The 280,895-nt window shown below is 35.9% G+C and overlaps 1 protein-coding gene and 1 long non-coding RNA gene across 2 annotated transcripts; both read right to left on the bottom strand.

Annotated features, from left to right (window-relative positions):
- Nucleotides 1-59,260: 59,260 nt before the first annotated feature.
- On the bottom strand, nucleotides 59,261-159,541 carry LOC306661812. The gene is made up of 3 exons (XR_013763966.1): nucleotides 159,418-159,541; nucleotides 62,109-62,188; nucleotides 59,261-59,383 (listed from the first exon to the last, which is right to left on the bottom strand). It is a non-coding gene; the product is annotated as an uncharacterized lncRNA (long non-coding RNA).
- Nucleotides 159,542-251,109: 91,568 nt separating this feature from the next.
- Nucleotides 251,110-263,770, bottom strand: SPCS3 (signal peptidase complex subunit 3). Its single transcript, XM_079141051.1, has 5 exons — nucleotides 262,861-263,770; nucleotides 261,181-261,254; nucleotides 259,065-259,141; nucleotides 255,560-255,675; nucleotides 251,110-254,638 (listed from the first exon to the last, which is right to left on the bottom strand). The coding sequence occupies exons 1-5, from the start codon at nucleotides 263,001-263,003 to the stop codon at nucleotides 254,506-254,508; spliced, it is 543 nt and encodes a 180-aa protein (XP_078997177.1). The 5' UTR covers nucleotides 263,004-263,770; the 3' UTR covers nucleotides 251,110-254,505.
- Nucleotides 263,771-280,895: the final 17,125 nt, after the last annotated feature.

The raw sequence follows: 280,895 nt of genomic DNA, 5'->3' as shown, positions 1-280,895 counted from the left end.
ATGGACTGCATAGCAACAGTGTGTACAGGGGCTTGCAGGGTGGCTGGGGATTCACCCTAGCAGCAGAACCAGCTGTGCAAGGGGCTGATATAATGTGTGTAAACAGGTCAGTCCCTCAGTATTTTCTAACTCCCACTTTCTGGGCCAGATGATTGCAGCTGACATTAACATCTCTTTTAAAAGAGAGGAGGATGGAACAGAGGAAACCATAGGTTTCCTGTGGAGTCTAACATTACCTGCAATGGGGTGAGATGAAAAAAGTTGAGGTTTGGCTCAAAGCCAAGGCTCTCTGCCCTGAGGCATACCTCTAAGCTCTGCTCCTGAATTCATGAGATGACAACAAACTAGGGTTTAGGTGTTTTCCCCTCCTCCAGGACTAGGGTCATGAAAGAAACATAGCAAATTGAACCATTTTTTATAGAAGAAGTATTCATAGCCTTGAAAAATGAGAAATTTAAACAAGAATAAGAAATATTTCAATATGTATGAGAAAGTATTAGAAACATTGAGCAAAAAGTTTTTAAAAATCAGTGGAAGATATTAGGTATGACGGTGCAACTGCTAAAATACAATTAATTGTATGGATTGGAAATCGGACTATGCATACATTACAAATAAATCAGTGGGCTGGGAGATTTAACTGATGATCTCTTCCAACAGGCAAAGGAAGACACAAAAGATGGAAAAAATGAGATGGAAAAGAGGAGTGCAAATGTTAGCGCCCAGAGCAGTTCAAGAGGAATTGAAATTAAAAAACAAAAAATTGCAAGATCACATGATTAAGAATTTTTCATAATGAAAAATTAAAAAAAGATGGAAATCCTCAGAATGAAATAGCTTATTAACGTTCTTTTTAAAAATGCAGAGACCTGGTAAGATGTTGGCAAGTTGCAGTTTATTTATCAAGAAATCAGAATGGTTTTAACATCAGATTTCTTGAGCCCGGCATGAGAGAAGGTGGTAAGATAATATTTTCAAAGTGTTGGAAGAAAATGATTTTGAATCTAGCATTTTATATTCTGTAAAAACTGACATTTAAATATCAAGGTGATACAAAAATATTTTAGCAGATGGGTGACTGTAACATTTTAGCATAGGAAAACTTTCTTTACTATTACTCTCCATACCAACCATGGAAGGAATGATCCAGGAAGGAGACACAAGGTAAATGAAGTAGGTAAAAGAATTAACTAAGTGAAACTTATCATCCTCTAAATAACAATTTCCCTTGCAGCAAACCCATGAAAATCCCAAAGTACTATGCCCCAAGGGAAGGTGTTGGTGGGAACAGAGAGAACATTAAGTTACTTACTTGGCTTGGAGAAAACAGGTATTACAAGACCTAAATGAATGTTAATATGGATAATCATTAGATGAATAAAGATAATAGTCATAATGTTTGAAACTCCACTAACAGAAACTGATCTCCCAAGAGAAGGCAGGGAAGGAGGAAAAAAAAAAAAAAAAAAAAGGCTTGATTAATAAAAAACATGAAATAAAATGGCAGAACAAAGACTGAATGGAACAATAGTTTCTGCAAGAGTCTAAACTCATGAATGAAAAAAAAAGACTCTCATCGGGTTTTTAAAATAACTTTAAGGCATATGTGACTTATAAAAGACACTTTAAATAAAAGAATCTATAAAGTATATAAATGAAGAGATGGAAAAAAATATATACCAGGTAAATACAAAGAATACCATCTTGAAAAGTACATAGGAATTTTAATATTAGTTCAAGTTAAAACACATTAAAATAAATAGGGAAAAATTATATGCTGATGAAAAAACTCTAAAGGAGGTAGATATAATTAAAATAAGTATATATGCCACTTTTAAATATAAAATATATTTAAAAATTGCAATGTTCATTAGAAAATTTAAAAATTATGATTAGAGATTTGAGGTATTCTAAAATTTATAGATTAAAATGTAAAAACAGGGGGCTGGGCTCCATGGCAGAGCACTCGCCTAGCATGTGTAAGGCACTGGGTTCAATCCTCAGCACCACATAAAAATAAACAAGTAAAAGAAAAAGGTATTGTGTCCACCTACAACTAAAAAAAATAAAAAAAAATGTAAAGTTAGAGTTCTGGTAAATCTGAATACTACAATCAATAAACTTGTGAATATATATATTACATTTAACAAAGACAGAGATGCATTGTTTTGAGTCATAAAAGGCAGACTTATACTAGGTCACAAAGGAAGCTTCTATAAATTCCAGAGAATCAACATCATGCAAACTATGATGCAAACCATAATGCTACAAAGTTAGAAATCAATAACAAAAGATAGCTAAAATAGTCCCATATGTTTGCAAAGTAAAAAACAGACTACTAAATTACCCTTGGGTTAAAAAAGCAGTTGCAATGTAAATTATAAGCAATATAAAGCTGAATGACAATGAGATCACCACATTTAAAATTTATGTTGAAAAACCTAAAGCAATACTTAGAGAAAAATTTGAAGTTTTGATTGTGTGTGTGTGTGTGTGTGTGTGTGTGTGTGTGTGAATATGTGTGCGTGTGTGTGTGTGTGTGTGCTCCTTTGTGCCTCTTTTGATTATTTCTCTTTTTCCTCCAAGACTTCCTAATGGTAGAGCACTTTGCGCTTAATTTCTGTTTCTTTCCTTTGTATACATTCTGGAAATTTCATATACTCTCATGGTTTGAAATGCTGCCATATGTTTCCAAATTTATATCTCCATTCTCAAAGACTAGATTTGTATATCCAACTACCAAGTCTGCATTTCCCTTTGATGTTTACGAGACACCCAAACCTAAAATATTCCTAACATAAATCCTGGGTTTCTTCCCTAAACCTAGTTCACCAGCAATCATCCACATCTTGGCTTAATAGCAACTGCCTCCTTGAAGTTGCTCAAGTAAAAATCCTTGAATCATCATCTCCTTCTCTTTCTCTCACATCCTACATCCAATAAGTCTATACATCTTATTATCTCAATCTTTAAAACATATTCATGACCTGATCATTTTGAACCGTCTCCACCACTCTTACCCTAGGCCAGATAATATAAGATGTCCCACACAGCCTCTGCTCTTATCCCTTTATATCTATTCTCAGCACTCTAGCAGAGTTATAGATTGTAGGCCAGATACTGTCACTCAGTTCTCTGCTCAAACCTTGGGCACATCTTCACTTTCACTCAGAATAAATGCTAAAGTCCTTAAAAGGATCCTTATAAGATCACACATTCTCTGCATCTCCAACTCCTCTTCTCTAAAATTTCTCCTTCTGTTCCTTCCCCTCATACACTCCATCCTACCACAATGGCCTTCCTGCTGTTCTTTGTGCATATGCCAGCACTGGGGTTTTTCCATAAGCTTTTTCCCTCTACCTCAAATTCTCTTTTTCTCCTAAATACTTCATTGTGATTTGGACATGAGGCATCAACCTCCAAATCTCATGTGACGGTGCAGGAATGTTCAGAGGTGCAAAGATTGGATCATGTCACCTGTACCAATCAGTGGATTAATCCATTAGATGGATGAATAATTTGAACGGATCTCTGGGTGGTAACTGTAGGTAGGTATAGCATGGCTGGAGGAAGTAGCCCTGTGGGGGGTGTGCCCTTTGTGGTTGTGTACCTTGTCCCTTGCTTGTCACACTCTCTCTGCTTCCCAGCTGCCATAAGCTGAGGTGCTTTCCTCTACCATGCCCTTCTAGCATGATGCTTGGCCTTATCCCAGGTCCAGAGCAATGGAGTCGTCCAACCATGGACCAAAACCTTTGAAACTATGAGCTAAAATGAACATTTTCTCCACTAAGTTGTTCTTGTCAGGTATTTTGGTCACAGTGATGAAAAACTAATACACACCTGTTTGAACAACTCTCCACCTTCAAGTCTTTGTTCAAATCTGACTACTTCATGGAGCTTTATCATGACCATCCTATTTAATTCTGCAAATTACCCCCTCACAGTATGCTTAATTCCCCTTACCCCCTTACTATAGTCTAGTTTTTCTCCTGTCCATAAAAATGATCACTCTATGAGTTAAAATTTCTATAAAAATTCCAGCAGGAATTTTGAAAGGAAATATATAATATATACATACATTTATATATAATTTACTTTGATTTTATATTATAAAAATTTCTTTGGTTTTCAAATGTTCTAAAAATGTTCAGAATATAAGCATGAATTAAGTAAATGAGAAAGGCTTAAATTTATATATCTTTACCTATAAATGATAGGTCACAATTTTCCACTGACTGTATAGCAAAACCTCAATATCAAATAACGTGATTACAAAGTTAGGGAAACCATAGCTGGTACAGCTATTCTAGTAGTAATTAGATAGTTTAAGCTAATGAATATGCTTAGACTCTTTTATCAACTTTCTCTTTCTGAGTTTATAAAAAAAAAATCCCATACAGGTCTAAAAGAGATCAGGTGAAGGGCATGTCATAGCATTCTTCATGATACAAGGAACTGGAGAGAACCTAAGTGTGTAGTAGTACAAGAACTATTGCAAATCAATTGCTCTTCACCAATACACAATTTCCCTCCTTACTACAGAAACAAGAGTTAACAGGAAATCTGGAGTACAAAGCTAAGAAATAGAGGGAAAAATAACAGGATCGTGGGTTGATTCCTACTGGGTCGTATCATAAGATCAGTTTCATTAAGATACTACCACTGGCCCCCCACCCTGGGCGTTAGACCCTACCACCACTGGACTCATGTTTTCACTGCTGCCACTAGGCTTGTGAGAGAGAAAGGACAAAGGTCCTACTGTGCTCTCTTCAAAGTGCAAGGTGGATGGTGTTTTCACCAAGTCTCCCAGTCAGGAGGGGAAGGAAGTTCCTTACGACAGGGAGAAAGTACTGGCATGGGACAAAATGAAAAAGATGAATGTCTAATGGCCCTTTCTTTTGGAAGCTCTTTGTCCACATATAAAATCTATCCCCTATTCAGAAATTGCAAAATGGTCCCTGACTGAGATACCAAACATCATGGACTCCCAGAGAAAGAGTTTCAAAATTATCAATCATAAGCTACTACATCTGGCTCAGATCTGAACAACAGAGTAAGGTCAATCCCTTGCTTTCTTCTTTTGATAGTCTGCCAGTTACAGACAAAATTGTGTCCCTTACACAACACTGAGGAAATTTCAATGAATAAAAAAGAAAATATTTAAAATCTGTAAATAAATATATATCACAACAAGGTACAATAAGACTAGAGTCCTCATTTGTACAATGATCACAAACCCATTTTATAATAATTTGAATTTCCTCTTGCCTGTGTCCAAAGCCTGAATTTATTGGGGATTATCTGATTGGTAGTTTTACCCAAAAAGTCTCTTGATGGATCTAAGCTCCTTTTTGTTCTATCTTTATGGATTTGACTTAGGTTTCTACTAATTTACTTATTTATTTATTTATTATATTTATTGTAAACAAATGGGATACATGTTGTTTCTCTATTTGTACATGGAGTCAAGGCATACCATTTGTATAATGATAAATTTACATAGGGTAATGTTGTTTGATTCTGTTATTTTTTCCCTTCCCCCCACCCCTCCCACCCCTTTTTTCCCTCTATACAGTCCTTCCTTCCTCCATTCTTATCACCCTCCTTATCCCTAACCCTAAACCTAACCCTAACCCTAATGCTAACCCCTCCCACTCCCCCATTATATGTCCTCATCCGCTTATCAGCGAGATCATTCGTCCTTTAGTTTTTTGAGATTGGCTTATCTCACTTAGGATGATATTCTCCAATTTCATCCATTTGCCTGCAAATGCCATAATTTTATCATTCTTCATGGCAGAGTAATATTCCATTGCATATATATGCCACAGTTTCTTTATCCATTCATCAACTGAAGGGAATCTAGATTGGTTCCACAATCTGGCTATGGTGAATTGAGCAGCAAGGAACATTGATGTGGCTGTATCTCTGAAGTATGCTGATTTTAAGTCCTTTGGGTATAGGCCAAGGAGTGTGATAGCTGGGTCAAATGGAGGGTCCATTCCAAGCTTTCTGAGGAATCTCCATACTGCTTTCCAGAGTGGCTGCACTAATTTGCAATGTATGAGTGTAGCTTTTTCCCCACATCCTCGCCAACACCTATTGTTGCTTGTGTTCTTGATAATCGCCATTCTAATTTGGGGTGAGATGAAATCTTAGGGTAGTTTTGATTTGCATTTCTCTTATTACTAGAGATGTTGAACATTTTTTCGTGTATCTGTTGATTGCTTGTACATCTTCTTAGAGAGTGTCTGCTCATTTCCTTAGCCCATTTGTCAATTGGATTATTTGTATTCTTGGTGTAGAGTTTTTTGAGTTCTTTATAGATTCTGGAAATTAGTGCTCTATCTGAAGTACGAGTGGATTGAAAGTGGAACCATGGTAAGAAATGCTGGGAGATGACCTGGATTATTTTCATAAGCTTCCTTTTTCAAATATGTTGCAGTAGCCCTATTTGCCCTTGATGATAAGAATTAATCATTTCAGCTAATTGTGGACTCAAGTTACTTATTACCGAGTAATAAGGGCTGAGACCCAATGCTTGCATTACCGCCTGGACAAGCTAGGGAGCCATCTCTTGCTCTGAACCCAACCAAGCCTGACCATCCAAAGCATTCCATTCAAATGGGACCTACATTCCTTCTCTCATGCAGAAAGGTCCTTAAATATTGTGAGAATAAAACATAAAGAAAAAATTCCCGGTTGCTTGGTGGGTGTGTGTATTCTGTGTTAAGTCTTGTTGGATGACCATTGCATTTGAATAGGTAGTTTTAGGTCCCCTTTCATAGCATTCATTATTCTTACCAAGGTATCCAGAGTTCCCATTATTTATTGCTCCTTGGAGTCTATCACATGATGTCATAAATGTAGTGGAGCAGACTGATAACCCTTGAGTTAATGAGATCATCAAAGTCCTTGAAAACAAAATAAAACTCAGAGAGAGAAAATACCCCTAAGTTAAGATGGTGAAAGTCTTATAGCTGTCCTTGTCATTCAGAAAGAAACTATTTCTGGTATTCTTTGCTTGCTGACATAGTTCAAGGAGCTAGGTTACTTTGCTCCTGTATTGCATTCATATGTTTTATAGGAAGTGCATGCATCAATGGGTTCATATATGTTTTTTACATCTTCCCAAGATGTAATCACTGATTTTTAATTAATTCTTGTGGTTGGGAGAGAGTTGCTTATTCAAAAAGTGTGTGTGTGTGTATAGAAATAGATATAGAAATTAAAATTATATGCACACACACACACACACACACACACACACACACACACCTGTAAGTGTATTTATTCTGAATATTTACTCAGGTTTGTAGAAATAAGCATGGTGTAGGTTCTTTGTCCTGATGGACGTACAGTACAACTTAGACCCAAATCCATTTATAATTTTACCTTGATATCATTTTATATTGATATCTTCACTCTGATCAGTGAACTGAAAAGTCATTCTGGGTCCCCATAAGTTATTTAAATTCAAAGTTACCATTCACTGAGGTACTTGGGTAGTAATTTTCCAGTGCAGAGTTTGATGGATAAAGAGATGGGTGTTCCTTTGGAAAAGTCTAGGAGGAACATTCATTATATTTTTCTATGATTTTAATATAGGCCCACTTCTACATATTAAGGTTTTCATCCTGACTTTGCATCACTGGTGCACATAGAAAATACAGCATATCTGAGACAACAGAGAAATCAGCAGAGTTGGATGTGCTTGTCCCCGATGTTCATATGACACGTACGAAGCCCTGTTGATTCCTTTAAAGATGAGTGGAACAGTGCCTTAACACCTTTGCAAGGCACACCAATGTGTTATGCTCACCAAGTAGGAAATTCTGCTCCAAAATACCTGATCTCCCCTCCATTCAACTCTGGATCTGTGAACCAGCTCAAATATGGAAGTTATGTGTACAAGTCAAGTTCATGATGACTTATGCTGGGCTTCTACTCAGTAACATTTTTAGGCTAAAAAAAAAAAAATATGTCACAGTACCTGAATGCTCATTTATTTAAGAAATGAGGATTTGATGCAAATTAACCTCAGTGAAAAGGTTTCTAGGCCAGGCATGGTGACACATACCTGTAATGCCAGCCACTTGGGAGGCTGAGGCAAGAGGATTACATGTGCATAAACAGCCTCAGCAACTCAGTGAGACCCAGTCTCAAAATAAAAAATAAAAAGGGCTGGTGATGTACCTCAGTGGTAAACATGCCCCTGGTTTCAATCATCAGTACCAAAAACAAACAAACAGACACAAACAAAATAAATAAGTAAATAAAAAGTTTCTTCAGGCCGATTCATTCTGATTAACCCACCAGCCTGGCTGTTGGTTTAGGTGGCCACATTTACTTTTGGTCGCCATGTTGAAATTCCTTTACTTTGTTAGGATGTTTCAAGATCTTCTTGTACTAGATTTTTATGGACACCATGAACTGGGTGACTTAAGAAGTAGACATTTATTTGTTACATATATGAAGTCTGAGATCAGAGTGCAGGCCAACTGGGTTTCCAGAGAAGGCTCCCATCCTGGCTTGCAGAGGGCCACCGACCCACTATATCCTCAGATGATGGCATGAGAGAGAGAGAGAGGATACAATGAAGAGACAGAGAGAGGCAGTATGATAGTTGTTTGGTTCTCTTAGTGTCTCTCGAGGGCACTAATCCCATCACAAGAATCCCACCTTCAAAAATCTACTTTAAACCTAATTATCTCCCAAGGATTCCTCCTCCAAAAATCATTACATTGGGGTTAGAGTTTCAATATATGAATTTTGGAGAACACAGTTCTGTCCATGCCACATCCTGTGATTCTTGAAATTAGGGATCTCGTTCCTGCTGGGAGATTTCCAACCAGTCTTTGAAGAAGAGTTGCCATAAAGAACTTATCAAAGATTCTCTGACCCTCTCCTTACTGGCATATTTCTCAAAACCTTAATAAGAAAAATATTTTGTGCCATTTGAGGGGACATATTTGGGGAAAAGGTTTGTATATATGGAACTCACTTTTAACATTCATATCTCCCAAAATATTTGGATTGTTTCCTTACATTAACAAGGTAATTCTGGTATATCAACTTTGTTTAAAGTGGATGAGCATTGAATCCAGACTTCTGTCAGGCAGTTGAGTAAACAACTGAAACAAGATCCAGTTGCTTAAGCCAGCTCAAGAATCCAGAATCTCTAATGAGTTCACATATATTGATAAATTTAGCCTGATCCTTTGTTCTTGAGTAAATATAGTAAGGATTCATACCCACATAAAGTTTCCATATTTATGTTAATACAAATGAACAAAATCCTCTAATTATTTTGTACATAAAACTTAACTTTCTATGGGTATGTTGTGATCTCTCTCTAACCATAAATCTGGAAACAATGAGGGTTTTGTGGGGCTGGGGAGCACTAACAGAATAGATTTTCTTTTCTTATTTGGTCTTTTTAGATATTCATGACAGTAGGATGCGTTTTGACATATTACACATTCACGGAGTATAACTTCTCATTCTTGTGGTTGTACATAATGTGGAGTTTCATATATGAACATAGGAAAGTTATGTCCGATTCAGAGAACAGCTTATCTATAACAAAGAGTTTGGAAGGCTTCTGAAAAGAGAAACAACTCCACCAGAAGACAAAAGAGGGACTCTCCAGATGGCAATGGGAATTCAGGTGGGATTGAGGGGTGGGGAATTCTGATCCTTCCACATCTTAGCTTAAGTCCCTGAACTATTTTTGTCTCCTGTTATCCCTTCCCCTCAGCACAAATGACATTCCTGGTGAGAAATCTGGAATGGCTATGAATCCAGTGATAATTTGGTGATCAACAGGCTCAAACCTATGTTTTGATTTTGATGGTATTGGCCTTATGGCACCATTTGTCAGGATTATTAACTTGATTTTAGCAGATTCCCTAGAGCTTAATGTCTCTTGAGTTGAGAACTTAGCGATTTGAGCTACACATTCTTCTTTAAGCTGTCCTGTGCCATTGCCAGCAGTGGCCTTACCCAAGCTTTAGAATTCTTCGTGTCTTTCATATTCTTCCAAGATACTAACAATAGCTTCCCTGGAAAACTTACTTGAAACAAGAACCTCACTCTGGGGGCTAAGGTAATATGGTGGGTTTGTCTCAGTGCTACAACATTCCCTGTCATGACTAACAATGTTTTTATTATTCTTCAAACTCACTACAGCCCCCAAATTCCCAAGCCCCATTACTCACTTCCCGTCACTCTGCAATGTTGCTTACAACCCCACTTCTGCTACAAGTCTGTATTAGGCAGAGTTCTTATTTCAAGAAAAATAAAATAATTCTGATAAATATAAGCCAAATATTAACTACTGGCATGCTGTCAGACAGGTATGGAAAACTGGAAAATCAACTTTAGAAAATTGACATGGACCAAGAGAGGACACAAAGCCAAGATTACAGCACATGGACAGTTTGGTTAGAAGATCTTGTTGTACAGTAGATGGCATATCTCTGATTTTATTCTTATTCACAGGATGTCTTTATCTTTCCTAGTGCTTTCGTCATCAAAGAAAAAGGAAGAGCCTACTATCTCTACCTCAGTTTCTAAAGAGGATCAGTTGATGGGCCCTGCCTCCTAGCAGGAGCCATACACATCTCCAAACAGCAGGGATTGAATGGCAAAGAACCACTATGCCCTTATATCTCATTCAGAATTGAACTGTACCAAAGCATCTCTGCAATGTATTTGCATAAACACATTTTCAGCTTTTCTACCCCTTTCTTGGGACATTTCATTTATATCTTCTAGTTTCTTAGAGGCTTGTCATGATAGGTTTCTAGCTGAAGCAGACAAGTGAAAGAAAATAAAAGAGTAAACCAATTTACCAAGGAAAAAGCTGAAGAACTGATGAGAGAAGGAAAGTGAGGAGAGAAGAGAGAGGAGAGTCTGAATTAACTGATGTCTTTTTTTATTTGGGAGGAAAGGGAGAGAGAGAGAAAGAGAGAGAAAAAAAATATTTGGTGAGAGAAAAATTGAAGAGAGGCAGCTACCTGGTAAGGAATCTTTGGACTGTCAATGAGGAAATAATCAACCCTTTTTGGGAGACTGAATAAATCCAAGTTTTTAAATCATGTATCTGGTTCATTGTTTTTTTAGAATTGTAGTTTTGTATTTTCTTTTTAATAAAATACCAATTGATACAGCTTTATTAAGGTTAAAATCTGAATGATTGCCTTATCTTAATCACTATTACTATTTAATTGCTTTGAAGTTTATTTTGATATCTGATATTTTATACTTACAGAAGACAAGCCTTATAAGCTGTTGATGGTTCCACACTTTTCTGGCTGATGTGTTTTTTGCAGAAGGATGTCATTACTCTGGACTTTCCACATCTATTACAATAAAATATTTTTTATTGCTTGGGTGTTTTGTTTCACCTTGTTCAGTCTCAAAAGAAAGGAAATCTGTTCACACCATGGACAAAGGAAACATTCTACAACTGCTATCTGGTTCGATGACACTACGAACTGACAGAAGTTCTGAGAAAGTATAGCCTGGCTCCATATTGCTACCATCAGCCTCACTGAACTTTTCCCTCACACAGACCGTAGGTCTCCAATGCAGTAAATGGAACCCCACTGACCTTTTCTTCTGCTGTATATTGGCAGTTGAATTTGCCAAACATTTTTATAAAGAGAGATGCATAGTAATGTGGGGAAGGGCATTTGTTTCTCTGATAAGAGACAAATATTTGAAGTGTTCTAACTGGTATAGATTTTAGTGTTTGGGCAGTAACTGATCAATAAAATTCATCTTTATAAATCTTTTCAAGTTAGAAATTTCACTGTATTTCAAGTTTTAAGGCACTACAGACCATTCATCATGCTGATCAAGCTGACTTTCATGATTTTGTAGTTAAATGAAAATTCTTGAAGATTCTTACACTAGTTTTATTGTGATTCTTAGTTTTTTATACTATTACTTCTCAGTGTCTTTATAAGTAATTCACTCTTAGGAAGAGACTGTATTGGGTCACTGAGACAGGCATCATGCTAAATGGCCTCAGCAGTGATCTATTTACGAATATGTCTCTTTCCCTAAGCAGAAAGTTGACCTGCTGTGTTCCAGTAGCATGTCTTTTTGTGTTATCATGTTTCTAGCACCCATAATATCATATAGCATATCAAATATGTTCAATACATTTTTTGTGTGTACACCAAATGTGTTCAAACACCAATTTCTTTCTTTTTTTTTTTTAAAGATTTTTTTAGTTGTTGATGGACCTTTATTTTACTTATTTATGTGTGGTGCTGATAATCGAGTGCAGTGCCTCACACATGCCAGGCAAGTGCTCTACAACTGAGCCCAGCCCCAGCCCCATCATTCACAATTCCTCAACAGAACTTTTCATTCTTTATTTGCCCCATTGCCCAGTGGATCTTACCTCTCTTCCCGATGTAAACTGCATAACGCTGAAAGCATATCAATGCCATCTTCAAGCCAAACCTGTGCCCCCTTTTCACTATTCCCCACTGAAAGTTGCTGTGATAACTGAATTTGATGACTATCCTCTCCTCCTTCAAGGGACCCTCCTTTGGTTTCTGACATTGCTTCTCCTTGGTTCTCTTACCTTCTTCCCCTCCCACCTTGATATCACCTCTTCTCAATTGCTTCATGATAGGATATCTCAGGACTTCCTGCTTAGCTCTTAGAGCCTTCTGCTCAGGGCTCTTAGCCCAGTGTTTTCTTCCTATCCCTGTACCTCACCAAGGAGAGATCCAAATGGATCCTAATCATCTTTGAAAACTTTATATGCAAGTTCTGCCTCTATCCTTGAATCTAGATGTATATTGTTCACTCTTCAAACTTGTATGCATCATTGAAACTGTCCAGATGATATGATCAAAACCAAATATTTCACTCTTTCTTATCAGCCAAGTTTCCAGGAGCTGATTTGCCTCAGATGGTTTAAAATCAATGAATGACATTTCTGCATCTCCACACATTTCTGATCTGGAAATTGAGTTTATCTTTATTTCTTCTTCTTTCTCCCTCCACTACTATTCCTGTATTTAGTTTTTTGTTTCTTTGTTTGTTTTGGGGTTTTCTATGGTGTTGGGAATTGAACCCAGGGCCTTGTGCATGTGAGGCAAGCACTATACCAACTCAGCTATATCCAGAACCCTCTTTTTCAATATTCTCAGGTATGCTATTTTCTTCTCAAATGTGCTCCCTCTGTTCTGTCCTGATGTCTACTGCTTGCATTCAAATCCCATCTCCCTTTTGAGTATTTTTTTTTCTCTCTTAATTATATCTACTTTACATGCCACAAAAATCCTAATTCTACTCATAATATATTTTCTTACAGCAGATGGCCCCAAACTTTTGGTGTGACATTTAACTCTTCATTATATCCTACAAAGTGTCTTCTTAACTGCCCCACACACCCCTCATCCAGTTGATCTCTAGCCTTTCCCTTCTCTGATACTTCTGTGGTCTTTCACTTCTCCTTGGTTTGACTAATACAGTTTTTTCTACCTAAACTGACATGTCTTTGCCCTTTGTTCTCCTCTACCAACTGGCGTACCCATCTGAAATTATTCTACAACCTTGTTCTTGACCTCCCTCAGAATTCATGATTTAAGCACATCTCACTATCTTTTTAAAGGTTATCAACTAAGATTTCAACATGAGTGTGTGTTTCTAACCCCGCATTGCAACATTCCTATCCTGCGTCTATCCCTGAAATATTGTGGGTGCAGAAATAGTGAAGGAAGCATTCTCAAGAGTTCAAAATAGTTGAATGTTTATAGCAACATTTCATTTTGAAAAGAAGCTAAAAATACAGTGCTTTCTCTAGATTTTTTAGTCCAATAACTCTTAGAGTGAAGAATGAAATCCGTTAGCAACTTTGGATACTAGACCTAGCTCTCTCTTCAATGGGATTAAGAGTCTTATCCAATGAAAAAATGTTAATATCTTTTACTTGCCACCACATGATATTTTTTGATAAAATGTTTATCTTAAATATCAAATAATTTAATGTACATGTAGGTATTGTAATTAAAGCATATATAAAGAGAGTTATATTTAATACTTGTGTCTGAAAAATCAAAATCACAGACTCATGGGTTTTTAAGAAACTATTAAACAAATTCCCATACCTCACCTAAATCAATCATAAAGATATCTATGTCATTATTATCACTGAAAACTTCTAAGAGGTAATTATATATACCTTCAATCTGTAATTTCAAAAAAACTCTAAGTGAAACTAACCTGGAAAAAAAATGTATTAATTTCATGTTAATTTATAAATGGCTGGTCTTGGATCCCTCCAGAGAACAGGTTTGAAGGGCAGAGAGTTGGAAAGGGTCAGGATCTTTGTTTAAGGTGAGTTGAAGTGAAGATAGAGGATATCATATGGGAGGGAAAACAGGACAGTGATCTTTTTATTCAAAAAAAAACGTCTGCTGTTTACTTAAGGACAGCTTAGAGCCAGGGTTTTTGCCTAGAGTCACATAAGCTCTAGGTAAGTGCATGGAAAAGTTTCTGGTGCGTTCCAGACCTTGACTATACCACTACCGTATAATAATTTGAGACTGTTAGTAGTTATCTTCTTCCTTTCAGAGACACATTGTATTTACCACTCTTATCCTCATCTGCTAATGTCACTCTGAAACTCAGCTATTGCATGAATGTCCACAATACTAGTGCCACCAAACTGGATTCAAACTGGGCAAGCATTATCTTAGATAAAAGTTCTTCTTTTTAGAAGTGGGGGGGAAACTCGGTCTTTTAAGTGTTTCATCATATTATGGAATATTCACCATAAATTATATTTTTATTCTCCTATAACTCAGTTTCTCCAGACATCAAGAATACATTGATTCTCTTTTTTAATTTTGCACAAACTCAAAGCTTCAGTGTTCATGTTCCTGATCACTAAGCTTCCCAAAGTTCCCTCTTTCCCAAAGGAGGACACTTCTAAAATTAAAATATAGTGCTTATATGATAACTGGTAATCCACAAGGAAACTTGAATTCTATCACCTTAGGATTTAATTGAATACTAAAATACTGTGGAGAGCTAAAATAGAGGTCTCATGGTTGAACACGGTTCACTCTATTCGTGCAGTTATTTTCTTGACACTTATTCTGGAAGTCCTAAAACAATTTGCAAATCAGAGAACATCAAACTATTAAGCTGGCTAGGATTTCAAGCAGGTCAATGTTTTATTTACCAGGCGTCTCTTGGTGGAATCTATGCTCAAAAAATATTTTTAAAAAATTTTATCTTATGACCTTGCATGAAATAAAGAGAGCAAAGAAGATCTAAATTGAATAAAATCTTCCTGAAAATTCTACCATGTGAGGATTACTTAATCTATACTTAATTTAAATATTAATAGTAATATTTCATGTCTGGCGAGGGCAAACTCTATGCAGGTGATTTTTTTATCCCATGTATCTGTACATGCTGGCTGGAAGGGCCAATGTCCTTGTTCAGGGTTTGGTGGCATTTGAATCATTCCTTACTCACCTTATACTTTGATACAATTGGCTTTTAACTGGCATTTCATAGTTTCAAGGACCACTGTTGCAACTTGTCAATCACATACAAGCTTTTAAATGATTAATTCATTCCTCTTTTTGGCATAGTTCTCAAAACCACATGGTTCATTTATTTTTCTAAACTTTAAAAATATTTCCAAAGATCTATACTCCAGTATCTATCTGTTAGTTAATATTAATATTTCCCAAGTTAGAGAAAATGCAATGTAAATTGATAAAATAGCTTTGAAATAAAAACTATACAAGCACAAATAATCCACAGAATCTTCTCTTTTTTCCTTAGTTTTCATACTAGGACAAAGGAAAATGATTTTTATCAAATGAAATCAACATTTAAGTTTTGTAAAATAAACAAACAAACAAAAACCCTGAAAACATACAACTGAAAATTAGTTCATGGATTATGTCAAATATCTGGCTATCTTCTGGGCACATTATCTGTACTTTTTCCTGTGTCCTAACACATGATCCTCAAACTTCAATTCCAGGTTCACACAATCTCCACTATTACCTCCCCAATAACCCAAAGTGGTCATAGTCCTCTACCTGAAGTTGCAGTATAAAATGAAAATAAGGCACTTTGATTACTACTGAGCAGTCATTGTCTCTGAACATTTTTTCTTCCCACTGAGCCATCTGTGGTACCCTTTCACTTCATAACAAGAATGGTCAAAGGAACATTTTCTTGAAATTACTGGCTCATCTGCAGTGTAGTCAATGACTATTTAATAGAAAGAACTCATTGCTCCATAGGAAGCTCATGAGGCATTATCATAACCATACTAAACAGAGAAACATGAGTTCGGGGCTCATGAGTTCTATTACTAACTATCTGAATGATCTCTGATAAATCACCTACATTCTTTAGACCTCATCATGAAAGGAGGACTTTAACCTAACCAATGGCTCTTTGTCATCAGGTGTATTATTCATGCAGCTTTCCAGAACGCATATATCCATAAATAAAAAAGCATATCAATAGGAAAAATAAAGAATATATGAACAGATCCAAATAGTTGCATAAATCATTTTATGGAAAAAGTAGCATTGCTTAAAAGTGGGGAAAAATGGTATTTGATAAATTATGTTTGTGCAACATGTGCCCTCTGGGAAAAAAACTAAATCGCATCCCTAGCTTACTTCCTATGCCAAAATAAATTTCCAAATGGACCACAAATGTAAATATATATATATATATATATATATATATATAAAGAAAGCCATAAAATTCTAGGAGAAAACATAAGTAAAATAGTTTTTTCATGTCTATATGAGAAAATACTTTCATAGGAAGTCACAAAACCCCTAGGGTTTCATAGAAAGACACATTGATATATGTAATACATAACAATTTAAAAATTCCTGAATAAAATTACAAAGTCAAAAGACAAAATAGAGAGAAAACTGGAAAAAAAAAAAAAAAAACCTCAATACTTGTCAGATAGGGTTGATTTGCTTAATATGTAAAGAGATCTGATACATGTATTTTTTTGAAAGATTTTATTGAATAAGCTCTAGGTCAAAATCCCACTGAACTCCCCTGCTGGATGGTGAATACCTGTGATCCCAGGGGCTCAGGAGGCTGAGAAAGGAGGATCAGGAGTTCAAGCCAGCCTCAGCAGAGAAACTCAGTGAGACCGTCTCTAAATAAAATACAAAATAGGGCTGGGGATGTGGCTCAGTTGCTGAGTGCCCCTGAGTTCAATTCCTAGTACAAAAAAAAAAAAAAAAAAAAAAAAATTCCCACTGAACTCAATGTTACCTAGGTTCCACTAATCTCTAAAGTCATCTGAGATGAACTTGTCTACTTGTCTTGACAGCATTTTATTATGCCACCCTCCTAACCATTTGTGGGGAATCCTATGACACATACAATGCCATACTCTCTATAAATGCCTAACACCATAGCAACAATATAAGCAGCCCTCTTCAGCTCTTTAACCAAGAGGCTGGTCATGGCTCGGGGGAAAAACATATGTCTATTGGAATTGGAACTATTTCAAATTCAGGCTTTCCATATTGGGTCTTCAATTAGATTCTTCAAGACTTTTCTGCAAAATGGCCTTTCCCACTTATGAGTTCAGCCCTCTTGTCCTCTGTGATTTCCCCTTCCTCGGTCCTCCTCATCTTGCTGCTTGTTCATTTTTATCAGATGACCTCATCTGCCTAACCCACAAAGGAAAAGAAGTCATCCTTCTTTTTCTGACCATGTTTTCAGCCCCAAATGCAAATTTTCTAGCCTCCCTTTGCTTTTTATCCTCTCTATTTCAGTGTTTGAGAAAGATTAAGCCTCGTGCACAAAGGAAAGAGCCTTTTCTGTGTTCTGAGTCCTTTCATCTTCTACTGCCTGAGTGGATTCTACATGATGTTTTTCCCTTTTCTCTTTCGTGTATCTTCCAAATCTTCCATGGCTTTCTTCTCCTAGCCCATTGGCTCTCACCCAGGAACAATTTTGCCTCTCTATTCCCCAGGGAATATTTGGCAATATCTGTAGGCATTTTTGATTTTTACAAGTGAAAAGCTGCTGGATCCTGTGGGTAGAAGCCATGAATCTTGATAAACATCGCACGTTGCACAAGACCCTCTCCCACCCTACACTCACATAATAAACTACTATCTTGCCTAGAATGTCGTGTCAAGGCCCAGAGACACGGTAGCCTATATGTAGGTTCACTTGTTTCCTTCCTTCCTTCCCTCCCTCCCTCCCTCCCTTTCTTCTTCAATTTCTCACTTCCTTCCTCTCTATCCCAGCACAACTAAAATAATTACATTAAAAATGCATTTACTTAACACTTTAACCCTTCTAGGTAATCTTATCTTTCTTTTTCTCACCTAAAAAATAAGAAAACACCAAGACCCATTGTTTTCACCTGCTTATATCTGAACCACTGAGGACAATCTGGCTTGGCTTCCCCCGTGCCACTGAAAGCATCTAGCAAAGTCACAAGTGACTTGATCTTATCTGGGAACACTTCTCTGTGGCTTTTTTTTTTTTTTTTTTGACAACTTTCTCCTTAATATTCTCTTATTCTGTCTTTCACATCTTATATCCTAGATCTGCATCTTAGAATGAGGTATTTCTTATTCTTTTTTTTTTTTTTTTTTTTTAAGATAGAATTCTGGGGCTGGGGTTGTGGCTCAGTGGTAGAGTGCTTGCCTGGCATATGTGAGACCCTGGGCTCAATCCTCAGCACTACATATAAATAAATAAATAAATAAATAAACAAATAATCCATTGACAACTAAAAAATACACACGTAAAAAAGAATTCTGTATCTTTGTATGTAGTACAGTAATATTCTATTTCTTACAGGCTTCTCTTTAAATTTGAATAGATCCCCTATTTCAAGCATATTGTATCAACCACCCTAAAACCAAGGGCATACAAGTATACAGCTTTCATCAGAATAATTCTGTGAAAATAATTCAAGGGAAATAGGATTTCATTTTATGTATCTCCAAATCACTTCAAAATCTGTATGTTAAAAATAAACTTACATTTTACACTTCAAAATAATGTCCATTCTTCTGTTTCCTATCCTGTTACAAAAAGAGTAATCCTGCCAATCCCAAGTCAGAAGCCACAACCCTGGGAGCCACAACCCGATGGTTCTTGGCATGCCCTAACAGTCCATATAGTCAATTAGCAGTCTGCATTATCAAATTGACATTATTAGTATCTTAAATATGTCCTGAGCCTTCTAAATAGATCACCACTAGTGCCATGAAGTAGGCTTCCATCATCTATCACTTGGATAATCTACCAATTTATTTCACTACCTCTAGCCTTTCTGTACTGCTCCAAAGGTCAGCTTTGAAGGCTATGCTTTATCATGGTCTTCTTTCTAAAATCCTTTCATAGTTCTTCACTGCCTGAGTTAGACTCTGAGCTTTTTTACAAAGCACAGAAAGATTTAAAATGTGACCCTAGTCAAACTTCTAAACTTTATACCTTTCTTATTTGCGCCTTCTGCTTTATGTTCCAATAATATGGAATTTCTTATATATTCCCACCCTCAGCAAATTGTTTCATAACTCCTTGACTTTGAAATGTCTAATCTTGGTGCTAGAATCAACCAACTTTTTCCATCTAGCAAACTTCTATTCTGTTTTCAAAATTCAAGTAGGTGCTTCTCTGGAAAACATTTGACTTTCTTTGACATTGATTTCTTTCCTGCTCATTGCCTTTTTGCTTTGTACTTGTTTTAAATATTACACTTATCACATTATTGCAATTTTAAGATACATATTTCTTTCTATTATTTAATCAAGGTTTGTTTAGGAAGAGTTTGTATTTAAGTAGTCAATGATGTAGCACTGCAGAATCTGGCCTTCAGTGAATATTTGCTGAAGAAAGGAAGAAAAGAATTAAGGAATAAGGTAGGCTTATATGTTAGTGAGCTTTCTGTGACTGTAACAAAAAACCTGAGAAAATCAACTTAAAGGAGAAAAAATTCATTTCGGCTTACAGCTTCAGAGATTTAAATTCATGGTTCTTTTGTCCTGTCACTTTGGGCCTTTGTAAAGCAGAACATGATGGAAAGCATGTGGCAGAGCAGAGCTGCTCAACTTATGGTGGCTGGCAGATAAAGATAAAGAAAAGGGGTTGTGGACAAGATACACCACTCAAGGACCTACCCCCATGACCTATTTTCTTCCACTAGACCCCATTGCTAAAGTTTCCACCCCCCTCAGTAGCAACACCAACTGAAGAATAAGCCTTCAAAACATGAACTTTTGGGGGATCTTCCAGATTTAAACTGTAACATGTTAAAATCTTCACTAACCAGCTGCAAACCATATTCTAGAAAGTTTTAACTCAGCATTTAGAGCATTTATTAAATGTCTATATGCCCTCAATAATGCACTGAGTATTGTACAAAGCAAATTAAGTTAACTGGTGAAATATTGTATTAGTTTTTTCTTTGTTAATAACACAATAGGACTGGCAGGATACATTTACTTTTTATTGAAAAGAGGTCTATTTTAGCGAACTGTTCTAGAAATTCAAAGTCAAGGGACCACATCTGGTGATGGCCGTCTTTTTGGCAGAGTCCCTGGGAGGGCAGGGCACCACTTGTCAAGAGGCAGTGAGCGTGCATGTATATGTATCTCTTCTGGCCTCTCTCCCTCTTCTTATTCAATCCTCGGAGCTCTACGCTAGTGACTGTCTAATCCTAATTACCATCCAAAGGCCCCATCTTTAAACACAGATGTTGGATTAAGTTTCCACTCAATACCCCACAATGAGGATTAAATTTTAACACACAAAAAACTTGAGAGACACACTCAGACCATATTCAAAACATAGCAAATATGTTTTAAAGTAAACATGAAATTAGAAACTAATCCTTAATACTATTCCATATGTTGTCATTCTACCATCATGGAAGTACATATCAGTGATTTACCCTACCATGATTTGTTTCAGTGAATATTTACTTTCCTCATTAATTTCAAATCCTTAAAAGCAAGAACAAAATTTTCGGCATTTGTTCCCAGTACTCTAGTCTTGTAAATCTGCAAACATAAAGGGTCCTGTGATCAATCATGTTGTCCAAATATGTCATACCTAGATGAGAGAATATTACATATTAAAATCTCTGATAAAGTTTTATAGTGAGGCAGTTGATTTTATTGGCTTCATTTCCAGAAGCCCAAGGAAACTCCCCATTTATTCAAAATAGTTTCACCTAAGTTTGTTTAAACTTCAAATTGTCCCTTACTTAAAGAGAATCTGATATCACTTTTCTGTAGTATATTATAGAAACACTGATATTGTTATTTTGATAAAAGAATTAGGGGGCAGAAAGGGATGCAATTATTAAAGATTTTTTGTCAAAAGAACTATCTGAAAATAAAGTAAATAAAATGCTCAAAGATCCCATTTATAATTGAGGGATATGACATCCAACTTTTCTATTTCTTCAAGAATGTGTACCATAGCTACAATGAATCATAGAACTGAAAGAGATTTAGCGATCACTTAACTTAGTGGTTTGCCAGTGAGGACACTGAAATGCAAAGAAGATAAGTAATTACCATTTCAGTAACTAATATTACATATTATCTGAACTTGCATTAAAAACATAGGATTTGTAATTTTCATTTCACATTTCCCCCATACTTCATTTTCTGCTAATGAATTTAAGTCCAAGAATAGTGTTCAGGTTTGGAATCAAATAAAATGTATATTGCTCCTGACCTGATACATATTCATTTCCACATTGCTTAGAAAATGCACTCATATTCTTTACTGCATTTGACAGTCAAATCAACCTTGCAAGGTAGATCGGGCCAGGCTGGCCTCCTTCATCACCAAGATTTATAACTCAACCTTAAGTGAAAAGTTCCTATCCCTGTGAGTTGAAGCCATGTTAAAATGTAGAATAACTCAGTTATGCTTTCCAGAGATAAGTCCAGGAATAGCTTAAATAGACCAAAGATGAAGTTGATGTACTTTAGTGGAAATTATGGTTCTGAGATGATTATGGCTAACCATAATCAGAGGTTGTACTGAACTCTATTTTTATTTTCTGTTGAACAGTGCAGAATTCCAAACTCTTAATCATTAAAAATACTCATTCTCAGATATCTGAAATGTTTAATTTGAATATACTCTAATTTAAAAGACAAACAGCCTGGTAAATGTGAGGAGTTCTTCTAGAATTATTCTTCAGAAGAAGAAAGAAGACAATGTTGGTACTAAAGTAGAGCCATTCTTAAATAGCTCCCTTCAACTGGAGCTGAGACCCCACTAAATGCAAAGGGGTTGGAGCATTAGAAACATCAGGGAAGATTAGAAAACATTCAACTGAAACAGGACTTGCAGACACAGAGAATCCAGGTCACTACTATATAAACACTTTGCACCACTTTGTAAACAGATAAAAATATCCAGTCAATTTGGTATAAACAGACCAACAGCCTGGAGAAGCCAGCACCCCTCTCTGAGGAACTCTGAATAAGCAGAGACACATTATTAACTAATTTAAAATTTCATTTGACTGGCCTCTATTAAGTGATTACTTTTTTTTTTTTTTTTCCTGAAGTCTGGTCCAGTGTTTGAGATGCTAATTGCAGGATAATAATAAATTCAGGATGACCTACAGCAGGCTCTAAAAATTAGTCCATAACATCTAGGTCTGCCCATACTACTTCAGAAAGGTGCAATTATTTTATGTTATAATTTAAAATAGGAGTTCAACAACATGGAAATTAAAATAACAAGTGACTGAGAGGTCACAGACGGATGTTGGAGAGAATGAGACAAGAAAACTAGGGGAGAACAACAAAGCCTGAACATGAGTTAATACCGCACATCAGGGTCAAGATACGTGATTTACAAAGTATCAGGTATACTTTGGGCAAATATTTAATTTTCCCCCACTCTACCACAATACCCCACCCCACCTATTCCAGCAACCATTTCTCCTCCTTTCCGCCCTCACATTCAGTAGAAGAAAAAAGAAAGTAGAGAGTGAACAGAGGAGGGTTCAGTCACTCAGACCCTTATGATATTGAAAGGAACAAGCCAACTGGATTGCTTCAGCTTTAATTGTCTTTAAGACCTTTCCCATGTACACTGTTACTTAATATTTATTGAGTTCCTTTTATTGCCTGTTTTCTACTGTGTACATGGTAATGAAATAAGTAAATCATGGTTTCTGCTCCCGAAGAGCACCTTTGATATATTTAAATACTTTTTAAAATTAAGGAGCATTTAAGAACATGTGGCCATTTATAACTCCTTCACCCTATAATGGCAAGTAGTAAAAGAAAGGCAAATGAAATACATGTTAAATATAAAACAACACTCACTTACATGCACTTACCAATATGTGACCCATATGAAAACATTTTGGCAGTTTTTAAGAACCATGGGACTGATGCCTCGGGTGTCCTGTGGCAAGTCCTCTTGGCCTCAGGTTCAGCTATAGCTGTGATGAAGAGTTCTGTGCAGGCTGCCATCACCTTTGCATGGGATGACCTGGAAGTGCCTCATCTCAGCAACTTCCAACCTCTCTCTAGTTTCTTTCTTTCTTTCTTTCTTCTTTTCTTTCTTTCTTTCTTTCTTTCTTTCTTTCTTTCTTTCTTTCTTTCTTTCTTTCTTTCTTTCTTTTTCAGTACTGGATGGTACAGGAGATCCACATGAACCACTGGCACTCACAAATGGACAACCCATAAATGTAAATGAAGTAGTGTACTGTGGGGTAATCCTTGAAAACAGAGGTGTTTCTAAGACCTTGAAAACTGAGAGAAAAGGGTTTTACTCTTTCATCCTTCAGATCAACAATTCTGAGATGCATTCCACAAAGATGCTCAGAAAGTCATGGTGAAATCAAGCACCTACCAAATGCACATGCAGAGGTGATCAATTCCATAACAACTTTTGTTATTGATATTCTCTCTTTTCTGGTTTCACTCCAACCATCCCTCACTTCTGCTTCCTGGGAGCATATTCTATATAAACTCCATGTCTACAAACTTTACCTCAGGTCTGCTTTTGGGTAGACCATAAAGCAATTTGAATGAGCTTTTGATGCCTGAATTACTTAAGGATATTCAATCTAACTGAATTTATTTTGCATTTCCTTTGGTGATTCTTTCCTTAGACATATAACTTTACAAGTCTAGCAATATTTCACCCAAAGATAAATCACTATCTTTTTCAAAATTTCTCCTTTAATTGAAATTTTTTTTAACTTACATGGAGCCATATCTAAGTTTTAGGAAGAAGGAAGGAAGGAAGGAAGGAAGGGAGGGAGGGAGGGAGGGAGGGAGGGAGGGAGGAAGAAAGGAAAGAAGAAAGAAAGGAAGAAATCAAAACAGATTTGTTAAATCCTTAACAGAATCTGAGAATCTATGACATTCATGAGAAAGCATTTCTTATGGTTAAGCTTTGCAAAGATAAAGAATTCTATGATGCTACCTGTAACTAGCTTTCATTTGTTTCATTTACCCTTTTGTTGTCTCTTTTTACAACTTCGAGTTTCTTCCTCTGACCAATTGAATGGTGAGAAATGGAACAGAGAATCAGGGCGGGTACATGGGGAGGGGAAGGGATCAGAGTCATTCAGTCTGGGAGATGACCCCCGTATAAACGGAAATGCAATGGGCACAGAAGACTATGCTAGAAAGAGACCCTAGGAAGAAAATAAGACTTTGTTTTGTTTGTTTAGAAAAACTCATAAATGGAATAAACAGTATAAATCCTGCAAATTCAATTTTTACTTGCCATTCATGAAATCTTTATAGATCTACTTTCTTCTCTTAAAAAGCAGCATAAATATTCCACTAGATAAATGCACTATATTTCACTTGGTCATTCCCCCTACTGAAGGATGCTTCAGCTTATTTGAATACACATCAAACTGACAGTAGTTATTTCTGGGAAAGAGACTAGGATTGACTTAGTAATCAAAGGGGGATTAACCTGCATCTATAAATTTTAATGTCTTATAAGAAGGAAATATTCATGGATTATTGAAGAAACTTACATTTTAGAAAAGTTGTAATGTCTCAGTTTATATAAAAAGCCAGGCCAATAGACTACACAGGAAAATGTCATTGCTATGTTTAGATACTCCACATATCACGGGGCTGTAGGTTTGTGACAATCTTCCCTTTTATGTACCTCTTGGTACCCAACATTTACATCTTACTTTTGATATTATTTATAATCTGATCTCATGTGTGTGAGTGTTGACCAGGCAAAGCATCATTGCCTCCACCGTTGCTTATTCCCTGCTTTTCCTAGTTTTCATATCTGCCCCACTATCAATTGCTTTGAATTTCTGGGATTGCTGGTCTGCAAAATTCATTTCCATACTCCCTTCCCCACTGGCTTCCAAATTTCTGTTATTTGAAAGCATTGTCAGGAAATCTGAAAGCAGGATAAACTGAGAAATTCCCTGGCTGTGGGTGGTTGCTTCAGGGGGAGCAGGGGATGAGCTGCCTGCAGGCCCAGCAATCCTGGGCAGCCCAGTGGCCTTGCCTGGGTTCACACTCCTTTCTTTCGGCTCCCTTGGTACCCCTTTCCTCCTTTTGCTTATACAGGCCTTGTAAGTTCTTTCTCCCCTTCATCTTCTGCTTGAAGTATTTAACATGGTTTTATATTCCTGGCTAACACACTGACTGATTCATTTCTTTTAGCTCTAACAATGTCTGAAGTAATTTTGGGCACAGAGGTATTTACCCAAATGTTATGCCACGGGTATGAGGTGTCTCCCAAAAACTCATGTGAGAGACAATGCAAGAAGGTTCAGAGGATATGAGAGTCTCCACCTAATCAGTGAATTGATCCCTAATGGGATTAACTGAGTGGTAACTGAAGTGGTATGGTGTGGTTGGAGGAGAAAGGAATTGTGCTTGGTTTTGGGATATATATTCTGTATCTAGAGAGTGGAAACACACTCTCTCTCTCTCTCTCTCTCTCTCTCTCTCTCTCTCTCTCTCTCTCTCTCTCTCTGCTTCCTGCTCACAATGTGAGTTGTTTCCCTCTGCCACACTCTTCCACCATGATGTTCAGCCTCTTCTTAAACCTGGAGGAATGGAGCCAGCCTTCTAGGGACTAAGACCTATGAAACTGTGAGCCCTCAAATAAATTTTCCTCCTCTGTTCTGGTCAGATCTTTTAGTCACAGCAGCGAAACAGTTGACTAAAACACCAAACTACTTACTTTGTCTTTTACCCCACTTCAAGCCTTGTTGTAGGTAAGGAGCAATACACTCTCATTTCTCTCAACCATGCATAAAAGTGTATGGTGAGCATATCAATATAATGCAAAATTCCTTAGGATGTCAAGTGCAAGTTTAGATCCATCATCTAGATATTTTATATCAGTGATGCCAAGCAGCTGAACATTTGCAAACACCTAGATGATTGACTTCAACCTTCCAGGTAGCTTGACATTGTGTAGCCGCACTTTGGGAAGTTTCTCAGACAGTTACCACAGTGTTTAGCAGTTGTGCTTTTAGCATATCAAATCCAAGTGCCTAAAATGCAGTATCATTCTCCTATCATGTGGATCTCCGTGGCACTGGGCCCATCATGATGCTTTTAAGGAGGACACTGACAAGTCCTCTGTGGTTTCAGAGATGAGAGGTCAGCAGCGAGTCCTGTCAGAATCACATGGCACCAAGGGGAGACAAATAAAGAATGTGAAGAGTACATGTATTAATATGCCACAGTTAATATTTCTGCACAGTTTGTTTTCTCAGCAGTATTTTGCTATCTAGGGACCAAAAAAAATGTGTTTTGCTTTACAAGTGTGACATGATTGATGCTTTACTAGAAGAGACTTTTCATAACAGAACAGATGTCTCCTGACAAGAAAGTTATTGGTACAAGCAAACTACATTATTGCAATAATGTTAAGGTTCAGACTTAAGCAAAAGAGAGTAAGAGAGTATGGGGGAGGGCAGTGGGAAGACAGAGAGAAGAAGTATAAGTAAGAGCGTGAGACACACTTTGGTGTGAGTCTTTATCCCTAACTTACCACTTGGACTTATTCTGTGATGTAGCAAGACAGCACTGAACTCTCAGAAGACTAGCATGCAAACTTGAGAAAAACAATCTCTGCACATATTCATTTGTCAACATTGCAGCTGTAAGCACTCCTAGTTTCCCCAAATCTCTTAACTTTAGTATATAAAAATGTCATTACATACAAATTAAAGGTGATACTTTCTTTGTTGCATCATGGTAGGCTCATAGATCATACGCTATTATGGTATATTGAATCACTTGGAATTTTGTCCTACGGTTAATTTAGCTATCATTTTTTTCATTATTATCAATGTGAGTAGTACATAAAAGTTTGGTAGAAGAAGAGATTTTAGAACTAGCAGGCCTACTGGAGAAAGATGCAAAAGGAGACTATAGCTATGTGTCTTCTTAGGAAAGAAAAGTCTTCTACTTAGAAACAAAATAAAACAAAAAATATTTCAGGATGTAAGCTGAAGTAGCAGATCCAAGTGGAATTCATCTCATAAACCTGATTTAAGTTTCATAAAAATTTGCTTTTATTCAACTCACCAAATACAATTGTTAAGATCCTTAATATCTAGCAATAAATCTTAATTCAATGGTGTCTTGAATCACATACACAGTAATTTATTTCAGAGGCTGTAAACTGCTCTTAGGATATTTTTTGATAACCTGGTATGGTTTGAAGGTTTCTTATACTCGTGGTCTGAATAGATTCACATGAAATCATCTGTCTCTGGTTCCTCGAGGTTTGTTATTATGTGCTATTGTTCTTAGTTATTCACTCCTATTCAGTATTTATGAGGTTGTATTTTAAGGAAACTTAAAATTATTTCTCCATATTGTTTTTGCAACTTTATACTTCCCATTGCAGAGCCTTGGAATAACCTGCTGTCAGTCTTCTGCAGGTGTTCTGTCAGGTCAAGAAACATTTGACGAGGACGACTTCAGTGATATTTGTGTGGTCTTGTCTTGTAATGAAATATTACTTGATAATTGTTCTTATCAAACAAATAAAAACATTCCCAGTCATGGTTTGATCAGGTTATTTTTTCCAGTTGAAACTATGCAGTCACTTAGTAGCTTAGGCATCCTCAGTATTAACAAATATTCAGTCATCTGGGAAATAGATGCCAAAATCGCAAGCCCAAAATTCATGATGTCTGGCTCCCTCTGGATTACTGGAAGATTTTATACAGGTTTGCTGAGGAATTTGGGTCTAGTTTCTCTTGTGACAATTGAATAAATATTTTTTAAAAATTTGTATTATTTTATTGGACATGAACTATTAATATATTGCAGGAATTTTGAAATCAAGGAACTTTTATAATTGTCATACTGTACTACGTTGAGTCTTAAGCGGTTTTTCACCAGAGGAATGTAAATGTGCAATGCAGTGAAATGTAGACAGGGCAAAGAACAAAAGATGAAGTTTGTCGGAGATGTCCTCCTGTGGATGTGTGGTTGGAAGTTGCCTGTGAATGTAAAACAAATACACAAAAGGAAACAAATGAAATATCTGCACATTTAAAGCCCGGAAGTGCAGACAAAGTGTACTGAGTTAATTAGGTTTCACAGTCAATCAGGATTTTTGTAATTAGCTCAAATTATAATGGTAACCCTCACGGTAGTGAGAAAAAAAATGCAATGGAAAAAATAAAATAAAAATAAATACAGGGATTCCCCTGAACCATTGCTACCAGAAGAGATGCTAAAGAGAGTAAAAGATAAGACATCTTAATATGGTTGAATTTAGTCATTCTAAATTGTACTTTGAGCCAGGGAAGGAACTCTTCCCATGAGAAAATTCAGAATATAGCCTTTCTCTTTGCTTCAGTAAGGCAAGCAGCCCAGGGAGAGCTGAGACTAAAATTCATGGAGGCAGAGACCTTGGAATACCGCCATTCCCATGATAACATTCCCATTTTGGCAACCAGCACTCTCCAGAGCACTTTAAATTTGTATAAAAAGACATTAATAATGCTTTACCATTTCAGACAAATTTTGAACAATTATATCAGCAGAGATGCTGAATCTGAAAATAGCTATAAGGATGCTGGTTACTAGAAAGTAATGTACCCATGTGGCACATGGGCAAGTATCAGTGGAATATGCAAGAAGGCACCTAGACCTGGGCAGGGTCACTGTCTCCATTCTGATGAAAAAGTGTTAGCACAAGTTCCCAAGAAGAAATAGAAAACAAAATTCTTTGTCAAAATAATACAGTATATTCATTTGTTTCTTTTTCTTGAATGTAGGGATAGTCTTTCTCAATATATCCTTTTAAATATTTTACTGTGTTTGAACCCTTTGATTTAGGAACCTAAAAATACCTTCCCAGATAGAGTCTACATGTCACTGAGTATCCTTTATGTCCTCAATAGTGTCTTCAGTAGATAAGATATTTTAGTATGATTTCTAAAGTTAATATTTGATTTTTTGAAATAAAATATTTAAAAAGTCCTAAATCCTTGGACTTTAATTAATGAGTTCCTTTATTTATTCATTAACCTGGTAATTTGTGTGTTTTTTTTTTTTTTTTTTTTTTTTTTTTTTTTTTTTTTTTTTTTTTGTGGTGCTTGGGAATAAATCTAGGACCCAGCCCATGCTAGTCAAGTACTCTACCACTGAGCTATACCCCCAGGTTGGCAAATTTTGACAAGTGTCAAGAAAGACACTTTTAGTAAATACACTTCATTGCATCTATTACTCTACAATACTTACTTTCTTTTGAAATATTTCAAGTGCCTCCTACAAACAAATCTAAGTATATAAAATTCTTATAAATCTAATAAATTCAATTTACAAAAGAGTGACTCATAAATTATCCTAAAATTCTAAAATAGTTTACTAACGATATAATTTTCTTTTACTTAAAATCAATTCAATTTTCAATTAAGTAAAATATAAGTAAAACTCAAGTCAAATATTTCATACTCTGAAATGACAAATTTATTACAAATATTTAAATATCATACGTGATGGTTTGACATATTTGACTCCATGGAAATGTTATAGGCCAGGTTATATGGGTAATGACTAAACAGACTTCATTATACCCTGAGACTCCATGTTATGTAGGAAATGCTTCTCCCATAGGAACACCCTGCCTCTGTACACATCATCAGTTGCTTAGCATGACCTGTTTGGCAACACAAAATGACAATTCTTGTAAAATGAAAAATTGTTCTCTTTTTTATTCCTATTTTCCTAAACAATATACCATGTCAATAGTCATGTCAAGAGTGATTGTCTAGATGTTAGTAACCATTCTTTAATTTGCACCTAAGTAAGGTCATTTTGTCCCACTTCACACTTCTGCTAATGATTTTAGATCTCATGATGTTAGCAAAAGACACTTAAGATTGATGTACTGACTGATGGTACAAAAACCTCTTCAGTCCTATGGTCGGGGCTCTTCTACCAATAGCCATTTTGGGGGCATCATGTAAGACAGTCAGCCGGTTAGCTGCTAAAGACTCTCAAATTTGAACTTCTCAGTGGTGATTGGACTGTTCTTAAGTTGTGCCCCATAACAACACATATTAAGATAATTTCAAGTAACAAAAAAATCATTAATGCTTTTGAATATATTTCCCTGACTAGGTTTTTTTGTTTGTTTGTTTTGTTTTGTTTTGTTTTTCAAATTTCTGTGCCGTAAATATTCACCCATGGGCCACTTCAAACAACCATAGACTTATATAACTGACTTTTAAAATTCCTGATTACTCAATGATTGGTTCTTGACCTGCAATCCCAGCAAACTGGGAGGCTGAGGCAGAAGGATAGCAGGTTCAAGGTCAGGCTGGGCAACTTACTGAGACCCTGTCTCAAAATGAAAAAAAAAATTTTTTTTAAACAGGCTGGGGACATGACACAATTCAGTGGTAAAGTCTCCTGGGTTCAATCCCCAGTACCTCAACAATTGGTTCTCATAAGCCAGTTTATGCAGGTTTCTACATACTACTGGTCCCTCTCCATACTGTATTAGTTATTAAATATTTTGAATATTTAACTTCTTCTGGGTAGAAGTTCAGCTGCAGTAAAAAAGGAACCTGAAAACACATTTGTTATATATATATTACCGATGCTAATATAAAATGCCATAGCCACTTTGGAAAATACTTCAGCAATTCCTCAAAATGTTAAATATAGAGTTATCATTTACTACAGCAATTTCACCCTGAGGTATATATCATCCCAAAATGAAAACACATGTCCACACAAAAATCTTGTACTCTAACACATGTGGTTCATAATAGCCCAAAAGTGGAAATAAACACACGTTTACCAACCAGTGTATGAATTAGCAATTGTGATAAATCCACACAACAGAATACAATTTGGCAAAATGTATTGAACTCAAAATGGGTTGAACTCAAAATACACTATGGTGAATTTAAAAAGCCAGTTATTAAAGGCTACATGTTGTATACTATCGTTTATATGCATGTCCAATAAAGGCAAGTCTACACAGGCACAAGTGGGTTAGTAGTGGTCTAGGGCTAGAATAGTGCTGCTGAGGGCTTGGGAGGTAAGGACTAACTGCTAGAGGATGCAAGTTTTCTTTAGGGGGTGTTGAAAATGTTCTAAAGTTAAATTATGATATTGGTCCTACAACTCAGTAAACATTAAAAACGTCACACAAGTAAACTTTATGGCATATGAATAGTTTTATTTCTCATATAAGAGTTTAGAGGTGAGTTGTAGCGTGTTTCCTCTATTTGGAGTTGACTGGATTTATTTTTCCGTCCCCTAAATGGGGCTTCTACTTTTAAATCCAAGACAGTTGCTCCCACGTGTGCCATCTCCCATCCAGTCAAAAGCAGGAACAATAGTATGCACTGAAAATATCCTAACGGGAAGACTAGGAAGGAGAAAAGTTCACTTTTATTCAGAGTTTACACATGGCTGCAACTGTAAGGGAAACTGAGAAAGCTCCTCTCTAGATGGGCTGCCGCCCACCCACATAAATCTCAGTAAATTCACATCTGAAAAGAAAAAGAAAGGGACATTTGATTCACCAGGAGAATCTTCAATACCCAATAAGGAACTTTCTTCCCTTACAAGGTAATGTGTGATAATTTTCCCAAGAAAATAGTTTATCTTCTCCAGTAATGAGATTTTTATGATTACTAGGAGGATTTTTTTCTTTTTCTGGGTTAAGAAATTTGAAAGCATGAGCTAGAGGAGGTGGGGCACACCATTAATCCCAGCAACTGGAGAGGCTGAGGCAGGAGCATAGCAAGTTTGAAGCCAGCTTGGAAAACTTGGTGAGACTCTATGTCAAAAAGATAAAAAAGGGCTGGGAATGTAGCTCAATGGTGGAATGCCCCTGGGTTTGATTCCTAGTAGTGCTACCTGTCCCCAGAGAAAAAAAGGGAAAGAAAGAGAAAAGAAATTTAAAAGTGTGTGTGTGTATATATATATATATGTGTGTGTGTGTGTGTGTGTGTGTGTGTGTGTGTATATACGTGTGTGTATATATCTAGAACAATGTTTTCAGTGTTTTCTTTGCTCTTAAATAATGAATTGAATGTCTATGGTCAGCTGCAATAGCAATGGTCACTCAAAGTTCAAATTTTCTAAATGGGTGCTCTTGAGGACTTTGTCTTTGAATTCTAGTAGTACATTTTTCTCCTCCTTTTGTGGTGCTGGGGATTGAACCCAGGGCCTTGTGCATGTGAGGCAAATACTCTACCAACTGAGCTACATCCCCAGCCCTGGATCCTAGTAGTACATTGCCCAATTTACAAATAGGATTTGGATCTGCAACTGTCTGACGTATATAACTCTACAATTAAGTGAACCTATTTTTAAGTTTTATTTCCAATTCCTTGAATATCCATCTTATCTGAGTGTGCTTCAACTTTTGTTTAGATATTTAAATAGCTTTCAGTTGTATTTAACATATCCCTAGCATGTGCATTTTGGCTCTTTGGTTGCAGGTGTGAAGATCACTCATTAACAGCAAATACTACAGTCAAGATTTCACCTCCCAAGTGTGCAAAACCATGTTGTTAGCAAGATTTAGTAAGTGAAAGCTTAAAGCTTGTATTGTCCTCAGTAGAACAGAGTAAAGATCAGCTTCATTTCCAGTAAGGACAAAACAGTCTAATTAACAAAAATCAAAATTAGTAATTGCTATATAATATTCTCAGGCAGTACCTTCTTACTTTATCCTTGTTGCCAGGAAAATGAGATAGCTGTGATATGTGTCTCTAGTTTCTTCAAGAATTAATCACATTAATATCAATAGTTATAAAAGGGAAGCACATGTGTTACTGATAATCCCATTCTTTTATTCTATGAATTATACATGTATATACACGTGTGTGTGTGTGTGTGTGTGTGTGTAGTTGTTAGATAGACATTTATATTATTGGTTCACTGTTTATCTTCCAGTTCTCCTTCAGTGAAAATGGTTTAATGAAAGTAGAAGATAATTAGAGCATTTTTCTTGTTTCTCCTTCACTGGAAGTAACTTCAGGCCTCTAAGCAGGGTATGACTGTTGGCCCTCTGTGTTCAAGTGTGCATGGTTGTTGGCTGGATTTGGTGCACTATTAGCAGAAAGCATGTGCTTTTTGACTCACCCTTGTAAGTAACATCTCTTCTAGGGAGATAAGCTGCAGGTCAAATGGAATATCCTCTTGTAACTTGTGTTGAAAATAGTCACTGTTCTTCACTTATCACACGTGTTGATGTTGACCAGGGTAGACTCATCAGCAAGACAAATGGTTTGCTTCATGAAAATCTTAGGTCTAGAAATCACTATAAGAAAAATGGTCTTAAGATAAATATATATGAATTTGGAAATATCTATCAACCACTCATCCATTTTTCTGTCTATATTCATGAATGTGAAAGACTCTTAAAGTCACAGCATATAAATGTGTGCATGTATATATGTTTATATATACAAGTAAGTGTATGTATATATTTGATACCTGGTTTATATATGGAGGCAAAATTATGAAGAAACTTCAAACAATTTTAAAGATAATAAAATATAATTTCAGTCTCTATATTTTAGATGTCTCCAATGTTGTTTTTATTTTTCTCTGTAGATTTTATATTGTATTCTCATATTTATACATTAATTCTGTGTAGTCCATCTTTTTCTTGATACCCAAAGAGTAAAGACATCAAACTAGTCTTTCAGGCTGATGGAATATTTGAACATGAACTAAAATTTTATTTTGATCAAAATTTTATTTATGTCAAATAAAATTTGACATAAATTTTTAAATAAATTAAAAAAGTATCTCCCCCAAAATTACTTTGTCTCCCCAGTGTCAGATCTATGATTTGGTCAGCCAAAAAATGGGTCAGATTCATATGAATTGGAATTCTGAGTGCTACTATGGATGTGATTGTGAGAAATACAAAATCATAGGCTGTGTGCTGTCCTTCCAGTTTCTGAGGCCCATGTTAGGAAATTGGTCAGTAATGACTGCAAGGCATCTACCAGTTGCAAGAACGTGGTGACGGAGTGGAGAAAACAGCACACCATTATGTGGTATGTTGATATACGTTATGGTTTGAATGTGAGGTGTCCCCCCAAACTCCTGTGTTAATGCTGGAATATTCCATAATGAGAGCTGTAACTAATCAGTCTGTCCTGGTTTGAATGGAATAACTGGGTGGTAATTAGGCAGGCTGGAGGTGATGAGTAACTGGGGCCACAATCTGGAAAAGTTCATCTTCTTTATAACCCCTTCCCCTTTGACTCTCTGCTTCCTGGCTGCTATAAAGTGAGCAGCTTCTCTCAGGTACACCTTCTGCCATGTTGTCCTGCCTCACCTCAGGCCCAGAGCAATGGATCCACCAATCTTGGACTGAACCTTCCAAACTATGAATCTAAAAGTTTTCCTCCTCTAAGTTGTTCTTTTCAGGTATTTTGGTTACAAAGACTAAAGCTAACTAACACAACATACTCCGTAGTTTGAAGGAAATTGAGAAAAGCACACAAATAGAAAAGTCTCTCTGATTTCCTAGTCTCTGACTTTCCCCAACCTTTCTACCCTAAGGCCATTAAGGTTTGTATGTTAGCCTATATTTTCCTGATATGCTAATTTTCATTCATCAACCAAAAAAGAAAAGCACAGCTGGAAAAAAAAATAATATATCTGAAGACTAACTTGGGTAGCATCAGCAAGGTAGAACTAGCCTTGTACTTGAAGTCTGGATACCTGGCTTTAGATAGGATTGCCCAATAAATGACTGTGTAACTGACAAAGAGAAGAAAAGCAATATGTACAGAGCACGTTTTGTCAGCCCTGAGCAGATGTTACGATGGTGCCATTTAATCATCATAAAACCTAAGAGAGTTAGATAAATTATTGCCATTTTATAGCTGAAAAAGTGAAGCACAGAAGGTTCTCATGGCTCTTGTCTGCATTGGAAAAGAATCAATGAACAGATTTCTCGACCATTATAAATCTTTTCCTTATTTTTTTGTGAGCATAAAAATCATTTCATTTGAATCTTATTACATAATGAAGTGTTTAATATTGGCATTTCAGGATAATTTTGAATAGTTTGATGCCTATCTTGATCAGTTATTCACTGAAAGCTCAAGAAGTCAAATGCATTTGATTTTCTTGTTAAAGCTTAAATTTAAGTTGAGACTCCTAGGTCAGTTATAGAATGGTTTGAAACCCAGAGTTTTATATGTCAATGATTCTGTGTTAGCAGAAAAAATAATTGGTGGAATGTTTTAAAATGAGATAATGTGTAGATGGCACATAGACTACGCCCAGGGAAGATGTCATTAATATTATTTCAGATAATTCCTTTTCCAGGTGATTAATAACTTTCTTAAGTATTTAAGATGGTTATTTTGAACCAGTCAGAGTCAGAGTTGGTATGTGTGCCGGATTTGACTGTCTTCTGACTCAAAGGTAAAGGTAAAATCAAATCTCAGTTATATAAATAATCCTTTAAAATCTTGACCCTAATCACATTACTGGAAAGAATTATTTCTTGAAAGAACCAATTTATTTTTGCAATTAATAGTCTTTCGTGGATCATAGTTTGTATGTGGTCATAGTTTACAAGTCAAGAGGGATGATTTCAGAGATTTTAATAAACGGACAAAGTTAACGTAAGCAACAAGGGATAGTGAAGTATCCAGAGCTACCATTCCTTGACTTGAAGGGGCAAAAGATTGGAGCTATTTTTTCTGTGGTTTTATGGGGAGGAATGCAACCATAACCAACCCATGGCTTGGTTCAGGAGATGAGGCAATTAATACCTTTACCCTCCTCTTCTCCTACCTTCATATTTCTTGAAGTCCTTCCTATTGACCTTGCCACCTGGAGGCCAGAGGGCAAAAACAGCTGATACAATTCACAGGAATCTGCTTCTCAGGATCCAGAGCAACGTGGTAAAAACTTGGAGAGCAAATAGGGGTATACAGAAAAAATTAGAAAATTCATCTTATTAGTAATTTATTGGATCACTCTTTTATTCCTTCATTGCATTTGTAAGCATCAGTTATATTCAAGAAGCAGTGCTTCATGTAAAGGCTTTTAAAGTAAGAAGAAGGCAGAGAAATGGTCTAAGAAATTGTTCATGTTCTTACAGTATAAGAAGAATACTATGCAAATAATGCCAGACAGAATATAATATTCAAAAGAGAAGTAACAAAGACATGTTATGGAAATTAAGAGTAAAGAAGAATGATTGAAGCAATCAGGAAGGACTTCACAAGGGGCATAGTGTTTGAGATTGGTCTTATGGGACAGGCAGGATATTACAAAGTATAGTGACAAAACACCAGTTGGAGGAAAAATGTGGAAGACAAGTAAGTGGACAGGAAGATGTAAGCTCTGTCCAGAAATTCTGATTGGCATGTAGTGCTCTTTTAAAAAAGCAATGGGAGATAAAGTCAGAGAGAAATTAGATAAAAGCAGGATGCCTACTCCACCACACACAAACACATGTATTCATGTACTCACTTGCACACGTTTATTAAAACAATGCAGTTCTAGTGCAGAACTTCAGCGAGTCATCTCTGAGTAAAATATAAGCTCTGTGACAATGAACTTTGTAATCTGATATTAGCATATCCTCTAGTGTAAGGCAAAATCAAACCTGCACTCTGGGCATGATTCCCTTTACTCTCCCTCTGTGATACACAGGCTCTGTTTCCAGAGCACTATCGCTGTTGGGATAACAGCACCATCTAGTGTGTTCTGGTCTCATGTTAAGTTCAAGAACTTCTTATCTGTTTCAAATACTATCAGATTCAATAAGCATAAAGGTACAGGAACACTCATACATGGATGTGCACTTGCACATGCGCGAGACACACACACACACACACGATCCGCACATTCATTTTGACTTTAAAATTTGTAGTTTAACAGATTGAACTTCTTTGGAATTTATGACCTATCTAAAGAATCCCCTTGAGAGAAAGTTGTCTGTGTCATCAGTAACCAGGTGAGGACAGTGCAAAGGTAATTTATCTTCCAGTTCACCAAATTTGGAATCTAAAATGTTAAAAAGAAGAAGAAGAAAAATAATTTAAAAAAATGTTATGGAGGACAAGTGATCATTTCCTTGCTAATTACATTCTTAACATGCAGATTACATAATGCACATCACCACACATTAAACATCAATGATTACCTTTTAATTGTGTAATTCAAAGTTTAACATAAAAGCTATAGAAATATTTTACTTTAATAATTAGAATACAAAGATGAAACTTTCAACTGTATATAATAAAACAATACTGGGAAAATAATTCAGATCACAAAACTGAAAAACTGACACCCCAGAGAACCCCAGTCTCATTTGTCCTACCTGCCGTTGCCTGCATTAACAGAAGGCAAAGAGAAGGATGGGAAAAGAAGGGTGACTGAGTCACAGCCTGAAGAAAGCAGAGAAGAGGGACAGAGAGGGGCAGTGGGAATTCAGGAAGCACAGAATGGAAGCCCTTGTATCTCATTTCTTATCCTTTAGAATTTTACATTTCAATATCACAGTTGCAATCCCCACACATTGTTGAACCAAGGCAATAATCTCCTTACTTATCATCATTAAAAATACAACAAAATAGCCAAAAACAAAAACAAACAAACAAACAAAAACCTAACCAAATGCTATTGGACAGGGGCAACGACCACACCTCTCCTAAGCATTCTGCTGTGTGCCGGGACAGAAATCAGAAAGAGCAGGCAACTTGCTCTGCAGTACCACAGCAATGAGGCCATTCCTCCATTTAACTTTTTATCTGTTGATAAATTTGAAAAGAGTTGATACAAGCTCAAATAAAAGCAAATGCATCATTTCCTGATTGGAATATTTCATGTGGAAAATACATAGGTGGAATACTAACAGAGAGCAAGAATACTGGGACTGCTGCCCCTTGTTTATAGGTCTGTACTTCCAGAACTGCTGCTCTGGACTGGACGGTCCCCTTCAATCACTGTAACCTGGTATCCCAAGGTCAATGAGTGACTTGGCTATGGCCTTGGATGGCTATGTGTTCTTGTTGCTGAATTAACTGGGAGAAAATTTCCACTTTATCAAACATTCTTGAAGTACAGAAATATGCTTTAAAGTCCACAAAAACCAGTATTAAACACATTTTCACTACAAGAGGACTTGATCCTCAAGCTTCTGTGGAAATTCTGATCAACTGGGGGGTTTATTAGCAATGTTGATTCCAGAGTCTTACCCTCAGACCTGCTGAATCAAAATCCCTTTAGACAAGGACAAGGATTTATTTAGTATTTAAACAAGCACACCAGGTGATTTTGAGATAAATCATTGAAAATATGCTTTTATGAAAGCAACATGAATCCCCATATTTTTTCCTGACCAACAGAAGACTTTTCTCTGCATAATTCTCAAACCATTGTATTTCTCAAAAGGTCACATCTATTGGTAGATTTACACTGCATATTTTTAGCAACTGAGACTCTTCTAGTTTCTGATATACTTATGCTGAGAGCTCAGAGTTTCAAACCTAGGATCTGTTGTTCAAAATTCTGAAAGCTTGTTTACTAAAAATTAATGGTTTTAACTAAAGCAAGACAGTTTATCCAGGGTTCACTGTACACGTCTGCAAATGTGTTCTTTCATTTCCTTCCTTACCTGGTGATCTAGTGATTTCATCTCCATCCCTGTCTTCCCTTCCAACTACAGTTCAATTACTAGCAATAACTCTTTACCTGATTTCCACGTCTTATTTCATTCCTCTGTTTCACTGTTTCTGTTTCTGACTCTGTTGGAAAGATTTCTTTTCTTCTCACGTTCATCTGCTTAGGAAACTTCAGCACATCTTTCAAGTTACAGATCAAATGTCACCTGTGTAGTGAATGTTTTCCTGAACCCCCTAGGAAGAGCTGGCCACTTCTGTCCCTATGTGTTCCACTGTGCTCTGCATCCATCATAGCATACATGTCATTGAAGTGCACCTGTTGGCTTACATGTGTATCAACCAGGCAGTAAGCCCTCAGAGAAGACAGCTTATTTACTGTATAGTCCAGTATGTGGCCCAGAATAGAAGAAATCAGTAAGTATTTATAAATATGTTACCTGATCCATGCACCTATTCATCTGGAAATATGGATTGGATGAAAGTATTCTAAAGTAATAGTTTGAAGAAAAGAAACAGTTTGATATTCATTTCAATAGTGAAATACCAATTTCCTGATCTGGTCTTAACTTCTGTTATTTGAGAACAGTTCTTTATTTCTTAATCTACTCTTAATTAAAAAAAAAAGGATTATATTTGACATAAATAAAAATGTGTGTGGATTGGTACAGAAAATAGAGGCAGCAGCTATAAATCTCTTCAGATTAGTATACATAGTCATCTGAGATTCTTCAAGATGCTTTATCTTGTTTTCCATCATAGCTAGATAACAAGTGTGGGCAGAGTAGTTGCTATTTGGGAATAAGAAAATCTACCAAACATGATGCATTATTTCCCAGTCAGTTAAAGGAAGCTGCAGAATTCTTCAGTGTTTCTTAGGAGAAGAAATGACTCTGAAATAAGGGGCTATCTCTCAAGGTTATGATAGACCCCAAAGTAAGAAGCCCAGCAGGGCACCTTCCATATCATCACTTCTCAGGATGGTCGTGAAATAAAACTAAAGTGTTGTGACATTGAAGACAAAATTGTTATGAATTAGCACAAAGTAAAACGTTCTACATAAATCTATATTTCAAAGTACCATGAAAACCCTGACTAGGAAAAATCACTAATAAACACTAACATTGTCAAACACTAACCATATAAGAAAATGATATCCAATAGCTGTTTACACTAGCCAGATACTGCACAAGGTATTTGGTTTAGTATGGGAATCCTAGTATTAAAGAAGAGAAAAAATTTTAAAATACACATCTATTCCACTTCCTCTCTTAACATGGGAAATTCAAATCAGCAGAAAAGAAAAATATAGCTGTTTGCACCTTATATTTTGCCAAGGATAAAATTATTACCACCTTCTTAATTTCAAAATTGGATTTACTACAGCAAAAACATATGGAGTTGATATTTTTATTTTCTAAAGATACACTTTCACCCTATAACCATAAAATAAAACCATACATCTGAAATAAAGATATGTTTTCCATATAATTTTTTAGTAGTACAAAAAATCATGCTATCACCACCAGTGGAATTTGCAAGTATCTACACTGAACAATTATCGTGGAACTTAATTTTACCAATGTTAATCAACTTGAAGCAAGAAAAGGTAAAGTTAGTACTCATGATGAATAAGAGTAGTATTTTCACATTTTTATTATCCTTCTGATATCATTAAAGGAAACCATAGAGAAAATGTTAGCATTAAGAATATGAATCCTATAAAAGTAGCTAGGATAAAAGATTTTTAGTGTATTTTGGGGGCTCTCTGATTGTACTCACATCAGAAAAATATCTGATATATGAAAGAGGATTTAAAAAGGTTAGTTCCTTGAATACAAAGTGCACCAGTAATAGAGTTGAAAAAAAGAGTCACAATTCAATTGTTGAAAAACAACTAAAGAATATAAGACCAAGGATTTAAAAGACATATTGGTATCTTTTAAACATGTAGACTATTGTGGGCCTTCCTTTGGCCTCACCACACACCAAAATTCAATATTCCCATGAAGTTTTCACTTGCTTTTACAAAAAGCACATGCTACTTGAAATTCCACTTGTATTCAAGGTTACACAGCATTTATTTGTTCATGTGATTCGAATGGCCTATAAGTTTCTAATATCTGATGTGCCAGTGTTATCTGCTGTCAAGCTAAGTATGCAGGTTAGCACTGGGTAAAAATGTGCCACACATTTTTCTACATGAGCTCTCAACACAGTGAACACCTCATTCCCCTTCACAAGACCCATTCTGACAATCAACTGGATTCCAATGGTTACATTGTTTTAGTAACTCCAAGAAATCTTAAAAACATAAACAATGTTTGAAAGTGTTGCCTTTTAAAAAGTTTTAATAATACTTGATATGGAGTTCTCAAAAGCTCTGGATTCAGACTGACTTTCAAATGGGTTGCCTCTATTAGGGATTTTCAAATGGGTTGCCTCTATTATTATTATTACTGTTTTTTTTATTTAAATATAAAGGAGGAAGGAAAACAGAAGAAAGAACAAGTGAGAACAGTTCAGGATAGATAAATCAGTGATGTTATGCTGGTAAGCTCCTGAGTTCTTATTTGATGGATAAAGGACCTTAATCAAATCATGATTTATTGCTTTACTAATGACATTTTATAATCTATTCTTATAGACCAATTAGCAGTATAGTAATATAGTATATACATAAGAAATATAGTATAGGTATTTGAGCTCTGTAGAGAATTATTTATATAGAATAAAGTTATAGTAATTAATGATATATTAGAAATATTTTTTCTATTTTTATTAAAATGTTTTTAGCACAAAATAGCCTCTATTACTAAACTTCTCTAGAGTAGTATCATTATTCATTTATTTTAAATCACAAATATAAATATCTGTCAAAAAGGATGAAAAGCAACAAGACACTCAAATTAGGTTGAGGCAAAAGATTCCCAAACAACTTCATAAGCAAACTAAATGTGCATTTGTTGTTATCCAGGATAAACCATATGCAGGCACATTATGAGCTCCAAGATTGTGTTTCCAAGAAAAGAAAGAAGAGTTAAACTTTGAAACAAAGTTTTACAATAAGATACACTTAAAATTAACAGTGATCTGTGATGCTCCAGGGTGAAAAAAAAAAAAGTATATTCTTTAAGGAAACGCGCCTTCCTATTTATATGTCAGCAATTTTAGGCTCAGATTCAAAATCTGTCTACAGCTCCTGATTCCAGAGTGTTTGGCAATACACAAGCTTATAGTGCACAGTTTCCAAGTGCACTATATCATGATGGTATGTTTTCGCTTAATTTGAACCAAAAAGTTTCTCATGTAAACTTAAATTTCTCTTGTTTGTCCTGATCACATATTTTAGAGACCAATTATCTTTGAGCAGAAATTAATATGTCCAGTTAAAAAGGGCATTGAAGTACGATAAAATTTAGTCTTTCACAAACAATTACATTGTTTAACATATCTCTCTGACAGAAAACTATCCTTTTCCCTATCTCACATGATGCAATTTGGAACCAATTTCCAAATAATATGTGGGTTAAAGGAAGGATAGTCAACAGCCAATAAACTTGAGAATTTAGAAAAACACCAATCTACTTAAGATCTTGGCCATTACTTAATGAAAATGAGAATCTTTAACTTAGTAAATGAGGCTTTCAGTTTAGAGATGAATAAGGACATCTTCAAATATGAGAGATAATTATTTGCTCTTTCAATTGAAATTTTCTGAAAAATAACATAATAAAATTCGGTAAAAATGTATCAAGTTGACCACCATGCTAGGGCTAGTGGTATAGCAAAATAAATAAAACAAGACCTCTCTCAAATTTCCTTCATTCAATACATTTTTTTTTAATCTTTTGAATCATGACCCTTCCAACAGTTCACACATTTTTTGATGCCATTTAAAATTTCAAAAGAAATCACATTTTGTAAATTTAATACAAATCTACAACACATAAAATAATTTTAAAATATTTAAAAATAAATCTTATTGAAGTATAAATTATATACAGTAAAATCCACAAGCAACTAAATAGTACAATTTGGTAAATTTTGACCATATAACTACTGCTCCTTTCAAGATATAGAACACTTTTGGTAATATAAAACATTACCAAAAGTTTTCTGATTCTGCTTTGGAATCAATATACAACATCCTCAGACTTAGGAAACCTCTAATTATAGATCAGTTTTGCCTGTTCCAGCACATCAGAAAAATGTAATCATAGAATATGTTCACTTTTTATCCTGGCTCCTTTGCTCAACATAATGTTTTTAAAAAACAATCATATTGTGTTCCTTCTTTTTTATTGCTGAGTAGTATTCCATTATATGTCTATCCAACAATTTTTTATCCATTCATCTGTTGGTGGATAACTGAGTTGTTTCTAATTTGGGACTACTATGAACTATGACTCTTATCAGTGTCCCTACATAAGTGATTTAAATTACTGTTTATGCTTATAATTTTAATATTTATTTCTCATTGCCCTTTATGTTTGGGTACTTTTCCACTCTTGAATTATGACATATTTATACATATTGTTTTGTCTACAGGCTTCTTGGCTACATCTACTGTTTTTTAGTTGTTATTTGAGAACTAACAGTATGTACCATTTCAATTCTTGCTCTAAAATTAACAATACTTACTTTGTCTGTCTACTTAAAGTTAATATTATGTCTTTTCACAATTCACACTTTGAACTTTTCAGTTCCTGATTCTTCATTGTCCTTTATAATAGCATAGACTCCCCACTTCCTGTTTCCAGCTTCTACTTCCCACTTCCTGCTTCACACATCACAGATGTAATCGTCTTACAACAGTATAATTCTATTTGCTGCCTGCACCGTCTATTCAACTCTGTTTAACTGTCTTTACCTTTTGCATTTTATGTGCTTTTAATCTGAATTTCAGTGTTATTTTTAATATAAAGTAAATTATGCAAAGCAAATATAGTCATCTATGTTTGCCAATGAATTTGTCGTTTTCAGTTCTCTTTAATGCTCTTTATAGACTTGAGTTTTCTAGTTTCCTTTCATGTACATCTTTTAACATGTTTTGTAGTTCAGGTCTGTTGGTCCTGAAGCCTATTCATTTTTGTCTGAGGATGATTTTGTTTTATTCTTATTTTTAGAATGTTTTCATCAGATATAACATTTAGAGTGACTCTCTTTTATAAATCATTTTAAACACTCCATTTCATTGTCTTTTAGCTAACGTTGTTTCTAATGAGAAATCCACAATTTTTATTATCCCAATTCCTTCGTACATACTTTCTCTTTTTCTGTGGCTGCTCTCCAGAATTTGTGTTTCTGTCAGGCACAGGGGTTTCTGCCTGTGATTTCAGTGACTTAGGTGGCTGAGGCAAGAAGATTGAAATTTCTAGGTCAAAGGCCCGAAGAAATTTGGCAAGACCCTGTCTAAACATAATAAAACAAAACAAAAAAAAAAAAAAATTAAAAGGGCTGGGGATGTAGCTCAGTGGTAAAACTCCCTGGGTTCATTCCCTACTAAAAAGGGCAAGGGTTGGAGGGGGCAGAGAGAGAAAGAAAGAAAGAATTTGTCTTTCTCTGGATTTTCAGCAGACTGACTATGATGTGCTTTGTTATGATTATTTGACATCTATCCTGCTTGAGTTTTGCTGAGCTTTTTGTATTTGCAAGTTGGTATTCTTCTCAAGTTTGACAAGTTCTTAGAAGTTAGTTCTTCTAATATATTTTTCTTTCATTTTTTCATTTTCTTCTCCTCCTCTGGAATTTAACCCAAATATCAATTACACTAGTATATACTGTCCCTTACACCCATAATGCTTATATTTTTCTTCAATGTTTTTCTGTTACTGAAATCGAATATTTTTTGCCTGTTACCAAGTTTTTTAACATTTTTTTTTCTATCTTGAATCATCTCGAGTTCACTTTTAGTAAAATTTTCATTTCTGTTATTGTACTTTTCCATTCCAACATTTCCAGTTGATTCTATTTTTGTAGCTACCACTTTTATGTAGAGACTCCCCATCTTCTCACTCATAGAGTCTACATTTGCCTGTTTTTTGGATTTCAATTTATTTTTGTTTTTATTTTTACAGACTGCATTTTGATTCATTGTACACAAATGGGGTACAACCTTTCATTTCTATGGTTGTGCACAATGTAGATTCACACCATTCTTGTAATCATACATGTACATAGGGTAATGATGTCTGTCTCATTCCACCATTTTTCATACCCCCTCTCTCTCAATTCCTTCTACATGATCTAAAGTTCCTCCATTCTTCTCTCACCCCCCACTTCCCCACCCCCATTATATATCATCATCCATTTATCAGGAAAATATTTGGCCTTTGTGTTTTTGGGACTGACTTATTTCACTTAGCATGATATTCTCCAATTCCTTCCATTTACCTGCAAATACCATAATTTTATTCTTCTTTATGGCTGAATAATATTCATTTATGTATATATACCACAGTTTCTTTATTCATTCATCTGTTGAAGGGATTCTAGACTGGTTCCACAATGTAGCTATTGTGAATTGAGCTGCTATAAACATTGATGTGGCCGCGTTGTTGTAGTATGCTGATGTTAAGTCCTTTATGTATAAACCAAGGAGTGGGATAACTGGGTCAAAAGGAGGGTCCATTCCAAGATTTCTGAGAAATCTCCATACTGCTTTCCAGAGTAGCTGCACCAATTTGAAACTCTACCAGCAATGTACAAGTGTGCCTTTTCCCCCACATCCACGCCAACACCTATTACTGCTTGTGTTCTTAATAAAAGACATTCTAATTGGAGTTAGATGAAATCTTAGAGTGGTTTTAATTTGCATTTCTTTAATTACTAGAGATGTTGAATGCTTTTTTATATATTTGTTGATCACCTGCATATCTTCTTCTGTAAAGTGTCCATTTCCTTGGCCCATTTATTCATTGGGTTCTTTGTATTTTTGGAGTAAAGTTTTGCAAGTTCTTTACAAATATTGGAGATTAGTACATTTGCCTTTTTTAAAAAGCAATTTATATTAGTTGTTTAAGGTCTTTCTTAAATTCAACAATTGAGCCATCTCAAAGTTGGTTCATATTGCTCACTCTATCCTTGACTATGGATCAGATTGTCCTGTTTCCTTCAATGTTTTGTGGTTTTTAAAAATAAAATACTGAACTTTTAAAATAATACATTGTTTAACAACTCTGGATTTTTAAACATCTTCTGAGGAGTGTTCATCCTTGCTTTAGAGGTAGTTCAATTCCACACTGATTATGCTGACGTTTGTGGATGAGATTTTGCTTTGTTATTGTGACTGTGCATGAATCTCAGAGGTCCTTGAATCTCTGTAATTTCGCAGGACTCAATTCCAAACTTTTTTTTTTTTTCTTCTTCACATTTTTCTAGGGCTTGATTTTAGGGTTTGTAAGGGTAGGATGAGAGTGAATATTATTGAGGCATTTGTCCTTGAACTTAGCATGTATTTTTTGTGGTGTTGAGCTGGTTCCAGGCTTTTGGTTTTTGGTGTTTGTTTGTTTGTTTGCTTGTTGTTGTTCTGGCTGAATGCCACAAGTATTAAGAGGTAGATAGATTATTCCAGAGGATCTCCAGGGCTGCATTTCTCCAGTGCTGTCCATTTTAGAGTACCTCTGTAGCTCTGTTAATCTCATAGTAAGCCGCACGTGGTCTTTCCCTGTATGTGCACAGCCCCAGCCTTAGCCATAGCTGATGGCATTGCTCTGCACAGTCTTTTGGGATCCCCTCCCTGCACATCCTCCTTAACGCTCAAGCCTTCATCCGTAGATCTAAGCTTCTTAACCTGACTTGAGCTCTGATCTCTGTCTTCTTAGTTGTTCTAAACACCATCATTCTCCATTCACTTTGGCTCTTTGCCAAAGTCAGTAATTTGCTCCCAGTCAGAGAACCAGGCATTCATGGAAGCAGGATGAGAAACTCCCTCCTGTTGCTGCGTGGTCTCACGCTACAGTTGGCCACTGTGAGGAAAACGTTGGCTTCCTGTGTTTCCCAGTTTTAGAGTTCATTATGGCAGATGACTGATATGACACCTGTCACTCCATCCAATACAAATTATTTTTATACATTCACATTTAGATAGTGCATTTGTATGACCCATATAATTTTTTCTTGGTGTATTGATGCTAAATAACTCTATTGAAACAGAACAAAAACAAAAAAAAAAATCTTTTAAGAGCTTTACAAAGGTTTTCATAAACAAAACCTAAGAACCAATATTCATAAAGTTCTGATTTTAAAAATAGAATAATTTAACAATTTTCAAAAGTATTTTTCCTTAACATTGTGTTCTTGCTAGAGATATCAATTTCTTTCAAGTTTTATTGAACACCTACATTGAAAAAGTCTATGAATTGGAAGCAGATAAAAATTCTTCTTTTGTAGAAATACTAGGTAGATAGAGATTTACCTAAAGTACCAGGATACAATGTAGAAAGTAATAGGCACTGAGATAATAGATAAAATATTAGGAATATATGGAAAGGTAGAAGCATATTTCAGGATGCAAAGAACTTATGCGGGGGAAAGACACTAACAGAGGTTAGTCATATTTGTTTATGGAAAAATGATTAAGGAATGGCAATCTCCACATTCAAGACACAAGGATTAAAAAAAACCCCAGCAAGGTTGGAAAACTTAGGTTGTTTACAGGAAGCAAGGAACTCATCGATATATTACAAATTTCTCTAAGAGCACGCCTACCAGGAATGCAAATAATAAAATCTTGGCACTGAGGACTTGTTCAGCACCTTCTGGCTTTATTGGAGTATTGATAGGTCAACACTGTAGCCCTTCCTGCAAATATGAGTGTAGCAACCACAGTTTTCAATTCCATGTTTTTTCCTAGAATGCCTATCTCCACCAATGGCAGGAAGAAGAAATTAAAACAGAAGTCCATGACTAAGCCTCCAATTCGGGGATTTATAGAGTTTTGAGTTTAGAAGACTAAGGAATTTCTAAAATTAATTGCTTCTGTAAAAGCCATGTTATTCTTCTCCTCTCTCCACTCCACCCCACACTCTACACACAAAGGGAACAATGGTGAGCTATTTATGTACCAGATAAGCAATGTTTAAAGACATTTGAGCCATACAGTCCTATATTCAAAATTATTAAACTGAATCAATTTTGTATGAAGAAGATTGTTATAAAAATTATAGGCAACTCAAGAAAAAGAAATAGCAAAATCATTTTTTATTTCCCAATAAAATGCAAGAAACACTTACAAATGAGAATTCCCACTTTTCGTAAGAGACTCCTGATCTCTGCTATGGAAATCTAATCTGATACAAGATTTTAGGAAAACAATTTAGTGATGCTTTTTAAGAGACAAAAATATTCTTATCTTTGATGCAATAATTCTTCTGGGGAGATCTAATTTTTTTATTATAGTAAAAAGTGCATTTTATCAGGATTTTTAAGTGTATAGTACAGTATTGTCAATGTTAAGTACAATGTTATCCAGATGTATAGACTACTTTTCATCTTGCATGACAAATCATATATCCATTGAATGTCAACTCCCTATTTCTACTTCCTCCCATCTCCTAGCAACCACATTTTGTTTTTATCCATTCAACTATAAATAGGCATGTAGGTCATTTCCACCTCTTGGCATTTGTAAATGATGCTGCAATGATCATAGAAATGAACTATTTCTTTGAGATACTGATTTTAATTTTGGGGGAGGGGTTAAATATTCAGAAGGTGAATTGCTGTACCATATGACAGTTCTATTCTTAATTGTTTAAAGAACCTCCACATTGCTTTCTACAATTTTAAATTCCCACCAATAGTTCACAAGTGTTCTGATTTCTCCACATCATTGCCAACACTACTTGTTTCCTGTTTTGTTTTATAATGGTCATCCCAACAGTTATGAGGTGGTATGTCCGTTTTTATTTATACTTATTTAATGATTAATGGTTTAGAGAATCTTTTCTTATACTTGATTATTTGTATGTCATCTTTGGAGAAATGTCTATTCAAATCTTCAGCAGATTTTGAGATTGAGTTATTCCTTTTGTTTGCTGTTGAGTTGTATGAGCTCCTTTATATTTTGACTGTTATCTCCTTATCAGATATCTGGTTTACGAAAGCTTTTCTCTTATTCCTTAGGCTGTGTTTCACTCTGTTGTTTACCTTTTCACTCCTTTGTTATGTAAAAGCTTTCTAGCTTGACATAGTCATATTTGTCTCTTTTTGCTTTTGTTGCCTATGCTTTTGATATCATATCTAAAAAATCATTGCCAAGTCCAATGTCATGAAGACGTTCCTTTATATTTTTTTCTAATAGTTTCACAGTTTCAGGTCTTATGTTTAAGCCTATTACATATATATGTGTGTGTATATATATATATATATATGTATGTGTGTGTGTATATATATACACATATAGTTTGTATTGGATTGATTCTTTATATTATCCTACCTTTCCCTCCCTGCTTTCCTTGATTTTATTCTAGCCTCCACATATGAGAAAAAATATTTGATCTTTGAGCTTTGGAGCTTGGTTAAATTCACTTAGCATGGTATCTCCCTTTCCATCCATTTACCAGCAAATCCCATAATTTTATTCTTCTTTATGACTTAGTAGATATATATATCACAAAGGAATCATATATATATATAAAATTAATACAATAAAATATTACAACTTCTTAATGCATTCATCTATTGGCGGGTTTCTGGATTGATTCTGTGATTTAGCTATTGTGAATTGTGCTGCTATAAACAGTGATGTGGCTGTGTCACTGTAGCATGCCAATTTTAGATCTTTTGGGAAAATACCAAGGAGTGGGATAGCTGGGTCTTATGGTGGTTCTATCCTTAAATTTTTGAGGAATTTCCATTCTGCTTCCCAGAGTGGTTGTATTAGTCTGAAGTTCCACCAATAATGTAGTAGTGTACCTTTCTGTATTTCTAAATTTTTTATTTTCTAAGAAAAAATGTAACAAGAGAATTAAGTAAACAATTTTGTTTGAAACAACAAAATAATAAAATCCCTAGGAATAAGTTTAAGTAGGGAAATGAAATAATTACACAATAAGAACTACAAAACATAAGTAAAAGAAATTAAACACAATAAGTGGAAAGATAGTCCATGTTCACAGATTGCACTTTGGTCGGTTTTTTATTGCTACAGTGAATTACTTGAAGCTGGATACTGTATAATTAAAAAGCTTATTTAATTCACAGTTAAGAAGTTTCAGAAACATGGCACCAGCATTAGTTTGAGAGGAACTCTTGGTGGATGAAATCATAATGGTAGGAAAGTACATGAGAAGGAGAAATCTCAGGACAAGACAGGAAAACAGAACATTAATAATAATAATTTTATTTATTCCTTTCCAATATAGAAATTTTCTTTTCATTGACTAATGGCTCTAACTAGAACTTCTAGTACTATTTTGAATCAAAGTGGCAAAAGCAACCATCCATGTCTTTTTCCTTATCTTATAGCAAAATGCTTCCATTTTTCACCATTGATTGGTCACAATTTTAATTGTGAACTGTTCATAAATTGCCTTTATTATGTTTAGATAATTTCTCTCTACTCTTGGTTCAACAAGTGTTTCTATCATGAAAGTGTGTTGTATTTTGTCAAATGTTTGTTTCTGCATATATTTAAATGATCTTGTGATTTTTATCTTTCATTCTGTCAGTGTAGTATGACATTGGTTTTAATATGCTAAACCATTCTTGCACTTCAGAAATAAATACTGGTCACTTGGTTCTGGTCTATAATCTTTTTAATGTAGTGTTGGATTTTGTTTGCTATTATTCTTAAAGACATTTGAATAAATATTTTATTCAAATATTGGGATATTTGGACTATAGTTTCATTTTCTCATTTCCTTATAAAAGTTATTTTAAATTCTTTGTCAGGTAATTCACATGGCTTAGTTTCTTTAGGTTAAGTTTTAAAGAATTTTGTTTATTTGATTGGGTCATGTTTCCTATTTCTTTGTGTTTCTTGTAACTTAGCATTGGTATCTCTATATTTGATGTACATCCTTGTGTTGTGACAGAAGGAGGGCATGAAGGAGTCCTGAAGTTTTCCACCAGCTTTATTGAAACTAGATTCCTGCACTCTAGTTTTTCCTGGATTTTTTGCAGAGGATTGGTCTGTGTATTATTGTCTTCATGAGAAGGAGAGTCTGGGGTTTAATATTCAGCAGTCTTGTGCACATCCCAAAGAAGACTCATTTTTATTAGAATTACTTCAGGCTTATAATTTTATTCACATTGAAACTAGCCTAAGCTAAAAATAATTGAATAACTACTTAAATAGTTGAAAATAGCTGAAAAGTAGTGGTTTAGGGCATATTTCAAGTAAGGCAAAAATTAAATGAGGTATCCAAAACTCCATCTTTTTCTCTATCATTTGAAGCAGATTCCCTCAGTGAACAAAGTTACTTACTACCTTAGCAGCCTGAATGAAAATTCCAGACAAAAATTTGTGGAAAAGGCTGTTTTATCCTGGGTGATATGATTGTCTCTGAACCAAGGACAGTTTCCACAAAAATGAAGTGGTGTTCTTAAGGCCATGCCTGTGTGCACTCAACTGCATGGAGGGTATCAATTTCAACAAGGTAATAAAGTGAATTCCTCTTAGGAAAAAGGTTTCTGTTTGTATGAAGTGGGAGGGCCTATAGATAGAAAAAATTACAGATTTTTTTCTCTCTCTGTTTTATTCATGAAGAAAAGTTTCATGACACATTTTATTATTTATTGCATCATTATTATAATGGCTAAAATCTTAAGAGGTTCCCAGATACTCGACCACAGGGACTGTTCAGTAAATGATGATGTAGTCATATGATGAACTATTTCGAAACTGTTAAATTTTATTAACATAAAAATGTTTAAAATGTTAGATAACTAAATGACATGATTCTATAAGATTCTATTGATTTATCAACTTATAACTAAAGGTTGTAAAGTGCATAACACCTAGAAATATTATAATATAGAGAGTAGATGCATTTATATAGTAAAATCAGGTTTTCTTCTCTTTTTTGTATTTTCCTGTTTTTATATAAGCATGGACTTGTGGACTCCTTCTCCTGGAAGGAGGCCTACGTGGCATTCTGTCGAGAGATAGACAGGCCTTTCAGGCTACTCGGGGACTAGGGCTCTGGAAGGAGGCCTATCTGGCTTGCACCACTCACGGACTGGGGCCTCATACCCCCTTTCCTGTGCACTGTGAACAGCATGTTCCTCTGCAGTTGGTAAAATAGCTCTTCTGTGGCTTGTGAGCTTGTCACCTCCTGGGTTCGCAGAATTGCTTGTTACTTTCTATTACCAACTGATAATCTGCCAAATAGCGTAGTAACTGCTTTAAGACGTATGGCAAGCTTAACTGCAAGCATATAAAAGACAGTGTTATATTTAGTAAAGACAGAAGCCGCTTCCTATGTGACAAGTGCTCCATCTCTCCCAAATAAAGCTCTTCTCAGATCTTGGTGCACAAAGTCTTGAGTTTTCCTTTTCCAATGGTATGTTGGTGTTGCAAACTAGGATAGTGTAACACGGGGGTGCTCCCTCCATTGTTGCAGGCTAGGACAGTGCAATATGGACTTTATATTTTGAAAATAATTATAATCTTACTTAAATTCGAGTCAAAAGTTTCTTTTGTTTATTGGATTTACATTTTATGCAGGTCTTATAATTAGGACATCAGAAGCACAGGAGAAATTATGGATGCATTAGCCACTCAGGAGCAGAGAATTAAATGGACAAATTGTGCTTCAATCCAGTGAATGAAGATTTCATTTATTTTGAAAATGAAAATATTACTTTATCAGGCCTTGAGGAACTTGGAACAGTTTCAATATATCACACTGAGATGCCTTTCTTAATTCTCCCTATGAATAATGCAGAGCATATTGGCACCTAGCTTAAGAATCCGAGGTGTGTTCACTGTGAAATAGCCGATAGTCAAGTTTCAGCAGTGCTAGCAAAGGATGCTTTTGTTCATTAACTCAACAGGGCTCACGTTTGGCCTAGAACTTCAATAAAACCAAGAAATAAATGAGACTGTGAAATAAAACTGCATGAACACAGAAAAGAGATCTATTGATTAAGTGATACTAAGTAGTTTCTCTAAACCATATCTGTTTCTAAGTAAAGTTAGAACTGATGATTCTCAGGATGTGAGAAGCCTACAATAATTTCTGAAAACTATGTCCATCTGGATCCCTGCTATAACTGTTCTTGGTATTTTAATTAAAAATTTTATGTGTGTTTGTGTACTTATTATAACTAGCGGTTATACCTCGGATTTAATTTTTTACATTTTAATGATGGCACTGTAAAGAGCTGGCCTCCCACTCTTCCTCTGTGCTGATGTGGCAGGCTGCTGGTAACAGGCCACGTGTTGCTCACTCAGTATCATTGAAGAATTAAAGAAGAAAACAGTGGTCAAAAACATGAACTGTTCAGTGGAGTAAAACACATAATTTTAAAATCCTAGCTCAGAATGTTTATAAGAGGTATAAATTCATTTCTGTGAGTGTCATCTGATCACCTGGTTGGGCCATGTGAGATAGGGTGACTGAGTTCAAAGAATAGATGTAGTCCCTGCTCTTAAGGAACTCAGTGAGGTTACAGAAATGAACATATGAACCACCACCATGAGGTTAAAAACAATTATGAAGACAATAAGAAAAAAAAATTGCTAATTAAGCAGAAGGGAAAGGAATTTTAGCCCATATTTGAAGCACGAAAGTTTAGAGAATTGCAGGCTGAGAGATCATTCTTTTAAAGAAAAAAAAAAAAATGCCATGGGTTTATGAAAGTGAACTCAGGAGCAGAGACAAGACCAGTGTACCTCTGGCTTGCAGGTGTGAGGAGGGAAGCAGGTTGTGAGCAGATTACTGGGTGCTTAGGTGCCCTGCTAGGGACTGAACACTGTTTTCTAGACTAAGGGAGCCACTGGGGCATTGAAGTAGCAGAGAGGGCAGGATCATCCTGGGTTTTGGTAAGGTAAAGCTTGTGACAGTCTGAATGATGGATTTAAAGTGTGAGAAACTAGTCTCCTATAAACAAGGGGATCAGTCAGATGCAGTAATGCACATGAAAAAAGGAAATAGCAAAGACAGTGGCAGCCGACATAAAAGAAGGGCAAACAATCAAAACACAATTCAGAGTTAGATGAACAAGTAGCTAAACATGTGAGACCTTACACCTCTGTCCATCACTGTATTAAGAACTCCATGCACGTTTATTTCATTAAATTTCATAACATTCCCTTTGTGCCACCTTCTATTCACTATGCCTGTTTTACAGATGAGGAAATTGGCGATTAGAAAAAGTTTAAATTGCTTGCTGAAGATCACATAGCTAGTAATTATAGAGCTGGGACTGAACCAGGTCTAACTAATTCCAGAGTATGAGAAATCCCTAAGATAAACAGTCTCCACCTTGCCCAGATGATCATGGGAAATAAGGAAAGTAAAGATGACCATGTTGTTTTGGGCCTGAGCGACATGAAGAGTGAGGATCTGATCCATCAAGGTAAGGACTACAGGAAGGAAAGCAGATAAGCATGTTCCAATGAAAAGAGAGGCAGGGGGCTAGTGGAGAAAAGAAAGAAAAAGATTTACTTTGAATATTGAAAGTATATGTATGTTGTATGTTCAGTAGGAAGTTGAGAGTTCAGTTTGGGACTAAAAATGTAGCACGCCTCTCAGGGAAACTGTCGTAGAAACCACGTAGTAGAGCCCACTGCCCAGGTAGACAGTGTATGGGCAGAAGACAACGGAGATGGGGGCAGACACCTAAGGATGTCCCTGAGCAGGAGAAAGGGAAGGAGCATGAAGAGACATGGCCAAAGGACCTGGAGAATGCGGGGTTAAGGAAGCTAAGGCAGAAGAGAGTCTTACAAAAGAAATACTGGGGGAAATGAAAAGACCATTTCAACAAGCGAAGTTTCAAATATCAAAGAGAGATCATGTTGGAAAAGAACTGAGAAGTGTTTGTTGGATTTGGCTTTCAGGAGACTGTTGCTGACCTTTAAGGAAGATGGTTCAGGAAAAGGAAGGGGGTTTGAAACCAGATCACTATGCTGTGCAGCATAAAGGGCAGGTGAGGAAGAAGATTACCTTTCTCTAACAAAATTGATTCTTTCCTGGCTGATGTGTTCATCTCCTCCCCAAATCCCACAGTGGAAATGTTACAGTGACAACAACCACACTTTCACAACAATGCTCAACATTCACAGAATCCTAGGATAAAAGATTTTTGACTCCTTTAAATCTCTATTAGGTCTAACAGAACTTCTCAATCGGAGAGTGAAAGAGAGAGATTTCTCTTCACTGTGGGTATTTTCTTTCTGGGGCTATTCAATCAGTGTCATCCCCTTCTAGCTGATTTTTGCCCATTTGCTAACTCACACACAACCTAAGTAAGTCTTATCTAGGTGGTAAATTTGGGAAGATGAGCTGGACATGCTCACCTTGGTTAATTCCATTTATTTCTTTGGGAAATAGTCTTTTGGCAGAAAGAATGCAATCACACTTGTTTTTCTCTAGTCAGGCATCACATCATTTTGAGGGATTCTGCCATTTGGGGGATAACTTTAAAGATACCAACACTTGTGTTTGTTGGAATTATTGAGAAAGTAGAAAAACTGGAAAGAAAAATATCACACACATAGAGTAACTAGGATGAAGTCATGTGGTTTTGTAGCAGAGTATGTTGAGGTCTGTAATGGCTTATATCCAATCAGTTCTTAACTGATGTGGCAGAAGCTAGCACCTTTAAGACTTAGGACATGTGACATTTTAATCTGAGTGTACAAATGCAAATTATAATGTATTGCTCTATAGGAAAGCAAGTTTATTATGGAGGTAAGTCCCAAGGGGCCTCAACAAACATGCTTGAGGCAGTGAAAGCCTTCAGTGGGCTTAGGCAGACCAAAGCTTGCTGCTTGTTGACTTAGAAACACTCTTGCATAGGAAATGGGAAGAGTGAAAACCACCACAGAGGGGCTAGTGGCTGCAGAGGTCTTAGTGCTCAAGAGCAGCTGAGACAACAATTAAATTTTAGAAAGAACCTGGAGTTTCTCAGTAAATCTGTAGACCTTGGTATAATTGCTTTTAAATTGCAAGGCAGCTATGTTTCATGTGTGCTACAGAGTGTTTCTGACATTCTGTCTTTAAATTGTTAGCACCTGACATTGGTAGGCAGCAAAAGATCAATAATTAGCTGCCTCAAACTATTCTGTTCAGGGCCAAGAAAAGGATAGTGGCCTTATAAAGCTTGTCCTTGGGCTTATGTGTAAACTATGCGAAGAAATACTTGATGAGTTTCAAGGTGATGTTATTATTGTAGAGGACTTTTGATGCTTTCCTATATTATGAGGGAAACTAAATTTACGAATTCCCCAAGTGGAAGAGAGACAGTGCCTTAAGGAGCACATGGAAGAAATCCTGGACCTCACCACAGCTCTGGGGACACAGGCTTCAGAGGCTTCCACACCAGTTTTGTCTCAAGAGCACTTTGCAAATGTTTTTTGGGTTGAAACAAATATGAAGGCAAAATAAAAACCATAGCTAAAAAGCAGACTTCTTAGACCTAATCAATTCTTTGACATGGCACTAGCCACAATGGTACAGGTTTAAAAATGTCTTTCTACAAGATAACTGGATAACTTTCTGCATGGTAACTAGATGATTAAATAGAGCTCATGGTCTACACAGCGCTGAAGTGTCAAGAACCCAGAATTCACAGAACAAATGCAAATGAAGAAGCTATGCATGGGAAGCTTCTGCTCCCAGAGATGGTAGGTGGATTGTATGAAACCTTTTGCTGAAGATGTCCCTCTATTAAATTTAAGTTAACAAATTATAGATTCTGATTTATTTGTGCTAAGCTGTGGCATCCTGGTAAGGATAAAAAATTCAGAAACTTTCCCCCAATCATCATTTTTGGAAGCCAGTCTCCAAGATGGCCCCCAATGAACCCTGCCTTGGTATTTAGAGCCTTGTGTAATACTGTCCATTGCAAATATTACTGGACCCAGTGACTCATTCATAACAAATGGAATAAGGCAGGAGAGATGGTGTGTGACTCAGAAATCAGGACATAGTGACGACGTGAGGTCACTCTCAGAGCCTACCCTGAGAAAAGTCATCTGCCATGTCATGAGGACATTCATGTAGCCTGTAGAAAAGTCTTTGGCCAACAGCAAAACTTAAGTAAGTAAATAAATAGAAAAATAAATAAAAATCAACAAAAAATCAGCAGCATACTACATGAGTAAAGTTTGGAAATGAATCTTCTAGGCTTCAGATCACTACAGCCCTGGGGGACAGCTGGACTGCCACTGCATGAGAGACCCTGAGTGAGGCAGAACTCTCCAGAAAAAAAGAGCTCCCAGATTCCTAAAACAGAAACCGCGAGTTGTTTTTATTTTATTTTATTTTATTTTATTTTTGTTTGTTTGTTTTAAGCTACAAAACTTCAGGGTTATCTGTCTCAGAGCAACAGACAATTAACATTGCCTTTGTCACTTAGAAATAACTGAGACTTTAGTATAGTTTTAGCTGATGTTGAATACTGAGCTCAAAAATATTCACCTGGGAAAATTGGTTAAAATCTGAGAATTTCCAACTTTTTTGAAAAGTCAGTATATGTGGGGGACAGTGTGATTATAATCTAGGTTGTCCTGTTAACTTTTTGGATTCTGAAAGAAAAGACATAACAGATATCTTGTGTTACAATATTAGGATGTATGAGGTACCAGAGAAACACCATACCTATTCTCATGAGTTCAAATAATTGTATAAAAAAAAAATTTCGCATAGATTGAGAATAATAAAAAAGGAAGGAGAGCTTCTTTTAATTTCTAATATTGCACATATATTGTCAAAAATATTAGAATTTTAAATTGATTATTTTGTCGCTTGATAGGTGTAGCTTTTAACTTCTTGTGAATTTGAAAGAAAAGGAGGATTTCTACTGAAGTTTTCTGGAATTTGTTATGGTAGCATTTATATATGTTATTATATTTCTTAATAATATCATTAAATTTCCCTACAGAACCAGTGGTAGGTTGCATTCAAAATAAGGTAGCGGGGAAACAACGTTGGACATATTTGGGGGTCGGGGAGAGAACAGAGTACATTTTCAACCTCAAACAGTAGCTATGAAGTAGATTGAAGCGATGCAGTAGATTGGCAGAATGGACTCTCATTTCAGAGCTTTCTCAAGGCAGAATGTATCTTTACCATGAATGGTCCCAAGAGGATTCTAAGGGAGCAGTGATTCTTCGAGAGAGACCAGGAAGGAATCATCTTGGAAACTGGTGCTCAGGTCATTCTAGGCTGCTGATTTCCTGGTGAGGGAGAGCTAAGGTCAGTTTTAGAAGCTCTGCCCGGTGAAGTAGGAGAGAATGATAGAGAGGAGTGCTGGAATATTCTTCTTCTGAAGACAGTATTATTACTGCAAGACCTATCCTTCCTCTGCCCCTTTACTCTGCTTTCAGAGAGTGTAGTGATTTATCTAATGAACAAATTTCAAAAGAAAGAACTCGGTACCATTTTTCCTCTTGAGAACTCTTAGCTCCCAGTACAGATTTTCACTCTTTCCCCTGGGGGCAAGCTCTTCCCCTTAACAGTTGCCCATAATAGCTTGACTGGGTAGGTGTCCTGAATACCGCTGGGTTCCTTTATCAAGACCATTTAGTCTTTAAACTTAGTGTTCCTCAGTTAAAATAAAATGATAAAAAAAGAAAGCAACACTTCGATTTTTCACTACCTTACTTTCCATCTTATTTCTCACTTTGTTTTGAGCCCCACCCCCAAAAGAATGGTGTTTTATCCCCCCCCCCCCCCCGGAAAATCCACACTTGTATCAAAATTCAAGTAACCCAAAGGATTTGGTTTGAAATGTTTAAAGGTCATGATACAAAATTTGCGTTTTTAATTCTATGTTTTTATCATGATCAATTTGATAAGTGATTCCAGTGTTAATAGGATGCCTCCCCAAATATACATTTTCCTTGTTTATGTAATAACAAAATACATGGGAAGAGAGAGAATTAATACAAAGTATCTACCCTGTGCTCAAAAATTGAGCTTTGGAGTCAGACAGATACAGCTTCTAATATCAGTTTTGGCAAATCATTCAACCTCGTTGAAGCCTATTTCTTCAATTGTTTCTCCATTTTATCTGCATAATGAGGAGTGGCAGGTACACTGAAGGATTAACCTGTGGATACATGATTCACGCAAGCAATGTCAAGCATGGTGCTTAACATCAGTGGACGCCCTATTTATATGGCATATTACCATCAGATCCTAACGTCTATTTTGTCTTACTGTATTCATTAGGTACAAACTCTTATGCCATTTTTTTACCCAGAGGATTTTTATCATAAATTTCTTGAAGCTATCATTTCATTAGATATGTTTACTCTCATGAACAATTTTTCTATTTAGTGTATAATTAGTGAGTATGGTACTCCAGACCAGTGTCAGGTCATCCTCTCTACTTTAAATTCAGCCATCTTCTTTAAATTCATAAGGTGCCATTTTAAGCTAATTCAAACTTTGTCAGCTTTCACCGCTTAATTTGTATGGATTTTAGATCTAGGAGCAAAATGAGGTCAAGGAATAAAAGTCCCTGTGGATATTGCTATAAAAAAAAATCTTTTAATACTTTTAATATTAGATTTGCTTGTAGAATGTCCACGGTGCAATTTAATAAATTCCGGGTTTGTTGCCTTAGAAAAAAGTTTCCTGTATCAGTCCTTAAGGAAGTTTTTGAGATAGTCTTTCTTGGTTAAGTTATCCTATTAACTGAACTGTCCACCATGGAGAGGCCTGATTTTGAAAGCAAAACTTTAATAAATTTAAGTGTTTAAAATTGATCTATCTCTTTCCCAGCATTTAGATATACGGCTGCCAAACTATAAAGAATCCTTACTCCATATCTTGTGCCCAAGGGAATTTCTGTGGGCTCAACTTTTCACACTGGCTCACAGTTGCTCTGTAAGAAACTTTGCTTGGGCTCCTGTGTTTGTATTATCTGATGTTATACACTCAAATTTTTAGATATTTCCCAGCTTCCAGCCTAGTCTCCTTCCCTTAGATCTCCATCTCTTTTGTTCTGGGCCCTAGTCTTCAGGCAACACAAATAACTCCCAAGACTACTTCTTTTTACACAGTTCCCTAGGACCACAGTCCATGCAGACAAAGGATTACTTGTAAAAACCACATAATCAATTTACTAAAAGAAAATTTTATCTTTATCAATAATTTTAGTATAATACCATTCAAAAAGGGCATACAATAAGAAATTTATTTGTGTTTGTATTTTTTTTTATTTCAAAAGTCATTGTTATATGGAATATGTCAATAACTTTAAAGTTCAGGAAATGAACATTCTTGCTTTAAAGAGGGAAAATCAAACAAAAGATTTGATTTTTTTTCATTAAACCTTGAACAGAATAGATAAAAGGAAGTCCACCTGCATATGATAATCCATTAAACTCTTATCACGGAACAGATTTTGTTTCTCTAGCTAAAGAAGTAAATTCCTTTCAAACACTAAAAACAAGTGATAAACTTACTTGTTGGAAAGAACTGCCTTTGCAAGAGCAAGGTTATGTCAAATGTTTAAGGGAAGATTAAAAACAAAACATAACAAAAAAGGAGAGAAGAATACTGGTGAATTACTCAGTTTTCCATTGCTGTGAAGAAACACCTGAGAAAAACAATTTTAAAAGAAGAAATAATTGTTTTGAATTGTGGCTTCAGGAATTTCACGTTATGGTGACTTATCCCTGTCACTTTAGGTCTTTGGTGAGAAAGAACATGGTGGGTGATGACAGAGCTACTCATTTCATGGAAGCCTGGAAGCAAAGAGAGAAAAAGAGAGACTGGGGACAAAATATAGTTCCCAGAGACCTGTTTCCTTCAACTAGGTATCACCTCCTAGAGTTGGTACCTCCTAGGTATCAGCATCTCCTAATAGTCCATTCAACTATGGATCCACCAAGGGATTAATCCATTGATGAGGTTAAAATCCTCATGACCAAATCACTTTCCAAAAGCCCCACCCCTGAACATTGCTTCATTGAGTACCAAACCCTGAATACATGAACTTTTGGGAGATATTTGATATCCAAACCTTAGCAACTGGCACTTTAGTTTTAATTTCATTTAATAGCCAGAATAAGATATAGTCACTCTCCTGTTTATAGCATCATCAAGAGATGGACAAACCTAAGCGTTTATCAGCTGAGAAGTAGATAATGAAAACATGGAACATATATATACACAATGGAATACTATTCTGTTATATAAAAGGATGAAATCTTGTCATTTGTGACAATGTGGCAGGAACTGAATATCACTTATGTGAAATAAGCCAGACACAGAAAGACAAGTAGCACATAATTTCACTCATATGTGAAATATAAAAATAATGTTGATCTCATAGAAATTAGTAGTAGACTAGTGGTTACCAGAGAGGCTGGGGAGAATTCAAGAGAGAGAGAGGGATGGGGGAAAGATTGATCAATGAGTACTAAGTTACAGTTAGGTAGGAGTAAAAAGTGTGCACAGTAGGGTGAATATAGCTAGAAATTGTGTACGTGTGTCTCACAAGCTAAAGGAAGAATTTGGAATGTTTTAGCCACAAGGAAGTGGTAAATATTTGAAATGTTTGATTACATAATGTAGACATTTCATGAACCATCACATGGTGCATCATCGATATGGATAGTTTTTGTGTTTTATGTATCAGTTAAAAAGAATTTTAATTAATAAAAAATAAAGAGAGTCAAGAATACTAATATCAAGGATATGCCAATCTTCCAAGTTCTGTTTTGTTTTTCTTTCGGACTTACTTAGTGTTCCAAATATCAGGACTAGTCGAATGTTCATGGAGCAAGGGTTAGAAAGAGAAAGAATGCTTGTTCTGGTCTTACCTTTCATAATACTAACTGTGTGACCAGCAGTGAACTGCAACTTCTCAGATTTTCCCAGTCATTTCTGCCTCACTGGGTGACTGAAAAATTAAATGAGAAAATGTGTAGGGTCACTAGCAAAGTAGCTGGAATATGGTAACTGCTCAATAAACAGGAGCTCATCACTGGGGAAAGGAAGTGCATATTCCTGTGGTCAGAGTTTCTTATGTGGACACCCAATGAGAGGTTTTATAAATTGTCTAATTCAGTCCATGCATTGGCTGTATTAAAACAAATTTTTCTCCATTTAATTATCATTCAACATAGCTATTCTACAAGCTCAAACATGTACATTGAATTCTTCCTCACATTTCATTTACTATTACATTCCTTGGGCTACACAGCAGGTTTTTAATCTCAGACAGATTTTCATGCCTCAATCATCTTAAAATATTAGCCAAGATCAGTATTAAAGAAACTAATGTAGCAATACTAACATGCTTTGGATCCAGATTGTCATTCCACACAGCATGAGGAAAGTTGTGTTGATCAGACCATTTTCAACCTAAGGTAAATTTGGAAGCTTATTGATTTATTTGGGAGCTTTCTGAACAGCTTTCCTGATAACAAATTCAAGCTGTGTTCACTTTTAAAGTTAATCAGAGGCACTATCATGTTTTCTCCTAGAACTTTTAAAAATTATCTGTTCTTATTTTCACTGTTCAATATCTTGGGTCCTCTAGGAATTTCTTTTTTTCTTTTCTTTTCTTTTCTTTTTTTCTGCTTTTATTTCATCCAACTATTCCCCTGTGTACTTGGCATTGTCTTTTAATTTCAGTATTTCCCTTGTCTTCATGCAGGATCATTTAACTTCATAGAGGAATTCCTTTTTATGTACTTTCCTTTTAATTGTTAAATACTGAAAATCCAGCCCTCTTGTCTCCGCTCCCCAAAGATTCATTTGCCTGTCTTTTCTCTCATTTCCAAATAAATATGAGAAATATTGTCATTGTGGTTTTAATCTTTTACCACTGTAGAAATGGATCTTTTCCTTTTAGATGTTCCCCAATGCTCTTTTTCAATCTCCCCGTGGAAAATAATTGCCATCCCTGTATATTTTTGAGTATACTTGATTTAAATATCCAATTATGCTTCTAATACATATGACCTGGAATTATAGTTGATTGGATTCCAGTTTGCTTGCCCATCAGATTATCATCCCCTGAGGCTTATGGGCATTCCTAGAATTGTTCCATTCCTCATACCTCCTAGGACATAGTTCAGTCATAATAAGCACTAATTTAATGTTAGTTGAAATGAATACTAGCAATCCAGACACTTACATTTCTTATCTGCCTGCCCTGTGCCAACTACTCTGCCACATTGGTATTGCTATATTGCTGGTGCCCTAACTGGGCAGGTACACAAATAAACAAAACCAACATAATTAGTTATGCACCTCACAGCAGTTAGTGAGCTTCCACCCTGTATCCCTCTTTTGCCTAAAATATTATTGCAAATTAGTAATTGCATTTAACTAAATAAAATGAATGATATCAAGGACTGCACAAAATCTAATTTGCTTTGACCATAAATGTTCCCTCTATTTCCTGGTCTCCTCTGTGGCTAGGATGGATGATAATGCAGTTCTAGCAAACAGACAGATGTTGAAAAATGCGAAAGGGAAATTGGAAAATTTTTTTCATAAAAGGGGCAGACCTCAATGACACCATCCCTTTCAGCACATCAGTAACCTAGAACAAAGATGGGACACCTAGAGTTGTGGCGGGTATCTTGCAGTGGTAAGGAAAGGAGCCAAACTCTCAGGCCAGACAGACTTTCATGCCTCACTGGAGTGCTAAGATGTTGCTCATGATTATACAACTCCTGACTTCCAGTTTTGTTAGAAAACGAAACTCTTAAATGTTTATGCTACTCTTTCTTGAATTATGTTCCCATTACTCAGAAAAAACATCCTATCCTCTTTTATAAACAAAAGAGAAAGTGACTCAGAGACACTAATGTGCCCAAGGTCATGTGTTGGTTTTGTGGCCTAGTGCTGCGTCTATTTCCTGCCACTCCGATACTTGATACTTGACACGGCTCTGTTGGAGTAGAGGATCCGACACTTGACATGGTCTGTTGGAATAGAGGACTCAACATTTGACGTGGTTCTGTTGATTGTCCTCCCTCTTGGGCATAGGCGTGGCATGTCTCCATGCGTAGTTACTTTTTAATATTAATAATCAATATATCATTAGAAACTTATTGGAAAAAAAAAATCGGGAAGGTTTTACTGTATTGGGACACAAAATAGTGCACAATAAAAATTTACCAGTAATACATAGATAAAATATATGAAAATAAACAATTGTAGCTATGCTGGAGTTTAAAGGAGCCTGTGATTGCTTTAGTATAATAATAGATGGATAAAGAGACATTCCTCTGAGCTTGGATGCAGTGTTTAGCCTTTGTTGCTTTCCTAGTTTTATTGGTTGATTCTAGAGATACTTTACATAGTAAAAACATTTAGGTTAGTCATAAATATAGTTTGTGTTTTTCCTATGTTTAGCCTAATTCTTTGAGAATCAGAATAAGATTGTAGTCTGCCATTATATGAAATTAGAATAGACTAAATATTAATTATAAGTTGATTTCTTTGCCCTTTAAAAATAGTAAAAGTTTTTCACTGTTAAACACTCGAGTTCATTGTGGGGGTGATTTCTCAGAAAATCAGGTAACATGTTTGTTCTGAATGTTGAAGGCTGGCAGATCATGGTGCCCTCAGTTTAGCTGGGAGACATGGTTGTTTTAATCTAGCTGAGAAATAAAGTTGTTTTGGTCTGAGCTGTCATACAGAGAGAATGTGTACTTTGAGAAGAAGCATAGATTGTACTTTCGAAGGTTTTTCTTGTTTTAAACTAACAAAAAATGATATAATCATTACTAAAGAAAAATATCTATAAAAAGGCTGGCAGAAAAAATAGAGATTCAGCCTCAGAACACTTGGTGTCTGTGTGCTGTTTCTCCACTACGCTGAGACCTCCCGCCCACCTAGGACCCCCGACTGTGCTAGGGCTGGACCCCGGCAGATTGGCGCCCAACGTGGGGCCTGAAGAGTGGTAAGTAAAGTCGCATTTCGGGGAGGCTAGGATCTTGTCTAGGGTGCTGCAAACCCCTTGGTAGAGAAAATGCTGAGTGAGGAAGGACAGGTAATCACAGAACCTTGAGAAGTTAGGACCCTGGCAGCCTAGTGGCAAAGCTGCACCACAAATGCAGTTTGACTTTTGTACAAACTTCTAGTTCTGGTTTTCTAGATGATACCTTTGACAACAGGAACACTACGTATACATTTTTACCAGTTGTAATATTTTGTAGGCAATGGGCCTCAAAGTCACTGTTATTCCTCCATCTTAACTTTGAATCTTTTACGTGTGGTCATATTTTATTTATTTCTTATAAATTTTTTGAATATTGTGGTTAAGCAAGGGGCATTAGAAGTGAATGTGTTTCACTTTATATATTGGTTCATTTATTATTATTATTATTATTATTTGCACTGGGGATTGAACTCAGGGGCACTCGACCACTGAGCCACATCCCCAGCCCTATTTTATTTAGAGACAGGGTCTCACTGAGTTGCTTAGCATCTCACCACTGCTGAGGCTGGCTTTGAATTCATGATCCTCCTGCTTCAGCCTCCTGAGATGATGGGATTACAGGAATGTGCCACTGTGCCCGGTGATGTATATTGTTAATTCTAGTTAAAATAAAGGCAGGGTGGTAACCTGACTCACTAATGGAAAATCATATGCTTGTTCTGGAGTCTTTAAACAAAGGGTGAACATACCTCCCATAGGTAAGGTCCTACTATACAATTTACTAGAGCCAAAATGTTGGTTTTCCCTCTTGAAAATACTGTCCCCATTCCAGTCCTCTGAGAAACAATTAGCCAGTCAATTTTAAGGCTTTGCGTTCATAATTTGGACTGTATCCTGTCATTGATATTTATTTTAATCTTCTATTGATTTCGGTGGGAATTCTTCATGTAGAATGAAGGCAGGATATAGCCCTAAAGGAATTTCTGCAAAGAAGGTTCCCACTTTCATCTCTTTGTGTTTGATTTTTATTATGTTTAGGTCATGACGCTGTACATCTAAAAATAGCTCTACAGGCTACAGCTATGATAAGGTCTTCTATTTTTGCATTCAGACTCAAAGGTCAATGAGAATGCTAAAGTCTCACAGGGAAGAACTACATTATAAATGATTTTTAACCCCATGTGTTTGGTCCCTTTACAAAGAAAGGAAAAGCATTTGTACTATTAAAAAATGTCAGTTTTACTTTATATATTCCCAAGTGCCTACCATGAAATTCATTTAATAACTGTCCAAATGAACCATGAATAAAACATTGGGTATAATATAATATAGTCATCTAAATTTATAGTAATGATGACTGTGGAATTATGGACCTTAGACTTTCCTTGGAATGGTTTTAAGTTTGTTAAAAGGCAAGGTAGAAAACTGTATATTCAAATATTTTTCTATTGGAGAAGAAATGAACCTTTCCATTATTACAAATGGCAGGTCTTCCTCAACACCATATGTAACTAACTGAATTTGTTGTGAAAATGGTGTCGTAGAAGTGGAACTCAATCTCTCAGATCTTTTTTTTTAATGGTTTTATTAGAGCTTCATACTCATCTATAGTAGGAGAGTTCATTTTGACATATTCATATATGCATGGAATATAATTCGCTCCATTTCAATCCACAGTACTTCTCTTTTCCCTCCCTCTCCTTCCTCCTCATTTTCCTTTCTCTACCTATCATCCTTCTATTTATTATTTTTTTAACTGAAGCTTTATAGATATATAGAGAGGTGGAATTCACTGTAGTATATGCATTTATGTGCAAAGCACAATTTGTTCAATTTCATTCCTTAGTTCCTCCCTTTCCCCTCCTTCATTCCCCTTCCTCTACTCCACTGACCTCCCTTCTATTTTCATGGATCTCCCCTCCATCCTCCCCCACTCTCTTTTTCACTCTAAATTTTGTATATGAGAAAGAAAACCCTTTTGGCTTTCTGAGTCTGGCTTACCTCACTTAGCATGATGTTCTCCAGGTCCATCCATTTTCCAGAAAATGTTATAAATTCTTTCTGTTTTATGACTGAGTAAAACTCCATTGTGTATATAAACCACATTTTCATTATCCATTCACCAGCTGACAGACACCTGGACTGCTTCCATATTTTGGCTATTGTGAATTGTGCTGCTATAAACATTGATATGCCCTTATCACTAGAGTATGCTGATTTTAGTTCTTTTGGAGGAATACCAAAGGATAGCTGGGTCTTGTGGTGGTTCCATTTTTAGTCTTTTGAGGAATCTTCATACTGCTTTCAAAAGTGGTTGTATTAATTTGCAGTCCCACCAACAATGAGCGAGTGTACCTTTTTCCCCACATCCTTGTCAACATTAATTGTTACTTGCATTCTTGATGATTGCCATTCTGACTGGAGTGAGATGAAACCTCAGTTTAGTTTTGATTTGCATTTCCCTGCTTTCCAAGGATATTGAACACTTTTTCATGAATTTGTTGTTCATCTGCATTTCTTCTTTGGAGAAATATCTGTTTATAGCTATTTTGATCATTTATTAATTGAACTACTTGGTGGGGTTTCTGTGTGTGTTAAGTTTTTCTTAAGTTCTTGATATATTTTGGATATTAATCCCCTTTCAGAGGAGTAGTTGGCAAAGGTTTCATCCTGTTCTTTCGGCCGTATTTTCATGTTTTAAATAATTTCCTTTGCTGTACAGAAATTTTTAAGTTTTATTTCATCACATGTATCGATTCTTGGCTTGATTTCTTGAACTTTAGCGGTCTTGTTAATTAAGTCTGCGCCTGCTCCAGTATGTTGGAGTGTTGACCCTGTGTCTTATTCGGGCAATGGTAATGTTCTGGTCCAATTCCTAGTTCTTTGATCCACTTTGATTGGACTTTTGTGCAGGATGAGAAGTAGAGATCTAGTTTCATTCTTCTCCCTATTGATATCCAGTTTTCCCAAAATCATTTGTTAAAAAGGTTTCCCTTTTGTTTTTGGCACATTAGTCAAGTATCAGATTAGTGTATCTATGTGGGTTTTTGTTTTGTTTCTTCTATCCTAGTTCATTGAGATTTATGTCTGCTTTGACGCCAATACCATTCTGTTTTTGTTACTATCACTCTGTAGTATAATTTGAGATCAGATATTGTGATGCCTCCAGCATCATTCCTTTTGCTCATTATTCTCAGATCCTTTTTGATAAAGGATTCAATTTGAGGAGCTTGGTTATCTGAAAGCTTCTGAGCCAAGGTCATGTTCTTGTCAGAGTAATCTCAGATGATGACTGAACAAAACTGATATCCAAAGTCTTCACCAGTTACTTATGTTTTAAGCAGTTTGTGTTGCTGAAACCAAAAGATCTGACAAGTACAACTTAGGGGAGGAAATATTTATGTGGTTCCTGAAGTTCAGTCCTTGGTCAGCCATTGCTCTGCGTCTGACGTAAGGGAAAACATAAAGGGCACAGAATAGGAAAGCAGCTCAGGACATGACAGACAGGAAGCACAGAGAGAGCTCCACTCACCAGGGACAAAATATCAACCTCAAATGCATGTCCTCAGTAACCTATTTCTTCCAGCCACACCCTACCTACCCACAATTACCACCCAGTTAATCCATATCAATGGATTAATCCACTGATTAGATTACAAATCTCATTATCTAATAATTTCACTTCTTAATATTCTTGCATTGTCTTTCACATGAATTTTTGGTGGAGAACCATATATAAACTGTAATGTCCCATCCCTGGCCCCCAAAAGCTCATGCCACCTCCCAATGAAAAACACACCTAATCCATTTCCAAAAATCCCATAATCAAAAGTTTCAGCATTGCCCAAAAGTGAATCCAAGTCCAAAGTGTCCTTTGAGACTCAAGGCAAATTCTTGGACATTTTCCCCTGCAAAACTCAAAAGCAAGTTACATAAATATACAAAAACACAGAGTAAAGATTTCCATTCCAAAAGGAAGAATTAGGGACAGAGAAAGAAAAAATGGGACCAAAACAAAACCAAATCCAGTGAGTCAAACAAGTTTTGAATCATAATGTTGTCTCCAAAGGGCTTGTATGGCTCAACTACTATGATCTTTGGATTACAGCCCACATGACTACTCTCTTGGCTTATTTTTGCTTAATTTCTGTAACTTTCCTCAGCAGATACTCCATGTTATGCGAATCTGTTAGTCTCAGGGTTCTCCTCTGAAACTTGGGCTTCCTTCACACATCTTCACACATTGTCCTCTCGGGGGATGATTACAAGATTTCCAACCCTGGTACACTTCATCTGGCCTCTCAGACTTCCCTTTGAAATCTTGTTGGCCTCCAAGACCTCCTAAAATGAAGTTTCTTCCACATGCAGCATGGGTGAGGAAAAGGGTTTCTGTCAGAGGGATGGGCTGGCTGTATATTAATCACTAAGAAACTTATTTAATAGAAGAACCACAGGAGACAATTATCCTTTGAAGCAGGTGCATGACCCGGAGAGCCATACCAATCAGGCTCTAATAATAATGGAGGAGTCCACCTTCCCTTTATTTATAGTTATATAGGTCAAGGGGGAACCAGGAGGAGCTTCTTCTGTGAGGAACAGGATGGGGTAGAGTTAAGGAAGCCATTTGCTCTAGCAGGTCATCACAGAAGGTCCAGAAAATTTCGGGCAGTGAGTCACCCTGCATGGAAGTCACATACTTTAGGTGATCTGGAACATTTTCTCAATGATTGCCAATTCCTGAAAGTCAGACCTCCATGTCCAATGGCTCAACCAAGTCTGATCTTGCTACTCACAGATGGCTCCCCACATCCTAACTTGAGCCTGCAGCATTTCTGCAGAACCAGAACCAGTGGATGAGGCCAAGGACTGTTGCATTCTTGAGCAGACCTCCTGGGACCATGGCTGCAATAGCTCCTGAGTGCCTGGGTAGCTCAGCATGGTGAAAAAACTTCCTGGGTTCCCCTGTGCAAGAAGGGTGAATCGTGGTCTCTTTTTAAAGGAATTTTTACTTTTAACTCTTGAATTTGCATTGGGTATAGTCTTGCCAATTCCTGGGATGACTTCTTGACATTTTTCTATTATTTCTGGGTAAAATACTTAGCATCACTTTAATGGTTTGAATCTTTTCAACAACCACAACTTCATTGGTCCCAGTTTTACATGCACTTTTGTGGTCAAATTTTTCAGTTTGGCCAAATTATTCTACTCTTCCCAGTCTTATTTCTGTTACTTATTTCCACAGTAAACTTAGTTAAAAGTCATCAGTAATATCCATGCCACTAACCAAATGCTGTGCTGCCTTGAAATTAGTCCATCACTTTTAACTTCAGTAGTCTCAGGACATGGACAAAATGTAGACAACTTTTTCCCCAAATGTAACATATATGTCCTCTGGTCCAATTTGCAGTAGAGTCCTTCTTCCCCTGTGAAACTTCATGAACCCAGCCTTTACTTTTTACAATTCTATCAGTATGCTGGTCTTATGAGATCCCACAGAACTACCATTAAACTGTACTTAAACCATCTAAGGCTTCTCCAACCTGCATTTCCAAACTTTTCTAAACTCCCCATAAATCAGTTCCAAATGCTTCCAAACCTCAGGGTCAAGTTAGTCACAGCACACACCTCATTGTCAGTACCAATTTTCCTATTAGTCAGCTTTGCATTGCTGTAAACAAAAGACCTGACAAGAACAACTTCGAGGGAAGAAAAGTTAATTTTGGTTCCTGGTTTCAGGAGTTCAGTCTTTGGTTGTCAAACTACATTGCTCTGGTCCCAGTGTGAGGGTAAACGTTATGACAGAAAACTATGGCAGAAGAAAGTAGCTGAGAATATGACAGTATGACAGCCAGAAAGCAGAGAGAGGGAGAGGAAGAGGGAGAATGAGAGAGAGAGAGAGAGAGAGAGAGAGAGAGAGAGAGAGAGAGAGAGAGAGAGAGAGAGTACTCAACTCACTAGGGACAAAATATAAACCCCAAAGTCATGTACCTAATAACTGATTCCTCCAGTCACACCCTACCTGCCTATAACCACTACGAAGTTAATCCATCATGGATTAATCCCCTGATTATGTTACAGCTCTCATAGTCCAATTGTTTCACATCTGAACAGTTCCGCCTTGTCTCATGCATGAGCTTGTGGTGGATGGTTCATATCTTTTCTGGACATTTTTAATAGGTAGAGCTTACTTCCCATTGCACTAATAGAGATTATGTTAGATCAGCATCATGGCCTGTTGGCTACTTCTGCATGGTTCTGCATCCTTCCCTTTTTGTTTTCTCTACAAAAATTGCATTCAGTCTTATCTCCAGTCCAGTGTCTGCTTCCTAGAGGACCCGGTTGATACAAAGAGTAGTTCAATAAGTGAAGCAGGAAAAATGTAGCTTCAGAACTCTATCACTTACCACCCATATAGTATGAGGGCACCATTCTGGGTGGTATGGGAACCATGAATAGTCCTTGGCACAAGAAGGCAGTCCATTTGCTGATCATTCACTGGTGGTGATTTGGGAAGTGAAAAAAAAGACAGTGGAAAGAGACTGCTGTCATTAAGTGATACCAATGACCTTCTTATTGAAAATTCAGTGGTATTAAACAAAAATTGAAACTCAGAATGCTTCCTTGGCAAGTCTCCTTTCTTCTCCTGGGAAGTGCAGATAAATTTCAATTAGAATTATATTAACTAATCTTCAAAGACTATTGGAAGCTCAGATGAAGCAGGTCTATTTTACTAAGTTGTGGTCCCTATTTGAAAACCCTGAGACTCTTCTATGTGAGATGAAGATATTTGGGTGGATTCCCCTTAAGATTCTGATTTCCTAAACTCTTTGAAAAATAAAAAATAAACTACAATTTTAGAGCAATTTTAGAGTCACAGCAAATTGAGCTGTAAGTACAAAGTTATCATGCTTCTCCTTTCTCCCTCCACACAACCTTCTCTACCATCAAGAGAAGTAGAGCCACATACTACCTGCCTATATTTACCTCCAAGTTAATCCATACCAATGGATTAATCGACTAATTAGGTTAAAGCTCTCATAATCTCATTATTTCACCAATGAACATTCTTGTATTGTCTCACATACGAGCTTTTGGGGATATCTCATATCTAAACCATAAAGCTAGCTAAAAGTGGGACTGATGGTTTGGTTGTCACATCCAGTTGTCTTTTCCAAAGTTCCCAAATGTATAACAATAACTGACTTGAAATTTGAAGTGCTGTGGTTTGACTGTAGTTTATCCTCCATGTATTGGGAACTTGGTCTTCAGTGTGAGGATGTTGTACAAGTAGAACATTAAGAGGCAGAGACTACTAGGCAGTCTTTAGATCGTTGAGTATGTGCCCTTAAAAGGTATTAAGGTAGCTCTAACACAGTCTCTTGGTAGTTCTCATGAGAGGCTTATAAATGCCTGAGGTTGGCCCTGCCACCCAGATACTCTGACTTTCTATATCAAGAGGTGATTGTCCACTTCCATGTGTGCACTTGTCATTATCATCTGCCATGACATGACTTGGCTAAGAGAGCCTTACCACAACTGAGTCAATGCCAGGTGTGACATGCCCTTGAACCTCCTGTGAACTAAATAAACCTCCTTTCTTCATAAGTATCCCGCCTTCAGTATTTTGCTATAGTGATGAAAAGTTGAGCAACTTGGAACTCCATTCACAATGGGTTCTTGACCTATTTGGTAATTGTCTTCTTTAAGTTTGGAAAGTAAATGGAAAATATTTCATGGCAAAAGGATGATGAAGATTGATGGCAACCAAATAAATAAAAAAAAAAAAAAAGAGGGAGGTGGTGTCTACCACAGCTGTTATATGTCTATTACTGCTCCACTATATCTGTCACTCTGGCCCCTTCAAGAAAAGCATGGGTATTGGAGGGTTATTATGGACTACTTCAAGAAATAGTTTGATCAGCTTCCATGATGCAAGTGGGATCATTGCTAGAAAGGTCATACATGGCCTCAGGTACATGGCATACCACAGTGTTACATCACTTCTTAGTGTATATTTTTCTTTCCCAATTGAAAAAATATGATCAGAAATCATTAACTTTCACTTGGAAAGAAAATCAATACACATTCAGTTTTTCTCCAGAGCTTTCTTAAGTATCTCACTCTATAAGAGAATCTAAAGAGATCTGTTCTGTCTGGGCATGCCACAAAACATCATTCTGATCTACTCTCTTAAAGACAACATGTTAATTTGTCAGGATGAGCAAGACCTTTTCTAGGTACGGTGCTCCAGAGAATAGGAGCTAAATTATGGGAAGAATCAGAATCCTGCCACTTTAGTAAAGATTTTACAGCCAAGAAGTCAAGGACATGCTGGCACATTCCCTTCACAGTGATGGCATAGAGTTTATTGCATCTTGAATTCCCGCTCCTCACAGAGGGAAGCATAAATCTCAGCAGTTCTCTTAGGATTCTGGAGACCATATATTCCATACCTAGGAACACTGCTCTGGCCCATCTATAGGATGAATGACCTCAGTCAGGAAGGTTCTGGATTAAATAATTGCAGGCACAGATAAAGCACCAGTTCAAGACCACACTCTGAGTTTGGATCCCCTCGACCATGAGGCAATGTGTACAGTGAGTTAGGAAACTTTATACGATGCTGTGGCCCCCAGTATAAAGAATACATGGGCCTTGTGCTGTAGAAACAGAAGTAAATCACCAGTATTCCTAATGATCCACTGGAGCATTTTGTTTCCTCACCTTGCACCTTTGACATCTACAAGATATGGCAATTATTCCTGAAAGAAGAACAATAACCCTAACAGCTAGACACTATTGTAAGTACTGTGCATATGTTAATCCATTTAACATTATCATTAACCTCCAGTTAATGTGGAAACCAAAACATAGAGAGGAAAATTATCCAAATCCACATATTTATTTAGTGAAAACCTCAACCACTACAGGAACAAAAATTTATAACATAATGAATCAGATAATATTCAGTTGATATCCTGGCCATGAGATCTTTTATGCAGCCCAATTGCAAGTCAAGAGCTACTGAGCTTTGAAACGAAGACCTGATTGCCCTTTAAAATCATCAGGGCCTCATCTGTTTCTCTCAGCACAGGATCTTCTCAGCATCCACAGGATCTCCTGAACCATGAGGCCCATTGTTTCCATTGCAGTCTCCAGAGGAGGAGAGCACTCATTTTCTTTGTGTCAAACTCACAATTTCTATGAGGCAGTACAGCTCACACATAATGATATGTTTATTTCAAAACCAACAAGGCTCTTTTCTTTCTTTTTCTTTCTTTCTTTCTTTCTCTTTCTTTCTTTCTTTCTTTCTTTCTTTCTTTCTTTCTTTCTTTCTTTCTTTCTTTCTTTCTCTTCCCTTCCTTCCTTCCTTCCTTCCTTCCTTCCTTCCTTCCTTCCTTCCTTCCTTCCTTCCTTCCTTCCTTTCTTCCTTCCTTCGTTTTTAATTTTGAAAGGGAGATACCTTTGACATAAAACCCTGGTAAACTTCAAGAAAGTGTCAGGTCCCTACACTTTGGGGACTTTTATTTCCAAGGCTGTGCTACTCACGTATCTTGTCAAGGTAATCACAATTCTGTTGTTACCTAGTGCCATCAGTGTGACGTCCTGAGTGTTCATGAGGTAGCTGTTACTCCCTACAGAATGACATGGGACTCAGAATTGAAGAGTTGATATGACTTTGCGGAAGACAGTGAAGGTATACTATTGACTCTCTTACGTGACAGATAAACTTCTGCTACTTCCAGCTTTGGAGGATAGAGAAAAAAACATTTTTTTCAAATTAGTGGATGCTTACCAAAGGTTTATATTGATTTCTTCCAATGAAGAGATTACATCTTATACAAAATTGTAATTTGAATTCCCTCTTGATTAGACTTCTGATCATCTATTTTCATTCTTCACCATCAGTTTCTTTTTCATTAGCCAAACTAGACACTTAACTGTACAAGGGATGTAAATCTCCACTTCATATTCAAGCCTTTAAAGATGTTACAAATATTTCAATTTCACCAGGTATGTGGTATTGTTTTTCAGAAGGTTCCACTTAGCCACTCCTAACAATAACAATAATAGCACAAATTTATATGGTTTTTATACTAGACACTACTTTGAGCACAAATACGGTATTAACGCCCCTAACCTTACAAGATTCCTATAAGATAGATAGTATTATCAGGCAGCTTAACATCATTAAAGTGCCAATAAAGAGATTCTCAGACCTCCAGTCAGAATAACAACAACCAAGAACACAAGCAACAATAAATGTCGACGGGGACGTGGGGAAAAGGACACTCTCATACATTGCTGGTGGAACTGCAAATTAGTGCAACCACTCTGGAAAGTCATATAGAGATTCTTCAAAAAACCATGAATGGAACCATCATTTGACCCAGTTATACCACTCCTAAGTATATATTCAAAAGAGTTAAAATCAGCATACAACAGTAATACAGCCACATCAATGTTTATAGCAGTTCAACTCAGAGTAGCTAAGCTATGGAACAAACCTAGGTGTCCTTCAACAGATGAATGGATAAAGGAAATTTGGTATATATAAAAAATGTCATATTACTCAGCCATAAAAGAGAATGATTTTATGACTTTTGCAGGTGCATGGATAGAACCAGAGACTGTCATGCTAAGTGAAATAAGCCAATCCCACAAAACCAAAGGTCAAATGTTCTACTGACATACAAAAAGGGGAAGAATAGAAGTTCAGTGGATTAGACAGATGGGAATAAAGGGAAGGGAGGAGAATAGGAATGGGAAAGATAGTGAAATGAAGTAGACATAACTTTCCTATATTCATATATGAATACACCAAAGTGAATCTCCACATTGCATACAACCACAAGAATGGGATCCTAATTAGAATAAGCTACTCTCTATTTATGTATAATTTCAAAATTTACTCTACTCTCATATATATCTAAAAAGAAAAAAAAAAATTAAGAAGAGATTCTCTGACCTACCTGTATCTGATGGTAGTTTATAAGGCCCTCCTCATTCCAAAGGGGTTCTGACCCATACCTGAGAGTAAATAAAGCTGTACAGAGAAGTCAAGAAAACATGAATAGACAGGCTTTGTGAGGTTTTTCCATTTGTTCTATTAGCAATCATGCGTATGCAATGAAGTTTCCATAGAGTCTCAAAAAGACAGGATTTTGCACATAGTTACAGTTACTTGACTAAGGTGCCAAAATATATGTTGGTGAAAAGACAGCCTTTTTTAGCAAATGGTTCTGGGGAAATAGGATATCTGTATGTAAAAGAATGAAATCATATCTATACTTCTCACCTCATGCAAAAGTCAAATAAATGGGAATCAAAGACTTAGAAATGAAACCAGAAACTTTGTAACTGCTAGAAGAAAATATAATGTCAACATTCCAACACATTGGCACAAAAACTGACTTCCTTAACAAGACCCCTAAAGCTCAAGAAAAAAAAAAAATCAAGAATCAATAAGTGGAATGGCACCAAATTAAAAAGCTTCTGCACAGCAAAGGAAGTGATTAAAAGCATGAAAAGAGAGCCTAAAGAATGGGACAAAATCTTTGCCAACTCCTCCTCTGATGGGATTAATATCCAGAATATATAAAGAACACACAAAAAAATTTAATACCAGAAAAACATATAACCCAATCAATTCATGGGCAAACAGCTATAAACAGACATTTCTCAAAAGAAGGAGTACAAATGACCAACAAATATATGAAAAAATATTCATCTTTGGAAATCAGGGAAATGCAAATGAAAACTACACTGAACTTTCATCTCATTCCAGTCAGAATGGCAATCATCAAGAAAACGAGTAACAATAAATGTTGGTGCGTGTAGAGGTGCCAGGTTAGCTCAGACGCGGGGTAAGGATGTGGAGTCAAGACCCCCAGACTTCAGGAGTTGGGTGAAAGCAGGCTTGTGGTGAGCAGCCTGCAAACTCGTTTATTGCGGGAACAGGTACACATTTTATAGGTTTCTTGCCCAATCACAATGTGCCATGGGGGATCAGACCACCAGGCTCCTATACAATTTCCCTTGGTAACACTGAGTCAATTTGGGGCAGTTGTTTACTTTCCTAGGTGGCCAGAGCAAAATGCTCCAAAATTTACACAGGTTTTCCTGCCAGGCGTGAATGTGCAAAGGTTTTCCTTTACACACTTGAGACATTCACTGCTGCTAGCCAAGAACTAGGATTTCTCCCAACAGGTGAGGATGTAAGAAAAAGGTACACTCATGCATTGTTGGGCTTGCAAATTAGTGTGACCACTTTGGAAAGCAGTATGGAGATTTCTTAAAAGATTAAGAATGTAACCACCGTATGATTCAGCTATCTCACCGTTTGGCATTTATTTCAAAGAACTAAAATCAGCCTACTATAGTAATACTGGCACATTTATGTTTATAGCAGCACAATTCACAATAGCCAAGATATGAATCAGCCCAGATGCCCATCAATAGATGAATGAATTTTTAAAAATGTGGTATATATACACAATGTAGTTTTATTCAATCATAAAGAAGAAATTGACATTTGCTAGTAAATGGATGGAACTAGAGAACGTGCTAAGTGAAATCAGCCAAATTCAGAAAAATCAAGGGTCAAATGTTTCCTCTCATAAGTGGAAGCCAGAGCAAAATGGAGGGGTGGGAATCTCAGGAAGACAAAGAGAGGAGCAGTGGAGGAGGGGAAGAAGGTTGACGGGAGGGAGAAGGGATGTAAAAAGCAAGGTAGTGCAGAATGAATTGACAAAATTCTGCTCTATACATGTATAAATACACCTCAGTGAATTTCACCTTTATGTTTATCTATAAAGCACCAATTAACAGAACAATAAATAAATAGAAAGAAGACCAGCAGAGTAGAAAATGGGAAATAAAGGGAGGCAGGAGAGAAGGGAAAGAGGAGACAGTGGGGACTGGGATGAAGCAAATTAAATCCCGTGCATGTGTGATTATGTCAAAATGAGCCCAACTATTAAGTATAGCTATAATTTGCTAATACAAGTATTTGAAAAGGACAGGGTTTGGACAGCTTGCAGATAACTAATCATGTTGAGGTTCCATGATGGTGATATACCAGAAAGGCATGGAATCTCCACACCCATTCTGTTATGCGTCTCTCCTCTGTATCCTTTGTATTATACCAGTAAACATAAGTATTTCCCTGAGTTCTTTGAGCTGCTGGAGCAAATTAATTGAACCCAAGGAGTTGGGTATGGAGACACCAATGTTACAGGTAGTCAGAAGCAGAGATAAAACAACCTGGGACTTGAGGCAGATACCTAAAAGCGGTGAGGGAAGCAGTCTTATAGACTGAGATTTCAACCTATGAGATCCGATGCTACCCGTGGGTAGATACTGTCAGAGCTGAATTGGATTAGGAAACATCAAGCTGATGATCACTGCACAGTTACTTGCTTGCAATGTAAGTGTGATCTGTGCTGTGAATGTGTAGTTGAAGAAACCAAGTGTGAGTTGGAGGCCTGTTTGGTGTCTTGGACACTTAGAGGTGAGGCAAGGAGGCAAACCATCTCTGTTTTAATCAGCTTTTTCACTGCTGTGACAAAAAGATCAGACAAGGACAATTACAGGAGCAACAGTTTGCTTTGAGGCTCATGGTTTCAGAGGTCTCAATCCACAGATGGCTGACTCCATTGCTCTGGGCCCAAGGTGAGGCAGAACATCATGGAAGAAATGTGTGGAGGAGGAAAGTGATTTAGGAAGCACAGGGGGCCAGCTCCCCTCACCATGGACAAAATATGAACCCCAAAGGCACACCTCCCTGGCCCCATTTCCTCCAGCTACATTGTACCATGATTACCATCCAGTTAATCCCTTTCAGGGGATTAATGCACTGATTAGGCTAAGGCTCTCATCACCCAATCATTTCACCCCTAAACTTTCTTGCATTGTCTCACACATGAGCTTTTGGGGGACACCTCACATCCAAACTATAAAATTCTCTGTTTACTCTTGGCTGGAAACATGTTGCAATGGGTAGTTAAATTACCTGTGATTGTAAAAGTTCATGAATGGCTGTAAAAATACCACCAGTATGAATTTTAATATTAGAAATAAATTATAGCAAGCAGGAGAGTTTGTAAATATGAATATGCCCATAAGGGGGACCAACGATATTTTAAAATTTTGCATTTGGCAACTGTGGAAATAAGCATAAATTGGGTTGTGACCTTTGCTCAAAATTCTATCATCACCTGACCCTCAATGACCTCCCTTTTGGTAGATGTATAGTCACTGAGATTATATGCCTCAGGAACTAGTTAAGAGCATGTATTTGATAATACCATTGTCAAAAAATAAGGGAGAAGAATCTACCAGCATACACACTTGGTCTTCTAAGACAGCATTTATTAGAAATCTCACAAGGATAATAGCCAGGGATCCTCTGTGGACCTTTGAATTCTGGATAGCACAAATGGATCTAGTAAGACCCAACATCTGACCTTGAAAGATTTAACCCAGCTTTTGGGTTGTAGGACCTTGAAAGTGCAAGATTAGAGAAGTGTCAGTCCCTCCTCTGGCATGATCAAAGGCTGGAGCTTAAGTCCTATAGTTACCATAGTATGACAAACCAGAATCCTGGTCTCCAAGTTCTTCCCTGGTGTCATCAAGCTGGAGTCTAGAAACTGGGACTGAGTTCACTGCCTTTACACTGAACCAGCTTTGATTGTGACAAATGTGTGGCCATAGTTATTTCCATAGAGGTTTGCAGTAGACTAGCCTTCCAGGAAGTCTGGATATGTTAAAACTACTCTTGACCATAACAACCTGTGTGTCTCTCTTCCTACAGTTAATCTTAAAAATAACCACAGGGTCTTTGAGGGTTGCTAATTGGAAGACTCATAGAATGTTATTGGGTTTTGATGCTATTTGTTTTCTAATTCTTGCAAGTTCCTTCTCTCAAGAGGCCCAGAGAACTGAATGAGGGAGACAGTGTTATTGTGTCCAAGGCAGACTTTATTCACCTGACCTGTATTTTCTCAGATACACAAATCAAGGAGGACATTAATAGTCTTGCCATCTGTTTTTACCCTAGGAATTCCAAGCTATGTAGCCACTGATGATCTTACAGACAAGACCACTTTGATTACCACACAGTGCATGAGGCCAACTATAGGAATCACATCCATCTTGCTTTTGGTGACTGACTGTGACCACTTGGTTTCTGTCACCCCCGGAACTTCCCCTATCCCTTGAAATCAGAGAGCCATTTCAATAGCAACATCTTCCTTCAGTAGCTCTAGCCCCAATTAACCAGGAAAGATCTGACATGGTGATTCTGCTCTCAGCAGCACAGGAATTGAGGCATTGATGAATATTCTATCTTCATAGTCATCCTGGGTCAAAGTGAGGTGGGGGGAAGTCAGGCACACATGATAAATTTACTCCAACATAATTTACCTCCCAGTATCATTAGGTTCCTTGCCTGATATGATTTTAAAAGAAGTTTCTTTCTTCTCAATTTTATTTAGCAAGAGTCATCTGAGACCATATTTTAGCCACTGAACCAAACAATTACCAGTATTTCCATCTGTTGAAGTCATATTGAATCCAGAATAACAATAATCATAGATAAATTTTGCCCAGTCCGAAATTATATTTTTCCCTCTTTACTTTAGCAAGCCCACATAAATTTCCCAGCTCTTGTGAATATGAATTAGAAAAACATGCTTCAGGTGGGTAAGTCATATTTTTTCAGTCTTGATTTTGTAATGTGTCCCACCCTATCCTTACTTACAGGTGTATCAGGATCTAGTTTAGCAGCAGATCTGAATATAATACAATGTGATGGGGTTAACTGCACCCCCGTGAAATGTAATCCCATTCAGTCAGTGTCATTCTGAGATTTTAAGCAAAGCACAAGAACCTCTTAAACGTGGAAAGTTCAACTGGTATTGGAAGTTCATTGGAGAGAGAGACCTGGCTTACTTTTAGTCCTAGATAACTCCAATTCAATTCTAGCTAGAAGTTCCATTATTACCAACCATTGCCCTAACTTTCCCATAAAACTTTTACTAAAGTCATAATGTCAATGGATGTGGAAATCTACAACCAGCAGAAAATAAAGTATTTTTGCTTTTCAGCTATTTCAGTTTTGCAGCTGTAAAAACGAGATTCATTTAGAAGTCATGGGAAACTCCAGGGATTCAGTCTATACTTTGAGTGAAGAATTTTTAAAATTGAGCTCATTGCTTTCTTCCTTTAATTCATTCAGTGACAATAGAGTAGCTGCTCATCCCAGGACCTTCACGTATTCCTTGGCAAAGGCAACTTAATCTCTCAAACTCACCTTTGATGGATACTTCAAATAATTTCATTTATTTGCTCACCACCACATGTCCTAGACAACCACAGTCCCATGTGATGATACTATTTGGATGCCACCTGCCTTCAATCCCATATGATCAAATAACCTCTCATATGCCTTATAGTTCCCTGGGCTTTTGATTGCAACTACTCCTAATATTAGTTTATAGTTCATTAAAATATGTGCATTTGGAAGGAACAGGAATCCCTAGAACATAGTTTTAATTTTATACAAAAGGAATTCCTGGAAAATATAGGCTTATGGATCATTTAATCCCATAAAGCAGGAATGCCAACCAAGTCTCAGATTATTTCTGTTTCTTCTTTCCAGTTTGCATAGCAGTAGATTTTTCAAAGGTTTATTTCACCTCAATACTCTAGGAAGGATACCAGTTGCAATAAATGCTAGGAAGAACTTGTGCAGAAGCCTATAGCAGACTCTCCTGCTGTATTAAATACTTAAATGTGCATTAAATGTGTTAAATACTTTGATTCACATTCACAATTGTGGATCCTACTTTGAAAGTGTCTTTTGTATTTGAACCAGCACTCTGTGGAAGGAATTTCTGTATTTTCTCTCTAGACTACTATCATGCAGCTAGGTTTGCATAAACTCCATTAGTAACTTGGCTTCACAATTTTCTTCACTGTATTTCCTAGTGTTGCCTGGTACTCAATAAATGTGGGTGGAAAGAATGAAAAAGACTACTACTTGAAAAACCTTCCCTGTAGAAACCAGAAAGCAATGTATAGGGAGGGACTATCCTAGGACACCTGCTATTCTCTTGATTTTAGAATATAAAATACTCTTGGTATAGTAGCCAATATAATTATCCCTTGATATAATTTTTGTTAGGTTTACTTTTCTTTCTTTTTCTTTTCTTTTCTATTTTTTTTTTTTTTTTTTTTTTTTTTTTTTGCCTGCTCTTAGTGGCCAAATTTTGGATGTGGATACAAAAGAAGTAAATAAACTTACTTTTAGGCTATATACCCTTACTCTGACTAGTCTATAAAAATGAAGTTACCCTGGCTCCCACATTTTCAGCAAATGAGAAGTTGATTATATACAGGAAACCTATTAAGGCAGAACTATATGAATACCCAAATTCCCTGATTCCTGATTCCTGCCTTGACCAGACCCACTTCCTTCTCCAAGGCCCTTGACACATGCACACTTGGGCAGGGTAGGAAATTTAATACTTCTTACTTGCTGCATTTTATGCCAGAACTCAAGTGGGTTAGGTTGACTCACGTGGAAGTCTTTTATTTTTCCTACAATGGTTAGGTCTAAATTTGAATCAAGGGAGCTATAATGCCTGATCTTCTTCCAAAGTACAAAGACAGAATCTCAGAACTCACCTAACAATGAATTGCAAAGATCAGAAATGAAGAGAGAGAATGTCTACTTCACAGATGAGTCTCCACCTTTAGCAAAAGCAGCTTCCATAGTGCCTTAGAACCTGAACAATTCAAAATCTTAACTGTTCTCCTTAGGAAAAAGAGGGAAGAGAAAAGGACAAGTTTTCCTCTCCTAGAAGCCGGCACCATTCAGCTAAGCACCAACTCTCCACTCTGAGGATTTGAGGCCAAAGACTTTAGATAATTAACATGACTTTTTATAGTGTCTCTCTTCTATATCAGTATGCACCTAGAACAACAGCAGGCGAATGAAGGAGAATTCAGGGTCTTGGGATTCCAGTCACACATCTACTTTCTTTCTTCTTGAAGATAAATCTAATAGGATACATAAAGTCCCATTAAAATGCATGTAAAAACATGTTGTCATACATTTGGAAATAGAAAGGCATAGCTTAATATAAAATAGAAATGTCATATAGTTTATATCTCTGCTTCTGAGAAAATGATCCTTAAATTTTTTAAAAGCATCATTATGTATAATTTTTTTTGGAGGAGAATGTCTTAGTTTGGAGGTTCTACTAGAAACAGATACTGAGATGAGGGTCAAAGGATAAGTTGTTGATTTTGGTGGGTGAAGGAATGGTAAGGGTTGGACAGGTGGAACGGGAAAGACAAAGATGCTGATATGGGGTGTGTTATGAGCAGGTCACAGCTTGGGATTTGGGGGAGACAGGAGAGAAATGCACTGAAGTGCTTCTGCCCCAAAGGTGAGGAAGCTGGGTCTTCTACCCCCAACTCCTGTTCACCATTGCCTGGCATCTGTTCCAGGACCCTCTACCCCAGGGGCTTCTCAGACCTAGGCATGCCAGGAAAAGCCCTTGGGCAGAGATTCTCCTGAGCCTAGTAGGAAGTCTGCAGTCTGCTCAGGGAAGGTGAATGCCCACAGGTGGGTAGGAGCGCCAACACTACCTGCTGTATAAGCTCCTCCCTCTTGCTAAAGTTATATTAGATCGACACCCCTTACCAGAGCACATCTCCCTAAAATCTAACTTGTCCTTTTTGATATCTTCTGTGAGTTTTGATAGTTTTATGAGACTATAAACTCAGAGTTATATTTTCAATCTTCATCAATAGAAATAGTAACATTTCTTTATATATAATTCTTGCAGAATATTATAAATCTGTCCTCACCCTTTCTTGAAATGTATTTAAAAATACATAAAAGGCATAAAAGGAACATGTTTGTCTTGCATCTATAGTATATTTTATAATTTTTGGCAAAGTGCCACATTACTGTTCCCTTTCCTAGAGAAGTTTTAAATAATACTTATTGAAAGTTTATCATGTCCCAGGCATTTTTTAAGTGCATAGATAATTGAAATCATTAATTCTGACAATAATCCCCTGCCAAACAGGCACTATAATTATAGAATAGTTTACAGATGAGGAAAACATGAAATTGAGGTGCTAGTGCACTTGAGCAATCATAGACTCTTTCCAGGCAGGTTGGCCTCAGAGCCCACAGCTTTAGCCTCTGGCTATTCTGCCAACAGAAGCACAGTGCTACACAGTCCACTACAATGGCTACTTCTTTGGATCATTATTACTGTTACTATGATTATTTTGAGCCCAAGTGCTACAATTCAGCCTTTCTCTGAGTTTGGGGCACAGAGACCTGTCCTTTCCTGTCACTGTTTGTATTTGTGCCACTTGGTGCACAGCGAGTGACACCTGCTTGGTCCTTTTGATCTCCATTCTGTTTATATGTGCTAAGGTTGTCAACATCTAATCTCTTTTAGCTGACCTTGTATGTGTGTGTGTGTGTGTATGTGAGAGAGAGAGAGAGAGAGAGAGAGAGAGAGAGAGAGAGAGAGAGAGAGAGCATGTGCGTGTGTGTGTGTCTGTTTTAACCATGTTACCATGTTAGGTCTTTCTGTTCAGCAATAATAAAAAATTAACAAAGGATTAAAGTGTTCTCTCACACTGTATTAAGTACTCTAAAAATGCATACTGCTGATATTTTAGCTCATTTCATTTAGATGATAAGAGGGATAGAATATTTACCAAATTGCTATTTAGTTCTTATGGATAAATCCCCAGGATTATAACTGGTTTAGGAGGTTCAGGAAAAGTGATAAGATTATAAATCCCCACATCCAAAAGATGATAATTTATATAAGAAGTAATAATGTGATGTAAAAATTTTTTGAACTATTGCTCATTAAAAAAAAAAAAAACAGCTATCATCAATAACGTACATGGGGTCACCTGTACTATATTAAAAAACAAAGTTGGATATTTGGGAAATCAAGTTTAAATGTACAAGATCATACCCACTAATCTGCTTCTACATTCTGATAATAAAATGTACAAACATTTTGGGAGATTCCACATATTTTCAAACTTCAAAATATTTTTATAGAGATGCTTTGGAAATATTTTGAAATAATACATACTGTCAGTATCCTTTTGGTTCCAAATATTTTTTATGTATTCCCACTTTTAGATCAAAGAAACTTATTCAAATCAGCAATTCTTTTACTATTGACTTTCTAAAAAACAAAATAAGAAAATTTTATGAATTTCCTTGGTCCTGGAAAGGAGCAGTGGAACAGTATTTTACCTTTTGTGGCTATTTTCTAAGTATAACTAGAATCAAAGTCCTTTCACTAAGAAGAAGATAAATGCTGATAACAATTGCAATTTACCTAGGGAAGAAATCAAATCAAAATTTTACGGCAAAAGCTGCATTTTCATAATGAAAAATTCACTTTCCAGTCAATTTCATTCAGAAATCTTCCAAGAAATTTTGTATTGTTTATTTTAAATTTGTTGAAAGCAGTACAAGAAAGCTGGGTTTGTATACAGAGGTGATTGATTCTCCAAGTTGCAACCTACTGGCAGATCAATTTACATACCAGGTTTGTTTTTTGACACAACTGTCTTCAGAGTAATTAAACTTTTCTAAATTACCAGCAGTTCCTCAGGTGTTTATCAATTATTCTCCATAAATTATCATTTGTGATATAGTAATTGCCCTTTGTTCTGCTTCTAGTAAATATTTTGACTCTTCTCCATTTTTATTTTGTCACTCAGTGGAACAATTTGTAGTATATAAAAGGATAAAACCTTTTTAAAGTGTTAGACCTAACATTTACCTTTTTTTTAATATTTTGTTTTAGTTGTAGGTGGCACAATAGCTAGGCAAGTGTTCTACCACTGAGCCATAACCCCAGCCCCTAACAATTATTTTTATAAGGTATGTAAAGTCTGGAAGAAAATTTTGGGCCATCAGGACTAACTCTTCAAATCCCAAGAAGATCAGCAAGCCAAGCAATATTTATCACAACATCTGGAAGTGAGCAGGAACCTCCACCTACTAGTGTTTGACAGCCATGGATGAATGTATGGGCCATCAGACAAAGGGAAACTTGCCGGGGTCATCCTTGTTATAAACCCACGAAATCTGATAACATGACAGATTTTATAACCTGACAAGCAAGGAACTTGAGAAGTCAGTCGAGGGAAGTCGACTGGGAACAAGGATCATTCCCTCCTCTACTTTGATCATTCTGTAAATATTTTGGTCTGTTTCATATGCAGTTTAGCTTTTCTTATACCCAGAGGACACAAAGACATTTGCAATATTAGATCATGTTCATGGCAAATATCAAAAGCTCAGTAATTGATTTAAAATCTAATGACATATAGAGAAAAGGCTAACTTTTTTTCTCCTTGATAATACTTCCCAATAAAAATAAATTGACTCATCTATCTAACTGTCTGCACTGGTTAGCACTTTATTGCCATATTATTATTCAGATTTGTTTCCAATCAGCTAACATTTATTTTAGTTAGTTTTAGATTTTCTTGGGGTGGAAGATATATTTGTTTATTTTTCTTTTCTTTTTGGTTTTATTATTTGTAAGATAATGCATAGCTCCAAAGTCAAATAATAAAAATGTTCAGAGAACATTTCATGGGCTGCCAGCCCTGCCTCTTTCTCCTTTTTCCTCTCCATACAAGTGTTTTTATTAGCTTCTGTTGTTTCTTTCTGACAAGATAAACAAGTACACACACTCACACACAAGTGTGTGTATATGTAGACATGGACAACTCAGTTGTATTGTAAACACTTCTGACTCTAGCATTTTTCACTTAATGCATCCTGCAATTATATATAGCAATATATAAAGGTACTCTTTATTTTATAACTAGATAGTGCACTACTATTTGGATACATCATAGCTCATTCAACAAGTCTCATAAAAGAGATATTTGAGTTGTCATATTTTGCTATCGCAAAAATGCTATAATAAATACCCTGTGCATCAATCATATTTGTTAATTATCTGCCAGTTTTAATCAATGTATTCTAACGGGTACACCACAATGCACATATAGCCCCTGCAATTTGAAATTTGTCTATGAGAATGATCTTCATAAAACTAGGGGGAATATTTCAGGATACCACCAGTTATTTCATGTCAAGCCTCAGGGTAGAGGGTCTACCCTGAATAAGAAAGCATAAACAGTAAACCAAGTGCAGAAAACTAACCAAGATTCTGCAGGATATCCCATACTGGATTTAAAAAAAATTTAAAAACCTACAAAAAATGTGTCATTGATAGCAGACTGAATGCTCTGGAGATCTAATAAGCATCAAATAATAATTATGACCACACAAATGCTGAAAAACTGTTCACCTTATGACAACCATTGGAGACTCAAGCTGAGATTTCTTGGATGCAATGAAAACTAGACTGTAGGAACGTTGCTAGGGAAGGCTCTAGAAATTTTCAGGATAGATTTTGAGTTGGTCCAGTTCATTATCTTATTTCACTTTCATTCACCACGACATAAAGAGTATCTCAAGGAAAATAACCCAAGCATGGGTGTTTCCATGTTGCTGCTCTGTTAGGAAAAAACTTATTTCCTTTTAGTCCTCATGTATATTAAAGGGACAGAGATTAAATAATGTTTAACAAATCTAATGATTTTGTTTTAAAAATATCTAGGAAGCACGGTAAATTGTTCTCACTACTCCATTTCCCTACTTCCTTTACTTTTAATATCATATACTTGTCATTCAAGAGGACTACACTCTTGTTAAAATGGCAACATACTATAGAAGTTGAGGACCTATGAAGAAAACATGACAATTAAATTTTAAAAACATGATAATTAAATATAATTTGCAGGTGAGCCAATCTGCCCATAATTTCCTTTTTTTTTTTTTTTTTTTTTTTTTTTTTTGGTACCGGGGATTATACCCAGGGGTGCTTAATCATCAAGTCACATCCCCAGCCCTTTTTTATTTATTTTTTTTTATTTTGGCACAGCATTTCACTAAGTTGCTTAGGAACTCCCAAAGTGGCTGAGGTTGGCCTTGAACTTGCAATTCTCTGAACTCACTCCTGAGCCACTGGGGTTACAGGCATGTGTCACCACATCTGACTGCCCATAATTTCTCTGAAGCCATAGAGTAGAAAAGTTATGAGTGTGGACTGTGGCTCAACAGTGACTGAGGTTACAAGATAAAAACTGTAATCACAATTCTGTGACCTTGAGAAATCTTAACATCTTGGTACCTCACTCTCCTCATCAATAGAGTGAAATAATAGTAGTGACTACCACATGATTATTGGGGCAATTAAATGGGCAAGTATTTAAAGATTTGTTCTTGGCATAGTTGGTGTCTAAATTATTTTATGCATAGATCTATAGAGAACGGAAGTTGGTAGGTTCAACTGTAAACTTTATAACTCCCCAACTTTTAGCATAACACGGTGGGAACAAGAGTCTTCTATATTACAGTGGACACGTGAATGCCTGCAGATAAAGTAAAAAATATCCTCAGGAAATAGTACCAAAACACATCAATGAATTGAAAAAAAGTTTTACAAAATCTACTAAATTCTCCAATACACAAGATGGCCAAAATTATTCTGAGCAACAAAATTATAAAAACAACCATTTTAAGTACCAGAGAATTCAGATAAGACTGTTATAATAAATTAACCAAAAATGTCAAAATTAAATATCCTGTGATAAAATATTTTTTATCTTCCTACACACTGCCTTCCATAAAAGTAATCTGAATTTTACTATTACATATTTTGGCATCAATGCATTTATTTTATTTATTCTATTTATAACAATGCTCTGGTGGTATCTTTTTATTCCTGATTTTTCTGCTCTGAATTACAATATCAGTGAGGATGAATATATTTATTTTCTTCTGATTTCTTCACCCCTGTTATTAAGGGCCATTGTAAAACAAATGACTTGATATCAACCAATTAAATTTCGGAGAATGAGAAAAAAGGTGATTGAAGTTGTAAAATAATTAATATTGAAATAGTTTTCTTGAAATTAGTTAGATAGTGTGAGAAATTTTATTTTGTGACCTGTCTGGATTTGTAGTGATAAAATCATAGCATCAGAATAATGCACAATGTATTTTCTGTTTTCTGTGGCAAGAACATTCATGAAGAAAAGTATAAGGTTCCTAAAAATTAGTATGCTTATAAAATAGAGGAAACAGAAAATGCCTCTATTTTTTTCATTAGATCTCTTGACAGAGCATTAAGGAAATTCCTCTTATCGACCATCATTCTTACAGTGATATTAAAATATGGAATTCATGCTGAGTTCATATGGTTGATATATTATGCAGCCTGAAAAGTAAAAGGAGTAATCATAGAAAAGTCAAAATAAGCTCTAAGTATTCTTTGGCAGATAAACAGGATTATGTATAATTCTATAATAACCAGTTTCTGCACAAAATCATAGTTTAAAACTGTTGAATAATGTGGCTATTCCTGAAGTATGTCAGCTTTTAACTGAAATATCAGGCTGAGAGAGCAAGGTCTCTGAAATATTGATGCTCAAGGAATTGAACAAGACTTCATTTCTTAGAATTATAGCTGAAGATAACAAGTGTCAAGTGCATGCATAGTCTTTTAAAGAACCTCCCAGGAGATGGAGATATGGAACCCAGATGATGGAGAAGAGAAGCCTGAGTCCAAGGGCAAAGTCAGGGAAAAGAGAATGTGCTTGAGATTTGGAAGATAGAATCGGATTTCCCATCCTCACACAGCAGAGGAGGAAGTAAGAGAGAAAAGCTTGGCAATCCCCATGTGAAACCAGCAAGAGAAAGAAGCAACCACAAATTCAGACTTAAGGTGTCAGGTCCAGAAAGCCTGGCATGCATCTTAAACTGGAGAGTGAATCTGAGCAGAGTCACTGGAGATGCCAAGAGATGTGCAGAAAACCTAAAGAAGGATAAGGACACACTATGCACCAAGAAAATAAGAAGCAAAAGTCGTTGGGACAGTGAGGATATTTACCAAAGAAATTTAACAGGGAAAATATATAATAAAGTTAGTTTAGTCATAAATTTTTAGTATAATTTTCAATACCAGTATTAAAGTGAACTCTGCAAATAACGATATGGGTGTGTTTATGGGAAGAAAGCTCAGAATTTTGGGCTCTGGATTGTCTTTAGAACCCTGCATGGGGTCCACCAGGGGCATTGCTGGCCAGTACCTGGGTCATAACAATTTATGTCCGGGGCAGGTGGGCAAAGCATGCTTCTCCTGTGTTGCAGAATTAAGCCCCACTTCCTGGAAAAAAAAGAAAGAGTGTCAGAGTATTAGACATTTACAACATTTTCTTTAAAAAAGCACACAATGTTACATAATATATAATCTACCTTTGGGGTAGGTACTATTAATTAATTTTACAATTATATATTTGAGTACTGTTTTCAATAATTTGGGGTACATACTTAAGAGTGGATTATTTTCTAGGTCATATGGTAGGTCTGTTTAATTTTTTGAGTAGCTACTACAGGGTTTTCCCAAAGTGACTGTACAATTTCACATTCCCACCAGCAATGTAGGAGAGTTCTAATTTCTCTACATCTTAACCAATACTTGCCATTATCTGAATTTCAATTGCTAGCCATCCTAGTGGGTATACAGTGGTATCTAATTTTGATTTGCATTCTCCTGAAAACTAATTGATGTTGATGTGCCAAAAGTCTGTTCAGGTTCTTTGAAAAAATCTCTTCTGGTGTTTTAACTGAGTTTTCTTTTTACTATTGAGTGGTAAGGGTCTTTCATATATTCAGGATTTAAGTCCTTTGATAGATATATGGCTTGTAAATACTTTGTTCTAATCTATATTTGCCTTTAAACTTTTTTGATAGTGTTCTTTGAATTACAAAGTTTTTAATGTTGAAAAAATTCAACTATCTAATTTTTATTTGTTACTTGTATTTTTGGTGTCATATCTAAGAATCCACTTCCAAATCAAAGGTCAGGACGATTCACCTCTGTTTTCTTACTATTTTGTTCTTACATTTAGGTATTGGATACATTTTGTAATTATTTTGTACACATCATGAGGTAAGGGTCCAACTTACTCTTTGGCATGTGGCTATCTAGTTGTCCTGTCATGGAGTGAATACCTGAGTAAACTTGAACTTTATATTCCTTAGAGTTTGGTAATGGAGTATGTTCCTGGTTGCCATTTGGAAAACTCTCTGAAGACAATTGTATGACATCAAGAACTGTGAAGTACCTGAAGTTTTACTCAACCTAGACTGTTAAAGCTTCATGGATTTTTGCAGAAGACCAGAAACTCCTGGGTTGGAGCAAGAACTCTATTACGTATGGAACAGAATGCACAGCATAACCTTAATGCTGGCACTAGTTCCTTATACCCATAAATCCCATGGGGGCAAATGACTGTTCCAAAATTCTGAGTTTAGCAAATCCAATCTTTTAGAATAGGGTGCAGGAAAATATACCCATCTTCTGCCCTGCAGGAAGATTCTATCTGTACTGTACTGGTCAGCATAGAAATCTCTCTGTTCTGGAGGGAGATGCCATCTTGATTTTCCAAGACTGTTTAGCATACAAATAACTGGGAATGAAAGTCCAAAACCAAAAGCCATCAGTGCCTCTTCTCACAAGATATGCAGAAACACAAGAGAGCCAGGGACAATTTTCTCCTAACAGCTGAAGAAGTTGTCCTTTATGGCAAGGAAGGTGCCCCAAACCAGAGAGACAAAAACATTTAATCTTGATTACCAGCAACAAGACAAAGCAGGTACTGAGTACGTATGGTATGATAACGTTTTCCCTAAGAAGTGACAGTTGTATCTTTCCTAAGTCCTATATTAAAGATGCACAGTGACCTGAAAATGGCCTGTTTTCAGCTTTCAAAAGGAGAAATAAGAAAATGGCCAATTAAGGCAACTTATTTTCAAACAAATGTGAAGAGTCCCTTTTTACTGATAAAATTTCCCCTGAACCAATGTAAAGCTCAGTTCTACAAGATTCAAAGATCAACAAGAAACTCTTCTTATCAAGTTTGAGGGGTGTCAGGTGTATCTCTCTTAACTTATTAAAGACAAAAGGGAAATCTTTTTATAGGAGGGATAATAAGATAGAATCAATGCAGAACTATAGAACAATTCAAAAGGACAACCACCGGGGGACTATACCGGCGGTGAACACTAAAGGGCCAGAAGACAAGAAGGTATAGACATCCACTGCAAAACAGGAAAGAAGTTTCCCACTTTGCTTCATTTTGGTCTTTCTTTCATTTTTCCAAATATTATAATGCCCATTCATGGACAGGTACTGTTTTATTTTTAGTTCTTTATGAGGAAGATGAAAATGGTGTTCATACAAGTTTTGTGCTATTAGCCCTTTATACCTATAAGGGATCTTGCTGGTCATGCTAAACTAGCTATCTATGAATCTGAAGGAGAAAGTTTATCACTGGAATTTCTGGAAGACTCCCTGGAATTAACTGGGTGTCAAAGAAGACCTCTACTTGAGGCTAATTTAGAATATACACAAGTACACACACACACACACACACACACACACACTGGAAGATACTGTTCAACCTTTAGTCTTCATGATAGAACAGGTTTAACTTACTGCAGTTTGGTTATACTATTAGGATAATCCTGCTTTCCATCATTTTTCTGTATCTTTTATCGAGGAAAAGTGCTCAAAAAGTGTTCATGTAGTCTTGGGTCTCTAACTCCGATAGATAGGAGGAATAAAATAAGCAGGATGCAGGATAGAATTCTACAAATACTGTCTGCTATTCTCAAAAAGAGACGGTAGTGACCAGGTAAATAGAAGGAAGGTTAATGAAAATATATGATTTTTTTAAATGAGTAAAGGAGAAAACTATGTTAATGACCAAAGGGAATTGGCTAGTGATTAATCTAAGGATTTTATTTAACGTTTTATGCTTGTAGGTAGAATTCATAATAGTTGCTATCTGAGAGTTCATTAAGAGGTAATTCGATTGATGCACTCAGAGAGTTCCTCATCTAGTTGAGAGCCAAGCTTTAGATAAAAACAATTCCCAGAGATATACTCAAACCATGCAAAATCAAGTTCATGAGCATTATTGAAAACAAAACAGTCAGAAAGCTTTCATCCCAGAAATATTTTTGGAAAATGTAAACTTCATAAGTCTTCAGAAAGGAATGATAGAAATGAATTTTATCTTCTCTAAAATTAATTCAGAATTGAATTCTGAATTGTACTCAGTTCAAGGCCAGCCTTGGGCAACTCAGGTAGACCCTGTTTCAAGATGAAAAACATAAGGACTGGGTATATAGAGTGCCCCTGGGTTCAATCCCCAATACCATAAAAGCAAACAAAAAAGAAAGATACAATCTCAGGTGGCAACAAATTTGTAAGCATAGAAAATTCCTGATATAAGTGTACCCCTGGACTTCCACCATCCCTTTCTTCCCTCTAGTCTCTCTCTAAACACCTGTGCTTACCTGAACAAAATCACCTGATTGTGCAGGGATCCACAGATCACAAGTAGGTGCAACCATCCCCTCTTTTCTTCTCTGAAAAAATTATGACTCAGAACTGTAGGTAATCTTTGCTTCATGTGTACTATGTCTAATTTCTATGTCTGCTAGTTGCCTTATCTTCTCAGGATGATATCTTAGTTGATTAGGTACATCTAATGTAGAACTTCAGCACGGAGTAGGGCTGATGGGAAGCATGTCAGGAGGCAAGATGGAATATACCTCACCTCTTCTGCCTGTGTCTGATGGATCTGTGAGCTTATGCTTGCATAAGGAATCAGGCAATTAAAACAACATGCTCTTAATGAGAACCAAAGCCAGCAATTAAATAAATGTTAACATGAAAATTAACAAATCATTCTACAAAAAGTAGAGAAAACAAAGTAAAAATTCAGCTTATTTTGACTCTCTTCCAACATGTTAGAAAAAAAAAATCTTGTTGAAATAGTGTAGTTAGTTATGATAGTCATGAATATTATATAATAATGACTAGTTCTCTGGGGATACTTAGAGAAGCCCTTTGCTATCACACTCATGTTAATAAAAGAATAATTTTAACTTCCATCATGATGAGAACACAAAGTTAAGACGACCCCAGCTCCCAGTGCAATAATATGCCTTTGCAATTAATTTAATAATCAACTCACATAAATTTAATGCTGCAGAGAACTAAGTCTTCTGGCTATTACAATTCCATTCTGTCTGTTTTGGTCTTCATTTCAGTTGTGTCTATATTTTGACATTTTATCCTCAAAATTTTCTTACAGAAATTGTTCTGCAGGAATCATATCTTAACATACTGTTATGTCATATAGCAATATGTTGACAGATATAATTCATCATTAGATGAAGGATGTTTAAACTCAAGTACTGTCAAAGAGGAGAGTTCCCATGTCATATCCTTGGTAGCAGATAAGAGATGACTAAATATGTAGTGGAAAATACAAAATTTGGACCTCTCTCCTGATATAACCTCACTGGTTAAACTTATTTCACATTAAGATGGTATGCATCACAGTACTCAATGGCTAAATTTTTTGAGTGTCAGATATTCATTACAATTCAGTGTGAACTTTGAAAAAAAAATCTAATTTATGTTTTCGTAATGTCCATACCTATGAGGTTGTTGTGATGTTTGTTTGTTTGTTTTTATACTGGAGATTAAACCTGGGGGTATTTAATCACTGAGCCACTTCCCCAGCCCTTTTTATTTTTATTTTGAGACAGGGTCTCACTAAGTTGCTGAGGGTCTCACAAGTTGCCGAGGTTGGCTTTGAACTTCCCATCCTACCACAGCCTACTGAGAGACTGAGATTGCAGGCAAGTGCCACTATGCCCAACTTATTTCACTTCTTAATGTGGAAGACAGAATCATGGATGTGATGTTAGAGCTTAATTCTTTTCCCTTTAAAACTGTACATTTCCTTTTAAACACTATTTTAGCGGAATCCCTCAAATTTTGTCATAGGTATCTTTATGTTGATTCACTTCACAGTATTTGCTAATTTCCATTGTTATTACTTGAGTCTGTGGTTATATAAGAATATGTTGCTTAATTTTCAAAGATTTGAGAATTTCACAGACACATGTTATTAATTTCTAATTCAATTTTGCTGTGGTCAGAGAGCATATTCTATGATGTTTAAAGTTAATAACTATGAATACTTGGTGAATTTCACATGTACATCTAAAAAGAAGATGTATTCTGCTGTTGTTGAGGGAAATGTTCTACAAATATCACATTTTGAATTATTTGATGTTATTGTTTGTCTTTTATATACTTCTTGGTTTTCTTGTCTACTTATTTTCTTTTCATGAAAGAGGATTATTGAAACCCACTCAATCATGAAGGACTATCTTTTTAATGTGTTTGTATATAATTTCCCAGTATTTTATTAAGAATTTTTGCATCTATGTTCATCAGGGATATTGGCCTGAAGTTTTGTTTCCTTGATATGTTATTGTCTGATTTTGGTATCAGGGTGATACTAGCTTTATAGAATGAGTTTGGAAGAATTCCCTCCTTTTTCATTTTGTGGAATAATTTGAGGAAAATTGGTGCTAGTTCTTCTTTTAAGGTGTGGTAGAATTCAGCTGAGAATCCATCCAGTCCTGGACTTTTCATTGTTGGTAAGCTTTTGGTGGTGTCTTTAATTTCATTGCTTGAAATTGATCTGTTTAAATTTTCTATATCCTACTGGTTTAACTTGGATAGGCCATATATCTCTAGAAACCTAGAGATATATGTCTTCAAGGTTTTCTAATTTACTGCAATATAAATTTTCAAAATAGTTTCTGATTATTGTCTATATGTCAGTAGTATCTGTGTTGATATTTCCTTTTTCATCATGAATTTTAATAATTTGAGTTTTTCCCTTATTATTTCGGTTAGCTTGGCTAAGGGTTTATCAATTTTGTTTATTTTTTCAAAGAAATGAGTTTTTGTTCTGTTGTTTTTTTTATTTAATTATTTCCTGTCTTCTACTGATTTCGTTGTTGATTTGTTCTTCTTTTTCTAGGGCCTTGAGATGTAATGTTACATATTTATTTGTTGTCTTTCTAGTCTTTTAATTTATAAGCTCAATTCTATGAACTGTCTTAGAACTGTCTTCATACTGTCCCAGAGATCTTGACATGTTATATCACTATTCTCATTTATTTCTAAGTATTTTTTATTCCATCCCTGATTTCTTCTGCTATCTATTCATCATTTGCTAGCATATAATTTAACCTCCAAGTATTAGAGCAGTTTCTATTTTTTATTTTATCATTAATTTCTTGTTCCATTCCTTTATGATCTGATAGAATGAAGGTATCTCTAATTTTTGTATTTGCTAAGCTTTGTGACCTAAGATATGGTGTATCTTAGAAAATTGTCTATGTGCTTCTGAAAAAGAAAAATGTATTCAGTTATTGATGAATGAAGTAGTCTACACATGGGTTTCATTCCAAGGATGAAAGTTTGGTTCAACATACAGAAATCAATAAATGTAATTCACCACATAAATAGGTTTAAAGACAAGAATCACATGATTATCTCAAAAGATGCAGAAAAAGCATTTAACAAAATACAGCATGTCTTCATGTTTAAAACATTAGAAAAACTAGGGCTAGTAGGAACATAACTCAACATTGTAAAAGCTACATATAACAAACCCAAGGCCAACGTCACTCTAAACGGAGAAAAACTGAAAGCATTTACTCTAAAAACTGGAACAAGATAAGAATGACCTCTTTCATCACTTCTATCCAATATAGTACTTGAAACTCTAGGCAGAGCAATTTAGCAAAAGAAGGAAATTAAAGGGATACAAATAGGAAAAGAAGAACTCAAACCATCTGTCTGCCAATGATACGATCCTATATTCAGAAAACCCAAAAAACTCAACTAGAAAATTTCTATAACTCATAAATGAATTCAGCAAAATAGCAGGATACAAAATTAACACCTATAAATCAATTGCGTTCCTATATACCAATGATGAATCAGCTGAACGAGAAATTAGGAAAACTATCCCATTCACAATAGCCTCAAAGAAAAAAAAATACTTGGGAATCAATCTAAAAAGAGAGGTGAAAGACCTCTACAATAAAAGAAATTAAAGAACACTAAAGAAAGAAAATGAAGAAGACCTTAGAAGATGGAAATATTTCCCATGTTCTTGTATAAACATAATTAATATTGACAAAAATGGACATTCTACCAAAAGTACTATACAAATTTAATCCAATTTCTATTAAAATTCTAGTGACATTCTTCATAGAAATAGAAAAGCAATCATGATACGTTTGGAAAAATAAGAGACCTCGAATAGTGAAAGCAATCCTTAGTGAGAAAAGCAAAGCAGGAGGTATTACAATGCCAGTCCTTAAATTATACTACAGAGCTATAATAACAAAACAGCATGGTATTGGCACCAAAACAGGCATTAAGACCAATGGAATAGAAGATCCAGAGACAAATCCATCTACATACAGTCATCTTATACCACACAAAGGTGCCAAAAAATACACACTGGAGAAAAGAGAACCTCTTCAACAAATAGTGTGAGAAAACTGGAAATCCATATGTAGTAGAATGAAATTAATCTCTATCTCTCACCCTGCACAAGACTCAACTCCAAGTGGATCAAAGAGTTAGGCAATAAACAAGAAACTTTCTACCTACTAAAAGAAAATGTAGGCTCAACACACTCCATCATGTCAGCTTAGGAAATGACTTCCTCAACAAGACTCCTAAAGCCAAGAAATAAAATGGAGAATCAATAAATGAGATGGTATAAAACTAAAAACCTCTTTACAGCAAAGGAAACAAACAAGAACATGAAGAAAGAGCCTACAGAATGGAGAAAATCTTTTACACCTGCAGTCTCAATTACAGCATTAGTCTCCAGGACACATAAAGAACTCAGAAAACAACATGGAAAAAAAAAATCAAATAACTTAATCAATAAATGGACAAAGGATCTGAATAGGCACTTCACACAAAAAGAAATACAAATAAATGGTCAACAAATATATGAAAAAATGTTCACCATCTCTAGCAATTAAAGAAATGCAAATTAAAACTACACTGATATTTCATCTCATTTTGGTCAGAATGACAATCATCAAGAATACAAGTAACAAATGTTGGCGAGGATGTGGAGAAAATGGTACATTCATACATTGCTGGTTGAACTGCAAATTGGTGCAACCACTCTGGAAAGCAGTATGGAGATTCCTCAGAAAATTTGGAGTGTAACCAGCATTTGATCCACTTATACCTCCTCGATATATACCCCCAAAATTTAAATTAGCATACTATAGTGAGGCAGCCACATTGATGTTTATAGCACCTCAATTCACAATAGCTAAGCTATGGAACCAACCTAAATGCCCATCAACAGATGAAAGGATAAATAAATTGTGACACACACACACACACACACACACAGAGGAATATTACTCAACCATAAAGAATGATTTTATGATATTTTCCAGTAAATGGATGGATCTGGAGACTATTATGCTAGGTGAAATAAGCCAATTCCAAAAATCAAAGGCCAAATGGTCTCTCTGATATGTGGGTACTAACCCACAACAAGGGGTGGGAGAGTAAGGATAGAAATTCAGTGGATTAGACAAAGTGGAATGAAAGGAAGCAGGGGTAGGAATAGGAAAAACAGTGGAATGAATCTGACATAACTTTCCTCTGTACATATATGAATACACCACAGTGAATCTCAACATCATGTAGGTCCACAAGACTGAGATCCTAATTAGAATAAGATATATTCCATACTTATATAAATGTACCAAAGTAGATTCTACTGTCATGTATAGCTAAAAAGAATAAATATTTTTTTTAAAGAGAGAATTATTGAAATCTCTGGTAATGCTAATTTTTAATTCTTTCAGTTTATATATTTTAAAGTTCTGTTATTAGGCACCTACTCATTTAGAAGTATTACTTTTTATTAATGAATTACTTTTTTGATTTTATTTTTTAAATTTTACTTTTTTGAAAGTATTACTTTTAATTAATGAATTACTTTTTATTAATGAATAATTATAAAATGTCTTTCATTTTCCCTGGCAATGTTCCTCATCCTGAAATTTCATTTTTCTGATACCAGTAGGTCCACTCCTCCTTCATGGGTTGAATTTGGTTCATGGACTCTAGTTTGCTGAATCCTTCTGACCTTCCATGTCAGAATATTCATACGGGGACCTGTCTCCTCCATCCCTGCACATCTGCTACACTCTTCCACTTCTCCCTGCTATTCTGACTTTCCTCCCTGTCATTGTGGTGGTGTTGACACAGGTGGTTGGTTCCTTTTTTTTTAAATTATGTATTACAGCTGTTTTAAAGTCCTTATCTTCTTTTTCCATGTCTGAATCTTTGGGTCTATTTGTTTTGATTGATATTTCTACTGGCTATGGTCCATATATTCTTCTTTGATGGTTAGGATTTTTGATCACATTGTAGACATTATTAATAAGACGTCAAGGAGTGTCTGAATTTTTTGATCTTCCTCTGAAGTGTGTTGAATATATTTTTTGCAGGTAGATAAAATATGTTCAGCAGAAAACAAGAGGAGTTATAGGACTTACCTCACCTCATTTCTTCTTTTCTCAGGAATCACAGACATTTAGTGTGTGTTTTTCAACACCTAAAAACTTTGTAAAATATGTTTTTTAAGTTTTCCAGTTGCTTACGGTGTGAGTAAATCCTGAACTAGTTACTCTACCATGCTTGGAATCAAGTCCTAAATTAATTATTGAGTTATGGTTTGACTAAATAAAAAAAAAATCTAGTAATCTGGCTTAGTATTATATAAACTCTGAAATTTTGAGATACTGTTCCGTAACATTTGCATCTGTGTTACCATGAAAATTTAAAGTTCCACCTGTGTTTTGTTGTGAGTCTTCATTTAATTAGCTATATGGCAACTATGATAAGCACATTCCTTTGGAGTCAGAACAATTTGATGAAAGACTAAGTTTTAGGCATTTATTATCTATGTTCCCTTGTGAGATTATTTCTCTGTACCTAGTTTTCCATATAACTTAAGATAATCATGGTAAATATTTCAAGAATTTTTTGTATGTTACCAAATGATATGAAGATGAGTGTCTGTATATACATGCTTATTAAAGTTAACCATACCAAGTACTGGTTTCCCATCCTCAAAATGTGACAATCATTTTACATACATTGTAGGGATTCCTGGATTAAATTTTACTTCTTAAAAATACATTTTTGGCAGTTTGAGTTCTTTTAATTTGATAATTTCTTTTTCTTCACTAATGAATAAATTTCTCTCCCTTCTCTTCTTGTGTCCCTAATAATTAGATATTACAACTATTGGGAATGTTTTTAAATCTCATTGACCTCTTTTTTCCTACTTTCTGTCTCATTTCTCTTTATTTTCATGTACATATTTTTCTAAAAATTTAGGCTTAATTTTCTAGCTTATTAACTCACTCCTCAGTGACATCCATTCTACTTTTCAAACTCTTTGGGTTTTGTTTTTGTGGGGTTTTTTTGTTTGTTTTTGTATCCTTTGATTCCCTCCTCCCACATTTCTAATCTATAATATGGAGAAGTAATGATGTTCAACATTTAGATAGAGAATCAACTTTTCAGAAGGTTTTGGAGAACTGAGGATGTGACTTAGTGGATGTGACAGCACTGGCCTGGCATGTGTGTGGCCCTGGGTCTGATCCCCTGCATCAACATAAAAATTTAAAATTTCCAGAAAGTAAGAAATAATGAGTGTGTTGCTGTGAACCTGTAGACCCAGTTATTCAGGAGACTAAGGTAGGAGCATGGTTTGAGGCCAGCCTAGGCAAAACAACAAGGCCCCATTTCTAAGGGAAAGAAAGAAAGAAGATAACAAAGGTCCAGACTGACAGTCTTTTGCATTCTGCACATTATTTTTTTTTTATAATGTATTCCCTTATATCCATTCTGTATCACCAAACTAATGTTACATAGCAACTAATTATAAGCCCTCAGTGAGTGTATTAGTCAGGGTTCTCTGTAGGAACAGAACCAATGGTATATGTATATACATGGTTATAAAATAGGACTTATTCGATTGACTACATGATCAGAACTGGATAGTCCCACAATGGCCAGTTGCACACTGCAGAGCTGGTGGAACCAGTAGCTGCTCAGTTCAAGATGCTGGAGCCTCAGAATAAGAGGAAGAAATGAAGCAGCCCCCATTCCAGGCTGACGGTCTAGAAGCGTCCTGGAGGAACACTAGTGAGAATTCACAGGGGAAGAGTGAAGAAGCTGTAATCCAAGGTCCTTGGCAGCCCCGGATCCCAGCGTATTGGACAGTGCTGCCAACTTTTAGCGTGAGTCTCCCCACCTTCAGTGTGCTGCCCCACATGCCAATCATCTCTGGAAACAGTCTCATCATTATCCCAGAAGTCTCTTAATCCTAGATCTCGCTCAATCCGATCAATCCAATCCTGATTCACCACCACAGTGGGATACAATATAAACATTAGTGTTCACCTTTTCCTGAAGTTTCTTTCTTGTCTGGAAATCCGCTGGTTGTCAGATGAAAGCGCTAAGGTGACTTGGCTCTGTTTTTCGTGTGTCTCATCTCCAAGTAGCTCATCCCAGCCATGTTCTCACATCAGCAGCAGAGATACAAGAGAGGATACTTGAGGACTTTGTGTTTCTCTTTCACTGTGATGTCTGCTAATACTCTGTAGATTAAACAAGTCACGTGACTGGGTCATGGGAGAAGGAGAGCATATCACATTTGGGAATACACTGTATAGCTGCATGGTGGAGGGCATAAATACATAAAGAGTGAAGAATTACAACCATCATCCCTATCAATCTACCATAGCCCTGAGACCAAGATCAAACAGTTGAAGGAAAGGGGAAAACTTTGAAGTGACTGTTTATCTACAATTGAATATAATTCTGCCAACAAGGAAAAATAAATACTCAAAAGACAAGAAATAGGACCACCATATATGATTCAGCTATCCCACTCTGCGGTATTATATGGAAGATCTAAAATCCGTATACTATAGGAATGAAGCCACATCAATATTTAGAGCATCAAAATCCTCAAGAGCCAATCTATGGAACCAACCGAGGTGTTCTTCAACAGATGAATGTATAAAGAAAAAGTGGTATATATACACAATGGAGAATGAAGAAGAATGGTATTATGAAGAAGAATGAAGAAGAATGGTATTATGGCATTTGCTGGTAAAGGGATGGAACTTGAGATCATCATGTTAAATGAAATAAGCAGACTCAGGGAGTCACATTTTTGCTTCATTTGCAGAAGCTAGTCCAAAATAAAGGTTAAAAAAGAGAGAGAAAGAGAAAGGGGAAAGGCAGGGGAGATTCCATGCAATTAGAAGAAAGATTGGTGGATTAGATGAAGGGGGCTGAGGGGCGGGGGAGAAGGCACAGGAAAAGAGAATAAGAGCAGAATGAATCTAACCTAACTTACCTGTGCACATATATGAACACAGCACTGTGACTCTCACCATCATGCACATCCACAAGACACTACTATTAAAATGTAATCTATAATAGCAGAAATATCTAATAAATAAATAGTAAAGGAGAGGGAAGGGAGGAAGAAAGGAAAGGAGAAATACAAGGGACTGAATTTGAGTAAATTGTATTTCATGCTTTTATAATTATGTCAAAATGAATCAAAATGTTATGTATAACTAAAAAGAACCAAAAAGAAAAAAAAGGAAAAAGAAACACAAGTAATAAATTCCATTCAGTTATAGGAAAGTAAGTTAAACTAATTTCTTGGACACGTTAATATTAAGAAAGGCATACCTGTCCCTAATAAATAATTTTAGCTCTTGTCTATAGAGTATGTAAACCAAGAGCGTTCTATAAGATCAGAACACCTAGTTCTGTGTGACATGGAGAACCTAAAGAATTTAGTGTCTTAAGTTATATTTCTAGCTATATAATGTGGATAATTTAGTAGTTACATCAATGAACAATAATGGTAATTAATCACAATAATGTTTATACATTGTATACTTCCATGCATATGATGTCATTGAAAGCTATGGTTTAGCCAACTTTTTACGTGAAATACAGGTAGTGAATATTTCAGATTTTGCTCACTCACAATCTCTGTTGCCACTATTAAACCTTGTCATTGTGGTGGGAAAGCAGCACAGACAATATGAGAATAAATGAACTTAGCTGTGTTCCCATAAAACATTGTTTACAGAAGGAGACAGTGAGCCAGATTTGGTTCATGGGCTACAATTTGCCAACCTATTATTAACCATCATTAGCATTATCTATCATTCTACTTCCATTTTAAATTCCCAGAGTTCAAATGCCATATCTTCATTTTCTTTATATTCTTGTCTCTCAAGTGCCTGGCATACATTAGGTGCTTACTAAGTGATTACTTGATAATCACTTACACCAGAGCCTTACACATGCTAGACAAGCACTCTACCACTGAGCTATACTCCGAGGCCTCTACCAGGTGATTTTTAGAAAGCAGCTCTCTATTGAACTCTTACCAAGCACCAAAGCTCTAGTAAAATGCCTGCTCATATTTTGAGATCACTGCTGCCTACTCTTGCTTTTCTGCTCAAGGAATCAGAAGGAAATACTACTTTAAGAGTTAGAGAAGAATGAGCCTATTCTGATGGAAACAATTCTGCTACTAAGTGATGTTTTCTTCCAGTGTTTGGGTCATTTATGTTTCCTTTGCACCTTGCAGAAGTACTTTGACCTATTCACAATGCCACCAGGCCGTTTTTTCATCCTCATTATCTGGCCACATTCTCTAGACAGGACATTACAAGTTTCCTTGTATGATCACTTTACTTTGAACCCAATAGAAGGGTGGGTTCAGTTTATGGTCCTGTAAGAGTTTGAGCCAGGACATTTTGTGTGACTCTGCTACATTAATAATGAGGAAAGCAATGTATAATGTTTGATGAAGAGGATATCCTGCCCTGCCCTATCCCCAGCCGGCCTTACACACCCATCACGCAACCACTTACCTCGATAAATACACCCCAGTAAAATTTACGTTCCTGAGGTTCATCCTTTGCCATAAGGTTCCATTGACTTCTTTACAGAACAGTTTGGGGGCATAGCAGAAAATTATTTCTACCTTTCACTCTCTTTCTACATAAAATAATTGCAATGTTGCAAAATTGCCATTTTTATTCAAGTCAAAAAGAAAGAGAAAGTCAATGTAAAACACTAAATTGCTTCCTTGCTGTCCTGGACAATAAAACAAAGATTTTCAATCACATAGAATTATGTTGTACATTTCTATGGAGGAAACGTAGATGGGCTACATCACAAACACTAAATGCTCATTTTCTGTGAGTATGGGTCTATCTGCTTGTGCTTGAGGGAGGGTGAGGGTTCTAATATAAACACATTGAAAAACCACTACATCTGAATTGAGTTGGAGTTGGCACCATTTAACTGATGGGGCCATGTGCTAAGAATTACTGCCTGCCTTGTTTAAAATCTGAGCTTCCTATGTTGGCCACAGATGCAGATTTCACCTAAAGAAGCACAAACAATGACCTGAGAGCTGAGACATTAGGGATGGGTGTTGATGAAAAGATTTCCTCGTATTATTTTCATTAGATTTCCTGCTTGCCTCATCAATGCTTGAGAGTCTTGGGTGCCAAAAAAGTAGAGATTACTTTTATGGAGAATCTTGTAGATTCGTTTCCTCTAAAACTTGATGATATTTTATCTCGGTAATAAAACAGAGCACGATCCTCACTGTAATCAGTGACAAATGGGCCCGGATGTGCGTAATCACAGAACCCCCCAGGGAAACTAGTGAGGCTAGCTGAGATAAGCTGCCCCTCCATCTGTGGTCATTGTCTCCCAAGTTCACACAAGATGCCACCCATCGCTGTGTTAATATTCTCGTTATCAGTGTTCCTGAAGACAGTAGACTTTGTTCTAGTATGAAAATAGGACGTACTATTTCTATTTTATATGGTGGACCCTGTCTGGTTTACTTGGGTTTTTCTCCCTCAGTCTCATCCTAAAATCTGACCATCTTCACTTGTTATATACTTGGGCTTCTCAACCCCAGAACTGCTGACATTTTGAGTCAATAATTCTTGGCTAGGAGTAGCATTTGCTGTGGGAAGTTCAGCAACATCCCTGGCCTTTACCAACTAGAGGCCAGTAGCACCCCCACTCAGAGTTGTGTCAATCAAAAATGTCCCCGGGCACTACTTAAAAGTTCTGTGGCAGGAGTGGTAGTGGTACCCCAAATCACCTCTACTTACTTGAGACCTCACTTCCATATAACAAGTTGATTTTTCCACCAACGGTGTCTATAATCGAATCAATTCTGCTCTGTTTTAGAATTTATTAAGCCCTTCAGTAAGCATTGCTTTCAATACATGGTTTTCCAGAAAAGGGAATGGAGGTACAAGATGAATTCAATTAACCAAGTTGACGTCACTGATGCCAAAGCTAAGGATAAACATTATCTCTTCACTAGCCTCTGTTCACCAGTCCTTGCTCCCACTTATTCTACCGCAGAGTGTCAGTAAAAAGCTGCTTCATTATCCACTCTGGGCTACACAAGAAATCCATCACTAAGTATCTAAGTAATTTGGTTCTCCATTCATTCATGCACTCAACAAATAGTTGAATGTCTTCTTTATAACGGACACCATCGTCGATTCAGAAGCGATAGGAATGGACACTCCATGCTAAATCTCTGCCATCCTCAAAGACATGTAAACTAGGTGATGATCAGTGCTGCAGAGAAATTCTAATCTGCAAAAGCAGATTAGGAAACACAAAGGGATTACAACTCTGCCAATGGCCAGGGAAGGCTTCTCTCTTGATGTGATATTTGAGCAGAAATATCAAAAGACAATCCATCTGGCTATCGGGAGAAGATTACAGGCATAGGGAACAGCAAGGGCAAAGGCCCTGAGATGCAGGCAGCAGAAAAATTCAGCAAGGAGACCATTATGGTTGGAACACAGTGATCCAGGAAGGCAGTGGTAGATAATGGGGTTAAAAAGGATCAGACAGCAGGTCATATAGAGCCACAGAGATAGATGATGTTGATTTACTCTAAAATCTCCTCTGAAGTGGAAAGACAGCATAAGGTTCAAATCACAGCCCTGCCAGTTCCAGTTGTCTAGGTCTGGGAAGTTATATTAAGTAGCTCTCTGTGCCTCCATTTCCTCATATGTAACACAAGGATAGTGAGTAGTACTACTTGAAAGGATTGTGTCAACATATTCAAAGAATCTAGAAGAGTTCTGGTGAGTACTACACAAAATTATGTCATCTTTTTGATTCAAGATAATCATTTTTACTGCTGAATGTCGAATAGATCATAGAAAGGGGCAGGTGGGTGCAATTGCAGAAACAGGGAAAACAGAGAAGTGTTTGTTTGTTTGTTTGTTTGTTTTTAATAATAAAAGATTTTGGACCAGAATATTATTAAAGAGGTTCAGAGAATTTGGTATATGTTTCGAAGGTAACACCAATCACAGATGGTCTGTATGTGGGGTTTAAGAGAAAATTGATAAGGCATAAAAGGCACCACCGTTCTTTTAACCAATGAAGAAGAATGGAGCTGCCAATTACTGCGACAATAAACAGCTGGGGAAGTGACCCATTCAAGACAGAGAAGAAGCTCATTCTGAGACATATTAAGTATAAATGTTAATTTGACATCTAAATAAAGATTTTGAATTGCCAATTTGGTCTGTAAATCAGCACATAGCAGCTCTTTGAAGCCATAAAGCAGGGTTGAACACCTTCAAGAGTCAGGCGCATGCCTGTAATCCCAGCAGTTGGGGAGGCTGAGACAGGAAGATCACAGGTTCAAAGCCAGCCTTAGCAACTTAGCAAGACCCTGTGTCTAAATAAAAGGTAAAGGTCTGCAGATGTGGCTCAGTGGTTAAGACCCCCTGGGATCAACCCTCCCACACACAAAAAGGAAGTGAGTACAATAGAGAAGATGGATGAGGACTGACCTTGGACCCCTTCAGCATTCTTAAGCTAGAAAGACATGGAGAATCAGGGAGAGAGAGGACAGGTAAGAGTGAGGTAAGAACCTTAAAAAAGTAAAAGTGCTGCGCTCTAGAATCCAATAGAAGAAAGTCCCTCAAGGGCTTCCCATTCCAGAGGTGGCAGATGAAATGTATAAATTAGACCAACCTCAACCCTGAGGAAAGCTCTCAAAGTCAGACAAAAACTAAAAACTCATCTTGAAGACATCAGAGAGCACTAAAAAGAAAAGCATAACAGTTTAATCTGGATCCATATTCAGAGCCTAGTTGTAGTCTTGTTTTTAACTCTCAGGGTTTAAATCTTAAAAAAAAAAAAAAAAAAAAAAAAGAGCCATAATTCTGGAAGAGACAAAAATCCCAAAGGACCTGAGACTTGGTTTACCCCAGGAGTAGGTGCTGATTCTAAGGAAGCTGACCGAGAGGTGGGAAAGCTCAATAAAATAATTCTTGGAATTTTTATGTAAAATACACACTGGAGTTCAGTGCCCTACAAAGGAGAATGGAAGTGTTGGAAGTGGCTCTGTACTTACTTCAGCAGCCCTAATGAGGTACCTTCTGACAGTTATGTGAAACTCCACAAGGAATCTTTTCAATTTCTAGGACGACTCTCGATTTATTGCTATAATGTTTCATAACATAGTTCATACAAATAAAAAATAACCTGACTCCTGAGTAGACAACTTTTCTTAAAGGACTGTAATTAAATGACAGTATTAACAGACTCATGGGGTTTATGGCACCAAACTAAAAACAATCCTATTTCTTATGTTCTAGCAAATAAAAGACAAAATTAAGGAAGCAATAGGTGGAGTTAGTAGAAGATTAGTCAAAGCTAGAATTGGGGAACCAAAGCACAGTTCAGATGAACCCTCCAGAAGGAAACACACAGAAGAAAAGGGAGCAATGTAAGGGAAAATTATGTGGTAAGTAACCAAATACTGCTGTATAAAATAATAATTGTAACATATTGTAAGGTTTTGCAACATTGATCATTAAAACACCTTTTTTAAAAAGTGCAAAATTTGGAAGGAGTGAAGTGAAATCAAAGACACCAAAGGTCCTTACCTTATCCATACAAGTGGTAAAAAGAGAAGTAAAATTTCTCTTTGATTAGAGAAGAGTCTATCTTGTCTTTAGGTAACTTTAAAAGAAATAAACTCTCCATAATGATAAAATTTTTTAACTAACTAAAATATTTTTTAAAAAATGATTGCCCTCAATTCCCCAGTGTTATATCCCCTCCCCAGTTCACACCCAGACCCCCCACTAATGAAAGTATTTCAAGAAAGAAGGTGTGATGAATTCTTCCAAATAAAACACCTGGCATGAGTGGATAAGGGTGAAAAAATGACCATTGGATAGTATAATTTGGAGATCACGGACAAGAGCTATTTCAATGCCATCGGGGGTGATAAAAGTTTAATTGGAATATTTCCTAGAGAGAATGGGAGGAGAGCAATAAGACATGGCAAATACAGACCCTTTTGGAGGGGGCTGAATTTTCAGTAAAGCAGAACAAAATATGGAAAAATAGCTAGAGTTGAATGCAAGATCAACAAATTTTTTTTTTTTTTTTTTTTTTTTTTTTTTTTTTAACGTGAAGGATAGTGTGAGATGTTTGTGTGCTGAAGGAAATGATCCTGCAGGGAGAAAACTTAATTAGGTAGAGAGGGTGGGGAAATTTTTCTTGGGCAATGATTTTGATTACGAACAAAATGATGGAATGAAGTGAACAAGAAAAGGGATTGGTCCCAGATAGGAAGAGATAACTCGCCCATCAAAACAGGAGTGAAGGCTGGCAGGGGGCTGCCCAGGCAAGCTGGTGGGGAGATGTGGAAGGACCATGGAGGTTCTTTTCTGGTTGCTTTTATTTTTTCAGTAGAGTAGGAAGGAAGTAAAGTAGAATGGCCAGCTGGCCTCAAAGAATCATTGACATAAAGTTGCATATTTTTCTTCAACAGCTGGGATGGAAGAGAGGTGGACTTAAGCGGGTTTGGAATCACTTCAAATGGAACATTGGGGAAGGAACAGCTGGATCATGTTATAAACACCAGGCGAGGAGAGAATTGAGAGCATCTGAGTGGGGAAGGATGTGAAAAATGTGTTTAATCAATAGATTTAGATCCTCATGAAATAAAATGAAATCATTAGGGTTCAGGTACTTAAAATGATGACCTAGAAACGTATGTGTTGACTCTGGCAGAGACAATCCCTGATGAGGCTTGTGGAGACTCAGTTAACCATAATGCCAGAGAATGCTCCAGGGAATCAGTAAGTGGTCTGATCAATCAATTCATATTAGAATTAATCAACTAATATTCATTTAACAGGTCTTCAAATCACTCTAAAATTCAAAATGGAGCCTGCCATTATTGAAAAGTCTTTAACAATTACTACTTTTCTCAATTTCTACACTATATAAGGACAAAACTCAATCACAAAAGGAAGACATGAAAATCCTATTATTATTTCATTTCTCATTGCTTCTCCAAATATCAGAAACAACTTCCTCACCTACAACCCTCCTTAGACTTTGATTATTAATGCCTATCAAAATGCCTCTCTCAGATACTATTTTTTTTCAATGATATAGACCTAAGAACACCATCACACTAGATTTACACATAAGATTTGAGTTTAAACACTTGGGTCCTACAATGTACTTATGCTGCATTTTCACTGTTTAATGACTTCTCACAAATTTGAATCTCTTTAAGGTCATGAAATTTACTAGTCTGCACTTCCTCTTTCCCAATATCACTTTGATACATTTATGGATGGATTAATTTAGTTAATGAATGAGTAAATAAATTAATTAATAAATGTACATCCTACTTGAGGCAGAAGCCAAGCTAAGAATTTCGCCTTGAGACTAAACAGAGACAGAAGTAACTGGTGAAAAAGAGTATGGGGGAGAAAATAAAAGTCGTAAGATGAAAATATATTTTCTAGGTATCCTATTTCTTCTTCTTTTGTAGTTTATTTATTTTATTATTTTATTTATTTTTTATTTATCTTTTAATTGTTTTACAGACTGCATTTTGATTCATTGTACTCAAATGGGGTACATCATATAACATAGTAAATAACATGTTAGTAACCCAAGTCCAGTGGATACAACTGCAAATTTATGGATTAATAACAAAAAGTGAAATATCCTTCTGGTTAAAGAAGAACTTTAGATGATGGTTTGGGGAGGGACATTCTGAAAAAATGCCAATCACCTGTGATCACTGTGTTTTTTCATTTGACATTTCTGTTAATTTTCCCCCAATCTTCAAAGGGCTGTATCTCGGTTGTTTATATAAAAGAGGTAATTAATACTTGGCAAGAAACTAGAAAGAATGACTTTCAATTGAACCTTTATTTTAAGTTCTGTTAAACATCTTTGGTTTCTATGTTCAGCTGTTTATTGGTATCTAGGTAGTTATTTAATTAGCTACTTGTATAATGAAGTCATTTCTTACTGCCAAGGTAGTCATAATCAAGGCCATAATATAAATAAAGTATGAAAAAGATCAAAATTAATTCATCAGCCAAATATGAACTCCTGTACAATGGAGACATTTAATTGTTTCAGGTCTGGTATTGAGATTAGCCTGATTGACTTTCTGGCTTTGATTCAATAATCTATTATCTCATTTTGAAATAAATGAATCTGCTGAGAAATAGTCATTGTATCATTTGTCTTGCTGACATGATCAAAGAAAAGTTTCTTTATTTACCTACCACAACACCTGGCAAAACAGATTACTGAAGCGAGATAGAAAGTATGATTGTTTTCACTCTTCTCATATGCTATATTCTGCTCTAAATTTCTGTGTTGTTCCGGGTTTTAGAAAGACAAAAGTTTTAGGTTGTCATTTATTTAGACAGACAGTGGTTTATATAATGGCAAACCTCAATAAATCATGATGTTTTGGTTTGAAAAATGCTTTCTTATAAGTTGCAAGAGAAAAGGATTTACTCTTTGCTTGATTTTTCAAAAAAAGATACAAAGGGAGAAATATAGACTAAAAAAGAGTTTAAATGTTCCATAGTTTTATAAGTGTTCTAGAAAACCAAAACTGACACATCAAACATATGGCCATAATGTATACATTTAAATAATGTACACTTTACCAAATAATTTTAAAGTTAATGCAGTTACTTCTACTTCTCTTTGGCTCCCAATTACCTACAAGATAAAGTCTGACCTTTTTACCATGGCATATATGACCTTTTTTTCACTGATAGTTCTTAATATTTTCATCCCTTCCAGGCAAACAAAATACTTCAGACCCCCCACACTGCATCAGGTTCTTCCATTGTGGGACTGATTTTGCCCCCACTCAAAAATTGAGTGGATTTTACTAAGGAGAAAATGTCTTTCCTAAGAAAGGAAAGAGTAAGAGTGAACAGTCATAAATAAGAATTAAATCATGGCATTTGCCTATAAATGAATGGAACTGGAGACTATCATGCTAAGTTATATAAACCAAACCCCAAAATCCAAAGGCCGAATGTTCTCTCTAATATATGGAATGCTGACTCACAATACAGGGGAAGGGGAAATGGGGAGTAGGATTGGAATAGAAAAGACAGTAGAATGAATGAACTGAACATACCTTTCCTTTGTTGATGTATATACACACCCAGTGTAACTCCACATCATGTACAACCACAAAAATGGGAAGTTTCACTCCATGTATGTGTAATATGTCAAAATACACTCTACTGTCAGGTATAACTAAAAATAACAAATAAAATATGTTGTTTAATATATATATATATATATATATATATATATATATATAAAGAGTAAGAATGGAAGTGTAAGTAATGAAGAAATAAAAATATGTGGTGTAGAAGTGTTGGCATACACCTAAATTGGAAACCAAACTATTTGGATATTAGGTGTCTCCCAAAAGCTCATGTGTAAGACAAAACGAGAAGGTCTAAAGGAGAAATGATTGGGTTACAAGATCCTTAACCTAATCAGTGAATTAACTCCCTGGTGAGGGTTAACTGAATGTTAACTGAAGGTGGGTAGGGTATGGCTGAAGGAGGTGGGTCATTGGGAGCATGCCTTTGGAATATATATTTTGAATCTGGTGAGTGGACTCTCTCTCTCTCTCTGCTTCCTGATCATTATGTGAGCGACTTCCCTCCACTACACTTTTCTGCCATGATGTTCAGCTTCACCTCAAGTCCCAAGCAAGGAAGCCCGACATCTATGGACTGTGACCTCTGAATCCATGAACGCCCAAATAAACTTTTCTTCCTCTAAAGTTGTTCTTGTCAGGTCTTTCAGTCACAGAGGTGAAAAAGCTGACTTAAACAACAATGCTCAATTTTATTTGATTTTAACAAATTTTATTTCATGTGGTTTCAGTTAATACGAATTTGGTACCTGGAGATATTGTGTTATATAAACCAAATTATATAGCATAATCTAAGCCTCTTTGAAGGTAAAGTGATTTTTTTCTCATATGCTAAATTTTAGTCATTTTATCAACCAGAAAAGTAGGTGGACAAGTAAATGTTTACACCATAATATCACTAAACCAGTTACATAATACCATTCAGAAGATGGTTAGGCTTTCCTGGTAGGAACGTTCTGTAAACTGTTAGTCTGAAGTACCAAGAAATCAAATGATTGGATTGACAGTGTTTAATCTATGGTGTTTATCTTCTGGTAATGGTCTTAGACATGAAGAATATTGCCCATTTTCTATTGAGAAAATGCTGTGGCAGATTGATAATTTCACATGGCATATTTTTATAAGCATAATCATTTACCTAACTTAACTGCTATAAAAGCAAGGCGTCTCACCATAATATATCTTTCTAGTCCATTTAAACTATTTTCAAAATTCACATAACAGGATTTCATTTGAAATATGCAATCTGCTACCCAAAAGAACTCATTGTTTTATTCAGCTATAGTGTTGTAGTACAACTTAGTAGTTGAGGATGGGCAAACTTCCTTAGTCCTTAAAAAGTATTGAGCAAAACAGGAAAACTAATCCACTGTTTTGACTCTATGAACATGTTTAAAGAGTTTGAGGCAAGGGGACTTTTTAAAGAGAAAAATGAAAGGATTACATCAGGTATTTTGAAACCATATTACTAGGCTACAATGACTAATAATGAGAGGGAGGTCAGTCTAAGGTTGAACAGGCGGTTGCTGGGCAAATGTCCTTGTAGATTAGTTGCTCAGTAAAAGTCCTTGTAGAATATCCTTATACTATTTGTGTAAGATTGCAGTGGCTCCTGTGTAACCTTGTGGTTCTGAATAAGTCTTTCATGACAGTTACTACCCAACAACTATACATACAATCCTTTCTTCCTAACTTCCTGGCTTTACTTATTTTATTTTTGCATAGGTAAGACACAAGCAATTTCATTTAGATCCTGATAATCTTCACATTTTCTTCACATACATTATCCATAAATAACTCTCTGAGATAAGTCCTATAATGATACCCCTACACAGTGAGGAAGACAAGACCAGGAGAAAATACAGGAAGTGCCCCAAATCACATAGCTGGTAAGTGGTAGAGTTGGGATTTAAATGTTGGCAGTCTGGCTCCAGAGTATGTGCTTGTGTTGGATAGATTTTCATTGCCATAACCAACATACTTGAGAGGAATAACTTAGATGAGGAAAAGTTTATTTGGGTTCATGGTTTCAGAGTCCTTGGTGGTGGTCCCATTCCATGGCTCTGGGACTGAACATCATGGTGTAAGACTGAGGCTGAGGAAAACTTCGCTGCTCAAGATGACTGCTAAACAGAGAGGGAGAGGAGCCGTGGTGACAAGAGATAATCCCTAGGGGCATGCCCTCAGACACTTTCCTCTAGCCACACATTACCTGTCTACAGTTACCATCCAATACAACAGTCCTTTTTCTAATTATTTTTATTTTTATGTGGTGCTGAGGATTGAACTCAGTGCCTCACGTGTGCTAGGCAAGTGATCTACCACTGAGCAACAACATCAACCCCCAAACAATAGTCCTTTTAAATTATTGACCCATTAAATGAATCAATCCACTGAATATATTGCAGTTCCCATAATGTAATATTATCTCTGAACATTCGCACAGGAGCTATTGAGGACACCTCCTATCCAAACAATAATAGTGCTTTTAACAAGACTATTCTCTCTCTCTACATAGAAAACTGTCTCTGATAAATTATTATTCCCATTAGTTTGTAATATTTCTCTTATTTTCCTTACCTGAAATATGCCTCCCACCCCTTTTTATCACTAGTCAATATCTAGACATTTTTTAGATATCAGGTCAAGATTCATTCCTGGAAACCTTAGACTAAGTTTTATCCCTGAGAACATGTATCAGTTGTATTAAGTCATGTGATAACTGATTATTTATTTTAAGTCTTTCTGTACCATAAGATTGCATGATTCATTAATGTAAAACCTGCCAATGTAACTGTTACATAGTAAAAATTCCAAAGTATTTTTTATTAAACTAATGGAGGAATGAATAAATAACAAAATTAATTAATAAATACAGTAATTTAGCATATTTAAGTTCTCCCAGCTTTGAAAAGTTTTACAACTTCACCAGGAAGCCCCCTGTGGTTTCCTCAGTTGGAATTGGTCATTTGGTCTCTTTCCCATTAACTTAATTGCTCTTGTATCTATATTTGTATTGTTTTCAGGGTCTACTTTCTATTACCTTTAGTTTATTCATATCCACCTCCTTCACTATAACATAAATCTCTGGAAGTCATCAATGGTGTCTTAGTTGCCTTTCAAGTTTTCACAGTGTCTAGATGTATTATTAAATACCAAAGGTACTGAGATTTTTACTGGACTGGGTTAGATAAGGTGATGGTAATCTTCATGTTAATCTATCCTTTTTCAGGCCTCAAACTTGGAAGGAACCTCAAGAAAACTGCATGCTTTTGTGAAAACTAATTCAAAACAATGAAGTTCTGCATGTACCTTGCCTGCACATGCTGTTCTACCATGTCAAATGTCCCACAACAGGGGAAATATCTGGGGAAAAAATGCTCAAATATGCAGACTGTCTTATGTCCTTAAAACACAAACCACATGCTTTTTATGTTCTAACAGACTCTGGACTCCATCAGCAGAATACTGTGAACTTACAGTACCCCCAGTTTTGGAATTTCAAATGCATTATTTGTTCCTACACATGTCTTGACCCATACTAGGAATTCTGACTGCTTTTACAGGAGTGATGATGGAGTTTCATAATTAGTCCACACTTTCTCACCTCTTCCCTTGTGGGCCAAAGCATCTGGAAGGTAACCATTCATCTGGGCCTATATAGCCTGGGGTTATGGAACAATAAATGCCTTCTATTGCCAGTTTGGAGGTAAAGGCCAAACCCACCAACTGAGTCTTATTAGCACCATGTCCTTACCAACTAGGCCAAACCACCCATACTTAATTCATTCTGCTATTCATGAGAAACAATATATTAGAAAATTAACTCATCAAAAATCCCAAATTCTACTTTAAAACTAGAACTTCAAATTATGGAATTAAGATAGCCAATGCTATATACCATGTGCTATTAGAAGTAATGTTTTCAAAAGATGACTTCTCTATGGCATTACTATCTAATCATATAATATCAAAACAGAAGAAACTTGGTCATTGAATGCCTGCTGTCCCAGGAGCAAGGGACCAGAGTGTTATCAGTTCACTTTAGTCTTCACAAAGATGTTGGCTGTCTCACAGCCTCTGGCACTAATGGACTGTTCCTCGCCTCTCATTCATTGGGACCTGTGTTCCTTTATTTTTATCTCCATCCAGAGATCTAAAAGATGGGAGTCTACTAAACAAGGGTATGGGATTTCTAATCTACCCTTTCACCCTAATGTAACTCCCCTTCTCCCAACCTGTACCCAGAGGTCCCCATGAACTAACACTTTGTAAGAGGCCCTCCTGAATTAAAGACCATAGCTTTGCTTGCTCTTTATGATGGGTGGGCAGTATGATTTTCAAATTCCAAGAATGGAACATTCCCATCTGTTTCTACTCCACAAATAAACATATGTCTAGTTTTTCTGACATCTCAAAAACTAATATATAAAGACCCTGTTATAATTCTAATGGGTGTTATATGAGATTCAGATGATGATAAAGTAGCATAGGCATTTTAGAAAGGAGGGAGGAATCAGACACCAGCCTGTCTGATCACTTCATTTTACAGATTAAAGAATCGAGGCCTAGAAAGTAAGTCCAACTTGCCACAGCTAGTTGTGGAACATGGAGTAAAGTCCATATGGGGAGATTACCCACAGGCCCATTCCTTTTCCTTAGCTCTATACTTTTATGTTATTTAACTGCCTCTGGAGGCATGTAGTGGATTTAATCAAATGGCAGAACCAAGTGCATCATTTTTGTTCATAGAAATAAGGTCTCATGAAATGGGAAAAGAGAAACTGAACGTTCAAGTGACTCATGCAAAGCAGAAAGATAATTTGAACCATAGCTAGGACTAGAATCCACTCTGTTAGGTCTTTCTACCTTTATAATGTGCTGACTTAAAGAGACTCTCCTGGTATACCTACAGGGAGATATTGTGTCCCAATCTAAAAGTTTGATCAAAATTCTAATGGACAGTTACTGAGATAAGCAGCAATCCTTACAAAATAAGGTTTAAAAAATATTTATTTCTGTGTGGCATGATATGATGATGTGCCAAGTCCTTTTATTTCAAACAGTTAGAACCTATGGTCTGACTCCTACAGAAATATCCTTCCAATGTGCTGAACAGTGTATTATGCAGTTCATCTATAGATGGCAATGAAAGTATTTAGCATTGCTTTGCACCTCATATTGTGAGTCCTTCCTAACAATCTAATACAGTTGAAGGATGAAAGAAATTGTATAATGTTTTTATAATAAGTGAGAAATAACAGTATCTGGAGAATCATCTCTTTCCAACCAAATATCAGAACCCTGTTTTTCAACATTAATAATATTCTAAAACCCAAATTGCATTTAGTTGCTTCATTTTCTGGTCCTCTGAGAACTGATGAAGATAACTGACTATATTACGGTGTGATTTATCTATATTTGGTGCCATAAACAAATTTTCTCCAGGAAAAAAAAAGAATAATTGTGCATAATGGCAATATCTCTCATGTTACAAATGCTTGATTTATGATAAATATTCTATGAGCAATTGCAGAGAATATTGGCTGGAAAACAAAGAAAGTAAAAAATTAAAAGGGTTCTTCATATTTCCTACTTTGGCAGACAGTGAAAAATATTTTGAGTTTTAAAAAAGTTCTTCAAAATTGTGACAGTAGAGGTGAATACTTGAAATTCTTTTATTTCTGCAAAGTGTATAATGATGTAAAGGAAATATCATGTAACAATACTCTGTGGTATAAAGATAACTATTTTATTTTAAATTTATAAATTTTCATGTGAATGTTCATGACCCTGAAAAACATTTTCCCAATAGTTTTATTATAGTTAATCCAAAATCAGGCACATCATTTTCATCTGTCCACCAGCAAAATGTTGAGTTTCAAAAGAACTAGATGCAGCTGAGTTGCAGGGAGTTACTTATATAATTTTGGAAAATAACTCCTTATCAGATAAAATGGTTTGCAAATATGTTCCCCCATCCCATAGGCTGACTTTTCATTCTGTTTGTTATACAAAAGTTTTTTAGTTTGAAATAATTGTACTTATCTATTTTTGTTTTCATTGCCTGTGTTTAGTGTCATATCCAAGAAATCATTGTCAAGGTCAATGTCAAGAAGCATTTCCCTTACTTTTTCTTCCAGAAGTTTTACAGTTTCAGGTTTTACATTTAAGTTTTTATTGTACTTTCAGTTGATCTTTGTGTATGGTAAAGGACTTGAACAAATATTTCCCCAAAAAAGTTGTACAAAGGGCTAAAAATTATATAAAAATTGTTCAACATCCTTAATTGTTAGGGAAATGCATATCAAAACTATAGGGATGTTTGATCATTTCATGCCTGTTAGGATGAATATTATTAAAAAAAATTAAAGGTAAGTGTTGGTGAGGATCTGGAAAAAAATTGAAGCCTTTGTACCTTATTATAGGAATGTAAAATGGTGCAACAGCTCTGGAAATCAGTATGGAGATTCCTCAAAAATTTAAAAATAAAACTACCACATGATCCAGCAATCCCACTTCTGAGTATACATCCAAAATCATTGAAATTGGTATCTCAAAAATATATCTGCGCTCCAATGTTCATTGCAGCATTATTCATAATAGCTAAAGTATGCAAACAACCTAAATGTGGATGAATGAATGAAGAAAATATTGTACATATGTCCAATGGAATATTAGTTGTCCTTACAAAAAAAGGAAATCTTAACCATTTTGTAACAACATGGATGAAGTTGTAGAACATTAAGCTAACTGAAGTAAGCCAGTTACGGATGGACAAACACTGCGTGGTTCCACTTACGTGAGGTATCAAACTCATAGAAACAGAGAATATGCTAATGAGTACCAGGGACTGATAGTAGGGAAAATAGGGTTATTCAATGGGTGTAAAGTTGCAGTTAAACTAGATGAATCAGTTCTACAGATGTGCTGAACAACACATTGTCTATAGTGAACAATGCAATATTGTGCACTTCAAATCTGGTTAAGAGGGTAATCTCATGGGGTGTTATCACACACATGCAAAAAAGAGGGAGACAGGAAACTTTTGAACGTGTTGGATATGTCTACTACCTCAGTTTTTCTGATGGTATCATGAGTTTTGCATGTGCTCAAACTTATCAATTTGCACACATTAAGTATGTGAAGGTCTGTGTATTTTAATATACATCAAAAAAGCAATTATTAAAATAAAACTACTAATATAATCAATTTTATTGAAAATGTTAGTTTTAGTTTTAAAGATTTCAGTGTTATTGACTCCAACTGAATTGGATACTTTTCTACTACTTGCAGAAGGGAAAAAAACATTTAACAAATATATCTACTTCTAAATTTTAAAAATATTGATGTTTGAATAATTGTATTTTATGTTACATTAGTTATATTGATATTAGTTGCAATATAGCATTACCATCTATAAGTTCTGGCTCTGTAAACACAAAGGATTTACCTAATTCTACCTTATACCAAAGGAATGGCTCAGAACTCAGATTTTCTCATTTCTCATTTCCCCATTAAAACTGTGCTGCCTTTGATGCAGTGTTACATAAATAACTATCTAGCACAAATGGTATGCCTTTACGCCATGTACAAACAGAGAAACAACATGTATCCCATTTGTTTACAATAAAAAAAATAAATAAAAAAAATCTAGTTACAAAAAAAAAAAATAACTATCTAGCAAACAAAAATTAATTGAACTTCTGACCTTTTACCAATAAAACGAAAATACACTGTTTTCAGCAGGCGTTATCATTGGGGAAAAAACAAGTTCCAAGAGTCATGTTACTTTGTTACCAAGTGTGACATTCTTAACTCTGTAGAGAAAAAAAAAATCAAAAGCAAAAAAACACAGCAAAGAATTTTCCAAAAAAAATTTGAAAACTGAAAATTAGTAATTTAGAAAATCCTTTTTAAGGACTGTGTTCTTTGTTTCTCTGTCTTCCACATTTCTGAGGTGCACATCCTTTTAAGTTCTCTCCCTTTTTTGTGTATATTCATGAAGTAAGAAAACAAAAGAAAAGGAAAAAAATTCAATGAGGAGCCAATAGAACATATTACTCAATTTGTATGTGCCCATTTTCTTTACCAATCAAGTGCAGGAGGAATTCTGTGTTTTGCACAATATTAACCTAAGTTGTTGAAAGTGAATATTTCAATTATGCCATTACTATAACACAAATAAATGATCTGGATATTATTTTTAATTTAACCCGTGAGATTTGCTTGTGTTCTCTTTATATTTCTCTGTACATATACATAATAGGTTGTCATTACTTTAAAATCTTGAGTTCCTTCTTTTATTCTGTTATTATTTCTGGGATTTACTTTATCTCTATTTGGCTCCATAAATTCTCTTTCTTTCTGTTTTAAATTCTTCCTCCCAAATATAATCCTATTTATAAAAATAGAGGGCTGGAGTTGTGGCTCAGTGGTAGAGCGCTTGTTTAGCATGTGCGAGGCACTGGGTTTGAGTCTCAGCACTACATATAAATAAATGAATAAAATAAAGGTCTGTCAACATCTAAAAAATTTTAAAAGAATAAGTAAATAAATAAAAGTAAATAGAATTACTTCTATTTGAAAAGTTTTGCTGAGACCAAATCAAGTAAAAATATATATCTCTTTGTGAATATGTCCATATTTAATGTCTTCTATGAACTGTGGTGAAAAGCAATCATGCCACTCAGAAGGAACTATTAGGTATTATCACTTTGACATAAATAGTTGTCATCCAACTGAAAAATTGCTTCCTTGTGTCTCCTTAACCTATTAATTCTCTTCAATATAAGAACACATCCTGCTTAAAAAAAAAAATTCAACAACTGAACAAATTTTTTTCCTTCAAGTCTGGAGAAAGATAAAAGTAAACAAATTGCTTTGAGTTTCATAAATGAGAAAGCCATGTCAGTAAATTCAGAGGTTAGTGAAAGCAATTAGTCACAAATTTTACCTCTGTAATGGGGCATGAAGATGAGACCTGAAATGGCCTTTCTGAACACCCCATGGACACATTGCTGAGTACTTTTCAAGCTTTGCTGGTCACATTGCTATTTAAAATAAATTTGCCTTTAACACTGACCAAAAACCACTGGTCTAAAACAAAAAGAAAAGGAAAACAGACACACATGATTCTTCATAACATCAAATCATCACTTATTTTTAAAACAAAATTTGCTATTATAATTTCTCCTTAAGCAATGACAGTAGAGATAATGTTGGAAATCTGTTGCAAAGAAATGAGATTTCCTCTCATTGTGAAGATGAAAACACTCCCTCTTAGTCACAGTGCATGGAGGAAAAAGTAAGTCATTTGATTGTTTCTTGGTTTTAGGTGTGCCTTCTAAACTGAATGACATTCACAGACACTCAGGATATAAGACAAGAATGTTTCCTAAACAATTCCCAAATATTAAAATAATATAGCTCTCAGAATGCACATTTGGTCCTACTTAGTTGAAAAAAAATTATGCTGAAGAATAAGTAGCATTTAAAATGGCTCCTGATTGCTCATAACAAAAATTTATTTAATAAACTGGTCTCAAAGAACCAAGCTGAATTTTAGTATTCGAAACAAGAGGGATGTTATCATTAAACCAGAATTTTGCTTTTAAAATCAGACAAATGGTAACTTTGCAGTAGAAAAGAATTTGCTTTCATAATGCAAATAAGTGCGCTAGTGGTAGTGAAAAAAATCAATTTTAAAGAATAAATGATGCACGTATCATTTTCTAAAAATAAAATGACATAGTTTTGCTTCTCTGAAGAATCACAAAATATTCCTTCAATGTATTTAATCGTAGACACCTGTTCATTTGATGAAAAGTTAAAATGAAATGGTAAAAGGAGATGATTCTACTTCAAACTCCAGAAAAGCAAAAATAAAAAAAAACACCTAGAAAATTAGAGAAAGTTCAAATACATATTTTGTTTTTCTAAAATAGCAATAACTTTTTTGCCACCTGACAAAATTGAAGAGAGTCAACTTGTTAAGAATGGTACCTATGGGGCTGGGGATGTAGCTCAGCGGTAGAGCATTTGCCTAACATATGCAAGGCTGGGGTTAAAAAGGAAAAAAGAAAAATGTGCCTAATTATAAACAGTAGCATAACTTTTTAGTGATCAACAATATGCGGTATAACCATACAATGGAAAGTTACTCATTCATTAAAAAGAATAATTAGTACTGACACATGCTCCAATTGATTTATTTGGTCTGGTAGTCAGTTTTAAATCAAGAAGTGTAATCCCCCCAGCTTCGTGTTTCCTTTTTCAAATTGCTTTAGCTATTATAGATGCATTCTGATATAGAGTTTAGAAACACTTTGTCAATTTATGCATTGAAGGCAGCTGGAATCTTGACATGGATTACCCTGAATATGAAATCAATGTGGAGAATGTAACTCTTAACGATATTAAATCTTGGGATCAGTGAACACAGAATGTCTCCCATTTATTTAGGTCTTTAATTTCTTTCAAGGAGGCTTTCTATATTTCAGGGTACAAATCTTGCACTTCTTTTGCTACATTTTTTTCCTATTTTACTTTTTGGTAGTATCACAAAAAGAAAAGTTTGGTTGATTTTATTTTTGGATTATTCAATGCTAGTGAACAGAAATACAAGTTATTTTTTAGATTGCTCATGTATCCTGCAACCTTGCTGAACACTCATATATTTCACAGATTTTATGTGAATTCCTCAGGACTGCACAAGATACTGTCATCTGAAATAGAGAAAACTTTACCTATTTTATTTCCAATCTGAAAACATTTTTCAGATGTTCTTTTCCTTGCTAAGTTTCCTGGACAGGACCTCCAGCATAATGTTGAATATGTGATCAGAATGGACATCTTTGTCATATCCCTGGTCTTAGAAGGAAAGCATTTTGTCCTTTACCATTAAGTGTGATGTTACCTATAGATTTCTTACAGATATCCTTTATCCCTTTATCCGTTTTTAGTGTGAGGGATTGCCTTTTATTTCTAGTTTGTTGAGTATTTTTAGCATGAAAAGTGTTAACTTTTGTCAGATAATTGTTCTCTATCGAGATTATCATGTGCTTTTTGTCCTTCAGTCTACAGATAAGTCATGTGTTACGTTGATTGATTCCCATACAATGATCCAACATTGCATTCCTGGGCTAAAAGCCACTTGGTCATGGTCTATAACTTCCTGTTGTTTTGGGAATCAGGTTGATAGTGTTTTGAGAAGGATGATTATCTTTATATTCACAAGGGGTACCAGTCCATACCTTCTTTTGTATCATAGAAATAATTGGTTTCATGGAAAGAATTGGGAAGCCTTTTCTTCTGTTTTAGTTTTTGGAAGTGTTTGTGATGGGTTGGGGCTAATCCTTAAGCACATGGTAGAATTCACACTGAAATCTTCTCATTGGAGGATTTTCTTTGGAGGATTTTTTCATCTACAGATACAATCTTATAACTTGTTTTATAACTATTTTGATTTTCTATTTGTTCTTGAGTCGGTTTTGGTAGTTTGTATATTTCTAAAGAATTTATTTATGTCATTTGGATTATCTAAACTTTGGGCATGCAATTGCTCATAATAATTCCTTATAATCTGTTTTGTTTCTGTAAAATCAGTAATAAGGACCCCTTCCTGATTCCAGATTATAATAATACAGCTAGCTAATGACTATATGCAGCTATTTACACATATTAATGTTCCTCCAAACACTGCTTTAGCTGAGTTCCATAAGTTTTGATATTTTGTGTTTCTGGTTTTTCATACGAAAACATTTTCTAATTAGCATTGCAACATGTTCTTTGACACCTCTAATTATCTAAGAGAGAATTAATTTCCACAATTTTTGAATTTCCTAAATTTCTTTCTCTTAAAGATTTCAAACTTCATTCCACTGTAATCAGAATATCCCAGAGATGCAAGGTTGGTTCAAGATTCAGAAATCAATAAATGTAATTCACCATATCGACAGACTTAAAGTCAAGAATCACATGATTATGTTGATAGATGCAGAAAAAGTATTTGATAAATTACAGCACCCCTTCATGCTCAAAACATTAGAAAAAATAGGGATAGTGGGAACATTTCTTAACACTGTAAAGGTTATCTATGCTAAGCCCATGGCCAATATCGTTCTAAATGATGAAAAACTGAAAGTATTCCCCCTAAAAACTGGAACAAGGAAGGGATGCCCTCTTTCACTACTTTTATTCAACATTGTCCTTGAAACTCTAGTCAGAGCAATTAGACAAACCAAAGAAATTAAAGGGATATGAATAGGAAAAGAAAATCTCAAACTATCCCTGTTCGCTGATGACATGATTATATATTTAAAGGAACCTGGAAATTCCACCAGAAAACTTTTAGAACTCATAAGTGAATTCAGTAAAGTAGCAGGATATAAGATTAATGCTCATAAATCTAATGCATTTTTATACATAACTGATGAATCTTCAGAAAGGGAAGTTAGGAAATCTACCCCATTCACAATAGCCTCAAAAAAAAAAAAAAAAACTTGGGAATCAATGTAACAAAAGAGTGAAAGACCTCTACAATAAGAACTACAGAACACTAAAGAAAGAAATTGAAAAAAAACCTTAGAAGATGGAAAGATCTCCCATGTTCTTGGATAGACAGAATTAATATTGTCAAAATGGCCATACTACCAAAAGGGATATACAGATTCAATGCAATTCCGATTAAAATCCCAATAATGAACCTTACAGAAATAGAGCAAGCAATCATGAAATTCATCTGGAAGAATAAGAAACCCAGAATAGCTAAAGCAATCCTTAGCAGGAAGAGTGAAGCAGGAGGTATCCCAATACCAGAACTTCAACTATACTACAAAGCAATAGTACCAAATATGGCATGGTATTGACACCAAAATAGACAGGTAGATCAATGGTACAGAATAGAGGACATGGACACAAACCCAAATAAATACAATTTTTGCATACTAGACAAAGGTGCCAAAATCATGCAATGGAGAAATAGCCTCTTCAACAATAGAGGATAGCCTCTTCAACAAATGGTGCTGGGAAAACTGGAAATACATATGCAGCAGAATGAAACTAAACCTCTATCTCTCACCCTGCACAAAAATCAACTCCAAATGGATCAAAGACCTCAGAATCAGACCCTGCATCAGAATCAGAGCCCCTGCATCTTATAGAAGAAAAAGTAGGTCTAAATCTTCAACATGTCAGCTTAGGATCAGACTTCCTTAACAGGACTCCCAGAGCACAAGAAATAAAAACAACAATCAATAACTGAGATAGATTCAAACTTTCTCTCAGCAAAGGAAACCATTAGTAATGTGAAGAGAGAACCTACAGAGTGGGAGAAAATCTTTGCCATCATACTCCAGATAGAGAACTAATTTCCAGAGTATATAAAAAACTCAAAAAACTTTACACCAAGAATACAAATAACCCAATCAACAAATGGGCTAAGGAAATGAACAGACACTTCACAGAAGAAGATCTACAAGCAATCAACAGATATATGAAAAAATGTTCAACATCTCTAGTAATAAGAGAAATGCAAATCAAAACTACCCTAAGATTCCATCTCACCCCAATTAGAATGGTGATTATCAAGAATACAAGCAACAATAGATGTTGGTGATGATGTGGGAAAAAGGTACACTCATACATTGCTGGTGGGGTTGCAAATTAGTGCAGCCACTCTGGAAAGCAGTATGGAGATTCCTTAGAAAACTTGGAATGGAACCACCATTTGACTCAGCTATTCCACTCCTTGGCCTATACCCAAGGGACTTAAAATCAGCATACTATAGTGATGCAGCCACATCAGTGTTCATAACTGCTCAATTCACAATAGCCAGATTGTGGAACCAACCTAGATGCCCTTCAATTGATGAATGGATAAAGAAACTGTGGTATATATATACAATGGAATATTACTCAGTCCCTCCAGCCGTCTACTGTGGCAAACTGACTGACAACAAGCTTTGCCAACACGAACTTAAGCACCCAAGGCAAGAGCCCTTGTTCAAAGATCGAGAGATTATGGTGCTACCATGAGTAAACCATAGTTCTCAAACAAGTAGAAGCAATGATGCAGTAACAGGAAGAAATTCAAGAACTTAAGTCCCAAGTCATCCGGTACAGCCCACAGTAGTTATGAGAATTCAGCAAGAAAACAGACAAATCAGAGAATTGCAACAAAAGAACCAAGAATTGCATACATCCCTGAAAGAACAACAGACTGTGTTGGAACTTACAATGGGTTAACAGATAGCTGCGTACCACGGATCTTCAGCTTTATTGAAGGTTTAGATTGCTCATGGCTAGCCAAAATAAGATGATTTGGGTATAACAATGAAGTTTAAAGAGTAACACTCCAAGACTGACATGCACATCATAATAAAGCCTAAGAATTCTTCCTTGATGCATTTCAATACATCCTTGAAGCACCTTAACTGGACTGGAGGGGAGGCACTTGGAAGCAAATAGGAATGTGTTAGAAGCACAAACTGACCAGATCACTGAAATGGCAGCAGAAATGAGGAAAGCCATTGAAATTGGCAAGCTACAGGGCTACAGGGAACATGAACAAATATTGCAACTTGAACAAGAAAACAAAGGACTGAGAAAGATCCTCAAAATAACTTGAATCCTTTATAAATCTTAGGATGGTGTTTCGAGAAAGTTCATCTTTCATCTTTGCCAGCATTAGTGACCAATATTGACTTAAGTCTAAGGAAGAGCTCAAGGGCTTCCAAGTCTGGGACCTTCATGCATGGCTCCAAAAGGTCACCAGGACTGGTCAATTAGTGAAGAATGAACAGAAAACTCAATTTCAGTCAACCTTTTTTTTCCCCTCTATTATATGTACAGTTCACTGGCTAAGTGTTAACAAGGACAACAAAAAGTTTATGGTTAATGGTCATAAACTCTATTCCAAAACATAATTGAAAAGTAGTAACTGGGCCATTGTTAACTTGTGAACAAATGAAAGGTTTTCACAGTGACTGCTTAACATATCAAGAGCTTTCAGCAGTGCTGTTGGCTTTCTGGATATACTTAAACTTGAACATTACCTGTAAATGTTTGGGAATTCATAGAATTATATCAGTTTAGAAATTTAAGATTTTACATGGTTTTATGAATGGAAGATCCTCATTCTAAATTTTATCCTGCTGTTTGGTGTCAGAGTTAACAAATAGCTATGTACCATAGGACTTCATCTTCATTGATTGCCTCCTTTCCCCTTAATTGAAATTTTTTTTTGTCAAAAAATAAATCAGGTTTAAATGTTGTAGAATGTTGTGCATGCATCATGAATAAAAGATGCAATTTAATTTTATAGCTAACTTACCATAACTGATACTTAGCTAACAATTGTCCATTACTTGCCAAAGTGTGTGACATATCATTCAGCAATGAAACGGAAGGAATATTACTGTCAAAGGAAGAAAATCTTATAATAAACATATTTAGTAGGTTAAACTACTCCTCTGAAAAAATAGGTTTTGGTTTTCAATCAATAATGAAAACAAGTTTTGTTTTTTTTTTCTTTTCTGGTTGATACTGAAGGATATTGTATAATTCATTTAGCTGACATAGTTGAAATGTTTGATGTAGTAAGATAGATATGGTAATTTCAAAGTAAATTCAGAATTTTTCCAGCTTATGCAGCCCTTTTTAAATAATTACTCTTGAGATATAGAAAAGTAGATTCAAATTTCAAAGAAAAAATTCTGTACCTATGTTAAAACTCCACCTGGTCCTCATAATCTGTGACATTCTTCTTATAACCTTCTATTTATAAAAGGGTTTGGAAATCTATGGATTTACAAGTATTTGGTTTTTAAAAAAATCAAACAGTATATAAATTTTTAAAAAGCCACCAAATATAGAAATTTGTTTTAATACCAATTAAAAATTATTTTTTCTTATTTTGTAGTGATTATAAAATAAAATAATAGTATCAAATATGACTAACTATATAATATCCATTTATATTTAAGTACATATTAAAATTAGCACAAGTAGAAACTTCTTTAAGATTTTACCATGATTTTATGAATGGAAGATCCTCATTCTAAATTTTGTCCTTGTTGTTTTGTGTCAGAGTTAAAGATCTTTACATGAAGTAGTCTTTATGCCTAATTTCATATATTGTTAAAATTCAAAACTACTTTTTTTTTTTTTTTTTTTTTTTTTTTTTGGTACTGGGGATCGAACTCAGGGCCTTGTGCTTGCGAGGCAAGCACTCTACCAGCTGAGCTATCTCCCCAGCCCTTTCAAAACTACTTTTCACTTCAGAAATTTTCTATCTTAAGTTAGGGGTGAGAGGGATGGAAGGGGCTTATTTATTAGAAAAGAACTAATGGCCCGAAACATCAAATAGATTTCTTTTTTTATTCAGAGGTTTTAATTGATATTTTATGAGTAAATGGCAATTTTTAAATTTTAAACCTTTCTGTTGGTTTTTAGGAAAGAGCCCTTAATTCAATGGTGCTTGTATTCATTCAAATAGTTTTTATCCCAAGGAAGAATTAAGGGAAGAAAATAAGCTGCACAACTGAAATTATATCTGAAGCTTTTCATTAGGTAGTCTAATTGTTGAATATTACTTGATAAATATTTTTGTAAACACATTAGCTGAGTTAATTTTTCTTGTTCTCATTGCTTAGATATGATTTTAAGGTGTTAGGTGTTGAAAATTTACTTTGTTATAATGAGTTTTTATTCTACTATTTTTAAGAACCTTAAATTTATGTCTGAGAGCATATAATGCATTTTAGCCTATTTTATCAATAAAGATGAGTCATTTAAATTGAAAAAATATATTAGTTACTTGTGAAAGCGAAAAATTAAAATAATCATAATGTAACAATTGACAATATTGTTTATGAAGACCTCACAAAAATATGCAAAGAACTAGACAATAATATATCTGTAAAATACAATGAAGAAGATAATGAATTAAAAAATACACTCACAAATAATGCATAACGACGAAGTAGAGTCTGTTGTGAGAATGTAAAGTTGCCTTACCATTAGAAATACTCTCAATATAAGACATAATATTAGAGATTAACCATATTACTATGATAGAATATTTCAATATTCTTAAGTATTTTCTTCTGGTTAACTTACTTTGTGATTTAGTATACGTATGAAAAGTGAATTGCTTCATTATTTCCCTCTCTTTGGGACCTAAATCAATGCTTGTGAGGAATGGTCCAACCTCTTCTTATGTGTGCTCATACTTCCTCCTCTTGCAGAAAACCTTGACAAATAACAAAATCATACAATAAACCTGAAGGTTGTGGTGCATAAAGTGCATTTGATGTGTCTCTCTAAGCATTTATAATTTTTAAAAAACTAACAAATTAGGAATAATAAAGAACTTGCTTATAGGGATAATTCTAGACTTGTAGCAGATATGTATAGTCAATTGACTCTGTTAGCACTCATTCACATTCATGCTACTAGAATTCTTAAATTCTACCCTCTTAGGGTCCCAGAGGTAAAAGCTACATCTCCTACATTGGAAGGATTCTGTGTGGAACTTGACTTCTGCATACAGACGTACTTCTATGAAACTTGCAGTAGAATAGTTGGGAGTCTGGCTTGTGGTAGTAAAGATCTGGTTCTTCTAGGGAAGCTGGAGCAGATGTTGGAGCATGTGGTCCCTAAATATATGGGTGCAGAGTGGTAGGCAGCCCCACAGTGGTGTTCCACAAGACAGAGCTGCAGTATGATTAGATGTTTCCTGTTGCCGACTTATTCCTGATTACACAACATCCAAGCTGCATGTTATACTGCACTGTCTGTTTACATTAGCTAGCCTCAAGTCTATTGTCTGCCACAAAGAATGACAAATGATGCAATAATAAACCCCAAACTTCACTAAGCATCCTAATTCATATAGGAAAATCGCCTCACACAGGCACAACCTGATGATGCTTACTGTCGTATCCTTTAAACACACACCTCTCAACTCCTTAACACATAGCTATACAAAATGGCACAAAATCCAAGCAAGGGTTTACCACCACAAGAGATAAGCCTTTGACCAGTGGGAAATACAGGCTAGCAGATCCATTCTTTCTTTTCTCCTTGGAATGGAATGTCCTGAGAAATAATAAGATATATTTCCTACAAGTTCAAATAGTCAGGCTTCCTTGAGACCTCATACCGACTCTTCCTCCTCCTCTGTCTCATATTCCTTTTTTCCTTACTTCTGTTCCCTGAGATTGCATGCCCTAAGGACATTTTCATGAAAATACTTTTTCCTCAGGCCCTGTTTTTTGGGGGGAAACCTGACAAAGACAGGTAGACATGCAAAGGAGATTTGTGAAGGTCAATGCTCACATGTGTCTTGACATGAGAAACAAGATTAATTCCTTCTACTGAGGTTCAAGAAAGAAGGAAATGAAGGGGAGAAGAGGAAGGAGAGACAGCAATAAGGAATGAAATTGAAAAAGCCTAAAAATATTGCAAAATAAAGAGCTTGATCTTTAAAAGTATTAAGAAGTTAAATAAATGTCTAGCAAGACAATTAAACAAAACAAGGGGGGAATGTGAAATATAATGAAATAATTACTAACATAGGATAGTCTTTTTAGAACTTTAGAAAGTTATTATGCATAACCAAACACCAGTAAATTTTAAAGTCCAGATAATGTGAATGTATTTGTGAAAAGATTTTTTAAATGTTCCAGAATTGAAAGGAGAAATAGAAAATTTGAACTCAAAGCAAGTAGTAAGAGATAGAAATGGAAATGAAAAAGAAAAACTATACATTTCCCCCCAAAAAATGCTAAGCCCAGATTATATTTGATTAATTGATGAGCTATGACAACTTTAGAGAACAAACCTTAAAAGAAACAGATGAGAGGAAAAGAGAGTTCCCTATATCAGCCTGTGAAACTAGCATAACTTTGGTAGACAATTGGGTATAAACAGTAAGGACACATTCAAAATACACCATAGTGTTTATCCTATACATATGGAATCAAAGTCCTAAATAAATTTGTAGTCATGTGACTCAAATAATAAATTAACATAAATATATTAATTTGGAAATAAAGATGATTTAGATACAGAATGTGCTTCAGTGTTGTAAGCACAAACAACCAAAAATGGGAGCAGACCTCAAAAGGATCAGCAAGTCATCTTTATTACGCAGTGGTGGAATGGCACATTTTCAGGGGAGAAAAAGGCAACTGATTACAAGAGGGATCTGTTTTTTGTAGGTTTTAATGAGAATCAATCATAGCAGAAAGTTTAGTGTGACTTAATCAGAGACTTGGGCTGGGCAGTCAGGAAACCAGTTGTGCAGGTTAAAAATCTAACTCAGGAAAACACTGTGAAAACCTAAAACTCATTCTAACTTAGGGAAACAGTTGTAAACATCCAAAACTGATTCTAACTCAGAGAAACAGTTGTAAATGCTTGAAACTCATTGTTACTGGGATAAAAATCCAGAGCCCAGAACCCATTTGCTTGCCTTCCCCTCCAGCCTCAGTGTTAGTGGGAAAGGATGAAAGACTAGAGCCCAGGACCCACTGTTCACTTTCCCCTCCTCCTCCCAGATCACACTGTCATACCTTTCTCCATGGGGGCTGTCTTTTCCCTTTTCTTGAGGGATATTATTTTCCATATCCTTCAAGTGTGATTCACCAACCAAATGGCTAAATGGGAACAGCTATGTTACTACTTAAATAATATGATAAAAATTCGAAACACACTTATAAGAACCCTAACAAAAATTTAAAAAGAAGGCAACTTTCTTTACCTAACATAAACTATTTGCACAATAAATTATAAAATATCACCATATTTAATGGAAAATTTTTTAGATTATTTTTTCTTGGGATCAAAGTCAGAAAATACCAGTTATCATTGTTACTCTTCAATACATTACTAGATATCTTGAATAGTAATTGAGGATTAGGAAACAAACAGAAATGTGGTTTGAAATGGAAAAAAAAGAAATCAACTTTTCCTTATTTCAAAGAACATTGTTATTACCAAAGGAATTCCACCAAACTCATCTGAGGTTTTCAGCAAACTTTTAGATTTAGTATTATAATAAAGAAACTAACTCCATATTTTGGTATGCTGAAACTATTTTTAAATGACAAATAACAATTGTATATATATCTATGGGCTACAATGTGAGGTTTTGATAAATGTTTATAATGTGGAATGATTAAATCAGGCTAATTAACAAATCTATTACCTGATATATTTAGCATTTTATCTAACCCTCCCTCTTCCCTTTGTGCCACACTTTTGGACAAGCTGAGAAGAAAGTCCTGTGTTACCACTTTGAGTCAGAGTAGAAGATTCAAAATCATTAAGCCCCTGCCTACACAGATGAGGCTTCATTCAAGTACTAACCCCTAAGCACAATTTTTAAAACCCAGTCTCCTCTGTTCACTTCCTCAGACCGGATTGGATTTGCTAACGAGGCCTGTACTACCCTCCCCAGAGACCTCAATTCCACACATGATGGTGTGTATGTAGTATTATCAGTCTTGATATTTGAACTGTATTTGAAATATGGGGTCCATCCTGCATCTTTAGAGTGTATCCAACACTAAGTGAGGTTAATATAAAATCCTTATATAAAATTAATAGTGTTCCTTTGTATCAGCAACTGCAAATAACAAAACAAAATAAGATTAACAAGAACAAAAAAATTATGAATTTAAAAGAATGCTTACAATTTTTTAAGGAAATGTTAAAATTCTTTTCAGCAATACAAAAGGTCATAGTAAACAGAGAAGTGTTTTGTGTTTGGTACTATTCTGTTACTAATTCTAGCAGGTACCACTTCTATCAAAAGAAGTGTGAATGTTGATCCCTGGAGTTGTTACGTGGGAGTACTAATCCTGTTCATAGATCAGATTAAAGATGTTAAATATCACTGTCACTAAATCTATACATTAAATGTAACTTTGTGTGTGTGTGTGTGTGTGTGTGTGTGTGTGTGTGTGGTGATGGACTTGAACCCAGGGCTTTGTGCATGCAAGGTAAATGTAACTTAAATAAATGTCCTTGAAGGGTATTGTAAAGGAATATCATGGAATGATTCCAAATTTAATATGGAAAAATAAAAATGCAAATAAAAGTCTATATAACACAAGACATCACCATTATCACTAAAATATGTAAGAATTCTTCCACTTCAGGTCAAGATGGAGTAACAGAGATCAAGTTTAACTTCTTTCCTAACATGAGATTTTTAAAAAGTCAACATATATGAAATAATATTTCTTACATTGTTGGGACATCAGGCATCAGCTAAGAGTGATCTCTGAGTTGGGAACATATTAGGTGAATACTTGCAAACTTTCCAGCTTAGTATTGGGAACCCAGACTGAGTCCTGCATTATCTGAGATTTGAGGAGATAGAAGGGGTGCACAGAAAGCCAAGGCAGCTAGCTTTTAGAGAAGAATTCTAAAAAGGAGAAGGCATACAGAGACAGCTTGAGTTCCGCAAAGGGTCTCCTTTAACAGGTACTGCGAAAGACAAAACTACTTAAATCTCAGAAAACCCCTCAACAAGTTGAGAGGAAACAAAACCCAGGACTCACATGGAGTTGAAAATAGGGCCTATTCTCTCCAGTTGGAGCAGAAATTTCCTAATTCACGGGGAAGTAGAGTACTCAGAAGTCTCAGAAGTCTTGCCTTGTAATAGGAAATATTTAGCCCTGAACACTACTCCACTCCCACCTAAAATATAAAATCGAGAACTGAAAAGATCAGTTTGAAGTAACTTAACTATATTCCATTTTAAAAGGTAAACAAATAAATAAATATTATTTATTTATTTTAAGAGGGTTTCATCACACTAAACCACAGAATTAGATTTATTGCATTAGTTCACAGCAAGTCAGGACCCCTGCAGACTCCTCAGGCATTCACAAGAACTTTTCCACAAGCTAGAGCAGGTCCTTAAACTTTAGTCTGCCTGAGAATCACCCAAAGTTTCTTAAAGTTAGAGTCCCCAACTGCAAATAGTCCAGTTCAGAATGTTTTTGAATATGCTCCCAAGTTTGCTTTAGTTTTTATTGGTTTTTATGGTAAGGGGGATCAAACCCAGGACTCTCTACCACTGAGTTACATCCCCAACCCTTTTAATTAATTAATTTATTTATTTTGATTCAAGTCTCACTAAGTTGCCCAGGGTGGCCTTGAACTTGCAATCCTTCTACTTCAGCTTCCTAAGTGAATAGAATTACAGGTGTGTGCCACTGTGTGATCCAAATTTGGATATTTATCAGGCATGGGACATGCCGGTGCTACTTTCACCAAAGTACTCTGAGTAGCACTGAGCATTTTCTTTAAATTAGCAGCTGTGGTTCTAACAGGAAGGCAGGTGATGCCCAGCACTGCCTATGTGTATTTTTTCCTACCAAACTCTTCTATCGTGTGTGAGAGAAGCTATTGGGTACAGGCAGAAAGGCTAGAAATGCTTTGCTAAAGAGTTCCTTCTCTGTGAAAGATGTTGGCGTGGATGTGGGGGAAAAGGTGCACTTGTATTAACCTTTCTCCCTGCACAACATCCATCAGGACTATCCTCCCCTACCTGCAAGTGGCCTTCAACAGCGTGCCTGGTCTTTTGGCTCTCCTCCAGAAGCATGTGACAGAAAGTATGCATTTTACTCTGTTTCTGGAACGGATTAGTAAATTCTGTCTGTTAAACTTACTTCAACTCCAGTCTATTACCAATGCCAAAAGTCCACTCCCTCTTCTATGCCCTGACATTTTCCAACATAGACTATCAGCCAGGGTAAAGCCATCATCCTAGTTCACTGGGGACTGAGGTTTTCTGAAATGTGGAACTTTCCATTTTAAAACCAGGAAAGCCCCAGGTAAACCAGGATCATCAGCAATAAAATGAAATGACGACCGTAATGTGGGTCTGCCTCAAAAGAGAATATAAAGCCCCTTCAGATGATTAAATTGTGAGGAAGAAATTTAAGCCAACACATGAAATTACTTTCCAAAACATGCAGGGACACGATAAAAAAAAAAAAAAAAAAAAAATTAAAGCCTCAAATCAAAAAGAGTTGACCTCATTAGTTAAAGTTGAAAAAAATTAAAATCTCAAACTCACCCCTCCCCATATTTCATCCTGCTCCTTCTGTGCAGAGCGATTCTTTGTCTTCACCAAATACAGCCCCAACAGGCTGTCCCTGGAATGAATGGTCTTCCTTTAGAGCTTCGGAAGCTGTAGTGTTAGTGTCCTTTCAAGACTTTCCCGAGGCCCACTTGTAAAGAATCCAGAGTTGATCAGGATTCACACGATTATCCATAAGATTGTTGTAACCAACAACTCAAATCCATAGAGTTTAGGAAATCAACCTCAAACAAAAAAAAAATAATTATCCAAAGAAAAATCATCTTCCCAGAACCCAGAAAATTGTGTTGGTATCACAACAGTATCCGGTACTTAGTCCAGGCCAGAGTTGTGGCCAAGACTTCTCTTTGGGACCTGCCTAGAGGAAAGTGAATGGAGAAAAATCTCAGTTTTAGTTTTTCCAGGAGGCCAATCCTTCAAAGCCAGCTGCCCAGAATCCATGATGAATGAACTTCAATTTTATTAGGAGGACTCTGAGCAAGAGGCATTTTTTTTTTTTTTAACTATTTCCCAGGTGAAAATCTGCATCAACTTCCTCTCTTCCCTCTCAGAGAGAAGGAAGGCATTATTGCCATGTGGAAAAGTTTAGAAGTTCCCAAAGGAGGCAGTCCAGTCACGAGTTCTTATCTGTGGTGCTTTGCTTTCCTATCCATAACACTAAACATGGCTTAATTTCTATTTCCTTCTGAGTCCAATGTTCCAGGCACCCCAATGGCATTAGCAACTACACTCTTGTTGCAAAGTTTTCCAGATACACACTACAGCTCTGCCTTCACTGCCTCTTGTTATTATTGCTCAGGTCTAAGAAAGCTGTCCTAGGGATGATTGCTCCCTAAAATGCAGTTCACCCTCTATATTTAACTTGAGAGCACACGGTGAAGCCTGACTCTACAGCTATCGTGCAGCTACGTGAGGCTGATGTTTCCTTCTTCACAGCCCCCTCGTTGACCCTGCATGCACAATGGAGCCTGTTACAGCTTATCTGGCACCGCTTACCTATGCCTGGCACTAGTTATTGAAAACTAAAACCTCACTTAGCTTCTGATCTCTGATGGCTTGGTTCCTGTAGTCCTGTCTGCAAAAACAGCCACTCTCTTATGGACAAAGATGTCATAAGCTATGTCACTTGCCAAGATCAGAATCTTACATGGCTTCAGAATTAAAAGCATCCTATCGGGTCTCAGTATGCATAAGGAACCACCACAGGACAGCAGATACAAAGTGGTACTGCAGTAGAATGCACTTCAGTAAAGAGTCAGAGTGAAAGCACAGGAGCCACGTGGTCCAGACCAATGCCCAGGGCAACTTTGCTCCCCATATCTCCTCCCATCTCTTTCTTGAGGTCCTGCCCCAAACGCAGGAATTCTGAGCAGTTTCCTGAATTGAATATGCTGCAAGCTTACCCAGTGTCTATTGCTGTGAAACTTACAGCTTAGAGAAGCAGAGAAGAATGTAGAAAGAAAGGATGCAAACATATCTTTGTCACCTCATGTGGGAAAACATGTCTTGAAAATGTTCCAGGTTGCTGCTTGAGGGAAGTGAGAAGAGAACTTAAGGACAGAAGAAAAAAATAATAATAAAGAGACTAACTCTTTTCCCCCGAACTTTATTGAAGTATAATTGACAGGTAAAAATTGGCATATAACTGGGCTCAGTGGCACACGCCTATAATCCCAGCAACTCCAGAGGCTGAGACAGGAGGATTGAAAGTCAGAGTCCAGCCTCTGCAACTTAGTGAGACCCTCAGCAACTTAGTGAGATCCTGTCTCAAAATAAAAAGTTTTAAAGGACTGGGGATGTAGCTTTGTGGTAAAGTACTTAGCATAATCCCCAGTACCCACCCCCCAAAATTAGTATACAATTTGGTTTCAATATTTGTATATATTATAAAATGATTGACATGATCAAGCTAATTAACCTACCTAACACCTGTTATAACAGGTGTTAATAATAATCAACTGTATGAAAACTTAAGACCTACCCTCAGCAAAGTTAAAGTATGTAATATTATTAACTAGTCACATTGTTGAACATTGAATCTCCAGAGCTTATTATCTAGCATTACTAAAATTTTCTGCTTCTTGGCTAATATTTCCCCATAGCACCTTCCTACCAGACCTTAATAACTACAATTCTACTCTTTTTCTATGAGTTTGACATTTTCATATTTTACATCTGAGACCATGGTAGTACATATCTCTCTATGTCTGGCTTATTTCATTTAGTATAACACCCTCTAGTTTCATCCAATGCTATCTCAAATAATAAGATTTCCTTCTTTTTTATGGTTGAATATTATTTCTTAGAATATATTATGGCATAATGCCATAATTTCTGCATTTATCTGTCTGTCGACATACATTTAGATTGTCCCCGTATTTTGTATTATAAATAGTGCTGAAATGAACATAGGAATATCTTTTTGAACATCAGATATCTTTTTGAGATACTGATTTCTTTTCATATATATATACATATATATGTATATATATACACCCAGAAGTAAGTGGATTATGTGTATTTCTTTTAGTTCTATTTTGAGGAAATACCTTTTAGTTTATTACTTTCCATAATGGCTGGATGAGTTTAAATTTTTACCAATGTAAAATACAGGGTTCCTTTTTCTCCACATCCTTGACCACACTTGTTATCTTTTGTCTTTCTGGCAATAAACATTCTAACAGGTGTGTGCGTATCTCACTCTGGTATTGATTTTCATTTCACCAATGAGTAGTGAAGTTGAGGAACTTTTCATATATCTGTTGACCATTTGTATATCTTCTTTGAGAAATGTCTATTCAGGATTTCTGCCCATTGTTAAGTTGGGATATTTGTTTTTACTACAGAGTTGCATTAATTGCTTGCATACTTTACACATTATCCCCTTATTAGATGTGTAGTTTGCAAAGATTTTTTACCCTCCATTGGATGCCTTTTAATTCTCTTGCTTCTTTTGCTGTGCAAAAGTTCTTTAGTTTGGTGCAATTCTATTTGTCTGTTTTTGCCTTTGTTATATCCAAAAGTTTTCCATTTTTTCTCATTGAATAGTATGTTAACTATAGGTTTATCATGTATGGTCTTCAATATATTGAGGTATATTCCTTCTATATCTATCTTGGGAAGTGTTTTAATAATGGATGGATGTTGACACTTTTTCTGCATCTATTGAGATTGCATGTAGTTTTCTTCTCTTTATATATTTTGTTAAGACCACAGTAAAGTTGTTAATGTTTTGAGAAGAACAGACTTACATTACACCTACTTTGGGGAAGAGATAATTAAAACATTTAAGTATTTTCAGTTTATTGATCAAATGATTAAAACATAGAAGAATGGACACATCTATTTAATGGTGATTGGAAATGAGAATCTGAGTTCAGTTGAGCAGAGTTCAATTGGCTTTATATGTGCTTTAATAACTGGAAAATGAGAAAATAATTCAGATGAGAAAAACTGATTTGAGCTCTATCATTTCTCCAAGAAGATAAAACACAAGGGTCATCAGGGTATTGATTGACCAGAAGTAGATGCAGCAGATAGTAATTTACAAATCATTGAGAGAGAAAAAGCCTAAAATAGAATAAAGAGTACTGGCACTTTTAGAATTTGGAAAAATAAAGATAACTGCATTGCATCATTTCACAATTGAGCAAATTCCTGAGCTAAGATAGATAATTTTTTCCCTTAACTAATTTATATATTTTTTTTGTTTTTAATGCATTCTAGTTATGCCTAGTAGTGGAGTTAATTTTGACTTATTCATAAATGCAGGCAATCTCATTTTCTCCATTTCAATCCTCATTACTTCCTCTTTCCCTCCCCTGCTTCTTCTGATCCCCTTTCTCCACTCTGTCTTCCTTCTGTTTATTGATTTGTTGATTCATGCATTCTATTTACTTGTAAAAGTAGAATGAATTGTGAAATAGACACAGAAACACAGAAACCCATTGTTATGACAATGTGAAAACTCATTTTTACAAATCAAATTGGCTAAATCTCCTAGAATACTATTGAGTGAAAACATGAAAGCATACAAAATGAAATGCAGAGTAATATCTTTTATTTAAATTTTTTAAATCTACAAATATTCTTGCTTAAGGATATAAGTTATTAACAATACTAACGTGTAAGTACAAAGAATATTAAATACAAAATAGTAATTTCTAATGAGGAAAGAGATGAAAATGTAATTAAAGAGGGGAGCAAAGAAAGTTTTATCTACCTAAGGTGCTACCTAAGAATTATTTTTGAAAGATTTAAAACAAGCAAGAGACTCATAATTGCTGTAAATGAGTGGTTACTTGTATTTGTTTATTATTTTTGTGTATTTTTCAGTTCTCCTACTGAAAAAAGAGGGGATGTTGAATTTTTAACAATTCAATTGTGCTTTAAACTTAATGGAATAAAGCAGGATGTTCAGTGTGTTGTGTGATCTCAACAGTGGAAAACAGCAACGGTAAACTGGTAGCCCACAGCCTGACAAGGACTCCAGCTTATTTAGTGTGACTACAGTGAAAACTGAGCATGCAAAGTATTTTTTAATGGGAAGGATTTTACAACATTTAAAAAGTGGGAGACATTTCAAAAAAAAGTTCTGATTTCTGGTTTCTCTTGCAAAATCAGGAGATCTGGCAACTTGGGGTCACAGTCCCATACAGCAGGATGGGTAGAATTGAGTCCATGTGGCTCTTTGAATGGACAAGTGGAGAAGCACTGCCCCATAGGAAGGATATCAGAATATATGTGCCCTCTTCTCTTATAACAAAGAAAAAGGCTAGGCACTTCACTTGGCCTATTCCACCCATGTTTGTAATCTGTCTGTTTCTTCTAGACATCTAAATTTGTAATCCCCGATTTTTGAAAAAATCACTGAAGAAAAATTGGAAGAAAATAAAATATTTTCTACAACCGGCTCTGGGTCAGTCCTCAAAAGTTAAAAAGCACTGTGATAAACTTGGAAAAGAGTTGAATTCAGAAGATTCTGCATATTTCCTCTTCACATGATAGTCCAGCACTCAGCTAGCCTTCCAAGATTATTTTCTGCCCCAGCCTTTGATCATTTCTGCTCTTATTACAGAAAAGTTCCTATCATAGTTCCTGAGCACATCAAATCTTTTAAGATTGAGTCCCTCTCTTTCTCAGGCCATTCATGGAAAATTAAAAGTAAAATTTTAAAAATCCTTCTTTCCATTTCTACACTTTAAGCAGCTACCCAACACACTCAGAAGCTCACAATGTAAGTTCACTCTGAGTTTGTCCTGATTTCCTCTGATTATGTTGTCTTTGCCTCCACATCTAGCAGTTCTTTCTGTCTCCTACAGCACTTACCAGTGGGCATGTACATCATCTGTCTGTGTCACTACACCACAGGGAGGACAGATTCCCCTGGCCCCTTCATTGTCAGCTTAGAAGGGAAGTGTCTAAAAAATTGTTGACACTCAAAAATATTAAATGACATATAAAACATTGAAAATCATTATTACAAGCTATATGTAGGAAAAATAGGCAAGTAAGTTTAATCTGTTTCATATGATGCATTACGGAAGTAAACAGTAGCATGCTACTTTTCTTTCACCTGTATAATGGTTAATTTCAATTGTCATCTTGACTGAATTAAGAGACGCTAATGATTAAGAGGCCTCTGGGTGTGTCACTGAGGGTGTGTCTAGGAATAGTGAACTGAAGTGGAGCCCCTCCAATAGTGTGGTGGCACCGCCCAATAGGATGGAATAAAAGTTGGAAGAATAAGGGAGCAGATGCAGATACCAGCTTGGCTCTTCTTGATTGCTGCTTTGATCCTCTGAGGACATGGTGGAGATTTGAGCCTACTTTTTCTTCTATATGTTGCAGGGTCTCTGGTCTAATTCCTAAGTCTTTGATCCATTTTGAGTTGAGTTTTGTGCACAGTGAGAGATAGGGGTTTATTTTTATTTTGCTGCATCTGGATTTCCAGTTTTCCCATTTGTGAAGAGTATATCTTTTGTCCATTATATGTTTTTGGCACCTTTGTCTACTATGAGGTAACTGTATTTTTGTGGGTTTGTCTCTGTGTCTTCTATTCTGTACCATTGGTCTACCTGTCTATTTTGGTGCCAATACCATGCCGTTTTTGTTACTATTGCTTTGTAGTATAGTTGAAGGTCTGGTATTGTGATACCCCCTGCTTCACTCTTCCTGCTAAGGATTGCTTTGGCTATTCTGGGCCTCTTGTTCTTCCAAATGAATTTCATGACTGCTTTCTGTGTTTCTATGAAGTATGTCATTGAGATTTTAATTGGAATTGTGTTGAATCTTGTATAGCACTTCTGATAGTATGGCCATTTTGACAATATTAATTCTGCCTATCCTAGGACATGGGGAGATCTTTTCATCTTCTAAGATTTTCTTTAATTTTTTTCTTCAGTGTTCTGTAGTTCCATTCTAGAGGTCCTTTGCCTCTTTTGTTAGATAAGCAGTCAACAAATATATGAAAAAGTGTTCAATATCTCTGGTAATCAGAGAAATGCAAATCAGAACTACCCTAAGATTTCATCTCACTCCAATCAGAATGTCAATTATCAAGCATACAAGCAAGAATAAATGTAGATGAGGATGTGGGGAAAAAGGTACCCTCATACATAGCAGGTGGGATTGCAAGTTGGTGCAACCACTCTGGAAAGCAGTATGGAGATTCCTCAAAAAACTTGGAATGGACCCATCATTTGACCCAAATATTACACTCCTTGGTCTATTCCCAAAGGACTTAAAATCAGCATACTACAGAGATACAGCCACATCAATGTTTATAGCAGCTCAATTCACAATAGCTAGATTGTGGAACCAACCTAGATGCCCTTCAATAGATGAATGGATAAAGAAACTGGTATATATATACAATGTAATATTATTCAGTCATAAAAAAGAATAATATTATGACATTTTCAGGTAAATGGATGAAGTTGGAGAATATCATGCTAAGTGAAATAAGCCAATTCCAAAAAACAAAAGGCTGAGTGTTTCCTCTGATAAGTGGATGAAGATACATAATGGGGGGAGAGGGTAAGGGAAGAATGGAGGAAGGATGGATTGTGTACAGGGAATTGAGGAGTGGGGAGGGGGCAAGGGGAAGGAAATATAATGGAATGAGACAAACATCACTACCCTATGTACATGTATGATTGCACAAATGATGTGACTCTACATCATGTACAACCAGAGAAACAACAGTAGTACCCCATTTGTGTACAATGAATCAAAAAAATTTTTTTAATCTGCTCTCATCAAATTTTGAATGAACAATAGAGAATTATTAACTGCAATGATGATCATGTTGTGAGTGTATCTGACTTGTTTATCAGGTAATTGAAAGTAAAATTACTTTTAAAAATGTACTCTTAATTGCTTTGCAAAATAGGGGTGTTGTTAATTAATAACACTATAGATTATCTTAACTACCTAAAAGTTACAGTAAATACCATATAGATGGGATACACAATGGCAGAGTTTTCTCATATTTTCTATTTAATTTACTTGGAAAGAATCATCTAGTTAACATGTATACAAGTAATACAAACCACAAGATTTATTTAAAAACCAAGAGGATATGTTCCTGGAATATTCAGATCATGCAGGGATATGAGTCATTATTAACAGCAAAGTTCTAGAATCCCTTTCTCTGTTCTGACTTCTGGCTCTGATGCATCTGGACTATTTCAAGAAGAGTTTTGTGTTTTAGTTTTGTCATCTAAAAAGCAATAAAACTCCCAAAAGTTTATCGAGGAAAGATGCCATAACATTGAAATGAACAAATATTTAATCGAATTCTTATAAAAATAATATACTAAAATCATTTACTTTTAAGTGAAAAAATTATTATATAGTTCAAATTTAAAAACCCACTTGGGACTTAGATTGTTCTCATATAATAAATTTTATGTCCATGATAATTTGTAATAAATAATCATAAATATTCTCAAAAATCTTAGTTATACATACTTAAAATTTTATCATTAGATAATGTCATAAGCAACTTTTAAAATTATTCAACTGTAAAAATTACCTCACTTCCAGATGGGACTTTTGGTAGACAGTGCCATTCACTGGAAACGGAGAAGACTGAGATGACACAAGAGCTTTCAGTTTGAGGTAAGTTTAGTCTGAAGTTTGTGAAATACCAAAGGGAAGACCAAGTGGGTGTCAAATATGCTAATCTAGTACCCAGAAGTGGGACCTGAACTTGACTTGGAGATCAATTGTGTAAGACATAATATAAAATTATCAAGTAAGTAAAATCACCCAGGAGAGAAGAAAGGAAGAAAGCAGGTGGATTATACCTTGACTAAAGTTAAACATGGGACTAAAGAGGAGTTGCTGGGAAAACAAGCTAAGGAGTAGCCAATATAGTATATAGTACTACCAAAAGGAAGTGGGGAAATTTTTACTGTTGATAAAGACAAGTAAAATAAAAGCAGATTAAGTTCAGAGTGGAAAATATGACCATTATTTTTGCCCTTTGACAAAGGTGATTTTGGCAGAGTGATGGGATTAAAAGTAAGAGTGATGAAATTTGATGAATAATAATAATGACTGTCAACATCTGTAGACAGTTCTTCACAGTATGAATACAAGAGGGAACAGAGAAAAGAGGAAGTGAACAGAAGGCAATTAGAAATCTTGAGAAGTAATTTTTGTTTTAAATTTTGTTTGTCTATTAAGTAATAGTAATTTTGTTTGTCTATTAATAATAATAGATGTTGGCATGGATGTGGGGGAAAAGGTGCACTTGTACATTGCTAGTAGAGTTGCAAATTGGTACAGCCACTCTGGAAAGCAGTATGGAGAATCCTCAGAAAACTTGGAATGGACCTGCCTTTTGACCCAATTATTCCACTCCTCAGTTTATACCCAAAGGACTTAAAATCAGCACACTACAGTAATACAGCCACATCTATGTTTATAGCAGCTCAATTTACAATAGCTAGATTGTGGAACCAACCTAGATGCCTTTTGACAGATGAATGGATAAAGAAACTGTGGTATATATACACAATGGAATATTTTTCAGCCATAAAGAATAATAATATTATGCATTTGTAGATAAATGGATTGAATTGGAGAATATCATGCTAAGTGAAATAAGCCAATTCCAAAAACACCAAAGACTGAATGTTTTCGCTGATAAGTGGATGATGATATGTAATAGGGGTGGGGGAGAGTGAGAGAAGAATGGAAGAACTTTAGATTATGTAGAGGGAAATGAGAGGGAGGGGGATATGAAAAATGGTGGAATGAGACAGACTTCATTACCCTATGTACATGTGTGATTACACAAATGGTATGAATCTACATTGTGTACAACCATAGAAACGAAATGAGGTACCCCACTTGTGTACAATGAATCAAAATGCAGTCTGTAAAAATAAAAATAAATTTTAAAAGATGAGAAGTACTAAGGTGTTTCTGTATTCTAATATATTTAAGCAAATTCCACTAATAAATCACAGTTGTTATGTCTTCTGATAAGATATGGAAACTAAAACCACGTTACCCAGTTCCTTCGCGGCTACTCAGTTTTAAGACTTTGAACTTAGGGCAGAAACTTTTACTTTGACTTCCTTGGCCCCCTCAATTTAGTACATATTTCTAGTTTCCTTTTTCTTTCTTTTATTTATTTTTTTTTTATTTCACAGTCAGAATCACTATCTGATAAAAGGAATTTGAAGAAATAGTTTCCTGATTTAAGCATTTCTCCACTCCGCAAACAGCCTCTGCTCCTTCAGTTGCAACTAACAGAAATCCAGAAGTGACCTAGTACAGTTTTAGGAATTAGGCAAATGCTCAACTAATGAGATCTTGTTTGAACAAGTATTATAAACATCACACAGTCATATTTATTCATATTTATGAAGAGCAAAGCATTAACCTACAAAGCTCCCATATCTAATTTTCATGAACCCTCTAGGATGTGAAAGAATTATTGAGAACTCCAAAAAGAAATAATTGCTTGTAGAGAGAAGCACTTTACCATTGAAATTTTAATTAACTAAATTCACACTTCCTTAGCTTTTTACCTAATGTCGTTTTTCTGTTAAATGAGCTCATGCAGGAAACCACCACAACATTTAGTTGTTATTATGTCTTAGACAACTGAGCTGTGCCAGTTTCCTGCTTTTGCTTCTTTCTGATGACCTTGAGAGTTTTGAGGAGTACTGGTAAGGTACTTTGTGGAACGCTCCTCTACTGGGATTTGTTTCTTGTGATTAGGCAGGGTTATGAGTTTTAGGGAGGAAGACCCTAAAACCAAGGTACCATTTTCAGTGGCTCATGTCAATGGTACATCCTATCAACATGACTTACCCTTTCAGTGTGGAACAAGATCCCTTGACTGTGGCAGCATTTGTCAGTTTTCTCCCCTCTATATAGTTACTCTTTTTCCCCCATTTCTACACTGTAATGGAAGTCACTATTTTCAACCCGAACATAAGTGTGTGAAGTTATATTCCACTTTTCAGATGGTTGGGTGACTACAAAAATTATTTAGAATTCCTCTGCAAAAGAGATTTGTCTATTCTCTACCATTTATGCGTTTTTCTAATCATTTTGTAACAGTATGGATTCATGGATATTTATTTTATATTGGTTTATAGTTCAATACTAATTTATTTATTTGGTTATTCCTCTTTGCCATTAGGAGGTCTTACCCCTTTGGCCTCCCAATATACCTACATCTTTGTGGAGTTTTTATTTTTTGTGTGTTTTAATTTTGTCCTTACTTTCCAGTACTACAAGATGCTCCAGGCTCATCCTATCTACTTCCTGCCCCAGTTCTAGGTGTTAGAAATCGAAATCTAGGTATTAGATCTATTGATGTTCTTGTACTACTACAGTTATCATGGTTTCTAGACCCTATCAATTTAAAAAGCAAATAAATATGTGTGTATACTAATTTGTATGCTTACATAGCTAAATAATATTTCTATATTTAAATTTCTGAATCTATATTAAGCAAAAAATGAGTTCCTGCTGATTTCTACAATGCTGTATTACTCAGGGTTCTCTACAGGAACACAATAATTTATTTATTTATAAAAGGAGATTTATTAGATTGACTGACAGGATCAGAAATTGGATGGTCCCACAATGGCTATCTGCACACTGGAGAACCAGAGGAGCTAGTAGCTGCTCAGTCCAATAAGCTGGAGCCTAAAAACAGTAGGTATCATTGATGCAGCCCTAGTCTAAGGCTGAAGATCTGAAAGCACTCTGGAGAGTTGTTTGGTACAAGTCCACATGAAGACAAAAGTACCTGGAGTCTGATGTCCACAGGTAATGGCAGCAACAACAGACATACCTGCTCGAGAAGAACTGAGCTTGCACTTACTGGGCAGGACTCCTCCTTCTGCTTTTATTCTACCTGGTACCTCAACCTATATTAAATGGTGCCACCCACATTCTGGGAGGGTGTCCCCCCATCAGTTTTTGGTGTCACAGGCTGATCATCTCTGGAAACACCCTCTCAGTCATACCCAGGGTGTACTTTACTAATTTCCTAGACATCTCTCAATCCAATCAAGTTGTCAATCAAGATTAATCATCACAAATACTAACCCATTCACAGGTGGATCATTTAGGCTGCTTCCTTGCTTATCTACAACTTTCTGCTCCAAAAGTGGAAATCTGTTTTCTATCATTCTCTATCATTTTACATAATTGTTCAATCCCAGTCTACTTGTGTCAGAATTATGATCCTATCCCATGGGAAACAACTTTATCAAGTAGAATAAAGTGCTTATATGAAGTTACTTTGCCTTTCATTTTATAGACCCTACTCATTTCCAAAGTTGCATAGGTCAGCACTTCAACCCCCATCACTTCAGTAAGGGTGTTTCACACATCTGTAATACTGTCAGATTGTTTTATCATACTCTGCATTTCATTCTGAAATTTCCCCCACTTCAAGATTTTTTTTAAAAATTTGTGTACACTAAGGTTCACTCTATGTACTGCAAAGTTCTTTGAGTTCTGAAAAATACCTAGTGTCATGAACCCACAATTAAAATATCAGACTTATACCATCTTAAAAGGAAAGAGCAACCCTGTGCTTCAACCACTCAACCCTAATCCCCTCCCCATGAACCTCTAGCAACTTCTGATATGTTTTAACATCTCTGTGGTTTTGCCCTTTGCATAATGTCAAATAATTAGTCATATAATCTGTAATATTTTTAAAAAATGGTTTCTTCCACTTATCAATATGCATTTTAGACTTACCTATGTCTTTTCATAGGTAAATAGTTCAATTATTTTTATTAATGATTAATATTCTTTTACATGAGTGTGCCAAAATTTGCCTGTTCACTTTTTAAGGGATATGCTGGTTCCCAGATTTAAGCAATTATGAATTAAGTTGTTATGAACACCAGCATGCAGGTTTTTTGTAAGATGATACATTTCACATCAGTTGGATAAATACCTAGGAACATGATCTTTGGATATATAGTAAGACTATGTTTACCTTCATCAGAAACTGCCAAACTAGCTTCCAAAAACTTTGCACCACTTTACATTTCTACCCTACAATCTTACCAGCAGTTTTATTGTTTTATTGTTTGTTTGTTTTAAATTTCAGTCCTACTAATGGTGTGTGGTATCTCGTTTCCATTTGCAATTCTCTAATGAGCAATGATGTTTAGCATCTTTTCAGATACTTATTTTCCATCTATAGTTTTTGATGGGGTGTCTTTTCAGATGCTTTGCCCATTATTTAATTGGGTTGTTTATTTTCTTTTTGTTCGGTTTTAAGAGTTCTTTGTATATTTTGGAGGAAAGTCTTTCATCAAATATGTGTTTTTCAAATATTTTTTCCCAACCTCTGGCTTGTCTTTTTATCCTTTTAACAGTTTCTTTCACAGAGAAATAGTTTTTTACTTTGTTTTTAATTTTGATGAAGCTCAACACAACAATTTTTTTCTTTCTTGTATCATGTGTTTGGTGCTATGTCTAAACTTTGTCACCAGAGTCAAGGTCATATAAAATTTCTCCTATGGTTTATTAACGGAATTTTATAGTCTTGTGTTTTACATTAAGAGCTATAATATATTTTCAGAAAATTTGTAGGACTTACAACTAGGTTCATTTTTTGTTCAACATCCAATTTTTTCAGCACAATTTGTTGAAAATTTATTCTCCGTTGAATTGCCTTTGCCTATTTGTCAGAGATCATTGTTTCTGTTCTATTGTTCAGTTGTCTATTATTTCACTACTATACTTTCTTGATTACTTTTACTTTATATTAGGTCTTGGAATTTTGTAATGTTAGTCTTCCAACTTTGTTTTATCTTCAGAATTGTGTCAGGTATTCTAAGCCTGTGACTTGTTATATAAAATTTACAATCAGTTTGTCAATACCTATAAAATCATTTGCTGGGATTGCATTGAATATCTTCTTTAATTTCAGAAGACCTGAACGCTAACAATTTGACCCTAAATGTATGAAGATGGATTTCTATTTATTTAGGTATTCTTTGATTTCTTTTATCAGTGTTTTTGTTTTCCAATGTAGACGCCACATAGACTTTGTCAGATTTATTTCCAAGTCCTTCAGGTTGGTGGGTGCTATTTTAAATTGTTTTTTTTTTTAAATAACAACTAAAATTTTTAAATTTTTGAATACCAATTTTAATTTTAAATGCCAATTGTTCACTATTGGTATATAGGAAAACAGTTGATTTTTATGTTTTTTTTTATGTTTTCTCAATTCTTTAGGATTTCCTACAAAGAAAATTATATCATATGTGAAGAAAAACAGCTTCATTCCTTCCTTTCAAATCTACACAAATTTCCTTTCCTTATCTTATTGGATTAGCTGGAATACCAATATGATATTAAACAGAACTAGTGAGAAAAACAGTGTTACCTCATTTCTAATCTTATGGAGAGTACCTAATTTTCAACATAAGTAGTTGTAGATGTTTTATAGATTTTGATAAAGTTCTCTATTTCTAGGTTCCAGAGAGATTTTAAATGAATGGATGTTGGAATTTTTTAAATGTTTTTTTCTACTTTGAGAGATGTAATCATACACTTCTTCTTTAATCTGTTGGTATGGTAGATTATATGATTGATCTCAAATTTTGAACCAGTCTGACATATCTGCAATAAATACCACTTGGTTGTAGTATATAATTATTATTATGCATCAATAGATTTGATTTACTAATATTTTGTTGAGGAGTTTGCATCTGCGTTCAAAAAATATATGTCTTTAATTTTCCTTTATCCTATTTCTTTATCTGTTTTTTTGATGTTAAGGAAATGCTAGTCACATAGCAGCTGAGGGCAGCTCTATCCTCACTAATTTTCTCCCTTGATGAATTAATTACTGAAAAAAGAGTATTGAAGTCTTCAAAGACAGCCACAGATTTTTCTTTTATTTCTATCAGTTGTTTTTCTTATGTTTTGACACTCTATTGTTATGTGAATACACTTTAAGTATTGATGGTCTTTAGGGAAACCTCTCTATCATTGTATGATGCTCCTCTTTATCCCTTGATAATATTTCCTCTTCTGAAGTCCATTTTGTCTGAACTTAATGTAACTATTATATTTTTCTTTACATTGATGTTAGCATGGTATATATTCTTTTATCTCACCTTTTAACCTCAGTCATTGTATATTAAGTGGGTTTTTGGTAGACAAAAAATACTTGGGTCTTGTTTTTGTTTTGTTTTGCTTTGGATTACCTCTGCTAACCTCTGTCTTTTAATAGGTATATTTGGATCATTCACATTGAAAGTGATAATTAAAATGTTGTTTTAATATTTTCCATGTTTTTAACTATTTCTTATTCCTTGCATTTTCTTTGTTCCTTTTCCCCTTTTTTTCTGCTTTCTGAGGTTTTAATGGAGCATTCAATAATATTTCATTTTATATTATCTCTAGCCTTATCAATTATACTTCTTTTATTAAATAATTTCAGTCGTTACTGTGCTGTTTCCAATATATTTTTGAAACAATTTGTATCACCCTTCACATAAATAACACTGTACTGCTTCAATTGTATGTGCTGGTCACATAACAAAATATTTCCAATTCTTTCACCCTCTGCCTTATTACATTCCTGTCATTTATTTGGTTTGTGCATAATTCACAACCATGCAATATATTACTTTACATTACCATTTATATTTCCATTATTGCTTTACATTCACATTTCCTTTTAGATCAATTAAGGATTAAGAGCAATAAAATATTTTACTCTATCTTCATTTTTACTTCTGTAACGCTCTTCCGTTTTTCATGTAGGTCTGGGCTTCTGACATATCCTTTTTCTGAAGAGATTCTTTAAACATTTCTTTCAGGGTGAGTCTGCTGGTGAAGTTTCCTGAGTTTTTTCTAAGAAGTCTTTCTTCTCCTTTATTTCTGAAGGACAGTTTCACTAGAAACTGAATTCTTGGTTAGTGAATTTATTCTTTCAACACTTTTCTCTCCACTCTCCTCTTCCTTGCATGGTTTCTGACAAGAATTCTCCTGTGAACATTATATTTATTCCTAAAGAGATAAGGTGATGTTTGTTCTCTCTCTCTTTCTCTCTCTCTCTCTCTTCTCTTCTATTTTATATTTTTTGGATATGATATGACTAGGTGTAGTTCATTTCTTTTTGTTTTTTTATCCTGCTTTGTGTAGTTTCCTGGATCCTTGTTTGATATCTTTCATTAATTTTGGAAAATTTTTAGCCATCATTATTTCAAATATTTCTGCCGCTATTTTTTTTTCCTCTTCCAGTATTCTAGTTATACCTCTAGTACAAGATTTTTTAGTTGTCTCAGAGTTCTCTTGCATTTTCTTTTAATTATTGTTTCAGTTTATTTCAGTTTTGAGTGTTTCTGTTGATCTGTTATCTATTGATTCTGCTAATTCTTTCCTCTGCTGTGTCTAATCTACCAATTAACCTACTGAAGATATTCTCTAATTCTGTTAGTGATATTTTTATTTCTAGTATTTCCTTCACTTCTTTCTTAGTTTTCATCTCTTCTTACATTATCTAGCAGCTCTTGACTATTACATATTTTTTCCATTAAAGTTCTTCACTTATTAACTATAATTATATAAAATTTCTTGCCTAATAATTCTAACACTTGGGTTCTTTCTGAGCCTGGTTTCTTGGCTTCTTCAGAGTGTATCTATATTTCTTTCCTTTACTGTTCTAATACTTGGATATAATGGGTGATAGTAACAAAGGTCAGCAGTCCTTTATTGGGAGGATTTGTTGTAATCTGGTTAGAAGTTGTTTTTAATGATTGCTGGAGTCGTAGGAGCCAGAGGTACAGCTATTGTCTCTCTTCTTGGTCTTCTGCTGCTGTAACAACTCTTCCTCAGAGATAACCTGTGTCTTTCAATTCTTTTAGCTGTAGTTCACTGCTATTTTTCACTGTTATTACATTATGTTGTGGTAGTGGTCAGGTGTGGGAGGTAAGAGTCCCAGAATCTTATGACCAAGTCTCAGTGTTTTAATCTGCCTGTGTACCTTTGAGTTGTGACCTTCACAAGTGTTTTCCCAGTTGCACACCTCTTTTTCCCACATTAGATGTAACAAGAAGTTCATGGGGTAGGGGCATCCTTCCCCAACTGGGAGATGAGTCTTACGGAATACAAAACGGGTCTTTGTTATACAAAACACTCCAAGGGTATGCACAATAATTACTACTCCCCTCTTTTGCCAAAACAACGAAAAAAACATTATTTGGATCTTTAACATGAGAATCTGATGAAGTTTCTAGACGTAAACCTTTGAAAGTTTGGGACTTTCCTAAGACTGTGGCCCCAGAAGATTCTCACTCTCAAGCCAGCCTCTTCTCAGCCTCTGGCAAGTCATTAGTACCATTTTAGTATCCCTAACCACTCCATTCCAGGTAAGTAGATCTCTCCTCTGACTCTAGATACACCTGTCTGTCTGGATTTCAGAGTGGCAGTTTGCCCTGCAAACTCGGTTCACTAAGAGGTCTGAAAAAGGACATTAATTTTCATTTTATTCACCTTGTTTTCATTGCAAGTTTGGAAGTGATGGCCCTCTTCAAATGTCAAGACTGAAACCAGAAGTCTCCTTTGAATTTAAAAGGAATTTTTAAATATCAATTTGACCAACATCTTTTTAACCTGTGATTCATAACCAACCAAAAATATATGTGTATTTGGGCAGCCTATGTATCTGTGTTTTTGACAGGTGTCTAGAGCTTTTGTTAGAATCACAAAGGTTTTCATGCCTTGAGAAACTAAGAACTACATGATAGAAAAATTTCTGTATGTAAAAAGACAATTGAAATCCTCAAGACAGGAGTAAGAAGAAGACATAAAATACATCCCATTCCCTTTCATTTGAATATTTTTGAATGATAAATATAAATTATAAGGCAGGATCTGCCCTACATGTTTAGTTTGGGAAAATTTACCTTGCTGTAATAATTCATCAAGATATTTTAACAATCCAATTTGCAATTTGGCATTAAATAAATTCATCTAAATCCAAGACAAAATTTGTTGTTTTATGGTAGTAATTGAAGAGCAGACTTGTCTAGATGTAGGACTAAGGTAAGATTCTAACAAGAACACATTCAGGGATTGTTTTAACTTTCCCAAGAGATAAGGACTTAGCTTCATCTGTTCATGTAACAGAGTAAGCTAACTAACCCCAACTGTGATGTTGGTGGTGTCTCTCATGTTATATGTTATATGAATACTATTAACAATAAAGCATCAAGATAAAAGATTACTTTTCAGATTTGTAATACCATGTAAACCCTTGCACTCATTTTCAAGACTGATCAGATGGTATTGGTAAGAGAGGGTGAAAAGAAACCTATGTGCGAGCATGAAATTAATGAAATTATTTTATTAAGAGAGCATTACAGTGGCATTATAAAATCCCCACCTATTTCCTGTCATCTTTAACAGATAAAAAGGAAAAGAAGCCCTACTGTTTACAGGGAGAAGATCCTGTGGCTAGTCTCATCACTATTTTGCTGTTGCTCAGTATTTTACATTATCATCAGACTTCCTAACAGTAGTCTCTGAAAGATGAAAGTGGACTCTCACTGAGAATTCCACACAAATGGATTAATTTGTGTCGCCATTTTTGGCACGTTGCCATGGATACAGCCATCTGAAGGCCTCAGTGCAGCTGTGAGTTGATTGACGGTCCATTCATAGCACAGGGCTTTACAAAACCAGTAACATAAAAGAACGCTCATTAGTGGACAAAGCTCTTACATACACATTTGGGTGAGGCTTCAAAGGCTGGATGTTACCTCTCAGTAAATCTGACCTTCATGTTAATATCACTAATGAAAGTAAGAAATACACTGTGAAAGAAAATACTAAAAAAAGGTAGAGTTAACATATTTTTGAGACCTAGCTCATTTTGCTTTCATGCAAATCTAGCTAAAAGACAATAGATTGAATACATTAACAGAAAAGGGTTTGTGTTATACATGCTATACTTTCTTTTAAAAAATCAGAGTACAAAAATCATTTTTCATTATAAACTTACAGCCTGTTATATAATTAATAATGGGAATAATTTCCACCATTTACAATGGAATTAAAAAAGTACAGGTTGCATACTTCTGTCTTCTGTATAGAATAGCACACTGTGAAGTACAACATAGTTTACAATGTCACATACCAAAGTGTGCAAAAATGCACTTTTATTTCTTTATACTTAAACTTAGCCCATTAATATTTTATCAGTGCTTGGTAATGAAATACTCTGCTCTTACATATTCAGAGTAATTCAATCAACTCTGATTTGACACTCCAGGGTGTCGATTCTGTCAATTCAGGATGCTTCCCACATCATATTTTTAATTCTCATCTCCTTGAGTGTAATCTAGGTTGCTGGGGTGGTTTAGATATGGCCTTGTTATCAAAGAATAGCAAATGGTCTTGTATGCTCACCATTGGCCTTGCCTGCCCCTGCAGATCTATCACTCTGGCCTTGAGCACTGGCCCCTATCTTACTACATCTTCTACTGATATTGACTTCCTTAAGTTGTTAAGTCCTGTGTCAGCCCTCCTGTCTGCCTCCTCAGACATTTCCATGCACTTCTTTGGGTGTTCAGGAATGGTCTTCCCCACAGGAAAGATCGTGAGCTGCTTGCAGACCTGACTCTATAGACATCGAAGTACCTGAGACGTAGAGAAAAGAGGCTTTTAGCTAATTGGGCAGAGAGAAACTTTGTCAAACTCCACTGCATCTTTACTAGTATTAACTCCTCATGTTGTGTCTCATCAGATGGGTAATGTGTACATGAAGTTGCTTTTGACACTTTGATCTTCTTTAGTTATGAATCTCGTTTTACTTCCATCAAAAGGGCCAAAAATAACTTCTTTAGATTTTCAGCACTCAAGATTCCTGCTGTTTGCCTTGAATTAGAATCAAAAGACATCATTTGGCACATAACCCATGTATAACATAAGCTAATCCATCAATGTGACAGCAGAAATGAAACCAAGACCCCACTGTCCTTTCCATTGCTGATGGATTCAGTAGGATTTACTATTTCGTCCCATCTATTTCAGTTAAATTGGGCAGAAAAAAACAAATCGAAATTAACATTTTGGAACTGATTACTTAGAAATACTTCATGTGAATTAAAATTTTAGCACCTAAATGAATCAAAACACTAATGAACTGTGGAATGCAGGAAGATTTGCTCACATTTGTACAGGTGCATCCTAAATGGAAATAGTCTTTGTAATAAAGTATATGATTGATCTATTCTAAAGCAGTAGAGTTCAGTAAAAATAATGTGACTCATGTATGGGAATAAGTCATGCAGGTAAAATAGGAGACTGGATGAGAGTGTTATAAAATAAATCATCACATAAAAGATTCACATTTTATGTATTTTTTCTATGTTGTTATTTATACATTATCCAAATTCATTATTGTGTAGTACAGAAAGGCACAGGGATAAAGAGAGGGAAGCAGCTGAAGAATCTAAGTCATATTGTGAAGAGGAAGGAAAATGAATTAAGAAAAAAAATTCTTAGAGAGCCTCATGTGGTAAAATAAACAGTAGAAGGTACATTGCCAAAAGAGTAATTACTAGGCAGAATAGAGAATATAGAACGTAAGTTTTAATTATGCTGCTTTGTAAAGTCCTCTTTAGTTTTCTACTTCCTTTTGGGCAATGGTAGTTAATTCTAAGATGATGCTTTGATCAGGAAATAATAAAGGAGTCTATGTATTCATAGACTCTATCCCAAACCTTTGAAAATGAAAAGTGCCAGAGAAAGGTCAAATTTCCCAGACCTCAAAAGTATTAAATCACACTAAGAAAAGAATGAACAGATAGGCATTTAGAAAGATACTTTATGTATAAGATCATTACTATAGATGGACAGGTAGGCAATGCAGGGTATTTCTTGGGCCTGATTTAGGAAATAAATGCAACGAGGGAGCAAATAAGCAAATTGTTTTTAGAAGGGAATTAAGCATAGTCTTTCATCTTCATACACCCAAAGTTTGTTAATCTTTTCATATATGTTTAAAAACCTTAGTTTATTTCTATAGGTAACACTTGTTATATTTCAGAAGTATTTAAAGCAAAATAATTTTTTTTTATTTCAATAAAAATTGAAAAACAAAAAGTTGCAAGTTGAGCTGGTTTATAGCTCAGTTGGTAGAGTGCTTGCCTCCCAAGCACAAGGCCCTGGGTTCAATCCCCAGCACTGACAAAAAGAGAAAAAAAAAAAAAAAAAAAAAAAAAAAACGAGAGAATTACAATTTAAATATGGAAATACATTAGTCTGGATTTTTGTAAGCATGTAGGTAAATACCTACCCACATTTGGTGATTTTACTTCTAGAAATTTTTGATGGTTTTTTGTCTTTTAGTAAGGTGAGATTTTAGGATTTTAAGTCTAATTTCCAAGTGATAGTTATGAAATCTTTTTTTCTAAAATCTTGCATGTCATTTATCAAAATAAAATATGCTATTTGGCTGTAATATCCATCTTGACCCACTGTAGTCAACAATGAATATTAAAACTGAGCATGACCATATTGCTGGCTATAATTATAACTTATAAAGGAAATATTAGCATTGGTGGTAGCAATACAATCAGAAGTTAGTAGTCATTCTAACTAAAAATTTGTGTCAAAAATGCAATAAAACATGGATTAATGATACAAATTGATATTGAAATTTTATGAAATTTCCTTTAAAAATTAAAAATAGAGATAATTTTTGCAGGTATTAAAGATTTATGGACAAGGATGTCCACTTACAACTTCAGAAATAGTAATGGTGAAGAAAATGAGTAATTTAGATTGTGAAGGTTCTAGCATCAACTTTATCAGTTAAGGTTAAGTGCAGAAATTAACAATTCGAACTGTTAATTGCAACTGTGTCATTAGTGTGCTTAACTTTCATTAACTTTAAAAATTTAAAACAAAATCTTATCAGAAATGCCAAATTCATTTATAACTGCCCAGTTAATCTGTATCCATGGATTAATCCACGATTAGGTTAAGGTTCTCATAACCTGATTGTTTTACCTCTGAAAATTCTTGCACTGTCTCACACATGAGCTTCAGGGACATCTCATATCTAAACCACAACAAAGATTTTAAAAATGACATTGAAGTGAATAGTTTAATGCTAATTTACAGAATGAATTGTTTGCAAAACAATCCCCATAAAAGTAATATGTTAGTCCATGAATTGCTATAAGAAAATACCTTCCGATACTTTAAAAACACCAAAAAAAAAATTTTTTTTTTTTTTTTTAGTAGTTCTAGAGGCTGGGAAATTCAAGTTCAAGTTTCCTGCAGATCCAGTATTGGTAGGTGCTCTGTTCTTCATGTATGGCACCTTCCATGGAAGGTGTAAGGGGCATATAAGCAACTTAAACCTCTTTTACAAGGGCACTAATCCCATTCATAAGTCTCTGCACTCATGATCATATTTATGAATGAAAATACTCAGTAGTTTGAAATGTCCATTCTTCCTCTCCCCATGATTCTGGAATTGTCATTCAATGTCAGTTAAACATCAACCTGAAAAGGTTTGGTTTTGGGTTTTTTTTTTTGTGGGGGGTATTAATAATGATTTAATAACTTAAATCATTTGATAATTCATATGGAAGACATAATCAAACATATCTATGTGAACTATGTTGGAAGATACTGGGAATAAAATGAACAGAAACTATACAGTCCAAACTCTTAAGGAGTTTCATTTGTAGTTGAAAAGGCAAAAAGTTTCAAAATACAAAAACTTAAAATTACATGTGATGCATAATCAGGTAACTATATAACAGACCAGATCCAATTAAAGGGTGAAAGGCTGAGAAGTAACCTTTAAGCTATAGCAAAGAACATCCAAAGACAAAAGCATATGTTGAAAGACTGAAAATCTACATGCCATTATATTGAGAATGGTGGAAGTTACGGATCTTTTCTTCTTTACATGTACTGCTTAAAATTTCTATGATATAAATTCTAAGGGAAAAAACAGTAAATTAGCTTTCAAAGCAACTTGAAATTAAAAACAATAGCTTAAACATTTGTGAGTTTTTCTAGATTGCCTTTCAACCATTAGTCTACATTCCTATGTTTCCTATTTAAAAATTGATTTATTCCATGAATGGATATAGATAAAAACATTGGAAATGTACTTTCTCATTTGCTATGATTTTCTTTGTTCTTCATTCACAAACATGCTCTGAGTACTTTGAGAACTCAAATATCTACAACTTTTCTTTCAGCAATTTATATAATCATATTCTGTATATAAATATGATGAAAAATGCAGAACAGTTTTTATCCTTAGAATTTATATCATAGAAATTTTAAACAATACATGTAAAGAAGAAAAGATCAGTACCTTCCACCATTCTCAACATAATGGCATGTAGATTTTTAGTCTTTCGACATATGCTTTTGTCTTTGTATGTATTCAAGTATTTAAGTTTTAGAAAATGTTGTACAGAATTACTTGGTGTTACTCCAAAAAAATATATCTGATTCAGTTTAATCCTGGAAGAATTTAGTCAGATTGATCTCTCATAATTGGTATTTTTAATTTTTATGAATGTTTATTGAATAGCATTGCTAGTTATGAGGCCAAGAAAATACAGAAAAACTTTAAAATTTATTTCCTTGAGATTTTGGGAAGATATAGGCAGTGGAACTAACCTTTAAAAATCAGTATCAACTGAAAATTAGCATTTCTAATATCTTTTGGCAATGAAAACCCATTTGTCTATTTTTCTCCTTCAAAATGTGGCTAATTGAACATATTACTATACAAGATATGAAGATAATTATCATTTAGGGTTTTGATACCTACATAAACTGCTCTACTTTAACGCTTTTCACTGATTAATCTTCAATTCAGTATAAATGTCAACATATATATTTTGTAATTCATTTAAGACAGTTATGCATTCTAAAACTGAAAAATATACTTTGTATTAATATTGCATTCTAATGCCTGTCAAAGGCACAGTGAAATGATGATTTTTTTAAATATGAATTACTTAGATTTTCATGTAATGCTAGTAGCTTTTCAAACACAATTGACCATTAAACAGTCTATGTTTCCAAATAACTCAATGAGTAAACTCCATGATACCCCAGAGTTTTAGCCAATTTCAGCATTGAAAATGCATAAACCCATCTAAGTGCTGCTTCAGGAACTCTTCTTGAGAGCCGTTGGCAAGTGTTATGAAATAGCCAATTAGAAGTTTCCATGAGCAACTGGAGCCAAAGCATTGTGGGCTTGGCTGAAAGGCGCTCCAGGGGAATGTCCATTCCAATCCATCATAAGCAGAGTCACTTCGTTTTACACGACACTTGTATGCTTCATCAAGGGAAGTGTTAATCAACATGCAATAGCTTTTATTTCAAAATTTAAGACTTAAGGATAAGTCATTGGTAGTTCTTCCAAATGATCTCCAGGACAGGAAAAGAGAAGCCAGAATAAGCAATAGAAACCTCTTGTCCCACCAGTGACCTTTATCTTGAGCTAGAGTTACTTCCTGATGTAGATGTTGGAGACATTTCAGTTTGTATGTGACTTTAATCCAAACCAGCTCCTTAAAATGAGGTAAAAATAAAACTCTAGGTACCAAAGAACCAAAAGGGGTAAGATATAATGTATGCTACTGCTAAACATGATTCACCAGTACCTCTGGCAGGATATTAATTTTCTCCTCTTATTTGATATAGGCTCTTCTTCCAGAAGTAAAGTACAGGAAAAGACTATGTGCCACTTATACTTAAATTCAAATATCTTCCATTCACATTTGCAGTAAAATAGCTGAACAATGAACAACTATTTCAACAGACCAAGAGAGTTCTATAATGAGAGACTTACTGCCAGCAGTTATCCTTTAAGTTCTGGAACAAAATGAATCTTTAAAAATCCTTTCATTCAAGAGGATAGAGGGAAAGAGCTGACAAAACGAGGTCATCAGCACAGAACTTGCTGGGTGTGTGTTATTAAACTTATTAAAACCTTAGCTTAAACTTATGATACAGAAGTCACCTAGCCTATACTCTGATGATCCTCACCTCTAGTTTGTACCACATCTACCTCAAGATTTGCATAAAATCAGGAAATTCAACATAAAGCCCTCAACCACAAAAAACAGGGTGTTAACATAAGAGTCAAAATTCAGTAAATTTAGACACAAGGCAACCTCATTCTATTTTTTACTTCCTTAATAATTTGATGGAAAAATGAATGGGAATAGGGAAAAAAACTATAGAACTATTATTCATTTTAATGGAGAAAAAGGGAAAAATTATAAATGTATCTCAATATGATTTTTTTCGGAAAAGGCTTATCAGAGTTGATTTATGAAGTGTCATATTGAATGAAGCTGAGAGAAGTCACAATTTCTCTTCCCATGATACATCATAGAAAATTACCTGTGAAGGACAATGAAGGGAGAAAGAGACTTTGCAAATATGGTGAATAAGATTTTGTAAGCCTGAGAGAAAACTTAAATATAGGAGGAGGATGCTTTCAAAAAGGATCTAATGAATCAATTTTGATGGAGGAGGGACACACAAGATACAGACGAGAATAGTAATATGGTACAGAGAGCTTAAAGAAGATTAAGAAATCATGGGCTCTTTGGAAAGTAATAAAATAAAAGGCAATAGTAGAGTTGTCAGGAATTTAAGCAATAAATATATTCTCTTATAAACATATATTCTCTTATAAACAATGGAGAATTAGAACTAAACTAATATTGGTTGATTACTTTCCATACACCAGCAGATCTGCAAGCTATATCCATCCCACAACACGAGGAGCAATTTTCATAAGCTTATCATGACATACTAATTTGTATCCCAATTTCTTAAGTGGGGAAACCAATATTCAGGGTCAGTATGTTGTTAAAAGTCACACTGTTATGAAAGACTAGATTCACAGCAATGGAGGTAATGACCAATTAAAAACGCATGGGTCCTGAGGGTTGATGACTAAGAAAGTTGAAGCAGTAGAAGCAATGGAAGAATTTAAATTAAATTAAGGAACTTGGGTCCAACTCATTTCACACTGATACTTTCCTTCTCAGGAAAGCAATGTACTCTCTGGCCTCTGGACTCTTCCTCAGGATTATTCACTCTGCCTGAGGAAACCTCCTTCACCGTGGCACTTTCTCTCCAGCCCTTTACCTGTTAATCCACAGTCCTCACCTCCTTTGGAAGGCCTAGGCCGTGGCTCCCCAGGTAATGCAGTCTATCACCACACTCATTGTTCAGGGGCTTCTTGTCTCTTACTATGACTATGTACTCCTCTTGATGATGAGCTTCTCAAAAGCAATGATTGTGTCTTTTTTACCCTTTTAGCCATGGAACCTAATTCAGTGCCTGGGACAGAGTATGAGTTTCACACACAGTATTCCTGAGAAAAGGTGGTGGTATTAAAAATGAATAAGAAGCATACTCAAACGATGTGATTGAGGTAAAGGTAGAACAGGCTGGAAAGAAGATTAAGGAGACACATTCCTCAAAGATTCTAGGTAGCAGGACAGCTTTGTCCTTAGAAGAGACAAGCATCAAAGACTCCAAGGTTCAGAAGAGCTGTACTGAGTACAGTCGGTGACACAGTGAGGTGAGGTAAAGGAGTATTTGAAAGACTAGCTGATTGTGGCCCTTAGTTCTTCACTCATCCTGAAGAGACTTTCTGTTACACATGGAAAAAATGTCCAGATTCTTACCATCTCTACTGAGCCCTAGGTGATCTCACCCCTCCCATTTTTCCATGTTTCCAACCCCAAGTCCTTCTTGTTATTTCTGGAACATGCCAAACTCATTTCTAACTTAGGCCTTTACAGGGCCAGCTCCATGTTAGCATTCAGGTTAGTTTTTCCAGGAATGACAAGGTGAAATGTCACCTGCCTCACTTCCAAGCAGGTGAAATGTTACCTGCCCCACTCCCAAACATGTCCATGCTGTTTTGCTGCTCATGGGTCTTTGAAAAAACAGCATTTATTGTTTGTTTGATGATTTACTTGTTTGGTTTTTTTAACTTAGTCTGGAATTTTCAGGTCCATGAAGGCAGACACTTGACCTTTATAGTTTTGAATTTCCAGCACATCCTAAGTGCTTAATAAATAATTGTGAATAAATGAATGAATTGATAAACTACCCTGTGATTTTTTTCTTGTAACATTATCTGGGGAATGGATAGACGTGAAAATAAGAGCTAATATGTTGGTTTAAATGTATTATTAGTTTACTGTGGGCACTGTTCTAACTGCTACAATTGTTAATATATTTAATCTTCAGAAAAACGTATCATTATTCCAAATTGCAGAAGGAAAATAAGAAAGACACTGGGAACTTATGGTGAATAGTATAGCAACAACAACAGAGGTACAATGCCATGTTAAGACATCTAAAATGAAAGCTTCCAGTTTTCTATCATCTAGCACATGGAACAATTTCTAAAATGCATTGCTTCCCCTTCCTTTGACCCTCTATCTTTGCAGAAACTCACACACCTCCTTCAGGATTTGGTGCATGTATTGCAACCACTGCATAGTTTATGTACAGTATCACCTGTGTCGTTAGATGTGCCAACCTCTTTATTCCCACAGAAACTTCTACATAACTGTATTAAAGCTCAGAGTGGGATGGGGTTGTGGCTCAGTGGTAGAGTGCTTGCTTGCTTAGCACGTGTGAGGCACCAGTTCAATCCTTAGCACCATATAGAAATAAGTAATAAAAATAAAGGTATTGTGTCCATCTACAACTATTAAAAAAAAAAAAAAAAAAACTCAGAGCACATTTAAATTGAAAATGTGTGTTTCCCTAGTTTAATTAGAACTCTCGGAACAATTCTTTTTATTTCACTGTTATCAATATTTTCCATCACACCCCATATAGAATTTTCAGAAAGTGTTTATTAAATTAATTGTCACCATTGTTCAGATGCTAAGAAAATTTTAAAATGGTGTTCCTCTCAAACTTAAGAACCCACATTTTTATCAGTAAAATCAGTTTTAAAAAACCTGATTGAAAAAAATTAATCTTGAAATGACTAGAGTTTTGAGCTTTAAAATGTTTTTATGTTTAATATTATGGTGTGTTGGTTAATTCCAACCCACATTTCATATTTCAATCATGCTAGAGGCAGGCATCCTGCAAAATACCTACTGACTTGAAAAATATACATAAGCTTGACTTTTCCTTAGACATGCTATTAACAGCATTACCATGGGGTTTTGGATTCCCTTCATATTTAAGTAGTAGCTCATTAAGCTATTCCTTCAGGTCATTCTGTAACATGTGCTTATTCATTCTAGATAAGAAAACCTCTAGCAGTTCAGCACTGGGATTTGGCTAAGCAGATAATCTAAAACAGTGGATATTTTCTTAAGTCTTATCTGAATAATCCAAACCTTTGGAGTTTACTATATTAAGTTAGAAATCTTAAAAGGAGAGGTGTTTTCATAATATTTTTCAACACAATTTGGTTCTCGTTTTAGCCAAAAATAATGTAAAAGAGATCTGTAGACACATTAAGGCCCAAATTTAGATTTAAAAAAAAAAAAAGAAAAAGAAAAAGAAAAAGATTTGGATAAAAAAACACAAGTGTTTTGAAAATTCAGAAAGTTCCATTCTAGTGTGCAGTTAAAACAGCAATAGCAAAACCACAACAAAAGTGGCAAGCATACTGGACATCTTATCCTTTATTTTAATAGATTATGATGTGGTTCCCATTCAAACATGAACAGACTCCATTCAGTGTTCCCTGCCTCTGGCAAAGTCACCTCGACTAAAAGGACTGAAAAGATGATGAAAAGATAAGAGTTCTAAGGAGGGCAGCCTATAATAAGAAACACAATAACAGGAAATAGGTGGTGCTCACACAAGCATTAAGATGTGCCTTAAGTGTGAACTCTGAAAAAAAAAAGTGAAAAAAAAAAAAAAAAAAGTAATGACCGAGGCCAAGAAGCAACAGAGCACTTCTTTTGCTGGAGAGGAAATCTTCACCTACATGTTTAAAATATGCTGGTTCTTTCACTGTCAAGTAACTTTAATTGAATACATGTTCGAGCAGAGACTCAAAAAAAAAAAAAAAAAAAAAAAAAAAAACTAAGTGACCACCTGGGATTCAATTTATTAAAATCCCGTTTGCCACCTGAAGATAATTTAACATTTCTGAAAGTATTTTAAATGTTTAATTTGTTAATGCAGGAGCTTTTATGTTTTTAGCATTCTGCAAAGGAAAAAACACAATTTAATGATCTCAATGGCATGTGATATAATTAAGCACTTATTTGGAATGGATTGAAATTCCAGGAAGCTTGAGAGACCCGGCACAAGCTGCAATATTCAGGCACCTGATTCCAGGAAAACTAGAGCATAAATAAGAACACATTACATAGAACCCGAATGGAAGAGAAAAAGCATGCCAATCTAGAGTAATCTTTTAAAAGAGTCATTTTGTGAGGTTATAGCATTAACCAACAGAGGCTGAAATGTAAAATTCATATGGAAAAAATCTTTTCCATTTCCCTTTATTTTTTAAACTGAATTGATATCACCTGTCATATACCATCTGTTTTATTCAATGGCTTTTTCTGTCCTGTGGGCAGGTCTTTAAATTTCAAGTCCACCCTCCAAGAACAAACTTCTATCACCACCAAAAATATTAAAGAATATAAAATTGATTTTTTAAAATGGATTTCAAACCCACCCAAATAGAGTAAAATGCACAATATTCCAAGGCAGAGAGGGAGAGTTAAATAACTCTAAGATGTTGTAGTCATGGTGTTTTTATTTATTTTTCTCAATCCTCCATATTTATATGATAATTATAAGATTGTATTTACCAACTCCCACCCAGATTACTAAGTAATTCTTTTACATAGTTCCTAAAAACATGTCAAATAAAGTTACAAATATACATCTGTACCACTAACCGGCCCATTTGTGAAATATGGTGCTCATTACTGATAATGGAATTGGTGGGGAATTTGAAACCCATTTAGAAATGTTAGGAATTATCTCAGGAGGAGTAAGAACCTTATTTGGACTGAATCTGTCTACAAAAATATGAAAAGAAAGACTCACAAGCGAGGCTGCTATTTGTGCATCTTAATGCACTCCAGTCACAGCACAGTTGGGTGGAGAAGGCTCATTCTCTTCTCACTGAGGGGAACAAGGGAAAGTTAATTGAGAACAGCACAGAAATGTTCTACCAGCTGCCTTCTTTCTTTACCAGGAGCAACAGAGAAGGTTAAAAAAAAAAAAAAATCTGTTTGTGATTGAAAGATTTCCTCCTATTCACATTGCACATGTAGTTAGAGATTCCAAAAAAGTTGGTTGCCATTTTCTTTTTTTGAATTCTTTTGAATTCTAAGAGAGTTGGAAACAAGAATGGAAGACAAAGCTATTGCATTGAAGAAAGTAAGGGGTTCCAGAAGGAAGGTGCCGCATGGAGCGCCTGTCAAAGTGTCCACGTCCCTTATTTAAACAACAATAACAACTGGGATTTGGGGGCTCCCTGCAAGTCCAGGCTACCATCAGGCCAAACCCACAGACAATAATGATTCTGTGTTGAATTTAATCTGGGCCACACATAGGAACAAATCAAGCCAGATTATATTGGCAGTATGTCCAAACCACACTGGGATATGAGGCATCCACTACTTCCTGATTCTAACAGTTTGGGGATTCCCAGATAAATATGTCATTACAGTCTTGTGGTGTAGACAGAGGTCTAGAGTGACATGACTAATCCAAAATAATCTTTGGACTTTCCCATTGCTGGACCTGAAGCCCTTTGGTAATCCTCACGAAGGATAGCTATTACTCCCATCTCTGGATTCACTGCCTCCACCCCGCCAACCCCAGGGATACACTGGTAGGCAAAATCAAGCAAGGACCCTGCTCCAAAGAGATGTAAGAGAGAAAATGAAAGAAAATAAGATGAAGGCAAGATAGTAAACAAAAAATCCAATCAATTGCTCTCATTACAATCACAATAAAAGCTCTAAAGTAGAAAGAAGTACAAGATACCAGGAAAGCAAAGTTTCTATAGTCTCAGTCATGCATTCAACATTTAGCATTCAATGCTTGAGGACTTTTAAGGACACTATATTTTCCTGATTCTGTCAGGACCCCCTAACCTTTCTGGGTACACTGTAAACTCAAGATAGGCAGGAAGATGACCTGAGAGAACACTTATTCAGCACAGATCCTTATCAATAACCACTTAGAAATACATGATGGTTTATTTTTGATTAACTGAATCACATTCAGAATACACTTATGTACCAAGGAGATATTGATTGAAGCACCCAGTAGCTGCTGGTTGGGTTTGGTGGGGTTGCTGAAGAGGTGAACATCCTAAGCATCTATATTTCTCTCAGCTACTATCTGAAAAGTGGGAAAGGGGACTGGAAAGACTGAATCTTCAATTCCTTTCTCCTCCTTATCTCTAAAATATGGGACCAACCACTGACGTGAATTTTTGCATAGATCATTTGTGGGTCTTCAGATAATAAAGGTAGCAACAGAACCAAGCTAAGTGGAAAGCTAAAATTTTCTGCAAAATAAAGTGAGGAGAATAAGCCTGGGCGAAGGAATATTGAAGATGTAGAGATCAACGACTTAGCACCCCTCAATTCTTTGTGCTATATACTGGATGTAAATGATGCATTGGAAGAAAATCAAGGAAAACAGGATGTGTCTGGTATCTGGGGAGTTTTCATAAGAAACACTCCAATGGCAAGATGCTTTTGTACACTCATTACTTTAGTGGAAGCAGGAACTGAGTCAATGCTGAATCCACCCTACTGTCATGCACTGGGTCATCCCATGTGGCCTATGGTTAACTCCATTGGATCTTTCCACTTACTCTGCATCCTGCCCATCCCTGTTTTCTCAACCCAAACTGCCCTCTGCAAGTGTCATTTGTTCAGGTTCCTACTTTCTGCAGATGTAGGTAACCTGAATATTGCTAAGGTAGCAGTGGCTAATATGCCTTCCAGAAAACCTATTTTTGTTTCAACAGGAGCATGGAAGATCTTATCTCTGAGGAAAGATTGTAATGTGACAGGCACTGGAAGTGAGGCATTTGACTATAAAGGTCTTGTTACCCTTTCTCAATCACATCAAACAGGTCAATACCTCCTTTTTCCAACTGCAGAGTACTCGCTGACTACCTCATTCACAAACCCTCTGCAGCAGTTTAGCCATGTTCACGCCAAGCATATTGGCAAAGCCTTAACGTAGCTTAAATCCCCCAAGCTAACTTTCCAGCTGCTTGAAATAATGCTTCTCTTCTCCTACAGCATAAAGAAGACTCAGCTCAGGAATCACTGTCAGTGAATATTCAAACTTCATGCAAATCAGGCAAATTTATTCTGCACTCGGCTCCTTCATCAAAAAACATGACAACAACCACAAGAATTTTCCATAATTTTGCCTACAAAGCTCTCCAGAAATAGAGTATCTATTAAGTTGGCTTTCAGAATGTAATATTAGAAAGATCAAGTCTTTTTAAAACCACAAAGAGAATAAAGTTGCAGAGTTTGGTATTGTCGGGCAGAGCTCTAGACTCCCTGCAGGGCTGAGCCCTGTAGTAATAGTTATTCTCCTTTTCCAACTTGGCTCAAAACTGCAAGACCTTTGCTGCACACATAATGTTTATCGTTTTTCTCCCCCACTGTTATTCATGATTGAAACTGCTCTGGAAGGCAGGTGTGGGAAATGAAATATTATTGAAATATAAGGTGATGATAACCATTAGATTCAAGCTAAATTTTCTAACCAGGATTTAAATCATTTAAACTTCATATAATTTCAGAGACTATCTTTTTTCTTAAAAGAGAAAGAAAACACCTGGTACATTATTTGGCGAATTCAAATACAAGGAACCAGAGGAAATTTTCTTTGGCAGTGAAGATTAGTGGTTATATAATTTAACTGTACATCCTAAGTATTCCTTGTAAAATCCTGAATGGCAACTGCTCTTCTCTCTGTATCTTCCTCTGAATTCTCTGTGTCTCTCTCACACTTTTCATGCCTAGATGAATTAGAATATATTTCAGTTCTGCCTTAACATGTTCAGATATAAATAGATTGTACAATGTTTATTTGACCTAATAGCATTACTTATTAAATAAAATTAGAACAAATTGTGCAAAATAAAAGATCTTGGGGCATCAGTTGTCCTCCCTAGTGGGATAAAAATGAACCTGAACATAGAGAAGAAAAATTGAAAACAAGACAAAGACCTCACAAGTAAAGAATGTGATGCAGTTGCTTATTTCTTCTTACAGTACCAACTAAAAAGCAAATAAACATCTGTGTAATAGAATGATATTGTGCACCAAGAACCTGACCATTGACAATTCTGGCTACATTTGGGATGGCAGCTACAATGGCTACTCATGTCATGCCCCCTCTTTATTTGTGAAACCATGGATTATAAGAAAGATAAGGGAGATCTCAGTGACTTTCAAACTGTATTCTCCTAAAACTCTGTTTCAGAGTATAGTCCAAAAGGACAGGATTCCTGTTCCTCAATCACATCATCATCCTCTTCAATGTATTTCATGTGTCATACACCAGCGCCTTGAACAGTGCCCAGCACAGAGAAGGTAATCAATAAATATTCATTGAATGATGAAATAAATCATGTTTGTTAAAAACCTAGATTGTGCTTAAAATTGCATAAAGAATCACTGCTAAAAAAAAAAAAAAAAGGAAAAAATTAAAAGTTTGAAACACTCTGATCAAATTCAACACCCCAAAGGGTGAAATTCTTACCCCAGATGTACATGAAGTTACTATCTATGCCCAGACAATCCCCTGTCTCCTGATGCTTAGTGTTTCACAGCAGTCAGCCATCCTTCATCTTCTTTCCACAGATCTATAGTCAAGATGCTATGTCATCTTTGTTCTGCTAAAGAATCTCCAGATTGGGCTGGGGTGGTAGTTTAGTGGTAGAGCGCTTGCCTAGCATGTATGAGGTTCTGGGTTCGATTCTCAGCACCACATATAAATAAATGAATAAAGTAAAGGTCTATCAACATCTAAAAATATTTTTTTAAAAAAGAAAGAATCTCTAGATCTGACTTTATCTTCAAAAACTTGACTCAAGCACTTTATAATGGAATTATTGTCAGTGATGTGTTAAATTAGTAGGCAATGAAAGTATCTAAATATAGTTTTTTAAATATATGATTAGCTGAGGACCATAATCTATAAGTCTTTAGCTTAAATGAAACAAGAAGTTCTGAAAAGTCAAATGGCTCGACTGCTTTCCCCATTTCTGTTTCTTTTGCCTCTTGGTTCTCTAATTTGTAAAAGTAAAGAGCTAACTCTCCTGAAGTAGAGCCTGTTAGGGATACTTCCATTTGACTCACACATGAAGACCACAAGAGAGCTGGCCCTTGAGACATTTCCAGCGTAGGTTGCATACTCCTTAGATTGAGAAGTGTTGGATAATACTCAGAAGAAAAATAATATTAATTATTGACTTTTACACAAATGAAGAACTTTTAAAGTAGTCTGTTTCTAATATTCAGATTTCAGTTAAAAACTCTTTGCTGCCAACTCTGTATCTTTCATTCTTCTATCTCATTTTTCCTTAAACATATACATGCCTTGGTTAGAAATTAGTTCTTGTTAAATAATTGTAAAGTAATTGCCATTTTACCAATGTAATATTACTCATCAATTTACCTAAATTGATGGTAGTATAATCAATAACCTTCATTGGACTGTTTTTCCTTGGTTATATCCCACAAACTTATCACAATGCCAATGCAATGATTAGCAAACAATTTAATGACTTTCAGAGAATCTCTAAGTGTTAAAAATGAAAAATTGGCATGGTTTCCTAAAAACTAGAAATTTAGAGTATTTTTTGAACAGTGGAAGTTTTAAATGCACCACTATCTCCTCCCAAAAGCAATTAAAAAAAAAAGAAAAAAGTTTATTCATGCAAGAAATACTGGTTTACAGTGGTGCTTCCCACCTTTATTAATAGTCTACAATAAAGTAAATCAGCCTTGCCTGCAATTTAAATTACATGAAAATAATATAAAATAAAAATGGTAGTAAATACAAATAGGAACTTAAAGTAAGTAAACTTTGGCATTTTAGGAAAGGGGAAAACAAGTTATTGTCCAGGTATGCTCTTCACCAGTGTTCTCACCAAAGTACTCTAGTTCATGAATTGTATATCTTGGCTAGCCAACTTTTGAGAAAAGGAAACTCCAATTTACCTCTGGATCCAATTTTCCAGTATAATGCGCAAGTACAAAGTATACCAATGTTGACCTCACTGAGTGCCAAGAAGTTAAAATTACACTATTAAGGTTACAGCAGAAACATTTGAAATTGCTTAGCAGAGGATTCACTTGTTTCTCTTTTTTTCTCAGCAGGGAGGAATACTGCTTTTTGCAAGCTGTTCTCTGTTTTATTAAATATCAACAGAAGTGCAACAATATGAGACAGACTTCAAACATAATCACCGCTGTTAGTTGGAATAACAGGAACAACCCAGGAGCAAGACAACGCTTCCTGTGCCAGGTCCTCAAGTAATCTTGCTACACAGCAGACGGCATGAAAATTAGGACACTTATCTACTGAAAATTAATGTTCATTACATGTTCAACCACCACCCCCTACAAACACATACACTTTGCTTGGTTTGCATGGGATTATATGAATATTATAAATCCATCTGTAATGATAAGCTTCTACTGTTGATTATACAGTCATCAGTCTTCCTGCTAAGTGCTGTGGTTCTAATAGTGAACAAGGTAGAATTCAGCCGTCAAACAACCTAGAGTTTACTATGTGTGGATGAAGTGAGACCCTGAGGAGGGGAATATAGACTTTATTGAATGAATAATTCCAATAAAAGAAACAGTTACCCAGTTCATGTTCAAAGGAAACCAGTGGATACGTGGGAGCAGGGAACAGAGCATTCTATGGGAAAGCAATGCATAAGATAAGTATAAAGGCTAAGACAGAACAGAGTTAAAAGTAGTTTGACATAACTACAGGTAGACTTGTGTGTGTTTGTACTTAATAAAATTTATTTGATAAAATGCAACATCCCATCGTGATAAAAATTCTAAACAAATCAGGTATAGAAAGAACATACTTCAACATAATAAGGGCTATATGGAATAAGCCAGTATCTAATACTATACTAAATGGAGAAAAGTTGAAAGCTTTTTTAAGATTTGGGACAAGGATTCCCACTTTTCACCACTTTTATTCAACTTAGTATTAAGTCCTAGCCAGAATCATTAGTCAAGAGAAAGAAATGAAGGGCACTGAAATTGAAAAAGAAAGTCCAATTATTACTATTTGTAGATGACATGATCTTAAAACTAGAAAAGCCCCAAAGACTCCACCAAAATACTATTAGAATTAATAAATAAGTTTAACAGAGCCGTAGGAGACAAAAATCAACATGCAATATCAGTAGAGTAGTCATTTGCCAATAGTAAATTATCTGCAATAGAAATCAAGAAAACAATCCCATTCATAATAGCTACAAAAAGAAACAAAGACAAAATCCCTACAGATAGATTTAAGAAACTGGTGAAAAATTTCTACAACACAAAAGTTTCTATAAAACACTGATGGTAAAAATTGAAGAACATGCACACACACACACACACACACACACACACACACACAGAGAGAGAGAGAGAGAGAGAGAGAGAGAGAGAGAGAGAGAGAGACAGACAGAGAGAGAGAGAGAGAGAGAGAGAGGAAAGATATCTCATGTTCATGGATTAGAAAAACTCATACTGTTTCAATGTTCATATTACCCAAAACAACCTAAAGATTCAATGCAATTCTAATCAAAATAGCAATGAAAATCCTCACAGAACTGGAAACATATTCCTAAAGTTTTTATGGAACCTAAACAACAGCAACAAAATGCATAAACCAAAATTCAAAGAGCCAAACTCAAAGACCAAAAATAAAAAAGCAAGAGACATTATACTACCTGACTTCAAAACATACTACAAAGCTAGAGTACTCAAAATAGCATGGTATTGGAATAAAAACAGATACATAGACCAATGGAACAGACTAGAGAGAGTAGAAATAAACTCACATCTACAAAATACTATTTTTTCAACTGAGATGCTAAGAACATGAATTGGAGAATAGACAGTCTTTTAAATAAACAGTGTTGGGAAAATTAGGAGTCCACATGCAGAAGATTAAAACTAGATCCCTGTCACATATTATAAAAATCAACTCAGAATGGATTAAACATTTAAATATAATGTTGAAACAGTCATCAGAGTAAAGAGACAACCTATAGAATGGGAAGAAATATTTGCAAACAACAAATCTGACAAGGGATTAATATCCAGAGTAACTCCAAAAACTAAATAACAAGGAACCAAGTAACCAAAAAATCTAAATATGGAAAATAGACCTAAATAGACTTTTCTCCAAAGAAGACCAACAGGTACATGAAAAAAATTCTTAAGGGAAATGCGAATTGAAACCACAGTGAGACCCTCACTCCACTAAGACTGGCTACCATGAAAAAGACTTAAGATAAAAAGTGTTGGTAAGGATATGGAGAAGAGGGATCTCTCAAACACTGTTGGTAGGAAGGTCAATGAATGTAACTATTTGGAAACAGTATGAATATTTTCAATATAATAAAAGTAGAACTACTACACCATCCAGCAATCTCACTGGTATACTTCCAAAGGAAATTAAATTCATATTTTGAATAGACATCTGCAATCCCAAGTTTATTGCAGAATTATTCACAATGTCAAAAAATGGAAATGACATGTGTCCATCAACAAATGAATGGATAAAGAAAATATGACACATACACACTATTCAGCTATAAAAAGAATTAAATTCTGCCATTTGCAGTAGCACGGTTGGAACTGAAGATCATTATGTTAAGTGAAATAAACCAGGCACAAAAAAACAAGTACCACAGGATATGTTTATATTTAGAATATAAACACATAGATCTCATAGAAGTGGGGAGTAGAAAGTTGTTACCAGAGGCTGGGGAGAGTAGAGTGGAGGGAGCAAAGGTTAAAGGTTGATAAATGGGTACTAAATTAACAGTTATTTAGGAGCAAGAAGTGCTGATGTGTTATTGTACAGAAGGGTGACTGTAGATAATAATTTGTGCTATTGTATTTCAAAAAGCCAGAAGAAATGGTTTTGAATGTTTCACCAAAAAAAATGTTCAATGTTTGAGGAGATAGATATATTTAACCTTATTTAAGCCTTACACAATCTATACATGTATTGGAAAGTCAGACGGTACCCCACTGATGTGTATAATTTTTATGTTTTGTGTATCAAGTAAAAATTAATTTAAATTTAAAAAGAGGTTGTAGAACTAAAAGTAGTTTGATATGAATATAGATGGAGTACTGTATGTGTGTATGTACTTTGGGGAGACAGAATCAGGGGCAAGGGTGATAAAAAATACTGTAGTGGGATTATGAGAGCCACATCAATCAGAGTCTTGAATGTTATGTCGTGTGTACTAGTTCATTCCTGACGTAATGATATACCTGAGGCAGACTATTTTATAAGGAAAAGATGCTTATTTTAGATCATGAATCTCATGAAATACCTGAGGCAGACTATTTTATAAGGAAAAGATGGTTATTTTAGATCATGAATCTCATGAAATACCTGAGGCAGACTATTTTATAAGGAAAAGATGCTTATTTTATCATGATTCTGGAGGTGCAAGTTCTACAGACTTCACCTGGACGGCCTTCTTGCTGGTAGAGTCCTGAGGCACACAGAACAGCATTTGACAAGAGACAGGAAGCACTCAGGTGTATGTAAGTCTCTTCTGATCTCTCTCCCTCTTCCTATAAAGCCGCCAGTATTCAAACATGGGGACTTTAGCCTGATGAATTTATCTACCTAATCATTTCCCATAGGTCCCCCCTCTGAATACCACAATGAGAATAAATTTCCACCCTCTCCATATATCAGGAAAAGGATTAAATTTCAGCATACTGAGTTTTAGGGAACACTCAAACCATGTCCAAAGCATAGCATAGATAAGGTACAGATTCTTGTCTTTGGGACAATGAGGTCATTGAAAGAATTTAAATATGAAATAAGGATGGCCGCAGCTACATTTGGAAAGATAATTCTAGAAGAAGTATTTGTAATGGTTTGACATAGCCATGAGGCCGGTTAGAAAACAAAGAAGAGGTAATCAATACTTTGCCTAAAATAAAGTAGCAATACAGGGATTATATTAGTTCAATTTTGGAACTATGACGAAATACCTGATTTATAAAGGAAGGTTTACTTTGGCTCACAGTTCTAGCTCAAGGTTGAAGACCCACACCTGGTGATGACTTTCTTGTTGGTGGAGTCCTAAGACTGTGCAGGGCATCATATGGCAAGAAACGGAGTGCAGGCATGTGTATCTTCTGGTCTCTCTTGTTTTTCTTGTAATACCATGGTATCCAGTCATGGGGACTCCACCCTGATGACCTTATCTAATGCCAATTACCTCCCTCAAGCCCCACCTCTAAACACTCTGGGTAGATAAGTTTCTACCCTTTTATTTAATACCTCACAATAGGTATTAAATTTCAACATATGAATCCTTGGGGAACTGAGTCAAACCTTATCCAAAAATCATAGCAGAGGGTTGGGGAGATAACTCAGTCAGTAGAGTGCTTGCCTTGCAAGCCCAAGGCCCTGGGTTCCATCCCCAGCACTGAAAAAAAAAAAAAAAAAAAAAAAAAAAAAAAAAAAAAGGAATCATAGCAGAGCTATTTTTTAAATGAGCCAATTTAAGGTAGAATAAATATGCATATCATTACTCTCTCACAGAGAAGAATTGCCAGCATCTAAACTGCCAGCATCACTACTCCTATGCTTTGGGAACACAGACACAGAGATAACTGTGACAGTTGATCTGACAACTTAAATGGTTACTAAGTGACTAAAGGGCAGGTAGTAGCCACGACATAGACATGTTGGACAGAGGGAAGATTTCTGACCGATTGGGTGAAATGGCACAAAATTTCATCACATCATTCAGAACAGTGGGCAATTTAAAACTTATGAACTGTTTATCCATGGAATTCTCATTTAATATTTTCAAAACAAGATAGGCCACAGATATGTGAAACTGGAAAGCCAAATCATGGAGAAGGGAAGATTACTGTATGTGAAAATATAAATAATGCAAGTTAGAAAGAAGCTTTTTCAGTACCTACAAGTCATATGGTGATATGTAATACACATCTCATGGAATCAGAGAGAAAGGAGTTCTCTTTATACAGGAGAGTTTCTTCCCGCTTGCCACCACACTAACAAATTTCAAAATATATATAAAGAATGTATTCCATTTAAAGAGTAAACATGCACAGAGAATTTATACTGGAACAGGAGATTCCTCCAGGGAATGAGACAAAGAAGAGCAATGATTTCTACCACCATTACATATTCATTTTAGCAGATAATAACAGGCACCAAAATGCAGTGTGCAATCTCATGTAAAAGTAGTTCAGAAGTAGCCTTGCCAAAACTGTCAGAGGATGCAAAATAATCATCCACAGCCCAGGCTCTGTGTCACCCCTCCCAGCCCCAAAGTCACTGATTTTCCGCTGAAGTTAAGACCATAACATGAGTTCTGCACAGAAACAAGGGGACAAGTGTCAAATGTGGCACTTCACATAGCTAAGTTTTCTTCTGAGAGCTTCACTTTCTCCCAAGAGTTTACATCTCACTGGCTATTCCAATCTGCACGAGCCATGAGGACAAACACACAGTGAAATGACCATTTCGAAAGTCTGAACAAATAGAAGTGTCAGTCTGGAATCCTAAAATTAAGAAAAATATCCTTTAGATAGTCTCAGATGAAGGAACACTAAGAGATTGCCACCAACAGAACTACTGTCAAAGAAATGGTAAAGGAGGTTTTCCAAACAAACAGAAATGATAGCAAAGGAAAACTCAGATTTCCCAAATTATCTGTGTGTTTGGGTTGTTATCACAAAATATCATAGACTGCCTGGCTTATAAAAAACAAAAATTTCTGTCTCACAGTTCTTGAGGCTGGGAAGTCCAGGGTCAAGATGCTGACATTTTCAGCAGCAGAGAAAGGCTCAATTTCTGGTCCACAGGTGTCTTCTCGCTGTAACCTGACTAGAAAAAGGAGCAGGGCAGCTCTCTGGGGACTCTAAAACCATTCATGAGGGTTCCAACCTCACGAGCTTGTGACCTCTTAAAGAACTCCTAATACTAAAACATTTGTGATTGGGTTTTAATAGAAAAATTTTAGGGAGACGAAAACATGCAGACTATTGGCAGGAATGGAGAGAGAGCCACAGAACCGGTAAATATCTGCATCCATGTAAGACCAGTTTCTTTTTTTAAGTTCCTTAAACTGTATAGGATGATTGAAAGCAAAACCTGTAACATTATCTGATTGATTTTTCAATGAATGTAAATATAATACATTTGATAACTTCAACATAAAGGAGGAAAGGTAAAGAAACCTACAGATAGAGCAGTCAGATTTCTATACTCCAAGTGCTAAAATATTCTAAATAGATTGTAAATATATATTAAATATATATAATCTCAATAGTAGCCACTTAGAGTGTAAAGACAAAAAACCTCAATAAATACAGTGAAAACCTAAAAAGTAGAGCTAAGAGTAAATCACATTAACTTAAAGAAGATATGCCACAAAACATTTTTCTGAAAATAGAAACTATTTCTCAAAAGCCACATCTACATGAAATAAATTACCCCAGCTCCTTGCTGCTATCAACCCCCACCCCCACGCTTGAAGGACACACAGGCAAGAAGGAGATCCTTCTGTGGGCTGTTAGAGAGGAAAAGGTTGGTCAAATTAGATTTGAGCCAATGCTTTCTTCAAGGCCAGTGCTTGTCAGTTTTACTTACTGTGCGTACCCCAGGGGATCTTGTCATTGTATAGATTCTGATCAGGGAGGTCCTGGGTGAGGCCTTGGACTCCACATTGTGGGAAGATCCTATATGATGCAGATGCTGCTGGTCTGTGGAACACGTTTTGAAAGCAAGGTTCTAGGTGGAAGGAAGGTGAAACTCCTCCTCAGTAAATCTGAAACTTCACAATAACCTGAACACAGAAAAACTTTTGAAAAGGAGGATTGCACTGACTTCAGAGTGGTCCCCAAAGGGAAAAGAGATGTTTGTTGTTTGTTTTAAAGAACAAAGTACACTCATTGAGATTAAAATAAAAGGATAGTCAACCTTTTCAGTGGTCTACCTAGCAAAAGAAAGAAAGAAGAAAGGAAGAAAGGAAGGAAGGAAGGAGTGAGAGAGGGAGGGAGGGAGGGAAGGAAGGAAGAAAGGGAGGGAGGGAGGAAGGGAAAGAAAAGAAAGAAGCTACTGAATCTTTCAGTAGGAAAAACAAGATGGCACCTCAGGTTTAGACTTAATTCTCTAAGATTTCCAGAGACCATTATAGAGAAATACTTTAAAGGAAGTTCATGCCTGAGCCTACTTGCACCCACTTCCCTACATGTCTTTTATAACCCTTTATAATCATCTGAATTTGTGCCGACTAATTTTTAAACTCTCTGCAAAGGGAATTTTTCTGTTGTATGACATGCCAGATTTTACTAAGGCATGGAGCATGCCAAGATGATACATAGTTATAACTAAACAAGCTCTGAAGAGCTATTTCCAAGTGAATGAATATCAGAAATATTTGATTCACACTTTTCCTCCTCAGTGGTATCTTCTGACTGTTGCCATTTGAAATATGAAAGTAATATTCATCAGGATATATTATTCTTTTTTGGGGGGAGGAGTGTGCCAGAGATTGAACTCAGGGGCATTCAACCACTGAGCCCAGCCTTACTTTGCATTTCATTTAGAGACAGAATCCACTGAGTTGGTTAGCACCTTGCTTTGCTGAGGCTGGCTTTGAACTCTTGATCCTCCTGCCTTGGCCTCCTGAGCCACTGGGATTTCAGGCCTATGCCACCTCACCCAGCAGGATACATTATTCTTTAAATGTATTTTTAAAATCAATTGTATGTGCAGGTATTGGGTTAGTGAAAACAAAGCAGCTATACAGTAAAACAGTAAGGTAAATACTTTAATTTAGGGTTAACAAAATGAGTGCATGTCTTCAAACAAGATAAATGTTTGATGCTCTATTAACACTTAATACTTTTTATTTTTAAATAATTGTGACAAAAATAAATTGGATATAATGTAAAAAGAAATTTCAGATTTAAACAATGCTCATAAATTTTATGAGAAAAAGTTCTACTACCCTATCAAGTTTATATTTTTAACAGGGGAAAATGATAAATATCTCTGTACGGTGGTCTTTCCAATTTACATGCACAATATTAAAAATTTAGAAGAATACCTGGAAAGTTTTGGAGATACTGGAAATACTAGAAAATAGATTTAACATTTGGTATCCAGGAACCCAGACACACTTGGTAATCACTCCTATGTACCTGAAATCTGAACAAGCGTTAGGAATCTATTACGCTAGAAACTTTAGAAATGGGGCATTGAGAATTGGTTTTCCTGCAAAGTGTTTTAGAAGGCAGGTAGTTAACAGCTGCTGATTAAAATAACCCATAATGAAAAATTATCCCTTTATCCAGAGAGCAGCATTCTCAAAGAAACTCTAGAAGCAACAAAAGGAAAGAATGCTATCTGATAGCATTCTTGAGACTTTTAACTTGAGAAATGAATCTGACAGACTTATAGTCAACAACTTTGAAAAGCACTTGCAACCCCATAAAACAATAGTGATTATGATAAAATAAACGTCAAAACTTCATAACCATGGCCAGGTGTGGTGGCGCACACCCATAATCCCAGCAGCTCAGGAGGCTGAGGTAGGAGGATGGCAAGTTCAAAGCCAGCCTCAGCAACTTAGTGAGGCTGTAAACAACTTAGAGAGATCTTGTCTCTAAATAAAAAATAAAAGACTGGCTAAGGATGTGGTTCAGTGTTTGAACAATCCTGGATTTAATCCCTGGTACAAAAAAAAAAAAAATCTTTATAACCACAAATTCAAAAGAAACAAATATTTTATATTCAACAGTATTCAAACAAATTGAAGTGGATCCAAAATTATTAGAGTTTCCCTTTTTCTTTCTTCTATCTCAGCACAGTTGCTGTTCCCATTATAGACAGAGGATCTAGTTGTGCCTATTCATATTTTGAGGTTGGGGGAATATCTTTTTACCTAGTTCTGTTGAAAATATTGTCCTCTGAGAGTTATTTTTTCTATTTCATATTTATAAGGAAATCTTGATATTCTCTGTTCCTACCATGCTTTATTAATTTGGCAGTCTTCAAATATGGCTATAAACCAAGAAGTACATTTCTCAGGAATTCTTATGATGCATTTATTTTTAGCTGAAGTTAACTATGTTCATTTGAACTACTACTCCAAGTTGCTCATTTTACAACTCTTAAAAGCATGCTGCTTATCTATTCATTTGCTTACTGGGCTTGATCCTCCTGTAATCTTTCAGCTTGTCTTCACATGTGGCAAAAACAAGGAAAAGCTGCTGGACAGTGAGTTTGGCAATGATTTTTTGGATATCACACCAAAAGTTTAGACCACAAAAACATAAATAAAAGCAAAGACAAAAATAAAAGTAAAAGCAAAAATAAACAAACAGGACTACATTAAATTAAAAATTTTCTGTGCAGCGAAGTGAATAATCAACAAAATCAAAATGCAGTCTATGGATTGGGAAAAATATTTACAAACCATATGTAAATATAAGTGGTTAATATCATATATATTATATATATATATGTCATATATATATAAACACAATAGAAAAAAATAACCTGATTTTAAAATGAATAAAGAACCAAATAAATTTTTCTTCAAAGAAGTCATACAACGAGCCAATAGGTAATGAAAACCTTCAACATCATGAATCTCGGGCGGGGAATGGCAAATCAAAACCACAATGAGATACCAGCTCTCACCTGTTGGGTTGGCTATTATGAAAAAGACAAAAGATCATAAGTATTGAGGAGGGTTATGAAAAACATATGAAGATGCACATATTTTAATGTTAAAATATATAATTCACAAGAATAATATGAGTTTTAAAATGTGAGAATAAAACAAGAAAAAAATTTTGGAATTCAGGAACTCAGGTATTAAAGCCAGAAGAGTAAAAAAGATGGTGTTGAGATATATAGAGTCCCAGGATGATGAAGATGCACAGACCTAAAAGGTAATGAAATGGAGTAAGAGGGAATAAAATATGAGTCTGATATCTCCCTGAATATATATGATCATGTTTGGAATAAATGTATAACTTAAATTATTTGTGGAAGATTTGAGATACATATTTTCAAATGTTGACAAAAAAGTAGGTAATTAATTATAGGAGAAAAAATATTTATATACTAGACTGAAAATATAATCATGGTACTTTGGAGGTCTCTGCTATGAATAATATTTATAGATTCACAATAATGTAAAAGAGGGATATTATTAAACATAAATACTTTCATTACTAAAATGAGAATATGGTAGGCATAAAATGTTTTTAATCAAAGTGGAGAAAAAAGGCCTAAGAGATTATAACATGCTCCAATGTAGAAAATCAGCAAAAGTTCTAAAACTGATTTTAAAAAGAAATAGTAGCTTAGGCTTATTATTCACAAACTCAACCAAGTACAATTTTACAAATATTTCTTTGTATTTACTTGTTCTAGGAATAAGAGGAAAAGTCCAAGCTCCCACATAATTAACTTTCATGTGGGAAGAGACATGTAAATATTAAATGTACAGTGTAACAGTTGGCTTTATGTGCCTACTTTGCTAGCCTATAGTCCCCCAGTTATTAACTTAAACATTAATTCTAAGTCAAAGTATTTCATTGACTGAGTGAGGGAATGTCATCCTGAATAAACTGTATGGAACCAATTCAATAATTCCAAAGGCCTAAAGAGCAGAACTGAGTCTTCTTCAAGAATGAAGAAATCCCACTTGTAGACTGGAGCCTTAGCTCCTGAGAGTTTCAGTCTATCCTTTCTGGTGGCCTGTCCTGTGGAGTTCTAACTTGCTGAGCAGCCCTCCACCATCATGTAAATCTTTGTAGTACACATCTCCTAAAGACACTGTTTCTCAGATTAAACCAAAACTGATCAATACAGGATGCCAGACAGATAAAAATCAAAGTCAGAAGAGAGTGATCCAAGATGGCAGAATAGAGGAGGTCAAGTTCCTGGCTGCTCCTTGGAGTAAAACCAAGAAAGCAGACAAGTAGCTTTTCTACAAGGTGGGTGAACAAAAAAATGGGGGGAGGGCTTTACTGGAACCTAAAACTGGATATTTAAAGCAGATGGGGGACAGAGGAGGTTGAATATAGTAAAATAAGGAAAAAATCCCCAGTGGCATAGCCACTGCCACAGAGGGCTGAAAGCTCCAGCCAGAGGTGCCTCCACGAGCATAGTAGAGGGATAAAGGAATTAAAGGAACCCGCATCTGGGGAAGGCCTGAGGTGTGTCTGAGTACAGAGTGTTTCGGACGTTGCCAACAAACCTGAAGTACAAGTTGCACAATATCCATGTGTGAGGAGAGAAGCCACCATCTCTCCACACTGTGTGTGGAGGGCAAAGGAAAGAACCGTTTTGCAGTTGCTGTGAGGTCGCCAGCAACAGAGGAAGTTGACTCCTGGCAAACCTGAGTGTGGCCCAAAATACAGCCCAATAAACACATACCACATGACATATGGTGTGCTTAAGAGACCAGAAGAAAATCAAACAAGGAGAGAAGTTACACCAGGGACAACTGGTCACAGAAGCCCACCCAACTCTTCCCCCCTCCACCCTGCCATCCAATCTGATAGCTTGCAGAACCAGATGGGAGAGATGCATCTGGTTGGGAACTCAGAAGGTTGGGGGTGGGAGAAACTGTTTGGAGACTGAACCCCAGACTAGGAAATGTGGGGTCTGCAGGTGACATAGGGACTAAGAATTGGCTCTACCACCACATATGTGGATCCCAGGGGAGCCCTGGGGTAAAGTCCTCCAACATGGACCAGCAAGTACTGGGCCCTAGAGGTGTGCTGATTTAAAATCTCCAGACAAATTAGCATTCAGCAAAAACCTGGAGCCCACCTAAGCCTAAACCCTGCCTCCAGGATTTCTGCCTACAGGATTATCTCTCTCACTCCAGCAATCCAAAGGGTGGAGCATCAACATTCCAGAAGACCCACCTAAAACTGCTGAGAAGAGAAGCTGAGAATATTCTGAACACCAACACAAACAATTCTTTCACTTCTCATCAAGATATTTTTTTAAATTTCTTTTTCACTGTTAATTATGACCTTAATAGTACATGGATATTTATTCACTCTTCTATTGTTTGTTTTTTTCATATCTAGTATTTTTGAAGCCAGTTATTTTACATGGATTAGTTTTTGTGACATAGGATGTTTGATTAGCATAATGCAGTTTTGTTTGTATTCTTTTATTTTTTTAATTTTAAAAAATTTTGCTTTATATATATTTTTTCTCCTACCTGTTTCCCTTGATTCTCTCTTTTCTGCTGCTAACAGCCAACCCAGACCCTCAAAGCTAGGAGGTCCTGGAATAGCATATACCACACTCTGAAAAAAAAAAATGGATGCCAACCAAGAATCCTCTATCCAGCAAAATTGAGCTTCAGATTTGAAGATGAAATCAAAACCTTCCACAATAAATAAAAATTAAAATAATTTGCAACCAGAAATACTGCACTTCAGAATATCCTCAACAAAATATTTCATAAAGATAAAATGAAAAAAACCAGTGAAAGGGAAGTGAAAACCAGTGAAGGGAGAAACAACGCTAAAGGAATTATCAAAGGAGAAACTGATTCAGATTAAAAATTAGAAATAAACCAAAATGACCAAGAACACAAATCATATCTCAATAATAACCTTGAACATTAATTATCTAAACTCATCAATCAAAAGACAAAGACTGGTCAAATGGACTAAAAAACAAGATTCAACAATATGCTGTCTCCAAGAGACTCACCTCAAAGGCAAAAACATTCACAGAAAAAGGAGAAAGGATGGGAAAAAACAAATCACTCACATGGATTGCATAAACAAGCAGGGGTTTCTATTCTCATATCAGATAAAGTGAACTTCAAGTCAAAGTTAATCAGAAGAGACAAAGAAAGACATTTCATAATGTTTAAGGGAATTATACATCAACAAGATGTAACAATCATAAATATTTATGCCCCAAACAATACAGCATCTACGTACATCAAACAAATCCTTCTCAATTTCAAGAATCAAATTAACTACAACAAAATAGTACTGGGTGACTTGAACACACCTCTCTTACTACTGGATAAATCTTCCAAACAAAAACTAAACACATAAATTATAAAATAATACAATCAATATTTTAGACTTAACAGACATATATAGAATATTTCACCCATCAATGAACGAATACACTTTCTTCTCAGCAGCACGTGGATCCTTCTCTAAAATAAACCATATTTTATGCCCTAAAGAAACTCTTAGCAAATACAAAAAAATAGACATAATACCTTGCATCCTATCAGATCATAATGGAATGAAATTAGAAATCAATGATAGAATAAAAAATAGAAGCTACTCTAACACCTGGAGATTAAATAATATGCTATTGAATGACAAATGGGTAACAGAAATCAGGGATAAAATAAAAAATACTTAAAGGAAAATGAGAATAAATATATAAAAATCTCTGGGACACCATGAAGGCAGTGCTAAGAGCAAAGTTCATTGCATTGAGCTCATTCATTCAAAGAATAAAAGAAATAATATTACATCTCAATGCCCTAGAAAAAGAAGAACAAATCAACACCAAAACCAGAAAACCAGAAATAATTAAACTCAGAAAAAAATTTGACAAGACAAAAAGTTGGTTTTCTGAAAAAATAAAAAAATAAACAAAATTAATAAACCTTTAGCCACACTAACAAAGAGGGAGAGAAAACTCAAGTTAATAAATGACGAACACTAGTGAAATACAGAATATAATTAGAAACTATTTTGAAAACTTATACTCCAGAAAACATAAAATTTTGAAGACATCAACAAATTTCTGGAGACATATAACCTACCAAACTGAACCAGTGGGACATACACAATTTGAATAGATCAATCTCAAGTAATGAAATAGAAGATGCCATCAAAAAGTCTACCAACTAAGAAAATACCAGGAACAGATGGGTTCTCAGCCAAGTTCTAAAAGACCTTCAAGGAAAAATTAACACCAATACTTCTCAAGTTATATCAAAGAAAATAAGGGCTCTAGTATCACTCTGATATTAAAACCAAACAAAGACACATCAAGGAAAGAAAACTTCAGATCAATATCCCTGATGAACATAGATGCAAAAATTCTCAGTAAAATTCTGGCAAAGATGAACAATAATTGTTGCTTTGCTCGGGTTCCAGCAGTAGAGGTGGTAAGAAGCATTCAGATTCTGTATGTAGGGTTAGTATGTAGGATTCTGTAGGTAGGATTCTAGAAGGATGGGATATGAAAGAAAGAGAAAAGTAAAGGATAAATCCAAGGCTTTGGTCTTGAACAACTGAAGAATGGAGTTGTCATTTACTGGGTAGAAGAAAAATGTGGGAGAAGCAGGAATGGGTATAGAAATCAGGAGTTGAGTTTTGAATGTGTTAATTTTGAAATGATATTAGGTACACATGTGGAGATGTTAGTGCTGTGATGTTAAGGCTCTTTTGAAGTTTGTGTTTACTAATGCAAACGATTTCCATAGAATCACATCTGCCCGGGCACTGTATCAATCAGGACTTACTGTGGATGCCATCAGGGACTCACACAATTAATGTGAGGAGCAGGAGAGTCAGTTGACATACAGGGAGCTCCCTGGGAGAACTGGACTACTTTGAAGAGGTATGAGAAAAAGGTGTCTGCAGGTTTCTCAAGTTGAAATTGAGGTAGAGAGAAAATTTTTACTGTTTTACTATTGAAACCCTGTCATACTCCACAGGCTAGGATGACTTGAGAAAGTTATCATATTTGATATTTAACAGCATGAAGAATATAACTATTGGTATCATTCCCAATATGCACTGGTGGGAAGGAGCAAATTATACAAATTTACATGTTTTAACATGACATGGAACAAAGAGAGGTCATTGTGAAAACATAACTAAGCTAAGAGGGAGAGAGGCTAAAGGAAGATAAGAATTATATTTAAAAGATGTGTTTACACAGAATTCCCTCAGCTCTAACTCCCTTTCCTCCTGGGGTAGGGAGGGATGCTTCCCACGGGAGGCTTTGTCTCCTATTTGTAGAAAGAAAAGGGGAGATTTTCATGCTATTCTTGCTTTTCTTTTGCAAATGCCTTTGGCTAAAAATAATCTTTCTGTGAAAGGGGCATATTTGGGGTGGAATATTGAACTACCCTTCCAAGTTTTGAGTTGGTTCGGTTTGGTTTAACTGTGACATATTGCCTTAATTTTAATATGGTTATTTTAAGTGGATTGTTGTTTTAACTTTTGTTGTTCCTATTAACCATCAATTTGAATGCTTACCATCTTTACTAAAGAAAAGCTAATCCATAGCAGCAGTTTCAGATACATCACTAAGTATAATTTGGGAAATTCTATTTCCCCAATAAGAAATGGAGAGTTACCTTATTCAGTTTTATCCACTTAGAAGAGAAAATCCTTTTAAAGAAAAAAATACATATTTTTTTAAATCATTATTTTTTCCAAGTCTGAATTTTAAAAAGCTTTCTTAACTAGGCAATTTCCCCTCCTGGCTCTGACTTCAATTAAATTGTGCCAATTTCCATACTAAGGATAATCTATTTAAAGTGTTATCCTTGAAAACATTGACATATTCCAGGAGACTGAGTTTTTATCAGTATGTAAATATTTAAGTTTTACATGACATGGGAGTCGTCCTATGAAAGTTAAGACCCAAAGAAGTGACAAAACCCAAAAGCCCTGATGGGTCATTACAGGAAGATATTAAGACTGGAAACCCAGAGCTTGCTTTGAATAATATTTATCTGTTGAAAAAGAAGTTTTGATAGGACACTCACATCAAGTACTTTTCAACTGTGGTGATTAGATGCTGGTTCCATCCATGCTACTGGTGCTACTGACAGACCACACAGCCACTCACTCTTTCCCTGAACTCTTCCTCTACAGCTGGGAAGTGTTCAGGAAGTGTTGGATTCCCTCAGGAATTGCCCATCAGCAGAAACAGTCATTAAATCTGGTTGTTAATTTGCCTGTCACTTATCCTTGAAGATATTTTAACTTCCTCATTTTTTCAAACCAACAGAAAAATGGATAATGACTATTCGTGAGGTCCTAGAGAAAATTTATTTTGGAGGAAAGAGAAAGCAACTTCTAATGTCAGAAATGAGCAGCACAAATTTCACCTTCAGGTGGACACCAACAGTAGAACTTTTACTCTGGAAACCCAGAATTCGATCTTGAAATCCAAAATGAGTAAGCAGCTCAACTTTCTATCTTTAGTTTTGAGTTTAAATTTTACCAAAAGCCAATCATTTAAAATGTCTTGGAAAATTATTTATGTCTAGTTAAATAAATCATTTCTAGGAAAAAAATGTTTAAGGTTTTAGAGAGCAAGTCCTTTGCAGTATCCTCACAGGTCTCGTAGCCAAAAATATTTAATTACATTCTCTTCAAATTTACCAATAATCAAAGTGCTTTCAAATTGCTAGAAAATCCTTATAAATCTTTACACATACTGGGAAAAAACTTTTCTGTTATTAATATCCAATTATTCAATCTAGGAAGTTTATCTGCCATCTAGAACATAAACTCTCTGCATGTTTGATTGAATCTAGTTTGATTTTTTTTATGAAAATCATGTAAAACAACTATGTGTATATGAGACAGTGTTTATCAAACTCTTTAAATTGCTAAACCCACAGAAATAATTTCAAAATGAGGCAGTTTGATTAAGTATGTATTTCTTTTTTTTATTTTTTCTAATTAGTTGTACATGACAGTAGAATGCATTTATACATTTTTATAAATCATACGTAAATGGAGCGTAATTTCTCATTTTTCTGATTGTACAAATTATAGGATCACATCAGTCATGCAGTCATATATGTACATGTGGTAATAGTGTATAGGGGTAGGAAGGACAGTAGAGTGAAAGTATGTATTTAATTACTCTGAGATATTCTGGTGTGTTTCTATAATAACAAAATTTGAGAAAAGAGACCTCACATTTGAAACAATTTAATGAATAAAAATTAATTGCATAATGTTCTTAGGTTCCAAACTCTATTATTTTATTTCAGGAAAAACAAGGGAGAAAACTAAAGAATTAATTTTGGTAAGAGTGAGTATGGGAGAGGGCTACATATTTGACAGCAGTATGACTACATAGTGGCCTTCATTAGCAGTCTATAATCCCTGTGGTTCTGGATACTGTGGCAGGAGGATGGAGAAAGTTCAAGGCCAAACTCAGAAACTTAGTAAGACCTAAAACAACTTAGCAAGACCCTTTCTCAAAATTAAAGATAAAAAAGAGTGGGAATATAGCCCAGTGGTAAAGCACCACTGGGTTCAATCCCTGGTACAAAAACAAGTAAGAATACCAGTTATATTCAATTCTAATAATCTGACATCAGGAAGCACCCATGGTGTTAGTGGTATGCATTTCCTTATTTCAACCCATTAAGATATTTAAGAACATAGATTTTCACAGATAAAACTTTGTCAGAATCTCTGTGATGTTATGATTTAGGTACTGGTATGAAGTTGGAAACAATTTATGGCAAATAGTGTCTTAATATTAACCATGTAGCTATCATCCCCATAGTATTAATAATTTCAATGAGCTAAATTGTTTACATCATTACTTAATATAATTCCATGAAAAAATGCCATTTGCATTTTTTCAAAGTATTTTTGAAAGTAATTATAAAATATCTGCCTTCAGTGATGACACATTAAAATGACTAATTTCTAAAAAAAGTATTTCAGAAACTAGCATTTTCTAGTAACGTCATCTCAAAATCTGATGTCTGTCCCTTTCTTTTCCTTTGAAATTAAAGAATAATTCTACGTATTTTGGTAATTTTTTTATTTTTTATTTATTTATTTTTAAGCACAGATTGGACTAGACACATTGTAGCAGCAAATAAGACTAAGGCTGATTTGTGTGTGTGTGTGTGTGTGTGTGTGTGTGTGTGTGTGTGTTTGTATGTATGTGTATATACATGTAGAAACAAACATGGTGAAGCAAATGAGCAAGAAAGAAACAAATATATCATAAATAAACATGTCATGAATTATATTTAGTTTTGTTTTCATTCTAACAAAATAATTTAAGCATGTTTTGTCAATTAAATAGATTTAATTGTTACCATTCATTTCAAAAGACTGATACAAGACTTAAAAAGTATGTGTTATCCTCTTAGTTTTTTGAATTTGAAATTAACAGGGTTGTGATTCTGAGTGGTCATAGTAGTACCAAAGTAAAGACTCAGTGGTACACTGTAGGGGTCAGCAAACTGCTTCCATAAAGGGACTCAGAGCAAATATTTTAGACTTCTAGGACATGTTGTCTCTTTCATGACTACTCAACTCTGCCATTGAAAGACATAGGCCACACACAATGAGCACAGCGGTGTTCTAATAAAACTTTATAGGCACGGAAATTTGAATTTTAAACATTTTCATATATCTTGAAATCTTATTCTTTTTTTCCCCACTTTAAAAATTGAAAACTATTCATAGCAACAGATAATACAGAAACAAGCTGTAAGAGAGCTGTAGTGTGAAGAACATGAAGTAACCAAGCTTTCCAGTCAGCTGCAACAGGAGGTTATCTCTTCGGGCCTCTGCTTTCTCATCTATGAAATGAGGAAGTTGAAAAGCCCCTATGGGTTATATATCTAGTAATTTTAATGAGATCACCATCCCACAGCTGATACTTGAATAACGTTTTGTCATTGGCATAGTACACGTGTATATAACCTCATTCATGCTTAGGTTTTGCCATGAGATGGTATAATTTTGCCAGCTTTGTGGATAGAAGATTGAAAATCTCTGGTTTAAGAAATATTCTTAAGGTCATACAACTAGCAACAGCAACCTCTCAATGCTCACCAGACTACATTAAGTTCTCATCACATTTCTAATGCTTTTATAAAATTATGCTTTAAAAACTCTTTAAAATATTTAACAATCATGTTCTCAATATTTCCATCACCTTGGGAAACGAACAGCAAAGCTTTCAATGGAAATGACTACACTTGTCTTATCCCTCCCAAGACACAGACTATAATTCTGAGGAGCAGCTAATGATGTCTAAGGAAAGAAAAGAGAAATTAGCTGGAGTAGGTAATAGAACATCTGCGTCTCTTCCACATATCTTGTAAAATTGAGAAACTGGTAGCTGACACTTACATTTCAAGGTAATAAGCATTACATTTAATTTTATGCCCTCATAAATGCAATGCCTATTTTCAATTTGCCTACCAACATAATAGGCTATATTCTTTATGTAAAGATACTATCACCACTAAAGAGAAATATCAAATCTCAAAGAATGTTTGACTGAGTTGACCGAAGAAAATCCTGATTTCAGACCTTTTCCTTATCCCTGATCCATTCTTCAACTTTTAATAAGTTACAAATAACTCTGTGGGCTTTAGCCTCCAAGTTCTAAATAGAAAATAAATTTATAAAGAAATTATTTTAATAATGGGAATGAGAATGTAGGATGAATTGAAGGAAAATAAACCCAATAGTATCTTAATTTCCTGAATATATAAAGAGTGGGCCAATCTCACTTTTACAGAATTGTGAGCATTCATTCAGAAATTATTGTGACTATCATGTGTCATGTACTTTGCTAGGCCTTGGGGACACAATGATTCAAAATGAAACTTCCTCCTTGTGAAACTTGTTAGGGGAGTCAGATAAATAAACAAATAAACATATGATTTTTTTTAGGTGTTAATAAGGAATGTAGAGTGAACGAAATAGAACAAGAGGGAAAGGGATGAACAGGGAATGCTGATCAGAGAGGACAGGCAGAGAGAAGAGCACCTGTAAAGGCCCAGAGGCAGTCTGTGCTTAGCAGGTCCAAGGTGCAGAAAACAAGTCCTTAGGGCTGGAGCAGAGAGAGCAATGAGAGTAATCTGAAAGGAGGTCAGGCAGGTTTTGCTCTGCTTGAGAGGCAGAGCCTTGGAGTCTTTTTTGCAGAATTATGTCTTACTTATATTTCAAAAGAATCTTTCTGGTTCTGTGTGAAGAATATACCAAAGGAACAAGGTCAGATGCAATGATAAGAAGAAACAAGGCAAAAGTCCAAATGAGAATTTATAGTGAGCTGGGAAAGGTTATAGTAGAGGAAGAAATAAATGGTAGTCAGACTCTTCTAGATATATGTCAGAAGAAGAGCTGTCAGACTGGTAGTTTGGCAGTGAGGAGTGAGGAGTGAGGGCGTCAAGGATAGCTCTGAGAATTTGGGCCTGAGAAACTGAAAGAGGGCAATTATATCCCATTGGTGGCTGAGTGCATGAAATAATAGTTTGATTGTGGAACTCTAGTTTGATTGGGGACACTTATCAAATACCCAGATGAATGTCCATTAGGATGTGTGACATCTGAGTTCAACAGGGCTGAAGGTGTAAATTTGGTCTGTAAAGGATGAGTTCACCTAGGGAGTAGAGACAGCTAGAGAAAAAATAAAACATTCAACTCCTGTGGACACCCCAAATGTTGGAAAGGTGAGGAGATGGGCAAAAGGGACTGAAAGGAAAAGGTGAAGAGGCAGGAGGATTGAGAGAAAGCACTGTTCTGCAAGCCAAGGGAAAGAAAATTCAGGAAAAGCATGAGTTGGGTCATATAGGCTGAACAAAATGAGAACAACAACAAAACACTGACCACAGAGTTGGCAACACAGACATCTCTGACAGCCTTAATATGAGTTTTTTCAATGTAGTGACAGAGACAAGAACTTCACTGGATTTGGAATTGGTTCAAGAGAAAAAAGGAGTAAAGAAGTAGAGATCCTGAGGATAAGACTTAAGATAATTTGATGCTAACAGAACAGAAAATTAGGATATTAGATGAAAAGCATTGTGGCATCAAGAAAGTGATCTTTAAAGATAAAAATTATTATGATGTGGTTGTTGCTACAAGGGGAAGAGATTCCAAAAGAATGATCCTAGTGCAGATGACAGAGGATGGGATACAATGCCTAGGAAGAGTTGCCTTCACCAAGGTGACAGACAGTTCAGGCACAGTGATAAAGAAAGCACCAACAGAGAGAGGCTGGTAGATGTGGTGGTGAGAATTGTACAGGATCTTTTCTGATGGCTTCGGTTTCCTCAGGGAAATAGGGAGCAACATCAGTCATAGAGAATAATTGGAGAAGAGGTTTGGGAATCTGGGGGGGATAATGGCCTAATATAATGGGATCAAAATAGGGAAAGGTGATGTATTTCCTGTCAACACTCAGTCTGCTTGAGATTCATGGTCATTAACATATTTTTCAAAATACTTACAATAGTATGCATCCCTCCAGCAATGGTCAGCCTTCCAAGAAAAGGATATTCAAAGAGTAAAATTTAAGGAAGGTTTGAAAGGCTTCTAGGGGGCACTGTGGAGGTGATAGGGTCAATAAATTAGAGATGCCTGATGGGATCAAAAAGCTGTTGGTATCTTAGACTTTTAGGGAAAATGAATGGGAAAGATAAGATGTAGTCTTCAAAGAAGGAGATGCTTAAAGCTGAGATTACGGAGTATGACAGAAATGGAAGTAATAACAAGCTCTAGGGTCTGACCATGAGAGGAGGCAACTGAAGATGGGTAGAGAAAGAGGTTGCTGGAGATAAAGGAACTGAGAAATGAGAGATCATTTTTCTTCGGTTATCTAGAGGGTAGTTTCAGAGCTGCAAATAGCAGCAGCAGAAAGAGGAAACTGTGGGAACCTTTGACTGTCCAGTTAACTGTATGAAAAGCTACAGAAAGTTGGGCATGATGGCCCTCCCTTGTAATTCCAGCAATTGGGAGACTGAGGCAGGAGGATTGATCACAAGTTCAAGACCGGCCTTAGCAACTTAGTGACCTCCTGTCTCAAAATTTAAAAAAATTTTTAAAAAGGACTAGGAATATAACTCAGTGGTAGAGCACTCCTAGCTTCAATCCCCAATACTAGGGCTGGGGGAATCAGATCATTTTGGAGTGTCTTTCATATACTTCTGTATTTACTTAACACTATGCCATAAGTTGTTTTGCCAAGGTTTAATATGTCACAAATATATGATTTTTAGCTATTATAGAATGTAATTATTTAGACATAATAAAAACAGACATTGATTCTTTTATCTGGAGTGTTTGTTTATATTTTCGTAATTATAAATGACATTGAAGAGTGAAATGCTTTTACATAAGCCTGTAACTGCACCTTTCATAACTTCCTTTGGAAAATTTCTGGAATTGAAATGTTACCTTTCTTTTTTTTCATAGTGACAGCAATCAAACCCAGAGCCTTGTGCATACTAAGCAAGCACTCTACCAACTGAGTTATATCCCCAGCATATTAACCATTTTAATGGGTTCTGTCTCTCTTCCTCTCACTTTCACATATATAGATACATATATGTATATGAAATGTGTGCATATATATTTAGTCAAATTTACTCTCCAATTAGATTATAGAATTAATCAAAATCTCATCACAATTTTGTTATATACACTTAGCACTATTTCAAGAAAGACAAAAGAGAAATAGACATCTTGAGTGGGAAGCTAGTTATGTAATAAAAGTTATGGGAGAAAGCAAAATATGAGAGTTCATGTGGATAAAACTAAAAGAAAGAAGAATCATACAATAAAACTGACCCAGGATTGATATATAGTGGCGATGACAAACATCATCCATTCAAAGAGTTGACAAAGACTCATTAGCTCAAAGTAGAACACCTGTTAAGGTTTGATGTTGCTGATATTTTCATTGATTTAAAGTCAGAAGCTGGAGACTGTCACACTAGAATCAATATCATTGAATAGGGAGGAATACATTGGCAATGGAAAAAATTATCATGAGAAAGAAATAGATAAGTCATATCAGAGGTATAGAGAAAGAAGCATCCTTTGTGAAATACTTTGAGGCAGCCAGTAAACACAAAGGGAAGGATTTGATTCCATGTTCTGGATCTCTCTTAAGAAAGATGGATTAAGAGAGTTTGAAAGCCCTAAAAATGTAATTATCTAGGCACTAACTAATTGTTCCAATGAGGTAAAAAAATGAGGAGTAAATGGAGAAATAAATGCATTCTGTAGAGTGCTCTCAGTGAATGAAGATGTGTACAACAGCAGGAAGAATGATCCCCTGGCTGAGGAGAGATATAAGGTGCTGGCTTGGATAAATCATGAAGGTGAAATCCTTAACTTAGCTGAAAGCTTATACAAATAAATACTAAAAAAAAAAAAAAAAAAAAAAAAAAAAAAAAAAAACTAACCAATAAATCAACACTTCTTGAAACATATTTGAATGTTAACAGAAAATGCAAAGATAAAAACACTTTCTAAAGGGCTGGGTGTGTAGCACAGTAATGGAGTACTTGCCTAGCATGTATGAGGCATTGGGTTTGATCCTCATCACCACATAAAAATAAATGAAATAAAGGATTGTATCCATCTACAACTAAAAAAAATTTTAAGAAAAACGCTTTCTAGGTTTCTATTTTCTTTGCTGTTCTCTCACTTAGAAAATGACCAGATATACCCCAAATTTGGGATATTCTACCAAAAAACGTGTCCTGATATTCTCCCACATCAATGAAATAAATGAATTTAAAAGAGTCTAGGAGCATTCTAGATTAAAAGAGACATAACAACAAAAACTAATACATAAACAAAATGGATACTGGTTCAAAAACTATCTAAGATGCAGAATGGGACAATCACTCCTTCTAGTGAAGCAACCATTCAACCAGAAAAACAGCTGAGTATTTATTAGTTTGGTTATCTGCAATCGACTTGAACACTTATAACAGCCAAGGGAATGCTTGATAAGGAGATTGCTGACTTTTCCTAAATGAATTGTATGTGCAAACCATCTGCCCCTGCAAACTCTGCCGCCATTGCTCTGCCACACGGCAGCTATGGGGACAGCAGCCTATGTTCCTGGAACAGGTTTCCAAGATGTCTTGCAGGTGCCAGAATGGGCACTGAGAACCTTATTCTCTAAAAATGTTATGCCACGTGTTTCTCAGTGCCCTGAGATACCAGCTTACTTTCCTGTCTTGGTTTCAGTCCTCTCAGTCACAGGGGCTTACATTGGAAGATTAAAAAGAGACAGAACACTTTTTCTCTCTTTTTGAAGCCAAATATTTAAGGAAATCTTTGTCAGTCCTCTGGCACTTACAGCTCCAGAAAGATTTGAATAGTTGACCTGTAGATGAGAAGGTGGAGCTGTGGACGATGAATCTTTACAAGTAGACCATTACTGTCCCTGAAGGGTACTGTGTAACACTATCAAGTTGGGTTTTATGCAATAGGCCAAACGTTACAAGGAGCAGAGTGATGTGATGTTATTATCTCACGTAATGCTTTCTTATAGATAATAGCAAATATAATTTTGTGACACAAAGTTGGAACTCTGGGGTGAGACCAACTTATGTACAAATTATAGCCCTTAGGACTCAAGTAATTTCAAGCAAGCCACTTAACTTTGAGGAAGCAGATTCCTTTTCTTAAAAATGTCGATAATTGGGGCCAGGGTTGTAGCTCAGTGGTAGAGCTCTTGCCTTGCATGCGTGAGGAACTCGGTTTGATCCTCAGCATCACATAAATAAATAAAATAAAGGTATTGTGTCCATCTACAACTAAACTTTTTTTTGGTATAGATAAGGAAGTTTCTTGAGAAGATTCAATAAAGTAGTGAATTCAAAGATCTTAGCCTAATGTCAAACATACAGTGTTTCTTCAATGTTAGCTGTTTTTATTGGTATGAGACCTCAAGTCAGGAAAGGCTAATGTGTTGTGAGTCTGTTCAGCAAGATTTCTCCCAACTGAAATTATGGACAGGTTGATTCTTTACAAAGCTCGTTCACCATGATGACTCCAGTCCTCCAGGTTACCTCTCATCACTGTCTTTTCCCTTATTCTGGAGTAATGAGTCAATCACCAACCAAGAGAAAATTAACTATAGCTTTCATCAAAAGCTAGTTCAATTCTTGCTTGAGCTTTCCCTACCTAAGGCACCTTATTTTTTAGCCACTTCCACCCTGTCCTCCTTACATCTAATATACTACCAAGGAAAATCCTTTAATATTTAATCTTTTATTTATTAAAGGACCTGTCCTTCACCAATTCATTTGCCTGAAACTCAATCTTTCCCTATTGACCCTACTTTCCTTTTAAAACTCCCTCAAGAGGGAAATGACAAATTTACCCAGAGCCTCCAAAATCTGAGAGATCTTCCTTATACTCCAGGCAATTTTCTGACCTGTATTTCAGAAACGCGGCTCCCTTAATTGAAGCTCTACTAGATTTCTCATGGGTCATGACTCTTGGTTTGTGATTTTCCTTTCTTATGAGCCTTGGGGGTGATCTCCACAGCCATGTGGATGACACATGTGGACATCACTATCTCCCTTCCTTAACTTGCTCTGTGTTGGTTCCCACTGTGTCCTTGGTCCACAGGCATCACATAGTATGCCAGGTCATCTTCTGCAGTACCTCTACTGAGAGTGCCATATTCTGAAATTATACTATTAAAAAATAACCTCTTCTTGTAATTCTTGCTCCCTCTTGTTCTCACTGAAGTTACTCTGGTCTTTGCTCCATTCTTTATTCAGCTTAGAAACCATAGCCCATATTTCAGATATGCACACAAGTAAATCTTAAATAAGCCATAATCTTTTGATATGATCACATAAGTATTTTACCTGACAGATAACATTTATCTTTTAAATGTAATCAACTCAAGGATTATTTGACTGTAGCAATATTTTTAAAAGCTGAGTACTAACTAAATTTTGACTGGTGAACCACATATTTCAGAAGAAAAGGTTATTATGCCAAAGTATAAACACCATGTTAGGAAATCTTTTTTTTTTATTGTAAACAAATGGGATACATGTTGTTTCTCTGTTTGTACATTGAGTAAAGGCATACCATTTGTGTAATCATAAATTTACATAGGGTAATGTTGTTTGATTCATTCTGTTATTTTTTCCCTTCCCCCCACCCCTCCCACTCCTCTTTTCCCTCTATACAGTCCTTCCTTCCTCCATTCTTGCCTCCAACCCCCCTATTATCGGTCATCATCCGCTTATCAGTGAGATCATTCGCCCTTGGTTTTTTGAGATCATACTAGACAAAGGAGCCAAAAATATGCAATGGAGAAAAGATAGCCTCTTCGACAAATGCTGCTGGGAAAACTGGAAATCCATATGCAACAGAATGAAATTAAACCCCTATCTCTCACCCTGCACAAAACTCAACTCAATATGGATCAAGGACCTCGGAATCAGACCAGAGACCCTTCATCTTATAGAAGAAAAAGAAGGTCCAAATCTTCAACATGTCGACTTAGGATCAGACTTCCTTAACAGGACTCCCATAGCACAAGAAATAAAAGCAAGAATCAACAACTGGGATAGATTCAAACTAAAAAGCTTTCTCTCAGCAAAGGAAACTGTTCAGCAATGTGAAGAGAGAACCTACAGAGTGGGAGAAAATCTTTGCCACTCATACTTCAGATAGAGCACTAATTTCCAGAATATATAAAGAACTCAGAAAACACTACACCAAGAATACAAATAATCCAATCAACAAATGGGCTAAGAAAATGAACAGACACTTCACAGAAGATCTACAAGCAATCAACAGATATAAGATAAATTTTATGTCGCCATTTGGCTCATTTTCCTGTTTAACTCTGTTGAGAATTTCTCAGGGATAAAGTAAAATATTTAACTGTATATATAGACTAGAGATATTTCTTTTATATGAAGAAAAAGTTAATCTGAATAATCACAGCTTTAAAATCAGAGATTTTTTTAGAACATGATAAGAAACAACCTTGATGGTTGGATAGATTAATCTGGAATATTAAATTAACACCTGGCTAGAGATGTAGCCTCAGTAATAGAGCATGTGCCTAGCATGCTTGCAGACCTGGACTCAATCCCCAGCATGAAAATAAATAAATAAATAAATAATTCTAAATGGACACCTTTTTTTAAAAAACATTTTTAAAATTAGAGCCTGATAGTTTTACATAGTAACTGAGCTCATTCTGACAAACTCATGCATGTATGGAATTTGATTTCAGTTCATGATCCCCCAATTTTCCCTTCTGTCTTCCCTCCATGGTCTCTTCTCCTCCCTTTACTAGATTTCCTTTTGCTCATCTATTTATTCATATTTGATTGGTTCTTTTTACTTATGCATAAAGATGAAATTCCCTGTGGTATATTTACATATGCATATAACATAATTCTTTAAATAATTCATTCTGCTTTGTCTCCTCTAACTCATCCACTCTGCCTCTCAATCTTCTTCTTCACAGATCTTCCCTTTATCTTCAGATTATCCTATCATCCCTTCCCCCCTTTTCTTTAGTCTGCTCTTTCTTCTGTATGTGAGAGAAACCATTCAACCATTGAGTTACTGAGTTTGGCTTATTTCACTTAGCATGATATTCTCCATTTCCATCCATTTATCAGCAAATACCATAATTTCATTCTTTTTATTTTTATTTTTTTTAGCTGAGTAGTACTCCATTGTGTGTATATATACCACTATTTCTTAATCCATTTATCTATGGATGGATATCTAGGTTGTTCCCACAATTTAGCTATTGTGATTCTGCTGCTGTAAACATGGATGTAACTGTGTCTCCATAGTATGCCAATTTTAGATCTTTGGGGAAAATGCCAAAGAGTTGGATAGCCTGGTCATATGGTGGTTCCATCCTATCATATGGGATGATTTTTTTTGAGGAATCTTCATACTGCTTTCCATGGCTATACTAATTTGCAGTTCCACCAACAGTGTACAAGTGTACCTTTCCCCCACAACCTTGCCAGCATTTATTATTGTTTGTGTTCTTAGTTATTGCCATTCTGACTGGAGTAAGATGAAAGATTAGTATAGTTTTTATTTGCATCTCCCTGATTGCTACAGATGTTGAACATATTTTCATATATTTATTAGTCATTTATGTTTCTTCTTTTGAGAACTTTCTATTTATGTTTAATTATTTTGTTCATTTATTGACTGGATTGTTTGCTGTTATTGGTTTTTTTGGGCTTGTGTGTGTTGTTTTTTGAGTTCTTTATATATTCTGGTTATTAATCCCCTATCAGAGGAATAACTGGCCAAGGTTTTTTCACATTCTGTAGGTTCACTCTTCATGCTCTTTATCATTTCTTTTGCTGGGCAGAACCTTTTTAGTTTGATGGCATCCTACTTATTGATTCTTGGTTTTATTTCTTGTACTTTGGGGGTTTGTTGAGAAAGTGAGAGCCAGCACCTACATGATAGAGATGTTTTTCCTTCTAGCAGTTGCGTAGTTTCTGGTCTAATTCCTAAATATTTGATATATTTTGATTTGAGTTTTGTGCAGGGTGAGAGAGAAGGGTCTAGTTTCATTTTTCTACATATAGTTATCCAGTGTCCTCAGCACCATTTGTTATAAAGGTTGTCTTTTCTCCAAAATATACTTTTGCACCTTTGTCAAGTATCAGATGGCTATGTAGGTGGGTGGATTTGTCTCTGGTGTCCTCTTTTCTGTTCTATTGGTCTTCATGTCTATTTTGATACCAATAAATGGACACCATTTTAAAACAAAAGTATCAGCTTTTATTAATGTTTATTGGACATGCCCTTAGTTTGAGTATAGCAAACAAATCTTAATCTTGGCATATTCTCAGGCTATACCCTATTCTTCATATGAATTTATGGCATTTATGTTTTTTGAAAGTCAATAAAAATATATATGACTATGACTTGTTTCAGGGAGAAATGATCACACTGGAAATGAAAATAAAGGATTGAAATTTTCTCTTTGAATTGAAGGTATCTATAAATTATATCTTATGTACAGAGTATTGGGTCATATGAGTAAGCCTAATTTGAAGATTATCAAAAATTAATAAGACTCTGCTTTTGTTAGGTGCATAGAAACACTGAAACATATTCTGCTAAAAGGATTTGATCAGTTAATTAAGGGATTATGAAACCTCAGACTTCCTAAATTTCACGAACAGCTTGAAATAAAATTAACCTTTAAAGTCTCAGCAATGACAGTTTTCAGCCTGATTTTGACCAAAGATATGACTTTTTCTTAAATTAAATAATCAAAATTAAGAAGTGACTCCCTGCGAGTTCTGCATTGCCTTTTATGTATACCTAATAGACTCTGCATTTGATCTTTGGGTTTTATATAATGTTTCAACATCCCAATGTGAAAACTTGGGTTATTTTGTTCTGCAGAAATAATGTAAATTAGATATTTATTAATAATAAATTTGCCAACCTATGAACATATAACCTAGTGACGATAGGTCCTATAGCATGTGAGCATCTCTCAGGGGGATTCAGTGGACATCAGTCAAGCTAATTAACTTCTCTGTGTAGCTTCCTCATATGTAAAAACCATACATGGATCATAAGTTTGGCAGATTTAACAAATAAATACATTGTAGTATTCCGATCAGTGTCTATCACATAAAAAGTGCTCTATAAATATTATTTAAATATTATGTAAATACTGTGTAAGAGAAATGTAAATATTATGTAAAAGAAATAAGGCCAAATACATCAGGTCATATGATGGGATTTCAGCTTCATGGATAGGAACTATTGCTCTTCATTAAAAGATTCCACCTTCAAATGCTGAGTCTGCCATTCACTGGCTATGTGACTGAGCATGATATTTCATCTAAGTCTCCGTTTTCTTATTTGTAGAAAGGAATGACCATGGTACTTACTTCATAGGATTGTGGTGGTGAGTAAATGAAATAATGCTTGTGCAGTACCTTGTATGTCAACTGAAATGTAGAAAGTTCTCAATAAACAACAGTAGTGCTATCACCATTAATGGCACAGTAGTGCTATCACCATTATCACCAAAGTATCAGATGAATTTAGCAGCATATTGATTGCCAGCACTAGAACAGCTAACGATATTTATAAGCTCTAAACTTGTTAAGTCTTCCTTAAATTTCATGTAAGTCATACAGTCTTTGTGAGTTACATAAAACTGTAAGACTTAGTTAACAGTACCTGGAAAAAAAAAATCCTAGAAAAATGATTTTGCTGGAAGAGAGGATACGGTTAGTAAGAGGATCATTAAGACATTATTGTATGTCCTAACTGTATTTGGGTCACAGCTGTAGCACTTACAAGGAAAGAGATGCCCGGAAATCTGTCAGGTGAAAGGGAAATTGTAGAGGTGCACTAATCACAGGATTCTTATAATTGGACTTACATTATCTCTCCTTTAAACATCAAGCATAAAAACATACTGAGGTTTATTCACACTACAATAAATAACCAATTAAATTAATTCAGACAAAGAAATAATAGACTTTGTGAAGAATAATCAGTCAACCCAATCACTTAATAAACCAGTTCAATCAACATTGCTGAACCCATTTTTCCACCTCAATGCTGTCATAGTCACGGTGTAAAAGCAAGGTGTACATATGTAGGAGAGTTGCATGTGTTTAATATTTTATGTACATGAACTTATATTTTTGTTATATTTTCAGTGAGGGCTCTAACAAGTCAAGTTTTTTAAATCTATGACATATTGAAAGTTTTAAACTATTAGAGTCTAAAAATGAAAACATGGTCTTTAAAACCAGTAGCACTATACCAACTCTGCCAAAAAGTTCATGTTGTGATATATATCCTTAGGGAAATAGTTGAATCCAGCTTTACACAGTTATACTAATCCATGGAATCCAGTCACAATTGTTAAATAAACAGTTTAGCTTTACATTAGACATGGGAGATGGAGGAGGTAATAGATACTTGGAAAGACTGCAAAGTGATTTTTCAGGATTATCACTAGAAGGAGACTGAACTAAGCAGAAGATATAGATGTGTACAAAGAACTCAATTGAATTAAAAAGTTTGTATAATTACACAAAATGGTTAATTAACTTAGCCTTTTATCTTTATATCTTTTCCCCTTCCACAAAACTTAGTACACTAACTTGTACTTATGGTACTTCCAAAAATATTTGAGGAAAATTGTACATAAAGAATTGCTTCTTGTGGACTTAGAGCAAAGCCACTTTAGGAATTATTATGGAATTTAATTAACCATGGAGGCACACGCCTGTGATACCAGCTACTCAGGAGACTGAGGCAGAAGAATCATAAGTTCAATGTTGGTCTGGGAAATAAATATCTCAAAATAAAATAAAAAGGGGTGAGGTTGTATCTCAGTGGTAGAGGGCTTGTCTAGCGTGTGTGTATTTGGGGTTCAATCCCAGTACCGAAAAAAAAAAAGAGTTCAAAATAATTATATGGATTTTATTTTTAATGTATTTCAATATGGGAAAAGATAAGAATCCAAAGAGACACAACACAAAAATTCATCATTGGGATACCATCTGAATTTGGGGATTCCTGTGAAAAGAAACTGCATTAAGGCAGCAAAGCCAGGGCACATTTTCTTTATAGCTACTGGATCAAAGGAAATGCAACTTCCATATCATCTGAAGTCTTTCCCTGTTTTCCTGCTAGTCGAGGACTAGTTTCTACACAGCAACCACTCAAATTTTAGAATTAAGTGATTCCCATATAAATGAGTGGCAGATCATTATCTTCCATTATTGATGACATTATCACATTAATAGGAATTCACTTGATATCATTTCCCAGTTTAAACTCTGTGAATCTACCCCACCCTCCATCTCCTGTACAATGAAGCTCAAATTCCTTAGTTTGGTGTATACGATGCTCTACATTTTGTTCCCCATTTCTCATGGCTTCCTAACATTCACTCTAGTCCCAGTCTCCTTTCAGTATCATCTGTCCTTTCTCTAATCCTTTTTCCTGGAATTACTCAGTCTACCCATAACTCCTTCAAGTTCAGCTTCTTCATCTCTGCTCCTGTGAAACTTTCCGTACCCTCCTGCCTCCCCTTTATGGAGGTATAGTCACTAATGGTAATTATAACGATGGGGTTCCAAGCTCTCACTACATGTCAGAAAATGTACTTTTCCATTCAAGGAAGTATAAGATGCAGGTTAAAATTAGAAATGCTGGCATCAAAATACTTGGGTTGTCATCTTGGCTTCATTTTCACTACCAACATGATGTTTGGTACCTTAAGTGACCCCTCTATGCTTCCATTTTTTTTCCTTTGTATAAAAGACTTAATAATAATTCCTCACAAGTTTGTTGTAATATATACAAAGTGCTTACCACATAATAAGAATTACATTTATGTAGGTTTTCTCATTACAATCCATCTCAGAGAAAAATATTAAGGCTTATATTTAAGTTAATTGTAGAATTAAGAATTAAAGGAATCTCTAAGCTTGAAGACCAACTACTTCGCATTGCATTATCCCGACTCTAGGAATTTTTTAAATCCCTTCAGATACCGCTCACCATGTGCCGTCATAATTATCTTCTCTAATACTGAACCCTTTGCAAGTAGGATGTATGTTTTATCTGTCTCTATGAAATTAGTTACACAGGAATTGCCCAGCACTCAGCACAATGTCTAGCACAATACAGATGCTCAATAATTGTGTTGAAAATGACTTAATTGCTATTAAGGATAAAGATACAATATCTAAAATGATTATTTTATTTGTATACCAGTCTCAAAAATAGAAATAGATTGAAAGTTGAATATGTCATTCAGACAGGGTTGGTACTTGGCACAGGATGTTGTGCTTCTCAACAACATTGTGTGAATAGCCATATATTTTTATCTATTCAAATAAGATTCCCAAATTAAAAATAAGTTTATGAAGTACCTTATGGTATTGCTTTGTTATTATATATTCCTAACTATTCTCAATACAGAATTTCATAAAATCTGCATATCCATGATTCAAGTAATCAGTACTATTTCCTGGACACCCTGTGTTTCCCTGGATGTGTCCTCAAAATAACTGAGGATTACATGCAACCAAGGGGCCATTACCCCTTTCACCATTGAGCCTATACTAACCTTTCAAGACCATCTTTCATATACTCTAGTCCTAAGAACCTCAAGCCTGTTTCCAGGATTTATTTTTGTGGTGGGGACATTTTCCCCACAAGGACTTATATGCCATTGGTGTCTATACTTTTAGGTCCTGCAGGTGATCACGGTGCAACTGTTTGTTAGATGGGGAAGGTATGAATGGAGCTTAGGAATGCAGTTGGGTTGAAGTATCCACAGTTAGGCATCTGAGACCTTTCATAGTAGGCAGGCAAAAGGACAAGGCAGAAGCCAAAAGTCAGCTCTCACCCGCTACCATCACTTCCCCACTCAGAATTTGAGATGGTTCAAGAAGTTTAAATCCAAATCAACACTTTCAAGTGATAAGTCAAATTTTTAAGGAAAATGGTACATATTTTTACTTAATTTGCTATTAGCTTAGTTTAAAATTACTAGGTATTTAGCCAAATTTTAAAGCATCTTACATCTGTTCTTTGATTGGGATTCTGCTAATGTTAGTGGTAGGCTTGCAAGCAATATAGTGGAAACTAGGGTTGTTTCTCTCATTTACTAAAAAGAATTAAAATTAAGAAAGTGGGGACATATTAATGGAAAAACAGTTGGGCACATCTATATATTGATGGTAGATTTAACCAACATACATAGGTAGTTTTGCTTGTAAGTCTTTGTAATCACTAAGAAATGACTAACACGAGATTTTTCTTTTAAACTCTATTCTTTAGCCTGGCAGTTACCATATTTATTAGAAAATAAATGTCTCCAAAGCTGTACTTTCTCCTAACAAGATCCATATGCAGAAAGGAGCGAAGGTTAGCCACTGAGAAAGGAAATCTATTTGTCAAGATCCAGGTTCCCAAGAAGAAAATCTGTTTCCTTTTATAGTCGAGGGAAGTTTCTACTTTATCATCAGTAGAAATGCTTGTTAACTAGATCACAACTTCAGAGATGTGATGTTGAGAACCTGGTAAACAGAGGGTACAGCTGTGTTTCCACATCAATAAGGAAAAGCCACTTGCCAGTGTAAACTCGGCTACATTGTTTTAAACCAGTAGCTGCCTCTCTTATCAGAAATGTGCACGTCCCAAAAGAAAGCAGGGAGGTCTCCAAAGCCCACCTCTGTTCAGCAAAGCAGATGCCATATCAGATTGGTTCCTGTGGTGAGGATGGACATTACGATTTATAATAAATCTGAGGGGCACTTTTGCTCTTTAAAGAAAGGAAAAGGAACTGTGGGACCACGTAGGAAAGGAAACTGCCAGTGAATCCAATCTACAGAGAAATCAATTTCACACGGCCATAATTCAAGGAAATGGGGTAGTATGTAATGACGTGGACATTCATTTTGCTTTTTAAAATTTGAACTTTCTTCTTGGCTACTACAATATTTTTGAAAGCAGTGTTTTTTTTTTTTTGTTTTTTTTTTTTTTTTTTTTTTATTAACCTCTGTGAGCATTTTTGCTAAACATGGGAATCTCTGAAACACAGACTCACACTGTGACTCATTACTATTGTTTCCTTTAACTGTTCTCACCATCTCATCCTGCATCATTTCCCTTTTCTCAAGACTAAAGAACAGTAATGGAAAAAAAAATCAATGTTTTAAAACATATACTGAACATATAGTGAGAAATATATCTTACTAAAGGTTCATTAATTTTGCTTTGACTTTCCACAAGTGCATACTTTGAAGTTCACACACAAATCAGGTTCAATTACAATTACAGAACTGTATTATTCACATTAAAACGCCGTTAGTAAATTTCCTTTCTTTTCTCCTCTTGTCGGATTAGGGAAAGAGCACTATATATTTGTTCTTTTATCTACTTCAACTGAATGTGTGTCCTTGAGAATTTTCCTATGATATCTGCTATGAAGATAATGTTTTAACACATATTAAGTAGAAATGACAATAGCAATATCAATGTATTAAAAAATGTCCATGATCTGAAGAAATTTACAAAACCCTCAAATTTGTTTATTTGACTCCAGAAATTACAGAAGCCATGACCTTAAGAATGATACTAAATCAACAATGATCTTAGGTTAAATGTTTACATAAAAACACTAATACACCTTTTAAGAGAAATTCAGGTAAAGATGTGACACTTTAAGCCATGATGGAAAATTTTTAAAGAGTATCATATTCTAATTCTCAGATGGCAACTTGTCCCACAGAAGGATAATATCATAATAGGACATAGAGATATATAGAGGCTATATTGGAGAAGGAGGATTTAAGTACCTTTTTAAAATAGAACAAATCCAGAGTTCAGTAAAAATAAATACTATAGAATTTCAAACCTCAAGTGGACTTCAGAAATCATCTGAGAAATGAGAAAAACAAGGCCAAGAATTTTAGCAACTTAACCAATGCCACAAAAAATGGACACAGCTTGGATGAAACATGGAGACATGGAGGACAAACCCAAGGCCTGTGACTCTGTGACACTGCCATGTTAATAATACTAAGCATCAATTTTTTAAACAATAAAACCTTAGAAAGAACTTTATCAACCAATAAATAGACATACTGTTTCTCAAGGTAGAGAAAATATAAATGTAAATTAGCATCACTTCTCCATTTATTATGTCACTATTGTGCTTCCAGTTCAAGGGCAGCATCTTGGAGAAGAAAAATCATGGACATTGGAGCAAGAAAGAACTTCTCACTACTCTAGTGGTCTTTTGCATGTGACGAAACTACCTAAACTTTCTGAGATTCAGTTTTATCTTGTATAAAAACATGATAAAAAAAATCACCTGACTTGTGAAACTTTGTGAAGATTGAATCAGATGACATAAATGAAAGTACCAAACACTGTGCCTGCCACCATGGAGACACAGATATACTGCCCAAGAATGGGGATGTAACACCTGAAATTTAGGTGGAACTATAGCATCTTAAAAAAAATAAGCAACTAGGGAATAATTTGAAGCTGTTTGATAAATAAATGTCTCTATTTCAGTAACCTGGTGGAAAAACATGAAGCAAACAGGGGCTGAAGAATTCATGGAGCAGCAGCAAAAGCAAAGAGAATCAAGGTGAGGGGCAGAGCAATGACCTCATGGAGAAGTCTTGCCCAGTTTAAAAAAAAAAAAAAATAGAGGGGCAGGGGATGTAGCTCAGTGGTAGAGTGCTCATGTAGCAGGTACGAGATCCTGGGTTTCATCCCCAACACCACAGGAAACAAACAAACAAGAACAAAAGCTAAAAGAAATAAAGTTGACTGGTTGAGCTGCTAGGCATGATGGTCTAAGAATGATAGACGAGAACTGAGAAGGAACAGTCCTGAGTAAAAGATAAAGAACATCTTAGGTCTAGGAAAGTCCGAAGAGCAAATACAGAATTGGATAAACAGAAGCCAGTCAGAGGCCTTGAATGCTAGCTAGAGTGATTTGGATTTGATATAACAATAACATGTACTCAATTCCAAAATAAAGGAATGAGATAGTGTCACTGGTGATTTAGAAGCAAACAGTATGGCAATGAATGGTATGGATCATGTTAAGAAAGAAAACAATCTTTAGGCAATCACACAGGTAAAGGCAATTCCAATAATTTGCAAATGAGGTAATGTGATCTAAAATTAAAAGGTGGTAAGGAGTGTAGCACCTGGCCCAAATCCTAGCTATGTCTGATCTTTCAAGCTCAACCATGAACAAACCACCAAGGCTTTTCCTGGGAGAACTTCAGGAATAACTGCTCTCCCCACAGTGGACCTAGTGCAAAGCTAGGGCACTGAATAGACTTAGAGTTCAGGACTAAGAACCTCCCATTCCCTATCTCACCCCACCAGCCATGCTTTTGGGCATATCTAGCCTGGTTGCCTCCATTTGGAAGACTTCATCCAGGGCTCCCTGTTGAGGTCTCCTTAGTCAAGTGGAAATTTCCACTCTAACTCAGTACTCATACTTTCCTACATATAGTCCTTTCCTCTCCTGCTGACCCTCACCCCCAACCCCTGTCAAAAAAAAAAAAAAAAAAGGAGAGTTTTCATATGGTAGTGGGACAATTCCCTCCAGTGGTGCCCCAGTACACCTGACCATTACCCAGTGTGTCCTTCTAGGAGGAAAAATGGAACATTATAGAGTTGGAACTTTTCACTCTTGCTTTGCTCTTTCTGTACTACCTCAGAAAGCCATTCCAGGCTGATCTGTTGCTTTCATTTTGCTGTGTTGTCTCAATTGACTACTCCAATGACTGACAGCTCAACTTTCTCCAGCTCAGCTCAAGTTCTTGAAAGGTGGCACAGAGAAATAGTAAACACATGTTGAACCCGGAAGAGACTCGAGTTCTGATGGTCATTCTTGGTTTAAGCAAACCTACAGTCTCAGTCCTCAGAAATATAAACTATATTCGTAAAACATTTACAAGAAAAAACTTATTAGAATTTAAAAACTGGCTTTAAATTCTTTAAATAAAGATCATGGCAGGGTTTCAATTTCAAATTTATATACAACATACTACAAGTCCATATTTCATGGTGTAGACTAATTTAACAAAACTTTCATAACACCAGCATTTGTAATGTAAATCCAAGAGTCAAGAGATCTCTAAATTATTGTATTTCAAAAACACTGCTGAAATAATAAACTATGGGGACTTAGTGTTTCATACAACCATGACAATGATTGAATACCTGACAACTCTTTAGAAGTGGGGATATGGGAAAATAGAAAGGAGAGATTTACTTACTTCCATTGTACTCATCTCTAAACCAAATGTTCAAGTTCATGCAAAAAGCAGTGTTTATTTTACTGTGCACTGATATCATGATAACAGTTGTGACTTCTTATGGGAATATGACTGTGTAGCACTTGTTGGCGAAACTCATCAATCAGTGTTTCTCAAATGCAAGCAGCTCATTAGCACAACCTCCACCCAGGGAACATATAACAGCTCCCTACTCTGCTTCATCCTGCAATTTTCCTCATGTCCCTGGACCATACTACTGTCTGGGCAGTTCTCTTGTCCTTTCCTTTCTGTTATATCTTCTCACTTTCCCACATGCCCTGAAAATTGGAAAAACTAAGTACTTGGTCACTTAGATAACTGAGTAATCAATCACTTCTAAAGTGGACCATGGGTGAATAACAATACCTCTCTCTTCTTTTACCTTATAAATTCTGATGTACTCCTTGATTATGTAACAAATATTGCTAATTTCATGAGGAAAAGGTCTAGTGTTAAAAAGTGTAAAAATATATTCTAGACATTGCTGTCATGTTGTAAAAGTCTTCACATGTAACTTTTTTAGAATTTAAAAATAGCGTATTTTCCTATTCAACTATGTACCATACTTTTTTTTATAAAGTTATTAACAGGTGTTTGGTATACAACTGTGTTTTTTCTTTTCCTAATTTTCCCTAGTTTGGCATATTTTTTCACTGATTATTTGTTTCCTAGGGAATAATTACTGTTTAACCCATACTTCCTATAATTGACTTTTTTATTTAAAAGTCATATAAATTATTTTGGATTTAAGCACTATGTAATTATAAACAATTGTCAACAAATAAATAAAAATATGGTAATTTTTAATTTTCCTGGTTGCAATGGCTGGTGAACAATGAGAATCTTCGAAGCAGGTAAAAATGAGATATCTTCTATGTGAGATCTCGAAGAGTTCAGCTCAACGTGATATAAGCATGAATGTCTGTATTGAAATATATTATTTAGCCAAACTGACTCTATAAACTAATTTGAAGTACAAGAACCAAAAAAGCTTGAAGAGAAATTATCAGTTTTCCCAGAATGAATTCAGGTCTTGCAAAAAAAAAAAAGATGACTATACATATTGCTCCATTTTAATGAACATACTCCTTGAGGATACACTACTCTAATCCCCAAAAAAAAAGGGAAAGTAGGCTTAAAACCAAAGATATTTTGAGAAACATTTAAGAATACATTGACTTTTGCACTTAATGTATTTTCTTTTAAAGAGGTACTTCTTCACTTTTAGAAACTGAACAAATTATTTTAGCACAAATGCACATTTAAATTCCCTGCATGTCTTCATTATTTTTCTCATTTATTTCCTAGTTACACATTTTGGAAACTGAGATGAAGATTTTTTTTGGAAAATTAAATGACTCAATAAAAATTCATCATTGTTTGAATGCAAAATTCCTTGAGTCTCTGACAGGTTAATGGGCAGCATTATTATTGTTACAGATCAACAAAATTGTCACTTTAACCTAACTAAAGGTGATTTCTCTTCAACTGATCATAGATGGGTGGGAATAAATGTTGACTATCTAAAGAGAATGACTGACATCTGCTGGACTATGAGAGAAATGAAAAGAAAAAATTCAAGTATATAAATGCTCACAGTTTTAGAATATTTCCATGTCTAGAATCTGTGACCAAATGTTACTATTAATCCTTAGGAACAGAAAAGTAATGGAGTGTAATGAAAAAAGAGTGCAATGTGCAATCCTGCCTTGTTGCATTGTGCTAAGTTCAGTCCTAGAACAGTTACACAACCTCTGTAAATAGTGCATTTCTATTGTCTGTGACTTTTCTATATCTCTTTGTTGATTTCTGTAGTCTGTGGGTTTGTATTAGCTTGATCTGGCCAGGCCTGTGCAATCAATCAAATAGGCTTTGCCAAAATCTAGAGCCAAAGAATTAATCAGGATTAATCATTAGAAGGGTCAGAACTCAACCTAACTGCCACATGGACAGACTCATGTCATTAAATATTGCTGATCCTTGTCTTAAGTTAAGCTTTAAAAGATATTTCCCCTTTAAAAAAAGTGATTTCATGAGGTAAAGGAGTAACTATTGAGAGTCCAGTATGTTGTTTCATTTAGGCTGCAGAACAAGTCCACAAGATAAGGATTTTAAATCCATTTTATAGTATGCTTATTTATTTTAATTTGTTTATTTAGACGGGGTCTCACAATATTGACCAAGCTAGTCATAAACTCCTGGGCTGGGCCCAAGCTATCCTTGTGCCTCAACCTTCCAAGTAGCTGCAATTACAGATGCAGTCATAGCATCTGGCAGCTCCATTCCATTGTACAAATGAGAAGTCTGGGCGCCAGGGAAGTACAGAAAGAAACCTACCCAAGTTCACACAGGTTGTAAGCAAAAGAGCTGTCATTCAATACTGGTTCTACCTGACAGCAAGGTCTTCGACTTTTACTATATAAACTAATTCAAGGGGCATAGTGTTTTTTGTATTTGTCCATGCTAATGTCATTCATGTTACTTTTTAACCGTATGAATTGTATTGAGGATAATAGAGATTGTCCACAAACACTGAAGACCCTGATTCTTTACTCATAATATGGTCCTGCTTCTGGACACTCTGTAATCAAGTATTGTGTAAAAGGTGGCAGAATGTAAGAGAGTACTCAGCAAAGACTCAAAATCTTTCTTATAGTTTAAAATGTGGTCCAGGTCCTGAGTTTCTTCCGTAGTAGAAGGATGAATAGGATTACATAACTCCTAGGATCCCTTCCAGTTGTACATCTAGTTAGGAAAGCCCCAAATAAAAATAAAGAGTACTGTTTGTTCTTTATTATTTTGCAATAACATACTCACAGAATCAGAGAAATCAATTATATACCTTATGTTCATTATTCACTAACTGAAAGATGAAAGAAGTATTACTTACAATTTAGAATTTTTTATAGTGTTTCCTGGAAATTGACACAAAAATTTGAACCCACAGATAGTCTATTTTCACATATAAACACCTCCACTCAAAATGTTATCTTGCCTGACACAACATTTGAAAAACTAGCTTCCTGTTGTTTTATACTCTTTGAATAGTCTGAAAATAAAAATCTACATTTTACCTAAAAAAGGAAAATAGCTGTAATGAAAACTTAAAACACATGAAAAATGACCAGAAAAACCTGGTTTTTTTGCAAAAGATTGGTTATATGATGTATGATAAAAATATCAGATATCATGCCAAATCCTTAAGAACCTTAAGTGTTTTCAAATTTCCAGATTTGAAAATAATCAAATAGATTTTGATTATTTTACCTCCAAAATCAAAAAGAGTAATGTATTTTTTGAAATGTTAATACAGAAGGGGAAAGTGACACAATATGAACATTTTCTATCATTCCTCAAATTCCTGCATGAAAATAAGTAGCAGGTCGAATCTTGAACTCAATAGTACCATCTAGTGGAAATCAACTAAAAATGTCACAGGCTCACTTTCCACATCGAATACTTTGTGCTAGCTTTCATATACAAGTATAATTGCTCTTCTTCCCTCTGGTGCCTCACAAAAACTAATTAAGTGGTCAAAGGGCTGATGGGAATAACCCTTAAAATAAGCATTTCTTTGCCACAAAAATTTTATTTGCTTGAAATAACCTGAACATACTGTACAATCTGATTATAAAAATATGAAGTATCATGATCTTATTGGCAACCAATCTCTCATAATTCAAGACCTTGATAAATTTTCTTTAGCTAAGATGAAATGGCCTGCATGAAATAATACTTCTCATTGAAAATTAGAAAAACCATGGCCCACAGAATCAAACTGACCTGGATTAGCATAGTAGCACCATCATTTATCAACCAACCGTCACTGGCTGTCATTTCACTCATCTGAAGAATACAAAGTACTTAATTTGAGGGAGTCAAATTTCATATGTGTGTGTCACCCATTCACTCATTTTTTAGCAACTATTCTTATTCCTGTAATTTTTAATTTTTTCTTCTCTGGGGCTATATATTTGTCCTCAGTAGTCTTGCTCAGACCCGGACAGTCTGTTTAATACTGTGCTGACCCACACTACACTAAACTTCAGAGTTACACCAACTTTCCCTTTCTTGCCATTTCTGTTACTGGTTTTCCCTAAATTATTCTGACTACCTGGTTTCTGTTGGACTCACTTCTATGTATAGATTCATTCATTCTTGCTATTAAAAAGAGGTCTCATGTTGTGCAGAATAGTTCTGAAATTCTTCTCTCATTCTTCTTTAATTCTGGAGAGTAGTAAAGACCAAGTGAGTGAAGGTAAATAACTGGCTTTTTGACAAAGTGCCACCAAAAGAACAGTCCTTCCAAGAACAGACAGACTTGTTATTTAACTCTGATTTGCAACTAGATAAGAAAAAAAAAAAAAGAGAATAGAAGCCTTGGGGGATTCAGAAGTGAAAGCTGGTAACTGTGGTATACTCTTGTTATTGTATAGATTGCAAATAATCCTCCTTTTCAAAGATGTTATGAAAGACCGACATTGCCTGCTTCACTCTCTCCACCCTCTTCTTCCCCCACCCACCCCATTTTTCTTCTTCTTCTCTTTCCTTGCCTCAGAAATCCTGGAAGTTAATGCTGAGACTGAGTTTCCAGTTACCAAGTTCACAGACTGGATTACAAAGATCAGAACCCTTCTAATCTCTTTAATATGTATTATGAATAAAAAATAGATATTTGTTATTTTTTTTTATTGTAAACAAATGGGATACATGTTGTTTCTCTGTTTGTACATGGCGTAAAGGCATACCATTTGTGTAATCATAAATTTACATAGAGCAATGTTGTTTGATTCATTCTGTTATTTTTTCCCTTCCCCCCACCCCTCCCACCCCTCTTTACCCTCTATACAGTAGTTCCTTCCTCCATACTTGCCCCCCTCCCTAACCCTAACTCTAACCCTTCCCTCCCCCCCATTATGTGTCATCCTCCACTTATTAGCGATATCATTCGTCCTTTGGCTTTTTGAGATCGGCCTATCTCACTTAGCATGATATTCTCCAATTTCATCCATTTGCCTGCAAATGTCATAATTTTATCATTCTTTATGGCTGAGTAATATTCCATTGTATATATATACCACAGTTTCTTTATCCACTCATCAATTGAAGGGCATCTAGGTTGGTTCCACAGTCTGGCTATTGTGAATTGAGCAGCTATGAACATTGATGTGGCTGTATATCTGTAGTATGCAGATTTTAAGTCCTTTGGGTATAGGCCAAGGAGTGGGATAGCTGGGTCAAATGGTGGTTCCATTCCAAGTTTTCTAAGGAATCTCCACACTGCTTTCCATAGTGGCTGCACTAATTTGCAGCCCCACCAGCAGTGTATGAGTGTACCTTTCTCCCCACATCCTCGCCAACACCTGTTGTTGCTCGTATTCTTGATAATCGCCATTCTAATTGGGGTGAGATGGAATCTTAGGGTGGTTTTGATTTGCATTTCTCTTATTACTAGAGATGTTGAACATTTTTCCATATGTTTGTTGATTGCTTGTAGATCTTCTTCTGTGAAGTGTCTATTCATTTCCTTAGCCCATTTGTTGACTGGACTATTTGAATTCTTGGAGTAGAGTTTTTTTGAGTTCTTTATAGATTCTGGAGATTAGTGCTCTATCTGAAGTATGATTGGCAAAGATATTCTCCCACTCTATAGGCTCTTTCTTCGCATTGCTGATAGTTTCCTTTGCTGAGAGAAAGCTTTTTAGTTTGAATCTATCCCAGTGGTTGATTCTAGCTTTTATTTCTTGTGCTATGGGAGTCCTGTTAAGGAAGTCTGGTCCTAGACCAACAAGGTGAAGATTTGGACCTACTTTTTCTTCTATAATCTGCAGGGTCTCTGGTCTGATTCCGAGGTCCTTAATCCATTTTGAGTTTAGTTTCGTGCATGGTGAGAGATATGGGTTTAGTTTCATTCTGTTGCATATGGATTTCCAATTCTCCCAGCACCATTTGTTGAAGAGGCTATCTTTTCTCCATTGCATATTTTTGGTCCCTTTGTCTAGTATGAGAAAATTGTATTTATTTGGGTTTGTGTCCGTGTCCTCTATTCTGTACCATTGATCTACCTTTCTATTTTGGTACCAATACCATGCCGTTTTTGTTACTATTGCTTTGTAGTAGAGTTGAAGATCTGGTATTGCAATACCCCCTGTTTCACTCTTCCTGCTAAGGATTGCTTTAGCTATTCTGGGTTTCTTATTCTTCCAGATAAATTTCATAATTGCTTGCTCTATTTCTGTAAGGTACACAATTGGGATTTTAATTGGAATTGCATTGAATTTGTATAGCACCTTAGGTAGTATGGCCATTTTGACAATATTAATTCTTCCTATCCAAGAACATGGAAGATCTTTCCATCTTCTAAGGTGTTCTTTAATTTCTTTCTTTAGTGTTGTATAGTTCTCATTGTAGAGGTCTTTCACCTCTTTTGTGAGATTGATTCCCAAGTATTTTATTTTTTTCGAGGCTATTGTGAATGGGGTAGTTTTCCTAATTTCTCTTTCTGAAGATTCATCACTTATGTATAAAAATGCGTTGGATTTATGGGCATTGATCTTGTAACCTGCTACTTTACTGAAATCACTTATGAGTTCTAAGAGTTTTCTGGTGGAATTTCCTGGTTCCTCTAAATATATAATCATGTCATCAGCGAACAGGGATAGTTTGAGTTCTTCTTTTCCAATTCGTATCCCTTTAATTTCTTTGGTTTGTCTGATTGCTCTGGCCAGAGTCTCAAGAACGATGTTGAATAGAAGTGGTGAAAGAGGGCATCCCTGCCTTGTTCCAGTTTTTAGGGGGAATGCTTTCAGTTTTTCACCATTTAGAATGATATTAGCCATGGGCTTAGCATAAATGGCCTTTACAATGTTAAGGAATGTTCCCACTATCCCTATTTTTTCTAGTGTTTTGAGCATGAAGGGGTGCTGTATTTTATCAAATGCTTTTTCTGCATCTATTGAAATAATCATGTGATTCTTGACTTTAAGTCTATTAATATGGTGAATTACGTTTATTGATTTCCTGATGTTGAACCAACCTTGCATCCCTGGGATGAAACCCACTTGATCATGGTGCACTATCTTTTTAATATGTTTTTGTATGCGATTTGCTAAAATTTTGTTGAGAATTTTTGCGTCGATGTTCATTAAGGATATTGGTCTGAAATTTTCTTTCCTTGATGAGTCTCTGTCTGGTTTAGGTATCAGTGTGATATTGGCTTCATAGAATGAGTTTGGAAGGGTTCCCTCCTCTTCTATTTTATGGAATACTTTGAGAAGTATTGGAATGAGCTCTTCTTTAAAGGTTTTGTAGAACTCGGCTGAGAACCCATCTGGTCCCGGACTTTTCTTTGTTGGTAGGCTTTTGATGACTTCTTCTATTTCAGTACTTGAAATTGGTCTATTTAAATTGTTTATGTCCTCCTCGTTCAGCTTAGGCAATTCATATGTCTCTAGAAACCTGTTGATGTCTTCGAAATTTTCTATTTTGTTGGAGTATAGATTTTCAAAATAGCTTCTAATTATGTTTTGTATTTCAATCCTGTCTGTTGTGATATTTCCTTGTTCATTCCGAATTTTAGTGATTTGGGTTTTCTCTCGTCTTCTCTTTGTTAGTGTGGCTAAAGGTTTATCAATTTTGTTTATTTTTTCGAAGAACCAACTATTTATTTTGTCAATTTTTTGTATTGTTTCTTTTGTTTCAATTTCATTGATTTCAGCTCTGAGTTTAACTATTTCCTGTCTTCTACTACTTTTGGTGCTATTCTGTTCTTCTTTTTCTAGGGCTTTGAGCTGTAGTGTTAGGTTGTTTATTTGTTGAGTTTTACTTCTTTTATTAAATGCGCTCCATGAAATAAATTTCCCTCTAAGTACTGCTTTCATAGTGTCCCAGAGATTTTGATATGATGTTTCTTTGCTCTCGTTTACCTCTAAGAATTTTTTAATTTCCTTCCTAATATCTTCTATTATCCATTCATCATATAATAGCATATTGTTTAATCTCCAGATGTTGGAATAGTTTCTGTGTTTTACTCTTTCATTTATTTCTAACTTCAATCCATTATGATCTGATAGAATACATGGTAGTGTCTCTATCTTCTTGTATTTGCTAACATTAGCTTTGTGGCATAATATATGGTCTATTTTAGAGAAGGATCCATGTGCTGCTGAGAAGAAAGTGTATTCACTCTTGGTTGGATGGTATATTCTATAAATGTCCGTTAAGTCTAAATTATTGATTGTGTTGTTGAGATCTATGGTTTCTTTGCTCAATTTTTGTCTGGAAGATCTGTCCAGTGCTGAGAGCGGCGTATTAAAATCACCTAGTATTATTGTGTTGTGGTCTATTTGGTTTCTGAAATTGAGAAGGATTTGTTTGACATACATAGATGAGCCACTGTTTGGGGCATAGATGTTTATGATTGTTATATCTTGCTGATTTATGCTTCCCTTAAGCAGTATGAAATGACCTTCTTTATCCCTTCTGACTAACTTTGGCTTGAAGTCCACATTATCTGAAATGAGGATGGATACTCCAGCTTTTTTGCTGAGTCCATGTGCATGGTATGTTTTTCCCCATCGTTTCACCTTTAATCTATGGGTATCTTTTTCTATGAGGTGAGTCTCTTGCAGGCAACATATTGTTGGATCTTTCTTTTTAATCCAGTCTGCCAGTCTATGTCTTTTGATTGATGAATTCAGGCCATTAACATTCAGGGTTATTATAGAGAAATGATTTGGTTTCCCGGTCATTTGGTTCATTTTTAAAATTTTGTTTATTTATTTGTTTGACACAACTTGTTTCCTCCTTTATTTGACAATTCCTTTAGGATAATTCCTCCCTTTACTGATTTGCGTCTTTGTTTTTCATCTCTTCCTCATGGAATATTTTGTTGAGAATGTTCTGTAATGCTGGCTTTCTTTTTGTAAATTCTTTTAGCTTTTGTTTATCATGGAAGGATTTTATTTCATCGTCAAATTTGAAGGTAAGTTTTGCTGGGTATAAGATTCTTGGTTGGCATCCATTTTCTTTCAGGGCTTGAAAAATGTTGTTCCAGGACCTTCTAGCTTTTAGGGTCTGGATTGAAAAATCTGCTGATATGCGTATTGGTTTCCCCCTGAATGTAATTTGGTTCTTTTCTCTCACAGCCTTTAAAATTCTGTCTTTATTTTGTATGTTAGGTATTTTCATTATAATGTGCCTTGGTGTGGGTCTGTTGTAATTTTGTGTATTTGGAGTCCTGTAAGCCTCTTGAACTTGATTTTCCATTTCATTCTTCAGATTTGGGAAATTTTCTGATATTATTTCGTTGAATAGGTTGTTCATTCCTTTGGCTTGTTTCTCTAAGCCTTCCTCAATCCCAATAATTCTTAAATTTGGCCTTTTCATGATATCCCATAGTTCTTGTAGATTCTGTTCATGATTTCTTACCATCTTCTCTGTTTGTTCAACTTTGTTTTCAAGGTTAAATATTTTGTCTTCAATGTCTGAGGTTCTGTCTTCCAGGTGTTCTATCCTATTGGATATGCTTTCTATGGAGTTCTTAATTTGGTTTATTGTTTCCTTCATGTCAAGGATTTCTGTTTCGTTTTTTTTTCAATATCTCTAACTCTTTATTGAAATGATCTTTTGCTTCCTGTATTTGCTCTTTTAACTGTCGATTGGTGCGATCATTCAATGCTTGCATTTGCTCTTTCATCTCATCGTTTGCTTCTCTGATCATTTTAATTATGTACATTCTGAACTCCTTTTCTGTCATTTCTTCTGCCATGCTGTCATTGGGTTTTATTGATGTAACATCTAGATTTGTTTGCAGCATTTTCTTTCCTTGTTTTCTCATATTGTTCAGATATCAGTGGACCGCTGAGATATTGCAGATTTCCTCTGTTGATTTACAATGTCCCTGAAGATTTCTATATATATCCTCTCTTAGCCTTCAGTAGGCTGAAGTCTTGGAGGAAGTTGATAATGCGGTGCTCCACAAGGAAGCTGCCTCTCTAGGAGTGGTGGCCTTCAGGTGGGGTATATTCCCTGCTAGTGGAATTCCTTGCCTCCACTTGTTGACCAATGGTCATCCAAAGGGGACCTAGGCTGTGGGCTGAGGCAAGGCCTGTTTGGGCCTGTGTCTCTGGTTTTACCGTCCTTGTGGGGAAACCTCACCAGGCAGGGAAGACTCACCCAGTGGGGAGGTCTCGCTGGTCAGTTTCCTCCTAGAGGTTCCCCTCAATTTACAGCTACTGCCTGGGCTGGGCTGCCTTCCTCTGCAAAGTTTCCAGGGGCCCGGCCCTACCTCCTGGGCCTGGGAGCCTCACCCTTCGCAGATGAATCTCCTTAGGCTGCCCCTCCTCAGAGAATTTGCCCATAGGCCTGGAACCTTCGCTCCGCCCTAAGCCTATCTCTGTGCGGCTCTTCCACCCAGAAGCCTCCTAGATCCTGGGACCCTGTTCTGCACCTAATCACCTGGCTGCGTGGCCCCTCCTCTGAGCAGCCACCTGTGGCCCCGAACAATCGCTCTGAGTCCCAGAGACCCGCCACAGGCCTCTTCCTCCAGACAGCCGCCCAGTATTCCGGTGCGGTCACTAGGAGTCCAAGAAACTCACTTCGTGCCTCCTCCTCCCACCAACCACCCGTAGCCCGGGGCAATCAATCACTCCGAGTCGAAGTGACCCTCCCCGTTCCTCCTCCTTCTCCAGATAACCCCCCGGGTGTTCAGGAGCAGTCCCTCTGAGTGGCTCTGAATCCACGTGACCCGCTGCACGGGTCCTCTGGGCACCGCCCGGAGCTCAAGTGCGGCCACTCAAGACCAAGCGTCCCACCACGCTTCTCCTCCAGGCAGCCCCCCTGTGTTCAGGAGCTGTCACTTTAAGACCAAACAATTCACCACTCGCCTTCTCCTCTGAGCAGCCACCTGGAGCGCTAATGCAGTCACTGCAAATCCAAAGGACCCGCCGCGCTCCTTCTCCTCCTTCTCCTACTCCTCCGGGCAGGCCCCGGGGTTCAGAAGTGGTCAGAGTCCAAACAGCTCGCCACGCAGCCCCTGCTCTGGCAACCGCCTGTAGCTCTAGTGTAGTCACCCCGACCAAGCGGCCGTGCTCCTCTTCTTTCTCCTCGTCCTCAGGGCAGGCCCCGGTGTTCAGAAGCGTCGTTCTGATTCCAAACAGCTCGCCGCGCAGCTTCTCCTCTGGCAACCGCCTGTAGCTCTGGTGCAGTCTCTCCGAATCCAAGTGGACACGCTCCTCTCCTCCTCCTCAGGGCAGGCCCCGGTGTCCTGAGTCCACACAGTTCTCCTCGCCACTCTTCCCCTGGGCAGCCGCCGGAGCCCCAGTGGCTGCTCCGAGTCCCAGCGCTGTGGCGAGCGGCCTCCTTTACGGCGCTCCCAGCTATCCGAGTTCACTGCTCCAGCGGGGGGAGGGGCGTCTCGCTGGCAGTTCTACTTCACAGAGTTTCCTGCGTTCTGGGACCCCCGTCCCATCCGGGATGCCCCCCCAGGGGGTGAGAGTCACCCGGCTGCTTTGAGTTGGTCCCAAGCGTCTCAATATCTCCTCTTTTGAATCCTGAGTCCTGGAGCAACATGAAATGCAGCCACCCTCTAGGCCGCCATCTTGAAAACCCTCGATATGTGTTATTAAGCTACTGAAATTTTGGGACTGTTCATATTTTTAGCATAACCCCGGCAAACTGGATAGAAAACGAATAGCTAGTTACATGTAAAATACATAGCACAACTCATAAATGAATTTAACTGGGTAAACAGAAATACAGTCTCTCTGGGTAAACAGTCTCTCTGTGTTGCGCAATTCTTACATCCCCTGAGGACACTGTATGGTTTATGTGACACGGTGACTAAACAAAGGTCATAGAGTCAGTAGACATTTAACCTCTCTGACCACAACTGGCAAGTGAAAGGACATTGTTTGGATACTTTTGGGACCTTGTTTCCATAAGAGAAAAAAAAAGGTCATTTCATACTGCTTAAAGGAATCATACAACATTTATAATGACTATAAATATTTACACCTCAAACAACAGAGCATCTACGTACATCAAACAAACCCTTCTAAATATGAAGAATCAAATTGACGCAATGCAATAATACTGGGTGACTATAACATGCCTCTCTCACCACTACATAGATCGTTCAAATAAAAACTAAGTAAAGATTCTACAGAAGTAAAAATACCGTTAATAACATGAACCCGTTATGGATATGAGGTGTCCCCCGGAAGTTCACGCGTGAGACAATGAAAGAAGGTTTAGAGGAGAAATGATTGGGTTGAGAACCTTAACCCAATCAGTGAATTAATCACCTGATGGGATTAACTGACTGGTAATTGAAGACAGGTAGGATGTGACTGGAGGAGGTGAGCATTGGAGGTGTGCCTTTGGAGTACATATTTTATATCTGGCCAGGGGAGTCTCTCGCTGCTTCATGATCATCATGTGAGCTTCTTCCTTCTACCACACTCTTTTACCATGATGTTCTGCCTCACTTTGAGCCCCAGGAATGGAACCAGGCTTCTATGGACTAAGACCTCTAAAACTATGAGCCCTCAAATAAATTTTTCCTCCTCCACAAGTGTTCTGGCTGGGTCTTTTAGTCACAGCAGCACAAAAACTGATTAAAACTGAACATAACAGACATCTGTAGAATATTCATCCATCAATGACTGGATTCACTTTCTTATCAGTGACACATGGAACATTTTCTAAAAGTTTTAGGTCACAAGTAAATCTTAGCAAATACATAAAAAAAAAGAGTTAATACCTTGCATTTCTATGCTAGCATATTAGAAATAATAAGAGAAAAAATTCTAACACCTGGAGATTAAATAATACATTTTTGAATGATGAATGAATAGCAAAAGAAATAAGGGGAGAAATAAAAAAATTCTTAGAAGTAAATGAGAATAGTGATACAACATATCAAAATCTCTGGGACAGAACCAAGGTAGTTTATTTTTTTAAAAAACAGGGTTTGAACCTAGGAATGCTTAACCACTGAGCTACATCTCCAGTCCTTTACATTTTTTACTTTGAGACAGGGTCTAAGTTTCTTAGTACCACACTAAGTTGCTGAACCTGGCCTTGCACTTGCAATCCTCCTACCTCAGCCTCCTGAGTCACTGGAATTACAGGCATGTCCCACCAAGCCTGGCATGAAGGCAGTTCAAAGAGGAAAGTTCATAGCATTCAGCTCATATGAGAAGAATGGAAAGATAGCAAGTAAATAATCTAACATTATATCTCAAGGCCTTAGAAAAAGAAGAATAAACCAACACCAAAATCAGTAGAAGACAGGATATAATTAAAATCAGACCCAAAATCAATTTTAATAAATGCAAAAGATTAAAAACAATGCAAAAGATCAACAAAACAAAGAGTTGTTTTTTAGAAAGGATAAACAAAATCGATAAACTCTTATCCAAACTAACTAAAAGAAAGAGGGAAAAACTCAAATTATCAAAATCCAAGATAAAAAAGGAAATATCACCATGGACAATATTGAAATCCAAATGATCATCAGAATCTATTCTAAAAATTTATACTCCAATAAACTACAAAATATTGAGGGTATTAACAAATTCCAAGAGACACAGAGCCTACCCAAATTGAACCAGGAGGATATAGAAAACTTACACAGATCAGTTTCAAGTAATGAAACTTAAAAGCTATCAAAAGCCTTGCGGCAAAGGAAAGCCCAGGACTAGATGGATTTTCAGCTGAGTTCTACAAGACCTTTAAAGAAGAACTAATACCAACCCTCCTCAAATTATTCCATGAAAGAGAAAAGGAGGGAACACTGCCAACTCATTCTCTGAAGCCAATATCACCCCGATACCAAAACCAAAGATACACAAAGGAAAGAAAACTTCAGACCAATATCCCTGATGAACATAGATGCAAAAATTCTCAATAAAATTCTGGTAAGTCACATTCAAAAACAAGTTTAAAAGATAGTGCACCATGATCAAGTGGGTTTCATCCCAGGGTTACAAGTTTGGTTTGACATACAGAAAACAATAAATATAATTCACCACATAGATTTAAGAAAAATAAGCACATGATTATCTCAATAGATGCAGAAAAAAACATTTGACAAAGTATAGCACTCATTCATGTTTAAAACACTAGAGAAAAACAAGTAATAGAAAGAACTTACCTCAACATCATAAGAACTATATATGACAAATCCAAGGCAAATATCATTCTGAATGGAGAAAAACTGAAAGTTTTTCCTCTAAAAACAGAAATGAGATAAGGATGCGCACTTTCACCCCTCCTGTTCAACATAATTCTGAAACTCTAATCAGAATAATCAGGCAAAAATAGAAATTAGAGGGATATGAATAAGAAAAGAAGGGCTCAAAATATCTCTCTTTGCTGATGATATGATCTTATAGTTAGAGGATTCAAAAAACACCAGAAAACTCCTAGAGCTCATAAATTAATTCAGCAATGTAGCAGGATACAAGATCGACACTTGGAAATCAGTCATGTTCCTTACTCCAGTGATGAAATTAGAAAAACTATCCCATTCACAGTAACCTAAAAGAATTTTTTAAATAATTTTAAAAACCTTGGGAATCAACCTAACAATAGAGATGAAAGACCTCTATGATGAAAACTATAGCACACCAAAGAAAGAAATTGAAGCAGACCTTAGAAGATGGAAAGATCTTTCATGTTCTTGGATAGAAGAATTAATATTGCCAAAATGGCCATACCACCATACCATTCAATGGCCATGCCATTCAATGCAATCCCTCCCAAATTCCAATGACATTCTTCATTGAACTAAAAGAACACAATTGTGAAATTCATTTGGAAAAATAAGAAACCCAGAACAGCCAAAGCAATCCTTAGTGAGAAAAATGACACAAGAGTCATCCCACTACTGGACCTTGAATTATACTAGAGTTACAGTAATAAAAACAGCATGGTTCTGGCACCAAAGCAGGCATGAAGACCAATGGAATAGAATAAAAGACACAAAGACAAATCCACCTAAACACAGTTATCTGAAAGTAGAAAAAGGTGCCAAAAACACATTGGAGAAGATAGCCCTTTTAACAAATGGTGCTAGGAAAACTGGAAATCCACATGTAATAGAATGAATTTTAACCCCTGTCTCTCACCCTGCATAAAAGTCAACTCAAAATGAAAGAAATTAGGCCCAGAAACCCTGAAAACACTAGACAAAAATGTAGGCCCAACACTCCAACCTGTGAGCTCAAGAACTGACTTCCTTAACAAGACTTCTAGTATGCAACATGTGAAATAAAAAAATCAACAAATGGGATTTCTTTACAGCAAAGGAAACAATTAAAAGCATGAAGAGACAGCCACCAGAATGAGGTAAAATCTTTGCCAACTGCTCCTCAGATAGGGCGTTAATATCCAGGATATACAAAGAACTCAAAAAACTTAACACCAAAAAATAAATCATCAGTGAATGGGCAAAGGAACTAAACAGACACTTCTTAAAAGAAGGAATATGAATGGTCAAAAAATATATGAAAAAATGTTCTCTAGCAATTAGAGAAATGCAAATTAAAACTACATTGAGAGTTCATCTCACTCCAGTCAGAATGGCAATTATGAAGAATACAAGTAACGATAAATGTTGGTGAGGATGTGGGGGAAAAGTACATTCATACATTGTTCTTGGGACTGCAAACTAGTGCAACCACTCTGGAAGGCAGTGTAGAGATTCCTCGAAAAACTAGGAATGGAACCACCGTATGAACCAGCTGTCCCACTCCTAGGTATATATCCAAAAGATTTAAAATCAGCATACTGCAGCGACACAGACACATGAATGTTTATGGAAGCAAAATTCACAACAGCCAAGCTATAGAACCAACTAGGTACCTTTAAACAGATGAATGGATAAATAAAATGTACACAATGGAGTATTAACCATAAGGAAGAATGACTTCATGGCATTTGCCAGTAAATAAAGTAGATGGTACTGGAAACAATTATGCTAAGTGAAATAAGCATAGTCCCCAAAAGTCAAAGGTTGAATGTTTTCTCTGATATGCAGAAGCTAATCCAAAAGGTGGGGAGCAGTTGTTTAAAAAAAAAAAAAAAAAAAAGAATAGAGAAAAGATCAGTGGAGGAGTAAATAAAGGGGAATGAAGGGAAGGGAGGAGGGATAGGATAGGGAATGACAGTGGAATGATTCTGACCTAACTTTCCTCTGTACATATATGAATATAACACAGTGAATTTCACCATAATGTGCATCCACAAGACACTAATTAAAAAACAACAACAACAAAAAACTCTAACCAAATAGCAGAAAGATCAGTAGAGCAGAGGGAAGGGAAGAGGGGGAGCAAGGAGGGGAGGGAAAGGTGAAATACTGGGAACTGAATTAGAACAAATTAAATTCCATGCTTTTATCATCATATCAAAATGAATCCTATTGTTATGTATAACTAAAAAGAACCAATAAAAAAAATTAAGGAAACCAAGACATACTAATTACTACACAAGTAGTAAGTGCAAAAGCTCATATTTTCTACTCTATGACAGAAGAAGAAACAACTATTTTTAATTCTAAAAATGTTGCAAAATCATAGGAAAATATTAGCAAAGGGCATTGTCCATTTTGCTACTGTAACAAAATAACCGAGTGGGTAACTTACATGGAACAGAAATTTAATTTTCATAGGTCTGGAGGGTAGGAGTCCAAGATGAAGAGCCCACTCTGCTTCCAAAATGGTGGCTGGTTGCTGCCTCCCTCAGAGGAGAGGAACGCTATGTTCTCATCTGCAAAAAAGGATGGAAGCAGCAATAAAGTACCGAATTCCTCCATCGCACCTTTTATAATGGAGTCAATCCATTCATGAAGGCAAAGCACTCATGATCTAAACCCCTCCACCGAAAGCCCCACTTCCCAACACTGTTCCCCTGGGGATTAAGTCTCCACATGAATTTGGAAAATGAATTCAAACCATAGCATTCATGATGAAGCAATATAACTAAGAAAAACAAACACATCATGTTATTTCAATTTCACAATAATCAAATATAATTTTAAAATTTGGATTTTTTTTTCACCCATAAATTGACAATTTTCTAAAACTAATAAAATCTGTGAAGAAAGGTGCAAAAAGAGAGAATCCTGGGGTTGTGGCTTAGTGGTAGAGCACTTGCCTGGCATGCATGAGGCACTGGGTTCGATTCTCAGCACCACATATAGATAAATAAATAAAAGAAAGATTAAAAAAAAAAGAGAGAGAGAATCCCTATAAATTATCAGGTATTTTTAAAATGGCCACAACCTCTCTGAAAGGCAATTTTAATTAATATATAAAAATATGTAATAATTTAAAATATTTTTTAAAATCCAAAATATTTTAAATCTCCCAGTCCAGCAATTTTCTGTATAAGGATTTATCCTAGAGAAATAATTATGATACATGTAAACATATACAAATACTTAAAAACTAAGAAACTTATGAAGTGTTTTTAAGTTTCAAAAATACTAGATGTCAAATGATTGATTTGGTTAACATTGGTAATACATACAAATTGATGTTGCAGAAGAATATTTAATAAAATATTAAAATTTTCATCATATCATAAATGAAATATGAGTTTTTTTAAGAGTTAGTATAAAATATCTCATTTTTGTAAGTATATCAGGTTTATAATATATATTCACATAAAATTTTTAATTTCCATTTTGTGTGTAAACAAGAACATAATGTGTATTATAAAATACATGTGGGCATGTATATGTGTGTGCCCTACTCAAGGTTAACCCCTTGACTATTGCATCTCCACCCTATGTGGGGGTTTTACCACTTCTTTTATTTCTAGCCATATCCTGGAACTCAAGAGATATGGTTAATTTTAAAATAAGGTTCTTAAGTATATGAAATAGTATTTTTTATCTCTGGAAATAGTAGCAATTATGCTTATGCACCTAGCTCCTTAGGTGGAGCCACGATTGATGGATAGTCAGCTTTTGCCAAAAAGACCCTCAACAAGGTTCCTGGCATGAATACTATAGACCAAGGGATGGCAGCTCTGAAGCTGGGTAGTACAGAAGTTGCAAGCAGTGTTCCAAAAGTTGTAGGTTCTGCTGTTAGTAGTGGATCCATTACTGGTAACATGGTGGCTTCCAACAGTTTGCCTCCAGCTACCATTGCTCCTCCAAAACCAGCATCTTGGGCTGATACTGCTAGCAAACCTGCAAAACGACAAGCCAATCTGAAACCAAGAATGGCATTGCAGGGTCAAGTCTTCCACCACCCCAATAAAGCATAACATGAATACTGGAACTTGGGATAATAAGGGTCCTGGGGCCAAAACCCCTTCACAGGCTTTGGTTCAGAAAATAGGTCAGCCAACCCAGGGGTCTCCCCAACCTGTAGGTCAGAAGGCTAATAATAGCCCACCAGTGGCACAGGCATCAGTAGGACACAGTCACAACCATTGCCTTCACCTCCACCACAGCCTGCCCAAATCTCAGTCCAGCAACAGGCAGCTCAGCCAACCCACTGGGTAGCACCTGGGAACCGTGGCACAGGGTTTGGTCATAACAGGGTAATGGAGTAGGACAGTCTCATGCTGGTTTAGAGCTCACTCTCTCAGTCCCTCTAATATTGGATAAAGTATCTGTCAACATGGGGGTGCACTTACATATACAATATTGGCTAGCGTTTTTAATTTCAAACAATACAATCTGCTATGATCTAGACAGAAAGGAATTATTAAAGGCTAATAGAACTGGTAGAAGGAACAGCGTTTAAACTAAGCTTGCAGAAATAATTTCCCAAATGACACCATAAAAACTGGGCAGAGTGTAAAGTTTCTGTCACTGCCATAGTCAGAATGCCACTGCTTTCACAGTTATCTCAGAAATACAACTTAATTTACTAAAGTAATTTGTGTCAGCAAAATGGATGTTATACATTCTGCCTCTCTCCTCCTGTGATCCAGTTCTAAGTCAGTCTCCTCTGAGTGCATCTTTTTGGTAGAACCTAAACCACTAGCTGCCGTGCTAGCAGCCAGCAAGTCCGAGAATGTGATGTTACTTCTGCAGCCTCTGCCTGCTCCAAAATGGTAAGGACGGGTGTTGACACAGGCAATCCAGTTTCTGTGGCAGCCCATCTCTTTGATAACACAACTGACAGCATGACATGCGTACACATCATTCTTCCAATATTTACATTTAAAAAAATTCCTAACAGTAAGAGTATCCCTCATGCAAACAAAAATATGCTCACGCTGTCCCTGACAAGACAGACCCAAAGCCTCATCAGTAATTGCATTCATTGTTCATTTTCCAATTCAATTACACCCCATTTTAATATTCTCTAAATATTTTACTAGAAGAGTAAATTAACCAAAAGCCGTGCAAATAGGCGAGGAAAATTAAGTAAATATGTGTATGATCATGCAAGGAAAAAATAATGGTATGAAGACTTAGTTCGAATTTACAATTTCTTTCCTCTACTACCCATTTTCTACCTCAGCTGGTTGAGGTTTCTTTGCTGGTACAGTGACCAGGGCTTCTTCATTCCTTAAGGTCTCAGCTACTTCTTCCTCTATGGGGTTTTTATATTCTTTTGTTATATTTTACCACAAGTACTTGGAGGCACTTCAGTCTCCTCCTTCCCTTGCTTCACTATGTATCTGTAACCATATTTATACTACATAATTAAGACAAATACCCTCAGTGAAAAGGGCCCACATGAAGATGAGGGGCTGGCAAGTGGGGAGACCTGGAACTCTGATGTTAAGTTATAGTTCTTGAAAAGCTATGAGTTTTCAGGTCAGAACAAAAAACTGGGCCAAGACAGAAACACATGCAAATGGTCCTTTAAGGAGACTCACCAATTTAGGTGCAAAGCATTTTTAGAAAGTCCTACCAGATATGGGATCACATTTTTTTTAATCACCAATACACAAGAAACAAATTATCGAATGAGATTCAGTAGGAAACAAATCTTGAAATATAAGAATTTTCAGACACAACATAAAAAAATGTACAAAATGTTCAAATATAAATTATGGCTATTACATACATGAAAAAGGGTGAGGAGATTCAAAGAAAAAAAGATCATGGAAATTTTAAAAGAACAAAGTAAAATTTTAAAAAGTTAAATAATAAAATAATCATAATTCCAAGAGTGAGTTAAATAGCTGATTAGATACATCTGAAAATAGAAGTAGTGGCCTGGAAACTGGATTTGAAGATAATAATTCAGAATGAACCAAGAGAAAAATTTGTATACATATACAAATACACATACACACACACACACACACACACACACACACATACGTATATGAAGGAGAGAAAAGTTAGGTTCATGGAAAATGGAGTAAGGTATAACATATCTAATCAGAATCTTACAAAGAAAGAAAAGAGAGTGGCAACATTTGAAAAGTGAGAATTTTGTGGAATACACCAAAGAAATTAATGTATGCACTTAAAAAATACAACTTGTATCAAAAAGGAAAGAAAAGAGTAATAAGAAGCCATGGGAATTCTGCAAAATAAGATAAATGATTGGACTGACAGATTTATTCTTAGAAGCTAAAACATAAGGCAGAAAATAGAGAAATAATATCTTTAAAGAAAGAAAATAATAGTCCATCTTATATCCAGTACCCAGCAAAACTTTTCAAAACTCTAGACAACAACATTTCTTGATAAAAAATTAAGAGCATTACCACCATCAATCCTTAACCAAAGGAACATCTAACAGTGAACTTCAAAAAATATATGAAAAAACATCTCTAGCAATTAGAGAAATGTAAATCAAATCTACACTAAGATTTCATCTCACTCCAATCAGAATGGCAATTATCCAGAATATAATCAACAATAAATATTGGCGAGGATGTGGGAAAAAGGTACACTCATACATTGCTAGAGGGACTGTAATTCGGTGCAACTGTTATGGAAAGCAGTATGGAGATTCTTCAGAAAACTTGAAATGGAACCACCATTTGACCCAGTCATTCCACTCCTCAGTTTATACCCAAAGGACTTAAAATCAGCATACTACAGTGATGCAGCCACATCAATGTTTATAGCAGCTCAATTCACAATAGCTAAACTGTGGAACCAAACTTCAACAGACAAATGGATAAAAAAAAAAAATGTGATATATACATATGTGTGTGTGTATATGTTATATATATGTATTTGTGTGTGTGTGTATATATATATGATGGAATATTACTCAGCTTTAAAGAATAATGAAATTATGGCATTTGCTGGTAAATGGATGGAGTTGGAGAATATCATACTAAACAAAATAAGCCAAACCCCAAAAAACAAAGGCCGAATGTTTTCTGTGACACAAGAATGCTAATTCACAATGCAGGGGATGCAGGTGGTTAGGGAAGAATAGAGGTGCTTCACATTAGATAGAGGGGAATGAAGGGAGGGGAAGGGGTCTGGGCTAGGAAAGATAGTAGAATGAAAGACATTATTATCTCATGTACATATATGACTGCATGACTGATGTGATCCTACCATATGTACAATCATAAAAATGAGAAATTACACTCCATTTATGTATGATTTATCAAAATGTACAAATGCATTCTATTGTCATGTACACTAATTAGAACAAATTAAAAGAATCTTTAAAAAAGAGGATACAAAAGGGCTGGGGCTTTAGTTCAGTGTCAGAGCACTTGGGTTCCATCCTTAGCACTGCATAAAAATAAAAAAATAAAGGCATTCTTTCCGTACATAACTACAAAAAAATTTTTTTAAGGTATAAAAAGCAAGAAGTAATGGTGAGTAGATGAAATGATAAATACCGAAGAAAATCTGAAAGTAGTGATGATAGAGAAAATGATGTTGTCAAATTTGTGTTAAAGTTTTTTAAAAAAAAGCACTAAAATAATAAATTTTAGCAGAATGTGGGTCATGAGGAGATGAAGATGGTTAAAATGTTCTTAAGGCCTGGAACTTTCTTAGGAGCTGGTAATACAACAGTGGACAAAGAAAAACAATACCCCAGCCCATGGAACTTACATTCTTAAGTATTATTTAAGAATCATTAACTCAAGAATTTATTACATATTTATGATAATATTTCAAGGTTAACACTGATTTTTTTAAGTCAAAAAAATAAAAAGTTCAATTAATCCAAAATAAAACAAAGAGGAAAAAGTAAGCATTGAAATACATTGTGCATGAAATACAAAGAGGAGAGAAATAAGTCCAAATGTGTTGGTGATCACTATTACCACCAATTGAAAGAATTTATCAACCTCCTTTCAAAAACCTGCTCCATGCTACTGAGATAATTAAAAAATGATGTGCAACTGTATATCATAGGACCATATTATCTATATTTGTCAACCTATTGATACTTCAGGTTACCCAGAAAAATATCGTTCTCTCCTACTGTGGGTGTGTTTTGTTTTTAATCTGATTTTCAATGGTTTTAAAATTTACTTGCATTGTTTCAGTTTGAGAGGATTTATTGAGAGTGTGCACACTGAAGTGATAATCTAATGAATTTTTGTTAGTCTCAAAGATTTATGAATTTTTCCTATGGGATTTTTTTCCTTTTAAATGATTTTATCAGTACATAACAGTGGGATTTATTGTGGTATGTTTGTACATGCACACGGCATGATTTGGCCTGTGTCATTCCCCACACATCCCCTTCCCCTCCCCTCTGCCCTCTCACGTCACCTTTCTTTACTGACCTTATTTCTATTTTCACGAAATTCCTTTTCTTTCTGTTTATTTTTTGTTTGTTTGCTTGTTTTTCTCTCTAGTTTGCTCGTATGAGAGAAAGCTTTTAGAGTCTGGTTTATCTCATTTAACATGATGTTCTCTAGTTCCATTTATTTTCCTATGAATGCCATCACTTTGTTCTTTACTGCTAAGCAAAACTCTACTGTGCATATAGACCACTTTTTATTTAACCATTCATCCGCTGATGGACACCTAGGCTGGTTCCATAATTTGGCTATTGTCTATGACACTAGTTTTTGAGCCTAGTCTCAGCTTATGGAGTTAAACATTGCTTTCTTTTGTTTTAACACTCTCAAAGATTTTAATTTTTATGAAGGCAGCATGAAATGAATTGACAAGTTCACTCTCATTCTTGTGGATAATGTTTCTTTGTTTTTCAGTATTGCAAACTTTAAATGGCAATATGAGAAAGAAAATGTGTAAATACAATTACTTGTTTTCACCAACTAATCACCAGAGGGCACCAAAGGACCACTTATCAGCAAAAAAAAAAAAAAAAAAAAAAAGTATTTCAGAAAAACACCATAATGATGGTGCACTGAATTTTCCAAACCTTTTCACAAGAACACAGCAGGCCAGCATGAATTTCCGCATCATGAAAGTAAACTGAAATGCTCAAGGTATACTTTCTGGATACATTTTTTAATGTAAATAAATCTTAAAACCAAGAAACATGAAAAATTGTATTGCTGAAAATTGCTTCTTGCTCTGGTGACTTTACAATGAATGAAAAATATTTCTTTTACAAAGAAAATGATTCTTCTACGCTATCTCGCCAGTCATCTAAGTGCATTGGATGTACTTGCCTCTTTGTAAAGCTCGTGGAGGCTCAGTGTCTTTCTTCTATTGACAAGTTCCTTCATTGTGTGACTTATACTCAGAACTACTTGAATTGTTTATTGGAAAATGTCAGGTGACCACCAAATTTTTAGAGTAAAAAGTGAGACGATGATACATAGTAGGTTTAGATATGAGGTGTCCCCAAAAAAGCTCACATGTGAGACAACACAAGAACGTTTAGAGGTAAAAATGACTGGGTTACAAGAGGTTCAACCTAATCAGTGCATTGATCCCCTGATAGGGATTAACCGAGTGGTGGGGTGTGGCTGGAGGAGGCAGGTTCCTGAAGGTATGCTTTGGGGTATATATTCTGTCCTTGTTGAAGGAGTGCACTCAAGTGCCCATTTTCTCTCTTCTCTCTTCTCTCTTTTCTCTTCTCTCTCTCTCTCTCTCTCTCTCTCTCTCTCTCTCTCTCTCTCTCTTTCCCTCTTTCCCTCTCTCTCTCTCTCTCTCTCTCTTTCCCTCTTTCCCTCTCTCTCTCTCTCTCTTTCCCTTCCAGCCCTTCCTGGTTTGATGTCTTGAGCTGCTTCCTTCCACCCCACTCTTCAGTCATGATGTTCTGCCATACTTTGGGCCCAGTGGAATCAGCCATCTATGGACTTAGACCTTTGAAACCACGAGCCCCCAAATTAACTTTTCCTCCTCTAATTGTCCTTATCAGGTCTTTTGGTCACAGCAGGAAAAAAAAAAAAAAAAAAAAGACTAAAACAGTAGGTGAATACTAACTAGTACATGCCATTACTTATAGTGAAGAATTTCCTGACTCTAGAGCTAGCTGGACCAGTGCTCAGAACACATTACATTACGGTCTCACCTTTAACTAAATTTCCCAAACTCGTTGTTTTTTTTTTTTCACTTCATCACACTTGTAACTTACCCCTTGAACACTTTGAGAACTCTCTTGCTTCAGGGTCTGACTCTTGCTGTGACCTCCGCTGGGATTTCCCTTTTGTCTGATATGCATGTGGTTTCTTTTCTCATCTCTTTCAGGGATCATCTTAGGAAAGAATAGGAAAGAAGTTTCTCCCCACCCCCTCATTTAAACTAGCACCCCAACACTCCTTACTGCTTTCTCAGATTACTTTCTCCATAGTACTTATGACATAAAATGTATTTTACTTTGTGTTTGCTAGAGATTTCTCTTCTCTAACCTGTAAGCTCCATGAGAGCAGGAACTTTTCTGCTATGGTCACTTCTTTGTCTCTAGTAACTCGAATAATTTCAGGGAAATAGAAGCTCAATATATTTGTTGAATGATGAATCCCAAGAATATTGTGACAGATCATGTTTCTACAATCACCTACCACATACTAAGTAGCTGATAAATTACAGTTGTTATTATGAATTTTTTTTTGCTCCAAATTTCTCCTTTCTTATTACTGTCTGAAATAGACTTTTTTTTCCTTTCTTTCTTTCTTTCTTTTTTTTTTTTTTTCTTTGAACAAGGAGTCTTGAAATTAATTTACTAGGAAATGATCACTATTCAACTCTAGGCCTACAAAGTTCCCAGACTACTGTTTTCTGATCCCAAAGAAACAATGTGGAGGACTCAACAGAGAGCTTTTGAACACTTTATTACTCACACACTCCTTAGTGGAGGCAGGTGGGGGTACCATGGAGGGCTGCACTGTGCCTACAAGCAAGGGAGATACATGGGATTCGTTGCACCTCCATTGTGCAGATGGATTTCTTCAGGGGTTTAGCACCAAGGTCTCTGTTTTGATCTCAACCTGAAGACAGGGCACAAGAGAAGTGACCAACTTCCTCTTCCACTTCATTATCACATTCTTTAAAGTCCTTCTTACCTTGCTGCCAGGAACAACAAGCTTTCCTAAACATTGCCTAGTAGTAACTTCAACAATCACCAGTTTTTTAAAAGAAACAGAAGAATAAGTAGCATATCTCCATCCAAGTATTATTTTGTGAAACTTCAATGCCTTTTTGTGTGGTATGAGTGTGTTACGAAAGAAAAATGATGGACAGAGATCTACCATCTTCATAGGTTCTTTGAGAAAGTTTTTGGGTCCTCTCTGTTGGGAGGGAAGTGACCAATTCAGGAGGACTTAGATAGTCTCTCTGGCCTTGATTAGCAATACAAACCAAGTAATGCAGCTCACCTGTCTCATTTTATATGAACTTTGCTGATATCATCCAAGACTTGGTACTTAATGAAGCTCAAAATGTATTTCATAGGAAGAAATAGGTATGCTCATCTGTTGTAATAACACTGTGGACAGTTTTTATGTTTCCCCTCAGAGTCAGGCTTACCAGTTCGTGAGTCATGAGATGCTTAACAGCATTCCACTACAACCAGTTACCCTAAACTCAAACACAGCAATGAAGCTCCTTAGTGTTTTCATCAACTGCAAGAATTCTCAGCCACTTAGGAGCCCAAACTTTCTTGCCCACTGCACCCACTGGAGAATCTTGGCTAAGGACTTCAATGTGACAAGTGACAATGTTTTCACTCTACCTCCCCCCACTCTAAGATGTTTATTCTGTGATTAACAATCCTTGCAATTGCAATACGTTATTTTCAACTCTACGACAACTGGGGAAATTTTAAAAGCAGGGCTGAGAACACCTCAGTTCACTGTAAAACAAAACAGAACTCCAAAGGAAGTGTTTTAAACAATTGTCTGTATTACCATAACTTATCCCAATTTATAATTAAAATACTGCAAACCAATAAGATAACATAAAATTTATAGGCTTGAAGAGCCACTTTATTTAAAAAAAAATATTCAGAAATACAATAAACACATGAAAAAAGCTAACATTTTAGCAATCAGGGAAATGAAAATTATAACCAAAATAAGATACCACTGGACATTCATTTGCTTGCCATAAACTGAAGTTGGCAAACCAAAATGTAAGCAAAGTCTAAGCAAAGAGAGTTCATACCTAGAAAAACCACTTCAAGAAAGTCTGGCAATATAAAGATGGTGGTATTGAAATCCTCAAACCTCAGAAATTTCCAATCTCCGCTATATATGGAGAGCACTGATCTTTAAATAAGAGAAGCAGGAAACTTTGTACATGGGAATAGACTGCTTTATGGAAATCAGCTCTGCTCTCTCCTATATTCTTTTTCTAAACTAATCTGGCTGACGGTGCCCAGGCATGATGTCCTCTTCCATCTTCCCTTCTCAATCACCCTTCTTGGGAGAAAGACACACCTCATCCAGAATCTTTCTACGTGCATTGCTACAAGGGAATAAATCTAGGGACAAACAGATAAGTTGACAATTCCATTAATAAAAAACACCATAAATTATCCCATCTTGATTCCATCTCATCAAGAGTTGCATTTAACAATTAATAAAACTTCCACTACAATTACTGATCAGTTGTATTGATAATTACAGAAATAACTTAGTCCAGAATAATTCCTAAACACTTCAAATGTTTGGGTACCAGGAAATGAAAAGTTCAAGTCCAATTTCGGTATGTAATTTTGTTGCCGAGAACTGTGGTAGAGTTATCAATAAGACTTAAAAGTACTTTCTATACTATTACCCATTAGAATTAGATTTTGTTGGGGCGATCCAAGATGGCAGACTAGAGGGTGACCACATCTCCAGTCACTCCAGAACCCAGGATTCAAGAAGGGGAGGCATTGAGAGACTCGGACTAAAATAGAGCCACGGGGTGAGTCTCCCCCACCCGGTGAAGCTTGGCCCAGGTGGCAGGCCTGGATACGGGGGGCTTATTAGAGGAGGGCAGGGCAGCTAGAGTCTTCCCCAGGCAGCCCTGCACACTCCGGCAGTGGGCTCCTCCCACAGGGCCAGATTCTCCAGCTTCTTGGAGCAGGCCCCACAGTGAGAGCCTTGCTGCACAGAACCAGCTCCAAGTCTCTAAGCCATCGTGGTGAGTTCCAGCCTGCAGGTTGCTTCAAGGACCAGGACAGGGCAACCACGGACTTCCCCAAGCAGCCCGGCTCCCTCCGGCAGAAAGCGCCCTTCTAGGCTAGCTTCTTGGAGCAGACTGCCCAGGGAGAGCCTTTCTACACAGAGCCAGCCACAGTCCCCAAGCCAGTGGAGACCTCCGACCCACAAGCAGCCTCTGGGACCAGGGCAGGGCAGCCAGAGACCTCTCCAGGCGGACCTGCCCCCCGGGCCCCACGGCTGCAGGCTTTTTCCACGGGGCGATCCAAGATGGCGGACTAGAGGGTGGCTGCATCTCCAGTTGCTCCAGAACCCAGGATTCAAGAAAGGGAGGCATTGAGAGACTCAGACTAAAATAGAGCCACGGGGTGAGTCTCCCCCACCCGGTGAAGCTCTGCCCAGGTGGCAGGCCTGGATTCGGGCGGCTTATTAGAGTAGGGCACGGCAGCTAGAGTCTTCCCCAGGCAGCCCTGTGCACTCCGGCGGTGGGCTCCTACCACACAGCCAGCTTCTCAGAGCAGGCCCCCCAGTGAGAGCCTTTCCACACAGAGCCAGCTCCAAGCCCTGGAACCAGTAGCGGGCTAGGGGCAGCTTTCTTCAGAAGCACTGCATTATCAAGTTACTCCAAGACTTCAGGCTACTGAAGGCTGGGAGGTGATACACTGGAAATCTACAGGGACACTATAAGCAAGTAGAGGAAATCTGCAATATCACAGAGTCCCACTGACATCTAACCAGTATGAGAAAACAAGGGAAGAAAATGTCCCAAACTAACCTACATACTATATCAATAAAACCCAATGACAGCACGGCAGAAGAAATGTCAGAAAGGGAGTTCAGAATGTACATAATTAAAACAATCAGGGGAGCAAACGAGGAGATGAAAGTGCAAATGCAGGCATTAAATGATCGCACCAATGAACAGTTAAAAGAGCAAATACGGGAAGCAAGAGATCATTTCAATAAAGAGTTAGAGATACTGAAAAAAAAAACCAAACAGAAATCCTTGAAATGAAGGAAACAATAAACCAAGTTAAAAACTCCATAGAAAGCATAACCAATAGGACAGAACACCTGGAAGACAGAACCTCAGACATTGAAGACAAAATATTTAATCTGGAAAACAAAGTTGACCAAACAGAAAAGATGGTAAGAAATCATGAACAGAATCTACAAGAATTATGGGATATCATGAAAAGGCCAAATTTAAGAATTATTGGGATTGAGGAAGGCTTAGAGAAACAAACCAAAGGAATGAACAATTTATTCAATGAAATAATATCAGGGAATTTCCCAAATCTGAAGAATAAAATGGGAAACCAGCTACAAGAGGCTTATAGGACTCCAAATATACAAAATTACAACAGACCCACACCAAGGCACATTATTATGAAAATACCTAACATACAAAATAAAGACAGAATTTTAAAGGCCGCGAGAGAAAAGAATCAAGTTACATTCAGGGGCAAACCAATAAGATTATTATCAGCAGATTTTTCATCCAGACCCTAAAAGCTAGAAGGACCTGGAACAACATTTTTCAAGCCCTGAAAGAAAATGAATGCCAACCAAGAATCTTATACCCAGCAAAACTTACTTTCAGATTTGATGATGAAACAAGATCCTTCGATGATAAACAAAAGCTAAAGGAATTTACAAAAAGAAAGCCGGCACTACAGAACATTCTCAGCAAAATGTTCCATGAGGAAGAGATGAAAAACAACGATGCAAATCAGCAACAGGAGGAACTGGCCTAAAGGAATAGCCAAATAAAGGAGAAACCAAATCATGTCAAAAAACAAAAATGAGTCAAATGACTGGGAATACAAATCATATCACAATAATAACCCTGAATGTTAATGGCCTGAACTCATCAATCAAAAGACATAGACTGGCAGATTGGATTAAAAAGAAAAATCCAACAATATGCTGCCTGCAAGAGACTCACCTCATAGAAAGAGATATCCATAGACTTAAGGTGAAAGGATGGGAAAAAACATATCATGCATACGGACACAGCAAAAAAGCTGAAATTTCCAACCTCCTTTCAGATAATGTGGACTTCAAGCCAAAACTAGTCAGAAGGAATAAAGGAGGACATTACATACTGCTTAAGGGAAGCATAAATCAGCAAGACATAACAATCATAAATATCTATGCCCTGAACATTGGCTCATCCATGTACGTCAAACAAATCCTTCTCAATTCCAGAAATCAAATAGACCACAACACAAAAATACTAGATGATTTTAACACACCTCTCTCACCGCTAGATAGATCACAAACAAACAAAAATTGAATAAAGAAACCATAGATCTCAATAACACAATCAACAATTTAGACTTAACCGACTTATATAGAATATACCATCCAACAAAGAAAGAATACACTTTCTTCTCAGCAGCACATGGATCCTTATCTAAAATAGACCATGTTTTATGCCACAAAGCTACTGTTAGCAAATACAAGAAGATAGAGATACTACCTTGTATTTTATCAGATCATAATGGATTGAAATTAGAAATAAATGACAGAATAAAAAACAGAAACTTCTCCAATAACTAGAGATTAAATAATACACTATTATATGATGAATGGATTATAGAAGACATCAGGAGGGAAATAAAAAAACTCTTAGAAGTAAACGAGAACAAAGACACATCATATCAAAATCTCTGGGACACTATGAAAGCAATAGTTAGAGGAAGATTTATTTCATGGGGCGCATTCAACAAAAGAAGTAGAAATCAACCAATGAACAACTTAACACTACAGCTCCAAGCCCTAGAAAAAGAAGAGCAGACCAACACCAAAAGTAGTAGAAGACAGGAAATAGTTAAAATCAGAGCCGAAATCAATGAAATTAAAACAAAAGAAACAATCAGAAAAATTAACAAAATAAGTAGTTGGTTCTTTGAAAAAATAAACAAAATTGAGAAACCCTTGGCCACACTAACGAAGAGAAAGAGGGAGAAAACTCGAATTATTAAAATTTGGAATGAACAAGGAAATATCACAACAGACACGAGTGAAATACAAAACATAATTAGAAGCTATTTTGAAAATCTATACTACAACAGAACAGAAAACCTTGAAGACATCAGCAAGTTTCTAGAGACATATGAATTACCTAAACTGAATGAAGAGGACATACAAAATTTAAATAAATCAATTTCAAGCCATGAAATAGAAGAGGTCATCAAAAGCCTACCAACAAAGAAAAGTCCGGGACCAGATGGGTTCTCAGCCGAGTTCTACAAAACCTTTAAAGAAGAGCTCAATCCAGTACTTCTCAAAGTATTCCATAAAATAGAAGAGGAGGGAACCCTCCCAAACTCATTCTATGAAACCAATATCACTCTGATACCTAAACCAGACGGAGACACATCGAGGAAAGAAAATTTCAGACAATATCCTTAATGAACATCGATGCAAAAATTCTCAACAGAATTTCAGCAAATCCATACAAAAAATATATTAAAAAGATAGTGCACCACGATCAAGAGGGTTTTATCCCAGGGATGCAGGTTGGTAAAACATCCGGAAATCAATAAATGTCATTCACCATATCAATAGACTAAAAGTTAAGAATCACATGATTATTTCAATAGATGCAGAAAAAGCATTCGATAAAATGCAGCATCCATTCATGCTCAAAACACTAGAAAAAATTGGGGCAGTGGGAACATTCCTTAATATTGTAAAGGCCATCTACACTAAGCCCATGGCCAATATCATTCTAAATGGTGAAAAACTGAAACCATTCCCCCTAAAAACTGGAACAAGGCAGGGATGCCCTCTTTCACCACTTCTATTCAACATCGTTCTTGAGGCTCTAGACAGAGCAATTAGACAAATCAAAGAAATTGAAGAGATACGAATTGAAAAAGAGGAACTCAAACTATCCCTGTTCGCTGATGACATGATTATATATTTAGAGGAACCTGGAATTTCCACCAGAAAACTCTTAGAACTCATAAGTGAATTCAGTAAAGTAGCAGGTTACAAAATCAATGCTCATAAATCCAATGCATTTTTATACATAAGTGATGAATCTTCAGAAAGAGAAATTAGGAAAACTACCCCATTCACAATAGCCTCGAAAAAAAAAAAATACTTGGGAATCAATCTCACAAAAGAGGTGAAAGACCTCTCAATGATAACTACAGAACACTAAAGAAAGAAATTAAAGAAAACCTTAGTAGATGGAAAGACCTTACAGAAATAGAGCAAGCAATTATGAAATTCATCTGGAAGAATAAGAAACCCAGAATAGCTAAAGCAATCCTCAGTAGAAAGAGCAAAGCAGGGGTATCGCAATACCAGATCTTCAACTCTATTACAAAGCAATAGTAACAAAAACGGCATGGTATTGGTACCAAAATAGACAGGTAGATCAATGGTACAGAATAGAGGACATGAACACAAACGCAAATAAATACAATTTTCTCATACTAGACAAAGGTGCCAAAAATATGCAATGGAGAAAAGATAGCCTCTTCAACAAATGCTGCTGGGAAAACTGGAAATCCATATGCAACAGAATGAAATTAAACCCCTATCTCTCACCCTGCACAAAACTCAACTCAAAATGGATCGAGGACCTCGAAATCAGACCAGAGACCCTGCATCTTATAGAAGAAAAAGTAGGTCCAAACCTTCAACTTGTTGGCTTAGGATCAGACTTCCTTAAAAGGACTCCCGTAGCACAAGAAATAAAAGCTAGAATCAACCACTGGGATAGATTCAAACTAAAAAGCTTTCTCTCAGCAAAGGAAACTATCAGTAATGTGAAGAGAGTGCCTACAGAGTGGGAGAAAATCTTTGCCACTCATACTTAAGATAGAGTGCTAATTTCCAGAATCTATAAAGAACTCAAAAAACTCTACACCAAGAATACAAATAATCCAATCAACAAATGGGCTAAGGAAATAAACAGCCACTTCACAGAAGAAGATGTACAAGCAATCAACAGATATATGAAAAAATGTTCAACATCTCTAGTAATAAGAGAAATGCAAATCAAAACTACACTAAGATTTCATCTCACCCCAATTAGAATGGCGATTATCAAGAACACAAGCAACAATAGGTGTTGGCGAGGATGTGGGGAAAAAGGTACACTCATACATTGCTGGTGGGGTTGCAAATTAGGGCAGCCACTCTGGAAAGCAGTATGGAGATTCCTCAGAAAGCTTGGAATGGAACCACCATTTGACCCAGCTATCCCACTCCTTGGCCTATACCCAAAGGACTTAAAATCAGCATATTACAGAGATACAGCCTCATCAATGTTCATAGCTGCTCAATTCACCATAGCCAGATTGTGGAACTAACCTAGATGCCCTTCAGTTGATGAATGGATAAAGAAACTGTGGCATATATATACAATGGAATATTACTCTGCCATGAAGAATGATAAAATCATGGCACTTGCAGGCAAATGGATGAAATTGGAGAATATCGTGCTAAGTGAGATAAGCCAATCTCAAAAAGTAAGGGATGAATGATCTCGCTGATAAGCAGATGAGGACATATAATGGGGGGTAGGAGGGGTTAGTGTTAGGGTTAGGGTTAGGTTTAGGGTTAGGGATAAGGAGAGTGGTAAGAATGGAGGAAGGAAGGACTGTATAGAGGGAAAAGTGTGGTTGGAGGGGTGGGGGGAGGGAAAAAAGAAACAATGAATCAAACAACATTGCCCTATGAAAATTTATGATTTTTAATTTAAAAAAAGAATTAGTTTTTGTTGGAGAAGAGAAATGTACTTATGATTTGAAAGAGAAAGGGATATAATAAAATTTTTAAGCATTAGGAGAGAATTTGTTCTTTAGAAAATGAACTTTTTTGAGTATCAAAATATTATGGTATTTAAATTCCTCTAGATACATTTCATATATTGCTAAAAGTAATGCAAAAAAGGGTGACAGTTTGTATTTTAAAATGTAGATATTTATAACAATGCCAAAATTGATTATTTTAATATGATGAAAAATTTCTGATGCTCAATAATATTTGTATTTTTTCAAAAAATGTATTGTATTCGCCAAAAAAGTTGAAGATTCATTTCTTAGAGAAACAAACACATATACCAGGCTACCTAAACAAGAATATTCACAGTAAATGTTCATCAGTAAGAAAACAAGTAAATCAATTATGCCTTCTATAGATTGCTACAAATGACAATATAACAAGGGATCTTTTGCTTGACAGTGAAAATGAACAAACTACAGTTTTATACAAAGACATAAAAGAATCATTTAAATTCAATGCTCAGCAAAGGTAGCAGGACACAAAAAAAAAATTCCTATAATAACAAAACTAAACTACATAGCTTAGAAATGTGACTCTTGAAGGTTCCAGCAGTTTCCATGAATCCTACTGCTCTTCAGTGTCTCAAAATGAACAATGCTTCCAATCTGAATTCTGGAATGCATTCTGTAGACTTAAGGAGTATATCTTAATCCAATCATTAGCCCTCATTTTTCTAACTTATTTTGTTTTGATTCATTGTACACAAATGGGGTACAAATTTCATTTCTGATTGCACATGAAGTAGAGTCATGCCATTTGTGTAATCATACATGTACATAGGGTAATGATGTTTGTCTCATTCCATTATCTATCCTTCCCCCTGCCCTCTCCCCACCCCTCGTTTCCCTCTACACAATCCATCCTTCCTCCATTCTTCCCTTACTCCCTCTGCCCCCGATTATGTATCAGCATATCAGAGAAAACATTTGGCTTTTGGCTTTTGGAATTGGCATATTTCACTTAGCATGATATTCTCCAAGTCCATCCATTTACTTGCAAATGCCATAATTTTATTCTTCTTTATGACTGAGTAATATTCCATTGTGTATATATACCACAGTTTCTTTATCCATTCATCTATTGAAGGGCATCTAGGTTGGTTCCACAATCTGGCTATTGTGAATTGAGATGCTATGAACATTGATGTGACTGTGTCACTGTATTATGCTAATTTTAAGTCCTTTGGGTATAGACCAAGGAGTGAGATAGCCAGGTCAAATGATGATTCCATTCCAAGTTTTCTAAGGAAACTCCATACTGCTTTCCAGAGTGGTTGTACCACCTTCTGATTTCACCACCAATTGTATGAGTGTACCTTTTTCCTCACATCCTCGCCAACACCTATTGTCACTTGTATTCTTGATAATCGCAATTCTAATTGGGGGTTCAGATGAAATCTTGGGATAGTTTTGATTTGCATTTCTCTTATTACTAGAGATGTTGAACATTTTTTCATATATCTGTTGATCACTTGTATATCTTCTGTGAAGTGTTTGCTCTGTTCGTTAGCCCATTTATTGATTGGGATATTTGTATTTTGGATGTAAAGTTCAAAGATGAACCAATTCCAATACTTCTCAAAGTATTACATGCAACAGAAAAGGAGGAAACTCTTCCAAACTCATTCTATGAAGCTAGTATCACCCTAATTCCCAACCAGACAAAGATATATCAAGGAAAGAAAACTAGACCAATATCCCTGATGAACATAGATGCCCAAATTCTTAAAAAATTCTGGCAAATCACATATAAAAACATAGTAAAAAGATAGTGTAGCATGATCAAGTGGGTTTCATCCCAGGGATGCAAGGTTGGTTCAACATCTAGAAATCAATAAATGTAATTCACCACATCAACAAACAAAGTTAAGAATCATAATTATTTCAATAGATGCAGAAAAAGCATTTGATAAAATATAGTATCCCTTCATGCTAAAAACAGAAAAAAATAGAGATAGTAGGAACATACCTCAACATTGTAAAGGCTATCGATGCTAAGCCCATGACCAACATCATTCTAAATGGAGAAAAAACTTAAAGCATTCCCTCTAAAAACTGAAACAAGACAGGGATGCCCTCTTTCACTACTTCTATTCAACATTATCCTTGAAATCTAGCCAGAGCAATTAGACAGACCAAAGAAATAAAAGGAATATGAAAATAACTCAAATTATCACTATTTGATTATGATGTGATTCTATATTTAAAGGATTCAAAAAATTCCACCAGAAACTTCTAGAACTAGTAAATGAATTCAGCAAAGTATCAGGATACAAAATAAATCTAAAACATTTCTATTCATAAATGATGAACCCTCTGAAAGAGAAATCAAAACAGCCTCAAAAAAATGCTTGACAATCAATCTAACAAAAGAGGTGAAAGACCTCTACAATGAAAACTACAGAACACTGAAAAAGAAATTAAAGAAAACCTTAGAAGATTGAAAGATCTCCCATGTTCTTGGATAGGCAGAATTAATATTGTCAAAATGGCCATACTACCAAAATTGCTATACAGAGTCAGTGCAATTCCAATTAAAATCCCAATGACATACCTCATAGAAATAGAGAAAGCAATCATAAAATTCATTTGGAAAAATAAGAGACCCAGAATAGCTAAAGCAATCCTTAGGAGGAAGAGTGAAGCAGGAGGTATCGCAATACCAGAACTTCAACTATACTACAGAGCAATGGTAACAAAAACAGCATGGTATTGGCACCAAAATAGACAGGTAGATCAATGGTACAGAATAGAGGACAAGGAAACAAATCCACATAAATACAGTTATCTCATAGCAGACAAAGGTGCCAAAAACACACAATGGAGAAAGATAGCCTCTTCAACAAATGGTGCTGGGAAAACTGGAAATCCATATGCAGCAGAATGATACTAAACCCCTATCTCTCACCCTGCACAAAACTCAACTCAAAATGGATCAAGGACCACGGAATCGGACCAGAGACCCTGCACCTAATAGAAGAAAAAGTAGGCCCAATTCTTCATCATGTCAGCTTAGGACCAGACTTCCTTAGCAAGACTCCCAAAGCACAAGAAATAAAAGCAAGAATCAATAAATGGAATGGATTCAAACTAAAAAGCTATTTCTCAGCAAAGGAAACAATCAACAATGTGAAGAGAGAGCCTACAGAGTGGGAGAAAATGTTTACCACACACACTTCAGATAGAACACTGTTCTCCAGAATTTATAAAGAACTCAAAACATTAGCCCTCATTGATGCAAGAAATGGACTTGTTTTTATAAACCATTAAGACGTTCCTACTGTTCATCATGGCAGCAAAACTAAAAAATATGATACAGCATAGGTGGCAAAGCTTTCGAGTAAAGCAAGAAAATAATTCATACAAAAGTGAAGACAGTGAAGCAGAGGTCCTGTTCCAGAAGCATGGGGTGGGAGGGTTGGGGTAGTAGTGCTAATCTAATCATTGGAGTAGTACTTACAGAGGCACATGCTTATAATTATTCATTAAACTCTATAAAAATATCTCATGCACTTTTCTGTATTTCTTTTTTACTCATTAAAAGGGTAAAAAAGATGTAAAAGACATAAGCTCATAAAGATTTGATTATCCTTTTCCTAATCCATTTCAAATATATAATTATTCTGTATCCCTCTCCTTCCATTATTTAACATTAAGCATTTATCACCAAGAGATACCACTACAACATTTTTACAGGAAATGAATTAATAAACGAATTCATTTATTCTTGGAAAATTTGTTAAGCAATGTTCTGAAATGCCTATCTTATATCAGACAAAACACCTGTGTAAACCAATATATAGTCAGCCCTTCATATCTGCAGGTTCTGCATCTGTAGATCCAACTGACTGCATTTCAAAAAATTTGAAAAAATAGTCTCCTTGTTGTTGACCTGTACTATGCAGCTGGATCTACAATGACTGTCTACTGAAAAAAACGTACAGACATTTTACCTATTATTGAACAGCTCCTTACATAGCATGTACATTGTATTAGATATCATAGGTGATCTTCAGATGATTTAAAGTGTAAAGTAGGATGCACATAGGTCATACATAAATACTATGATATTTTCCATAAGGGACTTGAATATCTTCAAATTTCTGCAGGAGTTCCTTAGTAATCAATCTCCCAAGGACATTTAGGGTCGACTGCACATAAAATTTATTGACCACACTCTCATTTTCTTGCCTTTTATTAATTCAATTCACTCAGCAAATATGTATTGTGTTCTAAAATAAAACAGAAAAAAAAAACTCCCTATCATGAAACTAACAATCAATTAAAGTGTGTGAGTATGTGTGTTGTGTGTGTGTGTGTGAGTGTGTGTGTGTGTGTGTATAAAATCAGTCTCAGGTGGCAATAAGAGCAATAAAGAATGACACTGGCAAAGTAAAAATAATAATAATAATAATAATAATATCCCATAAAAAAGAAATCAGGGCAAACCCTGCAGCAGGAATTTTCTTGGCAAGTTTGAGGATAGAAAGGAAGTTAGCAGTGACTGCAGCATGTGCATATGGTGGTGTGATTTCAGTGAAACAAACTTTGTTTATGTTTCTTTTATCAAACCTATGGTGGTCCCAGCAGTTTTGACAAGTCCCAAATGTTTAAAATTACCTACACATAACTGAGTCACACTCCAGGTATCCCTTCCAAGTCCCAACATGGGCAACTGTGGATTAACGCTAACACTGAGCAGAATTTAGAAAGAGATCCTTTGCATATCTGAATTGAATCAGGTGATTTAAATAGCATCAATAGCCTGGGGAGGAGGGATAGGGAAAATCTAAACTAGTTGTTTTAGTCAATTTTGTGTCCTGACATTGTGATCAAAAACCTGGCAAGAATAATTTTAGAGAAGGAAAAGTTTATTTGGCATTCATAGTTTCAGGAATCTCAGTCCATAGACAGCCTACTCCATTGTTCTGGGCCTGAGATGAGGCAGAACGTCATGGCAGAAGAATGTGGAGGAAAGCAGTTCAGGACATGACAATCAGGAAGTGAGTTCTGCTCTCTCCAGGGACAAAACAGAAAGCCCCCAAAGCATGCCCGCAGTGACCTATCTCCTCCAGCCACACTCTACCTGCCTACAGTTACCATCCAGTTAATCCACATCAGTAAATCAATCCACTAATTAAACCACACCTCATAATCTAATCTTTTCACCTCTGAATGTTCTTGCATTGTTTCACACATGAGCTTCTGAGGGACACCATATACCCCATATACACCAAATATAACACTGCACAAGAAAAAAATAAGTTCTGGATAGAACAGAAAGATTGGCTGTATATGCCCAATACAAGTTAGACCCTTAACCCATAAAATCTATTATGTATATCTTCAGAAAAACCTAAATGCTTACACACTACAGACAAGATACAGAAAAATATTTAAAAATTCTCACAATCAGTTCATTATTCCCTACTGAGCTATTACAGGATGGTCAATTTAAGCTGGTAAACATAAGCAAAAAATAGAATAAAGCAAAGCAAGATTTATGCTTCCTGCCTAACATATGGTTGTTTCTGAGAAGTGATTATTCTATAGACTGTGATTCCAGTATGCCCCTCATATCTGTGCAAGGCTGTGCAATTCATTCTCACCCCTGGAATACGTTTGTGGTGTGATACTACTGGGTCAAGCCAACCAATCAGGTGAGCCTTCTCTACTCTTATCTTCCAACCCAGATCAGATAGCTTGAAGTGAAAAATTGTAAACCCTGGGGTCATAGACACAGATGGAAGGCACCTGGCCCTATAGCACACCACATCAAAGCTGTCTGAACAACTACACTTGTTCCTTGAATCAGCATAAATAAACCCTTGTTTTCTTAAGTCCCTGAGATTTTTATGTTGTCTATTATGGCCCTTGATTTATTTTAACTGAGTGTTTATTATGTCCTCAAATGTTGAGCTGAGAGTAACTATCAGTAGCAATTTTTTTCTTCTAAACTGGCATTTGCAAACTTTTAATAAAAGGTATGATTCCAACAAGATTATTAATAGGTCTGAGTTGTCTGTGCATATACAGCATTAACAGCACTAAGGGAATTCTTAGAGCAGCAGCAGAGGCTGCACAATGGGACAAGCCCCAGACTTCTAAAATAAACCTGAGAGATGCCCACACGACTTTGAGAAGACTCTCAGGATCCAATTCCCTTAAATAACTTTGTTTTGGATCCCTCAGTGCATCTCAGAACATTCCTCCTCCTCACCCACAGCCAGTAGATTCCCTCCCACTCTGTACTAATTCATTTACCAGGGAGGCTACAACCATTTCAAGTCCCTAAAAAAATTCCCTAAAAGGGAATGAGGCTTAGAAACACAGAAACAGTAGCCTTTATAAGAGCAGAGGCTCTTTTGTATTAAATAGATACTTCTATAGTCAGCCCTTCTACTTTTCAATTCCCAGATGCCTAATTCCAACTACACTCACAGATGAACAAATAGGATTATTGCAGGGCAGACGCTGCCCTAAAACTGAGGTAGCTCAGAGGTCTCCCCATCTTACCAGTTCTGACTCTTGCAGTTATGCCAACATTTCAAAGGATAGGAAAAGAGAATCCTCTCAAGGGACAGAATGAGTCATCTCAGGAGGACCAGATACTCCTGCTGCCTTTCAGCTTTGTTGGAGGTCCCAAGGAAGTTTCCAGGGTCGCACCCCTATGTACACTTGACTTTTGACTGACTGCAGGATGACATCAGGCTTTCAAGTTTCCACTGTGCATGCCAACTCCAGGTCTCTTTGGTCCATGCTAATTCATTATAAATGGAACCTGTTCTTACAGATTTTATGGTTGGGAGAACTAATTCTTATCTGAGTTCTGCGATCTAATCTGTCACAAAAGTCCCCCACTTAAGGATAACTTGGTTTCTTATGGGTATTCGAGCCTGCAGTTCTCCTGCAGATAACAGGTAGTCTGCTAAGGAACATAACTTGTCAACTTTACCGTTCAGCTTTTTAACTTGATGGCATCCCATTTATTAAGTTTTGGCTTTCTTTCTTGTTCTTTAGGGGTCTTGTTAAGGAAGATGGTTCCTGTGCCAACATGTTGGTGTGTTGGACCTACATTCCCTTCTAGCAGTTAGCTTCTGGTCTAATTCCTAGACCAGATTCCAGATCGAGTTGACTTTTGTGCATGGTGACAGGGAGGGGTCAAATGCCATTCTTCTACATATGGATACCCAGTTCTCCCAGCACCATTTGTTAAAAGACTATTTTTTCTCTCCAATGTATATTTTTGGTAGCTTTGTTTAGTATTGGATAACCATAGTTGTGGGTTTGTCTCTTCTGTTTTAGTGGTCTTTATGTCTGTTTTGGTGCCAGTACCATGCTGTTTTTGTTACTACAGCTCTGTAGTATCATTTGAAGTCCAGTATTATGATGCCAACATAGCTATTTTTCTCTCAGAACTGTTTTGGCTATTCTGGGTCTCTTATTTTTCCAAATCAATTTTAGTACTGTTTTTTTTTCTAGTTCTGTGAAGAATGTCATTGGTATTTTGATGGTGATTGCTTTGAATCTTTATAACACTTTTGGTAGTATAGCTATTTTGACAATATTAATTCTGGCTATCCAAGAACATGGAAGGTCTTTCCATCTTCTAAGGTCTTCAATTTCTTTCTTTAGTGTTCTATAGTTTTCATTGCAGAAGTCTTTCACCTCCTTTGTTAGATTAATTCCCAAGGTATGTGTGCTTAAGGATATTGTAAATGGTATAGTTTTCCTAATAATGGGCAAAAAAAAAACAGACACTTCTCAAAAGAAATGCAAATGGACAACAAGTATATGAGAAAATGGAAATGCAAATCAAAACACTGAGATATCATCTCACTGCAATCAGAATAGCAGTTGTCAAGAATACAAATAATATTGGCGAGGATGTGGAGAAAAAGTATGAAAAGTACTATGGAGATTGCTCAAAAAACTAGGAATGGAATCAGCATATGACCTAGTTATCCCACTCCTCGGTATATACCCAGATCTAAAGTCAGCATACTATAGGGATACAGCCACTTCAATGTTTATAGCACCACAATTCACAAAAGCCAAGCTATGGAACCAACCTAGATGCCCTTCAACAGGTGAATAAAGAAAATGTGGTACATATACACAATGGAGTATCACTCAGCCATAAAGAATGTCTTTATGGCATTTGTTGGTAAAGGATGAACTGGAGACTATAATGCTAAGTGAAATAAGCCTGTCCTAGGAAGTAAGATCAAATGTTTTGTCTGATTTAAGTGGAAGCTAGTCTAAAGTAAGGAAGAGAGTGAAAAAATGGGGAGGGGATTCCATCACAATCATGATCAGTGGAGTAGAAACAGGGGATTGAGGGGGAGGATGGACAGGATATAGGAGAAGTGTGGAATGAACCTGACCTAAATCCCCTACGTACATATATGAATAGACTATAGTTGCTCTCACCATTATATATATCCACAAGACACTAATTAAAAAAAAAAAAAGAAAAGAAAAGAAAAAGAAAAAAGAGCCTGTAAGCAAACAGGAGAAAGATCCATAAAAGGACCAGGGGAGGTAAGAAGGGGAGGGTAAACAGAAGTACTAGGTACTGAATTAGAGCAAATTACATCCCATGCATTTATATCAAAATGAATTTTAATGTGTAATACAAAGCAATAAAAAATAACCAGGTTCAGTGGTGGGTGCCTGTAATCCCAGTAGTTCAGGAGGCTGAGGCAGGAGGATCTTAAGTCCAAAGTCAGCCCTGGCACTTTACGAGCCCTGAGCAACTTATCAAGTCTCTAAATATAAAATTAAAAAGCGGTAGAGTTGTAGCCCAGTGGTTAAAATTCAAGCCCTGGTACCAGAAAAAAAAAAAAAAAAGGAATTATTTATAATTATATTAATGTAATTTTAAATTTTATAATTAATATAATTTTTTATTAAAATGCAGTGAATTATTATAGAATTATCCCCATAACCTCATGTTCCCATGGCTCATATCTGTCTGTTCCCTATTAGGATGTGTATAAATTACATGCACGAAAACATCCTTCGAGCTTAAGGTTTCTTTGGATATACTAAAGTATACTGATTGAAATGTTCTTTCTACACCAATATTTCATTCATCTCTACTGAAATCAGAATTATTTTAATACTTCACCTGGGGAGAGGCAAGAGAAAGTATCCTAAGGACTGACAAGAAACAACCAAAATGAAAAGCTAGCTGACCTCTTACATCCCTGACATATAAACTTAAAAAAAAAAAAAAAATTTACTCTAAATGCATAATTTTACCATTTTTATGGCATTTTGTCATTTCTTTTTTCTGCAAAATAGAATTTTTACAACTCAGTGGGTTAAGTGCAGTCAGATAATACATGTGTGGTAGCAGTTAAGCTAAATAAGTCAATAAGCCCAAGGATAGAAGCTAAATAAACACATCTGGCTTTCAGTCAGCTGTACGCTTTAACCCATTTCTTCCAGAGACATAAACAGGCATGTTTGTCTTCAAGTCAGGTTTGCTGGGATTTTAAAGTATTAAAGTAAAAAATTTACATATCAATCTTATCACCAGCCACCATCAATTTGCTTTCTTATTACCCAGGCCTTGAGCCCAGTGTAGTAATAATTAAAGTACAAGGTGGAGAAACACAGGCAGTGGATAAGCTAATATCAGCCAAAGAATAGTGCACTAGTTGCTTGGAATTCCATTATTTTTCCAACAGATTGTGGTGTATTGGGGGAGCTAACTTTGGACACAGCACACTCATTGAGGTGGCAAATATGAAGACTCTTAAATTTAACTGTGTTTACTCCTAACAAACACAGGTTCACTGTTGTGGGGAAGGGGGATAATCTCATGATATAAATGAACTGAGAGCATTTGAAGCTTGGCTTAAAATAGCATATTGCCATGGAGGGCAGTGGCACATACCTGTAATCCCAGCAGCTCAGGAGGTTGAGGCAGGAGGACCACAAGTTCAAAGCCAGCATTAGTAACTCAGTGAAGCCCTATGCAAATCAGCAAGACCCTGTCTCAAAAAGGGTTAGGGATGTGGCTCCATGGTTAAGCACCCCTGGGTTCAGTCCCTGGTAACAAAAATATATAAATAAAAATAATAATAAATAAAATCTATCTTCTGATGAAAGGCCTGGGACAACATAGGTCATCCCACTTGGAGCAAGAGCACTGGACTTGAGCTTAAAAGGAAGGAGGAAGGACAGTTCCATCTAACATCAGGAGGAGCTCAAGAATGAAAAAAAAGTAGCAGTTTCAAAGGAGAAAAAGTGTTCATTACAAGCAGTCCCCATGATTTGGCCATATCAGAAACACAATAGCTTCATTATCAGCATTTATTGGGTGCCTATCATGTACAAGGCACTATGCTAGGTACTGGGGAAAGTACAAAGATAAATCCGACAGCTTGCCCTCAAAGGGCTTACAGTCTAGTATAGGAGCATACAGTCTCTGAAGATAATTTAGGTATAATTAACTGCCTCCCCTCTACCCTGCCCCCAAAACTTACTAGACTTGGTTTTTTCCTTTTACGTTTCGTTCAGCAGCTTCACATAAAAAGCATAAATCTGAAAGTTTTTTTAAAATGCATACTTTTACTCATAAACAAAATTCATTTTCATTAGAAAAAATGCTGAGTATTTATTGCAATTATGAAAATCCTCAAACGTATGCTTTTTGGATTTTTTTCTTGTGAATCTGTATTTTTGAAGTAAACAATTTTCTAAATTGCATCAAAACATGCAACGACTTTTTGAAATAAACCCTTTAAACCACTGGCAGTTTCATGTAATGTACACAGCTCTCTGCTAAAGCAAGGAAAGCTTTTGAAATGGATAGATGTTGTGTTTATAATCAAAGTTCACAGCTTACGGGTTTTTTCCCCATAAATCCATTGTAAGTCAATTCAAAGTATTATAAAATAACAACTGTTAATTTATACAACCCAACTCCAAAGCTTTCAATTGGCTGGCCAGATCCACCAAAGAACTACAAAATAATTCTAGGAAAGGAAATTCGAAATGATCCATTTCCTCTCAGACCCTTAGGAATTTCTGAACTTTTTGTTATTTTCCTTTTGGCATAAACTAAATGAAATCAAATAAGTAAATAAAAAACACTGATTTAACCAGTTTGCCTAGGTTAAACTGCTAAAGGATGAGTGCTACATTTTAAAATTAAATTCATTCCTAACTAATTACTTTAAATAAGTATCCAGTAATTATCTTGTTTGCTCAAAATAATCTCCGAGCTCAGACATTTCTGGTCATACTTGGGTTGTTTTAATTCTGAAGCCTTGTGTCTTTGTAGAGACTTGATGAGACCTCTTTAATACACTGAGACCAAGAATATGGTTATCAAACTGAACACAAATCAAATTTTTAAAAAGTAGAATCATGATAAACTAATAAAGCTGTGCACACCCAAAAATTGAGTTCCTGAGACACAGGTTCCTTATTCCCATGTTGAAGCATTCTTAATCCTGAGCAGTTTCCCTTAGTTGAGTAAAAATGAAAAACTTTATCCACATTGTGCTGGTAGGGTCTATTTCTCTCTCCACCAAACTCCCCAAAAGGGGGCATATCAAATAAACAAACTGTAACTCAATTTCAATATTAACCTCTGCTAGAGTAATAGATCCACTCACCATAAAGGTATAATGCTATTAAACCAGAATATATGTCTGGTTAATATTTCAGGCTTACTGTGCAAGCCTTAATCACAACATTCCCAGTTTTTATAAGCTTTGACTTCTGCAGATTTTATGTTTACATGTCTAGTATTTGTACAAAATAAGTTAAATTCTGTAGATGTAAAATGTAACAGCAATAGTCAGATCAGTATGACTTATGTGCTAACCTTTCAATCACCTTCCCATCTTCACATTACTAAGATGCTTTTCTGTTCAATCTCTTGGCTGAACAGATAAAACAAATTTTATATACTTGTGTGAAGAATCACCATTTAACTAGTCCAATTCTTGTCATTTTACAGATACAGAAACCGAGACCCTGAAAAGTTTAATGAAAAAGCTGGAAGTCAAACCCCGTCTAGTATTCCTATTATAATTCTGACCTTTCTGCTGGTTTGAAAACTCATATGCACATGCTTTTACATGAACTGTACGACCACATATGATAGCTGTCAAAATGAATGTAACTAAACAGTGATGTATTTCATGAGGTAAACAAAACAATATTATTTAATTTAAACTATTCTTAGAAAATATTAGCCCTTTTTGGTTGCTGCTGATAGTGTAACTACAGTGTTTGGTCTTGCTTTTAAGAGTAATTTGCAGTTGCTACCTTTGAGGATGTTTATTTCCCCTCTACAGAAAACACAAATCATCTTAAATATGATCATATGCTCAATCATGTATTATGTATTTAATCTCTACATTATTTTCTCACACGTTTAGATTTTCTTATACCTTTAATACCAATAAAATGAATTTATGTGGAGAACGAGATATTACAACCATGTTAAGTTGTTGGCAACTTGAAAATTAGTTGCTTCCATACACGATGGGAATCCTCTTCTAGGAGTGATAGAAAAGGGTGTCCAGGATAATAAAATACATAATGACAATTATAAGTCAAATTTGATTAGTTTATAAACTGAGGTATAAGAGAAAGGATAAGCTTAAGAGTATCACAAGATTTGAGTTCAAGTTTAAACTTCATTCCTTGCTATTTGACTTTGGAGCAATTCAATAAACTTCTGGGTTTCAGTTTCTTGATCTGCAAAGAACTAACACTTGCACTACTTACTTCCTTGGTTATTGAGGCTAACATAAAACATAAGAGAGTGCTTTGTAAATGGAAAAGCACATTGCCAAATATTATTACTACTCCACTAATTATTAAAATGTGAGCCTATGGAAAACTGCAAATAATTACCACTTAGTAGCACTTGGCATGCTCACAAGAACAAACTTAACTCAAAGGATAAACCATGCAAAGATTTTCAACTTTCAATGGCAATGCTAAAGAAGTATACAAAGATACACAAAGGAACATTTTTAGAGATAGCACTAAAAGACACACATTTGGTTGACTTGAGACTTAAAAATGAGTTTGAATGATTTACAACATAGAAGAGGTATTTTAGTCTTTAAGTGGAGAAAGCTGCTATTCATCTAAGAAAAACACACATTATGGGTATCCTAAGACAAATGTAATAAAATTCTATCACTTTTGGCGTTTTTGTAAACCAGGCTTCTAACAAATAACTATATTAATTTTTCCAGTAATCTAACATACACTAAAAGAGATAAAAGAGAATGTCTACATCTAAGTCACAAACAATGTGAACTTGCATGAATGCCAAGCATAAAATTCAGAGTTCTTATGACTCTACAGGCACCTGAAAGTTTTAACAACCCTTCATGCTCATTTTATATTCCATAAATAATAATGGAAATACAGGGAATACTTCAAATATATAACAAGTTCTTATTATGTAGTTGCCTTTTTCTTATAAAACTCTGTTCTGAGGGCCTTCTTTCTGTTTTTAATGTTAAGTGTGAGTATTCTATTAATCTTTCCCTTCAAATATGCCTTTTGATGTTACTTCTTATACAAAAAAAAAAAAAAAAAAAAAACACCAAACAAAAAACCCACAAAGTAACAACCCAAAACAAATGAAGGTGCAAGGGAAGAGATAAATGAGATATAATTCATTAAGTATAAAAATATGTTGTTTCAAATTCAGAATAATTTAATAACTCTTCGTTATTTCATATGTATCTGGAAATGGGACAGATACATGTCCTGATCCTGTCACAAGAGGTAGAATTCCAGCATTTGGTACAACGTTCCAAGATAGGGTCAAAGTGACATTCCTGTTTCCCCTATAAAAAGATATAACAAACAGACATCAGTGAAAACACTGGTAGTCAATAAAAGCATTTTAAATCAAGCACTGAGGTGTCAAATGTTTTATAACTAGTTATTTCTAACAGGAATTCTAATCTGTAAACAGAATTATTTTCTTTTCTCATTTGAATTCCAAGGATAATGCTGAAAGACACTAGAATGACATTTGCAGGTATCCCTTAAAAACCAATCTAAACTTATTTACAGCTGCAGTTAATAACAACTACAAAGCTTACATGAGAAAGACACAGTGAATAAAAAATGAGACTTATATGATTTGAAGCCCAATTCTGTCATTATCTAGTTGTACAAACTGGAGCAAATCAAAATCTTTTATGGTCTGAAATTCTTATTTGTAAATATGGAGGTCTGGTTTGGTCAAAATAGCTCTTTTAAAATTCTTTCTGATAATACCTCAGAGTAAAACAGGTAAAAGGTAAAAATGATCTGGGAAGTCAATCACTAATTGCCTCATTCTGTATGAGAGCAAAAGTGAAGTTTAGAAAAGCCAAGAGAACCAATATTAGAAGCCTGAGTATCAATTCCTAGACCTAAGACACTGCTTTCTCATTAAGGTTTCTCTGACTCATGTTCAGAAAGCAGACCTTTAACTTGACAATCAGCACTACCATATATAAGTAAGTCTATGCTCCCTGTGCACTTAAGAGTAGAAGCTGTATGCCTTATTAGTTTGACTCTTACATTTTACACACTGCAAGAGAACAAATTACTTATTTTAGAACCCAATTTATATTTCTTCATACTTCAGATCTACATAAATACCTCTCTCCCAATTTTCCTTTTTATCCTCTAATATTTTTCTTTAAAATGAAAACACATTATATCTTTCTGTTTCACATCTTACTACAAGTAAAAAATAAAAAAGAAGTGCTCACTTGAGACCATTTCCATCGTCAAAGAAAAAATACTTTGTTTTCATATCTTTCAACAGCAGCTTCGGATTATCACCTCTCAAAACAATCTTGTCCCAGAGGACAACTTGGTTCAGAGCCTACATTAAAACGAAAATTAATTAGGTAACTCATCAGAAACAGCATCTTATCATTTAAAAGTATTAGTAATTAAATAATTTGACATACAAAGGAACCCAACTTGGATGGACCTGTTAAAATCTTGATTCATACAAAATGAGTACAAGTAAATATATAAAGAAGGGGGAGCAAGCTTTCCTTGGAGAGAAAATTTATTTCCCTAAAGATATCATTCCTTTTGCTAAGTTGACTCTATTATATAGGGCCCTCACATCTTACTACAAAGTTTAAAATATATATGTTCCACAAAAAGCAAAGTTCTTAGAATCCCTGGATAGGAGATATTCTTTTAAATCTCTTTTCCCTGTAAAATTTCTGATACTCTCCATCTCAGAGTGGACCCTGGATGATACTGGGAAAAGAGAGTGAGCTAATTCCAGTTAATATGAGTTTACTACTGTCAGATGATGTCAGGTAAACGGATGAATCTTCAAAAATTTAAAACTGTCAAGGAAACATCAAAGAAATGAAAGCTTAACATCTTTCCCCCCTTTACAATAAAAAGTGCACCACTGTTTTAATGTGGCAGAATTCTAGAAGTCAGTCGATTCTTTAAAGCCACTTTATTTCAACATATTACAACCAAGTTCCATTTAAAAATTAGGAACATAAAATGGAAGGAAAAAATGTGTCACTCCTATTAAACATCAAGGAACTTGTTCTCAGGAAGTGATTATCCATCAGCCCATGAGGCTGAATGCTCAGTATATTGTGACTACATTAACTGATAAGAAATGTGGAGAAGTTATTTCTAAAAAAGGGTTTAAACCAACATCTTTAAGCCTCTTTCTAATATTAAACAGAATCATGAAGACTGAAGAAATAGTTGGGCATGATGGCACATGGCCTGTAATCCCAGCAACCTGGGAGGCTGCAGTGGGATAATAACAACTTCAAGATCAGCTTTGGCAACTTAGCCAGAACTTGTCTCAAAATAAAAAATAAAAAGGGCTCCAGGATGCTGGGGAAGTAGACCAGTAGCAGAGTGACCCCAGGTTCAATCCCCAGTACCACAAAAATAAACAATCATATAAAAACCAAAGACAGGCTGAAATTAAATGACTTTTGTGTATACCGATTATTTGCCAAAGCAATAATCTGTCAAATTCCAAATTAGCATTATCCTACTAGTTATGCTAGGAGTAAGTCAGGATTATAAATATAACTTAGGTACATTAATCATAAAGGTAACAGCTACTTCAACAATTTGTTGAAATCTGTAAAGTGTTCATGTACAGTTGTTATTCTTCATCAGGAATAGTTTTTTCTGTTGAACATTTTGTTGTTTTTGAAGAACAAAAATCAAAACATTTTCATCCCAAAGTCCCACTGCCTAACGATTACCTGTTATCATTTTCAAAATAAGTGTATAATTAATTAAATGCCAAAAATTCTGATAAAATTGATTAACAAACATGTATTTTCCTTGAAAACAAATACGGTTCAAATAAAATGCAGATCTACCTTTAATTACAAGCTATCTCTGGCCTACACTGATGAAAACCTGCAAAAATAACTACAAGACAGGAACTGTCGAACGTGCCTGTAACCTCAGCAACTCAAAGGATTGTGAGGCAGGAGGACAGCAAGTTCCAGGTCAGCCTAAACAACGGAGGGAGGCCCTAAGTAACTTAGTAAGATATCTCAAAATATAAAAAAGGGCTGGGAATGTAGCTTAGTGTTAAATCATCTGAGTTCAATCCCTAGTATAAAAAAAAAAAAAAGAAAAAGAAAAAGAAAAAGAAACTCAACAACATATAAGCAACACTTTAATTCTCATGTTCACTTATATATTTTAAGTCTACTACTTTATACCTCTTTATACCTTCATTATCAGTACTAAAAATAGAACCTAAGAAGATTTAACAAGATTCTATGTAAATATCCCAACAACTACTCTAACCTGCAACAAAAGCTCTAGGTCAGACTAAATCATTTTAATGTTTTGATCTAACAGTACGATATTTTTAATCATAAAAATTATTGTAAAGACTATTAAGTACTGATTATAAAGACTATTAAGACTTTTTACATTATAAAGACTATTAAGTACTCAGATTGATGAATTTCATACAATTCCAAAATAAAGGAAGACAGTTTTCAATAAGCAGATATTAACTGAAGATATATGATTTAATAACACTAGCAGAGCAGTTCATTATCATAGATTTTTTAAAAAGGAAAAATAAATATTTGGTACTCAGATGCATTTTTAAATCATCTCAGGTGATTCAAAAATTTTAATAATCTTCACAGCTTTTGATTACCTATTTTCATAATGAAAGTTTTAATCAGACCTCAGATTCTGTTGATTTATTTATGTTGCCAAGTAGCTTTCTAATCTCCACTGTGGAAAAAGAACATTTGGCTTAAAGAAAATATAGCTGAGCAGCAAGAGTACTTCCTCATTTCATACGTAATTCAGAGTTCAGCAACATCATTTCTCATCTTACCACTAGAAAGTCTACAAGAGCTTTTAATCACAAATTACTTTGAGCACAAACTTCTAAGCTATGTCCTTTATTTATTATGTATATAATACACATGTACTATTTATCATTGACAGTGAATGCAAATTTACATTTCAAATAATCTTAATTAATGGAATTTTCTCCTCCATCTTTTTATTAGATTATTTAGGGTTTTTGTTTGTTTTTAATCCTTTAACATGATTTAGCAACAAGAATAAGAACAGATATATGGGCTCTACCTTTTTTTTATTGTTTATGTAGTGGAACATCAGCATTATCTTCAATCTTTCTTTTCTTTGCAGGACTTTTTTAAAGCTATTTTTCCATTTAACAGCAATTATTTACAACTAGATAATACAATCTGCTATGTACTGCAATGTTTTTGCAAAATGCTGAAAGTGAATAAATGAATATGTTAGGTAGTATGGTCAACCTCTTGGCATTGAGAATTCTTTCTCTTCCTCCAGAATATTTCCATATAGTAGGCATATGATCATCCAACTTATGGACTGAATAAGTATTAATGTCAATTCACAAAGCAACTATTAGTAGAGCTTAAATTCTTTCCCTTTAACTTTAATTGAGAAATATAAAGTAGAAATTCTAAATTGTTTCCCTTATATATCCATCAATTACTTTGTGTGCACACCATTATGAAAGCCACAATGCTAAGGAGTTACAGTATACACAGAAAAAAAAACGAGAGAGGCTACCAGAGAGGAGATAAAATTTTCTTAATAGTCACCTCTTGTGAGATTTTACTGAGCTTTGCAGGTCAGATATTTTGAATATATGAACATCCTTATTTGTTGTTCATAAAGAATAAGATTTTAAGTAACGATTAAAATATGCTTACATAAAGATATATATATACTTACATTATTTTTTGTTGAATATTCTGCTGACAAATAAAGAAACAACTGCTTAACATTCCAATCAAATATATTCTCTAAATGTAAATAAATTAAGGAATATGTAAGACATAAGACAGCACACAACTTTTAAAAGATCTTTGTTATTCTTTAATTATCCACAGTAATACTAATACTAAAATAGAAAAAAAGGAGAGGTAGTTCAAAACATACTGAATCACTAATTTAATAAAAATATACAGAAGATAAATATTTTATAAAATCCAGTCCATTCCAAAGTCAAAATAGAGTGTAAGGTCAGCATCCATCACTACTCCTGCAAGTATTACTAGCTAAGATACTTTGATTAACAGGAAAATAACAAAGATACCCAAATTTTTTTCTATTTTTGATCTCTGCTGCAATGTAAACACAAGCAACTAATACATTTTATTAACCTGAGCTTAGTTCATGTTTGCATATTGTTAAATTTAAATAGTGCTGATTTGGTTATACTTTAGAGCTCCAGTGGAATTGAATGTGCATGAAATACTCCTTTTTCTAACATTAACCCACTAGGAATTAGTATTTCATGCACATTCAATTTCACTGGAGCTCTAAAGTATAACCAAATCACCAGTATTATTTAAATTTAGCAATATGCAAACATGAACTAAACTTAAGTAATTAACCAAGTTAATAAGATGTATTAGTTCCTTCTGTTTACATGTCCACAGAGATCAAAATGTCTGCATGAGATGCTTTGGTAAGAAGCAAATAAACACTAACTTGGCACCATTCAACCTGGGGGAAAGAAGTACACTTAATAGAATTAACTACATGCTGGTGCCACCACAAACAAATGAGCAGTTTTATATCTGGATTTAATTAAATATCATATGTAAACTGTCATTATATTATGTGTATTTATATATTTATAGTGACAGGTCTATTACATTCCACTTTTAATTATGTGGAGCCATGAAGAATCACTTGTTGAGAGTTGAGAAGACTAGGACAGTTCTTTACAATAACAAGTACAATTTCAAGTATTTGTAGTAGCATTACGAAAATCCGAATATAACTAATGAGATTGGTAACACATAAATATAATAATCAAGATATCAGGAGATTTCGCTGTTATGCTCTAGATACACAGAAGGACTACTTTCATACTAGATCCAAACTCCTTGAGTAGATTTTTTTAAATGATGTCAAGATTTAAAAGCACACACACAAAGTTTAGCATAAGACTTGCTGGTAGCACACTCTACTTCCTAAAAAGGTGCCTTTAGAACTAATTCTTAGTCTACTTATAAATTCGATAATTTCTGAAAAATTAAAAGGAATTCCATGGTAGTAGGAACTGAAAGTAAACTCCCCAGGGAAATCAATCTGCCCCAAATGTTCAGACGGTTGCTTTACACAAGTTCAGACTATCCAATCTCCACAATCATAAATCATGGGGCCTTAGATCAGGACAGAAATGGCAAAGAACAACACTGCCAAGATATTTATATATAACTCTAAATAAAATAAAAGTGGCCAAAATGACCAGAGTTGTTAAGACAGAAATTAAGGATAAGGAGAAAATAGTTAAATCATCCCATTAAAGTCACTCTTTTCATTAAGATTTCTCTGACTCTTCTACAAGTTCTTATAAAAAGAACTATCATAACGAGATGTTATCATGGTTTAATGATATCCATTTCGACAACAGCTGTTTGAACCATTACAAATGTAATTCACTTTTTAAACATGTTTCTCTCCACTATCATAAGATATGGATTCTTTGAGACCGTACATGAAATATTTCTAGGCAGACTGAGCTCTTGTAACATTTTTCCTTCTTTAATCCAAATCACCTAATTTTATTTTATTTTCCACAAATTCAAACTTTCTTACATAGAATTCAATCAATTTAAGGAAGAACTTAAAGTTACATATACATAACTCATGAAACTACCATTTTCTCTAAGTGTGAGCAAGTATTAAAACTATTTAGCTGAGAAAGCATATGTAACAGGATTTTCCAAGGTTTGGTTGATTCAACTGGGAAGTCATACTCGCTGTACCCCCATCTCTAAACAGCATGCATCTCATTACAAAACTACAGAAAAAGAAATATTTCTTTAAAGGATATCAGCAGTTATATCAAATGTAATGAATCCTAGATCACTTCTTTCTCTTGGTCCAGTGAAGTCTTCTACATTTTTTCTAGAAGTAAAGATAAAAGTTTTACCATCCTTCATACATAATAACTTCATACACTATTTTCATAATACTTTAAAGTGGAAGAAAGGACCTAGTTGGTACGCAGAAGAGCAATTCCACAAAGAAACAAGTAAAAAACAAGAGAAAACTTCAGTGTGAAAATAGGGTAAACATTACAATTTAATATTTAAAAAAAGGTCTTCAGTTATTTTCATATACCTTAAGAGAATCTAACAAAACTCAAGGAAAACTATAAAAACTGCTAAAAAGATCCTCTAAATACCCATGTGAAACAAGATGAGTAGAATAAGGTTACATATGACAAGGGGGTGTGGAAAACTAAAATAACAGCTGCTATTTATTGAGAGCTTATCACATGTCAAATCCACTTTGTATTTTTCACAATTACCTCAAATAATTTTCATAAGCCTACAATTAGGCATTACTTTCATTTTAAATAAAAGGAAACTAAGGTTCAGAAGAGTAAGAAATTGTCTCAAGGTAACATCTACTTACTTATTCAGTGTTTAACACATAGTCTAAGCCCTCAACTTAAGAGCAGGGCTGGTTTCCACCTCAGGTCTATGTGAATTTCGAACAGTATCTAACAAAAATAAGGAAGGAGGATTAAGGAAAAAAAAAAAAAAAAAAAGGAGAGAAGTCACCAAGCCAGATAGATGACTGACTAGCTTGTTAGCGATTCTGACAATGCAATTAAAGTAAGGCTGCAGGGACACAGATATTGTTGTTAGATGCAACAGAGTAACTGGATATGGAGATCAAAAATGGTACAAATCAAACACGAAAGTGGTGGGGAATTTAAAAGCAAAAATGAAAGAAAAAAATAGGCAATAGCGAAATGCAACTGTGATTCCAAAATCCTATTTTTGACGTCTTCATAGATTTATTCCAGCAAAGTTTTGCTAAAAAATACAAATAAGTTAGAAAAGCAAGAACAGGTTGAATCAGAAGGCTAAGATGTTCAAAATTCTCTGAGTGCATCTTAACAACCCTCCATCCTAAGTTCAAAGCAGCTGCCAGTATTTACTGCGTTCTGAAGGTGGAAAGACAAAAACTGTAAACGGAATGTCAAACAGGACAAACTCTGGTTATAGATGGCACAAAGCCACCCTGCAAGTTGCTTTAGCCCCTAGCGTAACGGAGCTACCCGGCAAGGCCGGATCCGACCCGCGCCGGGCGGCAGCACTTCAGGGCGCGTGCAGACCCACCGGCCCCGGGACGCGCGGGAGGCGCCGGCCCGGGCGGCGGCGCGGGTTTGCTGTTGTGTTGCTCCCTCATTGGCCAGGCGTGGGTGAGGGAAGTGAGGAACAGGAAGGAAGCGGAGGCACCGACCCGAGCAACTCTAAATTAAAATTTAAGAGCAAGCCCGGGAATTTACGACGGAGGGGGGCAGTTTCGAGGGGAAGCCGAGAGAGCCAGCAAGTCCGCCCAGGACGTCTGCCTTCGGGGTGAAGGGCCGCTCCGGAGGGGACCCTGGGGACGGCGCGGGCGTCCTGCCGGCGTCCCCAGCGCATCGGCCCGGCTTCGGCCCCCGCCAGGCCCGGGCCAGGTGCCCTGTCCCATTAGCCCCGGCCTCGACCGCACTCACAGCATGATCCGCGAGACGTGCAGCCGCACCGGGACGCTCCTGTCTTTGAAGGCGGTGGTGATGAAGCAGCCGAAGGTGAGCGCCGCCATCACGCTCAGCGAGAAGGCGAACAAGGAGTTCGCCCGCGACAGCACCGTGTTCATCGCGACCTTCTCTCACGAGCCCTGTTTCCACGCAGGCACCCGGGGTCCGGTTCGGGCAGCGGACCGGCTCCCTGCGATCCGCGCCGCCTGCGGTGCGCACGTTCCGGGAGCGCGCACAGCCGCGGCCCCGCCTCCTTTCCGGTCCTCCGACGTGAGCGCGCGCGCACCCACCCACCGCGACACACCCACCGCGCCAGAGGGATCGCGCTGTAAGGAGCGACTAGTCCGTGAACCCGCCCCTCCGTCCGAGGCCAAAAGCTGCCGCCAATCAGCGATGTGAAGGGAATGGGCGGGGTCCCAAGGCCGACCCGCCCTCTCCAGTTCTCGGTTCCCTCCCTGAGTTCAGTGAAGGAAATAGCCCACCCTCTTTTCTAGATTCTTGGGTCAGGTGGTTTGGGACTGCGGTTTCTTGTTTGCCTCGGTGCCATTCATTTTAAGTTAAAAACAGCAGCAAGCAGTGATGGTTTGGAGTCTGTTCTTGTGTGTCGTGTTTGGAAGCAGCTCTGTACAGAACGCGTGGTCCTCTCCCCGCTTTATCAAAGCTGGTCGAAGTTAGGACTAAGCCTCTTGGGAGGATCTGGAGAGAGGGCAGAAATGAGGCCGTCCAGGTCCCTAAAAGCAGTCACAAGTACACAAGCTTGCTCGCCTTTACTTTCCACCTTCAGGCTTGGTTCAGTTCTTGTTGGTGCTTTGTTTCTACAGATAGCTAAAGCTGTTATAGAAGCTAAGTGTTCGTGATACCAATTTTAAATATTTGCATTTTAACAGGAATTTCTCGTTACCGAAAGGCAACCTGTCTAGGTTCTTGGACTCAAAAGACATAATAGCTATGGAACTGCTCTGCAGCATAATAAAAACATGAAATTAATAAGCATTAAGTAATGGAATTAATTTTTCACATTTCTACTGCTCTGAAGGGGTTTAGGATTCATATCGGGCCAATTTCTAACCTTGAATATACTATCTACCAATACTTTTGTTCCTTTCACAGCTAGGGATTTTTGCAATTATAAAAACGGGATTCAGAGGGTACAATAATTCACTGTAATTAATTTTTTTAATTTGTGCCCATAAACTATAAATATTTTAAGAACATCTATTATAGAATATGATATGTGTAAACCAAAAACATGATCTAAACCTAATCCTGGCTTATGTTGTTGAGCCTTTGCTTCTTTGCTTCATTCATTACCACTTAATTTTCCTACAACTATACAAGTAGAATTGTTAGTAATTGCCTAGCATGTGCCAGGAACAGTTCCAGCCCTTGAGAATACAGCGCTAATAAGGCAAAGAATCCTTAGCAGAGCTTCAAACATTTTTATCTTTCAGGCAGCCACACTTTATTCAATATAGCAAGTATCTATCGAATGGCTACTGTGGTGCTAGTGATAAAGAGAGAGATGTATTAATAATTTTTTACCCTCACATAGCTTAAATAATAAATAAAATAATATAAAATAAAGCACTTTAGCACTGAGCTACATCCCCAGTCCTTTTTATTCTTTGTTTTGAGATAGGGTCTCCTTAAGTTGCTGATGCAACTTGAACTCCATCCTCCTGCCTCAACCTCCTGAGTTACTGGGGTTACAGGCGTGCATCACTGTACCTGGTGAGAGTGCTGTAGACTTCACAGAAGGGAGAAACCACATCTGCAGATAGAGAACAGAACAACATACACGAAACATTTAACATAGTGTCTAAACATTAACACACATAATTCTTAAAGAGTAAATTAGAGAAAGGATGCTTGTTAGAAATGGTAATGCCAAGAATGAACATTTCAAAATATACTGAGTTGCAAGTACAGGCATATAAGAAACACCCAATAGTCTGGTTCAGCTAAACAATGAACAATTAAAAGATTAGACAGGAGTACATCTGGAATCCTAAATTAAGGGCCCATTGTAGAAAAACAGGTCATGCATGCAGTTGGGACTTTGTATCAAGGAATTTACATATAAACAAGAGTAGCATCTCCATGCAAGCAGGCAGTCAGCCATTGATAAGACAGATGAGAAGGGTGAACAACTGAGAACATTGGCAGTGGGACAGAAAAAAGGATGATTGATAGAATGGATATTTCAAAGACGAAATATACATGACTTAGCAACTGCTTAGATAAGAGTTCTCTGCAAAATACAAAATGAAAGTAGATTGTGAAAACACAAGTGGAATTAATATTATTGTTATGACACCACAGTTTTGAACTTTAATAACTGAGAGTGTTACAGAGTGACTCTCATACCACCTGTGGAAGAAGAGGGTAGGACACACACACACACACACACACACACACACACACAAAGCTTAACTGTTCCAAGATATACTCAGAGTCAAATTGGTAGGAAAACAGGTTTTATTCAAACTGAGCTTTGAAGAAAGAAGAAAACTGTTTCAAAATATTTCATCTTCAAAATCTATGAACTTGAGAACTTTTAAGGAAGAGGCACGGAAACAAGACAAAGGCAAGAAATGTCTATATGCCTATTGATAACAGTGTTAGACAGGATTCCTAAGGGTGCAGTCTCCACTCTGTACTTTTTTGGTACCTGTCAAAGTGGGGGTTGTACCTCTTTTGCTTCCTTCACTCAACTGAAGGAAGTGTCTCAGTTCAGAGCCTACCCCTGCCCCACCTCATTTTTAGTCTCTGACAGGAAAGCCAAAAATATACAGAAGTCAACAGAAGGAGGAGGAACAGGATGGGATAGGAAATTCTCTTATTCTGTTGTATTTTCCCAAATGTTTCTCTTGATTTTCTGAATATTTAATCATATCTTCTACATCAGATATCATTTTGCCCTTTTCTTTCCAATTATTAAACTTCTAGTTGTTTTGTTAATTTCAGTGGTTAATGTTTCCAACACACTACTTAATAATAATGGAGACAACTGATATCTTTGTCTTGTTCTTAATTTGAGAGGGGAAGTTTTGTTTCTTCAATAGGTAAAACTGGTTCTGAGATGGAAATGTGTGTACACATATATCATTGTGTAATATGGAACACACGTTGATATTAAGGAACTATTCACTAATTCCTATTTTATTGGGAGGGTTTTAAAGACATGAACAAGTGCTGAATTATTTTCAAATGCATTTTCTGTATCTCTGGAGGCAATCACATAATTTTTCTCTTCTAATATGACAGGTTATATGAATAGATTTCATATATTGAACCATTAAGCATTCCTGAGATAATTCCACTTGAATTAGTTTGTAATATTGTTACAGAGCTGGGGCCTTCTGGGAAACCCAGGCACCCTGAAGACCCACCCTTCAAACCCCCATTCTCCTATTAAGTCAGAAAGATTGCAGACTTGTTTCTCAGAGTAACAGGGATGAGTTTATTGATGGGATAGGGAAAGGGTAAAAGCAAATGAAAGAGAAAGAAAAAGAAATGAAGACAGACCTCAACAGATCAGCGATGCTTTCTTAAACAGTGGAGGGGCACATTTTCAGGAGGAAAATGGCAACTGGTTACAATAGGGGCCTGAGTTTTATAGGGTTGGGTGAGACTGAGTCATAGCAGAATGTGCCGGTTGGGCAGTCAGGGGAATAGTTGTAGATCCAGGAAATTGTGAAAGTCCAGAGCCCATTTTTTTACCTTTTCTCCCTGGGACCCATTGTTCTCTGTGGGAAGCTGTCCTTATTTAGCAGAATCAGACTAGGTTGAGCCATGTGACTCAGAGAACTGTCTTGTAGGAACTTCTGGGAAGTATGTGGTGCTGCGTGGGAGTGGTCCCCTGTCCCCTTCTGGAATTTTCCCCCTAAGAGGATGGCTCGCTTAACTCCGCCCTACTCTGTCCATCAGAGAAGAAGCTCCTCCTGGCCCTTGCCCCTTTTATCTGACTATAAATAAAAGAGAGTTGGGTGACTCTTTGTTGTAAAGAGGCCAGAGTTGGTATGACCCAGACCGGTCACACCGCCTCTCATAAAAAGAGTATTGGCTCTTGAGTGTTTATTGAGTAAATACATTTTTTTGGTAACAGAAAAACAGCCAACATCCTCCTCCAGCAGACAACCCTTCCCTCCTTCATGCAAGACATGGCAGAGAGGGCCCCAAAAGTTCTCTTTTCTCCCTGGAGGTTGTTACTTTCCATATCCTTCAAAGGGGACACTCAAGGGAGAGAGTTGGTTCTCTCGGAGAGGAGAGGGACAATGTGCCTTGCCTGCACTCCAGTTTTATTGGGGATCCCAGAGACGTTTCCAGAGTCTTGCCCAGGTACATCTCAAGACTTTTGACTGATAGCAAGATGACATAGACGTAAATACTCACTGCTAGGGCAACTTTATTTCACTTTGGCCCATGTGGACCAGTTCTAATTGGGTTCTTAACCATGTATTCTTACAGATTTTATGGTTAGGAGGAGTTATTCTTATCTCCCTGAGTTTCCGATTCTGGTCACCAAAGTCTCTGGGTTCTTGTTATTCACATTAGTTTGGGCCTGCATTTCTTCTGCAGGTAACAGGCAGTTTATTAATGTGACATTTGCTGTCTACTTAGGTCAGGCAGAGCTGCAGGTAAATTGCTTTGTGGCAAAGAAAGTGTGTAGGGGTCAGCACAGTGGGCCCATCTTGTAGGATTATTCTCTTCACGTTCCCACCATCCTTATCTGTCAGTCCCCTAACAATGTGCTCTGGAGCACTTTTTGCTAATTTTTTTCTTTTAAAAATTTTGTAATCCATATTCATAGCAGAATTGATAATGTGTTTTTCATTTTTTCATAGTGATATATGCAAATTAGAAAATGAATTTTTAAGTTTTCCTTATGTTTCTATGTCCTAAAATATTTTAAGTAGCCTTTGGATTATCTGATCTTTAAAATATTGATAGAAATTCCCACAAGATGCTATTCTTTTGTTTTGATGACTGTTAACTGTAATTCTCATTGTGTATTTGCACTTTCTACCTTTTATTATTTATTATTTGAATTGCATTTAATTTTTTCCCCCATAGATGACAGTTTAGAAAATCTTAAAGAATATACAAAATGTCTCCTGGAACTAATAAGACATTATAACAAGGTTTCAGCAGACAAGGTTAATAAACATCTATCTTTTTTTATATACAATGAACAAGCAATGAACAAGTTGAAAATTGAAATTCAAAACACATTACCATTTACATTAGCACCCCACCAATAAAGAAATACTTAAGGTTAAGTCTAACAAAATATATTCAAAATCTACATGAGGAAAACTAAAATTTCAATGAAAGAAATCAAAACTAAATAAATTGGGAGAAACATTCCACATTCTCCACATTCGTGGATAGATAGATAATACTGTCAAGTTGCCAAAAAATTGTTTTTCTAAACTAAATTTTGTATTTACTAATTAACTCTGTGGTTCTTTGTTTTCTAACTGATTGTTTTGTATTTAACTATCAATTTTTCCTTAGTTCTCTAGCATTGAGAATGAGATATTTAGTTAATGTGTTTTCTTTATTTTTACTGCTTTGATGACTGCATTAGCTGTATCCTAAAACTTCTGATATATTGAGCTTAAACTTTGTATTTCTCCTTTGACCAAAGAGTTTTTAATTGGGGAGGGGGGCAGAGGGGGGAAGAGTTTCCAGGAGGCAGGCTCTTGTTTCCTTTGATTGTTTTAAAATAACATGTGATTTTGTTTCACATAGGCAGAGAAAGCTGTTTGTAGTATTTCTGTTCTTTGAATTATCAAGGTCTTCTTTGTGCCCTATAAAAGTCCCTTTTGTGACTATAGTTGTTCCCCGTTTTGTCCTTGGAGGATATAGTCCAAGACCTCTGAGTGGATGGCCAAAACCACAGATAGTAGCAGACTCCATATATACTTTGTGTTTTTCTGTACAGACTTACCTATGGTTAAGTTGAATTTACAAATTAGGTACAGTAAGGGATTAACAACAATAACTAATAATAAAATAGAACAATAATAACATTTTTGCAGTAAAGTTATATGAATGTAGTCTTTCTCAAGATATCTTCTTTTACTTGTCCTTTTTACTTAAAGCAGGCACTTACAGCTGCTCTTTGGCATGTCTGAATTGTCAGCACCACTACTTTTGTACTTTAGGATCCTTATTAAGTAAAACAAGGGTTACTTGAACACCAGCACTACCCTACCATGACAGTTGGTCTGATTACTAGATGGCTACTAAGTGACTAACTAGGTGAAAGATGGTTCATGTCTTGGGCAATATGGAAGGGAATAGCCCAAGATTTCATCTCATGCTACACAGAATGGTGTGCAATTTAAAAACTTAATTGTTTATTCCTGAAATTTTTCATTTACTATTTTTGGATCTTGGTTAACAACAGGTAACTGAAACCATGAAAAGAGAAACCCTGAGTAAGAGCATTCAATTACTGTATTCAATGTATATTTGGAAAGCAATGCATTTTCTGTTAATAGAATACACAATTTGATATATGTATAAATACACAAATATATATGAGATCTGCCTTATTCGTTGTTATTTATGTCATTCTTATACTTAGTATTTAATAATCTCAATTTTCTTTGATTGAGATGAATGTTAAAATCTCCAATGCTAATGTGTTTTGTCTATTTCTCCTCTTTGCATCTCCTACGGTTTCTGCTTTATAAAAGTTATTAAATATTTGGTAAGCAAATATTAGGAACTGTTACATGTTTATTATGAATGCTAATCTTAAGCATTATAAAATATCCATCTTCTAGTGTTTCAAATTCTCACTTGTCAGACACCAAGATTGCACAGATGGAAATCAAGGCTGTGACTTATGTAAAATAATACCACAGACCTCTAATTAAAATTTAGGACTTTTAAACTAAATATCCTTGTACACTTTGATAGTTTATAATCAGAACCTCGTGGCAATAAGAAGAGGAGCAATTGGTATGCTTTGCAACACTCAAATAAGTAGGGCGTGGTCAAGTGGGGAAGACATTGCTAACTGTATTTCTGAAGAATAGGAAGAAACATAGGATAAAGGTAAAGTTTTGATCTTTTTTGCAAATAATTTTTCTTCTGTAACATGCAGCTAAGAATAGGGAAGAAGAATAAATCATTTTTATGAGGAAATACTTTAAATAAATCTGTGTGCAAATGGTTAAAAGTTAAGCTGTTTAAAAAGGGGATAAACCTAAAAAGCTCGCATTCCAATCAAATATGTTGTTGCTAAGAATATCTGAAGAGTCCACGAAGCACTAAGCTATGTAAGGAAGTTCTTGCAATGGAGCATGTTTTAGGTCTGGCACATTAAGGACTCAAATTTAAGATGGCTTTCAGATAGGATTATAAATCATACTGTCCACATGGAGAGTCAGAATCATGTCTTGTACATTTTCTAACCTCTTTCAATACTCAGGACACTGAACTTTGCACATTGTAGATGCTCAAAAAATAAAGAGCATTAAAGAATCTTTTTTGAATTGAGATAGCCTGAATCCATAGACCATGATATTTTTGAAGTTAACGAATGCATGTTATGCACAGGTAACAAACATTTAACGAGTAAATTGATAAAATGCCAAAGGATAAAGCTAAATTGGATATGTAAGCCAAGGACAAATTGTAGAAGAGTCAAATGCCATGCTAGTTAGTAAATGTGAACATCATTCAGGAGACAAGAAACCTTTGAGGATTTTAGATTAGCTGTATCATGACAACAGAGGCTCTAGGTAGGTAAGTCATTTCACAGCAAGAAATGAGACCTCCTAACAGACCAGATGAGCAGGAGGTTTTGTTGGTGTTGGTGGTCAAAGTGATGGTGGTTGTTTTGACGATATTTGTTTAGTTAATTGAATTAGTTATCACTCAAGACTGGTAAATAAACTATGCCACCGCAATAATTCTAGGAGTCCTATGTTTGTGAATCTCTTGAAAGAAAACCAGGAAACAAACGGACACACATATACTGATTTAAACAGAAAGGAGAACCATTTTCTGCCAAGCACATATCAAAACTCCAAACTCCCAGAAAGAAAACAGGTGTTGCACATAAAACATCCTTCTACAATTTAGGCACAGTGGGCTACTCTTATCACTTAGGGAAAATTCAGGGAACTGTTGACCAGTCAAATTCCCAGATGCCCCCAGGGCAAGCTGTTCTAACAATAGAAGTCTTGGGCCTGTTAGAATAGTTTAAAAACTTATTGCTTTCAGGTCATTTTATTTCTTTAAAAAGTTTTTCCAAGAATGAGTCCTATGGTCCATATGACACTCTAAGAATATACTTTATAATTTTTGTTACAGTGTATTTCCTTCATATATTTTCCTTTACCCTAAAATTGTCCATTTGGCCCAAAACCTTTCAAATAAAGCTAATTTATTCACTCCATAGACTAGAGAGCTTATAAAAGCCCATTGGCAGCCAAGAGTCTCTATAATGTTTCTCCAAGTGATTTCTAGTTCATATTTTCATCCTCCTAGTATGTCACTTTTTTGCATCTTAGCTTTGAATTCTAGTTCCTCACTCCCATCCCAGCCCCCCCCCCCCCACCTTTTTCTTTTATTTATTTTTTTCTTTTGAGGGAGAGGTACTGGGTGATTTAACTCAGGGGTGCTTTACCACTGAGATACCTCCCCAGCCCTTTTTAATCTTATTTTGAGGCAGGATCTTGCTAAGCTGCTTAGTGCCTCACTGAGGCTAGCCTCAAACTTGGAATCTTCCTGCCTCAGCCTCTGAGTTGCTAGGATTAAAGGCATGTGCCATGACACCCAGTTCAGACTTCATTTTTGAACCTGGCCATCTAACCCACAATCGCTGCCCTACATGTACTTCATTATTAGCATGCTTGACAAATTATCTCAGGTATTCATGGCTGCCTACCCCATATATTTGTGCCAACTAGTGTGCTAAACATCCTTAGAAGAAGAATCAGAAACTCTATCAGAAGCCATTGGTTTCTGAAGATCGATACCTTCCTCTCCCAAGGAAAATGGACAAGAAGCCCTTCCATTTCTCTAGTCAAAGACATCCAAAAATTACTGAGATTCTTTGAAGAGTTTAAGCAGTTAATATTCAGCTTCTCTGCTCATATCATCTGGACAACCATCCTTTTTGAAAAAGAGAGGGCTTGCCTGGCTCCTGGTGAAGACTGTGGGATTCTCTTAGTTGAAGAAACTTGTCAACTTTTCTCTCTCCCTGGCCTCTTATGATTAACCCAGAAACTCATTGTGGAAACTATAGCTCAGTTTCTAATTTGTATCACTGCATATACATTCCAAAGAAACTAGTCCCAGGATGTAGCTTCGCTTGTATGGGGCTAGTAGCTTCCCTTGTGCGGGGCTAGCTCATACGTGGGGTAAGGGCGTGGATTCAAGACCCAGACTCCAGGAGTTGGGTGAAAGCAGGCTTGTGGTGAGCAGCCTGCAAAACCATTTATTGTGGGAACAGCTATACATTTTATAGGTTTCTTGCCCAATCACAACGTGCCATGGGGGATCCGACCACCAGGTTCCCATACGGGTTACCTTGGTAACATTGAGTCAATTTGGGGCAGTTGTTTACTTTCCTAGGTGGCCAAAGCAGAATGCTCCTCCCCGCAAGTTTTCCTTACACACTTGAGATGTTCACTGCTGCCAGCCAAGAACTAGGATTTCTCCCAATATTAGGTCAAGTAAATGGATCTGTGAAAGAGTTCTTAGCATCAAGTTTGGATTTAAGATGTTACTACATGGAGTTGAGCCAGTCCTCATCCAAAGCTCTAGAACAAGGAAGATCCAGAAATTCAGATTTTGCCTGGTTACTATCTTTAATTTATTTGAGCACTCTTTATTGTACAAAAGCTTCTGGATGCCCATTGCAAACAAAGCCCCCCATATGTGGACATGAAATAAAAGGAGAAGATGATTATGCAAACTGGGAGAACAAGTTAACATAATAGGCCTGAGACTCCTATCCTGAGGAATCCTGCTTTCAAGGTTGGCCCTTGCCTGGCATCTGGGAACTTGACTAGTAAATAGTTCCCTGTGCTGATGACATAAAAAGTTCTATAAATGAGAAGAGAGACTGCCATACACTTGCTTTCCTTCTGGGCATCTGGAATTTTGGTTTGTGCTAGGCAGACCACCTCCAGTAAAACTCCTGGGCACTGGGTCTCTACTAAGCTTCCCTGGTTGGCAAAAGTTACTGGAGGAATTAAGTGTTCCTTATGTGATCCTCAGGGAAGGGACTTCTGGGGACACATGCTGGTTTCCTCCACACTTCTTCCCAGACACCCTCTTCTCCTTTTGCTGATGTTGCTTTGTTCCTTTCTCTATGCTAACCTTAACTGTATGTATGACCATGTACCAAGTCCTTCTAATCCTGCTAATGGGGTGGTTTTGGGCACTCCTGACACAAAGACTATTTCAAATCTCAAAAACTTTCATATTCCAAATATCTTAAGGATTTCTATGAAAGCTAGGGAAACTTAGCCTAATCTTACTCTGTAAGGGAAGGAGTCCTTTTTTTTTTTTTTTTTTTTTTTAATTGTTTTGTTTGTTTCTTTTAATCCCAATTTCTATTCATATAAACTCAATCTTTTGTTCAGATTGCTACCCTGCTCACACATTTGACCTGTGGTTCAGACTGATTGTGCCCAATGCTCAGATTCCTTGCCTGCTTTTCTCAGTTCCCAGTGACCATCTTGGGCCCCACTTTTCATGTGAACTCATATGGATATATTTTCCTAAGTTCTTGATGAGTTACCTGCTGAGTTTTGATGTTCATCTTCTGTTTTGACACCCATCCTCAGCATTGGATGGAAGTGCTTTCATTGCTCATTCTTAACAATTGAGCTAATCAGTGGCTTCATCAGCCCATCAGACTTCTGTGAAGGAAAAAAAAAAAATAAGGCAAAAATCTACTATTATAGGTATATTCTTTGGATCCATTGCCATTTTTTTATGCCCCCTTATTTATGGATGTAAAGCTAAAAAGAAGTTAAAAATCAATATTAAACAGAGAAGATTAGGAAATATTGTATATACTTTTTTTTTTATTACTGAGAACACCTACAAAGGTAAACAGTCCACATGAAATTCTTATTTATTTCACTTGGTAACCTTTAAAAATGTATAACAAAATATCCAAATTCTCCATATCTTTCTTACATGGAAAAATCTACTCTGGAAAAAAAAAAAAGTATTTTAAATTAATTTGTTAAATTTTTAGCTTCTGGTTGCTGGAATATATTAAAAAATATTTTGTGATATTAAACTTCTGTGAATCACTACTCCATGTCTGCAAATCCTTCTATTGGAAGAAAATATAAAGTACTATTGGAATGATGTGAATATACTACTAAAACTGAAATTATTAAAGCACAAACTCTGCTTTGGTGGTTTAATCATGTGTCATATTGTGGGAGTCAGTCATAAGGTATATGATATAGGAGTGAGTGGAGAAGAAAAGAACTTGTAGCCTGGAATGATATCTGTTAATAGTTCCCAAGAAAATGGATCTTGCCGCGTGTACTGATTTTACCAAGTATAACAGGCAGGCAAGACCCAGTGCCCAAGAGTCATGTAAGAACAGCTGCAATTTAGGAACAATCACAAATGAGGACTGAATTACACATGAACTCTGTGGATGCCTATCTATATTGTTCAATTCTATGAGACACATTTCATGTAAATTATCAGACAGTAAATTATGCGGAGCTTTTTCTAGTACAGAGTTCAAGTGATTCTTGACATGATCTTCAAGAATCATGAATTTCTTCTCTATTTTCTCAAGTATATAAAAAAAAAAAGAATAACCTTTAGTCAACCCTAAAAGTACACTTCTTCAGTTTCATTGAGCCTTTGGATATAAGCATAGATAAAGAGAGCAATATAGATGACACTTGCACTTTCCTCTGGTTTGACAGTTTAGAGAGAACAATTCTCCTGTGAAGCCTAGAATTCACATTTTTAAGAATTATTTCTTATGTTTATAACAGGTTTTAAAAGTCATTCAAGAGCTTGAAGAGACAGTTGCTATAATACAACTTATAGATAATGGAGATCCAAGAATATATCTTGACCATTTATATTAATTCATACAAAAGTAATTCTTGGTGAATCTTTGAAGTTATGTTTCACAGGCATTAATTGGGATTAATTTTCTGAATATTAGAGAAGAACCCAGGATTGAGAAACTTACAATAGAGGCAATATTTAGGTATTAGGGTGGTGAATGGTGGTAATTAAGTAAGATATGTCCATGCAGACCATGAGATATCAGTGGGTAATCAGGGCAAGACTCTCAGGGTACTCATTAAATAATCTGGTTAAATTCTGAAGGACCATGGAAGACTCTCAGTCCTTTGTAAGATAGGAATGACAGGAATGGGATGGGAAAATTATACTTTGTGAGCATACATGCTACTCACTTAAGAGGCTCAAGGAGCAAAGTTGTAATATTTGGCCTCCCAGATCTTTAATTAACTCTGCTGAGCTCCAGGGTGTGAGGGTAATATGTTCCTTGCTATGGACGGGATTGACTATAGCTATAGCATTGAACATATAGGTTAGAGGGTAAAGGGGATGGTCATGAATTATTGCCCTAAAAAGCTAGGAAATGTGGGACCAGAGAGAGAAGGTATGGGGGTGAGAAGGCTGGTATTGTATATTTTTATCTTCATTTCGAAACAAAATATCCATGATTAGATAAAATGAATGAATTAAATCTCCAAACCCCCTTTTTTCCCCTCTGTAGTATGCTGATTTTATTTATTTATTTTTTATTGTAAACAAATGGGATAAATGTTGTTTCTCTGTACATGGAGTAAAGACATACCATTTGTGTAATCATAAATTTACATAGGGTAATGTTGTTTGATTCATTCTGTTATTTTTTCCCTTCCCCCCACCACTCCCACCCCTCTTTTCCCTCTATACAGTCCTTCTTTCCTCCATTCTTGCCCCCCTCCCTAACCCTAACTCTAACCCTAATACTAACCCCTCCCACCCCCCATTATGTGTCATCATCCGCTTATCAGCGAGATCATTTGTCCTTTGGTTTTTTGAGATTGGCTTATCTCACTTAGCATGATATTCTCCAATTTCATCCATTTGCCTGCAAATGCCATAATTTTTTCATTCTTTATGGCTGAGTAATATTCCATTGTATATATATACCACAGTTTCTTTATCCATTCATCAATTGAAGGGCATCTAGGTTGATTCCACAGTCTGGCTATTGTGAATTGAGCAACTATGAACATTGATGTGGCTGTATCTCTGTAGTATGCTGATTTTAAGTCCTCCAAACCCCTTTTTAATAGAAAGATATTTACAAATCTAAAATATACTCTTGTACAGTTTTGTTTTTTTTTTTTTAAAGGAGTTACATTTAACTCCTAGACTTGACTAGGATTGCCACCTGCAGGGTAGTCAAGGTCCCCAGTGTTTGAGAAGATACTGCTTCCACATTGTAATGTGCGAGAACAGACTGTTAGAACTATTTCTGTTGATGCACTCCCTGTGCCCGTGAAGCCCAAGTGACATCAACAGCACAGCCATCAGGCTGCTGTTGCGACTGTCCTCTGTGTTCTTCTCTTTGCTGTCGCTCCTTCTCAAGCCACAGCTGTCAGGACCCCAATATTCAAATGCAAGGTCTCACCAAGCTAGAATACAGATGTATGATGTAGTCAAAATAGTAAATAATACATGACGAGAACCTAAAAATAAAGGAGAGAATGACCCCCAAAGCTATTCTTGTGGAGGACTTTGTGTGGTTTTAGTTCTACCTTTAAGGAGGAGTCATCTCTGTGAATGAAGCTTATTATTCAACACCACTTTTATGATAGTTACTATAGACTTACAAGCCTGGGGTGTGTTCGCCATTTCATACCATTTCACTAGTTGTACAATAACAAGACAAAACAGTCAGAGTTCTAAAGTTCATGACTGGTGAAGGAGCTAGATTTTAAATAAGTAATAGATAAATGATTCAAACTTGTAAGGACTTGCTCTTACTTCCCAGAGCCATATCCTGTCATAATTGTAGAAATGCAATCTTTGTTCCAGGTGGTTCTGTGCTCCACTAAAAATTGAGGATAATAATGGATCTTGGAGGACAACTAGCAGCCTTTCTGCCACAGTGGCCCAATTAGACTGAAGGGAAGGACTTGTTCTATTACCTTATTTCTCTGTCCTTTTCCTGCAGGATGGAACAAAAGTGCAAGTAATCCTAGTCATAACTGTCTCTCAGTGAGAGAGGTATAAATTTCTAACCTTATATTACAAAATCGTAATAAGTGCTGTGAAGGCAAAGAAGAGGTTACGAAGATCAACTCTAATAGAGATTGAGGGTTCCGGGAGATTTACAGGGAGTTCATTTAAAATACTTTCAGGTACAAGAAGAAGAAACTCTGAACCTAGGTGGCTTATACAATAAAGAAACTGCTTCTCAGGCTGGGGGTTTGGCTGAGTGGTAAATCTCTTGCCAGCTGGTGGTAGACTTTGTGTTCTATTCCCAACATCACCACAAAAAAAGAAAAGAAGGAAGTAAGTAACGAAGGAAGGAAGGAAGGAAGGAAAGGAGGGAGGGAAAGAAAAATTGCTTCATCTTAGGACATAGGACATGTTAAGGTAGGGCGGCTTTCCTGGCTGTTGGATTTAGTGGCTTATTTAACTACATCTTCATGGTTTTGGGTTCTACTTTTGGCTCTGTTGTCCATAATATCAGTTTCCTTTTAAAATTTGATCTTTTTGTGGTTTTGTCTCCAAAAATTTATAAGTTTTTTCTCTCACACTTGAATATTGTTGCAGCTAGTTGATATCCACCAGGGGAGAGAAAACTAAATAGGCTTGTAGACTGAGTCCATCCTGTCAGTCTAGTTGCGCACATAGCCATCTGGAATAAAGATGACATTTTCAGCATACCTAATAACTAAGTGTGGCCTTGTGACTGTTTTATCAATGGGATATAAGTGGAAGAAATTTGTGTAATTTGAGGGATATAGATTTCCAGAGAGGGAGCATGCCCGTCCTTCCTGTTCCTGGAATGTGAGCATGATGGCTGAGATCTGGAGGCATGTATTGAACACGGCAAAGCAATGTGGGAGCTGAGTGCCTGACAGATGTAGCCCTTGATGACCATTCCCCTTCTCCCTTCTCAGTGATGAGGGACAAATAAATTTCTGTTTTGTTCAAGCCACTAACAGGGAGTTGTTTTTCTGCCATATGCAACTGCAAACTAGCACCTCCTCCTTAAGTCATTGCCCAGAGAGACAATTGCCCAGTTGGTTGACTTACTTCAGATGGTATGCCTCACTGGATCACGGATGTGACTGCAGAGTTCCCAGGGTTACAGGTTTGTGAGGGAGGACCAGACAATCAAGGTACAATGAAGAGGGAATTGGAAGGTAACAGTGCTGAGTAACTGCCCTGCAGAGGTTATAAGTTACCTAAGTGAAAAGAGAAGTTTGGTTTTGATGGACTGTAAGTATGTGCTGTGTTTCTGAACAAGAATGAGGAAGAAAATGATATAAGACATGGGTCAGATGATTCGGGACCTTATCCTTAAGGTAACTTTGTAGAAATGTGTGCTTAGACTGTCCTAGTTTAGCCATATTTTCCTAGAAAAAATTTTTAAAAGTACTGTCACTTTGAAAAACGTTCTGATTTGAATAATAAATCCTGGCATTATACTCCAAATGTAGCCCATGTTAAGGAATTTGGCCTTTACCCTAAATATGATGTTCAGCAGACTTTTTCTTCTTTTTGATTAGTATGAACAGCAGGCTTTTACGGTTGACTCCATCTTTATCTCCTAGCTACCCCCTTGTTTGTTTTTCTGGGTCAACCTAAAAAATTCTTGATGAATTGGCTCCAAAGGTTATCCAGTCTCAAAAAAATAGATAAAATTCCATTTCTTTCTTTTCTGAGTGACCTGCTATTTTCTATAAGATTGTTTCTCTCTGCCCAGATTTCTCTTTCAGCAATAATAATCACAGTATAAGCAATCTTGCTTTGTTGTTATAAATTGTATCTGTGTTTTAACTATTCTTGCTTATAGCACCTCATATCTTTCTAGATTATTTTGACTGATCCTGTAGCCATCCAGTCTGCTAAAAATTAATATACTGTGTGCTTTGTGACCTTGAGCAGTTTACTAAACATTTCCTAGGCCTTTTTCCTTATTTGTAAAATGAAACTGTTAGTGGGCTGGAGCTACAGCTCAGTTGGTAGAGTGCTTGCCTTGCAAGCACAAGGCCCTGGGTTCAATCCCCAACACCACAAAAAAAAAAAAAAAAAAAGAAACTGTTAATCTTGTTACCTCATTCATAGGGCTTATATTTGTTGGCTAGAGATGCCATAACAAAACTTTATGGACTGATTGCTTTAAGCAACAGAAGTCTACTTGTCACAATTCTAGTAGTCCAAGATCAAGGCACCATCAAGACTGGTTTCTAGTGAGGCCACCCTTCCTGGATTATACATGGTCACCTTCTCACTGTGTCCTCACATGTCCTTTTCCCTGTATGCATGCAGATAGGGAAAGCTCTCTCATGTTTCTTCCTCCACTTATAAGGACAGTAGTCCTATTGGATCAAGAGTCACTCTTATGATAACACTTAACCTTAATTCCCTTTTTATAGGCCATATCTTCAAATACCTTCAAATGGGGTAGCTTCAGTATGTGAATTTTCAGGGGACACAATTCAGTCAATAACAGGGATATAATCAGAAAAAAGTGAGCTACCGTATGAATAGCATATAAAATAGGGCTTTATACTCTGTATGTCTACATATAACATTTTATGGAGAACTAAAATAGCATTTAACTGCATTACAAATGCAGTTAGTATTGGTGAATGAAATTAATATAGTTAATGATAAAACAGCAAAGTTGCATGATCATAATCATCTACGAGAAAATAAAAACTTGCAATATAAGTTAGTTGCTTTATTGTGTTATAGGGCAGCATTATTTTATACAAAATGAACTGGGAAGAAAACATTATGTTTGGCAAAAGTCATCCTAAGTATTGTCTGAAAGAATAATCCAATACAAACAACAGGGTGTGATTAGTACCTGTCAATTCAGAAAAGAAAAAAGCTTAATTTTTACTTCCAACAAAGCAGATGAGTGATAATATATGCAGTCTGTGTGTTTTATTACCAATCATGTTCATCTTCTTTATCATCTCTAGGTTGTAAATAGTAACTGCACATAAGAGACAGCTCTTGAACTAAAGCTCACAGATACCATCAGGTATGGATTGGTAATGCCCCACCATATTATGTTTTTACTCCTGATTTTATCAAAACCCAGGAATTTCAATGGCTACAACCTGAATCTGGCCCATAATTGTGGTTTGTAGACAGTAGGGAAGAAGGCTGCAGAAGATGTTGATGAAAGTTATAATGCAGTCATATGCTGCATAATGACATTTTGGTCAATAACAGATATAAGGTGGTGGTCTCAAAAGATTATAATTGATCTGAAAAATTCCTGTCATCTAGTAACAATGCACCTGCTCTAAATTTGTGTGCAACACAGTTCTCACATGTTTGTGGTGATGCTGGTGTGAACAAACCTACTGCACTGTAAAAATAAAGCAATAAAATTAGATATAGCATGTGATACTGGATGATGACAATAAATGGCTATGCTACCAATTTATGCAGTTACTGTGCTTTTAATGGTTACTTTAGGTGTACTCCTGCTACTTACAAGAAAAATGTTTATTGTAAAGTAATTTGCCATGTTATACCAGCAACAGTCTTGTGCATCTCACATTCACCAAATCTCTAGATTGCATCAGGAGGTCATGTCAAGTGATTGCCCTGCACTATCTAGGTCTGTGTGAGTACACTCTGTAGACACTGGTCTCAAAAGTTCTTCTGGTCATTAAGTGACACCTGCCCATGTAGCAAGGGTGAACCAAAAATGTGATGGGGAGAAAATATCACTTTTAAAAAAGAAGTAGTGAATGGGAGACACTACC

Source organism: Sciurus vulgaris, assembly GCF_902686455.1.
Source record: "Sciurus vulgaris genome assembly, chromosome: 5".
NCBI classification, from domain to species: domain Eukaryota; kingdom Metazoa; phylum Chordata; class Mammalia; order Rodentia; family Sciuridae; genus Sciurus; species Sciurus vulgaris.
This window is presented reverse-complemented; position numbering and strand designations above follow the sequence as displayed.

What these genes read in the sequence shown, in the direction of transcription:
- SPCS3 (XM_079141051.1), bottom strand. Translation starts at nt 263,003, where the DNA reads ATGAACACGGTGCTGTCGCGGGCGAACTCCTTGTTCGCCTTCTCGCTG. An exon ending in CACGTCTCGCGGATCATGCT is followed by an intron (nt 261,255 to 262,860) that starts GTGAGTGCGGTC and finishes CTTTACTTCTAG; the next exon opens with AAAAAATGTAGAAGACTTCA. An exon ending in TACATTTGATATAACTGCTG is followed by an intron (nt 259,142 to 261,180) that starts ATATCCTTTAAA and finishes TAATTTATTTAC; the next exon opens with ATTTAGAGAATATATTTGAT.